The 257,143-nt window shown below is 52.8% G+C and overlaps 4 protein-coding genes and 1 long non-coding RNA gene across 5 annotated transcripts in view; 3 read left to right on the plus strand and 2 right to left on the minus strand.

Annotated features, from left to right (window-relative positions):
• LOC101932749 (SNF-related serine/threonine-protein kinase-like) overlaps nt 1–13,440 on the minus strand; it is a 17,644-nt gene extending 4,204 nt beyond the window's left edge. The window contains exons 1-4 of the mRNA XM_005310093.4: nt 13,109–13,440; nt 9,472–10,101; nt 1,044–1,185; nt 393–605 (exon numbers count right to left, since the gene is read on the minus strand). Of these exons, the coding sequence (XP_005310150.2) occupies nt 393–605; nt 1,044–1,185; nt 9,472–10,060 (944 nt within the window). The 5' untranslated portion in view covers nt 10,061–10,101; nt 13,109–13,440. The remainder of the gene's footprint in view (nt 1–392; nt 606–1,043; nt 1,186–9,471; nt 10,102–13,108) is intronic.
• Nucleotides 13,441–58,949: 45,509 nt separating this feature from the next.
• On the plus strand, nt 58,950–67,228 carry AGRP (agouti related neuropeptide). The gene is made up of 4 exons (XM_005310092.4): nt 58,950–59,086; nt 64,100–64,352; nt 65,419–65,513; nt 66,927–67,228. Exons 2-4 carry the CDS (start codon nt 64,178–64,180, stop codon nt 67,116–67,118), a joined length of 462 nt encoding a protein of 153 aa, XP_005310149.2. The 5' UTR covers nt 58,950–59,086; nt 64,100–64,177; the 3' UTR covers nt 67,119–67,228.
• Nucleotides 67,229–72,455: 5,227 nt separating this feature from the next.
• ATP6V0D1 (ATPase H+ transporting V0 subunit d1) lies at nt 72,456–156,411 on the plus strand. The gene is made up of 8 exons (XM_065566771.1): nt 72,456–72,683; nt 107,276–107,447; nt 141,629–141,807; nt 144,085–144,164; nt 150,155–150,232; nt 152,299–152,475; nt 153,742–153,819; nt 154,350–156,411. The coding sequence occupies exons 1-8, from the start codon at nt 72,554–72,556 to the stop codon at nt 154,509–154,511; spliced, it is 1,056 nt and encodes a 351-aa protein (XP_065422843.1). The 5' UTR covers nt 72,456–72,553; the 3' UTR covers nt 154,512–156,411.
• Nucleotides 156,412–161,628: 5,217 nt separating this feature from the next.
• HSD11B2 (hydroxysteroid 11-beta dehydrogenase 2) lies at nt 161,629–211,360 on the minus strand. Its single transcript, XM_005290787.5, has 5 exons — nt 211,048–211,360; nt 167,693–167,905; nt 167,023–167,208; nt 164,616–164,753; nt 161,629–162,644 (listed from the first exon to the last, which is right to left on the minus strand). Exons 1-5 carry the CDS (start codon nt 211,298–211,300, stop codon nt 162,283–162,285), a joined length of 1,152 nt encoding a protein of 383 aa, XP_005290844.2. The 5' UTR covers nt 211,301–211,360; the 3' UTR covers nt 161,629–162,282.
• Nucleotides 211,361–212,184: 824 nt separating this feature from the next.
• LOC112060654 (uncharacterized) lies at nt 212,185–216,679 on the plus strand. The gene is made up of 3 exons (XR_002889914.3): nt 212,185–213,120; nt 214,608–214,787; nt 216,103–216,679. It is a non-coding gene; the product is annotated as an uncharacterized LOC112060654 (long non-coding RNA).
• Nucleotides 216,680–257,143: the final 40,464 nt, after the last annotated feature.

Consider the following 257,143-nt stretch of genomic DNA (forward strand, 5'->3'; position numbering starts at 1 on the left):
CCCTGCTGCCCTAGTCTGCAGAAAACGGCCTGCCTGCCTTCTGCCCCCCCTGCTCTCCTGGCCTGTCCCCCAGCCTGCAGGAAACCCCCTGGCCTGCCCCCTGCCCTGAAGGAAATGCCCTTTCACATCCAAAAGAGCAGCTGCCCTGCTTTCTGGGGGGGCACAGGGGATTGCTGGTGCCAGAGGACCTGCCCCTCTCTGTCTCCATCGCTACGTGCAAGGGCTGGGCTGGAGATCAGTCACTCAGCCAAGCCCTGTGCAGAGCTCCCTGCCCACTGTCCATGAGGGATGGGGAGGAGATGCCAGGCCCAGGGCACCACACAGACGGGAGATTGGTGCAGCGACCCTGCTGCACGCCTCCCCCCGCCCCCACCCGCCCGGCCGGCACTCACTCCTGGATGGCGTCCCGGTCCGCTATGTTCCCACACGTCATGGCCTGGATGATGATGTCATGTTCCTCCTCGGACACCCGCTTGTGCGACGTCAGGGGCAGCAGGCAGCGGCTGGCTGGGGAGGGGTCCACGCCCTGCAGCCAGGGGTGCGTCTCAATCTGCTCTAGGGAGGCCCGCTGCTTGGGGTCCCGCTGCAGCATCCGGCTGACCAGACTGCCAGAGAGCAGAGGGGAGCAGGGTCACAAGCCCGCCGGGAGACGCCGCCCCAGGCCCGCAGCAGCACCCGCGGCGGAGATGCACAGAGCCACAGGCTCCAAGGCCAGATGGGACCATGAAGTCTGAGCTGGAGAACCCACCCAGCGCTCCCTGGGGCAGCCCGGAGCTCCAGGCCTCTTGTGGAGACTGGGGGTCTTTCTCCAAGAGATGGAGAACGCACCACGCCTCTGGGATGATTGTTCCATTGGTTCCCCTTCCTGGTAAAAATCTGCACCCTCCTTCCCTGCTGACCCTGAGCCCTCAGATCTCCCTGGCACGGAGCTGGGCTGTGCAGGGGTGTGAACACCCTGCCCCAGGCCCCCCGCCTGCCCCTGCAGACGGTGGCACCCGGGCAAGCCCGGAGGAGAGGGGGCGGAGGAGGCTGGGGGTGCATACTCAGAACACTGCGAGGACACGTGGGGCGGGATGGTGTAGCGGCAGTCCATGATCATGGTCAGCGTCTCGCTGTCGTTGGCCTCCTGGAAGGGCGGCTGGCCGCACACCAGCATGTACAGGATGACCCCCAGGCTCCAGACGTCTGCAGAGAGAAGGACACAGAGAGCTCAGCCCACTGCGGCATCGGGCCAGGGGCGTCCAGCTGGGATGGGGCACAGGATCCAGCGGGGGGGACGGAGCCAGCCACAGGCACACATGTGTCCAGGTCTCCTCCCCTGCAGCCGCGGCCCCATCTCCGCAGTACCAACAGGTGTGAACCAGGCAACCCCTGGGAGGAGGGAAGCTTCCCGGAGGCCTGGAGAGGTCTCAGGCCTGACCTGCACAGCTGAGTTGCGTGAGGAGCATGTGATGGGGCCGGTGAGGGGCTCCCTGCCCCGGCCTGTGGCCTGGTTTGAGCCTCCCCATTCTCAGCTCTGCCTCCCTCCAACCAGCACGCTGCTTGCGCCCCACACAGCGCCTGCTGTATTGTAAGATGGAGTTTGGGAGCCCTGGGCCACGACTGCGTGACCACGTGTCTCCGTCTCTGGCCTGGCCCTGCTGGCTTCCCAGTCCATCGGGCTCTGCACGGACATTTCAGATAGGGTGACCAGATGTCCCGATTTTATAGGGACAGTCCCAATTTTGGGGTCTTTTTCTTATATAGGCTCCTATTACCCTCCACCCCCTGTCCCGATTTTTCACACTTGCTGTCTGGTCTCCCTAATTTCAGAGCATTTTGCAAAGTCACAGCCGGTCCTTTCAGGAAGCTGCATCTTGAGCCAAGACTCGAGACCTGTATCCCCAATTTGCAGGCCCCCAGCTGGCCGAGCCATTTCCAAACTGATCCGAGTCCTCCTAGGAATAGGAAAGCATTTGGAAAATTAGCCCTTCAGCAGAGTTGCTGCTGCAGCCTCCATCCTCACCAGCTCATGCCAGGCGAGGTGGGTGCCCAGGAAATACCAGCAGCAGCCTGGTGCACTGCTCCAGAAACCCCAAAGGGAAGAGCCAGGAAGTCCAGAATGAGTGGGCTTTGCAGCGGCATGGTGGTGTTGCTCACAGGGTAGAGCCGGTGCTGTCACTTTGATGGGGTAAAAGAGGGAGCTACCCCAAGTGCAACCGACACTGCCTGAGTCTGCAGAGAGCCTGAGCCCATCACTCTGGGGGGGGACAACGCCCTGAGTGTAACCAACGCAGTGACGCTGCCTGGGTCTGCAGAGAGCCTGAACCCATTGCTCTGAGAGGGGGGAGCCGCCCTGAGTGTAACCGATGCAGAGACGCTGCCTGGGTCTGCAGAGAGCCTGAACCCATTGCTCTGAGAGGGGGGAGCCGCCCTGAGTGTAACCGACGCAGTGGCGCTGCCTGGGTCTGCAGAGAGCCTGAGCCCATCACTCTGACGGGGGGAGCCGCCCTGAGTGTAACCGACGCAGTGACGCTGCCTGGGTCTGCAGAGAGCCTGAACCCATTGCTCTGAGAGGGGGGAGCCGCCCTGAGTGTAACCGATGCAGTGGCGCTGCCTGGGTCTGCAGAGAGCCTGAACCCATCACTCTGAGAGGGGGGAGCCGCCCTGAGTGTAACCGATGCAGTGACGCTGCCTGGGTCTGCAGAGAGCCTGAACCCATCGCTCTGAGAGGGGGGAGCCGCCCTGAGTGTAACCGATGCAGTGACGCTGCCTGGGTCTGCAGAGAGCCTGAACCCATTGCTCTGAGAGAGGGGAGCCGCCCTGAGTGTAACCGATGCAGTGACGCTGCCTGGGTCTGCAGAGAGCCTGAACCCATTGCTCTGAGAGGGGGGAGCTGCCCCGCGTGTAACTGACGCAGTGACGCCTGTATTTTCATTCCCCCTCCCGCTCAGATCACACATAAACACTGAACCAGTGCCAGCGTGACACCAGGGAGCACTTCCTGCCGCCTTTCACCAGGAGGAAACGATATCTTCCTGCCCTTTGTTTGCTGCTCCTTGACCAGGTCCTGCTCTGTAACCCAGCTTCGTGGGAAACCCAGGACTGGGATAAAGCAAGATGGAAGGACTGGGGAGGGGGGGAACCAGGGCAGGGATAGCAGGGGGCTGCGGGTGGGGATTGAGGGGCACCAACAGAGTAGTGAGAGGAAAGCCTGCATTGCACCTAACTGCATTGTGCCTGTCTCCAGCCAGAGTGTTTCAGTCCCATGTCCCCCCCCTGCTCCATGGACACTGACTATTACTGAACCCAACCTCCAGCTGAAGCGATTACCGGTTATTTATAGCACGGGGCTGTCTCTCCTCGGGGGCGGGGGCAGCTTAGCTGTCCAGGCCCTGGGATTTGTGCGTCTGCTCACGCTCAGCGTGTGGAAGGCTTTGCTGAGCAGGGGCGCGTGCAGCGGGAACTGCTGGGGGGGAAGCATCCAGGGAGCTGTGGGGCAGAGCAGCATGTGTGTGCCCCACAGCTGGGAAAAGGGATAAAGGAGCAGGGATTACATCAGCACCTCTCAGGGCCTTAAGCTGCTCAGGCTCTCTGGGAAAGCGGATTGCGGCCCGGAGAGCCAGGGGGTGGGGGAGTGAGGCCTGGTGGGGTGGGGGAAGGGCAGCAGTGTCACACACAGACAGGGCCAGGCCCCCAGGGGAGCACGGGCTGGATCCTGGCACCCACTATTGGAGCACTGCTCGGGGGCATCTGTGCCCCCCAGGCGCTGTTTGGTTCTGTGCCAGTCGGGGCTGCGAGGGTGGGGGCTGTGAGGGGGACATTGGGGCGGGAGGCTCTGTGCCAGTCGGGGATGCGGGGGGGCTGTGAGGGGGACATTGGGGCTGGAGGCTCCGTGCCAGTGAGGGCTGCGGGGGGAGGGGGGGCTGTGATGGGGACATTGGGGCGGGAGGCTCCGTGCCAGTCGGGGCTGCAGGGGGGGGGCTGTGAGGGGGACATTGGGGGGGGGGAGGCTCCGTGCCAGTCGGGGCTATGGGGGGTGGCTGTGAGGGGGACATTGGGGCTGGAGGCTCCCTGCCAGTCGGGGCTGCGAGGGGGGGGGCTCCATGCCAGTAGGGGCTACGGGGGGGCTGTGAGGGGGACATTGGGGCTGGAGGCTCCGTGCCAGTCGGGGCTGCGGGGCGGGGGGGGGCTGTGAGGGGGACATTGGGGGGGAGGCTCTGTGCCAGTAGGGGCTACTGGGGGGGGCTGTGAGGGGGACATTGGGGCAGGAGGCTCCCTGCCACTCGGGGCGGGGGGGGGACCTGTGAGGGGGACATTGGGGCGGGAGGCTCCGTGCCACTCGGGGCTGCAGGGGTGGGGGGCTGTGAGGGGGACATTGGGGCTGGAGGCTCCGTGCCAGTCAGGGGTGTGGGGTGCAGCGCTGGACCCCAGAGGCTGTGGGGGTGGCTGTGCAGGAGCACGAGGGGGCCAAATCCAGCCGTTGGGGAGCTTGCGGGGCTGTTGGGGACTGGAGCTTCCATTACCATTCAGGGTGCTCAGGAGGGACAGGGGGTTGTTCCTGTGCGATGCAAAGATGAGAGGGGGGCAGGGCCTGGCTATCCTGGGGGCAATGGCCTGGGGCTGGCTTGGGTGAAAAGTGGCTCTGTTTGTTCCCCCTCTGGACACCAGCCTGGCCCCATATTTCCGCAGGTCAATAGAGATGGGGACCCCCAGAAGCTGGAGCCGGCTGTGCAGTTCTGTGCCAGGGCTCGTCCCCCATCCATCCCCCCGGCAGCAGTGCCCTTGCTGGCCCAGCAGCGCTGACTCCTGCCCGCCCCCCCCACCCCTCCCACACACACAGGCCGGGGCAGGGGGCTCCCTGTACATCAGCAGAGCTGGGGAAGGGCAGGGCCCGGCCAGGCTCCTTGGAACAGGAAAGGCCCTTCCTGCCATAACCCTCCGGGCTCAGCTCAGCACAGACTGTTCCCGAGCGCTTCCTGTGGCCCAGTGACCCCACCCCGAGCGGCCCCATGGACAGCCCCAGCAGCCGTGCCTGGCTCTGCCCAGGCCCAGCCCACACCTCCGTGCCACACAGAGATGGGGGCAGGGGTACAGGGATGGTGCAGAGGCAGGGCTAGAGGGAAACGCTGCCTGCCCCGAAGGGAGGGGGAGTCAAGACCAGGTCTTTTGGCAACACTGGGGATGTCCCCACGACTGCCAGGGCTTCAGCTCAAGGAGGCCGGAAGGCTGGGCCAGGCTCTGCGTTACTGCCAGCAAAGGGGGGCCCTGGCACACCATGCCACAAGGCCCCCCCCTCAGGGGTGGTGACAGGGCTGCCTTCCCCCCAGAGCCAGGGGCAGCAGCAGGGTCCCTCTAGACAGGCACCCTAGCAGCTGGGGTGTATTGACATGGGGGGTGGGGCCTGTTGTGTGACTCCTCCTGCTGGGGGTGGGGCTGGCGGGGCCCCCCAGCTGTGAGACTGGGCGTTACTAGCTGGAGAGGGGCCAGGGCAGCTGCTACCTGTTGCGTGCAGCCTCCAGCCATGCGGGGCAGGAACCCGACCTCGGCAGGTAGCAAGCTCTCGCCCCAGCCTGGCCAGCCCCTGCGTCAGGGAAGCAACAACCCGAGGGGCCAATGCCACCCTGGGCACTGCAGCCTGGAGCAGGAGTGACACTGGGACCATCTCCCCCTGCTCCTTCTGGGTACCACACGCCTCCCTGGGCCACAAGCGAGGGGGCTTAACCCTCCCAGTGCCAGCACAGCTTCCTCCGCCCCAAGCCAGCCCCGCACTGGGCTCCACGTACTTGCTGCTTGGTTGGCTTGGGCTACAAACTGCCCCGCCCTGCCTCACCATGCCCCACCCCCCACTCCCTGTGCATTCCCCACACACCCCGTCCCATCCTGTTCCCTCCCTGCATGGCCATGCTCTGCTTCCTCCCCCCAGCCCCCGCCACAGGGCGGGGCAAGTGCATGGTGAGCTCCAGCCCTGACCCTCTCCCTTGCAGCCCAGCCCAGCTCCACCTAACCTGTCAGGGGGCCCTGTCACCTCAGCCCAGCTCTACCGGCCCCTCCGCACCCCAGCCCAGGCTCTAGGCACACCAGCTAGCCCAGAACTCTGCCGCGGCTCTTCGGCACGACAGGCCCCACTGGGTGTGGGGGGGGGGGGGGGGGGGGGGGGCACCCATCCGGTGTCACACTGCACCGTCCACTTTTGGGCTGCTTTGTCCCCGGCCGGTAAGGGGCCAAAACCGGACACAGTGGCAAACAGGGGGGAAGAGGGTGCAAACACCATTTCCAAGACTGCCCTGCTCCGTCCCCACCAGCGTGATCCACGTGCAAGGTCCGGCCGGCAGGGGCGGGCGGCACCCTCTTGGAAACGGCATCCCCCCTGTATATGAGGTCACACTGGGAGTGGGGTCACAGTGGGAGGTGGGAGCCACGCAGGCCCCAGAAACGCCCGCCTGTCTAGTGTTCCGGGCACAAGACTGCCGCCAACCTGGCCACTCGCCACCTCTCCAGCCTATCCGCCACTCCGCATCGAAGAGTGCGAGGGTTCGCTCCTGGTCTTCACGTGCTCCATGGCTGGGCCCAGCGGATCTAAAGGAGCAGGAGGTCTGGGGTGGACAGTTCCTGCACCTCAGGCCCAGGGACTCTCCACCACCAGGAGGAAACAGGTTCCTCAGGGGCCAGCCCCAAGCCTCAGTTCCCCCAGGGCCATCCCAGACCTCCCGCTCCCAGTGCTGCTCCGCTATCAGCCCAGACACTTACAAACAAACCCCACAGAGCACGCACAGCTCTACCCTGGCACACATAGAGAGAACAAGCCCCAAGTGATGATCGGGGTCAGCCATGTCACTTAATGCAGGACTGGAGAGCGTTCAGATACCATGGGATAAGAGCCTTTGGAGAACTGAACCAAGTGGGCCTCAAAGCCACATGCCCCTCTGCCCTCCCCCAGACCTCCCCCATAGTCAACAGCACCTGGCCAGGCTGCACCCCACGGCACTTGGGTTCCCTGCATGGCTTTGTGCCAGGGCAGCAAGGGCAAAACACATGGGCACTTCCCCTCCACGCACATATCTGCGGTCATCTCCATACTCTGCCAGCAGCGACTTTATGTTTTCTTCCAGACGGCTGATAAAAGGTATAGAGCAGCACCGGCCCAAGATCAGATCCCTGGGAGACCCAGTCACAGTTCTGTTTTCAGATCTATCAGTTAGCCAGCTTTTAGTCTATTTACCATGGGCTACACTTGTTTTGAAGAGTGCTCATTTTTTAATCATGTGGAACTAAGTCAAATGCTTTACAGAAGCCCAATTCAGTTGTATGCAGTTACTGCATCAACCAAACTGGTGATCTCATCAAGAAACAAAAATGTCAACTTGGTTTGGCAAGACCTAGCCTCCATAAAACCATGTTGACTGGCATTAGTTATGCTGCCATTCTTTACAAACTGCATCCCAGATCAGCCTCCTCGTGATTTAGCCTGGGATCAGTGTCAGGCTAACTGAACTGTACTTTACCAGATCACCATATTTACCCTTTTTAAACATCAGCACAACAATAGCTTTTCTCCAGTCCTCTGGAACTTCCCCAGCATTCCACGTTTGGGTGAAAGTGAACATCACTGTCCCAGACAGCTTCTCAGTTAATGCTTTTTATATTTTTTAGGTGTAAGTTATCTGGTCTTGCAGGTTTAAAAGGTTTTACTTTAGCAGCTGCTGTGAAACAGTCTCCTTAGTTACTACTATAATAAAAAAAAGAATTTCATTACCCCGGTGAGCCATGAATACATCACCCAGCTTCTTCCCAAATACAGAACACAAATATTTTCTGAACACTCCTGCTTTTTCTGCATCATTGACAACTGTACCATCCCCACCTACTATCGGACCGAGACCACTACCAGGAATTCGGTTGTTCCTGATATAGTAAACATTTCCTTTTTAATGTCCTTAACCTACTGGCCATAGATTTTTTCATTGATACTTTTAGCTTCCCTTATCAATTGTCTGCATTTCATAACTGCTAATTTATAGTACTTGCATCAACTTTCCCCATTTTATATATAATTATATATAAATTATTGCTGCTTTCACCTTCCCTTTTAATCTGTTTTTTGTTTTGTTTTTAATCTGAAGAAGCCTTCTTTCATGATTTTGGGATTGTGGTTTTTTTAGGCATCTAGTAAATTATTTAACAGCTCTCAATTACTGTTCATGTTCTGTTCCAATTTTTCTTCTCACTCAGTTTTGCTCATGATTATTTTCAGTTTATGGAAACTGGCCATTTCAAGCACTAAGTACATACATTCCTGGAGAGGACTATTTTCTGCTTGAACATAATAGATTAAATTAGATCGTGATCATTTGCACCTAGGCAGCTGCTAATTTTTAATTTAGTGATCGATTCTTTACCTGTCAGAATGAAGTCAGATACAGAACCATCCCAAGTTGGTTGCAATACCTTTTGAGTCTGAAAATTATCAGCTATAATTTTTAGAAACTCCCAGGATTCCCAATTATCATTCCCATTTGCATATTCAAATATCTCCTCCTACTCTGTTTTGCTCATGATTGTTTTCAGTTTTGGGAAGTTGGCCCTTTTAAAGAACCAAGTATATATATATATATATTTTTCTGCATGGGACTACATTCGGTGGGAGGAAGGAGGCCAATAACATTAAGTCATGATCGCTTACACCTAGGCAACCATCCAATTTAATTCTATGCTTAATTCATCTGTATGAGGAACGACCCCCAAGTTGGTTGTAAGAATTCTTGAGTTACAAAGTCATCTATAATTTTTAGAACCTCCAAGCATATCTTACTAGTGGCAGCATGAAAGCTCCAGCATGTCTCCCCCTCCACAGACAATGAAATCCCCCCCCCCGATAACACTGTCTTTCTTTCTACACATTAGGGATGGATGTTTAAGCAGCTGCTCATCCTGCTCCCTTGTCCGACTGGTCTCTGTAACAGACGCCGCCCAGTATCCTGCCTTGTGACACGTCGTTAATACACTGACCCAGTTAATACTCCTGCCCTTCTGAATTGAGCTGTCAGTCACTAGTGCAGGGGCAGGATCTGTGATGTCCAGGCCACGCCCCTTCGGCTCACTCTGTCCTTCCTGACCAGGGTGTATCCAGTGACATCAACATCCCTGCTGTGTGACTCCTCCCACAATGCTGAGTGACACCAATCATAGCCAATCTCTAATTCCTCCCTTGTTGCCCATGCTATATTAGCCTCTGCATGCCTCAGGCGCCCCCATTCCCCCTGCCCCCGCCTCGCAGGGACATTGGGAGGGGGATGTCCATAAACATGCATGAGATGCTCAGGTCTCAGGCTGACCGGAGCCTTATACACACATTGGTAATGAGAATGCGGGACCTATCCCCAGCCTCCCATCACCAATCCTCACAGACGTGCCCGCTCAGCGCTCCGGGCTGTGCCAGCCTCACCCAAACAACCCGGCGGGAGCCAGATGCGGGCAGCCCTGGTCACTTACCAACGGCTGGGGCATCGTACTCATCCCCCAGCAGGATCTCGGGTGCTGAGTAGGCCAGCGAGCCGCAGCTGGTGGTGAGCATCTTGCCGGGCTGGAAGCGGTTGCTGAAGCCGAAGTCGGTGAGCTTGACCACGCCCTGCTCCCGGAAGAAGACCACGTTCTCGGGCTTGAGGTCGCGGTGCACCACGTGCAGCTTGTGGCAGTAGGAGATGGCGTGGACAATCTGGGCAAAGTAGTGCTTGGCGCGCCCCTCGGCCAGCCCGCCGTCATGCCGCATGATGTGGTCGAACATGTCGCCGCCGTCCCCCAGCTCCAGGATGAGGTAGAGCTTGGAGTGGGTGTCGATGACCTCGTAGAGCCGCACAACGTTGGGATGCTGCACCAGCTTCATGCAGCGCACCTCCTGCAGCAGCTGCCCCGCAGCGCTCACGTCCAGCTTGCTCTTGTCGATCACCTTCACCGCCACCTTCTCCCCCGTGAAGACGTGCCGCGCCAGCTTGACCACGGCGAAGTGGCCCTTGCCCAGCGTGCGCTCCAGGTCGTACAGGCCGGCGATCTTCCCTTCGTAGCAGCCCTTGGCCCCCGCCATGGCTGCACCGGAGCGTCACAGGGGGCCGGGCATCAGGGAGGCTGGGCACAATAGAGAAGCCACTGAGCACAGGGGACACCAGGCACACTCCCTGCCCTGCACAGGGGGAACCCTGACCTTTCCAGCCCCACACCCATCCATGTGTGCAGCCCCACACCCCAGAGTGCCCTGAGCAAAGGGATGCCACCCCCTTGGCCTACACTTGCCCAGACGGAGCCCAGCTCTCCTTCACACATGCCACGTGTCGCTGACTCTCACAGTGCAAGGAGCTGTCCGGGGCCACAAGAACGGTCGTACTGGGTCAGACCAAGGGTCCATCCAGCCTAGTGTCCTGTCTACCGACAGTGGCCAATGCCAGGTGCCCAGAGGGAATGAACAGAACAGGGAATCATCAAGTGATCCATCCCCTATCACCCAGTCCCAGCATCTGGAAGTCAGAGGTTGAGGAACTCCCAGAGCACAGGGTTGTGTCCCAGACCATCTTGGCTAATAGCCATTGCTGGACCTGTCCTCCATGACCTGATCTAGTTCTTTTTTGAACCCAGTTATACTTCTGGCTTTCACAACATCCCCTGGCAAGGAGTTCTACAGGTTGACTGTGCGTTGTGTGCTCATGCCCATGGCCTGTGCAGGATGGCATGTGGCCAGGTGCCCCCATGCTGCGGGCATTGGGCTGCTGCCCAGCTCGGACCAGGCCTGAGTTCTTGCTCTGGGTTCCTATGGGGTCACACCTTGACCCCCAGAGCCGGGGCCTCCTCTCCCCTCTGGGCTGAGCCTATAACTGACCCAAGCTCCCCAGCCAGTAGTCTGTACACATAGCCACGCTGGGGTGGGGTCTCCAGCAGCCACACAGCATGTCAGCCCAGAGACTTCCCCACCAAGCCGGGGGGGCAGCCCCAGCCCCCCCATGGGGGTGTTACTGATTTATGGGAGCCACAGTGCTGGCCCACTGCCACTGGGGGAGGGATGTGTGTGCGCAGAAGAAGCTCCCCCCCCTTTGCAGGTTACAATGGAGTGGGGTGTTTAAAGGAGCTTCCCTATCCAGGCACCCAGGCATGTTCTTGCTCCAGCAGGCTGTCCCGGGGGGCAGGGGACCCAGTTCGCGTGGTTCCAATTCCTGGTCACACCGGTGAGGGTTGGGGGCTTTCAATATTGTCCCAAAACAAACCGCTGGCGCGAGCGACCTTTGGCAGCAGAGGGGCAGGGGGTGGCTGCCCTGCACACTCACTGCCGACCTGCAGCTCCCCTACTACCCTGGCAGTGGGCCCCCCGCCCCCAGCTCTGCCCACAATCCTAGCACTTTGGATCCCCCTAATTCCACCCCAACTCTTCTTAATCCTAGCCCCCCACTCCCCCGTCAATGCCCCTCTATCCCAACCTGCAGCCCCCCCATTACTCCAGCCATGCCCTCCTCATGTACGCTCACAGCTCTGCTGACACCCCTCAGCCCTGCCAGGCCCCTCGGTGTGCAGGGCAGCTAGGGGTTTTCAGACTGAGGGCTAAAGGCAGTGAGCACCTCGGTGCCAGACAGGTCACGCCAGGCTGCCAACAGCAAGGGCTGGTATCATAGAATATCAGGGTTGGAAGGGACCTCAGGAGGTCATCTAGTCCCACCTCCTGCTCAAAGCAGGACCAATCCCCAACTAAATCATCCCAGCCAGGGCTTTTATACTAAGCAGGGGGTGTTCACAGGGCCAGGGCCTACGCTTGGAAGCCAGTGGTTAGCAGGTGGGGGATGTGGCCAGTTGATTGGTACCCTGAGCCATAGCTGTTGTCAATGACCATCACCTGGGCACAGCCTGGGTCACTTGGGGTTCTGGGGTCACTGGGAGATGAAGGGGAGTGAGCCCAGCACAGGGTAACCCCGCAGACAGAGGGGAGGGGGCTGTGGAAATCCCTCACTGCCTTGGGGCTCTGACCCACCCCTGGCATCACAGCTGCATGTCAGGGAACTGGGGTTCCCCAGGATGGGAGGGGCGTCGCCTGGGGGCCGTGCCCTGGGAACAAGGCGTGGGGTTGGGCCTGCCGCCCTGAGACACTAGTGCAGAACAAGCACAGCTCCTCGGGCTGGCAGCGTGCCCATGTTTGGCTGGCGGGCTCCCTGTGCGCATTGTGTTGGTACACACGGCACACGCTGCTGGGAGGGGGACTTCCTGGCATCCGCCAGCCGATTTCCGTCTCCAGCACTGGCTGCAGTGCGGCTCTCCCATGGCAGGAATCAGGCCGGGTTCTCCTGCTGGGGAGGGCAAGGGCACAGCACCCTCTGGGACGGGCTGACCGACAGGCTGGGCCCTGGCCCCCCCCCAGCCATGGGTCAGCAGCCCAATGCATCACACAAGCATAGCCAGGCTGGGTCAGGACCTGGGCGAGGGCCTTGCTAGGAAAACCTGGGTCCTGGGGGTGGGGGGCAGCGATTCCGGGGGGCTGCGCCTCTCTCTGAGCAAGTGCCCAGCCAGCCCCGCAGCAGGACAGGGCTCCCGGACACTGCTACACACCCCGAGCACGGCTCCAAGAGCCGGGCTCCCAGCCTCGCCTTCCCCGCCTAGCTTCCCTATGGAGCCGGCTCCCTTCCTGCGCTTCCTGCTCTGCGGGCCGGTCAGCCTGGCAGGGAGCCCCGGCGGCGGCATGCCCCCCCCACTCCCGGCTGCAAGGAGCCCCGGCCGCGGCATGCCCCCCACTCCCGGCTGCAGGGAGCCCCGGCCGCGGCATGCCCCCCCCGCACCCCGGCTGCAGGGAGCCCCGGCATGCGCCCCCCCCCAGGGAGCCCCAGCCGCGGCATGCGCCCCCCCGCCGCGGCTGCAGGGAGCCCCGGCCCCCCGGCCGCGCACGGTCCGCAGGGATCGGGGCTATAAATAGCGGCCGCGCAGAGCCCGAGGGCCGCGCAGCAGCGGGCAGGTCCCGGCGCACCGGGCAGAGCAGCCGCGCAGGCCCCGGCCGGAGCTGCCCCCGGGCCCGGCCGCGCAGAGGTGCCCCCGGGCAGCGCCAGCCGGGGGTCGGGCAGCAGCCCTTGCCGGGCCCGGGGCCCAGGCCGCGCAGCCCCCGACTTACCCGGCTCCCAGGCGGGTCGGGCTGCGCCCCGCGCCGCAGGCTGGGCAGGGTCCCCGCGCTGACGTCGGGCCCGGGCGGGCGGCGGCTCTTAAAGGGGCCGGGGGGCCCTGCGCGCACAGGGCCGGGCTGGAGCCGGGCGCTCTGCGGGAGCCGCCTCCGAGCTGCCCGCGGCGGCGGAGTCCCGGGCTGGGCAGGGCTGAGCCCGCCCCTGCCGCGGAGCTGCGCAGAGCAGGAGGCGGGGGGTCTGTCGCGCTGCGCCTGGCGCGGCACAGATCCGCGCAGCGCCTGACCCGGGCTGGCCGCGGCTCCGATCGCTCCCCGGGGACGGGCCGCTGCTGAGTGACGTTGTCCTTCACATTCAAGAGCGGCAGTTTCACCGAGCAGCGGCCCTGCGTCTGGATGCCCCTGGATGCCAGGCAGGCAGCCCAGAGAGCAAGGGGCCAGGAGTCTGGAAGCCTGGGGTCTGGCTGCCCCAGAGACTCAGTTGCTGGGAGCCCATCCCAGGACTTTCAGCCTCCATGACAGGAAGCCCCGAGAGTCCCCAAGGTTTCTAGACTCCCTGCGGCAGAGCCAGGAGCTGAACCCCAGCTAGAGTTGGGGATCCCTGGGCTTCCAGTCTCCCTGCTGCAGAGCTGGGCGCCTGGAAGTCTTGAAAGTCCAAGCTCCAGCTAGGGCTCGCAGGGCTGCTAGGCTCCCAACTCCACAGCCAGGAGCCGGAAAAGAGGGGGGCTGCCCTAGAACCTTGCGGTCCCTGGCTCCCCTGCAGCCAGCCAGGTTCTGTTGGGATCCTGCCTGGGAGTCAGGAAAAAGTTCATTGAACCCAACTTGTTTTCATGAGAAATGTTGGGTTGGACGAGCCAGCGTTCTCCAACCAGCATCTGTTCAATCAGAAAATCTCCAAGCAGCTCAAACTGACGGGGCCAGACAAGGGCAAGCACCACAAACTAGAGCAGGGGTCGGCAACCTTTCAGAAGTGATGTGCCAAGTCTTCATTTAGTCACTCTAATGTAAGGTTTCGTGTGCCAGTCATACATTTTAACGTTTTTAGAAGGTCTATTTCTCCAAGTCTATAATATAGAACTAAACAATTGTTGTATGTAAAGTAAAATAAGGTTTTTAAAATGTTTGGGAAGCTTCATTTAAAATTAAATGAAAATGCAGAGCCCCGCGGACCGGTGGCCAGGACCCAGGCAGCGTGAGTGCCACTGAAAATCAGCCATAAGTTGCCTACCCCTGAACTAGACTGAAATCGCTGAAATGCCACAAGCACCTCTGTGCTCAGCAGAATCGAGTGGAAAATTGGGGCTTTTGCAGGTGGCGGATGATGGACTGACACACGACGCGATGGACCGTTCCAGCCACAGGCCTCTCCCAAGGAGACAAAGAGCACAGTCCATCTGGGGATGGTTTTCAAGGGTGTGGATACCTTCCTGGAGAACATCACTTGGAAATCAACCCTGGGGTGAAACTGCTACAAAAGCCACCTGGCAGAGTTGTGATTCCTTTGAAGAAGAAACTTAAAACATATTGACAAGCTCGTGGAGATGGGAGTTCTGAAAAAGGTCACACGACCAACAGACAGGCACAGCAATATGGTAGCTATTAAAAAACAGGTCTCTTCTGTGTACGTATTGACCCCTTCCCCCTCTGCAAAGCTCTCCAGTGTTCCATTACCCCTTACCAATAGATGAAGAGATCCTGCCCAGACTCACAAAGTTAAGGTGTGTTCTGGTTTAGGTGCCAAAGGTGGTTTCAGGCAGGTAAAACTTGCTGAAGAAAGCTCGGGTGACTTTCTGGGCTTGTTCTGGCAGGCAGAGATGACTGCAGATGGCTGCATTTGGCAGATGACTGCATTTGGCATTTCTCTTTCCCAGAAGTGTGCCCAAGATGTTGCCACGCAGCGCTAATGGGACTAGAGGGGTTGGTGTATTTGCACTTGAGCATTTGGTTGTGCAGACGCTCCTGATCATGATCCTAACCTGATACAACAGAGTGCCCTACGTGAATCCCACACCGAATAAGAAACACGTGAGACTGCCTGTCAGCTGTGCTGTGCATCGGACTCCTGCCAGGAGAGGGAAGGGTTGAGCAGTTCTGGACGTGCCCTGTGCACACAATGTGCAAGACACACACAGCTCTGGGGGATTTGCTAATGATCTGTCCGAGTACCTGACACACCTCCCTGCTCAGGGAATCCACAAGGAGACTGATCAATGAAAATGCTAGATGGTGTTGGGAATTTCGAACAGCTCCAGAAGGTAGTGATTAGCCAACTGGTCCTGCAAGAGTATGATGCAAAGGAACCTGTAACTATCACGTGGGATGCAGTGAACCTGGATTGGGAGAGGCGTTATTACAAGATGGCCAGTCTGTAGCCTTTGCGACTAGGACTCTGTTTGTACCAGAGCCAAACTCTGCTCACACAGACAAGGAAAGCCTAGCCATTGGTTTTGTATGCACGAAGTCTGACCAGTCCCTCCTGGGCTGTGATCTAAGCCATGTGGGCACAGGCCACAGACCTATAGAGCCCATCTTCCAAAAGCTGTTATCAGCTCCAGAACATCTGCCAAAGCACGTCATAGAATCACAGAATATCAGGATTGGAAGGGACCTCAGGAGGTCATCTCGTCCCACCCCCTGCTCAATACAAATAATCTCATGCATGCACCATACAAACGGGGTGTGTGATGGTCGGTGCAGACTGTCCATCTGGAGCAGCAGGAACACAACAGACAATGGTGCTGACTCCCTTGAATATGAAATCCTCCCAGTACGCCAAGAGGAGGAGTTTCATCAGGAATCTGAACCCCTCGGCCAAGTAGAATTTCCTTCACACGACAGCCCAGGGGCTTCTGCAGACACAGAGACCTATCAGCAGACAGTACACTTCCAGCAAGCCACTGTGTCAGGATGGCACTACAAGAAAGAAGAGAAGCCACGTAGTACCGTGTTCGTGAATATTGGTCAGCCAGAGAAGAACTCGGAGTAGCAAATGGCGCTCCCTAGAAAGGCAGTAGGGTCAAAATGCCTAAAGACACAGACATCGACTTTTGTTTTTGCAGGTGGGTGTTTTCCACCTTTCAGTTTCACTGTGTGCCATGTACATGCTCCTGCCACCTACTGGTGGCTCGTGGGTGCTGAACAGCTCTGGTTTATTTATTTTTGTGGTGGGTGTTTGAGCCCCGGAGCACCCACAGAGTTGGCCCCTATGCCTAAAGACCTGCATCCCGAAATGCTCACCCCAGACTTAGTTGTACTGAAGCAAGGCTAGGGAGAGCCCTGTATTGGCCCAACGTGAGCAGTGAGGAGAAAGACTTCATAAGCCAGTGCAGTCTCTGCAATGAATTCCTTGCAAATCAGCAAAAGGAGTTACTCGTGATGCACGAAATACCTGCTCCGGCTAGGCGTGGAGTGCTGTACAGTGGGAGATCACGTCTCCCTGCTGACGGCTGATCGCTGTTTGGGTTATTGGGAGACAGATCCCTTCCGCTACACACAGCCGCATCCTGCTCTGCGTGCAGCACAGCTGCGCTTGCCTAGTGTGGACCCCCCGAGGCGGTTTGCCTGTTGGGAACGTGCACAGTTTGTAGCCTCAGCAGAACGGAACAGATCACGCGCTCCCTGCGTCACAGCCAGACTAATGGCAAAGCAGGAGTGGCTCTCATAAAAAGGCATGATAGAGAGCCCTGGCCAGCGTTACTGGACTGCAGAAATACCCGCAGAGCAGGCCTGGGCCCGCTCTGTGCAGCGCCTCGCGTCACGTGGCACACGCACTGCACAGCAGCTGCAGGAACGACGACCAAACAAATCAAACCACGGTGACAGCAAACCACATCCTGCTGTGAGAGAGGCTCCAGAGAACCCCTGCGACAGCTGATGGCAGTCACTCAGCTCCAGCCAGCACCTAGTGACATAGACAAGAGAGGGGGCAGGGACACGGGCACACCAAGGTCAGAGACGGTAGAAACACAAACACACCAATACAAACACACACTAATACTTCTGTTAGTCTTAAAGGTGCCACAGGACCCTCTGTTGCTTTTTACAGATTCAGACTAACACGGCTACCCCTCTGATACAAACACACCAGTGCCCCTGCAACCATTCGCTCCCAAGAACAGCTAAGGAAGAGTTGCCCGCATGGATGCAGGAGTCCCCACACGGATGCAGGATGGTGTGTGCCTGATTTCTGTGCTTTCTGGCATCCAGAGTTTAAGTTTAGCCAACTCCACATTCTGGGGTGAGGCCAGGAAGGGGGGAATCTGCCCCCCAGGGCACAGACAGGGGGTGGGGGGTGGGTGGCCTCTTGGGAACGTTCAGCCTCCTGGAGGTACAAGTCTCCTGGTTTGTGGCCAGGGCCGTTTCTTCGCTGGAGCTCAGCCACCGGGGAGGGTTCTGGCGGTGGAAAGCGAGGTGTCTGTCACGCAGTAGGGCTACAGTACAGGTGTCTGTCAGGCAGTGGGGCTACAGTACTGTACAGTACAGGTACAGTACAGTACAGGTGTCTGTCAGGCAGTGGGGCTACAGTACAGTACTGTACAGTACAGGTACAGAACAGGTATCTGTCAGGCAGTGGGGCTACAGTACAGTACTGTACAGTACAGGTACAGAACAGGTATCTGTCAGGCAGTGGGGCTACAGTACAGGTACAGTACAGTACAGGTATCTGTCAGGCAGTGGGGGCTAGTACTTGGGCAGCGAACATGAAGGGGAGTCCGGTCACTGGGGAGCCTGCGTAGGGAGCAGTGAATTGGGGTGATGTGTTCCTAGGAACCTGTTAGTGAACAGACGAGCCGCAGCGCCCTGGACCAGCTGTAGCTTCCGCCGGGATCTGGCTCTGGTCGAGCCTAGAAGCTGGATCAGCACAGCCAGATCTGGGTGTGATGGACAGGCTACGCCGTGTGGCCAGCCACAGATGGCTTTGGGTACTCCGTGTGACGGGTGCTGATTGGCTGTCCAGATTCGGGTAGTCTGGGGCAAAAATATGATTAATGGTCATTTTTTGCTGTTATTCTTCATAACTGAATGTTTCGTCGTCAGCAGGGACTGGTGAGCGGTGTTCTCGTTCAGAGAAACCCACCGGTTTTCCACCATCTCCCATTGTTTTCAGGGAGTTTGAGGCCCAGTGTTGCTGACTCTCACAATGCAAGTCTCACAATATTTATTTTTGTTTTTTTTCCCAAGCCCCAGGTCCAGGAGTCAAGTGATTGCAGGTGAGAATCTCTACTTGCATTTTGCTTAAAGTGAGTTCTGCCACCTGAAGGCTAGAAAATTAGCTTGGAAACATCACCCCAGTGTAACCCTCTAGGAACTGAACTCAGAAGGCCAATGAAAAGAGCCCAATTTTTGTTATTTTTAAAATTCTCTTGATTTTTAAGCCAGACTTACAGTTTTTGGGGTCTAACTTGTGCTTTTGGAGTTTGCAATACTGCTCCCTTAGCAAAGACAGCCGCTGCCTCTATTCTCTTGCTCCACCTAGTGCTTCCTGACGGCATATGAATACCAGCATTGTTATTTATTTGTAGTACCATAGCATCTAGGTGCCCTAGTCACGGACCAGGGCTCCATTGTGCTAGGCGCAGTACAAACACAGAACAAAAGGCGGTCCCTGCCCCTGGGATCACTTTCTTCCCTGAGGGCAGCTTGGTTTCACTGCTATTGGGAAGATTAGGGGACAGTGGCCATCTTTTGGAAAGGCAATGTGTGGCCTTAGTCCTCTCCCTTTGCAACACCGTGAAGGAAAAGAAATGAAGCAAACTGTGTGTAACACTCAGTTTGTTCTAATCTAGGCCCACAGGCAGTGATATCCTGTCATTCTACGACTAGTGCATGGTGGGGCAGAGTTAAGGGTACTGGAGTGCATTTACATCCTTCACATGGTTTCTTGAAGATTACCCAGAACTGAATTCCCTGGGGTTGTAATGCTTGTTTGGGATCATTACAAACCCTCCCCCCCCCCAGTGTACCTAAGTCACAGGCATGGGCTCTCGACCTTACCTCCCAGCTAAGATAGTTTGTCTGGGAACATAGCTGTTGAGTGAGTGGGCCGGATGAAGGCTGGCCTGCCCAAGCAGGGATGTTTGCTGATCAGCGGAGTCAAACGCTGCAGAATGGCCCAGCAGCATGAGGGGGACGTGGACGACCTCCCATTGTCATGGCCACCCACCTACATGCCAAGTGCCATGCCCTGGCCCAAGGCATGGCTGGGCTGGGAGTCTGGCAGCAGAGAAGTGGCCTTTGGTAGCTTCTTGGGGTCTTTGCTGAGGAAAGGAGGGCAGGACCCTAGGCAGGAGGGCACAGCAAGGAGCAGCTTAACACAGAGCTAACTGTGCACCTGCTTCGCACGGACGGGAACTGCGGGACCAGCCTGGAGGTGGGGCTGGGACCGGAGCTGAGGGCCGTCGGGGTGAGCAGCTACTGGGGATCAGGGAGCAGGAACACCTGCCACCTTCAAAGGTCTTCAGACCCTTCTGTGGCAGGATCCCTCCGGGGATCTCTAGGGAAATCCCTTCTGATTGGCTGCGCTTCCCCATTTCCCCACTTCCTGAGGAAAAGCAGCCAACCAGAGATGCTCCATGTGCCAAGGGACCGCCCGTCCGGCCAAACTCCTGCTTTCCCAGTGGATGGGCAAGAGACGCCACTCAGAGCTGCAGCCGGCCCGGAGGAGGCTCCTTGGGGTGTGGGAGAAGAGCCTGCCTGTGCTGCCCCCACCATGAGGGGGAGAGATGGGACTTCTAGGAAGCCCACAGAAAAGCCCTTGCCGTCCAAGTGCAGATAGTCCCCAGTGCAAGCCCCAGCTATTGGGCCTGCTATGTCCCTGGGGCGCAGTGTGGGCGTTCCCCAAGGCGGGAATTGCTGGGTGGACTCTGGCCTGTGGGATCTGGCCTTAACACCAGTGGGTCGATGTGCAAGAGCCAGGGGTCATCCCCAGGAATGCAGAACGCCTGCCACTTCCACAGTTTGCCTGCAGCCCAGGGCACGGCTAATTCCTGCTCCGCCCTGCGTGGCCCCTGCGTCCCAGGCTCATTAGGGATGTTTTCGGCCCGTGCTGCGGATGTTCTGCGGGGAGGAGTGGGTTCGGGGAAGACATTAATGCAGTAACGAGGGAGGCGGCCCCAGGCCTGCACTGAAAGCTTTTTAATCTGCGGGAGAAACGTCCACTCGATGCACTTCCCCGGCATCGGTAACGAGCTAAATGAGCCTCCACCTGCTCTCCAGTCGCTTCCAGGAAAAGCAGCCCCAGAGAGCGGGGACAGCGCCGGCTTTGTCAACACAGCCTGTTTTTCTGAAAGCCAGTGGGAAGGGGAGGGGAGGCCCGTGGTGACCCCACGCAGCAATGCTTCCCCATGGTCTCTGCTCCCAGCTGTGTCCCCAGGGCTCCTCACAGGGCCCTGCTGTGCCAGCACTGCCCTCTGCCCTGCTGCCCCCTGCCTGCAGCAGCTCCAGGGAGCAGAGTGCTGGGCGGGAGCTACGCCCGCTCCAGGCACAGCTGGGAGGTCCCCTGACTCATGCCAGCACTGCAACATGGAGCTGAGTGCCAGGGCTGGTTGGCACCATCACATACGCCCCCTGCCCCCGGTAGCCTCACGGCCCCGTCACCACCGGCCTCCCCTTGGGAGTTCTTCTCTCGGACGCCGGCTCCAGGCTGCGCTGACTCTCTCATGCCCTCGCTCCTGGGGCTTAGAGTTGCCACCTGTCTGGATTTTACCTGGGCAGTCTGGTTTTGGCTTCTGTGTCTGGTGCCATTGAGGGTTGCCAGGTGCCCGGGTTTTGACCAGACTTTCCGGTCGAAACCCAGGCATCGGGTAGCCCTAAATAGCTCCTAAACCAAAGATCTGGTTACCGCAGGGCGGGGGAAGGCGCTGGGTCATTAGCCCATGTCAGCCCCTACTCAGTTGGCGCTGCCTCCTACCTACAGGCAGGCTCCTTGAGACGATCCAGGGAGTGATGATCCAGGGAATGATGGGGAGAGTAGCTAACGATGGGGCGGGGCCTTGGGGGCAAGAGGTGAGGCAGGAGGTGGGGCCTCAGGGGTCCAGTTACCAGCAATGAGAAAGGTGGCAACCCTACTGTTGCTGTGGACCTTAACCTTCCTCACCATCACCTTCTTAGCCTGCTCTCCCCTTGTTCATTGCCTCTCGCTTCTCGGCATCCCCTGGCCCGTCTCCTGCAATGCCCCTCCCCCAACTCTGCTCCCTCTCCCAGCAGCATCCTTGCTTCTCTGCCCTGCCCTGTCCTCCACCCTTCTCTCCCCACTGGAGAGCGAGACCTTTAGCGCATGAAGCCGACACAACACTGCACAAATGTGGTCATGTGCCTGCCCAGCCTTGACCCTGTGTGATGGGGCATCCGTCCCACATTGGCATGCAAGGGGTTAATAGGCCCTAGAGAGGCTGTGCAGGAAGCAGCCAATAGGAGAAGGGCTGCAAGAACAGCCAATCAGGGCTCAACTGGCCCATACATGAAGAGCCGCAGGGCAGAGCAGAGGCAGTTACTCCCTGGAGCTCAAGGAGGGAGACCTGGGTGCCTGGCAGGCAGAAAGAAGCTAGCACCCTGGACAGAACAGTGCTGCTAGCAGGGACCGGGGGAGCTAGAGAAGAGCTCCTAGCTGGCTGCTGGGATTTGCAGGCTGAGGCCCTGAGGCAAGGGTGAAGAGGGTGCTGGGGCAACGGGGAAGTGGTGGGACAGTTGGACTGCAACACTCACCTCTGGAAGGGGGGAGCACAGATCCCAACACGACCACGGTGTTGTGTTGTGAAGAGAACACCACACTCCTTGGAGTGACGTGGGTCCAGAAGCAGAAGTGACAGTGGAAGAGGCACCATTGGGAGTGGGCGTACCGACCTGCAGAGCTAATCCCCAAGACCAGCAGGAGGCACCAGCATGATGAGTGGAGCTAGACATGGTGGAGAGCACGGGTACATGGTCACCCCTGCTATAAGGGGAGGACTGTGCGGACGATTGCCCGTTACAGGAATTTGAGAGACTGAGGGACACTGAAGGTTGAGACAATGGAGCCTGGGTATGCAGAGGCCGTCTTTGCTGAGGGTTCTTGTGCATTCCCAGGCTGGACTCCAGAGCTGGTGGCCCTGCAGAAAGGGGCTGACAAGCAGCAAAGGCGGCTTCAGGCCTTGCTACTTCAGGTACTCGAAACCCAACAGAGACAGTGGGAGGCACAGGAGTACTTGCGGGCCTATATGGCACAGCTATCTGAGCAGCGGCTGTATCTACTCAAACTCTTGCAGGAAGGGGTCCCTAGAAGCCACAGAGAGCGAGAGGAGAAGCAAAGCCCCAGGCTAGGGCCATGTTGTGCCTAGGGGCAACACAGACCGGGATGGGGGATAGAAGCCCCACCCAGAGAGCGGGAAGGAGCAAGAGCCCAAGAGAGTCCCACCTGTGAGGAGAACAGGGAGGGGACGGGCATGTGGGCAACCGGGGCACTTGCAGAGACAGTGCCCTTACATGAGTTGTAGGGCCAAGGCTAGCCCAGGGGAAAGGGCTGAGCAAGGGAAGGACAATGGGAGTCCCATGGCCAAAGAGAGGCAAAAAGTTGGCTTTCGGTGCCTCAGTTTCCCCGGTGTGTTGCATGGTGGTGGGAAAAGGTCGTTTACTCTTTTCAGAGACCTAGACATACAGGTATGACCGACACCTAGCGTCTGAGGCCTGGGCCCCATGTCCATGGACAGTCTGAGAAGACAATGCAACTAACCACCATGGATGGCCTACCCTTCTGCAGGAAGCCAGCCATGTTTGCCCAGGAACAAGAACAAAGGACTGAGGAGGAGCTAGGTAGGAGGGTGTTAAATGTGGGCTGATGGAAGCTGGAGACTCTCCTGAATTGGGACAAAAGAGGGCTCTTGGCTGAACAAGATGGCCCATGCTGTAACTTTGTTCTCTTTGCTAACCAAGGACTTTCTACCCTTTGTTCCAGACATCTAATAAACCCTACTGCTTTTACAATGCCGTCTGAGAGTCACAGCAGATGCAGAAGGTGGGGGTGTACACGTCTCTTTCAGGTCTCCAACTCAGGTGGACTTGCTGAAGGGAGCTCATGGTGTGAAGTAGGGATGCTGAAGGTGCCAAGGTTTGGTGCAAGGCGCTGGTGAAGCCAAGTGGCTAGCCCTAGCGAAAGAGTGAGCCCCTAAGGGTGGTCTGGCACACCTCCAAGGGCTGTTCCAGAGCACTGGGCCTGTGGGTCCCTGACAGAAGTAAACAACCTTTCCCCACCACCTCGTTAGCCACACAGTTTTAATACAAAATATTACAGAAAATTCCCATTTTGTTCGAAAAAAATCTCTTCTCTTTCCTACCAGATCGCCAAGTTTGGTCTCTAATCGGTGTCTTCATTTTGTTGGCTTCAGGTGATCGTTTGCTAATGTTACTGCACAGGACACACATTAAAGCCGAATTTCTCCGTTAACTGCAATGGAAGTGAAATTAAAATCATAGAATTTCCGGGTTGGAAGGGACCTCAGGAGGTTCTAGTCCCACCCCCTGCTCAGAGAAGGACCAATCCCCAACTCAATCAAAGCACATGCATAGCAGAGGATGGTTCCAAATCCAAATATGCTTCATCGTATTTTCTTGGTTTTGCAGAATTTTTTCTCTGTATTGACTCGAGTCGTTTCAGGCTCTGCCGTTCGGTTCAGAACACGACCATCTTTTGGCAACAAGGACCGATCCATTTTATCACCCCATGATTTGAAGACGTAGCAAACCGCCAGCGGAACAACACTGCGCTGTTTGTGGAAGGACAGGACGGGAGATACTGAACCGGAAGGCGGGGAAGGAAGCTGTTGCTCTGGAAATGGTTGTGGGTTCCACCACAATTTTGTCAGCTGCGATTTTGTGAGCTCCCACTATCAGCCCCGGTGGCTGCGGGTTCCCCCCTGAATGTTCCTCCACGCAGGGCCGGCCTTAGGGGAAATGGCACCCTGGGTGAACTGGTACTTTGGCGCCCCCCCGAATCACTCCTGGCCCTTCCAGTCTTTAATTTGTATTGAAAGAGATGCCAGAGGCTAGAGCTGAGCCCTGTCATAAATTAAGCCCTGGCCGGGCGGCTTGATACTGGCGGGGGCTGGCCGGGCACCCAGCTCTGAAGGCAGCACCACCGCCAGCAGCAGTGCAGAAGTCAGGGGGGCCTGGCACATGGTGTATTGCCACCTTTCTGCGCTGCTGCTGCGGTTTGTGATGCCCGATGCTCGGCCTGTGGCTCAGGGCTTCGCGCTGTCCCGTGGAGGCTGCATCTCGCCAGAGCCCACGGCCTCCTGGCTCTCCCCGGGCGCCACTTCAGAGTTTGGGGTGGGAGTGCAGGGGAGAGAGGAAAATTTAACCATGATTCCAGGGACTACTTAGGCACATGAAAACTCAGGTTTTTGCGTATAACAACTTAGGAATTAGCTGACAGGAGCACTGTATCTAATTGTTATTTTTTCTTTCTTTATATATATACAAGCTCCAATTAAAGCCACATTTAAAGTTGATATGTAAATTTAGAACAATCAGGAAATACAGCAAGACAGTACCCATCCCAAGCCTTGAGGGATCAGTTCTAGATCTCAGAGCACAGATCTCAGAAACACACGTTTGATCCATTGTACACTATCTTTATTAGAGATACAGTAAAATATCAGATCTGCTTAAAACCTGTGTTACTGCCATTATCTACTTTAGTCAATTGTTTTTCACTAAAAACATAATTTTAACATATGGGACTAAGGTTTTTTTTTTCCCCTCTTTTAAGAAAGGGAATTTATTTTTCTAATTATTTTGGCATTTATGTTTGCCAGTCACAATCATGTATGTGACTCACTAACATTTGACTCCAATGTTGCTATCAGCATTTATTTTCATGCAAATCTTAAGATATTTTCACAGCTATAATTAAAAATACAATTTGAAAATAAGTGACTTTCATCTGCCCAGTGTCTAAAGTTGTGTTTGGCTAACGGTTTTTAAACTGGCACTGCTAAGGGTAGTACACGCTAACGTTACATTCTAGAAGGACACTATTATTTGATTGTACCACTTTAAATAATGAATGACAAAGTGCAATAGGTAATAATGATAATTACTCCCGCCAGGACAGGTTAGGCATTTCAGAACTCACTACTCAAAGAATTAAATGTAAGCATGAGAGAGAAATAACATTAGGAAATGCACAGACACAGCCTTGTCGCTAAAAGCTGTGTGGTGTAGACAAGCCCTCAGAAGAGTCAAGAGAACGTTCTGCAAAGAGCAGGCAGCCAGCAGGACCGTGCGTTATCTTCTTGGAACAAAGCTACAAGACACGTTCTAAGACCAGATGGGCCTCTGAAGTCAGTGGGCAAGGATCCCTTGGTGATGGTTCGTATGGGCACTAACGACCCCGTGTCACAGAACATCACCCAGATAATAGAGGACGTCAGGGAAGCGGGAAGGGTGTGGCAGGAGAAGAATGTCGAACCTATCAGCTCTGAGATGCAGCCTGTCCTGCGAGCAAAGACAGACGATTCTAGAAGGAATCGCTGGCTAGGTACATGGTGTAGGGTAGAAGGTGCTGGTTTTGTGTAATGTTGGTCCAAGTTCTGTGGGGAGCAGGGCTTGTATAGTTTGGATGGCCTCCATCTGAGGAGAAGAGGGGCCAGTCTCCCTGGGGACCGGCTGGCTAGACTAGTCATGAGGGTGTTAAAGGAATAACTAAAGGGGAGGATGTGATCGGGTGTACTCCCCACGCTGGCCCTGCAAGAGCCTGGGAGGAAAGCCCTAATTAGGGGATGCTCACCTGTGTGAGAACAGGTGGGCTTGGAGAAAGACAGGAAATTGGAAGCAGAGGGGACTTGGGGGGGGCTATAGAGATAAGTAGCCCATGGTTATTCCCTGGGAGGGGGGAGTTGAAAGGCTGGCAGACCCCGAGGAGGGGGGAGGGCCAAGAGGTAAGGAAGATGCAGCAAGTGCAGAGGGTCCCTGAGCCAGAACCCAGAGGAGACGACAGGCCCAGGTTTCCCTGCCAGCCACTGCGTGAGTGGCACCACGGGGCACTGAAAGGGAGCCCGCTGGGAAGCAGGGACTTTGATACACGCTCCTGGAAGGGAAACCACACAGTGACCTGCCCGGAGGGTCCTGGACGAGAGGGGGGCCGCAGGCTGAGGGAATGGCGGAGTGTAACCGCTGGAAGGGGCGACGGTCTGGGAGAGCTAATCCCCGGAACGGCCAGGAGGAGGCGTCATCCTGCGGCGAGCAACACCCCGCCACACAGGGTAAAAAGGGGAAAGATACGAACATGCATTTAACAAAATCAGGATGTTGTTGAGAATAAAATTAATTATGGAACCAAAGGCCACGGAGAGGAAATTCTTTAATCGCCTACACACCAGTGCTAGGTAGGAGCCTGGGTAACAAACCAGAGGAATTGGAATTGCTCATTTATTAGCATAACTTTGATCTAGTTGGTACTGCTGTAACCTGGGGGGGAGGGGCGGAGGGTGATTCACTTGATTGGAATGTGACAATCAGTGGAAGGATCAAGGGGGCAAAGGGGAAGGGCAGTGGCACTCTGTCAAAAATGGCATTACCTGTTTCTAAGTCACGGACAACTCAGAAGAAAATGATCTTGAATCTGTATCGATCAAAGTCCTAAGAGATAAAGCACAAGATGGGGTGTTAGTTGGTGTCTGCTTATAACATGGTGGGACTCACCTTTGCAGCGCCTCCTGCTGGCCATCCTGGGAATTAGCTCTTGTTTCGCTGGAGCGCCCTCATTTAGTGGTGTCTCGCCCATGGTCACTCTCACCTCCACCTCTAGGACCCACATCGCTCCCCAGACTGCGGCATCCTCTTCTGGACACCATCCTCTCCCTATGCCCCACTCAGTTCTCTCCCCCCTTCCGGGGGACCCGACAGTCCTCAGTCCAGCCACTCAGTCCATCCGGCAAACTGCAGTCTCTGGGTTAGCCACTGGCCTGGGTGGCAAACTGCAGTCCATGCATTGGCCACTCCTCTTGGTGGCAAGTGGGGAGGGGGTGAAGTAAAGGGTGGGGAGGCCTGGGCCCACCCGCTACTCCAGACCCTGGCCCAGGGACACTATAGCCGGTAGCCACGTACTGCCCCTCCTCCTACTCCACCGTCTGTTTCCCTGAGCCACTTCTCCACAGCCCCAGCACCTTCTCTGCCCTTGTATCAGGGCGTCAGTCTGGCAGCCATCAGTCTGGAGCTTCCTCTTGCTTCCGTGACCCTGATCTTGCCCAGTACGTACGTACGTACGTACGTCTGTCTGTCTGTCTGTCTGTCTGTCCGTCTCTTCTCCCCCTCCCCACAGGGCAGCCAGTCCTCCTCCCTTGCCCTCCAGGGAGAGACTGCCTCTGTTCTGCTCAGCAGCCCATCTTATATAGGCCTACCCTAACCCTGATTGGCTACTCCACTAAGCCTTCTCCCTATTGGCTGGCTCAATAAGCCCTCTTCTAATTGGCTGGGTTCTGCGCAGCCTCCCCAAGGCTGCTTTAACCCTTCTTCTGCCTGTGTGGGGTATCTGCCCCACCACACTGCTACAGACCCCCAAATCACCCTAGAGAATAGGGTGACTGGCTCCTTGCACAGCTTCCTCTAATGTGCAGGAACAAAAACTGTGTGATCATGGGAGACTTCAATTGGAGTAACACACGCTGGAAGTCTCATGCTGCCAGTATTAAAACATCCTTGCAGTTTCTCAATGACAATTTCCTAACTCAGAAAGAGTTGCATCCTGTCAGGGGGTTTGTGTCCGAGCCCGTGGCCACATTGCCCAGCAGCGAGAGTCTGTGGGGCCGACGGTAGGGGAACCTGGGCCGTCCCTGATCCTCCAGCTTCCCACCCAGAGCCCCGTGCCTGGCAGGTTGGGTATGCAGCCTGGTGCAGCCTGCTCCCAGAGTCACTTCCTACTGTGGCCTCTGCCCCTCCAAAGGACTCACCAAATGAGGCGTTCTCCCTGACCGTGATCCGGAGGCTCTTCTCCATCAGTCGCAGGCTGCTGCTCCCTGTCTCCACAGGGCCCTTCGGTGGCTCAGCACCAGGTTCTGGTCCCGGTGGTGTTGTTGCCGGCACAGAGTGCCCGAGGAAAGCAACAGCGGGGTTCGTTGCCTGGTGTGCGTCGCGCCAATGAGCACACCAGAATGGAGAAGCAATCAAAGTTTATTTGAGATCTCAAAGCGGTGCAAGGAGACTGGCACGTCTCAGATCAAGCACACCAACATAAGCAAGTTTTCTCTTTTTATACTTTACTGTAACTAAGCTCTTCCCTTCCCCCCCTTCCCCATTTCCCCCTCCCTCCCTCCTATAGCAGTTACATTAAGCAGTAGCAATTACATTTAAGCAGTTAAGTCATCTTGGCGGCTATAAGTCTAGCTCGTTAGTAACTCTTCTTTGAACCGTTATCTTGTCCTTTTCCCTTGGATCTGTTATCTTGCCTCTCAGCCAGAAGCATGCAGGCCTTATTACTACCGCTTTATACTGGTTTGAGCGGTGCTGCAACTGATAACTGCCTGTTACACATTCCATTCTCTGTTGCTGGCTTGTTAGGTCGATTAAAGTTCAAACATGGAGGAGCTTTGGTTTATTTAGGCCTAGTGCAGGGAAGGCTTCATCGACACTCGTGGTCTTCCACCCTCCCGAGTTACCTAGGGTTATGCCTAGTGACACCAACAACTCCCTCCTTTGAGAATACTCAACAAGCCTTTGGCTGAGTTTTCTCATATTCTGTGGACGAGATACGATTGAGTGCCATGGAGCTGGGGTTATCAATGAGAGGGTATGTTGGGATTTTGGGGGAATGGGGGGCACAAAGCTTACGGAGGAGCAACAAGCAATCAGGAGGAGGGTGACCAGGCACAGTACCACACCTGTGAGGAGGAGATGCACAAGGCCACCCCCCAGTCCTCCCAGGTTGGGCAACCAATTCCAAAGGGAATCGAAAACCGTGGGTTCCCTTTCCTGGGCCTTCCATTGCTCAAAAGCCTGTTCGGACGACAGGATGTGCTTGTTAATGTCCTGTGAGTTTTCCGGAACATAAGTACAACATTCACTCCCAATAAGGGCACACACCCCGCCCTGGGAGGCTAAAACATAATCTAAGGCCTGTCTGTTTTGCAGGGACAGCAACCGGAGCTGGTAAAGCTCTGAGTTAAGGCTTTTCTCTATGGCCAAGGTCTCGTTGGCAAACTTGATGAGAAACGCAGAGAGCCTACGATAAAATTGAGTCAGCCGTCCCACCCCATAGGATGGGAGGAGGATCATACCAAACCTGTCTCCTTCTTTAATGGGCTCTGGGGTGGCATACAAGGACCGATGGTATCTGGGGCGACCTGAGGGGGCTTGGGCTAGGACGCGGAGGGGAGGAGCAAGATAGCCTAAATAACAGCTTCCATGCCAGCCATGAGGAAGCCGTTTGTAGGCACTATTACCACAGACCCAGAATGATTCGCCATAACTAACCTTTCCATTGTCACCTCTTCGGTCCTGTAGGGTAGCATGTGTGGAAAGAGTAAAAGACGGTGGCATTTAGTACAGGGACAGTGAGATTTATACCAGGACCAATGTAAAATCTACATGTACTATTGCCTGCAAACCAGGTATGGTTACTTGTACTGGTTTGCTGGACGCATATGAGGCCAGCGGGTGGAGAGTGTGAACGAATAGGCCGGGGCTTAAGAGTGCTACTATAGTGGGGATTCCAAGAGCCATTGTGCAGGCCATAAGGGGCCTCCGGGGTGCAATTAGATCGTAAACTTTTATTGTCAGAGGTGCTGTTTTTGGTTACCATTCACCTTTGACAGAAGTCTGACCAATTTTGGGGAACAACTCTCCAGGGCAACCCAGCGGCGTGATGTGGGATCTGGGCACAAACCCAGCAGTTAGAGAGGTTAAACTCTTGGGCAAAGCAAACCTTCAGGGCCTCATACGTATTTGTTTCTAAGTTGATAGGGATTCCTCTCCATCCCGCATGTGCCTGGGGGGAAACGGGGGTCAATGAGAGGAGTGCCCCATGGCAAAGAGTAACACAGTGGCAGACCCTGGACCTGATTCCATTTTGGGCAGGTCACCCTGGGGTCTAACAATTACAATTCCCCAAATACCCACAAAATAACAATTACCAATAGCAAGCAGATTAAAAAACAAAAGGGACCAGGCCACCAGGTTAGGCTGGCCCTGTGAGAGTAAACACAACCAACGCTCAGAGTTCCCGCGGGGAGTGCGCTGCGACTGTCCAAAGAGGTCACAGGGCATTCCCAGCAGACCTTATTGTCTTTTGAATAACAGTTTAAGTCCCAGGTCGTCGCTGGCAGTCTTTTCCGTAGGCTGGACGGTCCACCGTTCAGGAGCGGGCACTGCTTTTAGACGAGAGTGATGGATCCAGTTTTTGTGTCCCTCAACCTTTGCTGCTGTGTGTGAAACCAGCAGGACGGTGTGGGGTCCCTTCCACTTCTCTTGGAGAGGCTCGTCCTTCCAGGTACGAACGAGAACGGAGTCACCTGGCTGCAGGGAGTGGACAGGGGCATCCAGCGGGAGAGGCTGCAACTCTTTGGTATACCTGTGAAGAGAACAGAGAACAGCAGACAGAGAGCACATGTACTGAGATAAGAAGCCACAGCCTACCTCCCACTCCCCTAACAGAACCGGTGTATCGTTCATAGGCCATGCCCTTCCAAACATAATCTCGAAGGGACTGAGCCCTAATCTGCCCTTTGGGAGAGCGCGAACTCGGAGCAAAACAAGGGGTAAGGCATCAGGCCACCGTAGGGAGGCCTCTTGGCAGACCTTTGAGAGATGTCGCTTAAGGGTCTGATTTGTGCGTTCCACTACTCCACTGGCCTGTGGTCACCATGGAGTGTGGAGCTTCCAGGGGATTTGCAGGGCATCCGATATCTTTTGAACGACTTGATATGTGAAGTGTGTTCCGTTGTCAGATTCCATCCACTGGGGGAGTCCGAAGCGAGGAATGATCTCCTTGACAAATTTAAGAGCCACTGTTTTGGCAGTGTTGTTATGACATGGGAAGGCTTCAGGCCATCCGCTGAATTGATCCAGCAAGACGAGGAGGTATCTGAATCCTTGGGTCCGGGGGAACTCAGTAAAGTCTATTTGCCAAACCAGTCCCGGGCCTGGGGTAGGTTCCAGAGTGGCTGGCGGCACTGACACTCCTGGTTGAGGGTTATTCTTTTGGCAGATCAGACATTCAGCCTGCACCTGGGAGGCCAGGGGTCTAAGTCCAGAGGTTAGAAAATATTTATTCATAAGCTGGGTAAGAGCCTCTCTGCCGGCGTGGGTGGTCTGATGTAGTTTCTGTAGCACTGGCCGTATTAGATTCTTTGGTAGGAGGATTTTTCCTTCCGTGGAGTGGAGCCATCCCTCCTTTTCCTGGAGCCCAAGTGTGTCGGCCAGGTTCCTCTCTTCGTGAGAGTACTGAGGGGCCGGGAGCTCCCCCGCTGATGGGATGAGGGCATGCATATGGGCATCTTCAGCTTCCTGGGGTTCCAGGGTAGCAGCTCGCTTGGCCTCCCTGTCCACCCTGGCATTACCCCAGCCACATCTCGATCTCCCTTTGATGAGCCTTGCAGTGCACCGCTGCTACCGCTGAGGGGAGCTGTGCCGCTTCCAAAAGCCGGAGAATCTGGGGTCCATGCTTGACCGGAGAGCCTGGGGCTGTCAACATTCCTCTCTGCTTCCACAGACCGGCATGGGCGTGTAGCACTCCAAAAGCATATCTGGAATCAGTAAAAACGTTAACTCTTTTCCCTTTTGACAGTTCAAGTGCACGGGTTAAGGCTACCAATTCAGCCAGCTGGGCTGATGTCCCAGCAGGTAAACCCTCTGCTTCCACGGTTTCGTGGAGAGTTACAACAGCATAGCCCACCCTCCTTTGTCCGTTTGTAACAGTACTACTGCCGTCGGTGTACCCCTCACAGTCTGCATTAGGGAGCGGTTGATCTTTTAAGTCCAGGCGGCTGGAGTATTGGGCATCTATGACCTCCAAACAGTCGTGTTCCTGCTCCTCTGTCTCCGGTAACAGGGTAGCTGGGTTAAGGGAGGGGCAGGTCTGTAGGGTAACTTCAGGATTTTCTAAAAGTTTAGCCTGATACCGAGCAACTCGAGCCTGTATAAGCCAGAGACCACCCTTAGTATCCAGCAGGGCTTGGACCATGTGAGGGGTATACACCTGCACAATTCCCCCAGTGTCAGTTTCTCGGCTTCCCCAAGCACTAGGGCAGTTGCTGCGACCGCCCGTAAACATGCCGGCCACCCCTTGGCAACTTGATCCAGTTGTTTAGAGAAATATGCCACGGGACGTTTCCAGGTGCCTAATAACTGAGTAAGCACTCCCAGGGCCACCCCTTTCCTTTCATGCACATACAGTTGGAACGGCTTAGTGAGGTCCGGCAGACCCAGGACTGGGGCGTTCATCAGTTTCCTTTTTAAAACCTTAAATGCCTTGTTGGCTTCTGAGGACCAGTGAAAGGGGTCGTGATCTGCTCCCTTAACGCATTCATACAAGGGTTTAGCCCACAGTCCAAACTCTGGGATCCATATTCTGCAGAAGCCTGCCATGCCCAGAAACGCCCTGAGCTGTTTATAATTGCTTGGGATAGGAATTTGGCAATAATATTAAATAATTAATGGAGATATCCCATCTCCTAGAACTGGAAGGGACCTTGAAAGGTCATTGAGTCCAGTCCCCTGCCTTCACTAGCAGGACCAAGTACTGATTTTGGCCCAGATCCCCAAGTGGCCCCCCTCAAGGATTGAGCTCACAACCCTGGGTTTAGCAGGCCAATGCTCAAACCACTGAGCTATCCCTTCCCCCCAAAGCAGATAGCTTCCTTCCTTCCTTCCTTTCATTTGAAAGCTGATGCTCCCCCTACCTTATGTGAAACCCTAAGTACTGTACTTCCGGGAGGGCAATCTGAGCCTTACTCCGTGCTACCCGATATCCTCGGAGTCCAACAAAGTTCAGGAGGCTCACAGTGGCTTTAAGGCAAGGAGTGAGACCCACAGCGGCAATTAACAAGTCATCTACATATTGCCGGAGGAGGACCCTGTCCCCATTGTCCCACTCCTCCAAGTCTCTGGCCAGGGCCTGGCCGAAAAGGGTGGGGGGATTTTTAAATCCCTGGGCCAACACTGTCCAGCAAAGCTGCTTTCTAACCCTTCTTTTGTCCTCCCACTCAAAGGAGAAAATCTCCTGAGATTGGGTGTCGACCAGAATCGTGAAGAAAGCATCTTTTAAATCTAGGACCGAAAAATGGGTGTACTGCCCCCCTATAGAGGCCAACAGCGTATACGGGTTTGGAACAAGGGGGTGCAGAGTCTTAACCCGCTCATTAACCGCCCTCAGGTCCTGGACCAGCCGGTATGTGCCATTGGGCTTTCGTACAGGCAAGATAGGAGTGTTCCAAGCTGACTGGCATTCTCAAAGTACCCCGCACTTTAGGAACTGGTCTATAGTCTCCTGCAGTCCCTCTCTGTGCCGGCAACAAAACCACTGGGACCAGAATCTGCTGCTGAGCTACTGAAGGCCTAATGCAGGAAGGCTTCATCGACACTCGTGGTCTTCCACCCTCCCGAGTTACCTAGGGTTATGCCTAGTGACACCAACAGTGTGGCGCTCCTGCAGCCTCTCTACAGGAGCTAACACTGTAGGACTGCTCTCTTGCTCTGTCCACCCTGGGTGGCTCCCTTTTGAGCTCTGCCTCCATTGCGAGCACGCCCAGGAGGTGCAGCCGGGCAGGGTGTTCAGAGCCCAAAGCTGCTTGCCCTTGGTTCCCCAGTGTGGGGCTTACACACCCCAGCACACATCCAATATGGAGGAATTCTATGTTAGGCCTCATCTTGACCGAGGAACTGACCATGGAACTGAAGATTAGTAGTAGCAGAGGGCACGTCTACACTTGCAAAGTTACAGCGCCGGCAGTTACAGCACCACTCAGAGAGCGCCGAAGGAAAACCGCTGTTGTGTGTTCACACTGACAGCTGCCTGCGCAATAGCGTGTTCACACTTGCGGCACTTGCAGCGGTATTCGGAGCGGTGCACTTTGGGCAGCTATCCCACAAAGCACCTCTTTCTCTTTTGCCGCTAAGACTTGTGGGAAGGCGCAAGGGGTCGCAGGGCATCCTGGGTCCTGTCCCAATGCCCCGTGATGCATTGCTTCACATCCCAGCAATCCCTATGCTTCTGTCTGCATTTGGCACCATCTTTCAATGGTTTGTGTACTTCACGCCCTGCCCTGCCTCTTTTGGGCTGCAGGAATGGATCCCAAGCTGTTCACCAGTATGCTGCTCGCACTGATCAACATGTCACGAGTGGCAGTGGAGTTATTCCTTAAACTGATGTAAGCAGAGTCAGGATGAGCTCTACCCTGACATCTGGTGGTGAATTATGGCGAGGGTGGAAAAGAACTCCAGGGGCTGATCTTGTTTGCATAGGCACACCCACTCGCCTGGCATGAAACAACAGCAACTGAAAGTGGTTACTTTGGCTGGTGTGGCATCCCTAGTTTCTCTGTTATTGGGGCAGGAAGAATAAAGTTTTGTTACCCTGATTCTGTGAATCAAGGCCAGTGGAACTGTTGTATGACAGAAGGACTGAGTGAGTCCTTCACCATTACCTAAGTAGCACTTGCTTGACAAGGGGCATGGGTTACAACTCCCAGTGAGTGGAGAGAAGATGGGGACAGGTATTTGTACCTGATGGGATGAGCCCTCTCTGAGGGTTTGAAACACCAATTGCACTATCTCCTCTCTCCACTGTTGAATGTCAGAGCTAACTTTGTTTCCATTATGAGTCTAGTTACAAGCTGCTGTGCTGAATTCACTTTGGGCCAATGGTGCACCAGCACTGGGGCTCCCCTACTCTGAGCTGAAATCACGAAAGAGTTAAAGTTATTAAGTGCTGTGTTAACTAGTGGGGGAGCCTGAAGCTATATTGCTAAGCAGCTGGTGGAGCAATTTGTGGGGATGACTGGCGGAACAGTGAGCAGCGCAGAGTTGGAGCAGCCCAAGAAGCGGCAAGTGGAGCTGTTTGCGGGGACGGCTGGAGCAGCTCACAGGTTGGTGAGCGGAGCAGCTTGTAGAGAGGAGCAGTTTGTGGGATAGCAGGAAGTGGACTGGCTTGTGGTGAAGGCTGTGGCGGAACCCCATGGAGAGACGGCCGGCCTTGCATCACGTAAGGTGCCCCTTAACACCCTGCGTGCCCCCTTTTTACTCTGGGGCTGCACTGACCAGGGACAGAGACTTTGGGGGTTGTTGGACTTTTGGGACTTTGGGTGGTTGCTGGACCCAAGAGACTTTGGGGGGTGTTGGACTTTGGGGACTCTGGGTGATTTTTGGGTTGCTGGATTCAAGAACCAAAGGGAAAGGACACAGCCCAATTTGCTGGGGTGGGTTTTTTTGCTCATGGTTTGTGTTATGAATCCTGTTTGTGGTGTTTTTCCAATTTAATGCTGATGTCGTTTACCTCATGTTATTAAACATTTTCTGCTACACTCAGACTCTGTGCTTGCGAGAGGGGAAGTATTGCCTCTTAGAGGCACCCAGGGGGTGGTATGTAATTGTCCCAGGTCACTGGGTGGGGGCTCGAGCCGGTTTTGCATTGCGTATTGAAATGGAACCCCTAGATACAGAACCCGGCCCTTGTTGCTGCCAACTTAGATGGGCAGAAGGGTTACACTACAAAGGCAAGAGGAGTGCAACATTGATCTCGCCATGTGTAGTAGCTATGACATGAGATTGCTTGTGGCACTCACGGAGGTGCTGACCACAGTGGAATGCCGCTTTTAGGCTCGGGAAACAAGCACTGAATGGTGGGATCACATTTGAGTGGTGGGATCACATTGTCATGCATGTCTGGGATGACGAGCAGTGGCTGCAGAACTTTCGGATGAGGAAAGCCACATTCATGGGACTGTGTGATGAGCTCGCCCCAGCCCTGCGGCGTGAGGACATGAGAATGAGATCTGCCCTGTTGCTGGAGAAGCATGTGACGATTGCACTGTGAAAGCTGGCTACTCCAGACTGCTACCGATCGGTCACTAACCAGTTCAGAGTGGGAAAGTCGACCGTTGGACTCGTGTTGACGGAAGTGTGCAGGGCCATTAATCGCATCCTGCTCCGAAAGACCGTGACTCTGGGCAATGTGCGTGATGTTGTGGATGACTTTGCACAAATGGGCTTCCCTAACTGCGGAGGGGCGATAGATGACACGCACATTCCAATTCTGGCACCAGACCACCTAGCCTCCGAGTACATTAATCGCAAGAGTATTTCTCAGTGGTTTTTCAGGCGCTTGTGGATCACCGTGGGTGTTTCACAGACATTAACGCAGGCTGGTCCGGCAAGGTGCATGACGCACGCATCTTTCGGAACACTGGCCTGTTCAGGAAGCTGCAAGCCGGGGCTTTCTTCCCTGACCAGAAGATCACCATAGGGGAAGTCGAAATGCCCATGGTGATCCTGGGAGACCCCGCCTACCCCTTAATGCCGTGGCTCATGAAGCCATACACAGGGCACCTTGACAGCAGCAAGGAGCGGTTCAACACCAGGCTGAGCAAGTACAGAATGACTGTGGAGTGTGCATTCGGCCGTTTAAAGGCCCGCTGGCACTGCCTCTGTGGGAAGCTGGACATGGCCGATGACAATATTCCTATGCTTATAACCATGTGCTGTATGCTTCATAATATTTCTGAAGGGAAGACTGAAAGCTTCACTCAGGGCTGGATCGTAGAGGCTCAGCACCTGGAAGCTGAGTTTGAACAGCCAGAGACCAGGGCTAATAGAGGGGCGCAGCGCGGGACCATAAGGATCAGGGATGCTTTGAGGCAGCAATTTGAAGCTGAAAGTCACTAATATTTGTTGCTATGCTCGGGATTGCAGTGCTTGTAATGCTAGGAGGTGATTGGTGCACATGATGCAAGAAGGGGCCTTAACATAATTGTATGTTGCTTTGCAGGGCTCTTTCTGCTTTCACTTAATAGAATAAAGATTACTTTCACACAAACACAATTTTTTTATTGAAAGACAACAACCAGAGGAGAGAGTCAAATGAAGAAAATCATCAGCAGGGAGGGGGATGGCGGATGGGAAGGTCTCAAGAGGAGGAGGGGTCCTGGGACGGCTACAGATTTGTGTATGTCCAGGGATCATACCCAACCTTCTCCTTTGGAGTACCATGCAGCGGGTGCTTTAATTCAGCAGGGCCAAACTGCAGAGGGATGGGTGTTGAGTGCAGTGAGTAGTGGGAATCCGCAGTGCTGGACTGTGACTGGGCAGGAGTGGAATGCAGCGGGTACAGACTGGAGCCAGGAGGTTGATAAGAGTGGGTTGGCGGTGTCTGGGGGGTGCATGGGAAAGAGTTTTGTAACAGTGGCTGCAGGGGAGGGCGGGCGCAGAGCTGCTCGGTTTGGAGAGCTAGTATCACCTGGAGCGTGTCCGCTTGGCGCTCCATAACTGTTAAGTGCCGCTCCGTGGCTTCTTTCTGGTGTGCCGCGTTCTCCTTTCGGTCCCTCTTCTCGCTGTCCCGCCACTCTTTCAATTCCTGTTTCTTGGTGGCGGAGTGCATCATAACCTCACTTGTGTTGTGAGCAAGACACGAGAAGTCATTCTTCCGCTCTACTCTGCTCTGGTTAGGCCTCAGCTGGAGTATTGTGTCCAGTTCTGGGCACCGCATTTTAAAAAAGATGTGGAGAAATTGGAAAGGGTCCAGAGAAGAGCAACAAGAATGATTAAAGGTCTTGAGAACATGACCTATGAAGGAAGGCTGAAAGAATTGGGTTTGTTTAGTTTGGAAAAGAGAAGACTGAGAGGGGACATGGTAGGGGACATGATAGCAGTTTTCAGGTATTTAAAAGGGTGTCATAAGGAGGAGGGAGAAAACTTGTTCACCTTAGCCTCTAAGGATAGAACCAGAAGCAATGGGTTTAAACTGCAGCAAGGGAGGTCTAGGTTGGACATTAGGAAAAAGTTCCTAACTGTCAGGGTGGTTAAACACTGGAATAAATTGCCTAGGGAGGTTGTGGAATCTCCATCTCTGGAGATATTTAAGAGTAGGTTAGATAAATGTCTATCAGGGATGGTCTAGACAGTATTTGGTCCTGCCATGCGGGCAGGGGACTGGACTCGATGACCTCTCGAGGTCCCTTCCAGTCCTAGAATCTATGAATCTATGAATCTATGAATCTCACACAGAAAGTCCTCCTTAGTTCTTCTTGGATGCTTCCTAATTCTTCACAACCATTCAGCTGCCGATAACGAAGAGGGAGGCTGGGCTCCCAAGGTCATCTCTGTGACATTTCAATGCAACATTTTACAGAAACAATATTGTTTGCAACACAGACAACACTGTTTCAGTGCTTTAAAACACAGCCAGCACTCACACACCTGTCACTAACTGGCTGACCCCAGGCAAGCACACATGAGCCACAAGACCCCCAAAATGGTGAGTAGCCGCAGGGGCAGGGGAAATACTGTTCCCGGACCCTGCTGTACACTGGGCACGTGGCTCTTGGGCACTTGGGGAGAGCCAGCACTGTAGGGTGGGCAGGATAATCATTCCTGTCCCCACACTTTCCACAGGCTGTGTTCATTATGGAAGATATCTCGCTGCTGAGGGTGAGCAGGGAATCAAGGGAGGGTCTTCTCCAAGCCTGCGGCTTCTGCCCTGGCCCTTATGCGGCTCGCCTGTGTGCAGCAATGGTGTCTCCCCTCCCCCCCACCCTTCACGGCAAAGTGGTGTGGGAAAGTTACCATTAATGGAGGAACCTGCGGGAGCGGATTGCCCAGTTTCTCCAGGAGAGTTTCCTGGCAATCTCTGAGGGAGAAGGAACTTACAGACTGTGATCAAATCACCCCTTAACATTCCCCTTGTTAAGATAAATAGACTGAGCAATTTGAGTCTATCACTATGAGGCAGGTTTCTAATCCTTTAATCATTCTCGTGGCTCTTCTCTGAACCCCCTTCAATTTATCAACATCCTTCTTGAATTGTAGGCCCCAGAACTGGACACAGGACTCCAGCAGCGGTCGCACCAGAGCCAAATACAGAAGTAAAATAACCTCTCTGCTCCTACTCAGGATTCCTCTGTTGATGCATCCCTGTAATATCCTGAGTCTTGACCCCAGCCCTGGGCATCTCCCGATAGCTGCCACATCCTGGCTTGCACCCAATCTCTGCTGAAACCTGGTGGGCTGAGAAGCTACAAGGACAATAGTCCCAGCCAAGGCATTTCCCACGGGAGCTCTGATTGGCGGATCGCCTGGCTCCACCGATGGGTCTAACCGCGCTATGCAAGCCAGGAGGCCGAGGAAGTTCGTTTGAGCAACAAAGTGGTTTCCTGTTGTGGCCGCATTGGCCCCGGCTTGTGCCTGCCCCCAGCCCTGTTCCTGATTCCTGCCTTCGCTCCTGTTCCCCGTGTGTTCCTGCTCCATGCTCGATCCTTGCCTCTCCTCCGGCCCTTACACCTCGCCTGCAATCTCAGTTACCAGTCCTGTCTCCTACCCTGGCCTCCAGCTTCTGACTCTGGCTCTGGTAACTGGCAGCTGACTCTGGTGCGGACCCTTGGCTTTGTTCCTCAACCTGGCTGCCTGACGCCCGCTCTGACTCCTAGGCCAGACTGCCTACATCCCAGTCCATAACAATCCCAGGGTCGCGTTAGTTCTTTTGGCTGCAGTGTCACACTGGGCGGTCATGTTCAGCTGATCATCCACCACGACCCCCAAATCCTTGTCAGAGTCACTGCTTCCCAAGGTAAAGTCTCCCATCCTGTAAGTATGGATGACATTCATTGTTCCCAGATGTACACGTTTACATTTAACTGTACTAAAAAGCATTTATACTATCTGCTCGCACCCACTTTAACAAGTGATCTAGATCGGGCTGAATCAGTGACCTGTCCTCTGCATTATTTACCATTTCCCCAATTGTTGTGTCGTCTGCAAACTTTATCAGTGATGTCGTTTTCTGCCAGGTCATTGTAAAAATGTTACATAGTGTAGGGCCATGGACAGATTGCTGCAGGAGCCCCCTAGAAAGAGACCTGCTCAATCACAATTCCCCAGTTTTTAATCTGGCTACTCTGTGCCATGTAAATTTTATATTATTCTAGTTTTTTAATTAAAATGGCATGCACTACCATGTCAAATGCCTTACCGAAGTCTAAGTATATTACATCAACACTGTGATCTTTACACCCTAACTTCTAATCCCATCAAAAAGATATCAAGCTAGTCTGACAGGACCTATTTTCCATAAATCCATGTCAACTTGCTCTAACTACATTACCCTCCTTTAGTTCTTTATTAATCAAGTCCCATATCAGCCACTCCATTATCTTCCTTGGGATTGATATAGGCCAGTCAGCCTGACAATTACCGTGGTTATCCTGTTTACCCTTTTTAAAAATAGGCACAATATTAACTTTCTTCCAGTCTTCTGGAGCTTCCCCAGTGCTCCAAGAATTACTGACAATCAACATTAATGTTCACCAAGCTCATAAGCCAGCTCTTTTAAAACTCTTGGTTACAAATTATCTGGATCTGCTGACTTAAAAATGTCTAACGTTAGTAGCTTCTGTTTAACATCTTCCAGAGATACTAGTGAAATGGACAAATGTTATCATCCTGTTTGGTGAACCACATCAGCTGTTTCCCCCCCCAAATATAGAACAGAAATATTTATTTTATTTGGGGGAGGGAGAGCTCAGTGGTTTGAGTATTGGCCTGCTAAACCCGGGTTGTGAGTTCAATCCTTGAGGGGGACCACTTAGGGATCTGGGCCAAAATCAGTACTTGGCTCTGCTGGTGAAGGCAGGGGGCTGGACTCAATGACCTTTCAAGGTCCCTTCCAGTTCTAGGAGATAGGATATCTCCATTAATTTATTTATATTGAACACTTCTGTCTTTTTCTGCATTATTATTGATAATTCTACCACTTCCATATAGTAATGGACCAATACCATTGTCAGGATTCTTTTTGTTCCTAATCTACTTAAAAAACCCCTCCCTATTGTCCTTAACTCTGCTGGCCATAGATTTCTCCTTGTGTCCCTTTGCACCCCTTATCAATTTTCTACAATTCCTAACTTCTGATTTATATTCATTGCTGTCAACTTTCCCTTTCTTCCATTTCTTATGTTTTATTTTTTAGAGCTGCCTTCAGTTCCCCTCTCAACCAGATTGTTTTTTCAACCAGCCCAGCCTTCTTCCTCATTTGTGGGATTGTGGCTTTTTGGGGCATCTAGTCAAATGTTCTTAAACCACTCCCAGTTATCATTCACAGTTTTCTGGTTAAATTCTTCATCACACTGATGTGCAAACTGAATTAAAGTTCCAACCAGCAGTAAAAAGACACTGGGCGCTTTTACAAGGCCCAATTTCCCAAAGCTGAAAACAATTATGAGCCAAATCAGCTGGGAGGAAGAATCTAACCAGAAAACTCTGAATGATAATGGCGACTGGTTTGACTAGATGCCCAGAAAGCCACAACCCCTCCATCAAGAAAGAAGGCCACACTGGTTTGCAAATTCGAGTGCCTCCTTGTAGCTGGGCATACCATAGCGGCTCTCTCCACCTGGTGCACCCGAGGGTCACTCTGGTCTTCCAGCGGTTTGCCTCTTCCTGTGACTTGGCCCTCTGGCTAGGTCACAATTCAAGTCCACTGCTTCCACGGTAACAAAGTCCAATAATCACAAATATATAGTCCAATGCCCTTATAATAAGCTTTCAGCTCCCCCGCTCCAGGACCTGCTGTCTTCACAACCTTCTCTCAGGGCTCTCTGTCGTCCTTGCCCCCTTCTCTGGACTCATGCCACCTCGCCAGTGGCGGGTAGGAGAACCCAGGCCCTCCCACTACACTGGGTTCCAGCCCAGTGACCATAGAACCAGCCTCCAAGGCCTGCTCCTTGCTGCCGCTTCCCTGGGCGTCTTCCTGCTGTGGCCTTCTCACGCCTGTCCATAGCATCTCCAATCGTACCCTTTGTGTGGGGCTCTCCCATGGAAACTGCCCACTCTCCTGAACTCCGTTTTCCCTTAGATTTTCTTCCCATGGGACCTTACCTACCAGGACTCCGAGTTTGTTAAAGAATGGGGGACTGTATCCTGGAAAGCAGTGACTCTGAAAAAGTTTTAGGGGTCCTAGTGGTCAAGAAACTCAGCACGAGCTCCTTGTATGAGTCTGTGGCAAAAAGGTCTCATGTAGACGTAAGACCAGCCATACTGGGTCAGACCAAAGGTCCATCTAGCCCAGTATCCTGTCTTCTGACAGTGGCCAATGGCAGGTGTCCCGGAGGGAATGAACAGAACAGGTAATCATCAAGTGATCCATCCCGTCGCCCATTCCCAGCTTCTGGCAAACAGAGGCTAGGGACACCATCCCTGCCCATCGTGGCTAATAGCCATTGATGGACCTATGATGGTTGGATCCACCTATTGATGGATCCTTGGATGTATAGAGAGGGAGCAGTCAGTGGGACTAGAGGGAGGTAATTTGACCTCTGTGTACGGCATTGGTAAGACCCATGCTGGCATACTGGGTACCGTTTGGGGGGTTATGTTTTACAAAGGATGTTGAAAATGGGAGACGGTGCCGAAAACAAACACAAAAATCATTCGCGGGCTGGAGAAAATGCCTCAGAGTAAGAGGCTTAAAATGTACAGCAAAGAATTGATTTTTTTTCCAGGGGCTAAACTGAAAAATCGGGGAGGGGGGAATGGTTTTGATTGAACCAAAACTGGAATTTTTCTGGATTCTCACCAAAACCAGACCCTCTCCCCCCAAGTTAATTTTGGAAACATCACCACATGGTGTTTAGAAAATGAAATTTGCTCAACAGCACCAGCATGTGCCTTGGATTCTCTGGAAGTTCAAACCAAGGTATTTCAGGCGAAATGTTTCAGGCTTGATACATCGGCATTTTCCAACTCAACTTTCCAACCATCTCTATTAAAAGTGCTCAGTCTGATTAGTTTATTACATAGATGATTGAGAGGTGACTGGTTAAAGTGTATAAACACCTTCCCAGGGAGAAAACAGTGGGTACTGAAGGGTTCTTTAATCTAGCAGAGAAAGGCATAAGAAGAACCTATGGCCGGAAAGAAGGCCAGACAAAGTCAAGTTAAAAATAAGACAAAGATTTTTAACAGTGAGGGGTGATTAACCCTTGAAAGAAACCAAACCACCAAGGGAAGTGGTGGATTCTCCATCTTTTGATGTCTTCAGATCAAGAAGGGATGCCCTCCGGAAGACACTTTAATTGAACACAAGTTATTAGGCTCAATACCTGGGTAGCTGGGTGAAATTCTCTGGCCTCTGCTGACAGCAGGTCAGAGTAGATGATCTAACGGTCCGTGCTGGTCTTCAATTCTCTGAATCGAGGAAGGGTGTGATGTGCGGTGCTGGGGTGCCGGGTCGGCGTACAGCGACGATGCACTGCTGATTCCTGTAGTACTTCTGCAGCGTTGGAGGAGGGGCACTGCAGGAGATGGGCCAGGGCAATGCGGAGAAGGGAGAGGCGATGAACGGGGGAGAGCGGCTAAGAGGGCGATGCTGAACAATGTTAAGGTCCCCAGCTCCAGGAGCGAGGGCATGAGAGAGTCAGCGCAGCCTGGAGCCAGCGTCCAAGAGAAGAACTCCCAAGGGGAGGCCGGTGGTGACGGGGCTGTGAGGCTACTGGGGGCAGGGGGCGTATGTGATGGTGCCAACCAGCCCTGGCACTCAGCTCCATGTTGCAGTGCTGGCATGAGTCAGGGGACCTCCCAGCTGTGCCTGGAGCGGGCGTAGCTCCCGCCCAGCGCTCTGCTCCCTGGAGCTGCTGCAGGCAGGGGGCAGCAGGGCAGAGGGCAGTGCTGGCACAGCAGGGCCCTGTGAGGAGCCCTGGGGACACAGCTGGGAGCAGAGACCATGGGGAAGCGTTGCTGCATGGGGTCACCACGGGCCTCCCCTCCCCTTCCCCCTGGCTTTCAGAAAAACAGGCTGTGTTGACAAAGCCGGCGCTGTCCCCGCTCTCTGGGTCTGCTTTTCCTGGAAGCGACTGGAGAGCAGGTGGAGGCTCATTTAGCTCGTTACCGATGCCGGGGAAGTGCATCGAGTGGACGTTTCTCCCGCAGATTAAAAAGCTTTCAGTGCAGGTCTGGGGCCGCCTCCCTCGTTACTGCATTAATGTCTTCCCCGAACCCACTCCTCCCCGCAGAACATCCGCAGCACGGGCCGAAAACATCCCTAATGAGCCTGGGACGCAGGGGCCACGCAGGGCGGAGCAGGAATTAGCCGGGCCCTGGGCTGCAGGCAAACTGTGGAAGTGGCAGGCGTTCTGCATTCCTGGGGATGACCCCTGGCTCATGCGCATCGACCCACTGGTGTTAAGGCCAGATCCCACAGGCCAGAGTCCACCCAGCAATTCCCGCCTTGGGGAACGCCCACCCTGCGCCCCAGGGACAGAGCAGGCCCAATAGCTGGGGCTTGCACTGGGGACTATCTGCACTTGGACGGCAAGGGCTTTTCTGTGGGGCATGTGGGGTTCCTGGCAGCCCCTCGTCCCTCCTGGGGGCAGGGCCCTTAGTCCTCCTACCTACTTCCTCAATCCTATTTCCTCACAGAAACAACTGCCCTGGCACATCACCAGGTTGTTACGTCAGAGCAGAGTGGCCCGGGGAATCTCTGTCCTCAATCACAAGGCGTTTAGTAAGGAAACCAGCCATGGCCACAAACAGGCTTTTGCCCCGCTTGGGAATTAGGAGGGTTAGGGTTGCCACTTTTCTAATTGCTGGTAAGTGGACCCCCGAGGCCCCGCCCCCTGCCCCGCCTCTTCCCCCAAGGCCTCACCCCTGTTGCTCGCTTCTCTCTCCTCCTCCCCCCCCCCACCACCGGTCACTCGCTGGATCCTGCCAAGGAGCCTGCCTGGATGTAGGAGGCGGCCCCTGGCTGGGCAGGAGCTGGTGCATGTTAATGACCCGGCACCTCCCCCGTCTCCGCGGTAACCGGGCTTTCGGGTCAGGTGCCATTTAGGGTTGCTTAGCGCCCCAAACCAGACACCGCCCGCTTAGGAACTCAATGCAGCAAACCAAGCCGTGCAAGCCGCGATTTCCCACCCTACGGAAGGAATTCAGCTGCCTAATTTTTATCAATAGAGTCATCGATTTTTAAGGCCCAAATAGCCCCTTTAGACCATTTAGAGTAGACTGACCTCCTGCATAACGCAGGCCAGACCATTTCATCCAGGGACTCCTGCTGTGAGCCCATAGCTTTTCATATATTAAGAGCAGCTCGTTTAGAAAGGAATATTTCATCTCAGTCTGAAAAGACTTCACATGATGCCGAATCCTCTGCATCCCAGATCATGGGTCTACAGGTTAATTGCTCTTATTCTTAAACATTTGCACCTTCTTTCCAGTTTGAATTTGTGCAGCATAAGCTTCCAGCCACTGGCTCTCCTTCTGCCTTAGCTAGATTTGAGAGCCATCCGCTCTCAGAAATCTTCTCCCCATGTAGGTACTAACAGACGGTGGTCAAGTCATTTCTTAAACTTCTATTACGTAAGCTGAACGGATAAAGCTTCTTGCATCCCTCCCCATAAGGCAGGTTTCCCAGACCTCAGATCATTCTTGTAGAACTTCTCTGAGCCCTTTCTCATTTTTAACATCTTTTTTGAAGTGTGGACACCCGAAGTGTATACACTTCAGTAACTGTCTCACCAACGCTGTGTACAGAGGTAACACTACCTCCCTCCTCCTACTTGATATTCCCCTGTGAATACGTGCAAAGATTGCATTTGCCCTCTTAGCTACAGTGTGGCCTTGGGAGCTTATGTTTAGGTGCTTCCGTACCACGTCCTTGTCAGAGTCACTGCATTGCAGGATATAGCGCCCCCTCCTGTATATGTGACTGAACTACATTCTTTGCTCTCAGTTGTATGACTTTGCATTTGGCTGTATTAAAATCCATAGATTGTGAATAAGCCCAGTTTATCAAGTGATCCACATCGCTCTATAGAACAGACCTATTCGTTATCATTATTTGCCACTCTATCGGTTTTGATGTCATCTGAAAACATTACTAGCAGTGATTTTATATTTACTTCCAAATCTTTGATAAAGGTGTTGAATAGCTTTGTAGGGACCCTACTCAAACCCTCCCCTCCCTGGATGGTCATTCCTATTAAACAGTTACTTTCTAGCTATCAATTACCAATCTCTAATCCATTTCACATGGGCTACATTGATTTTGTATAGGGCTAATTTTAAAAACAGTATTTTAATGGCATTTCTGCATTTTAATCCCCTAAGTAGCTTTGAAAAGACCCACCTTACTGGCTCAGTAAAATATCAAGATCAAAGACATCACATCTTCCTCCTTTGGGATTTGAACTCACTACAGATGCTAGGGAGACGGATGGACCTTAATGAGACAGACAAGGTAGGTGAGGAATATCTTTTATTGGACTAACTTCTGCTGTGTAGCTTTCAAGCTACATGGACCAATTGTTAAGCAGAAGGGGTAACACGTGGAGGCAGTCACTTGAAATGAAGTGGGCAGCGGGGGTTAGAGTGTTATACTTAAAGGGCTTGAAATGGGCAATTAAGGGTAGCAGGCTATGGGGCGTGTTACAAATTGTTGTCATGAGCCATAAAACAAGCATCTTTGTTAAGTCTATGGCTTTTGATGTCTAGCAGAGTTATGAACTGATGTTCCCAGGCTCATCTTTTGAAGGTGTTGTGCAGATTTCCCTTGAAGACAAGTACTGAAAGATCAGATATGGAGTGATCATTCTGTGAAAAGTGTCTGTGGATGGGTGGTAGGGTGTTTTTGTCTTTTATCATTTTCCCGTGTGAGTTCATTCAATAGCGTAGTGACTGTCTGGTTTCACCCACGTAGTTATTGTTGGGGCAACTGATGTACTCGACGAGGTACCCCACATGTTGTGATAAGCATCTGTAGGACCCTGGATCTTGACAGGTGTGTTGTGGGGGATCATTGTAGCAGTGGAGGTATGTCTGCAGGTTTTGCAACTATTGGACTTAAGAGGGACACTGATTTTTATGGCTCATGACAACTTGTAACACGCCCCACAACCTGCTACCCTTAATTGCCTACTTCAAACCCTTTATGCATAACAATCTAACCCTCAATTGCCCACTTCATTTCAAGTGACCATCTGCCACTGTTACCCCTTCTGCTAAACAATTGGTCCCAACTTGTATTTAGCTCAGACACTCTGCTTCCTTCCCCAGCAGTGGTGATTAACCACTGGGCCAATGGGGCCCATGCCCAGGGTCCCTGGCCAATTGGGGGCGCCCCTGGAAAAATGTGCACCCCCATACTCCGACCTGCTCTGCCCGCCCAGCACTCCTGCCAGGGAGCAGGGGAAGCCCCCATGCCACGACCCCACTCCCCAGCAGGAGCACTGGGCAAGCGGGACAGGCCAAGCCCCCGCGCCCTGACCCCGCTCCCTGGCAGGAGCATGGGGGGACTGCAGGCTGAAGGGGTGGGGAGGGGCCCCCACTTGCTCTGGCCCAGGGCCCCACAAACACCTAATCTGCCTCTGTTCCCCAGACCTAAAGAAGAGCTCTGTGTAACTCAAAAACTTGTATGTCTCATCAACTGAAGTTGGTCCAATATAAGCTATTACCTCACCCACCTTGTCTCTCTCCTATCCTGGGAGCAACATGGCTACAACACCACTGCAAACCACGTGCCTTAGTAACAGCTGTGGGAGCACCCTACCCTTTTCAAGGTTTATTATCCTATGTGACCCAGTTGCTTCTGTGCCATTCAAGTTTTCCTTTCAATCCTTCCATGTGCAATTTCTACAGTAGGGTCCAGGGCCGGCTCCAGGGTTTTGGCCGCCCCAAGAAGCCAAAAAAAACAACAACTCGCGATCGCGATCTGCGGCGGCAATTCGGCGGGAGGTCCTTCGCTCCGAGTGGGTGTGAGGGACCGTCCACCGAATTGCCGCCGAATACCTGGACGTGCCGCCCCTCTCCGGAGCGGCCGCCCCAAGCACCTGCTTGAGAAGCTGGTGCCTGGAGCCGGCTCTGGTAGGGTCAGAGGCTGCACAGCCACAAATGCTCTCTGGCTGCTGGGATCCGGCCCCGCTGGGTGCAGGCACCGGGCTAGCAGACTGCTGCTGGGTGTAGCACTGGGAGAGCAGACTGCCGCTGGGTGCAGGCACTGGGCTAGCAGACTGCCTCTGGGTGTAGCACTGGGAGAGCAGACTGCCGCTGGGTGCAGGCACCGGGCTAGCAGACTGCCTCTGGGTGTAGCACTGGGAGAGCAGACTGCCGCTGGGTGCAGGCACCGGGCTAGCAGACTGCTGCTGGGTGTAGCACTGGGAGAGCAGACTGCCGCTGGGTGCAGGCACCGGGCTAGCAGACTGCTGCTGGGTGTAGCACTGGGAGAGCAGACTGCCGCTGGGTGTAGCACTGGGAGAGCAGACTGCTGCTGGGTGTAGCACTGGGAGAGCAGACTGCCGCTGGGTGTAGCACTGGGAGAGCAGACTGCCGCTGGGTGCAGGCACCGGGCTAGCAGACTGCCGCTGGGTGTAGCACTGGGAGAGCAGACTGCTGCTGGGTGTAGCACTGGGAGAGCAGACTGCTGCTGGGTGTAGGCACTGGGAGAGCAGACTGCCGCTGGGTGTAGGCACTGGGAGAGCAGACTGCCGCTGGGTGTAGCACTGGGAGAGCAGACTGCCGCTGGGTGTAGCACTGGGAGAGCAGACTGCCGCTGGGTGTAGCACTGGGAGAGCAGACTGCCACTGGTTGTAGCATTGGGAGAGCAGACTGCCACTGGGTGCAGGCACCGGGCTAGCAGACTGCTGCTGGGTGTAGCACTGGGAGAGCAGACTGCCACTGGGTGTAGCACTGGGAGAGCAGACTGCCGCTGGGTGTAGGCACTGGGAGAGCAGACTGCCGCTGGGTGTAGCACTGGGAGAGCAGACTGCCGCTGGGTGTAGCACTGGGAGAGCAGACTGCTGCTGGGTGTAGCACTGGGAGAGCAGACTGCTGCTGGGTGTAGGCACTGGGAGAGCAGACTGCTGCTGGGTGTAGGCACTGGGAGAGCAGACTGCCGCTGGGTGTAGCACTGGGAGAGCAGACTGCCGCTGGGTGTAGCACTGGGAGAGCAGACTGCCACTGGTTGTAGCATTGGGAGAGCAGACTGCCACTGGGTGCAGGCACTGGGAGAGCAGACTGCCGCTGGGTGTAGCACTGGGAGAGCAGACTGCCGCTGGGTGTAGCACTGGGAGAGCAGACTGCCGCTGGTTGTAGCATTGGGAGAGCAGACTGCCACTGGGTGCAGGCACCGGGCTAGCAGACTGCTGCTGGGTGTAGCACTGGGAGAGCAGACTGCCGCTGGGTGTAGCACTGGGCTAGCAGACTGCCGCTGGGTGTAGCACTGGGAGAGCAGACTGCCGCTGGGTGTAGCACTGGGAGAGCAGACTGCCGCTGGGTGTAGGCACTGGGAGAGCAGACTGCCGCTGGGTGTAGCACTGGGAGAGCAGACTGCCGCTGGGTGTAGCACTGGGAGAGCAGACTGCCGCTGGGTGTAGCACTGGGAGAGCAGACTGCCGCTGAGTGTAGCACTGGGAGAGCAGACTGCCACTGGGTGTAGGCACTGGGAGAGCAGACTGCCACTGGGTGTAGGCACTGGGAGAGCAGACTGCCGCTGGGTGTAGCACTGGGAGAGCAGACTGCCGCTGGGTGTAGGCACTGGGCTAGCAGACTGCCGCTGGGTGTAGGCACTGGGCTAGCAGACTAACACCAGAGCCAGGCCAGTTTTTGTTCGTTGCTCAGTGGATCTTTTCAGTATCCCCATGCAAAAGAAGCCTTGCGTATCTCCAATCCCTCTTTACAGTGCGCTGGTCACTCTGTGTCCAGCAGAATCGCAATGAAATGCTCTTCTCTCTCGCTGCAGCTGAACTCGCCCGTCCTTTCTCTCCATCCAGTTCAGCTTCTACTGCCTCTTCCGGATGCCAACACGCCTCCAGTGCAGGGACTGGAGCCCTCACCCGTCTGCCCATCACCACTGAGATGGGGCTGCGTTAGCCAGCACGGTCAGAAGAGCTCTGCTGGTTAATAAAGCTATGACACGGTCTTCCTGACGCAGGATTCCCTTTCTTGCCCGCCTGGCTCTTTCAGCGTCTCCCCGTGCTTGAGGGCAGTGCGGGAGCTGTGGTGTGACTGTATCTTACCAGGAAAGCCTCACAATCCTGCATGAGATGCGGGGCAGCATCTGTGAGCAGCTCCACCCAGACCCCCCAAAGAACGAACATAGACTTCACCTTCCCGGTGACGTGCTGGCAAACGCGCGGTCCCCAAGTAGGTCGAGTAACAGTCAGTGGCCATGGGCGATGGGTGACTAAGTCACACAGAGCAGCGCCTGTCCTCTTCCGGAGCCGGGCGGGTAAGGGCGTTTGTGATGGGGCGCACAAGCCCTGCACCAGCCAGGGGAGAGTTAAGGAAGAGCTGTAGGCTCAGACAGCCCTGCCCTGCCATACCCACAAGGCGGATCAGGCCTGGAGGGAAACACTACAAGAGGCAAAGCCCAGCTCAGTTAGCAGCAGCCCTGGGAGGAGAACAGAGGAGAAGGAGGAGAACCTCCGTTCCTCAGCGCCCAGAGGAGAGCACGGCTGAGAGCAGGGACAGCCCGTCAGAGCCCCCCAAGGGGCGGGTGGGTCTGAGTCTGAGGGCTGCTTTGGAACCCTTGCCAGCCCCACCAGCGGGTGCTGGGCGGGACCCAGCCTGACAGAGGGCCCTTGAAGGAAGGGAGGGAGTCCCCCAGTGGACTCGCATCAGTTTGTTTGTTTTCAGGTGGCTCCTACTGGACTCAGCTGAAGGGCTGAGTCTCCCCAGCCCGGACCTGCTTTCTGTCTGCCCAGACACTGAGGACCGAAGGCAGGGTGAGTACAGGACACTGTCGTATCACAAGGGGGCGCTGTGGGAGACCATGCCCCAACAGTGCCGCTATCCCAGGGTGCTCCAGTGAGCCGGCAGGACACGGACGGTCACTACTCTCCGAGTGGCTCTGCTTATTCCTGGCCAGCATCCAGTCAGCCTAGCTCATTCATTGCACTGGCTAATTCCCTGTATTCTACTCAAATGCTGTCCCTTGGTGCTGAAGGCTTTATTGTCCTTTCCCCCGCAGTGACAAACCCCCGAACTCGGTTAACCAGTCTCTTGGTCGGGCTCCAAGTTGCAGTGAGGAGACGAGTAGCAGGATGGGGCTGAGCCGGCAGGATGCCAGGGAGGCAGGGTCCGGCACCAGGTTACAGACAGCGAGCAAGTTGTAGAGTCGGGGACAAACCAGAGTCAGAAGCCGGGGTCTAGGGTCCATGGCAAGACACAGTCTGGAGCAGAAGCAAGCAGCCATGTGCCTCATTGTTCAGACAGCTCCCCAGGCTGGCTTCCTGGTTTGTATAGCAGTATGAGCCAATTGATGGGTTGCAGGGGGCTATCACTCAAGCACTGCTGGGTGGTACTTCCTGCAGTGCCTCGCTTCACAGGACCCTCCAGCAGAAACCCAGCCTAAGCTTCCAGTGGTGATGTGGAAGTGTCTATGGTGCACAAGTCCCATGGTCCCAGGTTTCAGTCCTGCAGGTTCTTACATTGTTCTGCCCGTCAGGGTGGTGCTGGTCCGGGTGAGTCTGGTGGAATTTCCCCAGCACGGCAGGGGCATGGGAAGCAGGTTTCCAAGTGTGCTTCTTGGGGCTGTAGCCTTCCCAATCCACCAGACAGTACAGGCGTCCATTGGGAATTGAGGACAGCATGCACTTTGTACTCCTTGTTACCCTGGATTTGAGGGGAGGGTGTGGTTCAGTCAGGGAAGGGGTTCTCAGCTCAGGACTTCAGAAGAGAAGCCTGAAAAAACTGGCTGTGTTTGGAGACGGGGGAAGCTGTGGTTTAAAGGTAACTGGGTTGATCTGCTGGCATATTGGACTGATAGTCCAATTTCCGGGAGGGCTGACTGCTCTGGAGATGCTTGTCAGCAAACCACGCCTACTGTGAACACAGAAGCTTCTTGTCCCTGATGGTCTGCATGCTTCTTAGAAGCCTCCTTCGCCTCTTCTAGGACCCAGTTGTGGCAGCTGGGTTTGGGGAGGCTGCTGGTAACGCCAGGTGAAAACAGGGCTGGAACCCATAATTGGTGAATGGGTCCGACCTGTAGAGGTCAGAAAACTCTGCATATGGCAGGAGCATGGACAAGTTATCTTGGTGCTAATTTACAAAACACTTCAAGCTCTGCTTCCGTATTAGGTTCACCCTTTCAGTTTCCCCATCTGTTTGTGGGTGAGGCATGTGGTGGTGATGGATATGTGGATGTCCAGTCATCTGAATGCTTCACGCCAAAAACAAGAGGTGGACTGCAGGCGTGGGTCTGAAACTCTATGGTCTGCGAGTCTGTGGAGCTGGACCAGGTTTTGCACCAGGGGTTGGGCAGTAGTCTCAGCAGAGGGCAGGTGGTTGCAGGGATGAAACGGGCCATTTTAGTCAGATGATCCATGACTGTTATGACTGTGGTGTGGCCAAGTCTAGGCTGATGGCAGACCCAGGCCTAACTGGGCTCTCCAGAGGCACTAAGGTGCCGAGCGGTCTGGTCTGGGGTGACTTGGTACATGCACAGCACTTGCAGGAGTCCACATAAGCTTGGACCTCAGCCTACATGCAGGACCACCAGAAAACACGGGCGACCATGTGGGAGGTCTTCTGGCAGCCAAAGTGACCCAGGCATCATGACACAGCCATAGGTCCTCCAGTCTGGGGCGTCAAGGTGGGACATATATGTGCTGCAAGTATGTTATACCATCCCACACAGAAAAGTGCATCTCAGCCCCTAAGGGCACAGACTGTGTTCCTTGGGCACGTGGGTCTTCTTTCAAGACAGACAGGGTGAGGGATAGCAGATCTTGCTGGATTGCGGCATTGACACAATTACTAGGCTTGAGGAGGTAGGGGAGCTCGGAAGAAGGTTCCTCATTTTCCCTGTAATCATCCCCCTTTAGCAATAGCACGTTGGCTTTCCCATTTTGGTTTCCTGTAATCGTAAACTTGAATTGAGAAAAAACAGGGCCCACCTTATCTGCCTCTGGCTCAGAGCTTGGGCCTTGTGGAGGTACTCAAGGTTTTATGTCAGTGAAAACCGGCACTGGAGGCCAAGCTCCCTCAGGGTGGTGATGCTATTCTTCAAATTCAGTTTTGATGGTGAGCATCTCCTTGTCCAGTATTCCATAGGGCATCACTGCAGTGGTGAGATTCCCAAAGTAGAATGCATGAGGGTGCAGAATGGACTGAGGTCACTGCGAGAGTACTGACCTGCAGCCCAGGCTGGATGCATCTGCTTCCATTACAAATGGGTGAGTCGGGTCAGGGTGTGCCAGAATCAGGGCTGTGGTGAAGGTGGCCTTGAGCTGGTCAAAAGCGAGCTGGGCTTCAGGCAACCAAATGAATCAAATGGCTTTATGCAGAAGGGAAGTCAGCAAGCTGCTTGTTCAGAGAAGTGGTGATGAATCGCCTATAAAAATTTACAAAGTCCAGGAAGCTCTGAAGTTCTCAGAAGGTCCAGGGTGCTGTTCAGTTGCAGATGGTGCCCATCTTCTGCAGGTCCATCTGAATGCCCTTTGGGGAGATCATGTAACCTAAAAATTCAATGGTGGCCTGGTGGATGGTGTACTTCTCTAGTTTGGTGAACAAACCGTGCTTCCGTAGTCTGCCTAGGCCTGATGACAGTGCTGGTCAGAGTTCTCAGAAAACACCAGTATATCAAGGTAGTACTTGTGTACTGCTCCAGGATGTCCTTGAACACATCATTTACAAAATGTTGACTGTTGTGGGGGGATTGGTTACGCCAAATGGCATAACTATGTATTCAAAGTGCCAATATCAGGTATGAAAAGTGGTCTTTCATTCGCTCCTTGGCCTTACGTGCACTAGATTGTATGCCCCCAAAAGAGCTAGTCTAGTGAAGATCCTGGCAGTCCTCAGGCGTCAAACAATTCCAGGATGAGGGGTAGGGGGTACAGGTTATGAATAGTCACTTGGTTCAATGCACGATAGTCTACGCCGAGACATAGTGGCCCGACCTTTTTTTCATGGTGCCCCTGCTGGGGAGGTGGATCTTCAAATGAAGCCCTTTGACAGATTTTCCTGGGTATACACACATAGTGCCACCAGCTCTCGTTCAGACATGGTGTATATCTGACCACTGGGTGCCTTTGCCAGGACTGTAGGTCATAGTCCCTGTGTGGAGGTAGTGAATCTATGTATTTCTTTTCTAATTCAAGTAGTCTCAGTACCTGTTGGGAAGCCGAGGTTCTGGTCTGGAGCTGCTGCCTTCTGGTTAGTCCCCGCCGTCTGGGGTCTCATTTCCGAGCATCTTATCCAGTCCTGGGGCCTGTGGTGCAGATCACCAGGTTGGTTTGTTGGTTTGTTTGAGGCAAGCTTTCTGGCAATATTTGGAGGGGAAGCTAATGCTCCTCCACCACCAAGAGAAAATGGGTCATGCTGCTCCAACCAAGCAGTGCCAAGAATTATTGGGAAGAACGGAGTATGAATCACATCAAAGCATATTATTTCCTAGTGCCTTCCACTACGGCCTCTAAGGGGATGGTTTCTTGGGTCACTAGTCCTGATGATAGGGCTGATCCATCAATCATCTCCACCAGGCCTGGGATGGTTTTTGGCAAGATTGGGATCAGGAGGGATTGGATTGCCTCAGACTCTGGGGCTACTGCCAACTTTATAGATGCTATCATCACCACTTACAGGGGGATCTGCTGCACCTGCCCCAAGACCCACAACCATAGCAGCAATTGGAAATTTGGAAAGACCCCCTGGTTCCTGGGTGGGATTCAACTTGGGGGGGGTGGTTCCAAAGCATGGAGCTCTGGTGATGCCCAGGCTGTACTCCCCCACTGGGACAGGGCTGGTCCATTTCCCAAGCTCTTTTGAGGTGGGCAGGAGGCGAGGTCATGTCCTCATGCTCCCGGAGAACAGGCTCTGCAGACCATAGGTGATATGGGTCATCAAAGATGATTGAGAAGGCTTGTGGGAAGGCGTCCCAGCCAGGGGGAAGCCCAATCGAGTGATTTGTTGGTGAGAAGGCTGACAACTGGCCCCACCTTTGTTTAGACTGTGGGGTACTGTAGTGGGGCAGAGTGGGAAGAGCAATCCGCATTAGTTCAGAATTTCCCCCGAGGACTGGAGAAGGGCAAACAGAGCACCTGTCTTTAAAAAGGGGATCAAAGGGGACTGGGGAATTATAGGCCAGTTAGCCTTACTTCAGTTACTGGACAGATACTGGCATAAATTATTAAACAATCAGTTGGGGAGCACCTAAAGGATGATGGGGTTATAAGGAATAGTCAGCATGGATTTGTCAGGAACAAATCATGCCAAACCAACCTAATTTCCTTCTTTGACATGGTTTCTAGCCTAGCAGATAGGGGGAAGCAGTAGACATGTAGACCCCCATTTTGGAAGGGGTGCTCCTGAAATACCACCTGGATCATCTTGGGGAATCATCCCTGGACTACAGCAGCAATGGTAGCAGAGGTTCAGGACTCCATTTCCCAGATTGCCTAGGGTCCAGGACGGAGGCAGAACTGAACCAATCATGAGCCAGAACTCCGAGACAAATGGGTTTGATTTTCCTTTCGATTCTGGCTGTGTTTGGAGCATAGCAAGGAAAGAAGCATCACAGCCAGAGAGGATCCTTCTCCCCTCCACATTCCTATCCCAGGGAAGACTCTGGGTCCTTTTAGGATTTCTGGGACATTGAACAGTGTCATCTTAGCAGAGACCAGAACCCCAGGAGGCTGAGGAGAGTAATAATCAGGCTACCATGAGCCAGGCTAACTACACATTGGACTCCAGACCAGAGAGCCCCAAGGATGACCTTACAATCCTTGGTGGGAATACTTTGTAAGAACACCCTTGTTTATTTTGATATTTTGTCCTAAGTCCGCCACCAACTCCAGTGCTGCACCACCCACCAAAACCCGAGCCTAAGTTCACTATTTGCCTGGGCAGGTACTACGAGGGATCCCAGCATGGTTGGTACTGGCTGTAATTGTTGGGAGGGGTAGAGTTTATGTATTGTTGTTTTTATCTTTTCTTATCCTGATTCTTTTTTCCCCATTGTCCTGTATCCTGAATTCCCCATACCTAATAAAGCTCTGGATACGGTTTTATTACTCTGGAAATTGTGATAGCTGTTTTATTCACGTGTGCTCCGACTGACACTCCTCTGTATGAGATTGTATGTTAAATATTTTCTCCAGGGACAAGCCCTTTGTGTTCTATGCACAAGGAGGGGTTTCCTTGGGTGGAGGCACCAGGTGCCTTTATAGAGGAACTCAGGACCCGTACCCCTGAGGAGAAAAGGGGTAAGGCTGCAGCCATGATTCAGAGATGGGTTACATGTGATATATCTTGATTTTAGTGAGGCTTGTGACACAGTCCCACATGACATTCACATAAACAAACTAGGGAAAAGTGGTCTAGATGCAATTACTATAAGGTGGATGCAAACTTGGTTGGAAGACTGAACACAAAGAGTAGTTATCAATGGTTCTGTGTCAGACTGGGGGGGTGTATCTAGTGGGGTCCCGCAGGGGTCTATCCTGGGTCTGGTAACTATTCAATATTTTCATTAATGTCTTGGATGATGGAGTGGAGAGTGTGCTTAAAAAAATTGTGGATGACACCAAGTTGGGAGGAATTTAAAGTACTTTGGAAGACAGGATTAGAATTCAAAATGACCCTGACAAATGGAAGAAGTGGTCTGACACCAACAAGATAAAATTCAATAAAGACAAACTGGAACAAGTGCAGAGAAGGGCTACTAGGATGATCAGAGGAATGGAGAACCTACCTTATGAGAGGAGACTTAAGGATCTTGGTTTATTTAACCCAACAAAATGGGAGGGGGAGATATGATTGCGCTCTATAAATACATCACAGGGATAAACACCAGGCAGGGAGATAAGCTATTTAAGTGTTGACGCAAGAGCTAATGGCTATAAACTGGCCATCAACATGTTTAGACTTGAAATTAGATGAAGGTTTCTAACCATCGGAGGAGTGAAGTTCTGGAACAGCCTTCCAAGGGGAGTAGTGAGGGCAAAAACCCTATCTTGTTTCAAGACTGGGCTTGATAAGTTTATGGAGGGGATGGTATGATGAGGTTGCCTACAATGGCATATGGCCCATAGTGTGACTGCTTTTAGCAAATATCTCCAATGGCCAGAAATGAGACATTAGATGGGGAAGGCTCTGAGTTACTGCAGAGAATTTTTTCCCAGGTGTCTGGATCTTGCCCACATGCTCAGGGTCTAATTGATCACCATATTTGGGATTGGGAAAGAATTTCCCTCCTGTTCAGATTGGCAGAGACCCTGGCCATTTTTTGCCTTCCTCTGCAGTGTGGGGCAAGGGTCAGTTGCTGTTTTGAAACTAAAGTAAATGGATTCCCTGTAACTTGAAGTCTTTAAATCGAGATTTGACAACATCAGTATCTCAGCCGGAGGTGAGGGGTCTATTATAGGAATGAGCAGGTGAGGTTCTGTGGCTTGCAATGTAGATCAGTGATTCTCAAACTTCTTTTTCTGCGGACTACTTGAAAATTGCTGAGGGTCTCGGCGGACCACTTAATGCTCTTTCCAAATGTTGTTTGTACTATTAGCTAACTGTCAAGTGCTTTGGGTAAAAGCTCTCTATAAAAAAACGTAATAATAATTAACATTTTTTTGGTCTACAGATAAAAACACACAACTCATCTTATAATATCAATAGTCTTATCTTTCTAATACGATGGATGTGCCCTCTCTCCTCTGCTGTGGCAGCCCCCGAGCTGGGGATAGGAAGGAGTGGGATCTCTCCCTCGCCACAGCAGCCATAGAGCTGAGGCTGGGAGGGAGGGCCATCTCTCCCTGGCAGCCGCAGCCCTGGAGTTGGAGAAAGTCGCCTCTTTCTCTGACCACCACAGCCCTGCACATCCCAAATTCCCCCCTCTTCTCACCCCACTGCCCCTTCCTACCTGCCCCCTATTCCCCCTAAGGCCACCACCTCACCTTACATGTGCGTCTTCTCCAGGGTCCAGGCACCTAATTAGCGCAGGCGCGGCTCCACTAATTAAGTGGGTGGCCCTTCATTCTTTCGTGTGCGGCCGCCCAGGCCCACACCTTAGAGGGAACTATCCGCAGACCACCTGAATGGAGCTCACGGACCGCTGGTGGTCCATGGACCACAGTTTGAGAACCTCTGCACTAGATGATCATGATGGTCCCTTCTGACCTTAAAGTCTAGGAGTCTAGGAGTCTAAATGCCAGATCCCTAGTTGGTGTAAATGGAGGTCTCTCCTTTGGAGTCAATGGGACCAGTCACCATTGGAGTTAGTGGAGCACCACTGATCATACCAATTGAGGTCTGGCCCTTAGCTCTTTAGATGTTCCTTCACACTGTCAATTTCTGTTGCTCTTCTTAACTCCCTGTGGATGACCCTCTATTTCTGGTTAGGTGGTGCCCAGAAACAAATGCAGGATTCCCAGCAGGGTCATGGCAGGGATAATGCCTGCCTTTGGCATTGTGTGGACCGTGCTTCTGGGATTGCAGTATATCCATACATGTAGCAGCTGGTGCCGAGACAGGGCTTGTTTGCATCAATGAGAGTCTGTGATTGAATTTGGTGCGTATGGCAGTGAGGGAGCCAGTCACCCTCCTTGGAACCAGAGCCTGGCAGGGTGTAGAGAAGTATACAATTCTCTGCCTCCCCATCCCCCCACCCCCACCTCCCACCCCCCGGCCCTTCCCCCAGCTGTAGAAGGATATGGACATAGATCTATTTGCAGAGAAGCCCACCTACCTGGTAGGTTAGCACAGTCATGTGGCTGGAGTACTTAATTACAGAAAGCCAATATAAACCCCACTCAACTAGCGGAGGGGAAATCTAGACACAAAGGCACAGCATCTTTCCCAGAGCGATCAGCAGAGCGGAGCACGGTAAGCCCCGTGACCATGTTAAAAAGCCTGTGTTGTGCTATGTCTCGGATTTGTGGCATGTGCGGATTATGTGTGAAGGTGTATGCAAACGCACGGTGACCGTGCTGCGGGCGCGGTGGTGTTACACACCTGGGGAGATGGCATGCGGGTGTGCATGTGTATTTCATAGAGGTTTGCGTGCCGGTCTCTGACGTCTCTCGGGTGGAGGTTTCCTGGAAGCAGGGCAGGGCGCTGGGAGTTCTACAGTGAATGGGATGGGGGAAATTCTGCTGGGAATGGAAACGTTACAAGAGAACAAGTGAATTTGCTCTCAGACAGCTGGACTGGAGAGAGCCGGGGGCTCTCCAGTGCTGATTCCCACTCCAGTGCTGATTACACAGCTTTTAAAACCACCCCGATCTGCCACAGCAACGGAGAACTAGTTCCATGATACTTGGATGCAGGGGTCAAAGAAGTGAAGGAGAGGTCGGGTCAGTCCTGTCTGGTGCCCTTTCATCCACCCAGGGGCCAGCCCAGCATCCTGCCACCGGAGGGATTTTGTAGTGTTCTCTTTGCCATGCAGTACTATCCAAAGGGATTGGTCCAGGGGCTGGAGCCCATTGTGCTGGGAGCTGCACAGACACCCAGGGAAAAGCCAGTTCCTGCCCCAAAGAGCTTCTGGTCCAGATCATGACAAGAGGCAAGAGGGGACTGAGATGCGCCCACAGGCGGGGGAGGGGAATGGGAGCCAGAGGGCTTTGCCTAGGCTTGGTTTAGATGTGCCAAGCGACTAGACTTCCACCACTTCCCTGAGGAGACGATTCACCGGCTCAGTACGGTGCCCTGGCGGGAAGGTTCCCCCGCATTCCGTGTCTGTTTTGTTCACCTTAATTCCCTCCCATTTCTTCGCCTCACTTCCTGCCATTCTCCTGGGTTCTTCCCTCACTTCCAGTCTTAGAAATTCCTCCTGCATGTCTGGGCTGATTTACCTGCTCAGAAACGCGCCCGTCCCTAGTGCTCTGCTACCGACGCTGCTGAGCTTTACTCAGTTTCCTCTTTAAATAAATCCGTTCCGGCCCCTCGTCACTGCTTGGCGCCCCTCGGAGCTTTCCCCACGCTGTTTCTGACACTCAGGCGCAGAGGCAAGCCCAGCCTCGTCTGCACCTGCACAGAGCCTTTTACCTGGCCTTGCCTCAGAGCACGTGAGACGTGAGAGACGGGCTGCGGGGAACCAGGGACACCGTGAGGGGCGGGTCATGGGGAATCATGGACGACACGAAGGGCAGGCCACAGGATATCAGGACGATGTGGAGGGAAGGCCGTGTGGAATCAGGGACAATCTGAGTGGTGGGCTGTGTGGAATCAAGGATGACGTGATGGGTGGGACAGGCTGCGGGGAATCACCCCATAGTCTGCCCCATGCCCCCCCTCTGCCCTGCTCCACAGCCTGCCCCATATCCCTCCCTGCCCAGTCCCACAGCCTATCCTATACCCCTCCTTGTCTGGTCCCACAGCCTGTCCCATGCCCCCTCTCTGCCCTGCCCCACAGCCTGTCCCCTTCCCCTCGCTGCCCAGTCCCACAGCCTGCCCCCACCCGTGCAGTCCCACAGCCTATCCTATACCTCTCCTTGTCTGGTCTCACAGCCTGCCCCATACCTGCTCTCTGCCATACCCCACAGTCTGCCCCCTCCCTTGCCCTGTCCTCCCCCACAGCCTGCCCCTCCCCCTCCCTGCCCAGTCCCACAGCCTATCCTATACCCCACCTTGTCTGGTCCCACAGCCTTTCCCGTACACCCTTCTCTGCCCTGCCCCACAGCCTGCCCATGGAAGATGATGTGTTTAATTTATGGGAGTCTGAGGGGTCAGCACTGAGCTCGGGGGCTGGGCAATTGCACCATGGGGTCTCCGCTCTCAGGAGGGGGTGCAAGACAGGTAGTGAGAGGGACAAAGGCCGTGAAGCAGCACGAGCACTCTCCATGGCTCTACTCCTCTTGGGGATGGGATGAATGCCCCAATACTGAACCAGCTGGGCCCTCTGGAGCAAAGCCGGGCATGTGTCTGGGAAGGGCGAGAACCCACTTGTGAAACAGCCGAAGTGGGCAAGAACTCTAGGGACTGCCCCAGATGAACAACCCTCCCCCCCCCCATTTATCGGCACTAGAACAGACCCGATGGGAGGACACCACTCGGCCAAGTCCCCTGGGGAGAGGCAACTTTTCCCTGCGACGTGGTGCAAACAGGCAGAGAGGAGGCCTGTCACTGGCTGGCCACCCACTCACTGTGGCTTCTGGGGGAAGCGGTGCTTGTAGCCTGCCCCGCAGTTGTACCTTGGCAGGAAACAACCCCCTTGCGTTCCTCACTGAGCAACTGGAGGGCAAGATCAGTGCCCTCACGGAAGGCTGGTGCTGGGGGTCTCCCACCAAATGCAGCTGTGAGGTCCTGGGTACTGGACTTGCAGTCAGTATCCCAGGTATGGAGCCAAGTGTTCCTCTTCACAGCATCAGGGGAGAGCAGCTTGAGACACAGGGAACATCACATGAGATGTCCTAAAAAAGAGGCACCACGAACCAGAGCTGTCGCTATTGTGAGTGAGTCGAGGTGTCTGCATTTGTCCTATGAACTCGAGTCAATGCCTGGTGACCCCAGTTGGTCAGGAAAATAGGGAGGAAAGGGTGCCTACTCCAAGGTGACTCCAGGGACAGTGACCTTAGAAGTGGCCACATCAATGGAGTGGCTCTGAGAGCTGGATTGGAGGCCTCATAATCCCTCTTCAACAGCAGGTCTGTTTGCTTGTCCCTTAGAGCTTTCTGGCCTACCAGGACAATAGGTTCCCTAATGAGGCAGGCAGTGGACACCAGCAAACATCTCAGATGTGTCCTGTGAGAACATGGTGTGACCGAATGTCACTCCTGACACACTATTGTACTAACCTTTGCACAAAGGATGCATTGTAAGGTATCATTTGAAAACTCATAATTTGCTGCTCAGTATCGTCCCGGGAAAATATGTGTGGCAAGATTATATGTGAAGTTGTAAGATTCCACTGTACGGTGTTATTAACACATGAGGTTGGCAAACAGGTCTGTTGCAAACAAAGGAACGTGTGCTCTGCTTAGTATGCATTTAAGCAGTAAACTGAGTCATCAGGCAGGAAGGGGAGACAAAAGAAGCTCAAGGAGGTGAGAACAAAGCTGCAGGGAACATCCTTCCACACAGACTTTTTGTCTCCTGGTTCTCAGATGAAAATGTTTTTCAAAAGGGGGACTGAAACTATACAAATGAGGGACAAACACCCCAAGAGACACCCCTCTCTCCCCCTGCCCATTGATTCACTGCCCCTGAAGGGATATAAAGGAAGCAGCCGTTGTACTCAGGGAGGGGTCCTGCCCTAAGAAGTTTGGTCAGTAACGCTGCTAAAAGCATTTGGTGAGAAAATTGTGCTTTGAATTTAACATACACCTCTACCCCGATATAACGCGGTCCTCCGGAGCCAAAAAATCTTACCGCGCTATAGGTGAGACCGTGTTATATCGAACTTCTTGTCCCCTGACTGTCCCCTCCAGAGACCCCCATCCCTAATCACCCCCAGGACCCCACCCCCTACCCAACCCTTCTGCTCCCTCTCCCCTGACTGCCCCGACCCCTATCCACACCCCCCATCCCCTGACAGGCGCTCACCGGCAGCAGCGGGAAGCGGAGCAGCCCGGCCCCAACCTGCTCCACTCCACCAGCTCCCAGACGCGGTGCTTCGCTTCCCGCCACCGGTGAGTGCAGGGAGGTTGGGGAAAGGATGTCCCCCGTACTCACCTGCGGCAGGAAGCGGAGCGTTGTGGCCCCAGCCCACTCTGCTTTCCTTGCCCGGCCCCAGCCGTGTCGCTGAGGGAGGGGGTGCGGTTGGGGAAAGGTCCCGCACTCACCGGCAGCGGTGGAAGCTGAGCAGCCCGGCTGTAGCCCACTCCACTCTGCCAGCTCCCAGCTGCGGTTCTCCGCTTCCCGCCTCAGGTGAGTATGGGGGGCGTCCTTTCCCCAACCCCCCCGCACTCACCGGCGGTGGGAAGTGGAGCACCGCGGCTGGGAGCTGATGTGCCGATGCACCCGAGCGCTGCTTTACCGTGTTGTATGGGAACCCGTGTTATATCGGGTCGAGTTATCAGGGTAGAGGTTTAGTTTTTCAGTTAAGCACCGGTAGAGTTTTATCTTTATTTTCTTTAGAACCATTTCTGACTTTTATGCCTCATTACTTGTACTCACGTAAAATCTCTCTCTCTAGTTAATACACTTGTTTTATTGTTGTATCTAATCCAGTGTGTTTAAATTGAAAGGTCTGGGACACTCCATTTGGAATGGCAAGTTGTGTGCATAGTATTCCTTTTAAAGAAATAACAGACCTAACATAGCTTGTATTGTCCAGGAGAGGGCTGGGCAGTACAGGACATACATTTCTGGAGGAAGATCTAAGACTGGGGGTGTATTGGGGTGACCCGACAGTAGAACCAAGGCTGGTGAGAGCCAGAGTGTAGCCCAAGTGTGGCTGGCAGGCTGCAGTCACATACAGACACTCAGGGTGTGGCTTGCACGCTAGAAGACTGTTTGTGAGCGGCCCGGGTGAGACCTATTACAGCAAGGCATTGTGAGGCACCCAAGGGTGCAGGGCAGGGGTGCCACAGCTGCTCATTAGTCTGGATTGGACCCTGGTACGTTACACATGCTGGGTGAGCTGCACAACTTCACAGACGCAGCTCAGGCTGCATTGTTCTCTGAGAGGGCTCCCCTAAATCTAAGAAATAGAGGCCATCAGGAGTCCCCTAGACCAATGCTTGTTTTCTCTAGAGAGTCAGGGCTGGGGTGCCCAGGCCCTCTATTTCTATTTCTCTTCGTTCAAGTGAATAAACGTGTTGAGCGACTCTAGGACTTGCCTGTTTGCAGCCAGCCAGCCACCTTTCCCCTCGGTACGGCGTCCACCTGAGACGATCGGTTCAGTGATTAATTTACCAGGGAATGGAGCTTGTGTTTAATCCATGTCCTATCATTCAGCCTGCAGAGCAGACGTTTTGAACTTCGGCCTTTGTGCCCAGCCCCGATCCTCCCCCGTTGTGCAGGTTCTGGGGGATCATGCTGAATATGCTGTTGCTGAGTTGGGGGGTGCTGCAGGGAATCCAGGCCATCCTCTCCTCTGACCTCGGCAGCAGTCACCTGTCAGAGATGCGCCCCAGTCTGGATGGGGCAGACAGTTCCAGCTACCCCAGCCTTCTGCGGAAACTCAAGGAGGCCCCCGTGGGGCCCACAGGTGAGTGTTTCCCTCCCGCAGGCTGCCCTGTCTCCCCGATGAGAGCAACGACCCGTGAGCAGCGGCCACAAGCAGCGCTGCCACTTTGTTCCAGTTTGCAAGCAGGAGGTCAGACTAGATGATCGTGATGGTCCCGTCTGGCTGTACAGTCTATGAGCCTAGGAAAAGAGAAACCCTTTAAAGAAATGCAGCCCCTCATCCTGGGCGAGCCCAGCTTCCCTCGAGGGGCGTGATGTTCAGAACCGCACCCAGGGTCTGCTGTGTCAGGAGAAAAGGCTCACCCCTCCGCTCCAGCCCCAGCTAGGGGAATGTCTCACTCACACAGGGCAGGAACACACTCGGTCCCTGGTTGGCACAGCATCCCTCACAAGCGTAGTCATTCCCATGGCAACATTGCATCCCCTAATTACCATAGCCACGCCCAGACTTGTAATTTAATACCTGGCTGACTCTGACAACTTACTGCATGTTATCCTATGGGGTAAATACGGACCCTCCTGCCCTGCAGGGTCTCCCCTATCCCCCGTGCCCGGGGATCTGCAGGGAGTACTGGGCGGTGATGGAGATCCCCTCCTGCCATGCAGGATCTCCTCATTGCGGCTGTGACTGACAATAACTAAGAGTGTAACAATATTGGACTCTTTCTCCCTTGTTCGGATCTGTCTCTCCCAAGCCTGTTGGGCAGGAGAAGTGCCACCAGCTCCCAGCTAACACAGGAAGGGCATGATAGAGATCTGGAGGGCTTCTTTCCCATTAGACTCAGCTGGGGGCATTGAGATCTGCAGGCCGCACCCAGTGAAGGTGGTGGGCAGATGGGAGCCGTTGTGTGTGTGTTTAGGCACATCTCAGATTGGTGAGTCCTTTGCACCTCTGAGGCACATCATTGTTTAGTGACTTTTGTGACCATTTAATCTCTCCCTGTCCCCCTTCACTCTGGATTGTAGAGAAGTGTGTGTGTGTGTGTGTGTGTGTGTGTGTGTGCAGGGTGGGGTCGGAGTGGAGCTCTGGCTCAACCAGTCCCCAGGAGCCAATCAGCAGCATCCTTCACCCTGTCTGTATTCCACAGGGACTTTACCAAGGCCTGGGTTTGACAGGATGGCTATGGAGCTCCGCGTAGCTGATGAGGACCTCATGCAGGAAGCCAGTGTACTGGAGCCAGAGGTAACTTCCTATGACCCCTGTGATCATCTAGTCTGACTTCCTGCAGAGCACAGGCAGTGTTCGACCGCTGAGCAATTCACTTCTTGCCACACTTTTATGCTCCAGAAGCTGAGATTTCATTGCTACTTTTCATGGTTGTGAAGAAAATCTTATACATGATTCTAGTGTAACAGGGGCAGTATTGTCTGCCTGAGTCTGTAGAGAGCCTGAGACCAGTGCTGTGTGAGGTGCGAATTACACCATTCATCTCTATGACGTATTCATTCCCAAACCTAAAGATGACAGGTTAAATGTCAGTATTGTTCACTGCTTCACTGCTGATCATTTTAGCAGAAACATCCAGCAAATGACTTCCCACATTCTCCTGGTGCCCCAAGCCCTAACTGTCCCTATCATCCCCTGATGCTAAAACCTCCAGCTTCCCCATGCCTGGCAATTGCTGAGGTGTGATATGGATTATCAATACAAAAATCCACGGCACACTGAAAACTAAAATGTGAGGCAAGTATAAAACAAATTGAAATCAATAGCAAGATAACCAGTCCGGAGGCTGCTGCATGGATTGGGTCACTATCTGTTTACATGGTTAATTCATTACAAACCTCACTATTATCTGAATTTATTAGAGCATAAGCTTTCGTGGACTACAGCCCACTTCTTCGGATGCATATAGAATGGAACATATATTGAGGAGATATATATACACACATACAGAGAGCATAAACAGGTGGGAGTTGTCTTACCACCTCTGAGAGGCCAATTAATTAAGAGAAAAAAAACTTTTGAAGTGATAATCAAGCTAGCCCAGTACAGACAGACAGTTAGATAACAAGTGTGAGAATACTTACAAGGGGAGATAGATTCAATGTTTGTAATGGCTCAGCCATTCCCAGTCCTTATTCAAACCGGAGTTGATTGTGTCTAGTTTGCATATCAATTCTAGACACGGCTGCTACTCTGAAACTATTATCTGAAGCTACCACCGAATGTCACCAAAGTCCAGGGCCTTGCTGCAGAGAACACGGGGTCTGGACTTTCAGGCCAGACTCACCAGGTTTGTGTACCCTCCCCTGGAGACAGGGGGACGTACCCTGACAGAGTGCACCCTGGTGCAGCTGTAGTTCAGACCCTCTGGAAATGGATATCATCTTCAGGACACTCTCTTCCCCCTGCGGAGCCAGTTCTGGCATACGCCTGTGCACCTGCTCCATGTCCCTTTCTGGAGATCTGATGAAACCCACGTGCAGCACAGCACCCCTAAATCAATCCAACTTCAGTGCAAGCACAGCAAATGTTTAACCCTCTGCCCTCACAGAGCATGCCGATGGGGGTCCCAAGAACACACTGAGCAGTTCTCCATTCATGTGCATGGTTGTCCTGTATGAAACCCCTTTTCTTTTGCTCCTCCTGCAGGTGTTGTCTGCTGCACTGGGGGCTCAGGGACGAGAGGAGCGCTCTCCACGCAGATGCGTCCGCCTGCTGGAATCCTGCCTTGGGCACCAGCTCCCCTGCTGTGATCCTTGTGCCACCTGCTACTGCCGCTTCTTCAATGCCTTTTGCTATTGCAGGAAAATCAATGCCACATTCCCATGTGGCAAGAACTAGCTTTGGCTTGTTCCCCGCCAACCCCTTTTTTCGCTCGTTGGATTAGTAACTGTTTTTCCTTACGCCCATGTGCCCTATGCAGTTCCAATAAACCATCTACTAGTAAATAGTGTCACCAAGTTCAGTCGGTCCGCCCCTGGCTTTTTCTTTGCCTCTCTCAGGGATATTCTCCTTTAGCGGGAAACAGCAAATATCTTCAGGCCCATTAGCAAGATGTGTCTGATTTAGGGAGTGCTGTCTCAGAGAGGTGACCGCTGGGGAAGGCAGGGGCTATCAGTCTTGTGGGAGTGCCGACAGCCATGTCATCGGTGTCCTGTTCCACCAGATTGCCTGTGGCATGGGATTCTATGGACCTTCACAAAGGGCTCTCTCCACATTGGAGGTGGAGCGGCTGGAAAGCAGAAGTGGTTCCCGTCTGGGGGTGCAGCAATCCTCCATGGCACACAGATGGTCTCATACAACAATGTTTGAAATCAGGTGACCTCAAGAAAATCCTCACAAGTCCACCACTGTGATGTAGAGCAGACCAGTTGGGCTCATAGACCATGGCGTTTAAGGCCAAAAGGGACCATCATGATAAAATAGTCTGACCTCCTGCACATTGCAGGCCACAGAACCACTCCTGAAATAGACCCCTAACTGCTGGCTGAGTTACTGACGTCCTCACATCATGGTTTAAAGATTTCAAGTTACAGAGAATCCACCATTTACACTAGTTTAAACATGCAAATGCCCTGTGCCCCACATTGCAGAGGAAGGAGAAAACCCCCCAGGGTCCCAGCCAATCTGACTTGGGGGAAAATTTCTTCCCAACCCCAAATATGGCGACCAGTTAGACCCTGAGCATGTGGGCAAGACCCAACAGCCAGACACCTGGGAAAGCATGCTCTGTAGTAACTCAGAGCCCTCCCCATCTAGTGTCCTATCATCAGCCATCAGAGATATTTGCTGCTAGCAGTTGCTGATCGGCTACATGCCCTTGCAGGCAATCTCGTCATACCATCCCCTCCGTAAACTTATCAAGCTCAGTCTTGAAACAAGTTAGTTTTTTTGTCCCCACTGCTCCCCTTGGGAGGTTGTTTTAGAACTTCACTCCTCTGATGGTTAGAAACCTTAGTCTAATTTAAAGCCTAAACTTGTTGATGGTCAGTTTATCTCCATTTGTTCTTGTGTCAACATTAGTGCTTAAGTCAAATAACTCCTCTCTCTCCCTGGTATTTATCCCTCTGATGTTTTTATATAGAGCAATCATATCTGCCCTCAGCCTTCGTTTGGTTCGGCTAAACAAGCCAAGCTCTTTGAGTCTCCTCTCATAACTTACGTTTTCCATTCCTCAGATCATCCTAGTGGCCCTTCTCTGCACCCAGGAGCGCTGCCAGCTTTTCCACCGCCCTAGGTGGCGGAAGGTCCCACCCCCAAATGCCGCCCCCCCACAGAGGTGGCGGAAGGTCCCGCCACCGAAATACCGCCACGGTTGCCGCCCCCCAAATTGCAGCGCCCTAGGCGACCGCCTAGGTCGCCTAATGGGTTGCGCCGGCCCTGTCTGCACCTGTTCCAGTTTGAATTTACCTTTGTTAAACACGAGAGACCAGAATTACAAGCAGTATTCCAGATGAGGTTTCACCAGTCCTTGTATAATGGTACTAACACTTCCCTGTCTCTAGTGGAAATACCTCCCCTGATGCATCCTAGGAATGCATTAGCCTTTTCCATGGCCACAGGTGGCTCATAGTTATCACATTGGTGGCTCATAGTCATCCTGTGATCAGCCAATACACCCAGATCTTTCTTCTCCTCTGTCACTTCCAACTGATAAGTCCCAAGCTTATAGCAAATTTTTTTGCTTCATCAAATGCCTTGCTGAAATCCAGGCAGATTAGATCTATTACATCTCCTTTGTCTAAAAAAATCAGCTATCTTCTCAGAGAAGGAGATCAGGTTGGTCTGGCATGATCTACCTTTGGTAAACCCATGTTAAATTTTATCCCAATTACCGTTCACCTGGATGTCCTTACCTACTTTCTCTTAATTTGTTCCAAGTCCTTACACACAATTGGAGTCAACCTAACAGGCCTGTATTTTCCCAGATCGCGTTTCCCCTTTCTTAAAAACAGGAACAATATTAGCTCCTTGAGACTTAACCCAGGAGCCGTATTAGGAATCTACCAACAGGGCTCATTATACAAAGTGAGGATACTGATGTAAGCACTTTTAGATTGGTGTGACGGTGTCCACAGTAGGGGCAGGGCCGGCTTTAGGCCTGAATCGGCTGAATCGGGCCCCATGCCTAAGAGGGCCCTGCAGCTGTCCACCCTGCCAACACCCCCAGCTCACTTCCCCATCCTCCCCTCCCCTGAACACTCCACCCCCTGCTCCTCCCCCTCCTCTGCTTCCCGCGAATCAGATGTTCACGGGAAGTCTGAAAAGAAGCAGGGGCAGGTGGGAAGCAGCAGGTAAGTTGGGGCGGGAGGGGGGGCGGGAGGAGGGCTCTGGGGAAGCGCGGCACGGCCCAGTCCGGCCCTGGCCGAGCACCCCCAGCCCTGGCCCCAGCGGCTCTGGCTCCAGCCCGGCTCGGGCCCCGGGGCACCGGCCCTGGCACCAGCCCCAGTTCCGGCCGAGCGCGCCGGCCCGGCCCGGTGGCTCCAGCCCGGCCCCGGCTGAGCACCCTCAGCTCCAGCCCGAGTGGCTCTGGCTCCGGCCTGACTCGGGCCCCGGGGCGCCGGCCCCGGTTCCGGCCGAGCACGCTGGCCGAGCACCCCCGGCTCCGGCCCCGGCTCAAGCAGCTGCGGCTGCAGCGGCCCCGGGGTGCCGGTCCCGGTTCCGGCTGAGCGTGCCAGCCCGGCCCCTGGCTCCAGCGCCGGCCAAGCACCCCCGGCCCGGCTCGGGCCCTGGCCGAGCAGCTCTGGCTCCGGCCCGGCCCAGGCCCGGGGCACTGGCCCCGGTTCCGCCCGAGCACCCCCGGCCCGGCCCCATGGCTCTGGCCCCGGCTGAGCACCCCCAGCCTGAGCGGCTCCGGCTCCGGCCCCGGCCCCGGCGGCTCTGGCTTGGGCCCCGGCTGAGAGGTGCCGGCTGAACATCCCCGGCCCCGGCCCCAGCGGCCCCGGCCCCGACCCAAACCCTGCGACCCTGGCCGGAGCGCAGCCCGATTCCTGGGGGCAGGGCTTGCCGGCAAGCCCCACCCCCAGGAATCGGGCCCCGCTCTTGCTAAGGCCGGCCCTGAGTAGGGGATGGTACCAATTTAACTACATCGGTTTCTAAACTGTTCAAGTGGTACAAACGCCGTGAGAGATCCCCTCTCCCTCAACTGCTGTTGCACCCAAGGCTAATTAGGCCAGGAAGAAAGAACTGGTTAGCATGTGTATCATACAAGCCAATGCTGCCAAGGACAAATACTAATGTGCCTAATGTATTCATGCAAGGACTAATCTAAAATGACAAGTGAAAATGAACTTAGTGTTTTTCTCACCCTACTTCCTATTTGTGTACGTCACAAAAAAGTCACAGTTGACTGAAGAGAGGCCCAGACCGGGCACAGAAGGTGCAGAGGATACTCGTAGGGGCACAGACAGGGCTACAGCATGGGAGGGAAGTCTGTTTATTATTATAGCTGGTTGGAGACACTTGGGGAGAACCATTTTCCATTGGAGAATGCAGCTCTGTTGAAACTGATGCGCTTTGTGAAACTGTGTCAATCTCATCAAAATTTTGGAGAAAAAACGGGGTGTGGGGGGGAATTCTAACAATGCTGAAACATCCTCTTTGGACTTTTTTGGAACCAAATATTTTCATTTTTTGTTTGAAACAATGAAGCCACGTTTTGAAATCTTGAAATGGTTTGTTAAATGGAATTTCCACCTTCTGCACAGCTCTTGTGAATTCTCAGTGTCCCAGTAGGACTTCGAGGCTCCCTCCAGGGTGGGAGGGCTATTGTAGTAGCTGCTATACATGCTAATACATGGTCCCTGCCTCAAAGCGCCTACGGGCGTGATGGACGACGGACCAACCAATGCAACACACGCAAAGTGATCAGGGCAATGGGGGGTATGTCATGTTAGTTCCACAGGGCAGGCTGGCTTTCCTTGTGCTTGTTTAATACCCACAGAGGGACATTCACATACTGTACAGGCGTGAGCCAGCACAGCACAGCACAGCACACACCTCTATTTATACCAGTGGGAGCGACACCCCCGCCATCAACACCCCCCCACACTGCCTCCTCCCCTGCCTCTACCCCCACCCCCTGCCAACAGCCCCGCCCCCTAGCCTGCCACTACCCCACCCCCTGCCAACAGCCCCTCCCCCAGCCTGCCAACAACCCCCACCCCCTGCCAACAGCCCCGCCCCCTAGCCAGCCACTACCTCACCCCCTGCCAACAGCCCCTCCCCCAGCCTGCCAACAACCCCCACCCCCTGCCAACAGCCCCTCTCAAAGCCTGCCACTACCTCACCCCCTGCCAACAGCCCCGTCCTGCACCCTGCGACTACCCCCAGCCTACCAACAACCCCCACCCCCTGCCAACAGCCCCACCCCCTAGCCTGCCACTACCCCACCCCCTGTCAACAGCCCCTCCCCCAGCCTGCCAACAACCCCCACCCCCGGCAACAGCCCCGCCCCGCACCCTGCGACTACCCCCAGCCTGCCAACAGCCCCCTTCCTGCCAACAGCCCCGCCCCCTAGCCTGCCACTACCCCACCCCCAGCCAACAGCCCCTCCCCCAGCCTGCCAACAACCCCCACCCCCTGGCAACAGCCCCACCCTGCACCCTGCGACTACCCAACAGCCCCCTTCCTGCCAACAGCCCCGCCCCCTAGCCTGCCACTACCCCACCCCCTGCCAACAGCCCCGCCCCCTAGCCTGCCACTACCTCACCCCCTGCCAACAGCTCTGCCCCCCATCCTGCCAACAGCCCCCTTCCTGCCAACAGTCCCGCCCCCTAGCCTGCCACTACCCCACCCCCTGCCAACAGCCCCGCCCCCTAGCCTGCCACTACCCCACCCCCTGCCAACAGCCCCTCCCCCAGCCTGCCACTACCCCCAGCCTGCCAACAGCCCCCACCCCCTGGCAACAGCCCCACCCTGCACCCTGCGACTACCCCCACCCTGCCAACAGCCCCGCCCCCTAGCCAGCCACTACCCCACCCCCTGCCAACAGCCTGCCACTATCCCCAGCCTGCCAACAGCCCCGCCACTAGCCCCGCCCCCTGCCACCGATGGCTCCACCCCCCGGCCGAGCCCTCGCGGCCTCCTCGGCCAATGACTGTCCCCATTTCAGGGCCGGGCTCGCTGGGGGCGGCCCCGCGCGGTGCATGCCGGGATCTCTCCCCCCCGCCCCTCCCGTCCCTGTCACGTGAGCGCAGTGCGTGTCACGTGATTCGCAGCCACCGGGTTTCCCCCCCCCCAGTCGCCGGGAGCGAGCCGGGTCCGCGGCCGCCGCCATGTCGTGCTTCCCCGAGCTCTACTTCAACGTGGACAGCGGCTACCTGGAGGGGCTGGTGCGGGGCTTCAAGGCCGGCGTGCTGAGCCAGGGCGACTACGTGAACCTGGTGCAGTGCGAGAGCCTGGAGGGTGAGTCCCGGCCCGTTCCCGGCCTCGCCTCGGCCCCCGGGTCGCTGGGGCTGGGCGGCGGGGCCCCGGGGAAGGCCCCGGCGGGTGTGTGCGGGGGCGGCCGGGCAGCGGCCCGTGTGACAGAGCTGACAGCCCCGGGCTGTTACATAAGCCACCCCCCCGCCCCCCCCCCGGCTCTGCGGGCTCGCCTCCCCCCCCCCCCAGCTCCAGCGGAGACTCGGGCTCCGAGATGGGATCGGGGATCCGGCCTGGAAGGCCCGGGGCTCCTGGCCTTCACCCGCCAGCCGTGACTGGGGCAGGGAAGGTGGCGAAGGCCTTGCTCGTCACCCTTCTCCTCACCCAAGAGCAGGGGGGCATTCCCAGAAACGGAAAGGAGCAAATTTAGAACTCACCCAAGGAAATACTTGTGTGTGCAATGAACTGGAACGGGAATTCACTGCTATTAGCTATCGGAGACCAAAAGCTTAACAGCCCAGGGTATCTAGATGGCTAATACAACTCTGAGGTTTGGGGATTGATGTGAATCTGCATAGTTCAGGGCATGAGCCAACCTCTGGGGGCTTGTCTGCACGGGGAGGTTATTCTGGAATCGGGTCGTGTGAATTCAAAGCACTATAGCTATTCCAGAACTAGTGCACGGTAGTTTATTGCAGTCAGTTTCTTAAGTAGACAAGCCCTAACTGATAACCCACAGAAAGGTGGTTCTTCATTTCTATCCCACCGCTGCCTTTGGCTGGATGTTTGCACCCTCCTCTGAAGCAGTTAGTTTGGTCGCTCTTGGAGGCAGACTAATGGAGTAGATGGACCACTGGTTGGATCCAGTCTGGCAATTCCAGTGTTCGTGTGAAGTCCTAAAAGCTGGAAAGGCATTCTCTGAGTTGCTAGTGTGTACGGTTCCTTCTCATATTGACTTTCTTACTGTCTTGGGTGCTCTTTAGGCCTGGTCTCTCAAATATCTGTCTTCCACCATTTCACATGCCTCCATCCTGTTTCTCACTCCTAATCAGTGGGTGTTCTTCTCTATTTGCCTGATTTGAATAAGGTTAATATTAGAACTATTTAATGTAACCTTAGTTGTGATTTGCTTAGGTTTTAATGTGTTTTTAATTATGCATAATGATATATCTTCTTCTGAATTGCATTTAGTAACCTGAACGACCAGTAATGAGGGCTTTTGTATGTGAATTTACTAGCTTTTAAAAAGGAATCCTGAAAGTTAAAATCAGGCAAGTGTATGTTAAAAATGCTCTGAGTATGTGGAGTTTTATACAATACTAAGCATCTCATTTAACACACAAGCAGAGTGGTGGAGACACCAAAGCGAGAGTAGACCCCGAGTAGGCGAGCAAGACACCACCGGAGGAGGGCGCCTTGCGGAAGGACTTGAGCTAATTCCAGAACAGCTAGCAGGCAGTGTCGTGGTAGGGAGTCTGGCTCCGCTACACCCCTTTCTACACAGTCCTTTTCCTTTGTGAAGCTGGAAAGCATCTGGTCAGCTTCACTCTGCTTAGGGTGAAGCTGGGGAGGCTGACTCAGAAATGAAGAACGTGTGGGGAGAAGAGTGGGAGAGAGACACCTTTTGCAGCAGCCAGGAATGTTTGGAGTGAGTGGGAGAAGGTGGAGAGAGAATGCATCTCCCTGTATCAACCAGGGTGTTTGGGCAGTGAGTGGGGGGAAGTGTGCTGCAAAATTCAGACTCCAAGCGGCTGGAAGCTGATCAAAGAATCTGTATATTGGAACAGGGTCTAGGAGCAGCGCTCTGAAAGGAATCCCAGCAGCTTGGGAGGGTTGGCATCTTGCCTGGTTGATACCCTCTCTGGGGTCTGTGTGTGGGGGTGGGAGGTTGGTATCTCTTGTATTGCTCTTGGCTAGCAGACCTAGTTGAACTCTTACATCATGGGGGGCTTTAAAACGAGATTAGGTATCTTTCTAAAAGACCTGCCTTATTCCAGCTTCTGGGGGAAATTCTACAGCCTGTGTATCCAGGAAGTCAGATTAGATGATCCTAGTGGTTTCTTCTGGCCTTGGTGTCTGAAGTTGGGAAGGAAAAGCAGAAGAGAAAAGCTAGGATGGTGCAATAAGTGGGACTTTTTGAGTAGTATTTGTCAAATACATTATCTGGTTTCCCAGTGTCTGTTCGGTAATTCACATGATAAATGCTGCATTCAGCAGCTAGCTCTGGGAGATCATTTTCTGATGGATTTATTATGCAACAAATGTGGGAGAAACTTGTCAAATGTATGCAATAAATGTTTGTTTGTCCAGCCCATTAGTGAGATACTAAACCGTATCCAGATACATTATTGCACATTGCAGAGGACATGTCCTTGGGCAGGGTGTGCCAGCACAGGTATTTTTACTCTGGCTAGTAGACTAAGTCCTCAGGCTAATAAGGGTCAGGTCAGTTTTTTTTTTTTTTTTTTTTTTTTTCTCAAGACCTGTTCATAACATCATGATGCATCTCTTTGGCATGTTTTCTTTCTTCCTCTTGGTCAGTGGTTCCCAAACTGGGGTTCGTGAACCCCTGGGGGTTCGCAAAATGTTACAGGGGGTTCTCGGGAAAACATTCCCTAATGGTGGACAGAGCTGTCCCTAGGGACCCCGGACAGCACGGGACCAGCAGCCTGGAGCCCCTGGGCTTCCAAGAGCTAAGCAGATCAAAGCAACATATCTAGCATACTGAGGAGATTTAAACTTCAAGACTCCTTATAAGAAATGGAAAGGGAGGTGGATATTTTTTGCTGTTTTTAAAATTAAATAGGCAGGTAGTATTTTTAAAATTATTATGAAGAACAAGTTTAAGCTTTGTTGTAACATGTGTGGTTTGCCTGGACTGCTCAAGACCTGAATGCATATGTAGGAGGAACTCTTTGAGTTGGCTTCTTAAATACCTTCATGCTGTTTCAAATCTGATATGCCTTGATGAAACATAGGAGCCTTGTCTTATAACAGACTTATTCAAAGTGATACAAGCTGCGGAAGTGAGATCTTGGAAGAGTGTTGCCATTTTCATAATGTAATAAAATAATTAATTAATAATAGTGTGTAATAAGCATGTCATAAAAACAAATTTTATATTTCCAAGATCACTGCTTTTATAATTTATACTCAGGTAATGGAGAAATTCCCTGGAAATATTCATTTTTAGGAGGGGGTTCGCGAGACTTGACATTTTAGTGAAAGGGGTTCACAGGTTGTTAAAGTTTGGGAACCACTGCTCTAGGGGGTTCTCTGTGGCACCCATCACTGTACTGCCTCCAATGGGAGTATTTCTAGAGGGGTCCCACGGGGATCTGTATCTGGCCCAATTCAATTCTATATCCAATGATCTGCAAACTTTACTACTAATGATCTTGTTTTCTTCCCAGGCGACATAAAATTGGTGGAGTGGTAAATAATGAGAAGCCAGTTTAGTTTCATAGAGTTGAAGGCAGAAGAGACTATCAGATTATCCATTTTGACCTGCACACCCCACACAATCAACCTCACCCAGTGCCCCTGTGTTGAGCCCAATAACTTGGGTAGATGAAGGGATCTGAGTTGTCATGTGGCTAAGTTCTTGTCATAAGCAAAGGGCAGGAGAGACTGAGAGATCACCAAAGCCTGAGACCTCTACAGTGGCAGGGAACTGATGAGGTGAGAGATGCCCACGCAGTTCATGCTCCATGCTGCAGAAGAAGATGGGTGTGGGGGATGCACGGGCCTCACCAATCTGATTTAGAAGAAAATTTCTTCCCACCTCCAACTCCGGTGTTCAGGTTGACTCTGAGCAAGACTCACCAGACAGACATCTTTTCTTTCCACCTTAGAGCACCAGCCCACCCTGTCCAGCATCCCATCTCCAGCTGTGGCCAGCCCTGATGCTTCAGAGGAAGGCAGGAAAAAACCCAGAACACATCTGACTAATTGTGCTTTAGGGGAGGGAAGTTCCTTCTTAACCCCTGCAGGGAACTAGCTGAAGCCCTGAAACCTGATCCTGGATTACAGTCAGTGTCATAAGACCGAGCAGCAAGTGTTCAGGGCATTGCAGAATTTCTGTTCTCTCTGTGGCCTATGAAGGGAGAGGACGAATAGGGGGATTAATACAGATTCAGACTCCAAGGTCATAAGAGACCACCGTGGTCATCCAGTTCAAGGCCCCGCACACGCAGGTGGTAGGATTTCTTCCAGAAACTGGATTAAAGCTGGTCTTTTAGAAAGCTATCTAATCTCAGACTCCAGCTGATGGAGAGTCCACCACCTCCCTGGTAAACTGTTCCATGTTTAATTACCCTCCCCCCTAGGAAATTGCATCTTATTTCAAAGCTGAAACATTCCCCACTCTCCGGGGATCCCCCACTCTTTTTCCATGTGTCTGAGCCTGTACACAGTGATCAAATCTCCTCTCAGCCTTCCCTTTGATAAACTGAATAGATAGGGCCCTTCGTTTTCAGTTTTGATTTTATTTAATTTTTCTTGGGATTTTATCAGTGATTTTACCACAACAACAAAAACAGGTGAAAATCAGTGGGAAAAAAACTATTAATTTTTCTGGGCAAATATCAGGGTTTTTGTGTGTGTGTGTGTGTGTGTGGATGGAAAGATGGGGTGAAAAGTATTCAGTAGATTAATGCTTTGAATTCCGTTCATCAGTGTGGTTTGCTGCAGAACTAAAACAGAATTCAGAACACAATGCTGCCACTTCTGAGTTTAAGAAAACAGTCTCTCTAAATAAAACTTTTAATCTGAATAAAGAGTTTACTGGTGTAGACTTAGAACTATTATTCAATGTGAATATTTCTAGGCTAATTGGGTCACACCATTTGCAGCGCATACACTCAACTTCATCCTTTTCTCCTGTTTTTGTTTTTTTAGAACTTTCGAATACTTCCTTGTGTTCTGAAACGTATTCTGATACAGATTTTGTTTCCTTCCCATTTTAGTGTGTCAAATCTTTAAACCGTTATCTGCTAACAGCTTGAAATGTGTACATGGTGGGCGTGAGATTCATCAGTACGTTCAGATGCGCACGCACTTCAGAGCTTGCCTGTTTGTTTATTGTGTGTCTCTTCTAGACTAATACAGAGCCTGACTTCACCAGGCAGCTTTGCATAGACCCACAGACTAATGTATTATCGTAATACACCTATCTTATGCCATGTACTGTATTTTCCTAATAAAATAAGTTATTTTTTATATATTTGAATGATATAAAAGTAGGGTGACAATGGGGGGTGGGGGGAGGTGGGAGGAGAAGAGGGAAGAATACATTTATTGGTAAAAATCGGTTTAAACTGAAAACGAAGGGGCTTATGAACAGACAGCTTAAGGCTTGTTTTCCAGCCCCTGGGTCATTTGTGTGGCCTGTCTGAACTCGCTGCACACGCTTTTTGAAGTGCAGACACTAGAACTGGACACAGTACCCTATTGTCTTATCAGTGCGGTGTGTAGAGGCAAGTTCAGTTCCCTAATTCTGCTTTTATACATCGAATAATTGCATTAGCCATTTTTGCTACAGCATTGCACTGACCGCTCATGTTGAGGTGATGATCAGTGATGGTCCCCAAGTCCTTGAATCACCGCCTTCCAAGTCAGTCCCTATTCTGTAGGTATAACCTCTGCTCTTGGTTCCCAGAGGTCTTACCTTGCATTTGGTGGCATTAGAACACATTTTGATGCATTTAACTAGGCAATTCAGATCACTAACAGTAGAGTTACCATATTTTAAAAAATAAAAAAAGAGGACACTCCACGGCCCCCCCCAACTCCGCCCCTTCCCCAAAGTCCCTGCCCTAACTCCCCCTCCTCCCTCCCAGCCACGCGAAAAGGGCTGCCCGACTGCTACTGGCTTCACGGTTTGCCGGGCAGCCCCCAGACCCTGCGGCCCCGGCCGGCGCTTCCCCAGCGCAGCTGGAGCCCGGGAGGGGAAGTGCCCAGCCAGGGGCGCAGGGTCTGGAGGCTGCCCGGCAAACCATGAAGCCGGTAGCACTTGGGTTTCGGGCAGCCCCTATGCCTCCGGACCCTGCGCCCCCGGCTGGGCACGTCTCCTCCCGGGCTCCAGCTGCTCTGCTCCTCCCCTGACTCTTCGGCTCTGTTTAAGAGCCAAGCTGCCCGAGCCAGCGCTACCGGCTTCGGGCAGCCCCCGTGCCTCCGGACCCTGCGCCGCCGGAGCAGAGCAGCTGGAGCCCGGGAAGGGAAGTGCCCGGCCGGCAGCTCGGGGTCCGGAGGCATGGGGGCTGCCCGAAGCCGGTAGCACTGGCTCGGGCAGCTTGGCTCTTAAACAGAGCCGAAGTCTGAATCAGGGGAGGAGCAGAGCAGCTGCGGGAGAGGAAGTGCCCAGCCGATATTTTTCCCGGACATGTTCGGCTTTTTGGCAATTCCCCCCGGATGGGGGTTTGATTGCCGAAAAGCCGGACATGCCTGGGAAAAACCGGACGTATGGTAACCCTAACTAACAGTAGCCTGTCCTCATTATTTACTACCCCACCGATCCTTGTCATGTGCAAACCTTATTAGTAAAGATTTTATATTGTATAAATGATTATTTAAAATTTAACATTTTTATCAGCATTGAACAAAGAATCAATCCCTGGCAGACCTCGCTAGAAACAGTCAGTGAGCCAGTCTTTAGTCCTCCTAATGTGCCCTGTTAATTTGATGAAAGTATTATTTTTTTTTTTAATAAAAATGTTCTGTGGTACTAAGTCTAATTACTTACTTTTTCTCTGGCTACTGTAGTTGCCTTTATCAACTGGACTTGTAATCCTGCATCTCCCTCCCATCAAAAGCAGCCTATCGTCTGTGAAACTGGGCTGACTAGCCTAGGCGCTGACACCATGGGTGCTCCGGGGCTGGAGCACCCATGGGGAAAAATTAGTGGGTGCTCTGCACCCACCGGCAGCCAAGCATGAGATCAGACTAGATTCCAAGGCCAGAAGGGACCACTGTGATCATTTAGTCTGACGACCTGTACAACACAGACCAGAGAACTCCCCAAAATAATTCCCAGAGCAGATCTCTTAGAAAAACCTCCAACTTGATTTTAAAATGGTCAGGGATGAGAATCCACCGCAACCCTTGGTAAATTGTTCTGATGCTTAATTACTCCTTGTTAAAATATATTCCTTAATTCCTGAATGTGTCTACCTTCAACTTCTAGCTAATGGATTGTTAGGCCTTTCTCTGCTAGATTGAAGATCTCATTATTAAATACTTGTTCCACATGTAGATACTTATAAACTGCAATCAAGCCACCCTTAATGTTCTTTGTTAAGCCAAATAGATTCCAGGAACTCAATCACTACAAAGCAGGTTTTCTAATCCTGTAATCATTCTCATGGCTCTTCTTTGAACCCTCTACATTTATCAACCTCTTTCTTGAATTGTGGGCACCAGAACTGGACACCGCATTCCAGCAGTGCCTGATGTAGAGGTAAAATTTATCTCTCCACTCCTACTCGGCTTCCCCCCCTTTACGCATCCCGGGGTGGCATTTGCTCTTTTGGTCACAGCGTCACACTGGGAGCTCACGTTCAGCTGTTTATCTACCACCACCCCCACATCTTTTTCAGAGTCTCTGCTTCCCAGGATAGCTGCCCTCCTGTAAGTTTAGCCCACGTTCTTTGTTCCTAGATGGAAACGTTCACATTTAGCCATATTTAAACACAAGATGAGGTGATCATAATGGTGCCTTCTGGCTTTTACACCTGTGCATTATTGTGTTCCCATCATGTCCATTCCCTCCCCCATAAACAGTCCCAGCCTTTTCATTTCCTCTTCATGGGGGAGGTTTTCCAGGCTTGTAAAGGGGTTCACTCACCGCAGGAGTGCCGACTAATCTCCAAGTGGGGCATCTTTCACATTGGTGCCCCCGCCGACAGTTGCTCCTTGCTGCGCTGGTCTCTTGTAACCCGGCCCTCCAGACAGGTCACAATCTTAATGTCCACCCCTTTTGGGGTAATGAAATTCAGCAAATAATTCCAAGACCCATAGGTGCCGACTTCTGCACATGCCAGTAGGTGCTCTACCCTCATCTGCCCCGGCCCCATCCCGCTCCCATTCCAACCCCTTCCCCAAAGTCCCTGCCCCTCTTCCCCACCTCCTCCCCTGAGCGTGCCACGTTCCTGCTCTCTTCTCCCCCCCCACCCCCACCCCCGAGCTTGCTATGCCGCCAAACACCTGCTCGGCGGCAGCAAGCATTGGGAAGTAGGAAGAGCAGTAGGGATGTGGTGCGCTCAGGGGAGGAGGTGAGGTGAGGTGGGGCAGGGAGGGGACCTTGGCTGCCAGTGGGTGCAGAGCACCCACAAATATTTCCCCATGGGTGCTCCAGCCCCGGAGCACCCACGGAGTCGGTGCCTATGCCAAGACCTTGCGTCAGATCTCGAGCCCCTGACTCTGGGCTCATGCCACTTTGCCAGTGGCTGGTAGGGGAACCCAGGCCCCCCTCCTATGCAGGGTTCCAGCTCAGAGACCCTATAACCAGCAGCGAAGGTTGCACAGCTGAACCAAGTGTTAATGAGCACAGCGTGTGATTGAGCACACACTGACCCATCACTTTGAAGTTAACATTCGATTTCCTGTTTCAGAGTCGCAGCCGTGTTAGTCTGTATCTGCAAAAAGAACAGGAGTACTTGTGGCACCTTAGAGACTAACACATTGATTGGCACATAAGCTTTCGTGGGCTACAGCCCACTTCATCAGATGCATAGAATGGAACATACAGTAAGGATGTATATACACACACACATACAGAACATGAAAAGGCGGAAGTAGCCATACCAACTCTAAGAGGCTAATTAATTAAGATGAGCAATTATCAGCCGGAGGAAAAAAAACTTTTGTAGTGATAATCAAGATGGTCCATTTCAGACAGTTGACAAGAGGTGTGAGGATACTTAACATGGGGAAATAGATTCAATGTGTGTAATTACTCAGCCATTCCCAGTCTCTATTCAAGCCTAAGTTAATGGTATCTAGTTTGCATATTAATTCAAGTTCAGCAATTTCTCGTTGGAGTCTGGTTTTGAAGCTTTTCTGTTGCAAAATTGCCATCTTTAAGTCTGTTACTGAGTGACCAGGGAGATTGAAGTGTTCTCCTACTGGTTTTTGAATGTTATGATTCCTGATGTCAGATTTGTGTCCATTTATTCTTTTGCGTAGAGACTGTCCGGTTTGGCCGATGTACATGGCAGAGGGGCATTGCTGGCACATGATGGCATATATCACATTGGTAGATGTGCAGGTGAATGAGCCCCTGATGGCATGGCTGATGTGATTAGGTCCTATGATGGTGTCACTTGAATAGATATGTGGACAGAGTTGGCATCGGGCTTTGTTGCAAGGATAGGTTCCTGGGTTAGTGTTTTTGTTGTGTGGTTGCTGGTGAGTATTTGCTTCAGGTTCGGGGGTTGTCTGTAAGCGAGGACTGGTCTGTCTTTCAGGATAGGTTGTAGATCTTTGATGATGCGCTGGAGAGGTTTTAGTTGAGGGCTGAAGGTGACGGCTATTTCCTGTGCACACATTACATAAGGCAACTGCCGGTCATTCATTACAACAGGGAGAGAGAAGCTGAAGACAATATAGGTAATGTTATTAGTTTCATGCAGTGTCTCACATCTTTGATCTTAATGTTGTCTGAACACAGTTGCATACATAATATAAAGGCAATTAAGGCATGAAAGGGACTTGTCACCTACAAGCTAATTCGGTTACTTCTAACAGGACATAGGTAAACACCCACAATGGTTCGAGAGGGCTAGCCTAATTACCATTTCTTTGATATCCACACACAAGTGAATTGTCCTGATTATAATTGCAATGCCCCTTAAGTTGTTATGGGTCATACATAAGGCTATGATTTAGTCACGGGGGTCATGGCAGTCATGGATTCCGTGACTTTACCAACCTCCATGACTTCTAGGGCTTCAGGAGGAGGAGGCAGGACTGTGTTCCCCTGCCCTGCAACTGGGGCTGGCGGGAACCAGGACCCTGCAGCCTCAGCCCTGCGGCTTCTGCCAGGGGCTGTAGCTGGGGCCTATACCTCAGCACCGCAGCTTCCACTAGGACCATGTGCCCTAGCCCCGCAGTGTCCGGGGCTTGGCAGGGGCTGCAGCCGGGAGCGTGTGCCCTAGCCCCACGGTGTCCGGGGCTTGGCAGGGGCTGCAGCCGGGAGCGTGTGCCCTAGCCCCACGGTGTCTGGGGCTTGGCAGGGGCTGCAGCCGGGACCGTGTGCCCGAGCCCCGCAGTGTCTGGGGCTTGGCAGGGGCTGCAGCCAGGAGCATGTGCCCTAGCCCCGCAGTGTCTGGGGCTTGGCAGGGGCTGCAGCCGGGACTGTGTGCCTCCCCTTGCGGCTTCCCAGGGCTGTGTGCCCCCGCCCCGCTGCGGCTGGGGCTTGGCAGGGGCTGCAGTTGGGGCCGCATACTCCTGTCCTACAGCTGCAACCAGCTCTGGAGTGGGGGCTGTGTGGCCCCTGTGGCTGCGCCCCGCACTGCAGCCATGGAGGTGGGCTCGGCCTGTTAGTCCTCCCCATGGGACTCCATTCCTCCCCCCCTACCTAGCCCTGCCCCCCTCCGCTCCCCAGTTATTTCTAGTAAAGTAACAGACAGGTCAAGGGCTCTGAATTTTTGTTTATTGCCTGTGACCTGTTTGTGACTTTTACTAAAAATAACCGTGATAAAATCCGCCTTAGTCATACACAGGTTAGCTGGTTTGCCACCCCCTACCCTCTTTGCTTGGCCTCTGTACCTCTCTGCCCCAGGGCAGACATGCTGTAGCTAACTGCCTGCTGCTCAGATCATGTGGCCACCTCCAACATGTTCTGCTTTCCCCACTGGTTCTGCATCTTCACTTCCTAGGCTCTGTGCAGTGCTGGCTTTGCTTAGTGCACACGGCTCTCACTCCTGCCTGCACTGTGGTTCTGCCACCTCCCAATCGCCTTCTCCACGTGCAGTTTGTCACACTGACCCTTATGTCTGAAACCGCTTCCTGGGCACACCCTGTGCTCACTTATCCTTTTATTTCAACTCACGTGACCGGCTAACGCCTCTGATGCTTTTCCTTCTATTCTCCCTTAGTCTCTAAAACAGGTTCCTTACACTCATCTTAATTTAGCGACTCTCCTGGCTCTGCTCCCCTTTGTAATCCTGTAGCCTAGGCTGGGAACCTGCAGCAATTGCTTCCAGAGGAAAGCAGCCTCAGGAAAGTACTGGTGAATTTGTAGCTGTCTCTAGTGCAGTAAGTGTGGTGTCTCTTGAGGACAGTTTATCACACTCTGTTTCCTCTTCGCTCCAGCTCTCTGCTCATCCGAGACTGGAGGAGGGTCAGCACTGGTTGCCGTTCTGGGGAGGGGTCTGACTACAGGTTGGAACCGCTGCTCATAAACGAGGACATTTTAATTCCCCCTCCTCCTCTGCGCGATCGCAGGAAAAGATCTATTTGATTGTGCAGCTCCTCTCATGGCCAGTGCAGCATTGCATCCCTTTCATGAAAAAAGATAACTGGACACAAAGGGGAAGAGTGAGGGCACATAAGTAGGTCACTGTATGTACCTCTTCCATATGTGAATGGATATTATTGTACCCTTTCCTGAGGCATGAGTTAGTTTTTTCTCCAAGGGTGCTACAGTAGGTAGCTCTTTCTATGCTGAGTGGTTTAGTGTCTCTTTTCTCAATGTTGTGAGAGAGGCTGCAGCCGGTTTCTGGATGTTGATTGTGAGGCATCTCCTATCCCCAAAGTGCATGCACACCTGGTGAGCTTCCTGTATGCTCTCCTAGTTCCTGTGCAGCCTTCTACGGGTGTGCCGAATCAGAGAGCTGGAAATCCCTTGTATGCACCTCCAACGCTAGGGCTGTTACAAGACCTGCCTGTAATAAGCATGTCGGATCCATCATAGTCTGTTTATAACGTTGAGAATATTTTAGTAGAGCTAATAGTGCCTTTCGCATTTGGCCAGCTGTGGGGCTAGATTCTACGGTATCTGCTTCAATATTTTGGCAGTGGGTCAGGTTTTAAGTCCCAAATAAATAGTGCTTTTGGCCTTGTTTGGGGAATGCCTCCAGAACCTGATTCACCTTGCTGTTAGGTAATACTTCCCCATACTTGGCCTGCATTGTTCCTTCCTTATCCTAATCCCTGTGAATCACACACAATTCTTCTCTTCTTGGTGTTTACATCCAGCCTGTATTGTAGCCTTTTAGCCATCTGTCCCCACTTAGCTATTGCTCAGCCAAGCTCTTTAAATTGGAGTGGTGCCTCCCTCCATACTGACTAATCCTAGAATCATACAAGGGTAGGGCTGGCAGGACCTTGAAGTCCAGTTCAGACCCCTGCGCCGAGGCATGACAAGTAAACCTGGACCATCTTTAACTGGTGTGTGTTCAAACTGGTCTTAAAAACCTCCAATAATGGGGATTCCACAGCCTCCCTTAGCGATAGATATTAGGAAAAACTTTCTAATCTAAATCTCCCTTGCTGCAGATTAAGCACATTTTTGCTTCCTTCAGTGGAAATGGAGGAGAAATTGATCGTCGTCCTTTATAACAGCCCTTAACATCATTGACAATTATCAGGTTCCCCCTCAGTCCTCTTTTCTCAAGATGAAACATGCCCAGTTTTTTAATCTTTCCTCAGAGGTTAGGTTTTCTAACCCTTTTCTCGTTTTTGTTGCTCACCTCTGGACTCTCTCCAGTTTGTCCTGATCTTTCCTAAAGTGTGGTGCCCAGAATTGGACACACCACTCCAGCTGAGGCCTCATGAGTGTCAAGTAGAGTAGACACAAAAGGGAATTTTCCTAACACGCAATGCTCCTGTTAATCCACCCCAGAGGATTAGCCTTTTTCACAACTGCATCACATTGCTGACTCCTAGTCAATTTGTGACCCACTGTAACCCCCAATCCTTTTCGGCAGTACTACTGCCTATCTAGTTATTCCCCATTTTGTAGTTGTGCAAAATGTGTAGTTTGCTTTTTTCCCTTCCTAAGTGGTTTATTTTGTACTTTGTTCTTTCTTGAATTTATCTTGTTGATTTCAGACCGATTCTCACATTTGTCAAGATCATTTTGAATTCTAATCCTGCCCTCCAATTTCTTGCAGTCCTTCCTAGCTTGGTTTAGCCTGCAAATTTTATAAGCACACTCTCCACTCCCTTATCCAAGTTCTTAATGAAAATGCTGAATATACCAGACCCAGGTCTGACCCCTGCAGGATCCCACGGGGTACACCCTCCCAGAATAACAGCAAGGCATTGATAACGACTCCTTTAGTACAATCTTTCAACCTGTTGTACACCTGCCCCGTAGTAATTTCTTCTAGCCCACATTTCCTTAGTTTGCTTATGAGAATGTGATGTGGGACTGTCAAAAGCATGAATAAAATCAAAATATGTCTCATCTGCTGCTGTCCCCCCACATCCACTAGGCTAGTGACCCTGTCAAATTCCAGCTCTCTGGTTATCCAAGCACTACCTGGATATGATCTTCTTTCTACTGATCCCTCCATCCCTGGCTGCCTCTCTCCTCCTCCTCCTCTATGACTTTAATCCATTATTAGCCTTTGACTTCTACAAGGTATCCTACAAAAAGGGGAAACAGGGATGAATTGCTAAGGAGGAGTACAAAAGAATAATGTAAGCATGTAGGGACAAAATCAGAGTAAGGGAAAAATGTTATACCGAGCAAGGGACATAAGAGGTAATAAGAAGAGGCTCTATAAATACATTAGGAACAGGGTGGATTTGATTTAAATCACTAGTCAGGAAGACTCAATTGAATCATGGATTTCTACATAAAAGTGCATTCTTGTTGGTTGGTATAACCTTAATACATATTCTTCACAACTCAGATGTCGGTTTCATTTTTAGAAGGTACACCCTATACATTTTAAAAGTGATTTATTTGGAAAGCTTTTCAGATTAGTTTTACAGCTATATCAGAAATGAATGATAGTTTGGTTATTTCATTGACCAAAGGTAATTGAAGCAGGTATTTATGACGTCATTGGGAGGTGAACTATCTCCAATTCAACAGGTTAATCATTAATATTTGGAGGATTTTCTTGCCACGCTGTATTAGGTGGGGAACATCACCAGACAGACATTTAAATTGTTTTAGTTAACTAAAACAGGGGGGAGGGATAGCTCAGTGGTTTGAGCATTGGCCTGCTAAACCCAGGGTTGTGAGTTCAATCCTTGAGGGGGCCACTTGGGAATCTGGGGCAAAATCAGTACTTGGTCCTGCTAGTGAAGGCAGGGGGCTGGACTCGATGACCTTTCAAGGTCCCTTCCAGTTCTAGGAGATGGGATATCTCCATTATTTCTATTTTCTATTTCTATTTCTAAAACAACAATGTTCTGTATTCCAAATTTTCTTCAACAGCAAACATAATATTTTAACAAAACAAGCATATGCATTTTTGAATTTAGTTAAACATTCAAGTTTTTTTAAATCAGGTTTGTTTTTGTTAAACAATTTTAACTAAAATAGTTGATTTTAATTTTTTTTTTTTAATTTCATTTATGTCAGCCAGGTTAACATGAGAAACTTAAAATATTGGCTTCTGCAGCTAACTCAGTCATCTTCACCTTCCTTTTCCTGTTGGTTCATAATCTGGAAAAGAAAAACAAGCTTTCCTGCTTTTTCAGGTTCCAAACAATTTCTCAATTTGGAATGAATTAGCCCAAAGGAAGAAAATATTCTTTCTACGTTGGCAGAAGAAGCCACTGCTGTTAAAAGTGAGATTATCACGTCAACAGTCTCTGAATCCAAGTGCTTAAGTGACTTCCACCTGTTCACTGGTGTGACTTTCTTTTAAAACATCATCCGCAAACATTTCTTGAATGGTTCTTATTCATGAACTGGTAGGGTTACCATATTTAACAAATAAAAAAAGAGGACCCTCCACGGGGCCCTGGCCCCGCCCATTTCCCACCCCTGCCCTAACTCCGCTCCCTCCCACTCCCAGCCATGCAAAAAGGACTGCCCGAGCGCTATCGGCTTCACGGTTTGCCGGGCAGCCCCCAGACCCTGCGCCCCCAGCCGGCGCTTCCCCAGCCGGGGGCGCAGGGTCTGGAGGCTGCCCGCAAACCGTGAAGCCGGTAGCGCTTGGACTTCGGGCAGCACCTGTGCCTCCGGACCCTGCGCCCCCGGCCGGGCACTTCCCCTCCCGCACTCCGGCGGCACAGGGTCCGGAGGCATGGGGGCTGCCCAAAGCCCGTAGCGCTCGGCTCTTAAACAGAGTCGAAGAGTCAGGGGAGGAACAGAGCCGCCGCGGGAGGGGAAGTTCCCGGCCGGCATTTTCCCAGACATGTTCGACTTTTTGGCAGTTCCCCCCGGACGGGGGTTTGATTGCCGAAAAGCCAGACATGTCCGGGAAAAACCGGACATATGGTAACCCTACGAACTGGGTCTCTTTTATGGCCTGTTGCCATTATAGGTTTTCCCTTTTAGTGTTAGAATAGTATGGTAGATCTCAAATCAATGAAGACTACACTCAGAAAGACCTCGAGACTTCTGGAATATGCTGCTCAAACAGTTTGACTTTTGTTTCTACTGCCTGTCCCTCCCTTCTCACATTTATCTCCAGACTTCTTCTCCTTGTCCTGATCTATTCCGTCCCCAACAATCTTCTGTTCATTGAACTTTTTGAAACTTTGCACTTTTAGAGAGAGGTAAGGGATTGACTGTGTACACAAATTTGCAGAAGGACAATATGGTTGAAGTCTGTTATTTCTCACCTCTATATATTCTTTCTTTATTTAAAAACATGTTTGCAGTTAACAAGCATGTTATCTCTGGAGACACAAATCCACAGTTTGAGAACTGCAAAACTAAGCACCTCTGGTATCTTCTAGACCGAGCACTGAGTCCCATTGGGTAGATAGAAAGATTAACCTAAATAATCTATACAGAAGCCCCCGGATTCGCATAAAAATGGATCCCTAATCCATGAACTATTGGAACTCATTTACAAAACTTTTCTTAAACATGACATGAATATATTGTCTCGTACTATAGAATTAGAATTTATAATCCCTATTCCATGACGAGATACATTATAGCTCAAAGATACCTTAATTAAAACTATCTTTAGATAGGTTTTTTCCTCAAAAAGCATTTTATCAAAAAAATCCATTTTAAATAAAAAAATCCAATTTTTTTTTTTTTTTTTTTTTTTTTAACTCATGGATATTTTTATCCACTCTGATTAGAAACGAGAAAAGCAATGGACCTACACTTTCCTTTTGTTTATCAGGGAAAGAGAGCTAATAACAGATTACATCAAGATGGTTAGTGCCTGTTTTGCTTCAGTCTTTAATAAAGCTTAATGGTGACCAGATACTTAACACAATTAATATTAACCACAAGGGGGAAGGAACACAAGCTAAACCAGGGAAAGAATAGGTTAAAGAATATTTAGATAAGTTAGGCATATTAAAGTCATCAGGGCCTGATGAAATTCACCCTAGAGTAGAGTACTTAAGGAACTAGCAGAATCAATCTTGGAACCATTAGCGATGATCTTGAAGAACTCCTGGAGGATGGACAGGTAAGGTACTGGAGAAGGGTGAACATAGTACTAGCTTTAAAAAGGGGAACAGAGAGGACCTGGGGAATTGTAGACTATCAGCTAAACTTTAATACTCAAAGATACTAGAACAAATAATGAAACAATCTGTTTGTAAGCAGAGAGAGGATAATGGGGTAATAAATAATAGCCAGCATTGATTTGTCAGAAACAAAGTATAGTTATCAATGGTTTGCTGCCAAACTGGGCGGACATATCTGATGGGATTCTGCAATGGTCTGTCTTGGGTCTGGTGCTAGTCAAAAGTTTTTTATTAATGACTTGGAGTGGAACATATACTTATAACACTTGCAGATATCACCAAGTTGGGAGATGTTCCAAACACTTTGGAGGGTAAAAATAGAATTCAAAAGGACCTTGACAAACTGGAGAATTGGTCTGAAATCAGCAAGGTGAAATTCATAGAGACAAGTGCAAAGTTCTGCACTTTGGAAAGAAAAATGAATTGCAGAGATACAAACTGAGGAATAACTAGCTAGGCAGTGCCACATTTGTTGTACCTGGAGCCCTCTGACGTTCGACTCAATCACTTCATCAAAATTTCAGAACAGAACGTGCCGTCACAATGGCAAACAGGCTGCCCGAGCTGCGGGCTCCTTGGTGATGGCATTGTTCACTGCTCTTAGTAAGATGGAGAAAGGGGACTTACAGTTCCTGCTGCTCTGCCGCTGGGATTGCATGCTGTCCGTCTCAAATGCTGTGCCCTCTAGCATGTTCAGACGGGATGTGTGGTCTAATGATCCCATAGTGTTTCCCCAGCCTTCTAAAGGAGGCAACTGATTATTGTCTTCTCCTCCTGAGTATTCCCTGCCCAGGAAGCCTTCCCCACCTTTGATGCAAAAGCAAATGAAGGTTATTTTTACATCTTTAGATCTTATTTTTTCATCAAACTCCTGGGGCACACACTAGGAAAGCTTGTTACCATCCCCTGTTTTATTGTGTGGACAGGGGCTTGGCCATCGCTCTGAGAAGGGTTTTATTGGAACCCTCCAAGCTTAGAAAAGCATTCAAGTTTAAATACAGACCAGCGAGAGCCTGCTAGTAACTGCTCTTCCTATGTAGACTTGTGTGCCACGTGCAGGTGCACAGGGTTAATATCACTGCTCTCTGCCCTTCTCACCAGCAAAGTGTAAGTTCTTGTGTTCAACACAAGGTGGCGCCCATGTACTTCTTATCTGACTCTGCCCAGTTCTCCTCTGTGCTTGAACCAAGCATATTGGAGAGATGTTGTGTCCCTTTGGGGACCTTGTCCTAGATAAGGGCTCCTGACTCTGCTGTCAGCCTCTGTTTCGTCAGAGGATTCCCTTCAGGGGCTGCTAAAAGCGGCTGCTTACAGATTTTGCCTGGAGCAACAATGTACGGTGCTCCTTCGGCATGCCCGGTTTCTGCTGCTCTAGAACTGAAAACATTTGGCATGATTGCCTAGCACTGTCACTGAACTACTGGACTGCCTTCTGCTATGCTGCACTGAGCTTGCAGAGAAGGAATTTCTTCAGGGAGAACCCCAGAAATTCTCCAGGCCCCCTAGAAATCAGTTGTCAACAGAAAAATTGTGTTGCTTAGAGCTGCTCCTTTGGAGAGGTAAGGCACGCAGCGTAATCTGTGTTGCAACTTCAGTGATCTCGGATCCTAAAGCAGAGTGAAGAACATTTTATAAAACCAAGGCTATTGGGGAAATCTTATTTTAAGCCCCATTTCTCTGCTTATTCCATATGCAAAGACTTCCTCCCACAATTGCTTCTCACTCCTGCCTCTTCATTCCCTCATGTGTGAACAAGGGGTAAAGTTGCACGCAAAAATGTTGTTAGGGTTGCGGGGGCTCAACACTGCCTCATGCTCCTTGTGCCTATCCAGAGCTCAAATACTGCAAAGCCAGGGCCTTCCGAGCTAAGGTGACCCCTCCCTCACAGCCTTAATGCTGCCCCTGTGCTCCCTGTCCTGGGGAGTCCCTCAGGGACATAACAGTACCTTTACCCTCCCCCCCCTTGCCTCTGCCAGCCAGTAGCAGGTGTTGCCCAGAGCATGGCACGTGTCTGTGGGCTGTGTGATTAGGAGGGCTGACTGGGCGTTATGATGGGCACAGACAGTGGCAGGCTGCGTTGGGGAGAAGTGAATTGTGATATTCCCAGTTCCTATAGCCATCCCCGGGCGGGCAGAGTTAAGGCTGGGTTGTGTGGGAAATGTCACCCCAACTCAGTGTTTCCTGGCTTTGGGAGGAGTGTTGAATCAAATGCTCGTGCTCTGCGAGGGCACGGGGAGCATGGGCGGTGCTGGGTGCCAGCACCACAAACTCTAGTCAAAAGGGGGGAAATAGCCTGTCATTGTAATCCCCTCAGAGGTGCATCGGTCCTCACTAAGCAGTGCCCCAGGGCACTACTGGGTACAGGTGCTTCTGGTGCCTTCCAGTGGAATCTGTCACAGGGGCGTGAGTCCTTGCAGGGGCGGCCGCTTTTTAGGAGGAGCTGTTTCCATGAACAGGGCGGGAGTAATAGAAGTGTGGCCTGACCCACCTCCACTAACACAGGTGTGTTCCCTGCACAGAAGCCTGGTGTGCAGTGCTCTGCCTTGACCCAAGTAGGCTCCACCTTTTAAAGGCACAGTGTCACTGTGATTTGCTCTGATGCACATTAGTGGCACTTCCTAGTGATTTTTCCAATGTAGCCATTGTGGGAGGATCTGTGGGACAGAAGGGCTAACGTGCGCTCTCCTGTTTCTGTAGGGTGAGGGGATGTGTTCGTCTGTAAGGGTCTCTCATGGTCCTCTCCTGTAGTGCTGTTGTCGTAATGGCATCCCCTGATGGCTTCCAACAAGGGGAGGATCCTGGAGCTATTGGACTTGCTGTGGGATTAATGCAGTGGGTGCCGCCTTGCATCAAGCCCTGCTTTTCAGCCAATCATTTCCATTTCTGGCAAATATTCCTATCTCGACACTGGAATTGCTTAAAGCTTGGATTTTTGGACCTACAATCCTGGGTTGTAGTCCTTGAAGTTAAAATGTCGCTGTATCTTCCTCAGGGATGTTCCATGGGATTCTTGTTATGTGGTATCCACTTCCTGTCCTCAGATGTGACCTCTGTGACAACATTAACTCTGCTCCCTGGAGCTGGCAGTAGTCACTGGGAAAGGTTTAGTGAGGGTGGGTGCAGTAAGCAGCTGTGAAGAATGACTACGAATGTGCCATTGTTTGGTTTGGTTTTTGCTCCACCTGTTTGAATTGCAGCAGGTGTAGCTGTATTGAGTCGTGGAGGGGTTCGCTGGAGCAGGTTGGCCCAGCTTCTTGCTGTGAGATGATGAGGAACGGAGTAGGCATTGTTTCCATGCTGAGCTCTCTAGGCTGTCAGAGGTTTTTCTTGCCTTGGATTGCAAGCAGTCTGGCAGCGGGCTCAGGACGTAGTGAAGGCAGTGTCTCAGAAGGAATACAGAAATCCTCAGGAAAAGGGGTGGTAACACTGCAAGTCTGAGAAGGTTTGTGTGGCATAGGCTCAGCGTTTGAATGGAGGCCAGGTGCAGTAGCTCCTGCATGCCACACTTGACCTAAGCCTGAGTTTTGCCTTAACAACGAGGTGTCGCTCTGTGTGTTCGGTGGCAGCGGTGAGGGCCGAGCGCTGGCATGTGAGCTGTTGCTATGTTGGGCCATCGCTCAGAGGGCAGAGTTACTGTGTTGTGGGGATGGCGTTGCCTTAACTCTTCATTTGCTGGTTTTCAGAGATTTGCGCGTAGCGGAAGTCAGCGTTCTGGAAGGATGCAAGGCATCACCAGGCAACCTCACCCCTGCATTAATGAAGCTTTTTGAGCAGTTAATTGCCTTGGTTTTTAAAAATAAATCTCAGCACGTCCATATTCAATAGTCCATCTCCCCCTTTCCACTGCCTGTAGCTCCTTGGCAATGAGAGAACCAGCCACAGCACAAACTGGCTGCATGTCAGCCCATCAGTGCCCCTGCATCGCCCATGTCTCTCTGCCAATCCAGGACACCCCAGTCCTTCCTCCTGCCCACACGGGAGGGGACAGGCATTGGTGAGAGACTTGCAGACCAAGGCGCTTGGCGTCAGCAGGGGCATGTTTTAAGGGGAGACAGAAATGGGGGTATGGATATGGGGAAGTGGAGAGGGTAGAACTAAGGACCTCCCTACGTTTTCCCCCCCCCGCCGCTGCCGCCGCCACTGCACAGCTGACCCCACGCTCACCTGCACTGCTCTGACCTCCTTCTTCCCCTGGAAGCAGCAGCACGGGGGGGGGTAGGGTGAGCATGGTGTCCCTTCCCCACTACTGGAGGCAGATGGGGAAGGAGAGGTCTAGGTTCCTTCCCTTGCCTTGGGCAGTGGCAGTATTCATAGGGGAGATGGCACCATCTGTATCCTTAGCCACTACTATCCACTTCCCTTTCCCACAGGAAAATGCTCAGCTGGTTTTTGCTCTGTCAGCAGTCTGAGCTCCCAGAGAACAAAGGTCCCTTTGATTCCTTATTGGTTGAGGGATCATAAAAAAAAAAATTACAATTGGAAACCCAGTTCTTCATCAGCGACCAGCCATCAGACTGGGTTTTCAAAAACAGGGGCTGGATGGTATGTAGGCAGTGCTCTGGCATAACCACTCAGGGGCCAGTACAGCCCTGGGGGCTTTTGGGAAGACGCCACTCTGCCAGTGGAAGAGGCGGTAGCTCTGTCGATGGGAGACTCTCTCCTGCCGGCGGAGCGCTGTCGGCACGGCGGGTGAGTTTGGTGTAACTCTCTCGTTGAGCAGTGTAGTTAATGCCAATATAGGTCTGTAGCGTAGACCTGGCCTAGATGACGACCCGTATTAGTGAAAGGTATCACTCGGTCACCGCACTGCTCCAGCCCTCCTTTCCCGTGCTCTGCCCCCAAAGATAAGAATTGGAAAAGTTTACCTTGTGTAACCTTTTCAGTCTTGGTTCCCCAAAGGGACTGTGGGTACAGTGCTCTAGCTGAGATCACCCTGAGTGGGGGAGATCAGTTTGAGGAGGATCAGAGCAGTTTGAGCCCCAAGTGAGGGCAAAACCCTTATAAAAACCAGGTGACTTTGTAAGTGCCTGGTTTTCTTTTTTTGAGGGGGGAGGGGGCTGTATTTTGGAGCCCCCATGCTCACCTGGTTCCAAATTTGGACCACTAACTTTACCCCATGCTCCCATGAGGCACAGCAAATTTCAAGACTGTCTGAGTCTGCATGTGGCTTTTAAAGCTTTTAAAACAGTTGTCTTTTAAACAGTAAACTTCTTAACCTTAACTATACCTGATCTGCTACTGGGCTATAATTTACTGCATTTTATCCAAAATGGTTCCAAGATGGACAAGAACCTTATCTGTAGAATGAATCAGTCAATGCATTTACAACCTGAGCCCAGTTAATGTGTGTGATAAATGAAGGGGGAGGGGGGGTAGCTCCCTTTGATGGACACCCAGCCAGCCAGTAGCTATAAAATCCCTCTTAGTAGCTGTTCTCTAATTACTCTACCTGTAAAGGATTAAAAAGTCTCACTGCTGCATAGGCAAAAGGAAGTGAGTGGGCACCTGGCCAAAAGAGCTAATGGGAAGGCTAGAACTTCTTAAAATTGAAACAAGACTTCCCTTTTGTCTGTCTGTCTGTCTGGTGGTTCTCCCGGAGAGCAGGGACAGGGCTGGACTACGCTGTAAGAGCTTGCGCCAGGTATGAAAAATCATTAAATCATACCTAGAAACTCCTCATCTAAAACCCCAGCTATGTAACTAGATCAGGAAATGTCTAGGAAGATGCGATTAGGTTTATCTCTTTTATTTCTTAATGGCTTGTGGACTCTCTGTGCTAACCCCAGGTGCTTTTGTTTTGCTTGTAACCTTTAAACTGGACCTCAAGAGAGCTATTCTTGATGCTTAATCCTTGGATTTGTTTTGTTTAAAATCTAGCAGAAGCCTAAATTCCCAGATGAATTTTCTTTCTTTTTTTTAATTCTTAAAAAAGGTAAATTTTATTAACAGGATTGGATTTTTGTGTCTTAAGAAGTTTGTGCACGTTGTTTAATTAGCTGGTGGTAACTACTGATTTTTTTTTTTTCCCCCTCTTCCCCTCAGCTCTTCCCTGGAGTGGGGGTGAAAGGGCTTGAGGGTACCCACAGGAAGAAATTCCCAAGTGCGCCTTCCTGGGTTCTCAAAGGGGTTCTGCACTTGGGTGGTGGCAGCATCTACCCATCCAAGATCAGAGAGAAGCTGTAACCTTGGGAGTTTAATACAAGCCTGGAGTGGCCAGTATTAATTTTTAGAGTCCTTGTGGGCTCCTACCTTCTGCACTCGAAGTGCCAGAGCGGGGAATCGACCCTGACAACGTGTGTGCGCAGCAAACAGTATATGATAAGAGTTGGGCAATTTAAAAAACTAAATGATCAAGCTGCATTTAAGTTGCATTTTGTAGAGGGTTGGCTCATTCTAAATTCCCTTGGAGTGTAGTTCCAGTGTTGCTCTCGTGCAGTGGTGGGCAAACTTTTTGGCCTGAGGGCCACATCTAGGTGGGGAAATTGTGTGCAGGGCCATGAATGTAGGGCTGGGTAGGGGGGTTAGGGTGCGGGAGGGAGTGCGGAGTGTGGGAGGGGGTGCAGTGTGCAGGAAGGGGCTCAGGGCAAGGGGTTGGGATGTGGGATGCAGCAGGGGGCTCAGGGCAGGGGGTTGGGGTGCAGAAGGGGGTGCAGAGTGGTGGAGGGTGCTCAGGACGGGGTTGGGGCGCAGGAGGGGTGCGGCAGGGGGCTCAAGGTAGGAGGTTAGGGGGCTCAGGGCAGGGGGCTGGGGTGCGGGGTGCAGGCTCCAGCCTGGCACCGCTTACCTTGAGCAGCTCTGGGGTGGCAGCGGTGCGCAGCAGGGCTAAGGCAGGCTCCCTGCCTGCCCTGGCTTCACGCCGCTCCCGGCAGTGGCCAGCATGTCGGGCAGTGGCTCCTCGGGGTGGGGTGGGGCAGGCGACTCAGCTGTGCGCTGCCTTCGCCTGCGGGTACCACTCCCGAAGCTCCCATTGGCCGCAGTTCCCCATTCCCAACCAATGGGAGCCATGGGGGGCGGTGCCTGCAGGCGAGGGCAGTGCACGGAGCCCTCTGCCTCCCCTCCCCCAGGGGCTGCAGCGACGTGGTGCCGGCCGCTTCTGGGAGAGGCAGGGAGCCTGCCATAGCCCTGCTGTGCCACATGGCTGGCAGTCCCACGTGCTGGATTGAAAGCCCTGACAGGCTGGATCCGGCCCGTGGGCAGTAGTTTGCCTTCCCCTGCTCTAGCGGCTCGTGTGGGCTTTCCAAAGTTTGGTAGCCATGGCTGTTAATGGAACAGGCCACTTTAACGTTTTTTAATTGACTAGATTTAAACTAGCTTTTGGGTATTACATAGGGTGTCCATATTTCCCAAAGGAAAAACGGGACACCACCTGGGGCTAGCCCACCGTGTGGGGCTGGCCTAAGCAGCTCATCTGAGCCCTCCTCACTGCACATGAGGCTGGGTTGCTGCTCACTCAAGCCCTGCCTCTCCCCCCCCCCCCCCGGGCCCTGCCTGCCCCCCCCCCCCAGGCCCTGCCTGCCCCCTCTACACGGGGCTGGCTTTGCCGCTCACCCTCTGCACCTGACTTTTTTGACGAAAGTGGGCATTTGGCTGTTTGCTCTTGCCACTGATCAGTTGGCAAGAGTAAATAGGACAAATGCCCACCTTTGCCAAAAAAGTCGGACAGTCAGAACAGGGCTTAAAAAAAGGCCCTGTTCCGGCTATAATGGGTCGCCTGGTCACCCTAGTATTACAGCTTCCCCTCTTGCTGTGTGAAAGACCCATGGAAACAGGGCAGATGTTGAAATGGACTCTGTTACACACAGCATTGTCAAATGTAAACTGAAAAAAATAGGTGACTACACTGCTCTGGTGTCTCTCAGTTCCAGTGACCTTAGGGGTTACTTGGAACAGTAGGTGGTGAACGTTAGCCAGAAGTGTGCCTTTTTATAAAAGCGGAGCGTGTCCAGACGTTTAGGGTATTTGTAAACTGCAATAAAATCCTGCGGTCCTGAGTCTCGGACCCTGGTCAGTTGACTTGGGCTTGTGGGTCTTGGGTTCTGGGGCTAAACATTGCAGTGTTGCCATTTTGGAGTTGGGCTGGAGCCTGGGCTCTGAGACCCCGCCAGGGGTTTCTTATTGCAGTGTAGACCTACTCAGTCCATCACCCTGTAAGGGTATCTTCACCCTCAGACCCTGGTAGTTGGCCTACCCCGTCACTTACCCACAAGTGCAGAGAACCCATAACTGGCTAGTGAACAGCATGCTGCTGGCTGTGGGTTGGTTCTGAAGGGCAATCAGTAGTTACGTGCCCCCGTCTGACGGGGGCTAATGAACTAGCAAATGACCTGAAGAAGAGCTCTGCATAAGCTCGAAAGCATGTCTTTCACCAACAGAAGTTGTTCCAATAATAGATATTACCTCACCCACCTTGTCTCTCTAGCAAGTGATGATACAAATACAAAGGCCTGACTGTGCAGTGAATGAACATGATGCAGTCACGTTCTAACAAAAGAATGAAGTCAGTCACTTCCCAGAAGTAGGTGCCCTGGAGGGCATCTGTCTGGAGAATGTCCTACTGCTTTGTGGTCCTCTCAGTGCTGCCTTTTTTACTGGCGTGCTGAATCCTGTTATTGTCTAGAGAGCCCGGGGTGACTAATTTTCCTGTCACTGGGGTCTAGAGCATCCTGTGACATTGCACACTGAGGGCTCTCTACGTCTGAGGGGGAGTGGAAGAGTTAAGCTTCCCCTTTATTCATCTACTTATGTGCTGCTTCTCTGTTCCTGCGGTTATGGAGCTCATGAACCTCGACTGAGGGTTGTTCTGTTCTTGTAACCCGCTCAGTGTGGCGCTCCCCAAAGCCCTTCACCTTCTATCTGTAGCTAGCATGTTGGGTTGATCAGAGGTGTAACGCGGGGGCAAGCTAATATCTGAGTTGTTCCAGCTGCCCCTTTCATAACTCATATCGTCTTCTGCATCTTCCGGATTGGTATCCGGCCAAAGGGCACCAAAAATAGGGGAACTCTGGCTCCTTTCCCACGCCACGTGTCACTGCCAATAAAAGAGTCTTGAAGGCGAGTGGCTGGTGGGAGCTTAGGTTGTTGGGGGGTCAGAGAAGCCACTTCCCTGGTGCACATGCGAGTGTGACAGTGCTTTACCGCAGGAGGGAAAGATTCCAGAGGGGCGAGAGCAGTGATACTTAGACCTCGGGTTCAGGAGCCAAATTAGCATTCCCCAAACGAGCTACAGGCGTGTGAATTCATTGTGTCATTTATTATTTATATATGATCACAGCAAAATGACTGACCAAGTATTATTATTTTATTAGCTACAGTTGGCTAATGACCTCGTAAAAGCATCCTGATTGGTTAATAATTAAACCACAGTGTTTTAATAGCATGTGCTGCAAAGAGCCGCAGGAGACACATTAAAGAGCCGCTTGCAGATGGATAGATTACCTGTGCATGAGAAGACAATTTTGTCCTTACCTGAAAGTTTCTTAAACAGGGACAGTTGGAAGCCCTCAAACCCTGACAACTGTTGAGTGAAAATCCAAACAGTGGCCATTATATGTGGGGTGGATAGTCCAAGCTGAGAGCATATGTCTGGATAGATGCTGGGTGCCAAGCTTTGACCCAATGAGCTGACTCCATGAGTACCTGTGACTGTGGTGGCCCAGTAGTCTCCTTCAGACTGGTGGGTGACTATGACAAAACAATCCTACAGGTAAGGACAAAATACTGGCTGTAGATTGCAAGCTCCACCTGGCAAGGACTGGGTCCTCCGTTTCCTTACAGCACTGAGCCTGCTGTTGTCACAATTTGTTATAAATTACATATAAATAACTACAAGGTTGTACGGTCAAACGTGTAAAGGTTAAGAAATGCTTGGTTGAACACAACCATCATTCAGCCCTCTTGTGTGCGTGTTATGGCAGTCTTTATATTCTCTGCGTGGGATCAGCAAACAAAAGGGCAGGTCTCTGACAAGTTGTTGAACTCTTACAAATGACAATTTTCTGGCACTTACGGCGCTGCCATAGCCGGCCATGCTCTTCCCCTGAGCATGGCCATCTATGGCAGCGCCGTAAGTGCCAGAAAATTGTCATTTGTAAGAGTTCAAAGGCACTTCTCTGACTCAAGTGGATGCCCCGGCCAAAATTCAGGTTCCTCCTCCCCAAACCCTTTAAGGGTTAGAGCCATTCACAGAATGTCAGAGCAGTCTGACCTGGTGAAAGTACCTCCTTCCCTTAATGTTGTTTTCAGAAATGGCTGAACCGTGTGTTTCCCCCCCAAAACTTAATTTCTTGAGGCAGAGGCCAAGCGTGGGAAACTCCCACCTGAATGGTTGCTGTTTGGCAAAGTCACAAGCAGCTGAAAAGGAGGGATTATAACGGAAGTGTGAGGAACCCAAAGAAAAAGGGGGCATTGCCAGTCGTCTCCCGAGGTATCCCCCATGTCTCAGCTGCCACAATAAGGCAGCAAACGTCAGTTAAGATGCTCTTGCTGCTGCTCCTCTACATGTATTCTGCCGAAAATTCATTCCCACGGAGTGTCCCCGAGCCAGCGTTTGGCACGCTTGAGACTTGTTCGGCAGTTGGCTCTTGGGGCAGGTTTCTTCATGGTTGGGTGGTGCAAGCCATTAGACTGAAGTGATTGGCGATCAGTATTCTAAAATGACTGGTCTCCTTGGCTGAGAGCAGGTGACTGGCCCCCGTGGATGAAGGAACGCAGGTCGATGTGGGGACCACGTAGGCCTGTCTGAGGCATCTGGGCCGCAGAGTTGGGCGTTAGAAAGCAGAGCTTGTTCCAGCCGTCGGGAGAGTGCGCAATGTGCTTGGATACTAATTCATAGGCAGCGGAGGTGCCCAGTTGAAACTGATTCCTAGTTTCCAGAGGACTGGCTCCCCCCTCACAGAAATCCATTCCAGTGTCACATAATGTGCTCGCAGCTCCAGCTGGCTTTCGCGCCACTGAAACGAGTTCCTCTCGGAGTAGCTCCGCACGCAGTGCAGAGGGGCCCAAACAAATGGCTAATGGAAGCTTCCTCGGAGCCTTCCGGTTGAGAGGTTGCTAGGCAGAGCTTGCTGCTTGGACTGCTCCTTCGTCTGTTCTCTCGAACAGGATTCGAGCGATGCTGATACAAATAAAACGCACCTGTTGGGAGTTAATAGTGCAGCGATCCCTGCGTGTCTGTAGGAGGCCCGGAAATCACAGCTAATGCCTTGGGGGCGGGGGGGGGGCAGCTCCAGTCAGGTCAGTGGGGTCGTGCGTGGGGGGTGGCTGCAAATTCCACACCTGACTGGGGCTTGCAGTTCGGCAATGTCCCCTCCCCCCTCCCATGAGCAGGGCCTAGTTGTGTGATCTGTCACTCCGCTGAGGGATGTGTGGGGATAGGGGACAGGTTTCTGACAGGTCCCTGAGGAAAGAACTAAGTATCTGTTTAGGGAGCATTTGAGCTGAAAGAGGCATCAGTGTATCAGTCAGCAGCATAGCTACGCAGTGATAAGGGTCTGGTCCCAATAGCATCAAGGATGGAGCTGGAGGATGGTCCGGTGCTCTGGGCAGGCCCTGATATTCCCAGTAGTGGGTAGGGCATGATTTTCTTGTCTGTTTATTTCTGCCACTGAGACTGCTGTGTGAAGCAGCTGGGAGGCTGAACAGAGGCAACAAGTCCTTCCTGTGGGAAGTGGAAAAGCAGGGGTGTTGTCCAAGCCTCATTAGCTTGTGACTGAGACGAGGGTTCGCTGACTTGTGAGAAGGAGCTCACTGTGTGAGTTTGCAGCAAGCTTCTTGCGTTCTTCATGTGGGAAGGTTACCAAGTACTTGAAACTAATTCAGCTTAAAAAACATGACCTCCTGGAATCCCTCTCTTCCTTCCCTCTCGTGGTATGTTTGCTCTGTGCTCTGCCAAGTGAAACATAGATGAGACCAAGTTAGGTTTCCCGGTTTGCCCTAGGATGTCAGGGGCCAAGACAACACCCACTTGGGCTTCAAACCAAGCAAGTGTTGTTCCTGGTGGACCAGCGCCAGCCTGGCACTGGGACTGGGAGCCAGTGCAGGAAATGAGGGTGGGGACTGGAGGCAGTTTACTGGGATGGAGGGAATACTGAGATTGGATGAGAAGCTGGGGGAAGGGAAGGAGATTGGGACTAGGAACCAGGGTGGGGTAGGAGGGAAGGAGACAGATCTACCCCCCTGCATCCCAGCTCCTTGTCAGAACTGGGTCTGCCTGGGCAAAGAAACGGGGACAAAAAGTGAGGGAGGTTGGGTGAAGAGCTTGGACAAGGGAACTGGGATACTGCTCCTGAGTGGAGACTGGGAGTAGGTAGGCAAAGAGAATGAGTGTATGGTACGGGTCGGGGTGGGGAAAGAGAGGACAGGAACAAGGTGGAGGGGTTGCCGCAGAAGAGGTCAAGCTTGGAAGTGGGCAGAAGTCTGTGCCCACTGGAGCACACTCCCTTCTAGCGCTTGGGATGGAACTCAGCATCCCTGAGTCTCACCATTCCTCTGCCACAAGGGTTTCCCAGGTACCTGCTGATGGCAAAGTATCTGTCGCATCCCATTCTAGGGCTGGCCCAGCTAGAGGGTAACGATCTGCTGTTGCTATCCGTCCATTAGCTCAGGTGACAGAGGGCTGTTTGGTGGGTCTAAAGATTAACCCCGCTGTTGAACCATGGGGGGTCGATGAGATGGAATTTGTGGTGGTGTTTTTTTCAGTTTGCTTTCTTAAAAACCTAGGAACCTGCACAAAGCCCCCTGCATTACAAGAACATTAAAGTTGCAAACACAGGCACTCCGAAGTTAGGAAATACCAGATTGCAAGTTGCCTGTGCTACCGTAACTCAGTCCCCTTGTGTGTGTTCCTTATGACACAATCTAGCTACATTATCACATACTGTTACACAGGACCCCGGCCTCATTCAGTGCACAGGATGGAGCTGATGTGGGGATGAATCAGGGCTGTGTAGTAAAAGGTGGGGTTATCGGTAAGACCCCTGCCTCATTTGGGGCAGAAACTGGGAGGTGTGCAGTCAATGAGGCAGGGGATGCAGGAAGAAAGGAGAGTCTCATTGACTGATGCCCTGGAGAATTAGATTCTATCCCTGGCTCTGACGCAGATTGCTTTGGGGTGCTAAGCAAGTCACTACACCCTGGCTGCTTGCAAAGTGCTTAGCGCTCACAGCTGCAGCTAAAGTCAACTAGAGTGGTGCTTTGACCATAAGAAGTGGTATAAAACAGTCAGTACACCAAAAAATCATTTATTTTAAGCATCTCAAATTGGGCACTAAAATCAGTGGAAACTTTTTACCTTAATCTGCCTCCGTTCCCCATATGTAAAGTGGGGATAATTCTGCCCCCTCATCTCATAGGGGTGTGGTGAAGATAGATTAATGTTTGCGAAACACTCAGACACTATAGTGACAAGTGCCATAGAAAACCCAGGAGGAAATTAATGATTCTCTTCCAAACCGGGTCTGACGAGTGTGCAGTAAATAAGACCTGGGGCTGCATAGGAACAGTGAGGCTACTGTACCACATGCTACACTTAGAGCATGTTCCTTACAGAGCAGCTCTCAGCCCCAGAGCCTGCAGGAATGGTACCTGCGGGCACTGGTTTCTGAGCTGATCTCCACGTGAAACCTAGAATCCACAGGTATCGAAGATAAGAAAGACCAAGTAGGCCTGCTTCTCTTCTCTCCCCACCCCTGAAGGCCACAGAAGGGTCCCTACTGAATATTCTAAACTGTGCATGTGCAGTTACTATAATTACAGTACAAACTGGGTAAATGCACATAGAATCACAGAAAATTAGGGTTGGAAGAGACCTCAGGAGGTCATTTAGTCCAACTCCCTGCTCAAAGCAGGACCAACCCCAACTAAATCATCCCAGCCAGGGCTTTGTCAAGGCAGGCCTTAAAAACCTCTAAGGATGGAGATTCCACCACCTCCCCAGGTAACCCATTCCAGTGCTTCACCACCCTCCTGGTGAAATAGTGTTTCCTAATATCCAACCTAGACCTCCCCCACTGCAACTTGAGACCATTGCCTGCTATCAAATCCCCCCCTCACTCTTCTCTTCTGCAGACTAAATAAGCCCAGTTCCCTCAGCCTCTCCTCGTAAGTCCTGTGCTCCAGGCCCCTGATCATTTTCATTGCCCTCTGCCAGTCTCTCCAATTTGTCCCCATCCTTTCTGTAGTGGGGGGGGGCCCCAAAACTGGATGCAATACTCCAGATGTGGCCTCACCAGTGCCGAATACAGGGGAATAATCACTTCCCTCGATCTACTGGCAACACTCCTACTAATGCAGCCAAATATGCCATTAGCCTTCTTGGCAGCAAGGACACACTGACGCATATCCAGCTTCTCATCCACTGTAATCCCCAGGTCCTTTTCTGCAGAACTGCTGCCTAGCCATTTGGTCCCTAGTCTGTAGCAGTGCATGGGATTCATCCATCCAAAGTGCAGGACTCTGCCTTTGTCCTTGTTGAACCTCATCAGATTTCTTTAAGCCCAATCCTCCAATTTGTCTAGGTCACTCTGGACCCTATCCCTACCCTCCAGCATATCTACCTCTCCCCGCATCTTAGTGTCACCTGCGAACTTGCTGAGGGTGCAATCCATCCCATCATCCAGATCATTAATGAAGATGTTGAATAAAACCGGCCCCAGGACAGACTCCTGGGCCACTCTGCTTGATACTAGCTGCCAACTAGACATCGAGCTGTTGATCACTACCTGTTGAGCCCGACAATCTAGCCAGCTTTCTATCCACCTTATAGTCCATTCATACAATCCATACTTTAACTTGCTGACAAGAATATTGTGGGAGACCGTATCAAAAGCTTTGCTAAAGTCAAGATATATCGCATCCACTGCTTTCCCCATATCCACAGAGCCAGTTATCTCGTCATAGAAGGCAATCAGGTTGGTCAGGCATGACTTGCCCTTGGTGAATCCATGTTGACTGTTCCTGATCACCTTCCTCTCCTCCAAGTGCTTCAAAATGGATTCTTTGAGGACCTGCTTCATGATTTTTCCGCGGACTGAGGTGAGGCTGTAGTTCCCCAGGTTCTCCTTCTTCCCCTTTTTAAAGATGGGCACTAGATTTGCCTTTTTCCAATTGTCCAGGACCTCCCTTGATTGCCATGAGTTTTCAAAGGCACATGCTAATGGACAGTTACATTAATAGAAGGGATGATTATCTAGTCTGACCTATACAGTGCAGAAGCTGGGACTGGACAACGGGATGGATCATGTTGTTCAATGCCCTGTTCTGTTCACTCCCTCTGAAGCATCTGGTGTTGGCCACTGCCAGAAGGCAAGATACTGACTAGCTAGATCATTGGGGTGACTCAATTTGGCTATTCTTATGGGTTTGATGCAGAAATCGTGTCTTTAATTTAATACTAGATATCTTTCTAAAAGATTCGATCATGGAGAATCCACCACATCCCTAGTTAAATTGTACCTTATTTTAGCTGAAATTTTGTCCATCTTCAGCTTCCAATCATCAGCTTTTGTTCTGTCTGCTAGCTGAGAACCCTTCACTGTCAAATCTTCTCCCTATGTAAGTACTTGCAGACCATGGTCAAGCACCTCTTATTCTTTTCTTGGATAAACTAAATAGACTCAAGGAACTCAATCACTGTAAGGCAGATTTTCCAGACCTCAAATTATTCTTGTGGCTCTTCTCTGAACCCTTTTCTGATTTAATATTCTTTGTTTGGACACCAGAACTGGACACAGTATCCAGTAAGGGGGGAGGGATAGCTCAGTGCTTTGAGCATTGGCCTGCTAAACCCAGGGTTGTGAGTTCAATCCTTGAGGGGGCCACTTGGGGATCTGGGGCAAAATCAGTACTTGGTCCTGCTAGTGAAGGCAGGGGCTGGACTCGATGACCTTTCAAGGTCCCTTCCAGTTCTAGGAGATAGGATATCTCCATTAATTTAATTTAATTTAATTAATGGCATTATCAATGCTGTATGTAAAGGTAATATCACCTCCTCCTTACCTTACTCGAGATTCCCCTGCTAATATGTCCAAAGACTGTTAAGCTTTTTAGCACTCCATGATGCTATGGCTCAAGTTTGGTTGGTTTCCACCATAACACCCAAGTCCCTTTGAGTCTTTGCGTTCCGGGATATAGTCCCCCTTCCTGTATGCAAGAGCTACATTCTCTATTTTTAAATTTTGCATTCTGCTGGGTTAAAATATTAAAATGAACCCATTTTACCAAGCCATCCAGATTGGTCTGTAGAAATGACCTGTCCATATTTAGTGCTCCACTAGTGTGCAATCTGTAAAATTTACTAGCAGTGACTTCATATTTTCTTCAGTATCTTTATCAATGATGTGGAATAGCACTGGGACAAGCACAGATCCCTGCCAGACCCCCACTGGAAATGCCCTCAGTGGATTAGTATTCTCCTTTTAAAATTACTTTGAGCTCCATCGGCTTTTCTTGTTTTTAATCTACTTGGTGTATGCTCCATTGAATGCTGGCTAGTGAAAACTTTACTCTGAATGTTGTGTAGTTGAGTAACTGCATGTGTAGCTGGCTGTAACTATGCATACAGGTTAAGGGCACAGTTTAGAAAAATCAGGCCCTTAGACGTACCTAGCTCATTTCTGAGTCTGTCCAGTGGTGATGGATATGCACCCAACCTTGGTAGCTACTCTTATTCTTGGAGTAAAGCTGAGTTGCTACATAATTCAGCGCTAGGGCAAGAGTGTCTCAAATACTTTGGATTCCAAGAAAGCAGGAAGAAGTTTTTGGATAGCATGTTCACATCTGGTTCAACTAAACTTCCCTGCCTATCCCTTTCCACCTCCAGCCCCTTGAATCCCTTGGAGAACGGGCTTGCCCCACTAATGCTCTGACAAGATGAAGCTAAAGGCAGAAGAACACTCTGTACTTAGAGCAGCTAGTAACCTGTTGAGAAATGAATGATTCTAAATGACTTAAAATTTTTGAGTTCAGTTACAGCCCCTGCATCAAAAATCTTACTTGAGCCAGAAGTGTTTATCTTGACAAAGGAGAGATTGTCCCATTGGGGTTATCCGATTGCTGGCAATGCAGCTTGCAGTGGGGTCAGCTGGCATTGCAGGGGGAACTGAGGAACAGAACTGGTGTCTGGAGTTGGGGAGTCGACTTGTGCACTTGCTTTATCATTCAGATTTTCTTGACTCTCTTGTACTAGGCATTCCCTCCCCAAGGAAACGCATTCTATTCCTCTTCACCAGCCCCATCTCGGACCCTTGACATAAGACTTGACTTTACCATAGTGCAGTGTTACTCGGATCGAGTTGATGACCAGAACCTGCTTGCAAAACTAAACTGACTTTGCTGCCACTTCAGCAGGTTCTGAAATTCCCAAGGTGGTGGTCTGGGTTCCCCTGGGTTCCGAAATTGGTGCCTTGATCTGTACAAGGCACCATGCACAGAGCAAACGCACCTCTTTACAGGTGTATCCTTTTCATCATAACTGTATCTGAGCCACATGAGATCCTGACTTCTTCTCCCTATTAAAAACTCACTGAGAAGGGTGCCTGCAATGAAGCCTGAGGCCAAAGCACTGCTGGGCACAATAAAGCGCTTGGTTTTCAAATGTGCTTGTAGATACATCTCTAAGAATGATAGTAGCCCTCAAACGTAGGCAGATTATCAGCACACAGGACTATAAACATGGGGGGTGCAAATTTAAATGGTTAAGGAGAGAGAAGACAGATGTGTTTGAGACATCTCAATTTTTTTTCTAGGGTAGCAGGGGAGGGCATTGCTTGAGGAAAACAAAGTTGGGACTAAGATAAATGGCTGGGCTCTTCCTGGGCTTGGATTTGCACTTGGTAGGAATGACAATGAGTGAATTACGCCCTAGAAAAGCAGAGGTACCTCTCTGAGCAGCAGGTGTCACTGTGTGCCCGCGTAAGGGAGGAAGGCTCAGATCAAAGCACAGTGTTTGCTGGAGCTTTCTCTTTCCATAATAGTTTAAAACAAAAATATCCTGAACAGTGGTTTCTGCTTTTCAGATTTGAAGCTGCACCTCCAGAGCACGGATTATGGGAACTTCCTGGCCAACGAAGCCTCCCCCCTTACTGTGTCCGTCATAGATGACAAGCTGAAGGAGAAGATGGTGGTGGAGTTTCGTCACATGAGGAACCACGCGTATGAGCCATTGGCAAGTTTCCTGGACTTCATCACGTGAGTATGACCTGCTCCACAGCAGCACCTGGAAGCAGACTTTGCTGAGCTTCCTAACTTGAAAGGGCCTTTCTCACCTGCTGGGCAGAACAGCTGTAGGCTCGCAAGTTGGTGAGTGAAATTGCCTTGGGATCCTGCTGACGGCGTCCTCTTTGGCTGCACAATGCCTTGGGCAGATGTGTATTCAAAAGGCTTCCACTCCAAAGATTCTCCAGGTGTCTCCCCTGCTAACACAACTGCCAAGATCTGCTTCAGTACAGACTGACTTAATCTTCCTTTTCGAAGCTTTCCACGGGCATTGAGATCTTCCAGTTTAAAATAAACCCCAGGAGCTGCCATGCTAGTGTGGTCACACCAAAGCAGCCTTGTGTGCGTGGGTGGCTCTGACCCTTAACAGACGATAAGGCCGCGTACGAGTCTGACTATTCACTTGCACTAAGGTTAATCAGAGGCCAGCTGCAAAGCCTTAAATAGTTCAAGACTCCTCCCAGACCTCTGGGAGTGGTGACCCATCCCCCCTTTGTATTCTCTATCCGCTCCCAGTTGTACTGGTCCCCTCCTCACATGTAGATGAAGTGAACGGTACAGCGATTCCACAGTAAATCTGTAGGAAATCTTTGCTGGAAAGTGAGTGGGCTGAAGTGGTGTTTTTTTTTTTTTTTACAAGTGATTAGTATGTTTTAAGACCAGAAGAGGCCATTATGATCTATTCTAAAATCTTTGTGATATCTCCTCGTGGATTTCTAGCTGTTACCTCAAGCTCCACCTGGCAAAGCGAGAGCTCCTAATCTTCCCCCTCCCCTCTCTACTGCCTTTCTCCATCTCTGGGGACAACACCTTTGTACCCAGGTCTGTAACCTGAGTGCCATCTTTGCCTGGATGCTAAGGGAGAGCTCCAAGTCAGTGTCTCTAAATCTTGCCAATTCTTTCTGCATAATATCTCTAAGATCTGGCCTTTCCTATCCGTCCACACAGCTAAAACTCTTGTCCAGGTTCTCACCTTGCCTCTTGATTACTGCCAGCATCCTTCTTCTCTGGCTTTGACAAATGCACTCTTGCTCGCTCATATGCATTCAAAATGGTGCTGCAAATGTCATTTTCCTAACCCGTCGCTTTGACCACAATGCCCCTGTATTTGAATCTGCCCCTGGCTCTTCTCTGAACCCTTTCCAACTTTGGACACCAGCACTGGACATAGTGTCCAGTAACCGTCTCAGCAATGCTATATGCACAGGTAATACCTTCTCCCTGCTCCTTCTCAGAGATCCCCTGTCTATGCATCATGGGTCACAGCAGCTGCTTAGCACAGCATCATGCTAGAAGCTGATGTTCAGTTGGCTTCTACCGTGATCCAAGTCCTTTTCAGAGTCACTGCTTTCCAGCATGCAGCCCCCCTCAACCAGTAAGTGTGTCCTAGATTCTTTGTTCCTAGATTTACAAGTCTGCATTTAGCTGCAATAAAATGTTTCTGTGCTCCTTTTACCATGCAGTCCAGATTGTGCTGTGTATGTGATCAGTCCTTATTATTTATCACCCAACCAGTCTGTCTACAAGCTATATCAATAATTCCCCCCCCCCCCAAATATTTGATAGATCTTTTGAATTGAGATTGGCCAAGGCAGATCCCTGCAAGATTCCCCTTGAAACACCCCCCCCCATTGACAATTACTTTTTGAGACATGTCAGCCAGTTTATAATCCCTTGAATATGTGCTACACCAGGGTTCTCAAACTGGAGATTGGGACCCCTATGGGGGTCTCGAGCTGTCAACCTCCACCCCAAACTTTGTATAAATGCTTTGTCGCCAGCATTTATAATGGTGTTAAATATATCAAGTGTGTTTAATTTATTGGGGGGGTCGCACTCAGAGGCTTGCTATGTGAAAGGGGTCACCAGTAAAAAGTTTGAGACGCACTGTGCTACACTGATTTTATGTAGTGCTAGTTTTTAATCAGTCTTTCTGTGCTAAATCAAAGTATATTTCATTACCTTAATAAACCAAACTTGTAATCTCTTCAGATACCAAGTTCATTTGACCAGCTCTATTTTCCGTACAATCCTATTGATTGGTACAGATTATATTTCCATTCTTTGATAGTCCTGTGTCACCCCCTTCATTGTTTTTACTTGGGTTGGATGTCTGATCAATAACTGCTTGGCTTATCCCATTTGTCCCTTTAAAATATTGGGACAATAGTGGATTTTTCCCTGTCCCCAAGAGCTAACCCTAGTACTTGAAGATTTATTAAAAACGATCAAGATCCATAGAGCTCCTCGGTAAACGGTTAAAACTCGTGTGTGCAAGTTTTCTGTGCTTGCTGATTTTCAATAATCTAAATTGAATAGATGCTGTTTATAATCCTCTTTACTATTGAAATAGAAAGTACCGTCTCATTATGATACATCATCCAGCTTTTCCAAATACCAGTAATAGATATTCAGCCTTCTCTGCTTTATTACTGACAACTTACTGTCTGTAACCAGGAATGGACCCATACCAGTGTTAAGATTCTTTTTATTCTTTTGTTTTGTTTTTTGTTTTTTGGCCTACAGGCCAAATATTTTCCACAGAAACCTTTGTAGCTTCCTTTATTAACTGTCTGCGCTTCTTAACTTATAATTTATATTCATTGCCATCAACTGATCCTGGTTTGTTTTCTGTGGTGCTTTGTAAGTGTGAAAGGTGTGTGTGTGTGTGTGTGTGTGTGTGTGTGTGTGTGTGTGTGAATTTTATATATTTGCCAAGATGCCAGTTAAATTTTAAAGCTGAAATCTAACAAACTAGGTTTGCCAGTTTTGTTAGATTCATTTGAATATTGGCTATAGCATTAATAGGATAACCCCTTCTTATTGAGTCCAGGAAGCATTAGCTTACTAACTTTAACACTAGGTTCTTTTCAGGTCAACTTTTAACTTGAACAGTATTTCTGAAATCAAAACACTTGGTTATTCTTAACCAATCAATTTATTAATGCCCCCAGAACCACATCAACATACCATCAACACTTCACCAATAAAGTGTAGACACAACCAATGTTCTAGGTGTGTGCTGATCACACCAGTACTGTCTTGCAATCAATTGTCCCAGACACTGACTGCGTCTCAGCAGTTATACCAAGGAACGCTGCCAATCACCAAGATTTCTTATTGTAGTTATAATACTGAATCCTCAGTTCTTTAGTACCTAACACACTTATCACACTTCCAGTATTTCTCCAAGGAGTAAGGATGTACTTGTCTTTAAGGCACTTGTGGGAATATGTGGGCCCTGCTATTTGAATGCATTGGTCCAAAAGGGACAAATTTAGAATATCAAAAGCAATTGCTTAAAGTTATGGCTCAAATCTTTCTAGGCCAATTTGCTTGGACTTATAAAGGAGGGAATGCATATAGCACTAGTTAAAATCTAAAATATGGTTATGTGAGGTCTCACTAAAGAATGCGGACTCAGCAAGATAGCCCTCAGTTATATATGTTAAAGAACAAAAGAGGAAATAGTCTTTGAAATTATAGAATCGTAGGACTGGAAGGGACTTTGGGAGGTCATCTAATCCAGTGCCCTGCACTCAAGGCAGGAGTAACTATTATTTAGATCGGGGTCGGCAACCTATGGCACGCAAGCAGATTTTTGATGCCAGGCCGATTTTTGATGGTATGACGCCGCTCTGGGGTTCCCGCTGCTGGCCCCTTGCCAGCCGGAGTCCCGCAGCCAGTCCCACTCAGCACCCGCTGCTGGCCTGGGGGAAGGAACCCCAGGCTGGCAGCGGGCTGAGACCCCAGTTGGCAGGAGCCGGTGGCTGAAACCCCAGAGCAGCGGCGGGCTGAGCTGCTCAGCCCGCCGCCGCTCTGGGGTTCACGCTGCTGGCCCCTTGCATAACCCCAGGCTGGCAGCGGGCTGAGACCCCGGCTGGCAGGAGCCGGTGGCTGAAACCCCAGAGGGGGGGCTGACGGAGACACTCAGCCCACCCCTGAAATCCCAGAGCTGGGCGGGCTGTGACCCGCTCAGCCCGCTGCCGCTCTGGGGTTCCGGCTGCTGGCCCCTTGCCAGCCGGGGTTCCCACTGCAGCCCCACTCACCTTGCTTCTGGTTGGAGTTCTAGCGCAGGCCCCCTGCCAGACAGGGTCCAGGCCTCCAGCCCTGCTCAGCCCTACCAGCCGCCAGCTCCCCTCCCCTCAGCTGCCGATCTGGGGTTCCAGCCGCTGACCTCCTGCCAGCCGGTTATCAACTTATAACTCAGAAGCCTGTGTGCAGCTTAAAGTATCTAAATACGTGCCACCAGACATTGGAAAACTCAGCAAGGAAAAGCAAGGGCAAGGATCACGCTAAACTAATAAGATCAGCATTTTACTTTAATTTTAAATAAAGCTTCTGAAACATTTTGAAAACCTTGTTTACTTTACATATAACAGTAGTTCGGTTATATATTATAGACTTAGAGAGACCTTCTAAAAACGTTAAAATGTATTTTAAGGATTGTATTTTGGTATTGGCTCATGTTATTAATTGGAATCAAGCAATTTCTTTTAATAAATCAACCTTATACCCTGGTTTGGTGATTCTTTAACTTTCCTTTTTGTGCTATACAATGCCTGTGTCTCCTGGACTGCAACAATCATTTTAAGAACATAAGAACGGCCGTACCGGGTCAGACCCCAAAGGTCCATCTAGCCCAGTATCCTGTCTGCCGACAGTGGCCGATGCCAGGTGCCCCAGAGGGAGTGGACCTAACAGGCAATGATCAAGTGATCTCTCTCCTGCCATCCATCTCCACCCTCTGACAGACAGAGGCTAGGGACACTATTCCTTACCCATCCTGGCTAATAGCCATTAATGGACTTAACCACCATGAATTTATCTAGTTCTCTTTTAACGCTGTTATAGTCCTAGCCTTCACAACCTCCTCAGGCAAGGAGTTCCACAAGTTGACTGTGCACTGCGTGAAGAAGAACAGGAGTACTTGTGGCACCTTAGAGACTAACAAATTTATTAGAGCATAAGCTTTCGTGGACTACAGCCCACTAGTCCACGAAAGCTTATGCTCTAATAAATTTGTTAGTCTCTAAGGTGCCACAAGTACTCCTGTTCTTTTTGCGGATACAGACTAACACGGCTGCTACTCTGAAACCTGCGTGAAGAAGAACTTCCTTGTATTTGTTTTAAACCTGCTTCCTAGTAATTTCATTTGGTGACCCCTAGTTCTTGTATTATGGGAACAAGTAAATAACTTTTCCTTATCCACTTTCTCCACATCACTCATGATTTTATATACCTCTATCATATCCCCCCTTAGTCTCCTCTTTTCCAAGCTGAAGAGTCCTACCTCTTTAATCTCTCCTCATATGGGACCCGTTCCAAACCCCTAATCGTTTTAGATGCCCTTCTCTAAACCTTTTCTAGTGCCAGTATATCTTTTTTGAGATGAGGAGACCACATCTGTACGCAGTATTCGAGATGTGGGTGTACCATCGATTTATATAAGGGCAATAATATATTCTCAGTCTTATTTTCTATCCCCTTTTTAATGATTCCTAACATCCTGTTTGCTTTTTTGACCGCCTCTGCACACTGCATGGACATCTTCAGAGAACTATCCACGATGACTCCAAGATCTTTTTCCTGACTTGTTGTAGCTAAATTAGCCCCCATCATATTGTATGTATAGTTGGGGTTATTTTTTCCAATGTGCATTACTTTACATTTATCCACATTAAATTTCATTTGCCATTTTGTTGCCCAGTCACTTAGTTTTGTGAGATCTTTTTGAAGTTCGTCACAGTCTGCTTGGTCTTAACTATCTTTAGCAGTTTAATATAGTCTTCAAACTTTGCCACCTCACTGTTTACCCCTTTCTCCAGATCATTTATGAATAAGTTAAATAGGATTGGTCCGATGACTGACCCTTGGGGAACACCACTAGTTACCCCTCTCCATTCTGAGAATTTACCATTAATTCCTACCCTTTGTTCCCTGTCTTTTAACCAGTTCTCAATCCATGAAAGGACCTTCCCTTTTATCCCATGACAGCTTAATTTATGTAAGAGCCTTTGGTGAGGGACCTTGTCAAAGGCTTTCTGGAAATCTAAGTACACTATGTCCACTGGATCCCCCTTGTCCACATGTTTGTTGACCCCTTCAAAGAACTCTAATAGATTAGTAAGACACGATTTCCCTTTACAGAAACCGTGTTGACTATTGCTCAACAGTTTGTTTTTCTATGTGTCTGACAATTTTATTCTTAACTATTGTTTTGACTAATTTGCCCGGTACCGATGTTAGACTTACCGGTCTGTAATTGCTGGGATCACCTCTAGAGCCCTTTTTAAATATTGGTGTTACATTAGCTAACTTCCAGTCATTGGGTACGGACGCCGATTTAAAGGACAGGTTACAAACCTTAGTTAATAGTTCCGCAACTTCACATTTGAGTTCTTTCAGAACTCTTGGGTGAATGCCATCTGGTCCCAGTGACTTGTTAATGTTAAGTTTATCAATTAATTCCAAAACCTCCTCTAATGACACTTCAGTTTGTGACAGTTCCTCAGATTTGTCACCTACAAAGGCCGGCTCAGGTTTGGGAATCTCCCTAACATCCTCAGCCGTGAAGACTGAAGCAAAGAATCCATTTAGTTTCTCCGCAATGACTTTATCGTCTTTAAGCGCTCCTTTTGTATCTTGATTGTCCAGGGGCCCCACTGGTTGTTTAGCAGGCTTCCTGCTTCTGATGTACTTAAAAAAACATTTTGTTATTACCTTTGGAGTTTTTGGCTAGCCATTCTTCAAACTCCTCTTTGGCTTTTCTTATTACATTCTTGCAGTTAATTTGGCAGTGTTTATGCTCCTTTCTGTTTGCCTCACTAGGATTTGACTTGCACTTTTTAAAGGAAGTCTTTTTATCTCTCACTGCTTCTTTTACATGGTTGTTAAGCCACGGTGGCTCTTTTTTATTTCTTTTACTGTGTTTCTTAATTTGGGGGTTACATTGAAGTTGGGCCTCTATTATGGTGTCTTTAAAAAGCGCCCATGCAGCTTGCAGGGATTTCACTTTAGTCACTGTATTTTTTAAACTTCTGTTTAACTAACCCCCTCATTTTTGCGTAATTCCCCCTTTTGAAATTAAATGCCACAGTGTTGGGCTGTTGGGATTGTTCTTCCCACCACAGGGATGTTGAATGCTATTTTTATTATGGTCACTATTTCCAAGCGGTCCTGTTATAGTTACCTCTTGGACCAGCTCCTGCACTTCACTCAGGACTAAATCTAGAGTAGCCTCTCCCCTTGTGGGTTCCCATACCAGCTGCTCCATGAAGCAGTCATTTAAAGTATCGAGAAATTTTATCTCTGCATTTTGTCCTGAAGTGAAATGTTCCCAGTCAATATGGGGATAATTGAAATCCCCCACTATTATTGAGTTCTTAATTTTGATAGCCTCTCTAATTTCCCTTAGCATTTCATCATCACTATCACCGTCCTGGTCAGGTGGTCTATAATAGATCCCTAATGTTATGTTCTTATTAGAGCATGAAATTTCTATCCATAGAGATTCTATGGAACATGTGGATTCACTTAAGATATATTTACTTCATTTGATTCTACATTTTCTTTCACATATAGTGCCACTCCCCCCCCACCCCCCGCACGACCTGTTCTGTCCTTCCAATATATTTTGTACCCCGGAATGATTGTGTCCCATTGATTGCTCTCAGTCTACCAGGTTTCTGTGATGCCTATTATATCAATATCCTCCTTTATCACAAGGCACTCTAGTTCACCCATCTTATTATTTAGACTTCTAGCATTTGTGTACAAGCACTTTAAAAACTTGTCACTGTTTATTTGTCTGCCCTTTTCTGATGTGTCAGATTCTTTTTTATGTGAATGTTTCTCATCTGATCTGGCCCATCCTTTATCCTCCTCCATCCTCTGCTCCTGACTAGAACCTGGAGATTCTCTATCATTACTCTCCCCTAAGAGAAGTCTCTGTCCGATCCACATGTTCCTCTGCAGCAGTCGGCTTTCCCCCATCTCCTAGTTTAAAAACTGCTCTACAACCTTTTTAATGTTGAGTGCCAGCAGTCTGGTTCCACTTTGGTTTAGGTGGAGCCCATCTCTCCTGTATAGGCTCCCCCCATCCCAAAAGTTTCCCCAGTTCCTAATGAATGTAAACCCCTCCTCTCTACACCATCGTCTCATCCACGCATTGAGACTCTGAAGCTCTGCCTGCCTATCTGGCCCTACGCGTGGAACTGGGAGCATTTCTGAGACTGAAATCCAGGACCTCTATGGTGGCAGTCTCTTCCCTAGCAGCCTAAATTTGGCCTCCAGGACATCTCTCCTACCCTTCCCTATGTCATTGGTACCTACATGTACCACGACCACCGGCTCCTCCCCAGCACTACACATAAGTCTGTCTAGATGCCTTGAGAGATCCGCAACCTTCGCACCAGGCAGGCAAGTCACCATGTGATTCTCCCGGTCATCGCAAACCCAGCTCTCTGTTTTCTAATGATCGAATCTCCCATTACTAACAGCTGCCTTTTCCTAGCAACTGGAGTTCCCTCGCCCGGAGAGGTAACCTCAGTGCGAGAGGCAACCCCAGCCCCGTCTGGAAGGAGGGTCCCAACTATGGGAAGGTTTCCCTCTGCTCCCATTGACTGCTCTGCTTCCCTGGGCCTTTCATCCTCCTCAACAGCACAGGGGCTGTCTGACCGGAGGTGGGACAATTCTACAGTGTCCCGGAAAGCCTCATCAACATACCTCTCTGCCTCCCTTAGCTCCTCCAGTTCCGCTACCCTGGCCTCCAAAGTCCGTACGTGGTCTCTGAGGGCCAGGAGCTCCTTGCACCGAATGCACACATACGCCACCCGCCCACAGGGCCTGTAATCATAAATGCTGCACTCAGTGCAATAAACTGGATAGCCCCCACTCTGCAGCTGGGCTTCTGCCTGCATTGTTTCCTAGTTAATGAAAGGGTTGTTTAAGCAAGAAGTTTTGAATGTAGTTTGGTTTATAGGTTTTAAGGGGAATAAAGGGGAACAGATAGAACTTGCAAGGGACCCCCGCTCCCTTCCCACTCCCCTTCCAAACTCCCTTGCGAAACTCCCTGTTAGCAGCCCCTGTTTGCAAAAGCTTCCTGGTATTTGTATTTCATACATTCTTTGACTGTATAGGAGCTTCTCACATTATTTAGGGCTTACAATAGAACAATAAACATTATTTTGTCTGAGTCACAGGCAGACAAATGTGCAGCTTCTGATTTGAGGTGAAGGACATGACTGGCGAAAACACGGTGTATGATTTATAAGGCAAACAAATGTATAGTTTTGTCACTTGGGGTGAAAACATATGATTTGCATTTCTTGGGTTAACAAGCAGTGCCTATATGACCTCCAATCTCACAAGTTATTTCTAGTTGGCTTAACTCGCAGCTTCCCCACCCATCTCTTGATCTACTGATAGTGGGCCACTTTGCATTGCAAAGCATAGGGTTTGGTAACTTGTTTGGAGTTTTTTATTAGGTTGAGAGGGTGAAAGAGATTTTATCCATATACGAATTGAGAGACTCTTGCCAAAGCAGTTAATACTCAGCCATTTTTCTGTTTTTGGGAAGTGGAAATCCTAATCTTAGCTGATCTGTGGTTCCTTAGACAAAGTGTCTCATGATGTGAATTATTTTCCTATTGTCTTTACTTACTAGGTAGATCCTATTTTGGGATAAACCGAGGTGGAGAGCTTTTCTAATTTTGAAGGGCCAGAGGGAATTAATAGTTATTAATCATTCAAGTTCTCTGTACTCCTTACAGCTTGTGCTTTTTTTGGGGGGGGGGGGGGGGGGACATTTTTTGTGAATGAGGAATTGTGGATTTTTAGGCATCTCACAAAGTGTTCTTATACAACTCCTGATTTTTTTTTTTTAATTCACACTTCTGATTAAACTTTTCTTTCCATTTTTGGTTTGGGAAATTGGCTGTTTTAAAAAATCAGAAAGTACGGCGGCACTTAGTGGCAACTGCATAAGTAGGGTTCAAGCCAAGCTTAAAACAGTGCATTGATTCTAGCTTTTCTTTTGGCATGTGCCTTTCGGTCTGAAAAACCCACTGTTGGTTCACGCTCTTTCAGTTGTCTGTACAGGTTTTCCTTTTCACATCCTTCTAAAAAGAAGCCATTTAAAGTGGGCTTGGCTGAAATTTGTTCTTGACAGTCCAATCTTTCATTGTTGACTGTCTTTAAAAAAAAAACCCATGGTCTACGCACAACACGGCAGAGGTGGCTCTTGAGAAGATCTGGTGCAAGGGGTAGCTGTCTCAAAAACGGGATTTGGGATAATATTTTAGCTGCTGTTGGTCATGACCAGAAGCTTGTGAGCTGTGCCCCTAAAGTGGACTGAGGGCCAGCCCTGTGAAACCACCTCCATCAGCCACTATATCGGTCAGATTTTTTCCTATAGCAGAGGACGGTCTGTGCGCAGTTGCTGAAGGACTGTCCTCCACCAGGATGGGGAGAAGAGATTCAGCTAACTTAAGCAATAAAAAAATCCCCAGGAAACTAAAGCACAGACTTGGTTGTGATGTAGTTCGGGCTGTACAATGTACCTGTTACAAATCCACAGAAGCAGGGACATGTAGATAACCCACCTAACAAACAGTACGTCCTTCAGTGTCCATTCAGACCCTCCTTACCACTAACACAACTACTGTACACCATAGACCAAATGCCATAACCTTATCCCCGCCCCACTAGAGGTGTCAACTTTCCATCACTGCTGTAACTGCTAGCGAACTACCCTCTCCGAACACAACCAACTACAGCACCAAACATCCACCACTACTGGTGCTGGGGGAAAGTCACGCAATGAAGGGTCGTTGATGTGGGCAGAGTTAATAGATTCATAGTTTAAGGCCAGAGGGGATCATCTGACCTCCTGTCTATCACAGGCTAGAGAATTTCGCCCACTTATCCCTGTATTGAGCCCAGTAACTTTGCATTTGACTAAAGTATCTTCCAGAAAGGCATCCCATCTGGATTTGAAGATCTCCTGAGATGCAGAATTCACCGCTTCCCTTGGTAGTTTGTTCCAGTGATTGACGCCCCCACTGTTAAAAATGTCTGCCTTATTCTAATTTGAATGTATCTGGCTTAAGGTTGCAGTGCACAGCTAGGGCTGTGACCGTGGAAAGAGGTGGAGGAGTAGAGGGATGTCCTGTGAGATGGATTAAATGTACACTTACCTGCTTCTGTGAGTGTCTCAGGTATATTGGGTAGCAACCGGAACTGCTTCACAGTGGAGGCGTGTGTGTGTGTATATATGTTACTGGCTGGGATTCTGTTGACACACAACAAATATAACCGTGTCTTAGTCACTCATACCTAAGGCTACAATGTAGTCAGAGGTCACGGATTCCGTGACTTTACCAGACCTCGGAGACTTCTAGGGCTTCAGGAGGAGGAGGCAGGACTGTGGATTCCCTGCCCTGCAGCTAGGGCTGGCTGGAACCAGGACCCTGCAGCCCCAGCCCCATGGCTTTCTCTGGGGGCTGTAGCTGGGGCCACGTGCCGGGCGCCCCCCTTGCAGCTTCCCAGGACCATGTGTCTCCTCTCTTCTCCCCCCCCCCCACCCTCCCACTGTGGCCAGGGCTTGGTGGGGCTGCAGTTGGGGCCGCACACCCCTGTCCCGCGGCTGCGGCCAGCTCTGGAGCCAGGGCTGTGTGCCCCCCCGTGGCTGTGCCCCCTGCTGCGGCCACTGGAGCTGGCCCTGCCATGGTGCCCCCCGCCCCCTGGGACTCCATTCCTCCCACCTACTTAGCCCTGCCCCCCCAGTTATTTTTAGTAAAGTAATGGACAGGTCAAAGGCTCCATGACTTTTTTGTTTGTTGCCCGTGATCTGTTCATGACTTTTAGTAAAAATAACCGTGATAAAATTTTAGCCTTAATCATACCTAGGTGACCATTGATTGCTCTACTAAAAATCAATGGTCATCTGTATATGAGAATGAGGTCTAACGCTGAATCACCCTGTTATTCTCTTTCTCTGCTTCCACAACCTTCAGTTAGAAAACTCACCTGGAATTTGCAGACACTGGAAGGAGATTGTACTACTGGCAGCATGAGGTCTCCAGTGTGTGACCCTGGCTGAAGGTCCCTGTGATTCGCTTTTCACCTTTAAACACAAGAGATGGTGAGCTCCTATTTCCCCCACCCCCTGCCCCTCCCGAAGGTGGCAGTGAAGTCATTTGCACTGGTATTTTTCCATCCCTAAGTCCCACTTAGGTCAACAGCGAAATCTCAACATCAGACATGCTTGTCAAATCTGGCAGTGAGAGTGACCTGGAAAACATTCTTTCCTTGGGCCTATTGTGACCTGCAGCTGTGCATGCATCCCAATGCCAGGGGGGGAGGACTGCAGTGTCCCCTCTCGGGGGCGCGGGGGACTCAGGCAGCACTGGGACAGGCCTGTGTCATGTAGCTCCCAGGTGGTGGTACGCTGACCCCATGTGTTTGCACCTCTGGCAGCAACAGCCGGCTTCTGTACTGTGACTAGAGCTGAGCATGGGGATGGCTTTCTCCATGGCCTGGGGCAACCAGAGAACCACAGAGATGTGGGGCTGGAAGGTCCCTTTAGGAGGTCGTCTAGTCCAGCCCCCTCCACTGAGCCAGGACTGCTTACACCTAGACCATCCCTGGACTCTCTCCAGTTTGTTCACATCTTTCCTAAAGTGCGGTGCCTAGAGTTTGACCCAGTACTCCAGCTAACGCCTCACCCCGTGCCAGGTGGAGTGGGATAATTATTACCTCCTGTGTCCTACTTAGGACACTCCTGTTAATACACACAAAATATTCGTGGTTTTTCAGAGCTGCATCACATTGTTGACTTATATTCAATTTGCTATTTACTCTAACCCCCAGATCCTTTTCAGCAGTACTAACGCTTGGTCACTTACTCCTCATTTTGTAGTTTCCTTCCCAAGTATAGTAAGTTGCACTTGTCAATATTGAATTTCCTCTTGTTGATTTCAGACCAATTCTCCAGTTTTCTCAAGGCTGTTTGAATTCTAATCCTGTCCTCCAAAGCGCTTGCAGCCCCTCTCCCCTTGATGTCACCCGCAAATTTTATAGGCGTACTCTCTCCACTCAGTTATCCAAGTCCTTAATGAAAATATTGAATAGGATCGGAACCAGGACTTCCTTCTGTGGGATGCCACTAGATACACCCTCCCAGTTTCCCAGTGAACCATTAACTACTCTTGGAGTACGGTCTTTCAACCAGTTGTGCACCCATCTTATAGTGATTTCATCTAGACCACGTTTCCCTAGCTTGCTTATGAGAACATCATGTTGAGACTGTGTTGAAAGCCGTACTAAAATCAAGCTATATCATATCTACTGCTTCCCCCATCCACTAAGCCAGTAACCCCGTCACAGAAGGAAATTAGGTTGTTTAGCATAATTTGTTCTTGACAGATCCACGTTGGCAATTCTTTATAACCCAATTATCTTCCAGATGCTTACAAATTGTTTAATAATTTGGTACAGTATCTTTCTAGGTAATAAAGTTAGGCTGATTGATCTGTAATTCTCTGGGTCTTTTTTGTTCCTTTTTTTTAAAGACAGGTTTGCCCTTGTCCAGTCCTCTGGGACCTCACCTATCTTACGAGTTCTCAAAGATCATAGATAACTGTTCTGAGACCTGTTCTTTCCCTCTTTCGGCTTTCATTCCTCCCTCCCTGCCCCCGTTAATATTGTTTTAAGTATGTGGTCACCATCAATGTTTATAGTGAAGACAAGCAAAATAGGCATTAAACACCTCCGCCTTTGTGATACCATGAGTTATTAGCTCTCCTTCCCTGCTAAGTAGTTTACCTATACTTCCGTCATCGTTCTCATGTTCCTGAAGTGTTTATATAACCTTTTCTTATTGCCTTTTATGTCCCTTGCGAAGTGTAACTCATTTTGTGCCTTGCCCTTTCTGAACTTAGCCTGGTGCAGTCCTGATCTTGCCTGATCATTCCAGATTTTATTTGCCAAAGACAGTACAGCGTGTTCCTTTGCCCTGTCATTGGTTTTTTAATAGTTGCTTTGCCAGGGAATGGCTACACTAAAACAAACATCTCTACAGTGAAAACATTTTACAGTTGATTGCAAATTGAACTGAAGAGCGTAAAACCATCTTTCTTGGCCTGTCTGTCTCTCTTTCGTGTTAGTTTACTTTTGGTGCCCTCACGCTGGCCTTTGGTGTTGGTAGAAAGTGCTGCCTTGGTAATATTCCCAGCCCCTGCCAGCTGGGGAGCTTGGGAATGAATTGGGCCGTGAATGCTGCTCCCCTGAGCTGGCCTCCTGTTTTATCCTCCCCTTGTCAGGGTATTGGGTGGTCTTCCAGTTGTGCACTAAGTGAGGTGACTCTCACCTGTCACACATGTGGCTCATTTTCTCCCTTCCCTAGAGGGAGAATTGTGTGCGCACTAGAAGGTTTTGTTTTGGTAGGATTTTGCTTGGGGGACTTTTTTAAATGTCCATACTGCTCTGTGTCTGTCAGAGAAAAGCAGTTGGAGATGTGAGCCTGGCACTTACAGTAGAAGGTGGGGAGGTTTGGGGTGGTCCTTTACTTCCCGAGGTGATTTGTTCCCCAGACTGCCCCCCCCCCCCCAAGAAAGCGGTCTCTTGCCTAGACATGTTTTGCCCTGATGGTCAATAGGTCCCTTGGTGCCTTAGGAGCAGAGATGTCAACCAAGTTCCTCATTTCAGAGCTTTGATTTCTAAAGGAGACAGCCAGCGAAGTTGGGTTGCGTATTAACATATCAGCCTAGCCTGCGGAGCTGTGTGTAGTCTGTGCTGCAAAGCCAGCCAGGGAAGTTGCCACAGGTCTCCTGTGTGGACTCTGCGCTGTGCAGAAGCACTGGGAGGGGGGAGAAACTTCTCATCAGCAGAACGCTGCAACGGGATCTTGCAGAGGATTTTTCTTATCAGATTATATTAATCTACTTCATCAGCGCTAGTGACCTGCTAGCCCAGCGTAAGGGAGAGGGTGCTGCACGCTTCACACCAGCCATTTTTCAGCAAACGTGGCCCCATCACTCAGCATGTGGCACTTGAGAGTTGATACCGGGTGGGCCCGGCCGAAAGAGACGGCCATCTGAATAGACCAACATGGCAAGCAAAGGTAACAGGCACTGGGGTGTTTGGGAGGGAATGGACGTAAGTTATGTTGTGCCGGAAGTAAGTCCTGGGAGCGCTGAGCTGAAGTAGAGGGGATGTGGCTGGGGAGAGGTGCAGACAGCGTGGGATTGTGGTGAGTGGTGGAAGTGAAGTGGGGTTTGAAGAGAGCGCTTGAAGCATTGGAAGAGGGGCAGGAGCAGCATGAGGCATAAAGATGACGGGAAGAGATGGCAAAGAGGGAGATGTTGTGCCTTTCAAAGTGCAGCTTGTCAGTAGATGGTGCCCAACTCTCATGTGTCTTTGAAAATCTACCCCCAAAGGGGAGAGAAGGCATGAAGAACGGACAGAGTACAGGGCTGAGGTGGGGAGTCTGCAGAGCCTCTACTGAGAACAGAGGGTTCAGGTCCGTAATGCCCAAAGAGGTGGGGAGAATGGTTGACCCCTTCTGTTGTTAAAAGCACAGAATCAAGGTTAAACCGGAAATGTCCTTGTTCAACAGTGATTCTAGGCAAAAGGTCTAAACGTTGGGAGTCCTTGGTGTCACTTCCAGATCCTTGCTTCTGCCCATCCAGCAGTAGTTCTCTTCTCCTCCCACTTAGGGGAGTAGCAGTGATTTGTTTGTGTCTCAGGAAATGTCCCTCTCAGTTAGAGACTTCGGTGGGAGGGCCATTGTTCGTTGTGATAGTCTTTCAACACAGGGCATGTTGGAAATTTGACTGTTTTTTTTCCCCCTTTTTTCTGATGTGTCCACTGTAAACTCATTTTATTTTATTTTTTATTTCCTTAGTGAGTGTAGTTTTCCATCCTTGTCTGTTACTAGGGAGACTATTTCTGATCCAGAGATTAACTTTTATAATGTTCTTAGAAGGCACTTACTGCAATCTCTGATCAAACTCCTGATAGCCTCTCGTCAGGGCAAATCACTTTGTTATAGAACTCTTCTGTGGTTGATAATCAATCTCTTATTACAGGGAGTGTCTCTTCCTGAGTCTTTTATGCCTTTTGTAACAACTTTCAGACTCAGAGGCACAAGCTGGCTGTCAGAATCCTAGCTCCCACCAAATAGGTGACTGTTTGGCTCAGAGTATTTATAGAGTCATGTTGTAGGGCAGCTACCACAGGTATTAAGTGTACTTGAAGCAGCAAAACCACTTCCTGAATTCAACAAATATATATATATAATAGACTTGCGGGATCCTCAATGTTCTGCCACACTGACTTCATGTAAAGACTTTGTTCTGTCAGGCTAATACAAAGAACAAACTGTCCTGTTTTTTTTTTTTTTTAATGTTCCTTTATACATAAGAACAGCCAGACTGGGTCAGACCAAAGGTCCATCAAGCCCAGTATCCTGTCCTCTGACAGTGGCCAATGCCAGGTACTCCAAAGGGAATGAACAGACAGTTTATCATCAAGTGATCCATCCCCTGTCACCCAATCCCAGCTTCTGGCAAACCGAGGCTAGGAACACCATCCCTGCCCATCCCGGCTAATAGGTCCATCAATGGCTATCTTCCATGAATCTATCTAGTATACGTTTTGGATAGATTCTTTATTTGTTTGTTTGGGATAGCTCCCGAATAGTCGGTTTTAACCTGACCAGGTTGTCTGTTGGGCTAAAAACTTTTCTGAAGTGGATTAGTGTGTCACTGTAACATAGGGCTGTCATTGGTAGATTCCCTCAGATACCACTGATGCTACAGACCTAAGGTTAACTCTCCCAAACTGCCTTCTGCATTTGCATAGCTTAATGTCTTCATCAAAGCAGAGTCACCTGGTGGGGTCAAACTCCCTGTAATAGACAGGTTCCTTACTTTGGGTCCTCCGTCAATGGAACTGCCGTCTTTGCTCAGAACTCCCATTGTGTCTCTTCTGTCAGTGCCTTCCTGATGTCCAGAGATATGTATATCTCTGCCTCCTTGGTAGATCCCAGAGTTGGCGGTGGTGTGGAATCCCCTTGCTCTGGCTGGTCCTACAGCTCCCTTTTTGTGGGACGGGACATTATCGTTCACCTAGGAGCCACGCTTAATATATTAAAGATCTGAAAAGGGGTGGGCAGTAAGGTGGTTAACTTGTCAAACCGTGCAGTCATTTAGGCTAGTTGATTCTGGAGAAGACCGAGGCTCGGTTAAAAGGGCTCTCCTCCCTGGGTTCTAAGAAACACCCAGGGCAGGGACCTGGCATTGCCGCCCAGTGCGTTGCAGCATTCATGACGAGCCAGCAGTCTCGCTGTGTGTGAGGAATGGGGTGGAGAATGCAGAGAGCGTTGCTGTGCCATTCTATAACCTCACCTGGAAGGCTGTTCGGCTCCAGTCACCGTACCTCAGAAAGGGAGAGAGTAGCAGTAGGGAAATGAGATGCCTGGAAGGCTTCTGTGTGAGGGAGGGGACAGGATGGTGTCCAAGCTAGCGAGGGAGGCTGGGAACTTCTGATTCCTCTTTCCCATAATATACGAACAAAGATATTAACTGAAAAGCAGAACCTGTTAGAAGAGGGATTTGAATCTTTGTTTGGGGATGAAAATAAACATTCCAAGAGCTCTGCAGATCTTGGAATAAAAGCTTTACAAGCCACTTTGGCAGAAATGAAGAGGCTGGTTGAAGAGGGGTTGTTCAGGAGAACTGTGGAAGATGATCCAAGGACTTTGAAGGAAGAAGTAACAACACTGTCTCAGAACCATTTGCATAGAGCCAATGGTTTTGAAAAGGCTTGTCAGAGAACTGCTGCTACAATGCCATCCTGAATGGCAGAGACCCCACTCCTTCCATATCTGTCCAAAGGAAACGACGTTTTCATGGACATTAGGAATGAGCTTCCACATTATGTGCCGGAAATTCTATAACCTAGCTGCCTCTAGACCTGAACGATGACTAAAGGAGCTATTTTCCCCGATGGGTAAGAGAGCAGGCATTCCAGTTTGCTATTACAGTGGCTGTTAGTTCTTTAGAAAAGGGCCATGGAATTTGTTGAGGGTTCATGCCCCTTCCAAGGGGGAGAACCGTATGACAAGTGCAGGATGAGAGGAGAGTTTACACTTTTTCACTACTAAACTTTCAGCGCGCACATGGAGAATTGGCCTGATCCTTCAGTCAATACACCTGCACTGTTTATTTCTTAGAAACTCACAGGGTTGGTGATGTTTGTTTGTTTTTCACCAAGGTACAGTGGGCAATAAAATTACATAATTCAGTTCAAAATAAGCTTAGAGAGCATTACCTGTGGTAGTTGGTAAATACAGAGCAAAGTATAGTTCAAGTTATTTCTTTAGCAAACAACACTGTGCCTTGGTAACGAGCTATTACAGTACCGAGAGCAGGGCTTGGCGTGTTAACTGCAAGCCCTCTGAGAGACCAAAGGTGCGCTGCTCTCCCCGGACTGCCTGCTCACCTCTGCATCTGGCTCTTGATATGGGGCAATGCTGTGTCCAACTTTTCTCTGCAAGATTGCTTTCTTATGCCAGAAGATCAGGCTCTTCGACACCTTCCTTTCGTCTTTTCTGCTCCTTTAAAGCTACATTCCCACTAGCTGCTTTTTGGATTTACAGCACCAATTCAAGCATCTTTTACACTTGTAAAACGCTGTCCATGCAGGCTTGTAAAATGTCACAAACATCCCAAGGGCCTGCCTGAGGGTGCCAGCTTGGAGCAGGTCAAATACCTTGCTCTGCCTGGACCGCTTTAGAATATCCCAGTTCAGTGCTAGTATAGACTAGAAAGTCTTACCAGCAGAAGTTCTGCCAACAGCGTTTTGGGCAGACTGTTCCCATTTGGCTGCCTTTGCCAGTGCAGCATGTCCTCACCATGCCAGGTAGCACCAGCAAAAGACACGTGGCACTGTGGGTTTGCCTCCCAGTGTTTCAGTCACCACCATCGGGTGCATTATGCTGTGGAGAATTGTAGCATATTGTGGGATAACACCCTGCTCAGAATTGTGAGTGTTTGGGTTAAAGTTCCCCCACTTCCCTCTGGTCCATCCCCAAATCCACTCTTCCATGGCAAAATTCTATTAGCATCTTGCTGTCAAACACAGATGTGAAACAAATCAATTGAGCGCTTGTCTGTTTTAGAGACAGGGCGACTGACTTTGGATTTTTGTGTTTGTGGAACCGCAGCTCCCAGCAGTGTTGCAGGGATACTGAGAACACCGAGTGGATGATGTGGACAGTGAATGAAACTAGCCAGATGCCGCAGGCATTCACTGACCAGCTGCCCGGACAGCCGCAGCTCTGAATCAGTGAAACAAGCACTCAGTAGTGGGATCAGATCATGATGCAACCCTGGGATGACTGAGTGGCTGCAGGACTTTCAGGTGCAGAAGGCCACGTTTTTGGAGTTGTGCAGAGCTGCCCCAGCGCGGAGACTGAAGTGAGAGCTACTTCGACAGTGGAGAAATGGGTGGCAATCACACTCTGGAGGCTTGCTAACATGGGGGCAGTTGTCATGCAGGTGCGCAAGGCCATTAAGTGTGTCCTGCTGCGCAGGACTGTAATTCTAGGCAACACAGAGGAAATAATAGATGGATTCAATGAAATGGACTTCCCTAGCTTGGGGGATTGGGGAGGGAATAGAGGGGACACACACCCCGATTCTGCTGCCCTCTTAGTAGTAAACGCAAAGGGGTGCTTTCCCCAGGGTTATGCAAGCGTTGGCCATTCACCAGTTGGGGAAGGTGCATGACACTTGCATCTTTAGGAAGATAGGATTGTCTGGCAGGCTGCAAGCAGGGACTTGCCAGACTGGCGCATTCATATGAGTGGGATTGCAAAGCTAGCCATGATTCTCAGGGACCCAGTCTGCCCTCTGCTTCCCTGGCTCCGGAAACCCTGAACAGCCGTAAATCAATATTGCCTCCAGGATTGCAGAGTATTCCTTGGGCAGATTAAAGGGAAGCGCAGATGTCTTATGATGACTAGGCTGTATCTCAGTGAGCCAGACATTTCTATTGTTGCTGCGTGTTGTGTTTTGCTGTGAGGTCAAGGGTAAGTAAAATGTGACCCGCCAAGGAGAGGTGGACAGGCTGTCACTTCACTGTGAGCAGCCAGACACAAGGCCACTTACTAGCCCCAGCTGAGGGGCTGTGAGAATTTAAAAGTGCACATTTAGTTTGCTATAGCAAGACCGTGTGCTGCTGTGTGTCTTTTGTGAGTATACGCTGCTTTGCCAGGCTAGGAATTATGATGAACTGTTATGAATCTGGTATGGGGGTAAGCTGTTGAGTTTGTATTCTGCAGAGCCTTTTGAAATCCCAGTGCTATGTCTTATCAGATGCACAGTTCTCTCTCAGAATGCTACTCCCTGGGAATAGCGTCTCCTAGCTGGGATGGCAGGTATTTGTAGCAGTGGTGGGAACTTTGGGGTAGGTACCTTAGAGAGAGAAGGTGGGTGAGGTAATATCTTCTCTTGGTGAGAGAGACAAGCTTTCAAGCCACACAGATATAGGCCGCGTGTAATAGAGGCTGGGAGAGGCTAAGCCTCCCCAAACCTCTGCTAACACTCCCTGTCACGGCCCCAGGGCTCCTCGTAGGGCTGTCCCTAGACATTGTGCGGCGGGGGGGGCAGGCCGGCCCCAGGCCTCCATGGGGGAGGGGGAGTGGGCCACACTCAAGGTCTGTGGGGGGCAGGAGCAGGCTTGGGGGTCAGGGAGGAAACCACTCCCTAGCACAAGCCTGCGGAGTGGGTTGTGGCTGGGTTGCTCCACTTCCTGCCACCCGGTGATTGCAGGGTGGGCCCGACCCCACACTCACGGGATGGCAGGAAGTGGAGTGACCCAGCCCCAACTCGCTCCGCTCTGCTCTCCTGGCTCCCAGCCTTGGGACTTAGGGGGCAGGGGGAACCGCCCCCCCAGCACTCACCAGCAGCATGGAGCAGGCTGGGGCTAGGTCACTCCACTTCCCGGTGAGTGCAGGGTATGCCTGATCCCTGCTGCAGTCCCCCAGGACATAGCTCAGGGGAAGGGGTGGGAAGAGGCAGGGCGGGGGCTGGAGCAGGGGCTTTGGGGAAGATGCGGGGGTGGAGCAGGGGCGGGGGCAGCTTTCCTGGCCGGCTCAGCCTGCCGGGGGATCAGACTGGCTGCTGGAGCAGCATGCAGCCGTGCGGGGCACCAGGAAATTTGGGGCAATTTGGTGTCCCAAATTTCCTGGTACACTACGCAGCTGCGTAGTTTGTGTATGGGTAAGGACAGCCCTGGCTCCTCGGGACTCCTCTGGCCCCAGCAGGTGGAAGTGGGGGCATGGCCCCAGGCAGAAGGGGTGGTGCAGGGGCAGGGTGGGCGGGCGGGGCTAGCCTCCCCAAACGGGGCTGGGGTGGGGGAGTCACATGCCGCCCATGCGCACAGAGCTCTTCTTCAGATCTGGGAAAGTTACTCCCGGCTCACAGCAAAATGTAAGGTGGATCAGATTGTTTAGGACCATTCAAGGCAGAGCGGCCCGTTCACACCTCTGAAGTCATAGACACACAGAGCGGGTTAGTGAGTTACAGATTGTTGTAATAAGCCATAAATCCAGTCTCGGTAGGTACCGTCACAGACGCAAAATATACAGATACGCTAGCAAATGGATTTCTGAACACACCCTATGGCGGCATGGCTAGCTATCAAATAAAGGTGACAGTCTGATATATTGCCAGAGCAAGTTCCAGTGTTTGGCCTTGTAAAAGCCTAGCCCGGGCGGCTGCCACTTTACAGAGCCCAGGGGTGTATGGATGAGCCCTTACAGAATCCCTTGCACGCCAGCCTGGCTTACTAGTGTACAAGGATTCAATGTGTCCAGCTATTGACACCACCTTCGGATGGTGGCACTACCCTGCAGTTGGAGGCCTGGACCACTTCTGGAGCAGATGCAGAATGTGTGTATAAAAGGTCTGCTTTTTAAAGTGCATATGTTTAGGCAGGGGTAGAATGAGGGGCACAGGTCGTGGTACTCACCAATACACCACAAAGTAAGCAGTACCCTCCTGAGAGGTCTCTTGAAGTAGGCTGCAGATGTTCATATGCATATTCTCTGGGTTTTTGGCCTCGGCTCCAATTGGGATCCTCCTTAACTAGGGGAAAAATAAATTAATAGATTTTTAAGGCCAGAAGAGACCATTCTGACCATCTCGTCTGACCTGCCTGACGCTGGCTGGAGAACCTCATCCAGCAATGCCTGCGTTGAGCCCCATCACCTGCGGTTGAACATAAGTGTATGTCAGTGGTGATGTCTCCCACTGCCATTCAGCCATCACCCAAATGAGCAGCAGACTGTGCACATCTTCACCTGTGTATTAGCGTCATGCCTGGCAGGCCCTGTCATGGACCTGGACCCCGTTTGTGCTAGGTGCTGTACAAGCACAACAAAAACTGTCCCTGCCCCAAGGAGCTGACGAGTGTAAGATGAGACAACAGATGGAGTACACGGAGTCGGATGCGCTATGGTCTCTCTCACCAGTAGCCTAACCATTGTCATGTTTTTGTAGATGCTACAGCAAAGGAAACTTGAGGAGGGATGGGAAGGAAGGATGTTTACGGGAGCGCCTCCCAGGTGTAGGGGCAGCATGGGAGAAAGCACGATGGTGCTTGTTTACAGACGAAACAAGTGGGTGATGGAGATGCGTGATATGGGCCATCAGAGATGAGCATTGATAGTTTGACAGTGGATGAGAGAGGATCGGGTGGGGACAGACTGAAGGGCCTTGAGAACAAAGACCAGCAGCTTATGTTTGATGCAGTAGAGAAGAGGGAGCCAGTGGAGGGGGATGCAAAGAGAGGGGTGACATGGTCAAAGTGATGAGCTAAGAAAGTGATCTCTGCAGCAGCATTTTGAATGGATCTGAGCAGGGCATGATGGCATTTGTCAAGGCTAGAGATGCTGCAGTAATTGAGACACGAGATGTTGAGAGCTTGGATGAGAGGGTGGATGGATAAGAGAGGCTGGATCTTACAGATGTTCTTATGCAGGAAGAATTGGCAAGATTTAGATGCAGCTTGGATGTGGGGACCTAGAAGGAGGTCCGAGTTGAAGATGTCCAGGTTGAGAGCCAGAGTCGCAGCAGGATGGGAGCGGTGTCCGCAGGGATCGAGAGAAAGGTAGTGGTGGGAGGGCTCTTCCTCTCTTTTCTGTCATGCTATGATCAGCAATTCAATGGTTAATGTTGTTTAAATTCTCACGCAGCATCTGAATGTGCACTCGCTGCGGTGAACAGGGGTGTCTGCACCTCTCTGAGCTAGCATCTCTGGCTCTTCGCCTTTAACCACTGTGGGAACCAAGTCTCTCTCTTGTCATGAAAGCCTAGATTTTGGAGTGCTAGGCAGGAGCTTGAAAGAAGTGGCAGTGCGCCCCCCCCTTCTACCGCCACAGACACCTGTGCCCCAATTCACACCCTGAGTGTAGGATGGTCGTGTTACTCGTGAGTGCGCGGATCATCCCAAACGGGAGCTGAGTGAACTCTCCCCGTACCGTGCCATCTTGTACAAGCCATAGGAAAGCTATTGTACAAATGTAATTGTACTGACTCTTCCCTGTATCCCTCGATCTGTCGAGCCAAGACCCTTAGTTCCCATGAGTCGGCTGTGCCGGTTATACAGGGGCTGCATAAAAGCATGAAAATAGCCTTTCTAGACACTAAAACGTCATGCCATGAGCCTTCTTTAGGCATTTCCAAGGCTACAGCATCTGGGGTATGGTGTCCACCCTGGAAGGCGGGGACTCTCGGATCATTTGCAGACCTGCAGGCGTGAGCTTGGGCTCTGAGGTCATGGTTTTATGCCCAGAAGCGTGTATGTGTGTAGTCGTACAAGAAGGTTCAGGTTGCAGGGTAAAACACTGGCATTTCCTGGTCTGAAAGTTGAGTTGCTTGGTCAGTCTCACTCTGACCCATGCGCATATGCTTTATGATCCGGTGTGAACATGTAATGATCATAGATAAGTGTTCCCATCCTTCAGCATGCAGGCTGTAGAGTGTGCAGTAGTAAGGGAGCCGATCCCCCAAGGCTGCGGGTGTACGGTCGCCTGTCTTTGGAGGTTTGGGGTTTCTGTTGCTTGCTAGGGTAGTCATGGACTCACATTTGGGAGTCTCCCAGACAACAAACTCACTCCCGTGAGGCAGGTTTGTCTCTTTCCAAGTGCTGAGGTGATTAGTGACTTGTTCATGGTGTCCTTCAACAAGGAGAAGTTGGTAGTTAAGAGACTCTAGACTCTGCTCCTGACTGCATCTTGTGCCTTAACAGCAGCCCTAACCTTCCTATGCCCCAGCGGAGCACAGCCTCCAGCTTTTGTTGGGTCTGCGTTAGTTGTTTGTCCTTGTCACGCCTTCCTGGAGGACAGTGCTTGGGACCGTGGCATGTGGCAGCTGTTCCAGTACAGTGTGGCCGAGGTCACAGAAGATTCATGAGACACGCAGGTCATCCAATGTTCCGTCCTTAATCCTGCTCTGTAGCCACTTGCAATGTTTATAGGTTCCCTGGTATCCTGGGACAGAGAGCAGTTTTAAAAAAATCAACCTGTTGTCCTGACTGTTTGAGACTGAGCCCTAAGTGGGCTTGGAAGGGTTAGATTTTGGGTTGATTTCACCGTGCACATGAAAGAGATTTCCATCAACAATAGAATTTTGAAGACGGGCCAAATAAGAAGAATGTTGCTTGCAAACTTAGTGAAAATCCGGTGATTTAGACTTAGACAAATGGGCTAGTAAATGAATAGTAAAAATAGGTGATTTGCTGACTTAAGGCTATTCCCTTTGCATACTTTGACGTGATGTTGACAGTGTTTTAAGGTTTACAAAACTTGAACTTTTTGACTCTTTGAATCTTTTTGAATGTCTGCTGTCATTAAATTGTCTGACCCACCCATCATTTCCTGCTACTGTGAAAACTGGAATAGATAAAAATCTAAAACCATAATAATAAACATCAATATTTGTCAAAGTAAAATACCTCCAAGTCTGCCGAGCCTAGCAAGAAGTGCTGGGATCTCTTTGCTCACATGTCATCTCCTCCTTGGGGCCAATGCAATATTGCGTTCTCCAGTGCCTTTTCCAGTTTGTTTGTCAATGTCCTAAGCCATGAGGCTCTGTCTGGTTCCCTTGGGAGACTGCACAGTCAAACACGCTCCTTTTTCTGATTGTCGCCATATTTTCCTCCTGCTTGGTTTCATCTCTTTTCACCACTCTGCTCATCTCAAATAATCCTTCTCTTTTGGACACTTGCATCTTTCAATATTTGTACACAGTTATTGCTTCCTTTCCTCAGCCTAACTGCTGTTCGGCCGAGGTCAGTTGTGGGGTTCTCTTTACTCTCTAAGCTAGTTTCTTCAGCCCAATACCCACATAGCTTTGCTCCTTGCTTAGCGATCTAACTTACTGACATCTTTGTTTATTAGGTTTCAGAGTAGCAACCATGTTAGTCTGTATCCGCAAAAAGAACATGAGTCCTTATGGCACCTTAGAGACTAACACATTTATTTGAGCATAAGCTTTCATGGGCTACATCCGAAGAAAGCTTATGCTCAAATAAATCTGATACAGAGTCCAGGAAATGTGTTGCTTCTGCTGTGAACCACACTAGGTCTTTTCCTTCGGCTACTGTCTGTCATTACAAGCCTGTCTAATCTGCTGCCCTTCCCTACAGCATCGCTGCTTTCCAGGTTTCTAAATAGCTTGGTGCCCCAATGGTCTCTCCAGGTCCTGTTACCTTGCATGCTCCCACCATTGGTTTTCCTGTCCACACTTACACAGCTTGGCCCCTTTGGATCTCTGTCCTCTCTGGCCACAACATAATTTACCTTGCTGATTTTATTGTGCTCTTTGTATCTTCCAAAGTTACAAGGTTACTGAAGTTGGGACAGTACCAATCCAAAAGGCACTACCTCAAATGTCTCCTGGGGATAAGTCTGGGCATTTGCATTGGTGCCTGTGGATTGACTGAAGCATGTCAGAGTTGTACTCCTGGCGGATTAGCTAGTATGAGACGCAGTTTAGTGAAAATAGCAGCGCACTGTCACAAACCAGTGCCTGCCATGGAGCAGAGGCCAGCGTTTGTCAGCGAGCGGGTGAGCTATGGATTGATGTGATGAGAAAAGGAGCCATGACTGGGTCTCAGCTGGGAGTTGCCTATTGTGGAACGCCCTGGTTCTGATGGCTGGTGAAAAAGTACGAGCTTACTTGCTGGCTTCTCTGTGCTGTATTCCATCCATGTGTTGCGATGGGGGGGATGGGGCAGCCTCAGAGCCCGGACAGTGGAGAGTTGGAGCATTACCCAGGGGAGGTGCTGTGTCAGTAACAGGGAGGTCACCGCTTGTGTGACTTCTAGGTAGTGAACAGAGCTCTGTAGCAGGCCTGGTTCCTGCTGTCCGCTGAAGGCTGCTGCTGTTGTGACATGAGCCATGATACAGGGAGGGAAAAGAACATTCCTTCTGGGCCAGAGGAGGGCAAGACTGTACCCTGCTGGTGCAGGGAGGGATGGAGAATGGGGGTGAAAAGGGAGGGGGTAGTAATGGGGCATTGAAGTTCACCCTGGTAGCAGTTTCCTCTTCTTCCTCTCTGTATGTTGAGATGATAGTAGTGTACAGAGAACAGGTTGAACCTGCAAAACCGAACTCCTGGGTTCATTAAGGGATTGCTCTGAAACCAGAAGTGAAACTGCTTTCCAAGGCCGTTTGGTCTTCATGCTCCCTCTGCAATGATATTGTATACTTGAATGGATAGAGCGTGGGGGGCACACACTGCGGTGCTGAAGGGGGCACAGACGTCTGAGATAGTACACACAGAATTTCAGTGTTTGGCTGGGCCAGTTCCAGCGGGCAGAACGGCAGTCTGCTAGACTGCTTGCTAGCCAGCTAAGTAAGCTATCTGCCATATCTCCTGGACTGGGGAGAGATGAAGGAGTTGCAGTCAGTATTGCATGTGGTTTGACCACCTTCCTTCTGTGCAGTACTTGCTTTTAGCTAGTCTTTTCTCCGGTGCGCCTAGCCTTGGTGGAGGAGCTGAGGTTTCTGAAACTCCACATACCAGGTCTCTTGGCTGTGGCTCTCCAAGGTGATTAGTTGCTCGCTTGGCTGGAATCCTGATACATTTTTGTTTTGTTTCTGTAGATTCTTGGCTGCCTGCCCAGAAGGTCAAAGTGAAGTGAAGATGAGGCTTACCAGTTAATGTTCTGCTGTTAACAGTCATTGCAATAGGAGAGCTTTGCCAGCCAAGAACATTTAAAAATATGTCCCCTTATGATCAGAGCTGTTTGTGAGGTCTGCGAGGGTGACAAACTAGCTGTAGCCTTGTGATCTGTGGCTTTTGTGAGCACCACTGCAAAACCTACTACTTTTCGCGTAGACTAGGAGACCCTGTGACTTGTCCTTACTGCATCCAGCTGGCTTCCCCAAACCATCTGTCCCTTACGCTGTGGTCTCCCCTACCAGACAACTAAATATTGACACATTTTATAAGTGCTTGTCTATAAATGCTACAAGCCTAAATACTAAGATGGGTGAACTTGAGTGCCTGGCATTAAATGAGGATATTTATATAATAGCATCACAGAAACATGGAAATGATGACAATCATTGGGCCATGGTAATCCAGGGTACAAATATATCGGAATGACAGAGTAGGTGACCCTCGTAGGGGAGTGGCACAACATGTGAAAGAAAGCAGAGTCAAATATAGGGGAAAAAACGTAAATGACTCAAACTGTACCATAGAATCTCTCTGGATAGAAATTCCATGTTCGAATAATAAGACGATAGCAGTAGGAATACACTATTGATCAACTGACCAGGATGGTGATAGTGACTGTGAAATGCTCAGGGAGATTAGAGCGGCTATAAAAATAGAAAACTCAATAATTAGGGATGTCGGCTATCTCCATATTGACTGGGAAGAGTTACAAAGGGATCTCCCAAAACTAGGTGACTGGGCAAGGAAATGGCAGATGAACTTCTGTGTTGATAAATGCAAAGTGATGCACGTTGGAAAACATCATTCCAACTACACATACAAAACGATGGGATCTAAATTAGCTGTTACCACTCAAAAAAGATCTTGGAGTCATTGTGGATAGTTCTCTGAAAACATCCACTCAATGTGCAGCGGCAGCCAAAAAAAGCTATCCATGTTAGGAACCATTAGGAAAAGGATAGATAATAAAGACAGAAAATGTCATAATGCCTCTCTATAAATCCATGGTACACCCACACCTTGAATACTGCGTGTAGTTCTGGCCATCCTGTGTCAAAAAAGGTATACTAGAATTGGAAAAAGTACAGAGAAGGATGACAAAAATGATGTGGGGTATGGAACAGCTTCCATATGAGGCGAGATTAAAAAAGACTGGAATTTGTCAGCTTGGAAAAGAGGCGATCAAGGGGGGATATGATAGAAGTCAATAAATCATGAATGCTGTGAAGAAAGGGAATAAGGAAGTGTTGTTTACACCTTCTTGTAATAAAAGAACCAGGGGTCACCCAATGAAATTAATAGGCAGCAGGTTTAAAACCTAGATAAGGAAGAAGTACTTCACACAATGCACAGTCAACCTGGGGAACTCATTGCCAGGGGATGTTGGGAAGGCCAAAAGTATAATGGTGTTCAAAAAAGAATTAGATCAGCCTGGCTAATAGCCTGAACTTGTCAAGGATGCAACCCCATGCTCTGGGTGTACTGAAGCCTTTGACTGCCAGATGCTGGGACTAGATGACGGGATGGATCACTCGATAAATTGCCCTGTTCTGTTCATTCTCCTTGAAGCACCTGGCATTGGCCACTGTCAGAAGGCAGGATACTGGGCTAGCTGGACCATTGGTCTGACCCAGTCTGGCTGTTCTTATTTGTTGATTCTTGCCCTCAGGCATAGGTCTGCTCCTTGCAGACTTCTTAGTTTGCTAAATCTGCTATAGACCTAGGATGGGGGTAAGTTAGGTCCCAGTCCTACATAGTCGTCCCCATCAAATTCATCATCCCTGCTAAGTCTGCAACAGGTCCTCTGGACTTTATTCTTGTTCTCCTTCCCAACTTTGCCTCTTTTCTAAAGTTATGGAGCAAAGAAGGCTGGAGAATGAGCAGCTGGCTTTCAAAGTCTGGCTGGGGGCATCAAAGACCATGTGAAGCTCCTAAATTCCTTAGGGTTTCCTGCTCCGTTTCCTCCCAGTGCATGCCAGACCATTTAGAAAAGGTTAAAAAGCCTCATCTAGTTCAAATGTTTCCCAGGATGGGAAGGGTGAAAGTCCATCTGAATGCATTACTGAAATGTACCCACTATGTGATGGTGCGGCACTCCAATGACCGAGGCAACAAAGGATAAAAGGCCCTACTACTACAGCAGTGGGAAATCTGGAGTGCAAGAGGCAGAGAGGTCTGTGGTTTTTGTGGCTGTAGGAGCAAGGTTCTACTCTTCTTGCAGCGTTTGGGCAAAGGCTGCTGTATAAGTGTTTACCATTCTGAGAGAACTCTGACATGCAGCCACATGCATGCTTCGGTTCATGCCAGGACTCCGGGTTTATTGTATGTAACCATCAGCATGCATAGGGTGCTGCACCTTTTAAACCGCATGTCGTTGCACCAGCATTGAAACCTGTAAGTACAAGTGTCAATTAAAACCGATGGCTTCCACCTAGCACCTGTTAACACCAGCCCTGGTGATAAAGGTCCTGCTGACTTGCAAGAGAAACAGTGCCATGGCCCCATGAGCCTGAATTGTTTGAATTATTCGGTGTGTAACATCTCATCATTGACCTTTCATTTGTGGGCTGAATTTAATTGGTATTTTTGTATAATTCAAGCTCGGGTACTTGTCCTACATTACTGTACAAAAATGTTAGCAGGCTCTGGGGTGGTTTGCTATCGGATATGCTGTCGTCTTGCATCATACCTTCCTCTCCTCCACACACACACAACTCTGGAGGGCGGGGTGGGGGGGTTTGCTGGGCTGAACAAGAGACTGTCTCTTTCAAGAACAAAGGTCTCCCTCATGCCAAGTGCAGGGTCTGGAAAGAGCCCTTCCAGTTGTTGCTGTGAGTCTCCATGGTTTCTGCAGTTTTGGCCCTTTCCTTGTTCTGCTAACATTGGTGTCTGAGAATTTCCATCTCAGACATCTGACCGGTTCTCAAGGAACTCCAAGAAAATATTTCCGAGTTAAGAGACCAATTACAGGTCTGTGGATGCAGGTGATCTACGGCTGGCATCTTATGTGCTACAAGGTACAGGGGTGTATTCCTCTGGCTGTGCCAGTGACTCTCTAGTCTATTGTCAATTGCTTTCACAGCCGCAGGCAGGCAGACTCCTGTTCTGTGCCATTGGAAACCTCGTTATGCCCTCGGCGAAGGTTAAATCCTGACTTCAGAAAGGGAAGCGATTTAAGTGAGGAGTGTTTGTCGGGTCCTGATTCCTGTTCTTCAGTCCCCACCACAACCCTCTCCCATTGCCAGATACGCTACAGGATGACATCAGAGTTTAGCTATTGTCTAATGTAATCTCTCCCATTTCTTGCTGCTTGCCTGCTCCCCGTTCTTATTTAGGTCTCCCTAAACCTCTTTTGCTAGCCCTCGATTCAGCTTTCTTGGTGCTTACACTAGCCTTTACACTCCCTAATTATCTTCTGGTGCCTGTTACCATTTCACTGGGGACGAGTTTCTGTCTTATCAGCTGTCACCACCTCCCCCTCTTCCGCAGTAGCTTTCCTGGTTCACCTCACAGTTCTTGGGGAATCCCTCAACCCAGTGGCCCACTTCCCAGCACAAGTGGGAAGATGGGCATCTTCCCTCTAAGCCCCTGTATTCTCCTTGCTGGCTGAGAATCTTGATGTTCCTGACCTGTTCCTCTTACGAGGTGCAGCATAACCTGACTTGTTAAAGGGAATGCTGGAGGGAGCAGTCCCATATGACTCTAACATGCTGCTCCCATTGTTCTTCACATAATAAAACAGGGGAAGTGATTATCCTCTGGTGGCATCTTTTTCGAGGTGTGAGCACTGATTAGCTCTGTGAAGCTGCTGCAGAATTCTGTAACCTCTGACAGTCTGGTTGTGTCTGGCTCTCACCAGACTAGTGGCATTGCCAGCTGGAAATCCTCTTGTTCCCAAGAGATAGAGCATGACCTGAAAATGACACGTACACAGGTGCTGAAGCACTCCAGGCCCGAGGAAGTTGTGGGGCGGGAGCTCAGGCAGATAAACGTGTACACCCTGTTAGTGGGCATTTGGGGATCACCGGGAAACCTTCACTGCTACCCTGTTCCTTTGTAATAAATCAAGCCAAGCAAACCCCATAGGGCTGGTAGAAGAGACCGTAGCAGAGGCGAAGGAGGTACTGCTGCTTCACTCCCTGTGCTGTAACTGGTATACAAGAAGGCAGCTGCATTCTTACCAGACCCCTGCACAGGAAAGCAGGTGCATCCAGGCATGGCTGGAGAGAGGCTTTTCTGACCGCATCCCAAACACTGGGTCAGTGTGTTCTGGATTAATTCTCTTGTTTAGTCAGAGCTTTGATTGTCACCTGGAAAGGGAAACACTAAGCGCTGAGTCTCCTGTTCGTTTTATCTGGAATGAGCGCGAGAGAGCTGGACTAAACACAACCTGGGCTTGCTGGAAAGTGGCACTGCAGCGCATGTTTAGCCAGCACTATCGCTAAGGCATGTACTCAGAGCTGGCCGGTTGGCCTCTTCCGGACCGTTACGTTAGGTCCCATACAGACGTGTCTTGTCTTATCTGGGTTTGTGCTCCTCCGGGAGAGCTGCAGACAAACAAAAGACGAGTTCCTTTTCCTGTTGCACCGCTGTCACCCCGATGGGTCGATACCTGTGCTACTATTATAGCGGTGAACCGGAGCTGTCAGATACTGAGAGCATTGCCTTGTTTGTGGGGAGTGGACCACATCCACCCTGACTAACTTGGCCTTGTCAACATTGGTTCTCCATTTGTTAGGTAACTCCCTTTTCCATGTGCCAATATATATTTATGCCTGTATCTGTAATTTTCACTCCATGCATCTGAAGAAGTGGGTTTTTAACCACGAAAGCTTATGCCCAAATAAATCTGTTAGTCTTTAAGGTGCCACCAGACTCCTTGTTGTTTTTATGCACACCCATGCTTCTGTGCACATATCCAGGGACCTGTGGATACACACTGTGCACATATGAAGCTGGTCCCCAGGCTGATTTCACCTGGGACCAGTAGTAACAGGTAGACTTGTGAATCTGAGAGGCTCGATTTGGTGTCCAACGTCGTGTGATGAATTTCTGTCCTCATCAGAGACTGGTGCAGGAAACTCGAGTGGGTGAGGGACACTTTCAAAATGGAGAGTGGGAAAGTAGTGTAGGTGTGTGCTCGCACACTTGTGCTCCTCCCCGAGCAGTGGCTCTGATGGTCTCTTTCCGGTCAAATCCTTGTACGCCGCCTCCTGGATCTACCAGCTTCCTTGGAGACTGTCCACCATGCCCACCCCAGTCTTGTTATCCTATGGCTCCATCCTCTCCCTGTTCTCCTCCTACCTTGCAGATTGCTCCTTCAGGACCTAGTCATCCTCCCTGCTCGCTGAGGCCCATCAGGGCACCGTGCTGGCACCCTCCTCGTCTCCCTTACGCTCCCTGGGCGTCTCCGGGCAATGTTTGCTGATAGACTCCTGCCATCTCTGTCGGCCTCTGCTTTGCACTCGTCTCCCTCAAACTGAAATTTCAGCCTGTCTTCCTGACCTCCTTGTGTATTTCCAGCTCTCAGCTGAAATGGAACATGGCCACAGCTGAGCTGCCGATCTTCCCCAAAGCCCTTCCCCCTGTCTGCCTCTGTCACGCTGGGCAGCACCAACCCACATTCCTGCCTTTGCCTGCCCTCTAGCCCAGCATCCAGGCAGTGTCTAAATCTCACACGTCTCCTTCTGTCTAGGCCAGGGGTTCTCAAACTGAGGGTCAGGACCCCTCAGGGGGTTGCCAGGTTATTACGTGGGGGATCGCGAGCTGTCAGCCTCCACCCCAAACCCCACTTTGCCTCCAACATTTATAATGGTGTTAAATATATTAAAAAGTGTTTTTAATGTATAAGGGGGGGTCGCACTCAGAGCCTTGCTATGTGAAAGGAGTTGCCAGTACAAAAGTTTGAGAGCCACTGCTCTAGGATGTCCGCTTCTGTCGAACCCCTGACCTTGCTTCTTGATTGCTGCAACTTCCGCCCCTCCGGCCTGTCTTGTCTTTCAAGCTCGAATCTTTGTGGGAGGGGCTTGTGTGTCCAGTGCCTAGCACAAGGCAGCTCCTGTCGGGGTGCGGACGATAGCCTCTGCTGCAATAGAAATGATTCATGGGTTAAGGACAGAAGAGCCCCTTTGGATCCTGCAGTCTGAACTCCTGTAATAACACAGCCATCGACCCGCACCCACTGATTTCTCCATCAAACCCATCAGTTCAGGTCTTCTGGAAACCTCCAGTCTGGAGTTAAAGGCTGCAAGGTGATGGGGATTAATAACATGCAGTTTTCCTCTTACTGGGTTTTTAATAAGGCTGCCCAGTGTATGTGCTCCCAAGTGAGTAGCCACAAGATACAGGGGCCAGACTTGGCACAGGGCTGCAGGAGCGCTGCCTTCTCCCGCTGCATCTGTACAAGGGCACCCGTGCTGCTGCTGCACCGTGCTTCCCCAGAGGCAGCAGCTGAACACAGCCAGAGGGAGGAAGACCGGTCAGCATCATCCCCATCGGTTTCCCTGGCTCCTGCTGGCCTTGCTGAGGCAATGCTTTGTACAGCCACAAAAGGAGGAGTCTGCAGTGGGGCGAGTGACATGAGGGGGTCCCAGTGGCTTGGAAGAGGGAGGGGAGTGGCAGGCAGAGATGTGTGGATGGTTGGGATCTAGCGGGAATTATCTCAAGTTGGGAGTAAGCTTGGTTCCTCTCCCTCCAGGCTGGTAGACCTGCGAGTGTTGGAAACGAGGCTCCTCTGGTTCCTGGGTGCACCTGGCAACTTCCGACAGAGCCTTCAGGTTCAACATTGACTGGTTCCAGAGGGCGTGGTATCTTCTGTGAGCCAACACGTGCACCCATCTTTCTGCCCTGATGTCCATATCAGTAACACGCTTCCCCCTCTCCTGTTCCTCCTAGCTACAGCTACATGATCGATAACGTCATCCTGCTAATCACCGGGACGTTGCACCAGCGCTCCATCGCGGAGCTGGTGCCCAAGTGCCATCCGCTAGGAAGCTTTGAGCAAATGGAAGCTGTGAATATTGCTCAGACCCCTGCGGAGCTCTACAACGCAATCCTGGTGGACACGCCCCTGGGTGAGCAGTGTTTATTCAAAGTGCCTTTCAGCTGGGCTTGGAACCAGTCTGCCCATTCATGCGCTAGGATGGGCACAAACCCGTGTTTCTGAATCCGGGACTGCAAAACAGTCTAACCACCGAGACAGGCATGGTGGGTTTTACTGCCTTGTATGTCTGTCTTGAACTATCTTGTGCATCTACAACTCAATGATCCATATAGCGACCTCCTTAGTTCCCCATCAGCTGCTCTACAAACACTCTCTTATGCAGAAACCTGAAGGTAGAAAGTTGAAGCGTGTTAAGAAATGTAGTCTTCTTTTAACACTAGTTGTCGTGACTGACACACAGATAACGCAGGGCAGTTTAGGAAATAATCTGAAGTCCCTCTGAGGGAGTGAGGTAATTTTACTTAATTTAGCAAGTTTGTAGCACAGATTTACTATTCCCATTGGAACACTGAGCAGTTTGGTTGGTATGCTGGGCAATTTTCTATGGGCATCTTTCCTGATAGCTACCACTTCCATTCCTCTCTGCCTGGACTGGTACTGACGCAGGCAGTAAATACAAGCCGGCGCTCCATAAACCAGGAGCTCAGGTTGGAAAACTGACGTACCTTCTACCGAGCTGTAGAATGTGGAAACTAGCAGAAGCGTTACTGTTATGCATCACAGGTTGGCTGGAAGAATGGTCAGTAGAGCCTTCTCTCACCAGCTGTGAGACATAACAGTAGAGGGGAAAAGTAACTCTCCCAGTGGGAGATGCCACTAATTTTGTTAAATGTTGGTAATTGCTGTGGTGTGCAGAGCCAGACTTGTCTAGTCCCACTGTGAAACAAGTACTTTAAACTCATTATCCCAGTGGTCTCTTATCCCAGCAAGAGATAGACAAGACCTATAGCCAGCATTGGAGCAGTCTGGGAGGAGATGAGCGAATGCTTCCATTGTGCACAGTGGATGTCTGGACACACAGGCCTCCAGGGCTAATGTTGGCAAACAGAGTTAATGGAACATAATCGATGGGATGATCCACGAGCAGTTCTTCTAGCTGCTCCAGAAAGGATGCAATTCCCCAACAGACTGAGTCCTGGTGGTACAGTTGGTAGCAGCCTAGATTTTCATAGCTGGGAAAGAAAGTGCTTCCCACAAACGCAACCTGGGACGATGAGGCAGAGAAAATAGTTGATGGGAAAATGACTCCTTAGACAAGGAGCCAAGAAATTGGACAAAAACCAAACCAATAGCGAGAGCTCTTGCTCCCATGTCTTGTGTTCAGCTAAGGAAGGATCACCTGCAGCAAAGCCAAAACGTTGACATATGTTCCCTGAACGTGAGCGTGGGGAAACAGAAAGTGAACCCTAGCATAAAAGGGGCAGCAAGATGGGAGCAGAATGAAAACCAGGACCCTTAACGCAAATAGCAAGCACAAGTGTAACGGAAGGTACTGCAAACTGTAGTACGTGGGAAGTGTGTTCTCCAGTTACTGGTGTCTCACAGGATGTCAAATTCCCAAAGCTGAAATGCATTGTTTAAAAAAGTCTGACCGGCTGTGCAGTGTGTCCGTCTCTAGGCTCTAAGTGTCCGGGGTTTATATTGAATGAAAATGACGATCTCTTGCTGAGAAACAAGGCGATGTAGAACATTCCTGTAGGTCAGAGTCTTTAATCCAGCTCTTTACCTTCCTAGAAGCTTAACATCCTCTGCCCCCATGAATCTCCCATCACCATTACAGGCATATGGACTTTCCTCTTCCCCATTTGATTGCATATGCCTTCTTTTGTTGCCTGCGTTTGTTCACCACCATGGCTGATGCTGGCCCGGTCCTGGGGAATAGCGAAGTGCTGCCTAACAAACAAGCACGCTGACGTGCGCTCGAGTCTAGGACCTAATAGCCTTGCAGCTCAAGGCACCCTAAGAAATTCGATTTCTAAATGGCACTAGTGTCACCACCATAAAACTACTGGTAAGACACTGCCCCTTCCTGCAGAGCTCTGTGGTTCCCCGGCTTTGCGGCCCCATAACTCCCCGGGACTAGAAAAGGCACAGCCAGTCTTTTTCAGAAGAGTTCGGCTCCCATCTAGGCACCAGAATACAGGCCTGATTATTCCGAGCTCAGCTCCCAATCCGAGCACTTCGGACCATCCAGCCGTAAGGGTCCTGCTGGGTGCGGTGCCTTTGGAGACCTGGCCTCCTGCATGCAGAGGTCTTGCACTCTACTCCCTCTCCGGGGAGCGCAGTGTGCAACTCGGAGCAGCAGGAGCACGCTGCAATTTTGCTCATGGCTTTGTGTCTGTTTCAGCTGCCTTCTTCCAGGACTGCATATCCGAGCAGGACCTCGACGAAATGAACATCGAAATCATCCGAAACACGCTGTATAAGGTAAATGTGGCCCTCGCGGGGAGGGAAGGAGCTAATGAAACAGCTTCCTGGAGTAACAAACATCAGTGACTCGTGCTGTGAGAGGGTGGGGCATTGCTGTCTGCCTGGTCGCTCTGTGTGGAGGGAGCTGAGCAGGGGAGCGCTCATGGAGCGCTGTCCTAGCTGGCGAATTCCAAAGACAGCTTTTCCAGGCTGGGTAAGGAGAGAGTTGTTAGTGTGTTTGCGTATATCGTAAAGCCGGCTAGAAGCATCTCCCCCGGGGAGCAATAATGCAGTTAAACATGACCGAGAACAGGGTCTGTGTCCAGGATGGAATGAAGCAGTGTGCCAGGCTCTGGGGGGTCTGGAGGTTGGTTCACGCAGTGTTGTTATATCCAGCTTGCTAGTGCCAGCTGCTTCCAATCTCTGCTGCGGTGTCAGCCGGCTGGCAGCAAGGGGCTCCTTAAAGTACCCTTTGACCTCACCTCTCTGAATAACCTTGCATGAGTTGTGCAGGCTCTGGCGGAGGGCTGCTCCTTGGCTGACAGAGGTGGCCACAGAATCCATGTGAAGTGGAGGCTTGACCTAGCCAACGTGAAGAGACTGCTCCCTCGGGCCTGGCTCTGAGATCATGGGCCAGTAACGTGCTTTCTTAAAAAGGGAAGGTTTGCTTGGGAAAGGCTTCAGCGCCTCAGCCGAGCTGTTGGAACAATGGATACCCCAGCAATGCAGCAGCATAGAGGAATAAGGAGATGGCATGTGACTTGGAACCCAGAATCCCCCTCCTTGGAGGGCAAAGAGGTCTTTACTCTGAATAAGTTTCCCTCATGGAGGGCTGGAATAGGCATGGGGGCTGAGGGTCTGCATTGAGGGGCACTGGCAGAGCTGTGTGTGGGGAGCACAGAGGGAATGGCTGTGTGTGTGGCAGATTAGGATTGAGGGGCACTGGCAGAGCTGTGGGGGGGGAGCACAGAGAGGGAATGGCTGTGAGTCTGCATTGAGGGGCACTGGCAGAGCTGTGTGTGGGGAGCACAGAGGGAATGGCTGTGTGTGTGGCAGATTAGGATTGAGGGGCACTGGCAGAGCTGTGGGGGGGGAGCACAGAGAGGGAATGGCTGTGGGTCTGCATTGAGGGGCACCAGCAGAGCTGTGTGTGGGGAGCACAGAGGGAATAGCAGTGTGTGTGGCAGATCAGGATTGAGGGGCACCGGCAGAGCTGTGTGTGGGGAGCACAGAGGGAATAGCAGTGTGCGTGGCAGATCAGGATTGAGGGGCACTGGCAGAGCTGTGTGTGGGGAGCACGGAGAGGGAATGGCTGTGGGTCTGCATTGAGGGGCACTGGCAGAGCTGTGTGTGGGGAGCACAGAGGGAATAGCAGTGTGAGTGGCAGATCAGGATTGAGGGGCACCGGCAGAGCTGTGTGTGGGGAGCACAGAGGGAATAGCAGTGTGTGTGGCAGATCAGGATTGAGGGGCACCGGCAGAGCTGTGTGTGGGGAGCACAGAGGGAATAGCAGTGTGCGTGGCAGATCAGGATTGAGGGGCACCAGCAGAGCTGTGTGTGGGGAGCACAGACAGGGAATGGCTGTGAGTCTGCATTGAGGGGCACTGGCAGAGCTGTGTGTGGGGAGCACAGAGGGAATGGCTGTGTGTGTGGCAGATTAGGATTGAGGGGCACTGGCAGAGCTGTGGGGGGGGAGCACAGAGAGGGAATGGCTGTGGGTCTGCATTGAGGGGCACCAGCAGAGCTGTGTGTGGGGAGCACAGACAGGGAATGGCTGTGGGTCTGCATTGAGGGGCACCAGCAGAGCTGTGTGTGGGGAGCACAGAGGGAATAGCAGTGTGCGTGGCAGATCAGGATTGAGGGGCACTGGCAGAGCTGTGTGTGGGGAGCACAGAGAGGGAATAGCAGTGTGCGTGGCAGATCAGGATTGAGGGGCACCGGCAGAGCTGTGTGTGGGGAGCACAGAGAGGGAATAGCAGTGTGCGTGGCAGATCAGGATTGAGGGGCACCGGCAGAGCTGTGTGTGGGGAGCACAGAGAGGGAATAGCAGTGTGCGTGGCAGATCAGGATTGAGGGGCACTGGCAGAGCTGTGTGTGGGGAGCACAGAGGGAATAGCAGTGTGCGTGGCAGATCAGGATTGAGGGGCACCGGCAGAGCTGTGTGTGGGGAGCACAGAGAGGGAATAGCAGTGTGTGTGGCAGATCAGGATTGAGGGGCACTGGCAGAGCTGTGGGGGGGGAGCACAGAGAGGGAATAGCAGTGTGCGTGGCAGATCAGGATTGAGGGGCACTGGCAGAGCTGTGTGTGGGGAGCACAGAGGGAATAGCAGTGTGCGTGGCAGATCAGGATTGAGGGGCACTGGCAGAGCTGTGTGTGGGGAGCACAGAGGGAATAGCAGTGTGTGTGGCAGATCAGGATTGAGGGGCACCGGCAGAGCCGTGTGTGGGGAGCACAGAGAGGGAATAGCAGTGTGCGTGGCAGATCAGGATTGAGGGGCACCAGCAGAGCTTTGTGTGGGGAGCACAGAGAGGGAATGGCTGTGGGTCTGCATTGAGGGGCACCGGCAGAGCTGTGTGTGGGGAGCACAGAGAGGGAATAGCAGTGTGCGTGGCAGATCAGGATTGAGGGGCACCGGCAGAGCTGTGTGTGGGGAGCACAGAGGGAATAGCAGTGTGCGTGGCAGATCAGGATTGAGGGGCACCGGCAGAGCTGTGTGTGGGGAGCACAGAGAGGGAATAGCAGTGTGTGTGGCAGATCAGGATTGAGGGGCACTGGCAGAGCTGTGTGTGGGGAGCACAGAGGGAATAGCAGTGTGTGTGGCAGATCAGGATTGAGGGGCACCGGCAGAGCCGTGTGTGGGGAGCACAGAGGGAATAGCAGTGTGTGTGGCAGATCAGGATTGAGGGGCACCGGCAGAGCTGTGTGTGGGGAGCACAGAGGGGGAATAGCAGTGTGTGTGTGGCAGATCAGGATTATGGGGCACTGGCAGAGCTGTGTGTGGGGAGCACAGAGGGAATAGCAGTGTGCGTGGCAGATCAGGATTGAGGGGCACCGGCAGAGCTGTGTGGAGAGCTAACTGCACCTCCTACCAGTACGGTCTGGTTCTAGCCAGCACTATCAGGAACTTCTCATTAATATGAAAACCAGCTCCTGTGCTTGTCACAGCCAGTGCTGCCATGCGGCTATCACTCCATCTTGAGTGTCTGGGTGAGGGGCGGGATCCAGATTATATCTGTCTTCCTTGTTTTCATGATTGGAACTAGCCAACAGCTGGGGTGTGACCTCTGCTTCTGATGGGTGGTAGTGAAGGTCAGTTTCAGTGAGCAGGCTAGTTAAGGGAAAACCTGCTAAGCTGAGCATGGTCTCTTGCATGCAGCACATGTGCACACGTGTGTGTATGCCTGACATGTGCAAACAGCTTGGGGCAGTGTATTTGTGTAAAAAAACCACACATCCCTGCATGTACTCTGGTCCTTCTCAGTGCTCTTTTCTAAACCCCTCTGATTCTGCAGAAAAGGACTTGGGGATTACAGTGGACGAGAAGCTGGATATGAGTCAACAGTGTGCCCTTGTTGCCCAGAAGGCCAATGGCATATTGGGCTGTAGAAGTAGAGGCATTGCCAGCAGATCGAGGGAAGTGATTATTCCCCTCTATTCAGCACTGGTGAGGCCACACCTGAAGTACTGTGTCCAGTTTTGGTCCCCGCACTACAGAAGGGATGTGGACAAATTGGAGAGAGTCCAGCAGAGGGCAACAAAAATAATTAGGGGGCTGGGGCATGTGACTTACGAGGAGAGGCTGAGGGAACTGGGGTTATTTAGTCTGCAGAAGAGAAGAATGAGGGGGGATTTGATAGCAGCCTTCAATTACCTGAAGGGGGGTTCCAAAGAGGATGGATCTAGACTGTTCTCAGTGGTGGCAGATGACAGAACAAGGAGCAATGGTCTCAAGTTGCAGTGGGGGAGGTCTAGGTTGGATATTAGGAAACACTATTTCACTAGGAGGGTGGTGAAGCACTGGAATGGGTCACCTAGGGAGGTGGTGGAATCTCCTTCCTTAAAGGTTTTTAAGGTCAGGCTTGACAAAGCCCTGGCTGGGATGATTTAGTTGAGGTTGGTCCTGCTTTGAGCAGGGGGTGGGACTAGATGACCTCCTGATGTCTCTTCCAACCCTGATATTCTATGATTGTGTGTGTGTGTGTGTGTGTGTGTGTGTGTGTGTGTGTGTGTGTGTGTGGTGCGGTGACCGATACTGTGCACAGTATCCAGACAAGGCTGCTCCAGTGATTGATACAAAGTTTAGAATGTTCTGTGTTGTTCTCCATCCCAGGCCTTATGCATCTGAACATCTTTTGCTTTTCTGACCACAGCTGCACATGGAGCAGCGGTCTCTGTTGAGCTGCCCATAGCAACATTGTTATGTGTTGCCCATTCTCCCGGGTTGGTCAGTTGTCTCTGAAGTTCCTTGCTGCACACTCCCTTTCCAGATGTTTAATAAATACATTAAACAGCACAGGACCTTGGACAGTGTCTTGAGGCCCTGCTGTTGGCCGTTCAACCCTACTCATTGCTTTCTGTCTCCTAGGCAGTTTTTGATGTGTGACAATACTTTGCCTCTCGCCCCATGATGATATCAATTCTGTTTGTCGGGTACAAAAGGCACACAGGTGTATAATTCCGCAGGTCACCCCATGAACTGCTTAAATATGGGCACATTTTTCTCCCTTCAGTTCCCTGAAACAGTGGCTGATGCCTGTGATGTCAAGGATCTCAGTCAACTGCCAAACATTCTACAGATCCTAGTTTTGTTTTTAAACTCCTTGCATTTGTATAGAAACTCTTCTAGACGCCTTCCTAGTCTGGGCACAATCCTTTCCCCTGGTACAGCCCTTGTTCCAGCTCAGGTGGTAGCTAGGGGATTCCTCATGATGGCTCTCCCTTTGTTCTGTTTTACCCATTTATAAATCTTTTGCATAAGGCGAGAATCCTTTGTCCTTCTGGGTGTCTCTCTTTTCCCCCAGTGGAAAAGCACCAGGTTAAAGATGGATTTCAGTTCAGGTGACATGATCACATGTCACTGCAAGACTTCATTACCCACTTGCCAGCACACACACATACAGGAAGATTCACAGGTAAAACAGAGCCATCTGCTGTCCATTGTCCTGGTTAATGGGAGTTATCAAGATTCCAAACCACCATTAATGGCCCTCACTTTGCATAATTACAATAGACTCTCAGAGTTCTATTTCAGATTTCTAGTTTCAGATACAAGAGTGGTACATTTATACAAATAGGATGATCACACTCAGTAGATTTGATACCTTACAAGAGACCTTTTTGCATGAAGCATATTCCAGTTACATTAGCATATTTTCGTAAAATCACATAGAGTGCAACGTCAGAGTAGCTTTGCATCTCTTGTATCTTATCAGACAGCCTGCCCCATGGGAGGCAAGTTGGTAGGCACAGGGCCTTCAGCAGGAAGTGCCTTCTGACCTGGAAGTGCTACGCTATGAACTGTGAAGCATGTTAGCACAAATTCAGGCAGCCTGTTACTGGCTAGACCAGAGTGAGTCACCCCCCACGAGGAACTCCAGCATACCCTGCCTCATTGCCTGTTTGTTTGGTTCATAGTCTGGAAGACAAGAAGGGACCAATGAGAGGAGCCGTAGATGTATTCACAGCTGTCAGGGCACCCCTTGGGTTTGAACTCAGAACCTCTGGCAATGCAATGAGGCCCATGCTGCCTAGCTACTTCGGAAATCAAACTGCAGCCTTTCTCCTCTTTAGCCTCCCTCCACTTCCACGGAAGCATGGTGATTGGAGTGGGTGGAGCTTAATGGGGATGTACCAGATGAGCAGTAGTGACATGAGACGTGTGCCTTGATGCAGAGGTCCTACTGGGCTCATGTCTTGAGGCCTTTTGACACGTTCGGAAATGCTTGGGGATCATGTGGGCTGTAGGTAAGTGTCACTCATCCTCTCATCTGCTTGGCTTTCTCCTCAGGCGTACCTGGAATCCTTCTACAAGTTCTGCAGCATCCTGGGAGGCACGACTGCAGACGCCATGTGTCCAATCCTGGAGGTAGGCTGCAGACGGGACATTCTGCATGGTATAATGTAACAGTAATCGCACCGTGCGCTGCTCAGCGCACTCCAGCCAGAGCAGAGCTGCCGATTGACCGCAGAGACGTTGGTTTCTAAAATTCCTTTGCACCTCCGTGCATGTGGCTAGCGGGCTTGGTTGGGGAGGCAGGAGAAGTGTTGCTAGCACTGGGAAGCAGGTGATGTCGCAGCAGGCCCCACAAACACCTTCCCACTTTGCCCTCCGGCAGAAATGCGAAAGGCCTGGGAGGTGGTGCATTTTGGCTCGGAGAGGAGCCCGGGGACAGAGCAAGTTATGAAGCAGCTGGAAGGGCAAAGGGTGGGATGTAGCTCTCCCCAATCCTGGCAGCCAAGCCCATGAGTATTCCTCCCACGAGTCTCTGCTCAAGTGGCCCAGCACATAACTGTCCTTGGGCGCACTCTGCCCCTCAGCCAAAGGGACTGGTGGACACCTCTTGTCAGGACTAATTCCCCACTCTGGCACTTCGAGCGCAGAAGGTGGGGGCCTGCAAGGATTCAAAACATTAATACTGGCCACTCCAGGCTTGTATTAAACTCCCAAGGTTACAGCTTTCCTCTGTCCTTGGCTGCGTAGATGCTGCCACTACCTAAGTGCAAACTCCTTGGAACCCAGGAAGGTGCACTTGGGAACTTCTCCCTGTGGGTATCCTGGAGCCCTTTCTCTCACACACACCCACACCCACACCCCCCCCCACCCCCGGGGAAGAGCCGAGGAAGAAGAAAAAGGAAATTAGCTGTTGCCCCCAGCTAATTAAACAATATGCACAAACCTTTTAGAACACCAAAAATTCAATCCTGTTCTTAAAAATAAATAAATAAGAAGGTAAATTTTATTAAAAACAAAGAAAATACATCTGGAACTTAGGCTTTTGCTAGATTTTAAAAGAGCAATGCCAAACATTAAGCACCCAAAATAGCTTCCTTCGGGGTTCAACTTAAAGGTTACAAGCAAACAGAAGCACCTGGGGTTAGCACAGCGGAGTCCACCAGCCAATAGAAATAAACAGAAATAAACCTAATTGCGTCTTTCTAAACATTTCTGATCTACTTACACATCTGGGGGTTCCAAATAAGTCATTCTAGGTATGAGCTGATGCTCTATGGTCATACCTGGCTTAACGCTTCTCATAGCATAACTGCTCCCTGTTCCCCTCTTTCCCGGAGAACAGCAACAGACACAAAGGGGACGTTTTCCCCCCATTTTAAGAAGTTCTAGCCTTCCCGTTGGTGCTTTTGGTCAGGTGCCCACTCCCTTTCCTTTACCTGGGGGACTTTTTAACCCTTTACAGGTAAAGCAAGCGGAGAGCAGCCACCAAGAGGGACTTTATAGCTAACTGGGTGCCTATAAAAGGGAGCTACCCCCCTCCCTTCCTGTGGCCAGAGCTTTCCCACACCTTGTCTCCGTTGCGAACTCCTAGCAATAGAGTGCAACGCTGGGCCTCTTGCAAGGCTGTCTCCACCAGTTCAGCCTCGTTCCCTATGACTATTGCACACGAGTGCCAAGGAGCCGGAATCTGAACCGGGATTCTGCACAAATCTGTGCCGGGCTTTAGAAAATCGACCCTGGGGCAGTGACTGCGTGCGGCACCCGAGTGCAGCAGGTGGGACAAGCAGTTCATTTGCTAGCACAGAGACCAAACCGATTAGTCGAGACGTGGTCCCCAGGTTTTCAGACCATCGCTCCCAGTTCCCGAGCGCTCCTCAGCCCGGCTCCTCAGTAGGAACGGTGACTCTCCTCTGGCACCCGGCATTCTGCCCCGCAAACGGCAGCTGGCTGGGGGGCTCTGGCCACGTGTGCCAGACTTGTGCCACAGGCTGTGTAGCCTGGCCCTGCCAAGGGTGGCAGAACTGTGACTGGGTTGTGCCCTAACGAAGCTGGATTTGCTCTTTATATCACTGGCCTGGCCTTGCTCCATTCATCAGCCTGCGGCTTGACCGCTGTATTTGCCAACTCCCAGCTGAAGGTTTGCGCTTTACAAGGGGGACGGGCACAGCACTGCCTAATGCCATGTGTTGGTCTCTTAGTTTGAAGCTGACAGGAGAGCCTTCATCATCACCATTAACTCGTTTGGCACGGAGCTCTCCAAAGAGGACCGAGCCAAGCTGTTCCCTCACTGCGGGAAGCTCTACCCTGAGGGGCTGGCCCAGCTAGCCAGAGCAGATGACTACGAGCAAGTCAAAACAGTAGCAGACTACTACCCGGTAAGTACCAGCGGCGGGTCCCGGGAGCTGACCGCTCTCCGCGGATTGATCGGCGAGTTTGTGGCACCACGTGCACGGAGAAGGGGGATGGGGGCGGGATACCCTGGTGCGTTTCAGGATTCGTCTGGCAGGGACTCTTGTCACAGCAACGCTTCCTTTGGCTGAGAGAGGGCTGGACCGGGCTCCCTCGGTGCCGTGCCGGTTGCAGGGTGGGATACAAGGTGCTATTTATATTTTTTTTCCTCTGTTGAAGAACCTGAGTCATCTGCTGCACAGGGGCATTCGGACCCAGTTCTGAGCCCCCATGTCTCTATCCAGGCTGTTCTCCCAGACTTGGCTGGGGTCACGGAGCAATAGGGGGGCACTCGTGGAGGTGGTGGCTGAAGGGACACCCCCCGCCTTATGACTGGACCCTAGCGTTAGAATGCTGTATGGCGAGTGCCTGGAAACCTGATGGGAGCCTGAGGATGGAGACCCGTCTCCTCTAGAATGATGCACCCCACGGCAGGCATCTGTAGCCAAGGGCTTGTCTCAACACGCACTGCACTGGTTTACCGAAAGGTGCAACTGGTGGTGTGCCCTGATGTGCATGGGTTAGCTTGCACCTGTAAACGCTCCAAGAGCCGGGTTTAAACCAGCGAATGCCCACACAGGGCAGCCCTGGTTTATTCATAGACTCCACAGCCAGAAGGGACCACTGGCTTCATCTAATGTGACCTCCTGCATAACATAGACCAGAGAACTGTCCTGAATTAATTCCTGTCGGAACCAGAGCAATGAAATCCGTTCCATATTTGCACTTGTCTACACGCAAACCAGGCCCCAAATCTGCTGTCATTGACACCTGTAGTTTCAGTGCAAGCCTGTGTGGACGCTCTCACTCCAGATTAAGTGCCCTATTTCCAAATAATGTAAGTGGGTGGTAAATCATCAGTGCTTGCTGCAGAGAATCCTGGCCTTCCTCCGGGAGCCAGCCCAATGCTGCTGCTGTCAGCCTGGTGGAGGGACAAGTCTGTTTCACTTCTGACCGTTGTTTCTTGCCGTCTGTGGTGCAGGCTGCTGTGAGAAATTGCCCGGGATGAAAGGGTTTCTGTCTGGAGCTGGCACTTAGCTTAGCTCCTCTCTGCAGGGTGGGAAAGAGGACACCTCCCCCCCCCCCCCCGGCCAACCCATGGGGGTTGGCTGATGTATGAGCGTTCTGCAGGGAGGGACGATGCTGAGCCGGGTTCTTGCTTTGTGTTCCTTGACCCCTTCCTCTTGCCATAGGAATACAAACTGCTGTTCGAAGGAGCCGGCAGCAACCCTGGAGACAAAACCCTGGAGGACCGTTTTTTCGAGCATGAGGTGAGGGAAGGACGCTCGGTGCTGAGCCGTGGGAGCTTCTGCAGCGCTTAGCGGAAGTCTCCAGACCATCTGCAAGCAGAGTGGCGGTCACACGGTGGGGGCGGGGCTACTGGCTCAGATGTTCTGGGCCGTGCCACCTTCCCCGTCCCTAGCTCCCTGCCAGGTGATTCGCCGTAGAACCTAGGGAGCAACAATGAAGCTTGCAAAGGGCTCTTGGGGCTTCCCCGGAAAGACACAGCGGTAACCCAAACCTGGTGGGTATGTCCCTGTTCTCCTCCCCCCACGCCACCCTCCTGCCCCGCTTGAGCTGGGAGCTGGTGCTCGAGGTCAGGCTTCTCCTACGGACTCCGCACAGGCACTGAGCTTGCACTGCTGGTTGCAACAGGAGCTCCACTCTGGCTGGGGCCATTCACCCCAGGAGCCCCGTTCTCCGGAGCTGTGGGGCTGGGAATGGGGGTCTCTGAGGGGGGTGGCCTGCTGCTGGGAGGGGCAGTGCTGCAGGCCGTGACCCGTGCTCTTTGCTCTCGAAGGTGAAGCTGAACAAGCTGGCTTTCCTCAACCAGTTCCACTTCGGGGTTTTCTACGCCTTCGTCAAGCTGAAGGAGCAGGAGTGTCGCAACATCGTGTGGATTGCCGAGTGCATCGCGCAGCGGCACCGCGCCAAGATCGACAACTACATCCCCATCTTCTAACCGCCCTCGGCCCTCCTGCTGCCGGGTGGAGCCCAGTGGAACTGTCCTTCCCCCCCCAGTACATTCGAATGATCACTAGTCCTCGCTCCGGGGACGGCACCTCTCTGGAACTGGCTCGGATGGAAACTGGACACTGTTGTTCCGGAGCTGCCGTTGTTTGCGTGAGTTCTGTGTGCTGTGAGGGGCCAGCGGGGCCTGGGACAGGCGCTAGGCCTGTGCAGCCATGTAGCAGGAGGGCTCCAGTCCATGTATTATAATTGTACCTGTGTCACTGTACTGATCAGCTGTGTGCGCTTCACTGAGCGAGCCAGTGCTGATCTCTGAGGGAACTGGCATCTCTCAGCCATTAACTCCTTGCTCTCGAGTGACTCATTAGACATGTGTTGCCTGAGTTTAAATGTCCCCTTTACCAAGGCTGAGACTCGAGCAGTCTAGCTCCAGTAAGTATTGTCCCGCAGAAGCTTCATGTGAGTGTTTCTCTTGCCTCCCTTAGCGTAGCGGATGCTGCTGTGTAATTCCTGCATCATCTTGTCTGACTCCTTGGAGGGCAGAAAGCCGAGCCGCCCTTGTCCAAAGAGCTGAGGCAGGAGCGGAGGTTCCTGCTGGCTATTGCAGGGCTCTGAGCAGCACACAGTGACTGTCCATCCCCCTGTCGCCAGGCAGCACTTGCTTCCCGGGGACCTGCTGGTGCTGAGGCAGGCCAGCCACCGAAGGGGGGACCTGGCCAGCAAATGTCTTTGCCCCAGAAAGATTCTTGCTAACCTGCCCGCAACCTGGGAACAGGTATCGAGCGAAGTTGGCCCTGCAGTGGCTGTGGGGGCGGTACGTGCCTACTGCTGTGTGTGGGTGCTAGCCAGCCTGCGCCCCCAACCCCGTGGCTCCCCCAGGGTCCCCACCAGCTGCCACTCCTCTTCTGGGAGCCCCTGGCCTCTGTCCATTCCTGGGGGCTCTGAGCCGGCTGTTCTGCCAGGCCGGCTGCCTATATCCCGGGAGCAGCCCCCTGCTTCCTATACAAACTGCAGTGACACGTCCGTGTGTGCAGTGAGCAGGCACCACGCCCCACTGCTCCATGGTTAGGAGCACGGGTCCCCATAACAACTGCAGGCCCATTCCCAGGCTCTGGGGGCAGGGGCTGGGCTGGCAGCTCTCTGCCCAGGTGGTAAGATGGTCATTCAAAGGGATCCAGAAGGCTCTTGAAGTGACCTGTTCCTCTTTCTGGGCCAGGGCTTTCTGGGAAGCTGCCAAACCCCATCCCACCCCTGCTGGGCGTCTGTCACGAACACGGGGGTGTTAGCGGTCAGTGCAGGTAACTGCCTCGGCCTGTAATCGCCCTGCGCAGGCGGGCTGGCTTGGAGAGCGCACCTGCCTTCAGAGACATGGTTTTTGCAGCCGGTTAATGGAATTGAGATTGGGGGAGTGGGAGACCTGAGGCGCATGGGCTTTGAGCTTCTCCTGCCTTCCCTGCTGGCTTTGGGTCCCTGCTGCTCTGCGCAAGGGGGGGGGGTGACTTCTGGTGCCCTTAGCTACCACCCACCCACACTTGCTCTCTGCTCAGAGCCCCCTTGGCCCGTGCTGAGCTCCACCCTCCTGTCCCCAGAGCACCCTTCTTCTCAGGCTCTGCAGCCCAGGCCCTGCTCTGCTGCTCCCTGGAGTCAGGCCCCCGCAGATGAAGGTTGTTGGAGTTGCACTGTCCCCAAAGCAGGGCGCTCAGCGGACTGGGGGGGGGTGGTTCCTGGTTTTGCTGGCTTGCTCCAAGCTGGCACTAGACGGCTGCATCTTCCCAGCTTCGTGCTGCTCCCACATGCATGTGTAGGAGGCTGGTCAGAGCAGCCTGGACGCCCTGGCCTTGCTGCTGTCCTGGATCCCCTCCCCCGTGACAATAAATATCTGCCTGAAGCACCATGCTGCCTCGACTGGTTTCTCGCCTGCAGCTCCAGGAGCCCTTCCCATGTGCAGCGGTGAGACAGGCGGCCCTGTGCTGGGATGGCCGGGGCAAGGCTAGCGCTCAGCGTCTCACTGAGCCCCTGCTTGCCCCCGGGGGGCTTGAAGTGGCCTTGGAGCCACGTGTCAGCTCACTGTGGGACCATCACAGCCCCTGGCAATCCTTGGGTAGGGTCAGTGCTGCTACCAGCGTACCCGTGTTGCCTGGGCCAGCTCTCCCCCTGCGGTGCAGGCCTGCGGGTATGGGACAGCAGCCCGTTCACGTGCTCATGCTGGCTGGCTGGGCGAGTGCCTCCCCAGGACCCAGTCCAGGCAGCTGTTTTCTCTGACGAAAGGGCTGTGGCTGCAGGTAGGGGGTAGTTCAGTCCTGGCTGTGGGCCCAGGGATCGTGGGGAATGGGACCAGGCTGGGGTGAGCTTGGTCGAAGCCTTCAGCTTCCCCGGGGTCTGAATTTGTGTTTGGAGCCATCCAAGGGGAGGTAGCCACGCTGCAGAACCGCTGCTGCTGCTACCCCATGGCCCTGCGGGGGCTGGTGCTGCCTGGACAGATCTGACACCTGGGGCAGGATTATCCCTATTTCAGAGCTGAGTGACTTGCCTGAGGCCTAACTCTCAAACCCCTTCCTCCTAGGCCCCAGCCTGCCCATCCCCCGTCACCAAGCGGTCCCCCCGCAGGACTCCGGCAGCAGCCGTAGGTCCCGGTGCTGTTTCCCACATCAGTAATGGCCTAGTCCCTTGTCACGGGCTGGGCTGCCCCACTGGGGCCACGCAGGAGCCTGACACTTGGGGGTGGAGCTCCTGCAGCCTGGGCCAGCACATCAGTCACAAGCCCAGCACCCCCTCACTGGCTCTACTCTGGGATGGCACCAGGTCCTGCTGAGTCTGGGGGGTGCCCTCCCTGCGCCTTCCTCCACCCTGCATGGGCTGCCTGCTGCTATTGCTGTCCCCTGGCGAGGAGAGGCGAGAGGCAGATCCTGGGGGAGTGCCCTCCCCCTTCCTGGGGAGACTGGAGCCAAGTGGGCCCCCAGCCTTCCTCCCCTACGGATAGTGCCTGCCCCCTGCCCTTCCCGGCCCTCAGCCCTGCCCTCTGAAACATTTCTCTGGGGGTCCTCAAAGGGTTGAGCGTAGCCAGTGATTCCCAACTGGGCTCCTGGCCTTACTGGGGCTCTTGCTCTCTAGACGACATAAGCACTACAAAGGAACCACACAGAACTAGACCCGAACAGGCCAGGCCGAGCTACGGCCACACGCTGCTGCTCTGGCTGGGGTCTGGTGCCATCGACAACACGGCTGGAGCTGGCCTGGAGACTGAGGTAAGTGGTACTGTAGACCTGGCCTAAGAGAAAATCTGAGCGGTGGGGGATGAGTCTCTGCTGCACATCCCCTGTTCCCCATTGGAGGGGTGCGTGGGATGGAGTGCGAGCAGTGCCGTCTTGTTTAATGGGGGTTGGACGCAGAACGGGGTGGTAATCCTTGTTCTTTACGTTATAAGGCTGTGACAGGGTTCGCTCACCAGTGGTGCCTCCTGCTGGCCGTCTCAGGAATTAGCTCTCTTAGTGGCATCCCCTCTCCTGGTGGTGCCTCTCCTGTTGTCATCTCCCCCTGCACACCCGCATGAGTCCAGGGCCCCCAGCGTCCTCTTCATGACTTAGCCCTCAGGCTCTGTCACTCTGTTTTTTCCCCTGCCGGGGAAGGATTTCACCTCAGTGGCGGGACTGGTGAGACCGCGTGGGCTACTGCAGCCACGTCTGGGCTATGTTTTAAAAAGGGTTCTGGTGAAGGTGCGTAAAAGAGCCACCCCAATGAGTTGCAGGCGGAATAAAATGCCTCAAACGTAGGGCCTTGAGGCCCTCAGTAGGTGCAGCTCGGCACAAGGAAGATTGATGGACGTACAGTGCACAAGTACCTTCATGTGGTGAAAAGGCTGGGGCCAGCCAGGTGCTTTAACACTAGCGGAGGACGGCAGCTGGAGAACTAGTGGCTGGATCCAGACCCACTGAAATGGGAAACGGGGCCCCAATGTGGAAGTGGGGTGATCAGCCACTGGACGGGGCGGATTCGCCGGCTCTTGAAAGCTTCCCATCACAGCCGGCCGCCTTTCTGGAAGATGTTTTAGCCAAACAAGTTACACTTTAGTCAAATGCAAGTTCCTGGGCAGGCTCCATCCAGGGTGAAATAACAGGGCCTGCCTGTGTGCTACAGGTCAGACCGGATGAGCGAGTGATGGCTGGTGGCCGTGACTGCCCTCAAGCTGTGCCAGTGCTGAGTGCGCCGTGCACACCGGGTGACATAGCCCTGCCTTCCAGAGCTCCTGATGGGGTGTGGAGGGCCAGGGAGTGTTTGCTGCACTGCAGCAGGGCGCTGCTAGCTAGGTGGCAGATGCAGAATGGCACAGCCTGGCACTAGGCAGCCACCTCACGTTGGGCTTGTGCCTGGGCAGGAACCCTGGGCACTCTGCCACCCTCTCACGGGCGGGGTACTGGAGTGCTGGGTGAAGGCCATGGAGCAAAGGACCTCTAGGACCTGATTAGTGGACTCGGTACTGGATGGCCAAACTGGGTTAGTGGAATGGGCAGTGGGCTGGTCTGGCTTGGGTTTAACAGCAGCACTGTGGGCAGCGAGTAGGAAGGTAACTGGAGTCTGGTGAAACACCTGCTGGTGAGCCACTCAGGAGGGTAAGAGACCAGGCCTGACGCATTAGCTGGGAAGATGCTCCGTCTGCCCAGCTGTTGTGCCGGGGGGGGAATGAGCAGAGCCAAGGCACCGGGGGCTGCTCATGAAGACCAGAGTGACACAGAGGTGCTCACGTGGGTGGGGGGGGCTGAAGACACCAGGCCATTCTTAAGTTTACCAACACAGCTGGCACTCGGCTAGGCGAGCCCACAGCCTGCTTAGCCTGGGCGAACCCTTTTCTCCCACACTTTGTCTCATTTCCCACAGGGCTTTGGGGCGAGGCGCTGTATGCACCTAGGTCACCGCTCCCCCAGGGGTGAGCTGCCCACGCCCACCCTGCTGCGTAAGGGCGGCTGGCTCACAGGATGCCATAGGCTAGTGGCCTGGCCTGAGAGTGGGAGAATCGGGGGCTGTGGCCCAGGGAGGAGCAGGGCCTGTCGGGGAGGACGTACCATCAGAGACCAGTGTGGGGCCATGGGCCCCAGGTGCACTGAACTGCACCAGCATGCATGGGGCAGCAGCTCGCTGGTGCTTGCCTTGTGGTCATGGCTGGGCCGCTGTCATGAGAGCAGCACATCCCCTCACTGAGGTACTCCCAGCACCTGTGCCGCTCTGCCCACAGCCCCAAAGAGCAGGCTGTGCTGGGAGCGCACGTGTGTCAGGACAGGGACACGTTTGCTTCAGGCTTGGAAGCATTTGCCCTGGGGCCTGGCACGGGGTAACAAGAGGCAGACCCTGAGTGCTCTCCGCCAAGCTGCAGGAACAAGGGCAGGGGGACCCCTGCGTAGCAGGGAGAGGAGAAAGGCGGCCAAGCCGAGACAGCCACGGGGGTGGCACTACTGCTGCCAGCGCTGTGGCTGTTCTGGGCAAAGCAGGTACTTCTGCCCCCCGGGCTGTCACTCCAGTAATAACAGGCACTGGAAGTCCTAGAACAGTCCCTGCTCTGAAGTTCAATCGACCAGGCTCCCAGTTCAGTGTGAGAGATGAACCCTTCCTTGTGGTTGCAGGCCCAGAGCCAGGCACTGGAGTGGTCCCGTGTCCAGCCAGCCCCCTCGCTCTATATTCACACATGCTGCAGGCAGGTTTGGAGCACAGGCAGCTACCCCTGTTGCAGGCCTTGTATGGCGGCTGTAAGCCCTGTCCCAAAGAGCCTGCAGGCAGCTAGAGCCCAGCTGCAGTGAGTGACTCGCACTGGGTGGGGGTGAGGGGGAGAGAGCGGGTGAGGGTATCAACCTGGCACGGTGGCTCTAGTACTCTGGCGCTCAGTTTCTGGAGTTAGCATCACGGCTTAGCCAAACCAGGCCAGTCTGCAGAGAGTGTGGGGCATATAACAGAGGCCAGGCCTGGGGAGAGGGACAAACAAGGCTCTGCTGCCCGTGGCTACAAGCACACAGGAGGGCAGAGCTGGGCATGGGAACCAGTTCCGCTCTCCAGAGCGATCAGCCTGGCCCAGAGCAATTCTGCAACCCCAGGCAGCTGTGGGGCTGCGCCCTGCCCCTGTTAGAGACTGGAAGGCGGCTGGGGCCCTGGAGTTGTCCCAGAGCTCCTAGCCCAGCCAGCGCCAGTCCCTGGTGGCTGCATGAGCCGTGCCACTGGGCGGGCTGGTAACTGCCGCCATGTGGGGGAGCAGCCTGGGGGCAGCAAAGGTCCCAGGACCAGGGGGGTGCTGAGTTCGCTCGGCCTCACCCCCCAGGAGGAGCTGTGGAGCGGGGGCCTGGGACGGGACCAGGTGCTGAAGCAGCAGCATCTCCTCCGTGCCATTGCAGTGCATACCTGCAGCGGGCTGAACGGGCTGACGCCATCACCCCGTGCCTCAGGGAGAGGGGCTGGGCTGCCCCAGCTGTGCTCAGACTGGGGCATGCCCCCTACCTCACAAGCTCCCTATCCTGTCAGTGGGGTGCCCCTCCCTAGGGCCTGTGCATCCCACTAAGCCCATCTCACAGTCGGGCTGTCCCCGCAGCAGCACCTGCTCACATGTGCCACCACATGCCAATGCTGTGGGCAAGTGTCCTGGAGATGGTTTGGCAGAGCTAATGATCCCGGCTCCCTGGCTAAATGGGCACTGGCTGGCCTGCCCACACTGCAACGCGTCCCATAGCAGCCACAAACCTGGACACACACACTCACCCCTGTATACTGCCCACCCCCCCCACCGCGGAGACCCACAACCACTGCCCTGGCCGGCAGACCGACAAACGGGTGGATGTGCCAAACGCTGGAGCATCAACACAACAATCACAGGGCCACCCACACACACCCACACACCAATTTGCAAAGAACCCGACACACACAACAGAAAACAGCATCGTCAGCAGGCGAGCTGCACCCCTGCAGGGCTGCCATCACCCAAAGACTTTCCTCCCCCTTCCAAGGCTGGTAGGGCCCAATCCTGCACTGGGCGGGAGATGGACTTAATGACCATTTCCAACACCTCTGGGCGTGGACTTCCCTGAGGAGGCCCCACCGCCTCCCGCCCGGAGAGAGCGAGACCTCAAGGGTTTAGCTGAAATACAAATAACCGGTTTATTTAAAAAGTGACAATCACATAATTCATCCTGTGAGAAGAGCTGTAGAGCGTCTGCTCAAGACTTGGCCACCGCAGTCCCGGCTGACGTCGAGGAGCACCAGGTCCTGGGCTGGAGTGTGAAGAGCTGCACAGAGAGGCAGACACAGGTTTGATCCATTGACAGGTAAAAGCCACCACCCTTGAGCCAGTCAAGAGCCAGTGGAGAGGTTAACACTCACATCCCAGCAGCAGCAAAGAAAAATTCACTCAGCTGAGAAAAATCACTGAGGTACAGGACAGGGGGAGGGGCCGATGACCCAGCCGTTAGTCCGCGTATCGCCAGCGGCCTCGTCATGAGAGACACACACCGTTAGAAAAATAATACAAACCGAGATCTCTAGAGCACTTTGATTCTTACACAGTAGGAAATCGATCTGCAGCCGTTTGATTCAGAGAAAGCAATTTGATTGGTGAGTGCGATTATCCCTGCCCGGCCCCCAAGAACAATGCGGCGGCTGCGTCGTGCGCACGCGCTCTTGGTTTTACCGAGGTTTGTGCCTAGGACTATAAAGCGAGAAGACTCCCTCCACCCTGTCCCTGCTTTATAATAGCTCCGGGCGCCTTCCTGCTCCCCCCAGCCTGCGGGCCAGGGTCATTCGTGCTTGAGGCCGTTCTGTTGCTTTGGCTGCAGGGCCCTGGGCAGTTTTTGGTTGATGAAGAAAGTTTTCAGGAAGAGGTCTCTGATGATGGAGGGCAGATAGTGGTGGATGAAGTAAATGAGCCACATGCCCACCCCCGGGTAATAGCGTGCCGCCGGACTGGCGGCGATGAGGGCGTCGGTGATGCTGTTCACCACTGAACTCAAATCCTCATTTGCAGTCTTCATAAATTTCACAAACTGCTTGTTGATCTCATGGATGTACTCCTCCCCGTAGGCCTGCAGCAGGTCGGCGGGCAGGCTGGCCAGGAGCTGTTCCTTCTTCTCATGCCAGTAGGCAGGGTCGCAACTCGTACCTAGAACGAACCAAACATCCTTAAGCCCTAGTCCCTGCTGCCCCGGGGAATGCAGAGAGCGCAGCACCTCCCTCCTCCAGCCAGGGCGGCCGTGGCTAGCAAACCTAGGGAGCCGTCCCTCCTCCCAGCCGTGGGGTCACGGTCCAGTTTGGTCAACTTCATGGTCATAGGAATTTAAAATTAGTCAATGTCACGGTTTCAGTGTCTACACCCGAAATTTCACAGTGTTGTAACCATGGGGGGCCTGACCCAAAAGCGGGTCACAAAGCTGTTGTGGAGCAGGGGGGTGCCACCCTCACTTCTGAGCTGCCTTCAGCCCTCATCCTCAGTCCTGGATTCTCCACTATCTCCGTGTCCCCCGCATGCTGCCTCGGCATGCACCTTATGGCCACGTAAGGGTTCGTCTACACAGGAACCTTATTCCGGACTAAGATGGGGTGTGAATTTACAGTAGAACAGCCACTCCAGAACAGCTCCATGTGCGGCCAAGCCCACACTCCTCCTTTGGGCAATGCAGTGCACGGATTTTTAAAAGTAACTAGTGGCACCCAGCGTGCAGCCCTACCTCCGGCTGACATTTCCCCAGGAACGTATCTCGCTGCCCTTGCTCTCTTTGATCTAGCTGTGAGTTGTGGATTGTGGGGTTTCCGTTTTTTCCGGGACAGTCCCTGCCCACCGTTGCTCTTATACAATAACTGTTAAGTAACAGCAGCATAATGACAGGGCGAGGCAAATAGCACACGGACGACACGTGCAGATGATGACACTAAAGTGACAGGAGTTGCTAACATCAGTGAAATCCAACAGCAGGCCCCAGAGAGACGAGACACGCGGCTGGCAGGTAAAGTGAGAGTCAACCAGCAAAAAGATTGCTAAAGAGCTGGGGAAAATAACCCCAAGCCTAGATCCGCCCTGGAAGCAGAACTGCTGAGACTTGGGGAGAGTAAATTAGACAGGGTATTGCAGAGCGAAAGCACCACTTCATCCAGGAGCCAGAAGGCTGCTTAGTGCCCCATCGAAACAGAGCGAGGACAAGATCTCTGGCCCAGAGAGACACCCCACGGCCAGGGAAGGAGCAGCCAGCTAAGTTAGTTCCACGATATTAACGTCCCGTCTCCCCTGCTGACCTGCCCCCCACGTTTGGACTGGCTGGGGTTCGAATAGCAAAATCTGTCCCTGGTGCTCTCCCCGGGAGTGGAGCAGAAAAAGCTCGGTGCAGTTGTGGTCGGAACTCGTGTCAATGCAGCCCCGCTCTGTACAGCTCCGGGGAGCGACCAGCTGGCAGGTCTCCCCCCACACCAGAGAAATGCTCCTCTCTAACCCGGGGTGCGAACACACCTGGAATGTGGGGCTCCGTTCTGGGCACTTCTGTGGCCAACGTGCAGATAGTTCAGAGCAGAGGAACTGCCGTGACCGGGGCTGGAGGGATGGTTAGCACAGGACCAGAAAAGAGCGAGGTGCGGCCAAGGGACAGCTAAGGCCAGACGTTCTAGAGAGGCTCAGCATCGCACCCAGCAGCTCCCGGTGTTCTTACTGTGGCCACGAGGGGGACATTCTGGCAGCCTCCCCCTTAGGGTCTGGGCAATCAGACAGCACCGCGCAGTACACAGAGCTCCCAAAAGGGAAGCAAATGACAGCTGGGGCTGTGCCATTAGAGAGTTCAGGGTTCTAGGCCCGGCCGTGCCTGGAGTGATCTGGAGCAATCTCTCCGTGATCTGACCTTTAGCGAGAGGCGGACGCGGCTGGTCCTTTTCTCCTCTCCTGTACAGACAGAGGCTTTAGTTAACAACGGCTGTGAAATGCTCAGTAAACATTCGGGGGGCCAGCTGGGACTGGGCGTCTTCTCACGCAGCAGGTTTTCGGGAGCCGGGCGTGCGCGGCGTTCCCTGAGACACGCACCCTTGTGACAACCTGCCCAACGCACCACGTGTCCCCCCAGCACGGCCCGGCTGGCAGGCGAGGGGCTCTTACCAGTTTTGAAGTAGCCGGGTAGGATCACGCTCACTTTGACCCCCCAGGGCTCCAGCTCGCTGCGGAATGTGTCCATGAGGAGGGTGAGGGCAGCTTTCGAGGCGCCGTACGCTGCTAAACAAGGGTACGGCATGTCGCCTTGGGGAGAAGAAAACACACGGGCCATTACTGCGGGGGCACAACCGTATCCGAACGCCTGGGGCCCGGGCCTGTGTGGTCCAGCACTTCCACACAGCACAGCTGGGCACACAGATCGGCACGGCCTCTCCAAGAGCCACGGGATGAAACTCGGGACTGTCACAGCCGAGACCCGAGTTTGAGTCCTCACTCCCCCTCCAGCTGAGAGTGCCTCAGCCCCGGCACTGCAGCCCCCACTGGCTTCCGGCTAGAACAATGGGCGAGTGTCAGGAGGTCACTTCTCCTCCCTAAAGACCTCCGGGGCTTTGGAGCAAGTTATCTAAAGCCACGCCACCTGCCCAGGGCGCCAGCTCTCAGAACAGCTCCATTCCCCAGAGAGGATGGACCCGCCTGCCTCCAGGGGGAGACGTGTGGGAACTTTTTGGCAAGCAGCACAAGGCTACAGACCTGCCTCCAGGGGGAGAGACCGACCCCAACGCTTGGAGCTCTGCCTTCAGAACAAGATGCAAACCTCATAATGGCAGCTGGGGACAAGGGAGCAACAAAAATAAAACCATTCAGCAGCTTTCTGGGCATGAAGGAGGCAGCTAGCCCCCTTGCTGGACTCTTCGTTGTGTTTGCTACTCGGCATGCTCAGATGCTGCGGCCACAGGAGGGTGACCAGGTGGCCAGTTTTCGACTGGAACACCCGGACGAAAAGGGACCCTGGCGGCTCCGGTCAGCACCGCCGACCAGGCCGTTAACAGTCCAGTCGGTGGTGCTGCAGGGTTAGGCAGGCTAGTCCCACCCTGTCCTGGCTCCTAGGCTGGGGGTGGGGGCTGGAACGGGGCCAATGGGAGCTGCAGGGGCGGTGCCTGTGGATGAGAGCAGCGTGCAGAGCCGCCTGCCGTGCCTCCGCCTAGGAGCCAGAACTGCTGGCTGCTTCCAGGGCGCAGCGCGGAGTCAGGACAGGCAGGAAGCCTGCCTTAGGCCCCCCACCAGGAGCCGTCTGAGTTAAGCCCTGCCCCAGCCCCCGCAAACCCAGAGCCCCCTCCTACACCCCAAACCCCTCCTCCCCGTCCCCACCCCAGAGCCAGCACCCTCAGCCGGAGCCCCCTCCCGCAGCCTGAACCCCTCCTCCCCGTCCCCACTCCAGAGCCTGTACTCCCAGTTAGAGCCCTCACCCCCTCTGCACCCCAACCTCCTGCCCCAGCCCAGTGAAAGTGAGTGAGGGTGGAGGAGAGCGAGCCACTGAGGGAGGGGGAATGTAGTGAATAGGGGGCGTGGCCTCAGGGAAGGGGAGGGGCTAGGGTGTTCGGTTTTGTGCAATTAGAAAGTTGGTAACCCTAGGCCACAGGTGTCAGATAAAACATACATTATTGGGGATCGGGGCAAACTGGGCTTGATATCTACTAGCTGAGGCCAGTGTGAAAAATACTGGGACCCTACGGAGAAACTCACCATCAAATCTGCCTCCCAGGCAGCTAGGAGAACGGTGCCTGTTTGGTTTCTGTTCAGGGCTATTCTATGGGATAACTCCTGCTTTTGGCCCGTAGGCTGATAGCCAAGTCCCCGGGGGTGGATTGGGGGAAATACATGGCACATTTCAACTTTTGGGAGAAAAAAAAATCCAAATCCAAAATATTTGGGCTGAAAACCAAAATATTTCAATTCCAACGTGGTGCCTCATGGGAGTTGTAGTGCGGGCAACTCGTGCGCCTGTTCTTTATCAGCCAGGCTCCCTGGGTCGGACTACATCTCCCATACTCTCTTGTGGGTGGGATGGTGCATCGTTAGTCACATGGCTGTTGTGCTTCATGGCAGATGAAGTCTGGCTGGGGTGTCTGGCCCATAGAGAACAGGGACATGGGCAGAAGTTACATTCAGCCGAAGCTGTCCAGAGCAGAGCTCCGGTAAATATTTCCAAGCCCGATGGAGTTTTCATAGCATGTTGGCTCTGTGTGTGTGGGCGGGGGGGGGGGGGGGGGGGGGAGCGGCTTTGGGAAAGGCTCTATGAGAATTTAAGCCCTGGACATCAGGCAACCAACTACAGCTCCTATGAAACCTCTGTCTGCCAGACGCTGGGTGTGGACGACGGGATGGATCGTTCACCAACTGCCTGTTCTGTTCATTCGCTCGGAAGCACCTGGCTTTGGTCACTGTCGGAAGACCGGATACAGGGCTAGCTGCACCATTGGGCTGACCCAGTATGGCCGCTCTTATGAGGCCCTGTGGCTCCGTTCCCACCCAGCCCCACTTTTTCCCCACCAGGTGGGGACCGGGTTTTTACCTGCCGGGCTGCTGACGGTCACAATCCTGCCCCGGGCGGAGCGGAGCAGGGGCAGCAGCGCTTTGGTGAGCTCAAGCGTGCCGAAGAAGTTCACGTCCATGCAGGTGCGGAATTTGCAGAGCGGGGAGAGCTCGGCGTCAGCGATGGTGTCGTCGAAGCCCGCGTTGTTCACCAAACCCCAGAGTCCTGCGGGGAGGGGCCCGGAGAAAGCGAGCGTCAGCGGGATGTAGGCACGGGACCGGCACGGCCTGACGCGACCCCCCGTTCGAATGCCCGCGCCGATCGGAGCTGCTTAGGGAGCTCAGTTCTACCCTGAGGCAGGGAGGGGACCCACCATGATCCGTGAGCGATCCCCTCCCCCCAGAGAGTGCTCCCCAGGTCAGGAGGGGACAGCGGTTCAGAGCCAGGCATAGATCATTTCCAGGCACCTGCCAAGCTGCAGCTGGAGCCCAAGGGTGAGGGGAGAGCTGAGTTGGGGGCATAGCCACGGCCAGGAAGGAGGGGGAGAAACAAACACCAGCCTCCCGCGCGGATCGTGGTGGGAGGCCGTGGGTGCAGCCTGAGCAGCGTAACCAGAAGGGGCCGGTCTGGGGCCCTGCTCCACAGGCTGAGGGCACCGAGTGGGGCGTCTCGCGACGGGCTGCCGCCGGCGTTCTGCCAGGGCTCCTACCTGTCCTTGCCGTCTGGGGCTGGACGAGCTGCTGGGCTTTCCGGATATCTTCCGGTTTGGTCAGGTCCATCTGCAGCAGCGTGAGGCTCGGCGAGCAGCGCTGCCGGAGCTCCTTGGCGCCAGCGCTCTGCAGGTCCAGCACGCTCGCAAACACCTTAAAGCCCATGGAATCCAAGTGGCACGCGGCCTGCTTTCCAAACCCGGAATCGCACCCTGCAAGAGCCCAGAGAAGACTTAGAGAGAGCCAGGGTGCCAGGCACTACCCGCTGCCTACAACCCGGCCCGGCTGCAGCCGCCACGTCCTGAGCTCCAGGAAACAGGGACGGGCGTACCCCCCGGGAAGATGCCTTGAAAGGGCAGCCAGGATTATCTGTGTCGGGGAGTTTGGGGGTGGGGTGAAGCCATGACAGCTAGATCGACAACACGTCCTCCCCCTACACCTAGAGGAAAGGTAGCTAAGCCATCTTGCCCTCTCACTCCCCACCGGGCACAGCCGAGGATCTGGCCCAGAGGGGGACGTGTGCACAGAGATCCTCTGCTGGAGCGGCACCTGTGCGCCTTGTGGGTAGGGGGGCAGGATCTACTTCATGGGGATTTCGTAGCAACAATAAAATCTTTCATGAGAACCATTCAAAGGGCCTTCGAAAGGTGGGTAAGTGTCATTCTGCCTAGGCCCAGTGACTTGCCAGGTTGTCATAGGGAGCTGGTGATTGAGGGGCAGAGGGGGTCCCTAGCTGTTAAGCAGAACTCCCCATTAATTACAGCAAAGAATGGCACCACACGGTCCAGAGCCAGGTGCCTGGCTCCCCGTCTGTTCATCCAGCCATTGGGCAGCACTGCCTGGAGCCCAGCAGCAGCTCCCGGCGGAGTGCCAGCAGTGCCTGGGAGCCAGCTGTGAGATTTGGCAGCCAGCGTGGGGCAGGGATGTTATTAAACCAACGTACGACGCACCCCAGAGACCCCACTGCTTTCATGGGCCTCAGACGGGGTGTCTAGATAGAGTTTCTGGTCCTGGGTTAACTTGAGAGAAGTAGCACAACTGGAAATGCTACTCGAGACGTTCCAGGTGTTTGTGTGTCCCCCGTGGCTAGGAGCGCTCCCGCGGCGTGCGAGTGCTGGTACGTGGTGCTGGCAAAGCACTCCTGCTGCGAATGCAACTACAGTGGCAAAGCTATACCCATAAAAGGGCAATTTCCCAGTCTAGCTCCATTTATACTCTGGGCTTTTGCTGATCAGGACTCAGATCTCTTCGCACCCCAACCAACACAGCTCTTCTGGCAGAAGCCTGCAGTGTAGACTTGGCCTTAATTAAGGACTTAGGGCTAGTCTACACTGGCAACGCTAAAGCTAAAGGAAGTGTTGCTGACTTTCATTGCTAGTCTTGTGAGATTTGGCACATGTCACAAAGCCCCAGCTTCTGGAGTCAGGTGATTATGTGAGCGACTGTTTTTTTTTTTTTTTAATGAAAGTTTCTAGCCCTCGTGGTTGTGTGAAAATGTGACTTGAAAAGCCAGATGATGAATTAAAAGAATCCCAAATGTCCACATTTTTAAACCCGCCTGACTTTGTAGCCAACCTCTGAGTGTTGAATGCCTGGCACTGGCAGTGCTGAGTGGGGAATGTGGTGCCAGCAGGAGCCAGCCCGGGACAGGGTGCTAGATCTGACCGGCGGTATCATCCGGCTGGCCCCTGAGCCTTCCCACTCTCGGCTGGCAGTCTGAATGATCTAGGGTGTGTTTATCTGGGGCTATTTTTAGAGCTGTGCTCGGTGATGGGTTTGGAGATAAATGAGTGTTTTGTTCCTCCTCCGTGAGGTAAAAACAGCAGCTGAGTGACCTAATAAATCTCTGTGCCAAGGTCACGTCCTCATGGGACGGGGGCCTCCTCCCTTGCTGCTTGTCTGCTGATGAGATCGGAGGGGAAGATTAGGGGGGAAGGTAGAGTCGGAGCAGGGCTTGGCTCCAGGGCATGGTGGGACGGTGTAGACGGGCAGCAGGAGGTTGGGACTGATACTGCAGGCCCTGGGAAAGCTGTGTGCATTTGGAGCGGATGACGTTCAGGTGGTGGCAGGTGCCCTACTGATAGCCCTGGAGGCTGACGTCCTCGGCTTAGTCCCAGACCAGGTACGGCCCGGACAGCAGCGTCTGCCGCGTGCTGCCTCACCAGTGTGCCCCAGCCTGCACTGCAGGAGGAGAGGGGCCAGGCTTGTTTGTTCCTGAACCTCGTTGTTGAGCCTAAAGCAGGCCCAACCGCTTGTGGGGAGGTGAGGGAGCCGGGACGGACAGACCGGCGCCTGTGCGTGCTGGATTTGGGTGGCCATGACCGCTCCCACTGGAAAGAAGGCCTCTGCACTGCTGGGTTTGTGCCATGTGCTGTGGGCTGAGGCTTGGTGCACAGGTATTATCCAGTAGCAGGTACGATAAGTACATTTTAGACAGTTCCACATATCCAGTCCATGGTAGGCATTCTCCATAAGAAACTGTTATGCGGGCGGTTGGGTGGCTCCCAGGAAATGTGTCTTTGATCTGTGAGCAGCAGCAAAGTAGTTTGAAACTGGTGGACTAAATGGGAGAGCAGTTAAATGTCCCTTTGTTTAGTGATAGCTGAAACAGTAGAAGCCACTGCCCAAATCACAAGTCAGTGTGGCGAAACTGGAGTAGGAGTCGAGCCATGCAATCTGAGGGGTTTTCCCAGGGGTCTTACTGCAAACACAAGGGGCTGTGTATGGTTTGGTGGAGCTGTATGTGTGTGCTAAACAGAAACAGCAGAAAAGAGGAGAGGGCCCAGAGAAACCCAAGGAAGCTTCAAGAGCTTCCTTGTTCACAAATCCAAGCCTCTTTCCAGAAAGCACACTGCCCAAAAAGCTCTCTGTCTCAGCTTTCTCACAGGGTCGTGCTCTTAGCACTGAGCACAGCAGAAGTCAAACAGGACTTTCCATGTTCTTTGTCAGTAAACAGGATTGCATCACAGAAACACCTGACTTCATCATCAATGTCTCCTCTTAACAAAAACAACCAGCAAGGACCTGAATATTGGCTAACATCTTGGGCTAAAAAGGGGAAGACTAAAGCTTGTCAACACGGCCACTTTACAGCGCTGCAACTTTCTCGCTCAGGGGGGTGAAAAAAAAAAAAACCCTGAGCGCAGCAAGTTTCAGTGCTGTGAAGTGCTAGTGTAGACAGTGCCCCGGCGCTGGGAGCTGCACCCCTCGTGGAGGTGGGTTTTTAGAGCGCTGGGATCGCTGCCAGTGTAAACCAGGCCACAGGCTCCAATCCAACACCACCCACTGAAACACATGCTTCCCTATAGGTGTACGGGCCAGAATTCACACACAACTAACAAGCTGCAAGAACGGAATTAACGACTGTATCAGAACAACGCAAACACACAGGAGTCACCTGCCCCGGTTCAGCCACCGCCCCGCCCGGCCCTGCCTCCTCGCTGGGCGGTAGCAGCAAAGGCGCCTTGTGAGGACAAACTCAAGCCACACCTTTCTCAGGGTTCTCCGTGTTCTTCAGACAGGGCGGCGTGCAAGCGCAGCCCAGCAATTCTCTGGCCACGTGGCATCTGTGAGGTTTAAACTCTCCCATCTAGCAATGCAAAACCAAACAGGGCATCCCTTCCAGCTGGCCCCCTCCCTGGGAAGCGGCCAGTGCACTCCAGACAGTCGCATTCACGCAGCAGCGGCCAGAGCCTGAGGGACTGTTACTAAGAGCGTAGACGCTGTTCGCAGCACATTAACACTCACCAACTGCAATTTTCAAGCCCTCCTACCCCATCAAACCAGCCCCGGGGAGGGCTCTTCTCCTGCCATACTCCAGCGTCCCAGCCCCGGTCCTTCTGGGGCTGAGGCTGGTCAAGAATCGCTCCCTTCCATTCGATTGGCCCAGCAAGGTGTCTTGGATCCCTCTCGGAAATCAGACTTCCCGGAAAAACTCCCCGTTGGGCAGAGCCCAGGCCTGGCCAATGTCTACCTGACCGGTGACCGCTGAGACCGGTGCGCATGGAAACACTCAATTAACTCTAGCCACGCTAGTGCTCCAGGTAGAGTAAGCGGTTAGCACCCTTTCAGCACGTTGTGTCTCCGAAGTGTGATGCAAAGATGAGCGAGAACTGCTGGAATCTCCGTCATCTTCACTTTGATTTGAAACCCACCAGGCCGCTGCAGAGACCGTCACTAAAGTCAACAGCCACTGTTTATGTAGGGCCTTCAGTGCTGTGCCAGCCAGGCAGCAGTGGAGGGAGAAGAGGTGGCCTCAGATGCTTGCACCAGGATTCACTCTTCTGGGGCCAAGCTGCAGCCCCTCCCGCTGGCAGCACGCAGCAGGGCAGACAGGTGGCTGCGGCCCCCGGGGCTGCACAGGGACAGAGGGTGGCACAGGATGAGGGGCTTGTCCTTTGAACAAGCCCCCCCCCTTGCTAAGCATGATTCAGGAACCTTTATTTTCTGGCTTGTCATATCAAGGATGACGGAAGACTAATGTGGGGCTCCACTCAGCCCCCTCCATCCCCACTGTCCCTTAGCAAAGGCTCTGACTGCGCTCTCCCGGACAGGGCACCCTGCCTGTAGGACAATGCAAACCGCAGCACTGCTGGGAGCTGACGGACGTTATACCAGCAAGTGAGTCAAGTACAACCACGCCCCCCACCCCCTTTCCCAACAATTCCTTAGCCAGTAGGACGGACACCTGCTCTCCAAGGAGCCAGGGTGCCGCAGAGCAGGGACAGGGTGTCTTGGGTGCTGGGGGAGGGCAGGGACTGCTCAGCAATAAGGATCTCCTTTCCGTCCACGCGCTCTGAGCCCCCGGGGCAGGAAACGCTCAGTCTGCAATGGTGAACACCGGGCTGGCCTGGGCAGTTCTGGGCCCCCAACGCACTCCCCTGCTGAGGGCTAGGGGGACCAGAGAGCAAGTGTGAAAAATCGGAACGGGGGGGGGGAGGGGCAATATAGGAGACTATATAAGAAAAAGACCCAAAAATCAGGACTGTCCCTCTAAAAATCGGGACATCTGGTCACCCTACCGGGGGCAGAGCAGGCCCCAGGGGATTTAAAACAGGAGCAGAGCCCAAGGGCAGGCCAGAACGCGGGATTGCACCAATGGGGCAGCACCAGCGCAGAGCCCTTGCAGTGTAGACGCACCACCCCGGGGTGAGGAGTGACTCGCCCTGGTCTCCCTGTGCCTCCAGGCTGTGCTGGGGGAAGGAGGGGACGCCAGGCGAGAGGCCCAAGAAGAGCAGGAAAGCCTAACACCACATCCCAGCCCTGCCTGCTCCAGCCACACGCCCCCCCTCACAGCCCCGAGAAAGCAAAGGCTCCCCCGACCCGGGCAGGACCCCAGCACCAGAGCCCCCCCCCCCCCCCCCCAGCACCGTCTAAGGCTGCCCAGTGCCAGGCAGGACAATGGCTCGGTGTGCTCCGGGGCCCCGTGCAGAGGGAGCTGCGGGGCAGCAGCGGGGGTCAGTTAGGGGTACGACGCTGGAGCCAGGCCCAGGCCCCGCTGGCCAGCCCCACGGCTGATTCTGCTGGGCCAGGGATTGTCTTGTGTCCGGCTCTGGCTCTCACACAAGAGCCAGCGTCTGAGGGAGCTGCCGGGGATCAGGGGGTGCAGGGTATTGCGTGTGTGTGTGTGGGGGGGGGGTGTGTTCTAACTCTCTTCCCCATGTGGGTATGACCAGGCGTTACCGACCAGCACAGCCTCCTGGGGTAGCTTTGAGCTGCAGCGCGGCTCTGCCCGCTGGAGGCCCGGCCTGCCCCGGGGAGTGGGCTAGCACAGGGGGCAGGCCCAGAGAACTGCCCGCACTCCCGCAGCTCAAAGCAGCCTGGCCCGGCAGAGGGGCGACCCCGTGGGGCGCTGGGAGGGGACTGGCTGGAACAGGGCTGAGCCGAGGCCCAGGCGGGGGCCGGTGCGTGGCAGGCGGCAGCAAGGGGCTAGCGGAGCCTAGCACTGGGGAAGATTATAGCAGTGCAGAGCAGCGATCCCGTGGGGCCGCTTAGCGCTCTGTGCACCTGCAGGTATCATGTCCCGGGGAGGAGAGAAAGGAATGAAAACAAACAATCCCACCGCGGTACAGTGTGTTCTCAGTGCTGATGGCAGGGCTGATAGCTCCTGGCGGGAGGCTGTGCACCGCTGGCTGGCAACATTAACCATTAACAGGAGCGGGACCTGGCCAAGGATCACAGCTCTTGTAATGCAGTCTGCACGCTCCCACGCACACACACCCCGCCCCCGCCTCATCCCAGCCCTGCACGCCAAAGGTGTACACGGCGCACACACCCACTCACGTACTTGTGCAAATATCAGCTCCTCCCCAAGACAGCCCCCAGGCCCTACTGTCACACTGGCCATGGGGTGCGCACCATCCTCCGCTCCCTATCCACACATGGAGGAGTATGCACCAACCCACTGCTGTCACCCCCTGCTGGGTATGTAACCCCACCCGGCCCATCCACTCACTCAGGCTGTGGGGAACACGCCCCCCCCGCCCCCCAGTACTCAACCCACCCTTCCCTCCCCACCCCACTCCCATGCATTCCGGAGGACACAGAACGCATGCCCAGGGAGCCCCCACTTAACTCCCTGCCCGTTAACCAGCCCCCTCGCTCCCTGCCCAGGACGGCCAGGGCAGGAGGCAGGATTGAGAAGGGAGCTTGTTGTCCTCAGTCGCTACAGCAGCTGAAAGCATGCAGTGAACGGGGCAGCAAATACCTTAAGAAAACATCCCTTCGGGCTCGGGCCCCACGCGTGCTGGGTTCTGGCCCTGATTCTGCCAGCGGCTCCCTGGCTGATGTGACCACTAGGGTGCCAACCAGAGACGTCTAGGGCCTGATTCTCAGGAGTGCCGAGTGCTGCATGTGAGCCCCCAGCTGTATAGGCACCCAAAACCGGTGGCCCACTTGAAGCATGTGCCTGTCTCTGTAAAGCAGAGCGGGATTATTCCATTTTACAGACGGGGAACGGAGGCTGAGTGTTGGGAAGATATTCAGCTACTACAGTAACGAGTGCATTTGAGAACACCCCCCCCCCCCCCCCCGGCAATGATACTCCATCTTTAGCGCAGGGTTTGGGGGGCGGAGGGGCATGAAATAATGCACAGGGCCATGCACCGAATGACCCCGGGAAGGTGGAATACCGAACAGTGGCTCATTCAGTTAGCACCAGCAACCTTGTTTCCCGACTGTAAAAACGCCACCCCGTGAGCAGGGCATTACAGGTCGTGTCCGAATGCGTGTGCCCAGGGGAGCTGAAGGAAGGTTGCACGGATGGGGGCAGTGTCTGGTAATTGCGTCGTGTCCCTTTAAACAGCGAGAGCCCTCTCCGGGCACTCCCTGTGTTTTATATTCATTGCCCCCCCAGAGCAGCGGGGTAGATGGAATTGGGCTGTGCATGGTGTAGGTCATTCAGACCCCCATGCGCCTGGGTGGCTCCTTCTTCCTACATTTGTCTTTTGCTCTTCACACAACACATCAGGCAATCTTTAGCATAACTACATTGGGCAGGGGTGTGACCCCCCCCCCCACTTATGCCACCAAACCCCCCCAGGGAGAAGGCAACAGAACAGTGCTTCTGTCAGCACAGCTTCCTCCATTCAGGGAGGTGTGTTACTCTGCCTGGCGCCCGGGGTGCGTCGTGCCGGTTTTATAATGCAGCGGGGTTGTAGCCATGTTGGCCCAGGATACTAGAAAGACGAGCTGGGTGAGGTAGGATCTTGCCCAGACCTAAAGAAGAGCTCTGCGTAAGCTCGAAAGTTGGTCCAATAAAAAGAGATTATCTCACCCTCCGTGCCTCTGACACGTTTTTGGTCAGGCCTGCAATTTTTCACTTGCATGCAAAATGACATTGGCCCTGTGATGTGATGTGGCAGGTACGGTGCATGGGTGGTTATGTTGTACAGAGGACACCATTTTGTAGAACAAAACGTCCTCCATGCGTGTCCGGGGGCTGCAGGCACAGCCAGTCCTGCACTGATGGCACGCCACTGCTGTCAGCGTTCTCTGCCTCCTCACTAGGGGGCCATGCTGGTCTAGCTACGCCCGTAGAGCTCTGCCCACATTGGCTCTGGCGTCTGGATGTGGCCTTGCTGTCCTTTACTCAGAGCTGTTTGTACATAGTATTTGCTTTCTCCAGTCTCCTTGCATCTTCCCAGGATTTTCATAAGTCATGGCCAGGGGCCCAAGCCCTGTTCCCTGACCCCTCCTGGGTGGGCTGCATCTATTCAACTTTCCAAAGACCCTCTCTCTCTCTCCTGCTTTTTATCCGTTCGTTACAGGGTTACATTAACATCGTATAGTTGGGCTAACTCTTGAGATTTCCCTCTCAGTCACCAGTGGGGCTTTGAGACAAGGCCTCAGCTAAGTTTTAAGGGTTCAGAAACTAACCTGAGACGCGTGGGCATGACCCTCTTGAGAACCAGGGGTTTCACACCGTGGTGAATATGAACTCCTGCATACTGCCAGAGTTTCATAATGGCGGTGAGCTGGCCCTGACTCTTCCATAGCGACCCAGAAACTCCATAAAGGTGGGGATGGAACGGCTAATGTTTGCAAACTGGCGGTTTCTCAGAAAGCCGGCTTGTGACTCCTGGCAACACATTGTACCAGCACTGCCGGCCACCCTTGCAGTGTTTGCCAAGAGGTTACGGGGGTTTCGAATGGCACCCTGCTCTTAACCACTTCAGTTTTGCCAAGCACTTCACATCTCTGCTCTGGGGAAGGACTTTTCCTAGCTACCAGTATGGCCCCAACCCAGGCCCTGCTGGCCCCATTCTCCCTGACCATCTGCCCTTTCCAAGCCTCTCCCTTATGGAGATATGGATGAGCCAAAACTGAGGAGATTAAGCCGCACCAGACGGGGAAGCCACACGCTGATCTTCCTAAATTTTCTTAAACCCACCTTTGGGTTTTAAAAATTCCCCAAATACGCTCAGGCCTGAGACTAGCCTGGGGAATTTGCACCTGAACGAGGTTCTAGAAGAGCAAGGGGAGAGGTCAGACTCCACATGCATTATCCGCTGCCACGACCTTGACTATGGCATTTCTCAGGGAGCTCCACATTCCGTGTGAATCGTGCATTTATTGCAGAGGTTAGATATGCTCTGGATTGTGTCACAGGTCAGGGTACCTGCCCCTCTGTTTCCCCCTTCAGTGGTCCAGCCTGGGCACCCACTCTCCGGTTTCTGGCTCCCCTGGCCCTCCCCTCTGGCCTGGCTGAACAGCTCCTTACCTTCACTGGGTTACTCCCAGCAGAGTCTGCTTAACCAGTCCTGCTTGCTCTCTCTCCCGCCACTGAGAGCAGTGCCAGCGCCCATGGTTATAAGTCACTACAGTTTTTCCTGCGCAAGCTTAAGGTAAAAGTACTACTGAGAAAACACTAAAAGCACCTACATGCCTGAAAGCTTACCCGAGACCCCTGACCTGGATTCTCGCTGGAGCAGTCCAAGACTCCACCCAAGTCCATCACAGCTTCAGCTCAGAACACGTACTCTCATGAACAGGTGAATCCACCTTTTATACAGGTTGGGGTCATTGGCTGGAGTTTGCAGGAGCAGCTGAGGAGTCAACAACAGGACTCTCTCCCAGAGTAGAGCTGCAAAAGGAGGCTTGGAAGTGGGTCATTTGCAATCCCCCCTCCCACCCATCCCCCAGTGTTTCCTAGGAAATCCACCTTACACTCCTTGACCCCAAAAGTCCTTGGACGTTCCTAACATTTCCCCCCCAAGGTTGACGCTGGCTAGTCTCCTAGAAACGTTACACACAGGCCCACACTAACACGTCAACAATTGTATTTGTAATACACTGGACCCCACAGGTGTTAATCCTAACTCAAGAACGTTTCCCTTTATTCAATTAAGTTTAGGTTAATTGCATAAGGTTTGTCCAGGCCATTGTCGGTCTGTCACAGTAACCACCCATAGAACCTTGTTTCAATGAAATGTCATTGCAAAGTTAATTTCTCCTTGGTTTCCTAGAGGCCTCCTTTGCCAGTCCTGCAGTCCCGTTACCCACGCCTTGGGCTCCCCCCCCCCAGCTCTGCCAGTGTCCCTCAATCCCAGCCCCCTGCTGTGCCAGCCCTGACATGTCAGTACCCCCCAATCCCAACCAGCAGCCCCCACTGCTCCTCTCCTCCTCAGGAGCTCTTGATCCAACTGGAACCACCTCGTGGTTTTACGACAGGCACAAATGGGAACTAGAACCGGAGACACCCCGGCCTGGTTCTAGGGCGGCATGTGATGGAGAAGGGCTGGTGCATTCATTCGGGGGTCGTGGAACCCCTTTTCTATTCGAACACGAGGCTGCGCACAGGAACACCGTGCTGCTGCCGGAAGGGGAGCGACTGACGGGAGAGGCAGAACTGTAGCATTTTTGTCAATGAGCTGGGAGGAAACAAAGTCAGTAATGAAGACAATAGGTCATGGATACAGAGCGATGGGGGATTCTGTCCTGGGAAGCAGTGACTTGGATAGAGATTGGGGGTCATGGTGAAGAATCAGTTGAACATAAACACCCAGTGCAATGTTGTGGCCAAAAGAGCGGAGGTGACCCTGGGATGCACAAACAGGGGAAGGGAGAGTAGCGGTAGAGAGGTTCTATTCCCTCTGTTTGGCTGGAGCGACCGCTGCTGGAATCCTGTGTCCAGTTCAGGTGCCCACAATTCAAGAAGGATCTTGATCAATTGGAGAGGGTTCAAAGAAGAGCCAAGAAAATGATTAAAGGATCAGAAACCTGCCTTAGAGTGACAAGCCACATTGATTGAGCTCCTCGAGTCTAACAAAGAGAAGTTTACGGGGTGCTTGATTACCATCTATTAGTATCTACACGGGGAACAAACATTTAATAATGGGCTCTTCGGTCCAACAGAGAAAGGTCTAACACGAGCCAATGGCTGGCAGTTGAAGCCAGACACATTCAGCGTGGAAATGAGGTGTAAGTTTTTAACAGCGAGGGTAATTAACCACAGGTACAATTTGCTAAGGGCCGTGGTGGATTCTCCATCACTGACCGTTTTTAAAGCAGGATTGGACGTAGCTGTAGCCCAGTGCTGCTCCCGAGATCTGGTGGTGCCAGGGAAGCCCGTGAGGTCCATCTCCATGCTTCTGGCCGTAAAGCTACTCAGCCCTGACGTTCCCTTGTACTGTGGGGATCCAGGGCAGAGGCCAGGTCTGCGTTACACCAACTGATCCTCGTTCCTAGCAGGTGTAAGTGCTGAATCCCGACTACGTGGCAGCGCAGGCCCAGATCCTGGCTGGATCGGCTCAGCCCACGCTCCCTGCCAGGGAGAGATCCCAGAACCCTATGCCAGAGCCCACCTGCCCAGGGCCACGTCCCCTGGAGATGGAGTTTGCCTGGCGCCCTGGCTTCTCCAGTCACCGCTGGGGCCACCCTGCCAACGTTTCCAGACAGAACGTTGGTCGGGGAAAGAACGCCGAGCGGGCGACACCCAAATAGCGTGTGAATTCTCGGCAGTTTCACCCAATGGTCAAAGTTTCGATTTGAAAGGAATCCATTTAAAAAAAATTAAAATGGAAGGAAAGTTTGAAACCGGTGTTAAAAACGCTCAGCGTTGACAGAATCGCTTCGTTCCAGGCCAAACACCATGTTTTGTTTGACCCCAAACAAATGTTTTTCCGACTCTTTGTTCCCACGGCTAAGGGACTGAGAGCAGCCCATTCTCTGGGCACCAAGACACCCCTGGGGCCCACAGGCAGGCTCCTCAGCTTAACACGGAGAACGTGGCTCCCAAGTCAGAGAAAAGGTTAGCAGCACAGAGACCAAGCCCTCTCCAGCCCCAGTTTGGGGCATGGCTCTCCCCAGGCCTGGCTCAGCCAGAGCCTGGTCACCACCCCACTCAGCAGCTCACCCCACCCCTCAGCTTGTTGAGTGCTTCCCGGAGGGTGAAAATCTCTAACTGGGCTGGAAAATGGTGACCGAGGGTCAGCACCTACTGGGGCTTTGCTCACAGGACTCCAAGTCCCACCTCCCCCCGAAGCACGAGATGCATCAGCACTGGAGGGCTCCCTAGGAATCCCATACGGGGCGAGGGAGAGCCAAAAGGTTAAGGGAACCAGGCTCTGGGCAGAATTGTGTAGACGTTGGGTGGGACCAGTCTGAGGGACATACGGAGAACCAGCCGCCATCAGCCTGATGGGTCTTCCTGGCCTAGTATTGGAGCAGATAACAAGGGAGCGTTAGCCTCAATCAGGCAGCAGCAAACGCAAATAAATGACGCCAAGCCAAGCCAATGGAGCCCTTCCTTCTCGGTCGATCTCCGAGATAAGCGCCATCTGTGGCTAGAGTAAACTGGATTTCAGTCCTGTGCTCCATTGACTTTAGTGCCACCTCATAAACTTAGAAAGAAATTGGATGAACACCTGCCAGATAGAGGGCCATGAATATGGATGGGAAGTTACATATTGAGCAGGAACCAGCTACTGATGGTAACCCCGCACCCCCACCACCAGTGCCAGCTGCATCTCCTGGGCCCTCACGGGCATGGTTATGGGGCCCTCCCTAGAGCTGCTTCTCCATCTGCAGGGGGGTGGATCTGGGATCAACCCCACTGCACACACCAGCACCAAGAGGGGAGTTGCCCCCTGGCACTTGGCAGCATCCCAGGGAGACACCGACAGGGGCTGCAGGCAGAGATCCAGGGCTAACAAGTACCAAGTCTTCCACCCGGGGTGAGGACACCCACAGCACGGAGGAGGCAACTACCTGGGAAGCAAAGCCAGGGAAGGCGGGAGGCTACTGTGAAGCAGCCAGTGTTGATCCCAGGGGCACTCTGCGGAGACAGGAGCAGGGATGCAATGGGTCTGCGGTGACCCAGGCCCCCTAGACAGGGAAGCAGGGACAAGGATGAGAGAAGGAGACACACCTGAGGGAGCGAGAGGCGCCGTCTAGACAGACGGGAACTCATCAAGGGAACAGAGCAGTCCCAGAAACCTGGTGACACAAGAGGTCGGGTCTCCCCCAAAATGCCAGAATTTAGCCGCTCCCAGGCTGGGAAGATGGGACGACAAGAGGGCCTGACCTCGGGAACCTAGAGCAGTGTTTCTCAACCTTTGGGATACCTGGGATTGTCTCGCTGCCTTTCTACACTGCGTCAGGGAGATCTCAGGGACCAGCGCTGGTCCACAGACGAACACTGAGCTCCAGCACCCGGGAAGGGAGCAGCTGAGTGCAGGGCCCTGGCCACCTGCCCTCCAGGGGCTCTCTAGTCTCTCCATCCCCTTTGCGTGAGCTGCAGTTACCAGGGAGCCTGCGTGAGCGCGAACAGGCCCGGCTGCCAGGAGCCGGCAGAGATAAGGTGCATTATATGGTTCCCAACAGGCAGGAGCAAACGGCAATAAAGATAAGATTTAAAAATGAAAGCGCACGCGGCCGTGTCCTCAGGGCCCCTGCCTGGCCTTTATTGGCCATTAGCCTTCTCGGTGCCAGCGTTCCTAATGCGGTTAGACGCCAGCACCCAGGCCCCCGGCCCATCTGGACCTGCCAGCCGAGCTGCTTGCGGGAGAGTAACTTAATTTCACAAGCCAAGAAAGTCATTTGTCTCCCCAGGCCAGCGCACAGGACGATGGGCTCCAGCCTGTGAATCCATCTGCAGCCTGCACAGGACAGCCCTGCTGCTGGGTCACTACTCACAGGAGAGGAGCATTTGCTGACCAAGAGTCAGCCCCTCGCTCCCAGGCGGGCCATTAACTTGTAGCGGCAAGAGCTACGCACTCACGCTGGGGGGCAGCCTAGAGCGACACCCAGTCCACACATCCCCCCGGCAAATCACATCTAGGTGGCCAGCGCTCCATGTAAAGTCTGCAAGAAACACCAGAGAGTCTGAAACCCCCTCGGAGGGGGGCCTCCACACCCCTGGTTTCCTTTGTAACAGTCATCCCCATGAAGGCAGAGCCTTCTCTTCTCTGGGTCCTGGGGTCTGCTGCGCCTGTCTCCAACAGCAGTAGCTAGCCGCAGTCCCCGAATCTCACCCATGCTTAGGAGTTCCATAAGGAGCTCAGGTGACACCAGCGTCACACAGGAAAATCCAGATAGGGTAAGAAGGACAGAAGATGTCCATGGCCCATGAACGTGGGTGGACACATAGTCAGCAGTTATCTGAGGGCAGTGATGTTTTTACCAGAAAGACACCCAGGGAAGAGACAGGAACTGCTCCCTTGTGCCCAGGTAGAAGAGCAGGGTTACAAAGACAGTCAGAAAGTCCTGGTCAAGTCCTCCAAGAGATTCATAGATTCCCAGGTCAGAAGGGGCCTGACCTCCTGTCTAGCACAAGCCAGAGAACACAGAGGAGCTGCTGCAAGGCATCCCCATGAAAACATAAAGCCGCCCTCACCTAAACAGCCTCCCAAGGACTAAATTCTCCAAGCAACCCTTTCCTCAAGCTCCATGGCTTGTTTCGTAGACACCCGACACACATCCAGCCTTCCTGGGGAGAGACAGAAGCAGCCCTAGAGGCCTTTCCTAGGGCACTCGGGACAGCCAGCCTGCCCCGCATCAGGCACAGGGGTCCCCCTACATCCAGGATCTCCCCTCTAGGCACAAAGTGCTCCTTTCCCGGGATTTACCAGCACTCATCCCAGGCAGACGCTTCTCCAAGCACTTCCATTAAACACAATCAAAGGCTGTCAATCAATGCCAGACCTGAGCTCCAGCACGACTCCACAGCCGCCGTCAGCAGCAGCCCTTGGGAGGCCGAAGCCCATTAGGGCTCTCCCAGCCCTACCTTCCCACGCAATGCTCCAGCTCGGTCCCGCGCAGGACGTGTTCACAGCCAGCCTGCACAGTCACCCTCCCCAACACGCCCGGGCAATAGGCCATTAACGCCAACCGGGCAGCAGTGCCTAGGGTGCTCCCTTCGTGCCCGTCTTTGGGCCGGCGCTGATCAGCACCACCCTTTGCAGCAGCATCAGGCACACAAGGCGGGGAAGGGGGCATTTTGGCTCCCTTGCAGTTTTTGATTTCACCAGTAAGTGGCATCAGCCATTTGTCTCTGCTGCAGAGGAAAGAATTGTAGTAGCAAGTGGCTTGAACACAGGAGCTTTGGGCTTGTCATATATTCCGTGCGTGAAACTGGCAACGCCAGTCCTAGCAGGGAACCCACCGTTAGCCTTTGCCACAAGGAAAGCGGACTCCTTGCCTACGCTTAGTTGCTTACTCCATTTCTTACCCACGACAATATTTTGGCTCCCACCCCTTGATTACTTTCCTTACCAGTATCTTGACTTTGCCAAAAAACAGTCCAAATAAACATTCATCAAATCTCCTTCGTCCACTCTTCCGTTGACAGGCTCAACCCATTCTAGGAGATTAGCGAGGCGCGATTTTCCTTTGCCGAACTTGTGCTGATGCTTCCCCATTGGGAATCCCTCATGTTCATCTAGGTGTTCTAGAACTTGAGTTTGAATTATTTCATCCAGTTTGCCAGGCCCGGACGCAAGGTGCCGGGTCTGTAATGCTCTGGATCACTAGTGCCTTGCTCCACAGAATAGCTACGATGGTTGCTGCCCTGGAGTTCTTGGGTACAGGAGCAGATTTGAAATGTCAGACCTATCCCACGATGCCATTGTCTTAGGTGTTATTTGCCCAGGCCCAGAGACTGTAGAAGGCAAAGGCCTTAGTTACAGGCCTCGGTTGTTTAACGGAGAGTTTGATCTGAACTCTCGGCCGTCCCCCAGACAAAGAGATTGGGCTTTCTGAGTTCACATATTTAATCACTATTAAGCACTTCCGGACACAGCCTTCACCTCCTCCTGCTCATGCCACAGGGGTCAAAGGTTACGAGAGCAAGGTGACCTGCTGCCAGTCTAAGTCACGAGTAAGAATCTACTCCTGCCCTCTGGCTGGGGCACCTGCAGAACAAACCACCCAAGCAGAGCTACCTGGGTTTCGCACAGAGACAAAGGAAAACAGCCGGGGAGGGCCCATAGCAGGGGAGTTAGACCAGACGCTCAGTCCCACTGGTGGAGAGGACCCGCCTGCCTCGCTGGTGCCTCGCACGTCTGGGCTGGCAGCTCCCACGAGCAGCTGCGCAGGAGTTTATGGCAGCAGCAGGGATGCTGTGGGAACACCTCTCCTTAGGCTGTGCAGAGGCAGCCGGTCAGGGAGGAGTCGTCCCGGGGCAGGCTGGGACGTGGTCCAAGCGGCGGAGAAAGTTTGGCTGAAGCAGGTCTCCTCACCCTCCAGCTCAGGGCCTTGAAAACCATCAGGAGCCCACGGTCCCAGAGCCTGCAGAGCACAACGCACCCCCCCGTGCGTCCCGCAGGGTCGCCCCGGCTGCCTCCCCTCCCTGTCCGCGCCCTCAGCGACACCGCCAGAGGCCGAGCCAGGCATTTCACACGCAGCGTTACAGCAAGACCATCCAAGGGCGCGACAGCGACGGACGGACGGATGGACAAACGAAGGAGTTCGGGGGCGGCGGAGCAGCAGCCAGGCCTGGTCAATAGGCTGCTGACAGCATCACGGCCACTTCACCTTCCGTGGCGCACCGGCTGCTGGGCCCCGCTTAAGAGGCGTTTCCGCCGCCATTCAAGCCGCCAGGACACCACGTGCTTTTTCTTCCGGTTCGAGATTGCCAGCCCACCTGCAAGCCCTCAAACCTCTGCCTCGCCCAGCCGCCAACCGCCCCGCCGGGCACGGGGCTGAGAAAGGGAGTGAGCAGCTCGGTAGCCAACGCCCTGGGGGGCCGCCTGGCTCAGGGCTCGCTATGGATGGGGTGATGAGCGCTCCAGGGGGAGTCCAAATGTCTCCCAGGCAGCTGGTGACGGCATTCGGCCCCCCTGCAGTCCAGGGCCAAACCTTACCGCTGCCTGAAGGGTGGCTGAACAGACTGTCTCCTCTCAATTAGTGCTTACGGGTCCTGGCTGGGGTGCCTGCCCAAGGCCGGAGAGAGCCCCGTGATCTGGGGACAGGGGCCTCCCCAGCCCCAGGCTGGAGGAACACCGGATCCGAGCTCTCTCCGGCTGCCTGTTGCAGTGGTTCCCTCCAATCAGTCTGCAAAGATCCCACAAGGTGAGACGCCTCTGCTCCCCCGCCACCCCATCCCAGCCACAAGGGGACACAGACTTGTGCACACACAAGGGCACGCACAGCCTGGGTCCCCGTCACACATCATTTGCGCAGGGAAAGGTTGCACAGATGCTCACGCTTGGTTCTTGACTCTTCGCCACGGACTGCCGGGGCTAGTTAGAAGAGCAAATCAAGTCCCAGCCGAGCCCAGCAGCGGCATCCGAGAGCATGGGGGCAGCGCTCTCGGATGTGTCCCCCGGAAGGACATAGAACAGGATAGATTCCTAACGCCCCTTCAGAGCTAGCAGGCTAAGCACTAGAATTGCCTTTCGGCTTCATTTACCAAAATCTTTCCCTTTGGAAATGCGAGTCTTTAATTACCCAATCTCAGGCTACTTGCCTCATTCAGCGCAGGCCACCTTCCTTCGAGGGGTCACGGCACACCCCACTGATCACAGACGGAGGGATTTCATTGTGCGTATCAGAGTTCCCAAGCCTCGTCCAATATGCACAAGAGATTCAGCCATGCCCCCAGCAGGCTTGGCTGGCCAGACCTGCCCGACACGGACACTACGCAGAACACAGAGCTCTTCCTGGCCTGCCCTCGCCCCTTCGGGGCTACCCTTCAAGAGGGGCAGGAGGACACGCCGCTCCGAGCTGAGCTTTGGAGTGCGGAAGAGGCTCAGAGACCTTTGCTCAAGTACTTAAGAGCCGTCGTGTTGTTTCAAGAGTGTGTGGTTGTGACTGCCGGATTCTCCCTGGAGAGCGGATGCAGTACAAGAAGGGCTCTCCAAGAGGCAGATTTGCATTTAACACCTTCATTCAAAGACCAGGATGAAGGTTCCTTCAGGAGAACAGAGCGAGGGTTCTTTGACCGTGACCAGTAGGGTGTTCGTGACAGTTGGTAACTCCAAGAAAAACAGAGACAGCCACACGGAAGATTAAGAGACTTCCAGAAGAGCTGTCCTACAGAGTGAGAGTCATATGAACCCACAATGATCATGCATCCCCTGGGATACGCCATCCACATGGAGAAACCAGACAAAGCCCAAAGCCGCAAGTGCTCTGCAGGTCTGGCTGTGCGCACCCAGGCACGGGGTGGAATCTACGGGATGGGGCTGCTTGGTCAGGCCAGGCAACTGGCACTGCCCCAAATCCCCAAGGACTGTGCAGTGGCAGCTCCCCTACCTGTGTGGCCTCCACAGAAACAGTGGGGGTACGGATTGCAGCTGCTCCTTGTAGCCCTGGCTTGGCTCGGGCCCTGTTGCTTCACTGGTGCATGCAGGGTGGCGAGTCTAGGGGAGGTGCCTCATTTGGTGCTTAATAAATAATTTATGGAGATTATACCTATCTCCTAGAACTGGAAGGGACCTTGAGGTCATTGAGTCCAGCCCCCTGCCTTCACTAGCAGGACCAAGTACTGATTTTGCCCCAGATCCCTAAGTAGCCCCCTCAAGGATTGAGCTCACAAGCCTGGGTTTAGTAGGCCAATGCTCAAACCACTGAGCTAGCCCTCCCCCCCAATTATTTTTCTCCCCCAGAGATCAGAGACAACCAGAGCTGGGCCCAATTCCCAAGGAGGAAAGCAGCACAGCTTCGGGAGCTGCTACCCTGCACCCAAGCTCGACACCTGGTCAAACAGGAGAATACAGGCCTGCCCGCAGTGTCATGGGAAGAGGGGCCGGGAGAGAACGAGCCAGGGCAGAGAGAGACAGCACTGGATTTAAAATAAAATCCGAGTGGATCAAAGGAAAGCAGCCGATGTCCTCCGGTGTCTGACAGTGCCTCAAGAAAGCCTACTGGCACCAGTAACTCCTGCTAGCGTGCCTGGAAATGCGGACATGTGGACCTAAGAGTGGTGAAGGGCTGCAGACACAGGGCACCGGAGGAAGGTGTGTAATAGGCTCTGATCTTATTTAAGATCTTCAGCAATGGCCGGAAAGGAGAAGTAAACAGAACAAAGCCCCAGATGACAGGCAATTGGCAGAGTCGCAAACACCAGTGAGAGCAGAGACATAGTGAGTCAAGTGCTGGGAACAGAACAAAAGCAAGCTTCGTCTTGGGGAAATGCAGGTAAAATGTCTGGGGACTGGCGAGTCCGTGGAATATGAGCAGGGGGAGCAGCGACGTCTCCAGAGATGACAACAGAGAGCAAGTGACCGGAGTGTGCGGAGCACCCATGCAGGGGCAGCCGCTGGATTCATGCACGCGCGGGGCAGCGTTCCCCTCGCCGGCACCTGCTCTTCTGTTCTCACAGGCTTGTTACCGGCTTCAGGCAAACTGAAGGGAGCTTAGAGAAGAGAAACGGATTAGTGGGCCTGGAGGGAGTCATTTACCGGGAGGATTTCAAGCACTGCCTAGGGCCAGCTGTGCTCGGCAGTAACTGACCGGGGAATTCCTGATTACCAGGGCACAGGCATATGACCAGGAGTGGAGCCAGCTGTTTGAGAGGGTCTGTGAAGAGGCAGAGCCCCTCCCCCACCCTCAGACCTGCAGCTCAAACAGTTTGAGTTTGCTGGAGTTATGCAATTGCAGACAGGGGGTTATAATGGTTTAGGCCTCACTGCTACTTCTCCCGTACTCTGGGGTGGTGCATTCTGGGAAGACCCCCTGGCCGGATTCACTCCTCTCTTGGCTTCGTCTCTGCCCAGGTTTCGGATCGCTGGCAGAGCTCATCTTTGCCCTCCGAGGGGCTGCAGCCACACTGCTGTTCTGCAATTGTGGTGCCGTGTCTGGGCTACATGGCACTTGCCGTATGGCGCTGACGGCACAAAGGCAGCCTGCAGGATGGAGGTTTTAATTGGTGGAGTTGGCGGGAGCGGGGGGAGAAGAGAGGGGAGTTTAGTGGTTGCCAGCAGGCCCAGGCTTGTTTGAAAGATATTTTGTTTACTGCCTGTCTATGCCCATACCTGCTGGCACATACGGGTTGTGGCATTTCTCATGCCAGATGGATCTGGGGAGGATTATTACCCAGCCCTGACTTCTGGCAGGGCTGGTGACATGCCAGGCACTCCCCAGATGGAAGGGAAGGGACCTGCCAGCATCCCAATGGATTTGGCCACTAGGAGTGAGTGACTATGTGAGACGGGATGACGGTGATTGTCTATGGAACAGGGCAGTGCCAGTTTGGCTTAGAGCAGTATCATGTGGATGGGGTGAGCGAGGAGGGGAAGGAAGCAGCAGGCATTCTCCAACCCGAAGACCCCACTGTTACACCCTGACACCCCAACAGCCCACTGACAGTTTGGACCCCGCCTCTGGGATGCCACCTGATGTGTTGGGGTCTCACTGAGCCCACCTGTTCCACCAGCTGGGGCTTCCTCATGCTGTTTATGCTGTGCCAGGCCCTCAAGCCTTCGCTCTGTCTCTCTCTCTCTCACACACAAACACACACACACAGGTAAGGCCACACCCAGCTGCAGACACAGAATGAAGTCAGCTGTGAGTGAGAGGGTTCACCCAGCACTCACGTGCACACCCCCTTTGGGAAGTAAACCCAAAGTAATAGCGTCTTGTACTGTTTAAAAAGATCTGCACAGTGCAAGCTCATAAAAATTCACCCTCTCCCTGCATGTGGAGAGAGATATGCAGAGCTTCTTCCCCCCCAGATATGTTATTAACAAGAAATAATTTACCTTTTGTAGTTAATAAACTTAAGGGATTATAAGGGATAGCAAACAGATCAAAGCAGATTACCTTAGTAAATAAAAAAAACGCAAATTGATCTTAACACACTAGATAGCAAGATATGAATTAGCAAATTCTCACGCTGAGTGATAAACAGCCTGGCAGATTCTTAAGGCCTAAGTTGCCTTGGCTTTCCCAGGTTTTCATACACAGTTCCCATCACTTCCCACAGTTCAGTCTTTGTTCCTCAGGTGTTTCCAGGTGTGTTGTAGGAAGAGTGAGGACTACCCACAATGCCATTTCCCCCTTTTATAGCTTCTCCCTACTTGCTTGAAAGCTCTTTAACCCAAGTCACAGCAAAACAGTTCCCACTGTGTAGTGCTATCTCAGAGGTTTCTCTTGTACACAGTTCCTGAGATAATCCTCGTGTGCATTTCCTCAATAAGCCATTAACATTGTTCGGCCTTTTTACGGTCGTCCCTGAAAGGCTGCTTGTGGGTGTTTTCAACCTCAGGATGTGTTTCAGTAACACATACATAGCCAAACTTCATAACTTCACGTATGACGGTAGCACGTACAATCCAATGAGATATAAATGTCTAGCAGATCAAGACTTTTAGAATGACACCTCACAAGGCATACTTTGTATAAGACATATCCTAATTACATGACAGTGGTGAATATCGGGGTATCAGGGTATAACACCCCTATCGCTTCCCACATCTGATCGTGATGCATGCCGAAGTGCATGGTCCTGGCACAGCCAAAGGAGAGCAGCTGGTCTGGCTTTTCACAGGACAATCTGCTTGTAAATTCCTAGCCAGTTCCTGCGATGTAGCAGAAAGGTGGTTCTGGACACTCTCAGACAAGAGTTCCACTATATAGAGAAATGCAGCCAGACTGCAAGCCGAGAGGAGGTTGTCCCTGCTAGGACTACCATAGGCGCCGACTCTGTGGGTGCTCCAGGGCAGTACCCGTGGGGGGGGGAAATATAGTGGGTACTCAGCACCCACCAGCCACAGGTGATTGATGGCGCTGCCAAACAGCCATTTGGCGGCTCGGGAGGGAGGGCATTTGGCCATATCAGATGCATGTCTAATTGTGCCCGGCATCCCAAGCACTCCAGACGGCTCTGTAGAACTGCCCTGTCCTTATCTACCATCCCACGAATCTGTCCTCTCCCTACTCAGTCAGCAATTCTCCTCTTCCAGATCATTGATACAGATATTGACTAGCTTTGGGCCAAGAACAGACCGCAGCAGGACAGCACTGGAGGATAATCCTAATTAACAGTTACGCTTTGAGATCGGTCAGTTACCAAGCTACTAACGCATGTACCATGGCCCCCAGTGACTCTATAGAGTGCTACCCCCCCCAGCAAAGCTAATCACTCCAGGAACCAGGGCCTTGCTCCTGAGAGGGTCTCTGCCCCTGGCTACTCCTGGTGTTGGAACTTGGGGCTGGCGTCACACGTCTCCACAGCCCCGGTGGTCCCACAGATGGACGCTTGTGTGTCTGGCTGAACAGTCTGCAGTGGGGGCAGAGGGACTCTGAAAAGGACCAAGATCCTGGGCCTAACTCACTGTTCCCTGGTCATGGGCTGTCATTTGCACCAACACAAAATGTGTGTAAAGCGCTGCCGTGCGGATCGGGGATTGTTTTACCCCCACGTAGATAACAACACAAACACAGGGCTGTGGGGAGTAGGCCCCAGTTCCCAGGCAAATGTCTGACGCTTAGAACCCCTGCAAGGAGCTCCAGGGCCTTCCCAGCGCCAGACTGTTTGTAGTTCCCCGCTGCCATTGCTAGTGTAGACAAGACCCGCAGCAGCTCGCAGGACTTTAACACCGTGTCTCCGAGAGCCAGTCCAAGTGACATGCTGCTTAAACTGCCGAGGTGACACAAGGGTGCTTACTGCAAAACCACTGCCTCGGTTTCCCCTGTTCTGCGCACTTGTGTTTGGCGTGAAGAACATGGGAATGAAGTGGGCCACATGGACACTGAAACAAAGAAGCGGGGAGAAGCTGGCCCTACTTCTCTTCCAGCATTAAGCAGTTAATGTTGCTAGGCTTGTCTGGGAGCCGTGGCTTTGGTGTTATGTGGCTGTTCTAATGCTGGGGAGCATCGGGCGCTGTCCGCGCTTTCCCCGCTGCACCAAAGGAGGCACGAAATGGGAACGTGTCCATGGTGCTCAGTTAACCGCACCAGCTGTGCTGCGGAGGGTTTCTCTGAGTAAGGAGAAAGTGGCACGGGGAATAGCAGGGGGAGTGGGGCTAGGCAAGTGGGGCAGGGCTCACAGGAGGGGACTCAAGGAATTCACTTGCACCACTGAGACATTTGCATGAAATGCTGTCAGATGCATGCCGGTGGCCTCTCGTTCACCAGCTCTGTCGTTTCCTTCTGTGACTTTTGAAAGGCACTCTCAGGGCTGAGCCAGGTGAGTCAATACCTGTATTCCTTACCCAGCAAAACGAATTCCAGCCAACAATTAGACATGCATCGGATATGGCCAAATGCAAAGTCATACGGCTAGGAACAAAGGATGTCGGTCAGACCGATAGGGTGGTGGGCTACGCCCTGGAAAGCAGTGACTCAGAAAAAGGAGGTTGGGCGCCTGGTGGACACCAGCTGAACAGGAATTGCCCATACGACGACGTGGCCAGGAAGAACAAGCGAAGGAAAGCTGAGCCGGAGTAGGAAGGAGAAGTCACTTCTCTATATGCACTGGCGAGATCAGTCCTGCACTGGGGCGCCCATGACTGGACACAGGGTCGAGTTCTTGGGCCCCTGCTGCAAAGAGGACCTTCAAACCCTGGAAGAGGTTCAGAGACGAACCACGTGAATGACTCCAGGTCTGGAAAACCCGCCAGACAGTGAGAGGCTCAAGAAGGCCAATCTCAAATTTAGCCAAGAGAAGGCTCTGAGCCTTCTCTAAGTACCCCCAGGGGAGATGGGATCAGAGAACAGATACTTCACGCTAACGGGCAGAGGCAGAAGAACCAAGAGCTACGAAATGTCAACATCACAGACTATCAGGGTTGGAAGGGACCTCAGGAGGTATCTCGTCCAACCCCCTGCTCAAAGCAGGGCCAATCCCCAGACAGTTTTTTACCCCAGTTCCCTAAATGGCCCCCTCAAGGATTGAACTCACAACCCTGGGTTTAGCAGGCCAATGCTCAAACCACTGAGCTATCCCTCCCCCCCCAAGCTGGAGCTGGAAAGAAGGTGTCCTGGTTTCATCTGGCAGCCTGGCCTGCGGCTTGACAGGGGTCCTCAGTGGAGGCCTACAGTGGTTTGCAGGAGGCCGCTGCTAGCTCTCAGGCAAGGGCAGCAAGTCCACACAGCTTCCACAGGCCTCTCCCTGTGCTGAGTCCCATGGCGCTCCTCAGAGCACAGCCCAGGGCTGACTCAGCTGGGGGCTGGTCTCCCCAGGGAGTCCTGGCAGCCAGGATCCCCAATGCTGGGGCTGGTCAGTGGGAGAAGGGTGCTGAAGGAGCAGGGGCTATCTGACGTGGGATCCCAGGACTGGTTGGGAACCCCTGGCCTGTAGCCCCCCGGGGTCTGTGCAGGGCATGTCCCGCACGGCTTTACCCTGGCCCCAAGCAGGGATCCTTCCCACCGAGAGCCATCTGCAGAGGCCACCTGTGTGCTGCAGCTTTGCCTTGGGTTTCAAGCCGCTCTTGGCTCGTGCTCTGAGCTTGGTGGCTAGTGCTCGAAGAGAAGCAGTATCGGAATTCCGCGAGGGAGTTGAAGCAAGAGCGCCGCGACCTTGCAAGGTCCTTTCCTAGCCCCGGGGAGGCCGAGAAGCTGGTGTTTGTGTTCTTGGTTCTTTGTCACCTTCAGACCGGATAGTCAGGTTTGGATTCTTCCCCGTTGCCCCGCGGGCCTCCTTGACCTTTATGGAGATTCTCCGACTGGCTGGCTGTGACCAGAGTGCTGGAGGGAAGCCAGGGGCTCCAGCCGGTTTCCAAGCCCAGCTCTGCCAACGACTGGCTGCACCTTCCTGTGCCCAAGAGACCTGCAGCCAGGCGGCAGCGGTACCCAGCGGGCGAGCGCCTAGACAGCCACAGGCGTGACTTCTGTCCTGTTCCACAGCCCAGCAATGGCTTTCGGCTGCTTGGCAAGACCCGAGGTGGAGGTGGAGGGGAGGGAAGGGGGAACTGGAGCTCTCTGGGGTCCTCGGCCTCCTGCGACAGCTCTTTGCAGCAGAGCCAGGGGTCCCAGTAGATGGCTCCTGCCAATGCAGCTCGCTCTAACGGGACAGGACGCTTGGGTGAATTCTGCCCTGCTGCAGGAACGGGCCCTGCTCTCCCTGATGGGGCGGTGCAGCCAGGTACACTGCTGCCGAGCCATCCAAGATCCCGGGGGTGTCACAGGGGAGTCGTCAGCACCCCAGGAAACAGAGTCGTGACTGGGGGCAGGGTCTAAACCCACAGCCCCCATGCAGCTCAGCGGTTCTGCCTTCACTGGTGGCCCTCCACAGACCACTCACCGGGGATCTCTGGTCATGCAGCCATTTCCCCCCTGTGAGGTGCCAGGGTCCTCCCACACACACACACACACACATCTAGGGGTTCTTTCCATACAAGGGCTGTGCTCCCCTTGACCCAGCAGCTACACAGGGACTGGGGAAATTTCCCCCACCCAGGAGCACTCTAGGCCCAGCGTAATCAGCCCTACACTACTCCAACAGACGGGGTGTGCCAGGGCAGGAGATGCCTCCGTGGCACTCAGTGGGACTGGGATTCCAGGTGGGGCCATCCCAGCCAGCCCTCTGCAGGCGGCTGAGAGAGAGCAGCCCCTGGGGCATCAGCGCATTTACCCTCCGCACCCCTAGGAGGCAGGGCAGCGCCCGCCTCCCCACTGTGCAGAGGGGAACCGAGGCACAGAGAGACTAAGTGACTGCCCCAAGGTCATACAGGAAGCCTGTGGCGGAGTAGTGACTTGAAGTCCGGTCAATCAAGTTCCCACATAGTGCCTACTAGGCCATCCTCCCTGCTCTGTCCTACCCAAGGCCACACTGCCCAGCCAGCCCAGTGAGCACTAAAACGCCAGGGACTGTCTGCACCACGCCCCACTGTTGGCCTGGTCGAGCCACCCTGGCGTAGGCTTTGTCCTCCAGGCGCTACCAATGTCCCTGGCAGATCCAGTGCTCTGCTGAGTCACACCTGGGCTCCTCCCAGACTGGGCTCCTGCCCGGACACTCTAAGCGCGCCCAGTGCGGAGTGGGGGCTGGGGGGGCAGGACCACCCCTGCACATTTAGGGGGTGAACTACACACATGGGGCAGACAGGGTTTGGCATAGGACCATGAGGCCCCCTAAGGAACCACTGAGAGGTGCAGCTGGGAGGGAGGAAAAGAGGGGCAGGTGGGTAATGCTCTGCCCTTGTGTTTCCAGCCCCAAATTCAAACCCCGCATCAGATCCTAAATGAAATGAAGTGAATCCTCGGGTCCCAGGAGCTCCTTTTGCTGCCGAGAGTCACCGCAAGGCTTGCCTGGTTTGAGGCAGGGAGAAGCTCAGAACCGGAATGGCAGGGGGCTGTGGGGCAGGCCTGCCCTACACCAGCAGTGTTCACCCCCACACTGTGAGGCATTAGATTCCCCCTCTAGACACATCCGAGTGAGGGCTCTGCACAGAGGACGCTGTCCCTGGACGGTGCGGAGGGACCAGGAATCCAGTCATACCTGGCTTACAATAAACACCAAGGGCCTCTTGGTGCTGTCCTCAGAGGCTGGGCAATCGGTTTTGTAAAAGGAAATAAACAAAAACCCTGCCAGCTGCATTCTTTCCTGGAAACCCAACATGTTCTCTGGGGGTTTGCGTCTCAGGCTTTGCCGTGGCTCATCTGTTTGCGGATGGCTCAGCGAACAAAGACAGCTGGTATTCACCTGTGCTGGAGCTTGCCCGGAGCGGGTGCCGAACGAGGCCTTGCCAGAAGGGTCAGACTCCGCTGGAATTTGATGCTTGCATCACGTGAGTAAAAAGCTCTGCTGAACTGGGGCCTAAAATCGCCACCCCTGCTGCGGGTAGCTCACTGGCACACGCGAGGACAGGGGAGCTTGGACCCGGCGGCCACCGGCTAATGGCACTCATTACGCAGCGAGGGAATCGCAGAACACAGGCGCATGGAGGCCTGAACAGAGTTGGATTTCCACAACCAGGCAGAGCAGGTTTCAAGGGCTCAGCACCCCCAGCTGGGGGCCAGCAGCTCCCACTGGGACGTCCCTGCACAGATGTGCAGAAGCTGTCCTGTTGGCTTTGAAAACAACGCTGCTCCTCCCCAGGAAGGTGCAGTGGAGCCAGGCCAACACTCAGACTCAGAGACTTTAAGGTTAGAAGGAACCATTATGATCATCTAGTCTGACCTCCTGCACAACGCAGGCCACAGAATCTCACCCACCCACTCCTGTAACAAACCCCTAACCTATGTCTGAGCTACTGAAGTCCTCAACTTGTGGTTTAAAGACCTCAAGGTGCAGAGAATCCTCCAGCAAGTGACCCGTGCCCCACGCTGCAGAAGAAGGCGAAAAACCTCTGGGGCCTCTGCCCTGGAGGAAAATTCCTTCCCGACCCCAAATATGGGGATGAGCTAAACCCTGAGCATGTGGGCAAGACTCACCAGCCAGCACCCAGGAAAGAATTCTCTGTAGTGACTCAGATCCCATCTAACATCCCATCACAGGCCACTGGGCATATTTACCGCTAATAGTCAAAGACGAATTAATTGCCAAAATTAAGCTGCCCCATCATACCATCCCCTCCATAAACTTATCAAGCTTAGTCTTGACGCCAGATATGTCTTTTGCCCCCACTGCTCCCCTTGGAAGGCTGTTCCAGATCGTCACTCCTCTGATGGTTAGAAACCTTCGTCTAATTTCAAGTCTAAACTTCCTGATGGCCAGTTTATATCCATTTGTTCTTGTGTCCACATTGGTAATAAGCTTAAATACGTCCTCTCCCTCCCTGGTATTTATCCCTCTGATGTATTTAGAGAGAGCAATCATATCCCCCCTCAGCCTTCTTTTGGTTAGGCTAAACAAGCCAAGCTCTTTGAGTCTCCTTTCATAAGACAGGTTTTCCATTCCTCAGATCATCCTAGTAGCCCTTCTCTGTACCTGTTCCAGTTTGAATTCATCCTTCTTAAACATGGGAGACCAGAACTGCGCACAATATTCCAGATGAGGTCTCACCAGTGCCTTGTATAACGGTACTAACATCTCCTTATCTCTACTGGAAATACCTCGCCTGATGCATCCCAAGACTGCATTAGCTTTTTTAACGGCCATATCGCAATGGCAGCTCATAGTCGTCCTGTGATCAACCAATACTCCGAGGTCCTTCTCCTCCTCTGTTACTTCCAACTGATGCGTCCCCAATTTATAACAAAAACTCTTGTTATTAATCCCCAAATGCATGACCTTGCACTGTTCACTATTACATTTCATCCTATTACTATTACTCCAGTTTACAAGGTCATCCAGATCTTCCTGTACAATAAGGGGGGAGGGATAGCTCAGTGGTTTGAGCATTGGCTTGCTAAACCCACGGTTGTGAGTTCAATCCTTGAGGGGGCCACTTAGGGATCTGGGGCAAAATCAGTACTTGGTCCTGCTAGTGAAGGCAGGGGGCTGGACTTGATGACCTTTCGGGGTCCCTTCCAGTTCTAGGAGATGGGATATCTCCATTAATTTATTTATTTATTTATATCCCGGTCCTTCTCTGTATTGGCAATACCTCCCAGCTTTGTGTCATCCGCAAACTTTATTAGCACACTCCCACTTTTTGTGCCAAGGTCAGTAATAAAACGATTAAATAAGATTGCTCCCCAAACCCACTGATTTTGGGTGCCCAGCTTGAGGAACCCGGGGGTCTAAAGCCAACAGCGAGGAGACAGACAACCCAAGTCAGCGGGCACTTCGGAAGACATTGGCCTTCGGACTCCAATTCGGCACAGCAGGTGTTCAAGGTTTGCTAAGGGTCAGAGGAGTCTCAGAACCGGGCTAGAATGCCAAGGTTGCACTCGTATCATTCCACACTACGGTGTACTTGCTGGAGGTGCTGGTCGTGGGCCAGAGTGAACGTTCTGTGCACAAATGCAAGTCACTGGGTGAAACCGAAACCAAACCACCAAAACCCAGGCAAGGAACGTCTCCGCGGAGGGAGGAAAGCCTGGTCATATTATTTAGAAGCGTGCAAGTCGGTGGATGCCCCTTGGTGCGGATGGACTGGGCAGCTGTGCATTTGACCAGCAAGGGGCTGGGAAGGGAGCCAGGCTGGGTGAACAAAGCAGGGCTCCTCTGTACTGCTGTCAGCTGGAGTGTCCGTCCAGCCTCCCAAACCTTAACCCTGAGGGAATAACCAGGCGCTCACAGGGGAGAGAGGAACCGTCCCGGGGACAGAGGGAATCGCTGTGTCGCAGGGGGCCTGGGAGGTTCTGGGAGCATCACCAACGCAGAACAGAGCCCCCCCTCCCCAAGAGGGGAGCTCGGTGGCTACTACCTGCAGAATGGAGCCTGGCCTCAGAGGGGAGCTCAGGGAACTAGAGCTCCCTGCTCAACACGAACTCTGCTCTTACTCCAAAAGCCCCCATGCCCGACCTCCCCCCAGCACAGAACCGGAACCTGGTTCACCAGCACCACAACCTGGTGTCAAAACTGCACAGCACCAATAAGTGCAAGCAGCAGAGGAGGGGTAAGCTAGTGAGACAAGTGAAGGAGTGCAGGTGGCGTCACTAGGGATCAGCCCGAACCGGACCCCCCAGTCCGAACACCCCTGGTATGGAACTGGATCAGAACCGGACAAGCAATCTGCAGCTTGGGCCGAATGCTAGGTTAGCCCCCTTTGAACCACAGTTCCCAGCAGGTGCCCGTGCTTGGCCTCGGACATCAGCCCCGGAGACGGGACTCCCGTCGTGCAGGCCGCTCGTTCGGTGGCGGCCACTCCCAGCAATGGTTTACTCAGCAGCTCGTGAACCATACAGTAGCGTAGCTAGCAGGGTGCAAGGGAAGCAGCCGCTTCCCCTCAGCACATTCCCCAAAAGCGGCGCCTGCCAGGCCGGCGCTGGGGGCAGCATGGCTGGAGGAGCCACGGGGGGGGGGGCAGCCGGAGGAGCAAGGGGGCCGGCTCCTCGGCCATCGCGCCCCACGCGGCCCCAACATCGCCGCGGGCACAGCCACCTCCTGTGGCGGCTCAGGGCTCGGCGGCCAAGCGCTCCCCGAGCTGGAGCCGGGATCCGCCCGCAGCGCGGGGCCGGGATCAGCCGGGGACAGGCGGCGGCGCAGGACAGAAGGTGAACGGCGGGGGTCCGGTGCCTTGCACTGGGGGGTCCCCGCCGGGCGAGGGGCTCCCCGGGGCCGGGCCCGCAGGGCAGGGGCGCAGGCTGCACTGTCTGGACGGGGGGCCCTGGCACGGCGCAGGAGCCCGGGGCGGGGGAGATGGGACCCCACGGGTGGGGCCGGGTGGCGCAGCGCGGCGGGGGACACCTGCAGAGCGGGCTGGGCAGGAGAGACTCTCCCGGGACCGTGGGGGGACGGGGGTATCCACACCCCCAGGAAGCCCACAGGAGTCCTGAGCTGGGCCCTGGGGTTAATCTGGGGGGGAAATGGGAGAAGCCAAGGGGGGGCGTGGCCAGAGGAGCCAAGGGGGGGGGCGCCTTTTTTATGTTTGCTCCCCCCACACTTAGACCCTGGCTACGCTCAGCGCCCGGCTTGCCCCAGGCCTGCAGGGAGCGGTACGGGGGAAGGGCCTGTGACCAGCCTGCCGCCTACTGCCGGATTTGCTTTTGGCTTGGGGGCAGCCTGCCCCGTAGCACACACTGCCCTATACAGCACCCAGCTGCATCCTCTGGAGAGGACACCCCAGACGAAGCAGGTCCTCTCTACCAGCCCTGCGTGCTGCCCCGCTCATTTACCCTTGGGGGGCTCCCCTCACTGCCCAGCTCATCCCAGAACAGGTCACTCAGACCTACTGCAAATGGACAGCTGCTGCTGCTAGAGAAACACGTCAGGTCCCCAGCCTGGGAGAACGTCCCAGTGATGGCAGCCATGGGGGAATGCACAGGGGTGACCGACGGCAGGAGGAAGCCCTTTAGGCTAAGAATTGGCCACGCAAGTCACACGGACACAGGCAAAATCCAGGCTCAGGCCTTTCCGGCTAGAAGGACCCACCAAAGAAAAACGTGGGCACTTGTGGAGAGAGCGCCGATGGAGCCACGCACGCTGCTGCTGCGCCCAGGGCCGAGGAGGTAACAGCCCAGGGGCCTTCAGACATGAGTCATGCAGCATCAGCTGTGCCTGCCTCCATGTGTCGTGTTCTGCATTTGCTCTTTAACCCACTGGGCAGCTCCCACGCCTGTTCCATTCCACCGGCGCCTCTGTTGGCTGGAATAAACCCCTCCCTTGGCACACACCTGTACGCCCTCGCCTGCGATTGCCCAGGACGGCAGACACGCCCAGTGGGGTGTTTATTCCTCGGGATTACAGTTTGCCGTGGTAAGCGAAACGGAGTCCTGCTCTAGCCACCTGGGAAAGAGACAATATCGCGATTGATACAGTGACGAGTGTCCAGAGACAATGCTGGTGCTAATGAGACACCTGGCCTGAGTAAGCAGGTACGAGCCGTGTGGATCAAGACTCTGTGCATATGCCTAACCCTTCAACTATTGTCCTGGCAGACACACACCCAGACTGTACTCCTGCACTTCACTCATGAAGCACCTGCTCTCGGTGTCCGCCTGCCCTGCCTCTCACGTGCCAGCCGTTTGGCTCACCCCTCTTCCTAGATGTCAAGTTATTGCAAGGCAGCTACTGTGCTCTTTAGCACAGACCTCCTTACTCCTGGTCCCCCATGCTTCCTCTGACGTGCACCCCTCCACACACCCTCCTGCTGCCCGTGACTGAACCTTGCTGCATCGCAGGATGGTGAAGGGAAAAGCCGGCAGCTTCCATCTCACTGACCCTCTGCAATCCAGGCTGGGGGGGGAGGAATATACTCCAACCAAAAAGTTTAGCGCTTTCGAGACCCTCTGCCAATGCAGAGAAGATTCGGATGCACATTAGCCCTTGGCAAAGTGGCCGGTAACTGAACAGATCCTAAAACTGATGGGTGGAGATAACCCCTCCCAGACTGTCCTGCCTCCCCCCAGACGGAGCCATCCAGGAAAGGCCCCTCCAGGCTCCAGCAGCGAGCCTGTTGCAGGTTACTCCTTTGACTAATCCAGGGCCTCCCATCCAGGGGCGGCTCTAGTTTTTTTGCCACCCCAAGCATGGCAGGCAGGCTGCCTTCGGCGGCATGCCTGCGGGAGGTCCCCAGTCCCGTGGATTCGGCGGCATGCCTGTGGGAGGTCTGCCAGTCCCGCAGCTTCGGCGTACCCGCCGCCAAATTGCCACCGAATCCGCAGGACAGGCGGCCCTCCCGCAGGCATGCCGCTGAAGGCTGCCTGACTGCCGCCCTCGCAGGGACCAGCACGCCGCCCCCTGCGGCTTGCCGCCCCAGGCACACGCTTGGAGTGCTGGTGCCTGGAGCAGCCGCTGCTCCCCTCTCTACACAGCCAGTGCTCCGTCACAATCCCTTAGGACGCTCAGCATCACCTCCCGTCCCCAATGCAGCCGGGAGGCAAAGCCGCAGGCAAACTGGGCTGAGGCGGAGGCTGACAGACCAACAGCAGGGCCTGGACGTGCACTCTCGGGCCCCGGCGATCTCGGGCTCCCCTCGCTGGCAGCCTGGGAATGGCTCAGGGGCAGCGAGTCTGGGGGACTGCCAGGCATGGGGCAGAGGGGCCGTGCAGATGCCAGGCACTGAACACACGGAGGAAGAGGAGCTCCAGTGTCAGGTTTGATTCTGGGAAGGGGAAACAGGTGAACAAAAGAGCGTGTGTCTGTGGGGGAGCCGGAGAGCCAGCGCCTCCTGGCCGCAGCTCAAGTCTGGAGCACTGAGTGATAAATGGGCGAGGTGAACTCGAGCAGGAGAGAACAAATTCTTGGCATGGCCCACGTGGAGGGAGAAGGCGCAGAGCGGTGCCTCTGACCCGAGCAGCTGAAACAGAACAGCCACAGGATCGGACCAGGAGGCATAGCCAGCGTTAGCTCCCTCTCCATGGGCTGAGGTGGGGAGCGTGCTGCAAAGGGCTGGTTCTAGGGGTGGGGGTGGGGGGTCACCTGGATGCTTGGGGGCAGGGTGCCTAGAGTCCATCTCTAGTGCTGCCCTGTGGCCTCCCCTCCTGGGAGGGACTGGGGAGGCCCGGGGCAGCCCCTCCAAAATTAGAGCGGTGTCCAAAAAGGGGGTTAAAATGGGGACCGAGAAGGGGAAATGATCCAGGGCTGCTATGGGTAATTCTGAAGGGCCATACAAGGAAAATAGCAGTGTTAGAGAAACTGAGGCAGCACTGAAAGCTACCATCCCTCAGAACAGCTGTTGGGGATCAGACAGAGAGTCCATCCAGCCTCCTGTCTCCTACAGCGGCTGGGACCGAATGTTTCAGATGGTGCAAGAGCCCCTGGTGTGGGGAAATGATGGAACGAGCACTCCTGCATATGTATTTATGCAAATTTCCACCACGCGCGTCTGAGGAGGCGGGTGTCCCCCCCAAAAGCTCACGCTCCGATACGCCTGTCAGTCTGTACGGTGCCACAGGACTCTGTCGCTTTTCACAGACCCAGACTAACACGGCCACCCCTCTGATGTTCCAGAGATACTGCAGGCTGCTGGCCTGTCTCCCATGCCAGGAAGCATTAACCACCACTTCCAGAGCCCGCTCAGGCCTTTCTTCAGGGCACCAGCTATTGAGGGCACCAACAATCTGTAGCAACCCCCCAAACAGTTCAGCATAAACCCCACAGCTTCTTTGCCAGGCCCCTCTCCCCCCCGTCTGCCGGATGGAGAAGGTAGAATCGTCAGAACGATGCAGAAAAGATGGAAGGGTCAGAATGATCCACAAATGGACGTAGGTGCCCAAGCAGGGCCAGGTCTAGGGACGAGCAGTTTCCCTGGGCACCGTCTTCAAGGGGCTGCTGCAGTGTTTGTTTTTTAATGTTTTCTGCCCTGGTCTGTGTCGCAATTTTAGATGATCCCTGAAACCCCTGCTCAGCCGCTACCTAGCCCTGAAGGCAACTACGGCTCTGCTGGAAGGGTTCCCTAGGCACCTACCTCAAGACCCCCGCGCTGCTGCCTCACTGTAGGCGTTGGGACGCCTATCCCCCACCCGAGCCACGTGAATATGAGCATCCCTCTGCCTGTCTTCTCCAAGGGCCGGCCTCGTGCGGGGAGAACGCCTAACTGCACAGAACAGCTGGGGGGAGCCAGCTGCCTCCAGCAGAACCTTCAGCCCAGGGCTTAGAGCACTCCCCCAGGGTGGGGGAGACCCCACAATCGGCCCTCCTCCGTCTGAAGGGGTCTCCCCCATCTCAGGAGTCTAACCACTGAGCGATGGGATGCCCAGACGTCAGTCTCTCTTGCTGAAGCTGTTCCACTTGAATTCAGTATTACCTGGGCCAGAGAGAGCGGGAGAGACGCTCTCGCCCAGTGGTGAGGGGGGCTCATTTGTGAGGTGGAAGACCCCTGGTCAAGTCCCTTCTCCTCACCAGACAGAGGGAGGAAACTGAACTGGGGACTCCCGCATCCTGGGGGACTGGCCTAATCACTAGGCTAAAGGTTATAAGGGAGGCCCCTCCCTGACCCGCCCACCCTCCTCAGGCGTTTTGAGCACAGTTAGGTAGGTGCCTAAGTTATTTCGTGCAAGAACAACTTGGGTACCAAAGCAGCCTGACTCCTGGTAGGGGATTGCTAGCAGAGCAGGGCACCTCTGAGAAGGACGCCCCTCTCCCTGCGCTAGCTTCAGCAGGGCTTTGGGGGATCCCAATAAGGTGCCGTGCTCTCCCCGTTCATCGTACGGCGAGCCTGGGCTCAGAGCTCAGGTTCTGTGCAGCACTGGGATTTTCAAGGCAGCTGACACTGCCTGAGCCCCTTTGGGGATCTGGGCCTGAGCGATAAGCCACGTTTCGGTTCTCTGCTGGACACGCTTTTCCAACAGTTACTAAAGAGGATGTTAAACAGCATCTACTAATGCGAAACGCTCTTCAGTTTGCAGGACCAGATAACTTGCACCATGAGTTTTAAAAAAATTGGGGAGGGGCTGCCTGGACTGTTGGTTTTGAATAATTGTAGGCAAACTGGGGAAGTTCCAGAAAATTAGTTGATTTTGTGCCTCTCTTTAAAATTACAGGCCAGATAGCGGTTCCACTATTTTGTTTCCTGGGATGGATGTCAGGCTGATGTGGGACTGTAGCAATAGAGAACTAGAGACAGAAATATAATTAATAGAAGTCAACATTGTGTCACGGGAGATAGGTCTCATCAAGTGACCTTTAGATCTTTTTTTTTTTTTTAATGAGATTACAAGTTTGGTTGATAACAGTGACTGCAATTACACTATACTTTGATTTCTGGGAGGCATTTGATTTAGCATGATGTAACATTTTGATTAAAGTATTAGCCAGTTTCTAATCCAGTTAATGTCACTTTAAAATAATAATAATAATGCTATCGGACAGATCTGAAAATGCGTTATGGGACATTTGTAGCAGAACCCTGTTCTTAGGCCAATGAGATTTCATTCCTTTATCAGTGATCAGGAAGATGATATGATGAGCTTTACAACTGACACAAAGATTGATAGGGTGGTAAACTACACAAGGACAGGTCGTTGACACAAAACAATTGGGATTGTTTGGTAAATCGAGTACATTCAGACATGCATTTTGATATGGCCAAATGCAAGGTCACATATCTAGGAACAAAGAATACATGCCACACTTAGAGGATCAGGACTGTATCCTGGAAAGCAGTGTATGTGGGGGGACTTGGAGGTCATGGTAGATAAGTGCAATGCTGGCTAAGAGGGCTAATGACATCCTTGAATGCTCAGTACACGGTTCAGCGGAGCACTTAAACATACAACTTAAGGAGCCCAATCTATGCAGTGTATCAAAGAGAAGGTAAAGCAGTAATTTGATCACACTCTATAATTACCTACAGAGGGAGAACAGATCTGACGCTAGAGGGTTGCAATCCAGGAGGCAGGTTCCAGTGGGTGGAAGTTGAAGTCAGCAGAGTTCAGACTGGAAAGAAGCCCTTTTTCAAATAGTGAGGGGCATTCACCATGGGCCAGCTGGGCAAGGCAGGGTCGTCGGCAAGACCGGATGCCTGTCCAAGAGATGTGCTCTAGCTCAGCCACCGGTTATTGGGATGGATGCAACCGAGTCGGTGTGAAATCCTCTGGCCAGGTCAGGCCAAATGAGCACGTTGAAAAGGAGACTGTCGGGGCCCAAAGCGACATGAAGCTAGAGCTGCTCAGGAATTTTCTGACAGCATTTTTTGGATGGAAAATGTAGTTTAAACAATGTTGAAATTCTGTGGGGGAGGTTGGGATTTCCCAACATTTTTTTATTTCTCTCCCTGGCGGGTTCCTAAACCATCGGGCTACAGAACCAGTCTCATACAGTCACTCTCGGATTGTTCCGGAAATACTGAACTAGTCATTCGGCCAGAAAGAAGGACTCTGGAACCTGGTGTTTAGGGCCCTCAGGGAGGCAGGAGACGTAAGGTCTGGTCCCCCTGCTCCAATCACCCTTTCATTACTAATCCAGAGCGGAACAGCTTCCACAGGAGAGAATGAGGCAGCCCCACGTCAGACTATCCCAGAGCCAGGCCTGTGTTTCGCCAGCCATGAGGGTATAAGTGAGAGTCGACACCAGAGACAGAAGCTGCATTTTCTCTTGGCTTCTGCATGTGTTTGTCGTGCAGGAAATGCGATCGGACTTTAACAGCAGCAACAAAACCAACAGCTCCAGCCCGCCTCTACTAATTTCTGATCTTTGCCCCAACAGGACAGTTATTCCTATCTTTACACCAGCGAAAGGACTGTCAGACAAAGGTTTTTTCCTTCTAAAGGCTCTCTCCCAGCTACAAGGGAAAGGGAACAAGGGCGGAAGCCTGACTTAACACCTGACATTTCAAAGACTTGAACTGGGTTGCCTTCTTCTGTATCTTTACTAAAAGGTTAAATGACGTTTAATGCTGGGTTTGCCATGGGACTAAGCAGGCAGAGATCTCCATGTACCAGCCCCTGAGCTTTGTTTAACGTTGTCATGTTGGACAGTGGCAGGGTCTTGTTAGCACCTGTTAGTCTTTGGGCCTGTATATTCCATCTAAATACAATAGATCATTAGATCCTCTAACCTCCTGTCTATCACAGGCCATTACGTTTCACGCAGGTACCCCTGAACTGAACCCAGTAATTTGTGATTGGCTAAGCTTGGTCTAGAAACATCCAGTGTTGAAGACTCCAAGAGATGGAAGGCCTACCATTCCTGTGGTCACTTATTTCACTGGTTACGCTCACCCATTGTTGATATAGTGGAGGTCAGTTAAAGTTCCATGTAACCGGATGAATTTGCTCACAGATTCATTTGTTTATTTTCAATCAATCTTGGAACACAAGGGAAGTGTCAGAAGACAGGAAGAAAGCTATGTTATGCCAATATTTAAAACGGGAAGACAGGGTGACCTGGGTAGGTATACGTTGTGAGGCTGTATAAAAAGGAAGGGGACCGTCTTCACGAATATTGTCACAGCTCTTATACAATTGTGATAAATCTTGTACAAAGTATGCCTTGTAAGGTATCATTGGAAAAGTTAGCACTGTTCCACAGATCACATCTCAGGGAAATGTGTGAACCGTCATTGGGTATGAAGATATGAAATTTTATGGTTTCTAAACATACTTGTTACTAAAGATGTTGTGTTCCTGCGTAACACCCACAAGACAGATTGACATCAAGACTAGCCAGTCAGGTGTCAATGGGGCATTAAGGAGAATCAACTCTTCCAGTGGACCCAGGGGCATGCACAAGAATAAAAACTTGGCTGCATATGGACAGGCACTTTCTGTGCCCCCTGCAGCCAGAGGAGCTCGCTCTCCCCACCCCAGCCCCAGAGGAGTTCTGTGCCCCCACTGATTGGGGGAGCAGGCCCCTGCTTTCCCCACCCCCTTATGCATGCCCCTGAGTGGACCCCTCCTGAAGACGCCTCAGAGCACAGAGACAATGGAAACCCCATGTTTCAGCAAGTGATGCATCGCTCCGTGTCTGAGCCATGGACTGGGGGGGGGGGGGGGAAAGGTGACATCATCTCCCAGCCTCATTCCTGCCCCACATGTCTGGACTGTGATTTCTAACCAGGAAAGCTTTGAACAATGGACTGAGGACCATTCTTTTGGGTAAACCAGAAAGACATATTGCAAGCTAGCCGATTTAACATCACTGCTATTGTACTGATCTACAGACGCTGAAATCAACTGTAATATATACGATTCACTTTAAAACAAAAGGTTTTAGTCATAAAAAGAGTTATTAATAGGTTAGTTTACTAGAGGATTGGCATCAGCGCGTTTTTTTTGGTGAGATCCTGAAGTCCATATTGCCCTGGGGTGAGTGGGTGCCTCTCTGGGGCTGGAAGAACTTAAGATGCGACGAACTTTGGTTTTAATAGCCTTTCATCATAAAGTCTGGTTTGTCTGGGTGGTGCATGAGGGGCGAGGCCTGAGGGAGACTGTCTGTGGCTTCATAATAACTAGTATAGTATTTTGGAAGGACATTTGTTCCTGGCTTGGTGAAATCTTACGATAGAGATTACCACCAGTTTGGGGAACATGCTGCTGGCATACTGTCCAGTTCTGGTGCCCACAATTCAGGAAGGATGTTGATGAATTGAAGAGGGTTCAGAGAAAAGCCACAAGATTGATTAAAAGCTTAGAAAACCTGCTGTATAAGTGAGAGTTTGAGCTCCTGGAGTCTGTTTAGCTTAAAGAGAAGGCTAAGGGGTGACTTGATCACAGTCTGTAAGTACCTGCACGGGGAACAGATATTGAATAACAGACTTCAATTGACAGAGAAAGGTCTAGCCTGATTTGGGGGCGCCCTGCGGCAGCTCCCCACCCCGCCGGCCTTGAGGCACACACCCCCCCCCCCGTGGCAGCTCCCCACCGCCCCGGCCTGGGGAGCCATGCGGCAGCTCCCAGCGCCAGCTCACCTCTGCTATGTCCCCTCCCCGAGCACGCCATCGCTGCTCCACTTTTCCCTCCTCCCAGGCTTGCGGCGCCAATCAGCTGTTTGGTGCCGCAAGCCTGGGAGGGGAGGAGAATTAGAGCGGGGGCGGCGTGCTCGGGGAGGAGGCGGAGCAGAGGTGAGCTGGGGTGGGGAGCTGCTGCACGGCTCCCGGGGGGGAGCTGCCGTGGGGGGGGGGAGCGCCTCAGGGCGGAGGTGGGTGCAGGGAGCTGCTGCCGGGCTGGGGGGGTTGGGGGGCGCAAGGTGGAAGTTTCGCCTAGGGCGCGAAACTTCCTTGCACCGGCCCTATAGACACATTAAAACCAGAAATAAGGAGTATTTATGTTTAAACACAGAGCAGTTAGCCACTGGAAATGACCAAGGGTACGGATGTTCTGTATTGACCATGGGGAATGTTGGAGGTGTCCAGGAGGATGCGAATGGACGTCTGCCCACCTTCCAGCCGCTGACAGCAGCAGCTCATCCATCCGTGCTCCTGCTGTTGGATTCGGGGCCTGGCCGGAATCCAGACTGGGCCAGCTGTAGTGAACCGCCTGTGGCTAGAGGAGACTGAAGGGGACCTTTGGCCAGCACCTCTGGCGGTTCAGTTCAAACCCTGCCAGGTGTTTGAGCAATTCCTGTTTGCCCTCCAACGTGCACGGCTTTGCAATCGATCAACATTGAATTTCACCGGCCATCGTTTTGGGTGGGTCCTGACGCAGCCGCCACGACCATCAAGCAGCATCTCAGGCCCAGCGGCCATCTGGGGCTGAGCTCAGGTGTCGAGTCCGAGCCTCTGCCGGAGCTGCCACGTCCACACTGCTCTTTTTGGCAGGCTAGTTTGAGCCCACTTAGGGCCAGCCCCTAAGGGCAGCAGCTCAGCCGTTCCCAGAGCCCTTCCCTGGGCTCCCAGGAGTCTCGCAGGAGTGGTTGTTCCCAGGGCTTCCATTCCCCTGTCCAGAGTGGGAGGACGATCTCCTCTCTCCCTGCCCCCTCTGTATCTTTGCAGTCAGGGCAAAGAGCTCTGCTCTTTCCCAGGGCAAGAGAGTGAACGCTTCCTTTGCCACCATGCCGGTCCCATCCGATCACACCCTTCTCGTTCGGAGCAGAGACGGCAGTAGCCGGGCTCCCCGCGCATCCAGGGCTGAGGTCTGTGCTCCCCACTTACAAGTTACTGACTAAGAACTGCTAAACACAAGGAGGTGCGACAGCCCCAGAAGGGTGCCGCTAGCTTCGCTCGCTTCCCAAAACACACTGCAGCCGCCCATGGACGCCTGGAACCCGACTAGGGCCAGGAGCAACTGCCTGCCTGCACATCTGCCAGCTCTGCCCTCCCACCTGCGTGGATCCTGCCTTTCCGCCCACGAGCAGGTGCCCCCACGACCCAAACAAACATGCAGGAGGGATGGCCACAGGAGCCCCTGGAGTCTGCTACCACAATTGCCCAATCCTGGTTTAAACAATCGGTTTTAAAGAGATCTGTCTGTGAGTGACAGCCCTCCCCCCGCCTCCAACCCCATCCCCCAGAGATCACAGCACGGCCTAGAGTCTGGCAGATTCCCAGCTCAGAGCCGTACCACTTGAGCTGCAGGAGGAACGGCTTTCCGCTTTGTGGACCAGCCAGTAGAAGAGGCTTTCACCCCCCGTTCCCATTGGGTTACACAGCTATTGTGTTCTAAAAATGCTCTATAAACAAGGAGTCCCGCCGTCTATCCGCTCCGGTCTGAATCAGCGCATGACGCGGCAACACCGAGCAGCAAAACGCAGATTCTCGGAGCGTTCGCACAGCCAGCAACAGGGGTCCAAAAAGTGGGGTACTCCCGGAAATAAACTGAATGCCACTTGAACCACCGGCCGGCGCTGCTGCGCCCACAGTAGCGACAATCCTGCTTTTACACACTGCATAGGTAACTTGTGGAACTCACTGCCCAATGGGAACCTCCTGAGCGAGTGAGGGCCGAAGACAAGGGCTGCTAGCCAGAGGCTGGCTGTGCATGCCACACACTCCTGCGGCCGGCATTGTGTAAGAAGAGAGGAGCCCCACTCCTCTGCCTCAGGCTGCCCCGCCCCCAGGGCATGGGGCGGGGGAGAGACATGGCTCTCCATGGCTCGGGTCAGACACACAAAGGCCCCCACCTCTTCCTGGGGACTGGGTGCCTCTGGCTGAGGGAGTGACACATGCAGAGCCGGAACCTGTTTGCCAGGAGTGGGCCCTGAATTAACTCACCAGGGAATGGGGCTACTTATTATGCAAATGCTAAATTGATTTGATGCCCGTCCTGCCTGAATGAAGCACTTGGCATCCGCCCCTGCAAAGAGGTCCGGGCCAGGGCACAGCCACAAACTGACCCGGGTCACCAGCTGCAACTGGAACCTCAAGGAAATGGCAGCAAACGCCGCAGGCCTGCAGAGTGTCCCTTCCAGGCCCTGGGGCGAGAACACCTCGTTCCACTCACTGACTCACCAGTTATATAAGCAGTGCCACACACAGGCCTTGCTCGACACGCTCTGCTGCATCCCAGGTCAGCACGCTGCAATCGGAGAACTGGAGTCACTGGCGCTTTGGCAATGCCAAGGGACCCACCAGAGACATGCACATGTTCGGATGCAGGCGAGCATCCATGTGCCCACGCAGATCACGCACGGCGGCTTTCAGCGAAGAACACGCTTGCTCTGCCCTCCCTAGCATGGCCTGTATCAGCAGCCGCCTCGACCTTCACTCAGCTGAATCATTCACACCTGCTGCATTTGTCAGCTCTCACCTTAAGCTCTGTAGCTCCCTCTTGAGTACAGGTGTTCCCGAGAGTCATGCTCTGATCCTCCAAGTCCCTCTGGCCTCATCTCCTCCCAAAGGCCCCCCCCTCTCTCCTCCACTCCCACCTTCCTCTCTTGGCAAGGCCGTCACCACTCCAGACACTGCGGGACCTCTACCCCATCAGACTGCCGTTGTTGGAAACGGCCAAAGAGCAAACTCCACTCTTCCTGCAAGGAGAGGGGCCTTGCTCCCTTGGGAAGTACCCGCCCAAACATTCAGCATCCCACCAGCTCCCGGACCATGGCTCTCGCCCTGTCGGAGCGTATCGTGATTTGCATCAGTCAGTGGGCTCCTTCCAGGAGGGATCAGGATCCAAGAAGCCAGGAAGTGCTCATGGAGGGCTACCTCGGCCCGCCCTGCCAGCCCCTGGAGAGGGAAGCCCTGGCCATTACAATAGATGGCTTGGCACTCTCCAAGGGGCATGGGTGGGTGTGCACATGAATGGCCCCATTTTACAAAAGGGGAAACAGAGGCCCTGGGAGATTCACTAACAAAGCTAGCTAAGGGCAGCGCTGGAGCTAGGACCGAGGTGCCCAGGGTCCCATGACCTTGCCCTCTTCACTGGTGCACAACTTCTCCCATAAAGGGGCATCTCACGGTGTTCACCGTCAGACAAGTAAGCACAGCCATGTAGTACCAGTAGCCCCCCAGGCTGCAGAGAGCAAGAGGGAAGTGCCAGAGACTCATCCCCGGCAGCGGCACAGCCCCAGGCTAGCCAGCCATCCAGCCGTGGGGCAGCGTGCCAGCAACACGCTGGAGACGCCACCTTCGAGGAACAATTCTCGTGAGGCTCAGGCTGTGAGGCTGTTTCATTGCTGCAGAGACTCCCGGGCTCGGGCTGCGCCCAGGCTCTAGGCTCTCCACGGTGGGAGGGTCTCTGAGCGCAGGCCCAAGCCCAGACGCCTGCACAGCAAAGAACCAGCCCCACAGCCCGAGCCCAAGTCGGCTGGCCCGGGACAGCCGTGGGTTTTGATTTGTGTCGTAGACACACGGTCCTTCAGCCAGGGAAGCACTTCTACATGCAGGTCCAGCTCTGCTGGCCCAGCTCAGAGAGCAGGAGCCCGGGACAAGGGGCGACTGTCTGTTCTGCTGGGCCAGGCAGAGATCGCCGAGTGCAGGAGGAGGTGGAAGGAAGGTGTTTTATGGGGCAGCCAGTGGTAGGCCTTGCCCACGGAGTGGGGCCAGCTACTGTCCCCACCTCCTGCCCTCAGGACCAGCCAGGGGCCATGCGATACAAGTGTAACTTACTCTGGGTGCTGGGAGGAACACCCGGTGTCGAGCTATACCACCACCAGCAGGGGAGCCCTCTGACGGCAGAAAAGCCCCCAAGCGGACCCCGAACGCACCCCCATATCCTGCTCCAAGGGGCAGCCTGCCTCCCTCCGTCCCAGGCCCGGCAGCAGCCCATCCAGTGGGCTGGATCACCACGGCCCTCACGACCAAGCCACGTGCAGATCCGGGACGCCACACCACAGGCATCCGCACGGCCCATCTCACGTTGAGCCTTCAGAACCACGGCTCTGCTGCACAGGCCGGGTGGGCCCTTTCCACAGGACATCAGAGCCCTTGTGCAGGAACCTGGTGTGAACACATGCCGTTGACATCACACCGACATGGGCACACACACACACACACACACACGGAATCACCCGCCCGGCACTGCAGCCGGGTGCACGCGCTGACCGGAGACGGGTTCACCCAGCTCCTGGCACAAGCAGGCGTCCCAGCTACAACAGGCCGATTAAACATTAACCGCCGGGGAGGAGGGAGGCTGAGCCCTGGGCACAGATGCCAGGCGCACTCACCTGTGATGAAGACGGCTTTCCCCACCACGGGGAGCCTTCGCCCCTGGGCCCCGCGCCCCAGGGCCAAGCAGCCGGCGGCGGTGAGGGCGGCGCCGAGCGGCAGAGGCAGGCACGCCTGGCACAGGTACTGCAGCAGCCCCAGCAGCCCCAGGTGCAGCAGGGCCCGAGTCAGGAGCAGCTGGGAGCGGGAGAGTCGCAGGAGGAGGCTGCCCGCGAAGACGAGCCAGAGCGAGCCGTAAACCCAGCGCTCCATGGCTCGGGGCCAGCGGTGCCCGGCGTGCGGCACAGGCAGCGGCCAGCCACGGCACCTACTTATAGCGGGGCCGGCCGGGAGAAGGCGGAGCCGGCCCTGCCCTGCCAATGGGAGCCGGCCCGCGGGCTGGGCTGGCTCTCCGCGCCCCGACACACTCTTGCCCCAAGTTGGCTGCGGCCGGGGCGCGGAGGCGCCCCCGGGGCTAGAGCCCGGCCGGCCGCGGAGCCTCTCCCCCCGCCGGCTGCGGGAGCCCTGGCCCGGCCGCGGAGCCTCTCCCCCCGCCGGCTGCGGGAGCCCTGGCCCGGCCGCGGAGCCTCTCCCCCCGCCGGCTGCGGGAGCCCTGGCCCGGCCGCGGCTTTCGAAGAATCGAAAGGAAAGTGCGCGGCGCGGGGCGCCCTCTCCGCCGCCTGCGCCCCCGGGGGCCGGCCGGGCAGTGCCAGCCCCGGGGTGCCCGGCTTGGCAGGACCCACTCCCCGGCTCTCTGCGCTGGTGGCCCGGCTACCCCGGGGCGCGGGGCCACGGGCTGGAGGGCGCAGCGGGGACAGCGTCCCCCCCCCTCCGTGCGCCCCTGCAGCTCCCCGGCCAAGCGGCGCTTCGCTCTTTATTTCCTCTTTGGGGAGTGAAAAGTGCCCCATTGCACAGCCCTGCCGGGGCGCCCTAAGCCAGGGCAAGCGCCCCCCCCCCGCTTTCAGTCCTTGGACTCTGCTGCAAGGTGGGGGGAGCCCAGCTCTAGCTATCCAGTGGGGCCAGCTCTCCTGAGTTTACTGAGAGTCTCCCATTACTGGGTGTGCTTCCTAAAGCCCCAGCTGCTGGAGTCAGGTGATCCAAAGAGACTCTCTGCTTTCATTCACTACCAAGTCAAGTTGGTAGACCCCCTGGCCTGAGCTAAGCACTTGGGACAGTGTCCATTCCCCTACGAGCTTATGTACCAGAAGCCGAGGAGGGAGCGCCCACCCTTGTTGTTTTTGTAAACGGTCGTGGGCTGATCGATGGTTCTGTGAAAGGGGGGGTTGGGAATTTGGTCTTTTAGGTTCTAACAGGACCCTCATCACTGGAGTAGCCAAGAGCCTCACAAACGTGGATGCGTTTATTGTCACAACACCCCGGGGCAGGGCCTTACCCCCGAGTCTCAGCTGGGGAACTCAGGCAGGGAGAGGCTAAGACTTGTAAAGCTATTTAGGTGCCTAAAGATGGGCTAATAGTCTAGCCTAAAGCAACTTGTCCAAGGCCCTGGGCCAGATGTTCTGAGTCCTAGGTGAACACCCTAACCCCTGGGCATCCTCCCTCTGGCCCATGGTCTGTCTCACACAGGCTACTGAGCGGTCATTGGACAGTGGCCATGGTTCTCCACCCACCCAGTTTGGATTCAGCTTGGTGAGTAACCCCCTATGCCCCCGAGAGAAGCCTGTAGAATCCCTGCCCAGAGCCACCCTGGAAACAAGAAGAGAGATTTTTAAAAAAGAGAGCGTGTGCAGCGCGAGCTCCCAGCCAGGTCCCGCTGCCAGTGGCTGGGGCTGACCCTTGGGTTGATCAGTAATGCATTCGTACAGGACACATGCATCCAGCCTGCACGGAAGGGACAGATTCCCTTGTCCAAAGTCTCATTACGCACGTTCCTGCTGACGCTGTTGCTGCCCCTTGAAATAGGCTCCCCTCCTGTTCCTGCGGCGAGACCCTGTGTCCCTCTTTGCAGCCGAGCCGAGCTTCACCTGTACGCCTTCCGTCCATTAATGGAGCTCCGTGCCCGGTGTTCTGCAGCAGGAAGGCAGTGAAAGTCCCACCTCTTGTGCGCTCCACCTGTATACATGTCCCCGCTCCAGGTGAGGAGGAGTCCTTTGTCCTCGGGCAGTGCTGTCTCTCCTTTCCTGCACGCTTTCCCTCCTGGGGCCCCGAAATCAGTATGGGGGCATCTTGGGTGATCCCGGGAGCATCTCTGTCCGTGACACTCCCGAGGTGGAAGCCCACACAGCGAGGCTGGAGTCACACCAGCCACTCTGCTGGTGGCCCAGAACTGCACAGCTATGCCCTGGAAACGACCCAGGTGGGCACTGCCACTCTGGGCACCGGTCTGCACGGAGCTCTGCCTACCGCTGGAAGTGCCAGAGGTCAAAGGGAAAGGGCCTTTCAGCTCCATTTATAAAGGCCCAAGCCCAGTGCTGGAGCAGCTTGAGGGGCACAGTCCTGGGCTGGGGTAAAGGTTCCATCCTCTGCACCTTTCAAAGTCTGATTTCGCCGCCCGTTGCCACCCACCTCCCCACACCCAGGACTCCCTCCTCTCCACCAGGCAGGTGCAGCGGGGTGTCCCGGGGGGCTCCTCATGGCAACCAAGCCCAGAGGCGGGGCCCATGTCCATTACTAGGCCAGGCTGGGTTATTTCCCTGCTCCTGGGCTGTGGTTAGGTGTGAGGGTGGCAGCAGACCTGGATTCTGTTCCTGGCGGCTGCTGACTGACATGCCAGGCAACCTTGCGCAAGCCACTTCCCCTGGCTGTGCGATGGGGGTAATGACCCTGACCTGCTCCCAGGGATGTCACAACCGTCGACAGCTGTTTGTTCAGGGCTTGGTGCAGGCAATACGCTGCATTGGTGCCAAGTGTTATTTAAGAGTTTTAGCTCCCACTGGTGAGCCAGGACGGGGCCCTGTTGTGGCAAGCTCTGTGCAGACACGCAGGAGACATCACCCGGTCCTCGCCCTAGCAGCTCCCAGTACAGAGCAAGCAGGAAAGGAACTGCCCAGGAGGCCATGCAGCGGGGGCGGGGGCTGGCGTGCAGCATTCGTTGTGTGCGTGTGAAGATAATGACGCTCAGCACGCGACTGAGCGAGCAGGGCTGTTCGTTAGTTTGGCTGGGGGCGGGGGAGATGTAACAAGGGGGGCTGGAAGCAGGCGGGGAGGTGAGTGTGGTGGGGAAGGGGGCGTGAGGAAGAAGGCAGAGAGAGAAAAGGGCAGCAAAAAGCCAGCGCTGTGAACTTGAGCAGAGCTCATCAACTGCGGGTAGGTGTCTGCTCTCAGGAGGCAGCTGTGAAGCAGATTCCAGGGGCCAGAGGCCACCTCAGAAGCTCCCCCTGATAGTCCCAGCAGGTGGATGGGAGTTGGTTGTGTGGAGAAGAGAGCCAGGTGTCCGGGGTCTCTGAGGTCAGGCAGACGGGAGTGGCTGGTGGGGGTTCAGGTGAGGCTGGGCAGGCTGTGGAGGGGGCTGGAAGGGCACCGGGTGCTCTGAATGATGAAGATGAAGCGTGACAACACTGACCCATTTTGGGTAGCCACAGACAAATGGCCAAGTTAACCTAAGTGCCCCACTTTGCCTCAGACTTTCTTCTTTGCATCCGAACGCCCTGGCCCGTGTGCCGGTGGAACCCGGCCAGCTCAGAGTGACGGCGCTCTGCCGTCAGGGTGGGCAACGGGATGGGCAGAGCGCTGGGACGGGGCCGAGTCTGTGTGATGAACTGCGCGACGAGTCAGGAGCTCCCCACCCAGGCCCTGTGAGACGGTGGGTCAAAGTCCCTTTTTGTCTCCTTATTTATTACACAAGGTAATTGCTTCTGCCTTGTTCACTTAATAAAGCGCCTTTTTTAATATTTCACTGAGTCAGTTCTCAGTGATCCTTTGCGCTTCTCTGCCCTGGATCACCAACCGTCTCCTGCAACAAGCCTGACCTTGGCGCCCTCTGTGGGTGTTTGGGCGGCAGAGACACCCCCGTGTGCCAACCTCCAACTCACACACGGTTCAAGGAGCTCTGCCAAGGCTCTGCCAATGGTTCATTGTCACTGCTGGCTTACCACAGAGTTGCCAGTTCCCTCGCTGGTGGGCACAGGCAGGGGGAGGGAGCAGCAGCAAGCCAGGGCCATGCATGCTGGCACAGCCTGAGAACCAGGCCTGTCGAAGAGAAGAATGACGTTTGCATCCTTCTCGGGAAAGCTGCTGGGCATGTTACAAAAACAAACCCCATTGCAGCGGGGGAAAAACACATTTCACAACCCCCAGCAGCAGCTCGGCAGGAGCCGCAATGTCAAACTGGCCTGGGTGGTTTTTCCTGGGCGTGGTGCTGGAACCCAAGGTTCCAGTTCACAGCCTTTCCATTTCAACAAAGCCAATACAGGAAATGCCAGCGTGTGTGTGTGTGAGTGTGTGTGTGTGTGGGGGGATGTTCTCAAACAGCAGGTGACAGGCATTCCCCAAGAGGAATTCAGGCATTTTCTGTAGGTGGACTTGCGCATGGATGAGATGCAAAGCTTTCCTGCCCCCACCCCTGACATGGCACGTAGCACTCAGATAGACCCATTAAAATCAAAGACACTTCCCCAAGCCACCAGCTACTGGTCACTCAGAAGGTGACTAGCAAGGCATCCGCCAAGAGGCACTGTGACGGGCTGGATGGGCTTCAGAAGTTGGCCCAGACCGGGGGGTTGGACAAGTGGAACATGTTGGGTTCCAGGGGACATTCTGAGCTGACCCAGGCCCGGGGCACTGGGCTGGCTAGAGATAGGATATGCTGCAGCAAGGTGGGTTGAGTGTTTTGGGCTAGACTGGCAGGTGAATCAGGACTAGTGTTGCCATCTGTCCCAAGTTTGCAGGCTAGTCTCTAAGTTCAGGAGACTGTCCCATCACCATGAGCTCCAGCACATCCAAAACCCTTCTCGTCCAGCTCTCTGAAGGAAAAAGTGTAGGGAGGAAGAAAGAGAGACCCATTTCTCCTTGTGCAGAGACAGGTCCCTATAGCCTCAGGGTATGGTGTATGGAAAATTGTGTTAGAATTCTGCTCTATCACTTTAAATTCTCTGGGGTTTTCCTGGTCCTGCTTGCAGGTGGAGGGCTCTGTAAGGAAGCATGTGACCTGGGCCAGACACCCCAGCGTAAGGAGGGGTGAGTTATGCCTCTGCCTGCCTTAGGGAGCAGCCTGCTTCATCTCTCTCTGTTTTTGAATTCTTGTGTGTTATCATTTTGGATTCTATGAAATATAGTTATGTTATGGTGCAACCTTCCTGCAAGAGTATTTATGACACAGGGAAGGTGCACTGAGCTAAGAGCCTAGAGACCATGAGTTTAAGTCATCCCTTCAGCTGTTAGTATCTCTGGGTAGGTCACACCCTTTAATATTATGGAAAGCTTATGAGCTCCCTATTCGGCAGACATGTATCATCCTCTCTCCCCCTTCCCCCCACTTTACACATATTTGTAAGATGAAGTCAAAAGACTCATAGACTTTAAGGTCAGAAGGGACCATTCTGATCATCTAGTCTGACCTCCTGCACAACGCAGGCCACAGAATCTCACCCACCCACTCCTGTAACAATCCCCTGACCTATGTCTGAGGTATTGATTTCCTCAAATCGTGGTTTAAAGACCTCAAGGTGCAGAGAATCCCCCAGCAAGTGACCAGTGCCCCACGCTGCAGAGGAAGGCGAAAACCCCCAGGGCCTCTGCCAATCTGCCCTGGAGGAAAATTCCTTCCCAACCCCAAACCTGGTGATCAGCTAAACCCTGAGCATGTGGGCAAGACTCACCAGCCAGACACCCAGGAAAGAATTCTCTGTAGTAATTCAGATCCCACCCTGTCTAGTGTCCCATCACAGGCCACTGGGCATATTTACCACTAGTAGTCAAAGATGAATTAATTGCCAAAATTAGGCTGCCCCATCATACCATCCCCTCCATAAACTTATCAAGCGTAGTCTTGAAGCCAGATATGTCTTTTGCCCCCACTACTCCCCTTGGAAGGCTGTTCCAGAACTTCACTCCTCTGATGGTTAGAAACCTTCATCTAATTTCAAGTCGAAACTTCCTGCTGGGCAGTTTATATCCAAGTCGGTTGGGAAGAGAACCCAGGTGTCTAATATCGCAAGGGTAAGTATCATCCGCCCCGCAGAGCCACCTGTACTTGGCCAACCTATTATTAATTGCTGCTCTAACTCCTGACAACACTCCCCTCCCAGAGCAGGGAACAGAACAATGGATTTTGGATACCCACGGTTCTACTGTTGCTGGCTAGCAAATAGTGGTGTGATTCACTTGTCAGGTGTGTGTGTTACAGCCCTCTTGTGAAATTGGTCCACATAGAGGATAACAGCCTACTTCTGTTAGGAGCTGCTCTTTTAGCTCATGTAGTAGGGGACTGTGCTGTGGATCTGAGAGGCTTAAGTTCAAAGCTTCATGCTGATCCATGTGGGAAAATGTAGTCTGCGCTCCCGCAGTTGAAGCCTGTCTTACTGGATATGTGCATGGAAGCAGAACTAAGGTGGCTTTTCTTTGCACCCTTAGCGTTCTTTTCATGTCTTTTGGTGCATATACTAGCTAGCTATGAGTCTTCTCCTGTGCTAGCACTTTCTGGGGCTCCAGCTGCCTGAGTGCATTGCTATTGGGGTACAGACCCCATTCCCTGGCGCTCACCCCTTGGACTCCAGCCATGCTCAGTAGAAACTAAACTTGCTCCCAGTTAGTGGATATTTTAATGTCCTCTTCGCCCTGCACTGGGGGAGTAAAAGCCCCTAGATCCCAAAATAGCCAGGGGATCCGGTTACCCTCGGAGATAAAACTCCGGCCCCCGGGGAACTGCCCAAACAGACCGTTTGCCAATGGGAGAAGCAAAGCTAAAAAGTGAATGAAAGCTCAGTGTCACCCTCACAGCCACTAAAATAACTGTCTGGCGGGGGGGGGGGGGGGGGCATTTCCTCTGCTACAGCATCCCACTGCAGCAGGCAAAGCACACGCTGCCCATTGCCACTAGGGGCCAGAGCGACAAAGGGACTTAGACAACTGCCGTAGGCGCCTACCTCCAAAATGTGGATCTTCAACGCCCTGTTCAGCTGCCCCCGAACCCCGCCGGTTCCTAAACCCCTGCTGGCGAAGTCCCCTAGGAAGCTACTTTTCTGCCAGTGCCCATTGACAAAACTGCCTCACTCCTACCCCGGCTCAGCCCCCTGGCTGACACCTAAGCCCTGGCAGGATTCTCAAACGAGGCGTTCCTCTGGCTCCCTCACCCAGAGGGCCTGATCCTGTAGGTGGGTGCTCGGAGCACACCTAGCCCACCCCCCATTTATACCCAGGGCTGGATTTCTAATTAGGCACAGGAGGTACGTGCCTAGGGGCGCTGGCGTTCTAGGGGCACCGAAAAGAGGGATACAAGTTTCATTTTTTACGGAAAACATGGTGGTCAGCAGTAGGCAGGGGGCACTGAAGATGCTGTGCCTCGGGGCGCGTAAGGGGTAAATCTGGCCCCGTTTATACCCAGTAGGAAGAGCGCTCACTCAGGATCTAGGAAACCCAGGTTCTAATCCCCACTCATCTTGCTGTGGAGCAGGGCTCTGAACCCAGTTCTCTCACCTCCCAGCTGCGCACCCTGACCACCAGGCGAGGGTACGTTGCCTTCTCAAGCCCTGGTGCTGAGCTGTGCCACTTTGTTTGAAGAATCACTGGGCCAGAGAGCGGGGGAATGACTGCACAGTACAGCTCTACCTCCCATGCAGGTAGGAATTTAAAGACGCAGCGCCCAGAAAACAAAAGGCGAGATTACATAGAGTGTCAGCTCTTGGGGGCAGAAACTGTTTCCTATGTGTGTTCGCACAACGGCTCGCACAAGAGGGGCGTGATCCTGGTGGAGGCCTCTAAGTGCGACCATAATACAGATGAACAATAATCCTACTCACACGCAGCACAGGGCTCTAGGATTTTATACGAGGTCTTATGACAATGTCTATTGCGGCACTTGGCATGTATTTTTCTCCATCGCGTTCCGTGACAGGCACTCATGACTTAGTGGAACATAATGGTGTTTTCTCTCCGATTTTTAATTCCTTCGGTTACTAAAGTTCTCTGCGCACATAACCATCCCGTGTATTTAGTTTCCCATCAAGTCTGTAGCTAACCTTGTATTAGCTCAAAAGAGGGAGGCAAAGCACACAACAGCTATTCAGCCATTTTCTCTGCATTTCAGACAGACCCTTCTCTAGCGAATGTGGTTTTACAAATCTCATTCCAACCTAGTGAAAACGCCCGCTTCACCCTGGCCGCGAGGCCTCCGTTTTCACAGAAGCCCAGTCAGTCGAAGTGCTTCCCTGTGTCCGTGCCCATGGCCTGGTTTTCACAAGGGCTGAGCATGCACAACTCTGCAGCTGACAGCCACAGTCCATCGAGCGTCAAATCGCCCTCCACAATGCAGGGAGTGCTGGAGAGTTGTCTCGTCAACACCTTATCAACGATCTTCCTCAGTCGAAGGGCCATTCCAAGCCGAACCCGAGTGACAACTGGACAAAGCCTCAGCTTCAAAGAGACGATTCCCTGGGCAAGGCCTAACAATCGCTTCTTTAAGAGACGCTGGCGTGATGCCCTCCCTCAGCCAAGTGCTGACAGCCCCCTCCAGGAATGGCCCCAGCATGTCCCAGCCCAGGGGTACAGGTCACAGCCTCCACATCTCAGCCCCCACTCAGCATCTGATCACATACCCCAGCTCAGCGGTATGAGTCCGATTCAAGACGCACTGGGTAAGGGTAAGTGGCCCCCGTGTGAGGCTCTCTGCCCTAACACGGGTTGTGTCGGCTAATGGCAACATATTCCGAACACGTGTGACCTGCATCACCCACCTAGCAATGGCAGGACTACGTCTTGAGCAGAGACAGCCGTCAGATGAGGCAAGTTCCCACTGCACCTGGAGGTGTTGGGCCTGCATTTCAGACATCGTCTGTGCCGTTATCGAACAAAGAACACCATGGGCAAACCGGCACGACACAGACATATTGATACTGGAGCAAAATGAGAGCCCAGCATCGGAACAGCAGCCAGGGAAACTGATACATTAATAAGTCACATTCTATAATCTGAACCTGGTAGCAAATTGACTCGTTGGACTGTCTCCTGCCCGTCCCCCACGGAGGCCTGGGGCCCCAGCCTGGACCGCTCCCCTGGCTCCCAGGCTTGGGGGGAGGGGGGAACCGCCCCCCCCCCCCCCCGCACTCGCCAGCGTGGCTGGGAGCCAAGGAAGCGGAGCAGGCTGGGGCCGGGTCACTCCACTTCCCGCAGGAAGTGGCCAGCCCCCCTCCCCTCCATCCCCCATGGAGGCCTGGGACCAGCCCCGCCCCGTCCTGTGGAGGCCTGGGGCGGGGCCCCACACAGCCCCCCCCCCAGCGGAGGCCTGGGGACAGTGTCCCCCCCCCGTGGAGGCCTAGGGCTAGTGTCCCCCCCCCCCCCCCCGTGGAGGCCTGGGGCCCCACACAGCCCCCCCCCCCGTGGGGGGGGCTGCGTAGGGCACCAAAATAGCTAGGGGTGGCTCTGGCTCCCCGGGCCGGAGGGGGGGGGGGGGCGCAAGGTGGAAGTTTCGCCTAGGGCGCGAAATATCCTTGCACCGGCCCTGCCCTTACTCCATCCTTGGGTAAGTCCTCTCACACCTGCTTCCATCCTCTTGCACAACTCACCAGAAACGGTGCCACTTTCTGTGCCTCCTACATCCCACTACTGGTGCAGAGGCTGCCGTGTCATCCACCGCTACCCCTGCGCTTAGTCAGCGGGTCTCTAAGCAACACCTTGTATGGTACTTCATCGCAAGGCGAATGGTGCAGCAGCCTCGCTGGCGCTAGCCCAGTGACTCTCAGACCTCAGTGGTTCTGGAGCCAAATTAGCCATCAGCATTACCCAAACGAGCCACGGCCGTGTGAATTCATTGTTCCATTCACTATAGATCCATAGTTAAACAGTATGATGGGGACGTATTTGAGATTATATATATATTATGCTCACAGCAAAATGACTGAGCAGGTATTATTTTATCAACTACAATTATCAAATACAAAGCCTCCTGATTGGTTAATCACTTGGCTTGGTTAATAATGAAATCACACGCTGCAAAGAGCCGCAGGAGACACGTGAAAGAGCCACATGCGGCTCGTGAGTATCCCCGAGCTGGCCGGTGCCTGTAAGTCCCCAGCCTTCCTTGGATTCGGGGGTGGGAGGCCCAGACCATTCACGAGATTCTCCCCCAGGCGGGAGGGGGAGGGATAGCTCAGTGGTTTGAGCATTGGCCTGCTAAACCCAGGGTTGTGAGTTCAATCCTTGAGGGGGCCACTTGGGGATCTGGGGCAAAATCAGTACTTGGTCCTGCTAGTGAAGGCAGGGGGCTGGACTCGATGACCTTCAAGGTCCCTTCCAGTTCTAGGAGATGGGATATCTCCATTAATTAGATTAGATTAGATGCCACATGTCTCTGCCCTGGAGCACAAGGGCAGGGCTCCTGGCTGCCCCACTGGGGGGTCTGGACTGCCGTAGCAGGAGGCCAGTGACATCCCGCTCCATCCTTTGCACTCTGCACATTTCCTGCTCTCAGGGACCATTTTCCACGTGGTGCAGAGCTGACATCTTGCTAGGATAGACTCAGTGGCTATTCCCCAAACTGGAGAGTTCAGCCACATAAGCCAGTTCATCTTCTAATTGCACAAGCTTTCCAGGTCCCTCCAGAGCTGCCCGGAATTCGTTACAAACCGCTGGGGTTTATTACCATCACCCAGCTGTTCCGTCCTGGCCTTGGCCTGCTTATCATGACTGGTTTTCTGCTTTGCCTGAGCTCGGCCTAGTTTGATCACAGCCTCCTCTGTCCACACCTCAGATGTTCTGGATCCTTTAGCACCTCAAGTAGCTTGGATTCCCCAGGCTGTAGGATGGGCTCTGCCCAGTCGCATGGAACTAGAACAATGCCCCCTTGCTCTCCTCTCCTCATATCTAGGGGACACCCAGTGGGTTCCTGCACAGCCCCCTCAGAAGTGACCGGCAGGTGCTGGGGTCCTTACCGCGCTCCCAACTCAGACCTGCCAAGGTTCATTACGTTGTTTTCAAAAGGCCACAAAACGTTTCCAGAGGCCCTTGGCCTGAGGGCGACATGGGGATACTTGTTCACTCCACATGGCTCCCACGAGTAGCTAACCACTTCTGAGGTAAAACATCCTTCACAGGAAATGCCACCCAGCTCACCAGGGTAATGGCCATTAACGCTATCCCTGGGCACAGCCCCCTTGTATCATCCCTTTTCCCTGAACCTGCAGACACTTTTAGTCATTCTGAGGGTTACGTGCATCTTCTCTAGAATAAGCGTAGGACCACAGGCCAGCGCTCCCCCTGCTCTGCGGTCCCTCACGTGCCCCGCACGTCTGCAGAGCTACGTCACAGCCAAGCGCTGGTTCCCATTCCCCTCCAGGAGCCCAGGGAGAGACATGGCTTGGGCAGGTTTGGAAAATGGTTCCCAGTATGGCTGGAGTGGCGCCAACTGCCATTGTGCTTCTTGGTCGGTCACCTTCTAATCTGTCTGGCCCTCCGGCTCGGTGTGGTGGCCCACTCCTCTGAAGCAACTGTGTGTGTCCCATTTCACCCTGGGTACCCTGGAACCTTCCACTAATTACCTTAAATGAATTACCACTCTTCAGAGCCAAATTAATTTCCTCCTTGGTGCTGAAGACACAGTGTACCATCGCTAGGGCTTCATTCATGTGGTGGACTTCTGAGGAAAGGTCATCTCCAAACCTACCTTACTGAAGCTGTAGGGCACTAACTCCCAGGAGCTCTCCTGAACACCACCCCGTTCAGTCAGAGCCTGGATCTCTGTAAGAGCCACCATCTCCCAATCCCCCCATGGAGACATCACCCAGCATGCCTAGCTCGGGGACCTCACGGCCCCATCCTAGATCAGGACTGTTCATGGAATCTATGATTCCAAGGCCAGAAGGAACCACTGGGATCATCTTGTCTGACCTCCTGTATAACACAGACCAGAGAACTGCCCTGATTTAATTCAGAAAAACACCCAATCTTGTTATAAAAATTGCCAGTGATGGAGACTCCGCCGTGCCCCTTGGTAAATTGTTCCAACGGTTAATTACTCTCACTGTTAAAAATTTACACCTTATCTCCCGTCTGGGTTTGTCTAGCTTCAACTTCCACCCGTTGTTATACCTTGGTTTACTAGACTGAAGAGCCCATTATTAAATATGTGCTCCCCGTGCAGGGACTTACAGACTGTGATCACGTCACCCCTTAGCCTTCTCTTTGTTTAGCTAAATAGATGGAGCTCCTTGAGTCTATTACTATAATGCAGGTTTTCTAATCCTTTAAATGTTCTTGCGGCTCTTGTCTGAATGAACCCTCTCCAGTTTATCAACATACTTCTTGAATTGGGGACATCAGAACTGGATACAATATTCCAGAAGCTGTCACACCAGCGCTGAGCACAGCGGGAAAATAACCTCTCTATTCCTTCTCAAGCTTCCCCAGTTTATACACCCCAGGATGGCATTAACTCTTTGGGCCACAGCATCACACTGGGAGCTCATGTTCAGCTGATCACCCACCACCACGACTCCCAAATCCTTGTCAGAGTCACTGCTGCCCCAGATAGACTCCTTCATCCTGTAAGTATGATCTACGGTCTTTGTTTCTAGAAGTATACATTTAGCCATATTCAAACATATTGTTTGCACCCAGTTTACCAAGCAATCCAGCATGCTCTGTATCAGTGATCTGTCCTCTTCATTATCACCTGGGAGCTTTTTCGGTGAAGATTTTATGATTTCTTCCAGCTTATTGATAAAAACGTTAATCACTGTGGGACAAGGACAAGTGCGGAGTCCTGCACTTAGGACGGAAGAATCCCATGCATCGCTACAGGCTGGGAACCAACTAGCTACGTGGCAGTTCTGTAGAAAAGGACCTGGGGGTCACAGTGGACGAGAAGCAGGATATGAGTCAGCAGTGTGTGCCCTTGTTGCCAAGAAGGCCAACAGCATATTGGGCTGCATTAGTAGGAACATTGCTAGCAGATCGAGGGAAGTGATTATTCCCCTCTATTCGGAACTAGTGAGGCCACATTTGGAGTATTGTGTCCAGTTTTGGGCCCCCCACTACAGAAAGGATGTGGACAAATTGGAGAGAGTCCAGCGGAAGGCAACGAAAATGATTAGGGGGCTGGGGCACATGAATTATGAGGAGAGGCTGAGGGAATTGGGCTTATTTAGTCTGCAGAAGAGAAGAGTGAGGAGGGATTCGATAGCAGCCTTCAACAACCTGAAGGGGGGTTCCAAAGAGGATGGAGCTTGGCTGTTCTCAGTGGTGGCAGATGACAGAACAAGGAGCAATGGTCTCAAGTTGCCGTGGGGGAGGTCTAGGCTGGATATTAGGAAACACTATTTCACTAGGAGGTGGTGAAGCACTGGAATGGGTTACCTAGGGAGGTGATGGAATCTCCTTCCTTAGGGGTTTTTAAGGCCCAGCTTGACAAAGCCCTGGCTGGGATGATTTAGTTGGGGACTGGTCCTGCTTTGAGCAGGGGGTGGGACTAGATGACCTCCTGAGGTCCCTTCCAACCCTGATATTCTATGATTCTGTGACCTACAGGACCCCATTAAAAACACTGGAAACACACCTACTCCATGATGATTCCCTATTCGCAATTATATTTGGAGAGCTATCAGCTAGCCAGTTTTGAATCCATTTAATGTGTGCCATGCAAATTTTGTATCGTTCTAGTTTCTTCATCAAAATGTTGTGCAATGCCATGTCAAATGCCTCGCAGCAGGTTATTACATCAAACATTATTAGCTGTGTCAACCGCACTTGTAATCTCCTCATAAAAAGATGTCAAGATTCTTTGATCCAGGTCATCCCTGGAGCTGGCACTGGGGAGGATAAAGGGCAGCGTGCTAACCCAATGGAGGGGGCTGGTGAGGAAATGCAGCGAGGGGATGCGTGCCCTCTCCCCCCTGTCTATTCCCCCTACCTGCCTCCCACTCATTGGTCTGGGCTTGGTCTGCAACCTCCCTCCCAGGAGCCAGGCTGCCTCGGGCCCTGCCAGCTCCTGCCCAGTGGCTCTGGCAGGCAAGCGTGTGCTGGCGCCGGCTGTCTCGCCCTGAAGACTCCTGTCCTCACTCCTCTCCAGGAAGCACAACTGCGGGCTCCAGCACATCCCAGTCCTCTCCCACAGGGCCTGTAAGGCCTTGTCTGCCCTGCACCTTGCATTGCTGAGCTGGTGTCGGCTGCTTCCACGCTAGTTATGAGCCCCAGTCTGCCCCCATTCCACCCCTTCCCCCAAGCCCCCGCCCTGTCTCTTTCCGGCTTCCGCCCCCTCCCCCAAGCGATGCCAGGAGCCAGCAGGGTGGAGTGGAGCGGGCTGGGGTCGGGTCGCTCGCTGCTGCTGGTGCCAGGCCCCCCGCTAGCCCCCCAGGCCTCCCTGGACCCTGCATCCCACTGAAGTGCAGGGCCCCCTAAAGCACGGTCAGCCCAGACATTGATGGAGCTGGGTCCATGTTCCTAAATATTGGTGGAGCAAATGCTCTCTGTCACGGACTCACAGATCGTGCCCACTCGTGGCCCCGTGCGGGGTGCCCCTTTCAGTGCGACAGCCCTTCGCGGGGGTCCACTCTCTTTCGGGGTCAGGCCCCTCCACCTCCTGGAGCCGCACCTCTCTGAGCCTTAGCACGTCTGTCTCTGCCGTGGGCCCCCTCAGGGAGTCCACTCGCTCTGGACCCCCAGGGCCTCCACCCCCGAAGGGGTTGATACAACCCTGTTCTCTAGACTGGAGCGACTCTCAGCCAGCATAAAACAGGAGGGTTTATTGAGAGTTGAACACAGCACAGGAAACTCTCAGGGCCTCAGGCCTGGCCTCCCTCAGCCCAGCACATCCCAGTCTCTCTGCATCCAGGTGGGCTCTGCCTGCTCCCCCTCTCCAGCCCAGAGCCCCCTTGCTTCCCAGCTGGGCATCTGAGATCAGCGGCCCCAGGCCCCACCTCTGTCCATTGTCTTCTCTCCAGGTAAACAGGGTTGTAAACTGGGGCCTCCTCTCCTCACTTCTGTCCTCTGGCTGGAACCGACTGGTTAGGTCACTGGGTCCTCACTCTGCAGCCCATTGTCCGCCCACTGGCCAGAACCGGCTGTGTCTCCTCTGCTGGGCCTCTGGGTCGCCAGGTCACCAGTCGCTGGGGTATCCATCCTCCCGGCCATTGGCTGGGGTCCCAAGTTCCCTCTCCGGTCCTCTGTAACAATAAACTCCCTCTCCCCTCACCTCGTTAAACCAGTAACACCCAGGGAAACTGAGTCCCACCCCCAAACCATTGAAATGCCACAGAAAACAAGAAAAACCCCCACTTCGTCACACTCTCTGACAGTCACCACTGCAGGGACATTTTCACTAGGTTCTGTTGTTACAAAACGCACCCTTAAAGTCATTTGTTCCATATGGCTGATGTCAGGTGTGCAGTCCAGAATAACAGAGTCATATCTTGCTGACTTCAGAACTGCCACAATCTTCTGTTTGACTTTTGTTGCTAGTAACTGTATGAGCTCATTTTGAATGGTTTTTCCAAGGTAGTGGTGTGTGTACATTTCTTGGGTGGTGATTCTTCTTAGATGCTCCTGGAGTACAGCATCAAACTCAGCCATCAGCTCCACAATTTTCATAGAATCATAGTATATCAGGGTTGGAAGGGACCTCAGGAGGTCATGTAGTCCAACCCCCTGCTCAAAGCAGGACCAATCCCCAGACAGATTTTTGCCTCAGATCCCAAAGTAGCCTCCTCAAGGATTGAACTCACAACCCTGGGTTTAGCAGGCCAATGCTCAATCCACTGAGCTATCCCTCCCCCCAAAGTTTCCATTGTTTGGCACATACAGCTGATCTGAAGTGCCACACAGTGCTAGGTTTTGGGTAGCAAGCATTCTCACAATGGCAACGAGCCTTTTCAGAACATTTTGCCAGTGAAGAGACTCTGATGGAATCTTCTCTTGATGCTGATCATCTATGGCGGCCTTTAACCTTAGTCTCATCTCAAGCTCTTTCCACCTATGGAATGCTCTCTGGTGATTTGCTGCCTTCTCATGGCATGCCAGATTTCTAGCCAGATTTTTCCAGTCCTTTGTTCCTGTAGAACCCAATGTGTCTGGAACATTAGACTGGAAGAGTTTGCAACAAAAACAGGATGCAGCATCCTGGGTTTTTGAGTAGATAAGCCATGGCCTCTCCACTTTGTCACCATTGGGGATTTCACACCAGTAATGTGTTGGATGGAAGCTACTATTTTCATTGTCTTTGGAGAACATGAAGTTTTTCACTTGCTGTGGCCCATGCAGTACAAGGAAGTCCCTCAGGCTACTGCTCAAATGGATCCACAGTCCTGGATCATCTAGACTTAAGGAACTAAACTCAGCAGCAGCTGTTTCTTGCACCTCCACCACACTCTTCTCTGAGCTACACTTTTCTTCAGGAATGTGCCTGGTTACACCCATTTGAGATGGAGATATGGATGCTGCAGTAGCTGCCAGGTCACCTGCACTCTGACTAACTGGAAGATCAGGCATCTCCTCACCACTCACATCCTCACTGGGGCCGGAAGGCTCAGCGTGAACATTTGTGTCTCTGTATCTCAGGAGAGCTCCTTCCTGCTTAGATAGAAAAGCTTCTTTTGCTTTCTTTCTTTTTCTGAATGCTGCCCCAGAGGGGTGTTTTCTTCTTTCACCCATGACGGCTGTTCTGTGCCAGCTACAGTGGCTCTCAACACTCCGTTGAAGGGGACAAATAAGCAGGCTGGTAGCAGGGCCTGAGTGAGGGAAGATATCAGTGTCTTAAGGGCCTAACTGGCTCCTACTACTTCAGTTGACTGCCTGTTCTCCTCAAGTGGGTTCAGGGAAGCAGCAGGAGACAGGAAGCTCCCTGAGAAGCTGGTGTGAATCAGTCCAGGCTCCTGGGGATGCTAGAGAGGTACGTAAGAGGCTCCTCCTCCTCTCTCTCCCTGCAGCTCCTGCTGCTTTCTGTTATTCCCTCTCACCTTTTCGCCTGCCTCCCTGTTATGTCTCTTGTGCCCTCCTTCCCCCAGCACAGCATCCACCATCTCTGTGCATCTCGAGCAGAGAGAATACATAGGCACCCGCAGCAGACACAATTTTCTACACTCTGGGTGGTAGTGGTGCCCCCCCACAGTCTGGCACCTGAGGCGGCCGCCTCAGTTCGCCTCATGGTAAGGCCAGCCCTGCCTCTCTGACCTGCATCCCCGCCCTGACCACCAGCCCCACGGGAGGGCAGCAACCCCACAGGCTGGGGCCCTCTCTGACCCCCAGCCCCTCCCTGGTCCCCGGCCCCATGGGGATGGCAGCGACCCTACAGGGCACTCACTGAGTCGGTGAGTGGGTGGAGGATGCATACAAGCCAGGAGCACACCAGTCACCCACGGCTGCCCACCCTGTCATGGAGGACGGCTACAGTGCAGCTGCCCCCGGCTGCCCCAAGTCGGGGGTGCGTCTCCATTACATCCATGGGCCCCGTCCTGGCCCAGGCCTTTCAGAAACATTCCCACAGGGCCTGTAGTGTCTTGTCTGCCCTGCACCATTAACCCTTGCATTTCTGAGCTGGTGCCGGCTGCTTCCTAGGGCCAGGCCCAACCGCCCAGGTGGAGAGGAATGCAGCCCCCTTCCTGGGAGCTGCACGGAGCCGGGCAGGGAGCCTGCCAGCCCCGCGCCAACCGGACTTTTAACGGCCCGGTCGGAAACCGGACACCTGGCCACCCTACCCCTGGCTCCTCGTTCCGCCCCACTTCTCAGCCCCTCAGCTCTGCGCTCCTCTTGCCTCCCCTGTCTTATCACTGCCCCATCCCCCAGAGTGGATCAGGCTTCACCCTCCATTTCCTGGGGAGCGATATGGCTGAAGACACTTCCTGTACTGCTCTCCCCCCTTGCACAGCAGGGCCCAGGACCAGCTCAGCACAGCTTGAGGAGGGGGCCCCCCTCATCACTGTCCGGCCTACCTGGACCACGGGCCCCTCCTTTGGGTCCCACAGCTTTCCGTTTCCCCATCTGTCTCCCAGGCCCTGTGCCCAGACAGGAAGGTCATTGGTCTAGATGAACGGAGGATAGGCGCCGTAGGAGCGGAGATGTGCCCTTAGTCCTTGGAGGCAGGGCCGGCTCTACTGTTTTTGCCGCCCCACGCAGTGCGCCGAATTGCCGCCGTCGCGGAAACGCGCGTGTCGCCCTAACGGCGCACGGACTGCCCCCGCCGTCCGCAGCGGCAATTCAGCGCGCTGCTTGGGGCGGCAAAAACACACAGACTGCCGCCCCTTGCAGATTGCCGCCCCAAGCACCTGCTTGGAATGCTGGTGCCTGGAGCCGGCCCTGCTTGGAGGGGTCCCTCAACTGAACTGCGCTCAGACAGGAGCGGACATGGCTACACCCTTAGCTGGGAAGGGACTGGGCTGTGGGCGACTGAGCCACGGGGGAAGGTTCTGAAGATATCAACAGTTCCACTTCTGTGGTGGGGTCCTGCCTTCCTTGTGCCCTGGGACCAGGCTAATGACCATGGGAGCAGTGGTGGCTCCAGGCACCAGCGCACCAAGCATGTGCCTGGGGCGGCAAGCCGCGGGGGGCAGCGCGCCGGTCGCTGTGAGGGCGGCAGTAGGCAGCCTTCGGCGGCGTGCCTGCAGGAGGTCCTCCGGTCCCGCAGCTTCGGCGGTACTTTGGCAGCGGCTATGCTGAAGGTGTTCTGAGGACAGGACGTGCTTCATCGATTCCTAGGGTGACCGGACAGTAAGTGTGAAAAATCGGGATGGAGATGGGTGGGGGTAATAGGAACCTATTTATGAAAAAGCCCCAAATATCGGGACTGTCCCTATCAAATCGAGACATCTGGTCACCCTATAGATTCCAAGGTCAGAAGGGACCATTGTGATCATCTGGTCTGACCTCCTGCATGACACAGGCCCTTGCACTGACCCAAAGTAATTCGTACAGCGGATCTTTTAGGAAAACAGCCACTCACGAATTAAAAGATGGAGACTCCACCACGGCCCTTTGTAAAGTGTCCCAGTGCCTAATTACTCTCCGTGCAGAATAAATCAAGCAATTGCAACTGCAGGAACAATTTTAAGGAGGCAGAATATAATTACCAAGCTGGAATTTGGTCAGGACCGGGTGGTTCACACCCTGGCTCTTGCAGACAGGGCTATGACATCTCCAGCCCATAAACAGGTCTGGGGGTTATGTCACATCTCGGCAGAACAGCACATCCTGTACACCCACAGAGCGCTTAGAACAACTGGGCTGACATAACTCCTAGCCCCCTCCTTACCATGATTTATTTCCTTTCTGCCACTGACTAGAGGCAACATGCAGCACTCTGCTCTGGCTAGCCTGACATCAGTCCCGGGCAAGATAATGGAAAAACTGCTGGGAGATTCAATCAATACAGAATTAAAGGAGGGGAATATATTTTATGCCAATCAACATGGGTTTATGGAAAATAGGCCATGTCAAACAAACCAGAGTGTATTTTTTTTATGAGATCTCCGGTTTGGTTGATAAAGATAACTGCCTAGGTGTCCTAGATTTAGACTTTGGTAAGGCGGTTAACACAGTACCACATGAGATGAAGATTAAAAAACGAGCACTATGCAATCCCAGTAAAGCACACGTTAAATGGGTTCAGAACTGGTTACCCGAAAGATCTCTGCAAGTCAGTGGAGCATCAGCATCAGAGATTTCTAGTGGCGATGCCCAGGGATCGGTACTAGGCCGGATGCGATTCAGTATTTTCACCAGTGACCTGGAAGTAAATATAAAATCGCTGCTGCTAACATTTGCAGACGAGCCCAAGATTGGCGGAGAGTAAGTAATGATGAAAACAGGGCAGCCATACAGAGAGCTGGATCGCTTGGGGAGCTGGGCTCATTCAAACAAAATACATTTAAATCCAGACGGATGGAAGGGCCCCAGGTAGGAACAAGGCACGCAGGCCAGACCTACGGAATAGGGGACTGTATCCTAGAAAGCAGGGACTCTGAAAAGGACGTAGCAGTCACAGTGGACAAGCAATTCAACGTGAGCTCCCAGTGGGATGCTGGGGCAAAAAGGGCTCAGGTGATGGACAAACAGGGGAACAGTGAGCAGGACTAGGGAAGTGATTTTGCTCTGTGTACTGAAAAACTGCATCGAGCTCTGGATGTTGCAAATCTGGGGAGAGTGCCGAAGAGAGCACAAAAGTGAGCAGGAAAGAAGCTTTATAGTGAACGGCTTCATTTGCTCTCTGGGTTTAAGCTTATCAAAGCGAAGATTGAGAGGTCACTCAATTACGGCGCATAAGTATCTCCATGGGGTGAAAATACAGGAGTCAACAGTGTGCCCTTGTTGCCAAGAAGGCTAAGGGCATATTGGGCTGTATAAGTAGGGGCGTTGCCAGCAGATCGAGGGAAGTGATTATTCCCCTCTATTCCACACTAGTGAGGCCTCACCTGGAGTATCGAGTCCAGTTTTGGGCCCCCCACTACAGAAGGGATGTGGACGAATTGGAGAGAGTCCAGCGGAGGGCAACGGAAATGATTAGGGGGCTGGGGCACAGGACTTATGAGGAGAGGCTGAGAGAACTGCGTTTATTTAGTCTGCAGAAGAGAAGAGCGAGGGGGGATTTGATAGCAGCCTTCAACAACCTGAAGGGGGTTCCAAAGAGGATGGAGCTCGGCTGTTCTCAGTGGTGACAGATGACAGAACAAGGAGCAATGGTCTCAAGTTGCAGTGGGGGAGGTCCAGGTTGGATATTAGGAAACACTATTTCACTAGGAGGGTGGTGAAGCACTGGAATGGGTTACCTGGAGAGGTGGTGGAGTCTCCATCCTTAGAGGTTTTTAAGGCCCGGCTTGACAAAGCCCTGGCTGGGATGATTTAGTTGGGGTTGGTCCTGCTTTGAGCAGGGGTTGGACTAGATACCGCCTGAGGTCTCTTCCAACGCTAATCTTCTATAATACTAACAGGATCTTGAATCTGTCAGAGAAAAGCGGAACAAGAACCCGCGGCTGGAAGTTAAAGCCAGACCAATTCAATTAGCAATAAGTCACTTTTTTTTAAATCAGTGAAGGTGGTTAACCATTGGAACAGAAAAGTGACAGACTCTCCATCTCTTGATATCACCACATCCACCCAGATGCCTTCATGGTAGACCCGCTTTAGCCAAAGTTATTGGGCTCAATATGGGGTAACTGGGTGAAATTTAATGGTCCGTGCGTCACATCAGATGAGCGATGGACTCCTCTGGGACAGCCAGGTCCAGCTGGGAACAAAGGTAAAGACTTCACTTCTCAGCCCCAGGAAAGGTAACACCAACTCTTTTGCCCGTGTACTGAATGTTTTCTGCTGCTCCAGTGGCACCCCTCCTGCCTCCTTCCTTCTCTGATTACTCTTCCAAATCTCTGTCCAAGCAGAGCTGACGCAGCCAGCCCCTGGAGCGTGTGCGGCCAGCAAACCCAGAGGAAGAAGATGGCCTGGTTTAACCCAGAGATTGTCATGTTGGAGCTCTGCTCTGAACCGTGACGTGGTGGGGCCCACATTCAGTGTCACTCAGTCACCGCAGATCAGATTCAAGTTCTCACAGTCAGTCCTGCAGACTCAGCCTGAGGGCAGAGAATTGCATCATCTTCAGAAACGGAAGGCTGAGGACAAATGATGCTCTCGGTGACACATGAGCCAGCCCATGGCCTTCTAGAGGTTTGCTCAGGTGCAACCAGCTGCAACAGAGTAAACAGCTGTGTTGATGCCCAAGAAGGAGCAGACTCTGGGTCCCTCTCCCAGGGCTGGGCTGGCTCTGCAGAGCCCATGGGAGTAAAGGGCAGGAAGTCAGCAGCCCTGACTCTGAGACGCCTGGGGAAGCAGAGCTGTCACCCATTGCTCAAGCTGGGGGATGGTCCCAGCGATACCCCCAAGCCGTGCATAACTGAGAACCGCAGCAAAGGACACGGTCACAAGAGCCTCTTCCCCTTGCAAACCAAACCCGTTGTGTATCACCCATCCTCTCCCATCACCGTGTGCAATAAACCCGTCCCCGTTCCTCATGCTGGGAGGGATGTGACAGCCCCACTAAGCCACGCCCACCTCGGCAGCCACTGCTTTTGGGGAGTCATTTACTGGAGCACTTCTTTGTACAGGTAATTTGTGGGTTCCTTATGTCCCCAGTTGAATTGTGATTCTGTCTCTGCCACGTCCCTTGAACTACGGGCGCATCTAATCCTCTCTGCGACATGACACGCTCTGACCTCGGGGCCTGGCCATGCTCATGCCCTCCCCTACAGTGGGAGTACAGCACAGGGATCATGGCCAGGCGGGAGTGCTGGGGCAGTTACAGTGGGCCTGCCCCTGGCGCTTGGCAGAGGAGATGGCTGCCCAGTTTGGGGCACTCAGAAGCAAAGTATTGTGGGATTTTTCTTCTTCTTTTTTTTTAATTGTGATTGTTTTATTAATTTTCATACAGAAACAAGCAATCAAAAATATAACAAAGTAAACGACTTACAGCTTGTCTCTGTTACCAAATACCGCACATTTCACGGGCTACAGCTGGTCGTAATAAGCCCTAAATCCAGTGGCTCTATTCAGACCATTGTTTTTAGTATCTAGCAAACCAGGACACTCCAACTCAGGACTGGGGCAGAGGTTTGGGGTGTAGGGGGTGAGGGCTCCAGCTGGGGGTAGGGATGAGGGGTCTGGGGTGTGGTAGGGGCTCAGGGCTGGGGCAGAGGTTTGGGGTTCAGGGGGTTCAGGGTCTAGCTGGGGGTGAGGGCTCTGGGGTGGGGCCGGGGATGATGGGTATGGGGTGCAGGCTGCCCCAGGGCTGTGGTGGCCCTCTCTCGCCGCAGCAGCCCAGGGCCGGGAGAGGCACCTCTCCCCTGCTGCGGCAGCTCCGGCCAGGCTGGGGCCAGGGGGAGAGACACCTCTCCCCACCTGCATGGCCCTTGATATCCTGCCCAACTCCCCAGTCCCCCCCTCCCGTGATGGGAGCAGTGTTACTGTGCCACTTCACCTTGAATGGGCCCCTGAAATATGTTAACTACCGATGCTAAACGATCTGTTCCCCCTTCCACTTGTGTTTAGCTGGGACACTCAGATACATTTCCCAGACCTGAAGAAGAGCTCTGGGTAAGCGCCAAAGCTTGTTCTCTCACTAGCAGAAGTTGGGCCAATAAAAGCTATTACCTCACCCACCTTGTCTCTCTCATATCCTGGGATCAACACGGCTACACCACCACTGCATTGAAGCGAAGAGGTTAGGAAGTGACTTGATTACAGTCTATCAGCAACTACACAGGAGAAGATTTGTGACAGAAGAGGGCTCTTTAATTTAGCAAACGCAGAATGAGCGCCAATGGCTGGAATATGAAGTCAAATTCAGACTGGAAATAAGGTGCAATGTTTACAGTGAGGTAACTAACCATTGGAGCAACTTACCAACAGATGTGGTGGATTCTCCATCACGTGGGAGTCTTTAAATCAAAATTGGATGTTTCTTTCTAAAGGAACTACTCAAACTCATCCAGAAGATGTTGGTTGGATGGAGGAGTCACGGGACGGGTTCTTTGGCATGTGATATGGAGGTGAGCCTGGATTATCATGATGGTTCCTTCTGGCCTAGGAATCTATGAATCCATAAAATAGCTTCCCAAATTCTGTTGCAGAAATGGATTGCAAATGCTATTATGTAAAGCAACTGCATGCCCTTACCTGAAGTACTGCGTTCACTTCTGCACCCCGTCCGAACAAGGATGTAAGGACCGCAAGGCCTGGAAAGAAGAGAGACAGCAACCAGTAAGGCTGTTTAGTTGGGGAGGAGACGAAAAAGAGGCCACATGGTAGAAATAAAGAGATGAAGGTAAAGAGACGGTCAATTAGGTCCTCCTGCTTCCCATTCCTCGTAATATACGAACAAGTGGACAGTCCATGAAAATGAAGGCAGTAAAATTAAAGCTGAGAAACAAAAATACTTTTTTATATAACTCACAAAAAGCACGTGGAACTCCTTGCCACAAGATAACACTGAGGCCAAAAGCTTCAGACGATTGAAGAGAATTAGACATTTTGACGGATGATGGGAACATGCAGAGATCGATTAGCAAAGAACCATTTTAGAGGGTATAAACCCTGGTGCTCTGGGGCATGAACCAACCACTAATAGAGGGGCTAAAGAAGAAACGTCCTCTATGGGCAGCTTATCCCATAAATGACAATTATCGGTATTCTTGGATCTTCCTCTAAGTATGCGGTGCTGGCCAGTGTTGATGGGAATGACCAGTAGAAACGTTACCCAGCCCTGGGCTCCCCTGAACCAGAGCTTTGCTAGTGCCCCTAGTTTTGATAAGTGGCCACACCCGCTGTCTAGTCCTTGGCCTCCTTTGAGCAAAGGCTGTTAGTTGTGCCAATGGGGTAGTTGCTGCATGATGGACAACTGACTTCCAGGGACGGACTAGGTGATGCTGACCAGATTCATTTAATCCGTGACCCATTTCTCCTGTTGGACCCGGGGCTATGGGAGGTGGCTGCCCAGCACTTGCAAAAGTGCAAACAGGCACTGGAGCCCCATCCCATGTGCACAGGAGCTCTGCCAGCCAGATATGTGGACATTCACAGTACGTTAGAGGGCAGAGGCCTCTCTGGTCCCACCTAGCCCGGTCTCCTGGCCAGAGCAGGACTGTCCCCAACACAGTGGTGTGTTTTTAAGTTCTTAGGCCAGCCCATTCTTAAATAAGCCAAGAGATTGCCTTGATCCCTGGGGAGATTATTGCAATCACAGAATACCAGGGTTGAAAGGGACCTCAGGAAGTCATCTAGTCCAACCCCCTGCTCAAAGCAGGACCAATCCCCAGACAGATTTTTCCCCAGATCCCTAAATGGCCCCCTTAAGGATTGAACTCACAACCCTGGGTTTAGTAGGCCCATGCTCAAACCACTGAGCTATCCCTCCCCCCCAAGAGCTCAGTGTCAGGAAACGCTTCTTGAGACCCAGCCTCTGCCCTTGCTTTGTTCAGCGTATCACTCTGGCAGTAAGCCCCTTGCATTACCCTGCCCCGCCCGGCTGTCCACCCGCTGCAGATATGGGGAGGTGTCTCTCAGGCCCCCCCCCGGCAAGGTACAGCGCACGGCTACGAAGAACTTTCTACTCATATCCCCACCCCTGCCAGCCCCAAATCACTTGGCTGCCTCTCTGCGTTTCTTCCCTTCAGTCACCCACGTGTGAGAGTAGCACAGAAGGAAGAGCTGGCGCTGCAGGGGTCTCCCCTGGGAGGCTGGTAGTAGGGCGGCTGTATCCAGGGTGGCCACTGCTTCCTCTCCCTAGTACAATGGGTGTGCTGCCTCCTAGTGGTAGGCGTAGGCAATAGCAAGGGTAACTGTGAGAAGTTTTCCGGGTGGAATTTGGGTGCTTCGGCGCTCCAGGAAAGCGAGGCCAGTGCCCTGCCGGCCATTGCAGGCGCCTGTTCCCAAGCCAGCGTTGTTGGTTTTGCTCAGACCTCGGCGTTGTGTCTAAGTTACGGAGGCCCCAGGTCAGCAACCCGTCTAACTGAGGGTGTGTCTGGACTGGTGCGGCTACAAACCATAAGAACGGCCAGACTGGGTCAGCCCAATGGCCCATCGAGCCCCGTGTCCTGTCTGCCCACAGTGGCCAATGCCAGGTGCCCCAGAGGGAGTGAACAGACCAGGCCCGGGAGCCTGCCCCTGCTCCAGGAGAGGCCTTGTGCACCCACCCAGCCCCATCGCTCATTCTAGCAGTGCTCCCCGCACCAAGACCGTCGCACGACTGATGCTTTATTAGCCAGGCTTTATTTTCATCAGCGCGAATTCAAGCCCCTCAGGCACCATTCAAGGCCAGCGTCGGCTTGGAGCCTGGGGGACGGGGTTGGGGGAGGGAGGCAAAGCAGCACCAAGGCTCCAAAGCCGAGATCTGCAAGAAAAACAAGCCCTTGTTCACGCAGGCCCTCGCTCAGCACGTGATGGCAGGGGTGGGCGGCTCGCCTAGCATGTCCTGCTGCCTACCGCGTGCCAGGCTGCCCTTTATAACCTGCGTCAGAGTGGTGGAGCAACCTGGGGAAAGGCCGGGCGGGGGAAAGGTGCCAGCCCGGCAGAGCGGCATCCCCAATGCACAGGCCTGGTGTAGCATGGGCAGCGGCAGGGCAAACGCCCCAGTGTGCCACTTGCGGGCGAAAGGAGAGCATCAGCCCTTGGCCGCTGGGCTGAGTCTGCCAGCAGGGCAGGTCGGGTGAGGTGATTAAACTCCCTGCCACCCTCCTGGCTCTTGGTGCTTCTGGCTGGATGTGCGTCCCCTCCAGCCACGACAGTGCCAGGGTTAGACAGAGTGCCCCCGTGAGCCAAAGGGGCACAATGGCTTTATTTTGGGTTCAAGCCAGCCCAAAGCTTCTGGAGCCAGCCTGCCTCCCCATGCACCAGAACACTGAGCTGTGACCTGCCCAGCGGCTAACGTCTTACCCTCCTGCTCTTCTACGCCCTCCAGTGGGTGGCTGTGTCATAGAATCATAGCAAATCAGGTTGGAAGAGACCTCAGGAGGTCATCTAGTCTCATCCCCTGCTCAAAGCAGGACCAACCCCAACTAAATCATCCCAGCCAAGGCTTTGTCAAGCCTGACCTTAAAAACCTCTAAGGAGGGAGATTCCACCACCTCCCTAGGGAACCCATTCCAGTGCTTCACCACCCTCCTAGTGAAATAGTGTTTCCTAATATCCAACCTAGACCTCCCCCACGGCAACTTGAGACCATTGCTTCTTGTTCTGTCATCTGCCACCACTGAGAACAGCCGAGTTCCATCCTCTTTGGAACCCCCCTTCAGGTAGTTGAAGGCTGCTATCAAATCCCCCCTCACTCTTCTCTTCTGCAGACTGAACAAGCCCAGTTTCCTCAGCCTCTCCTCCTAAGTCATGTGCCCCAGCCCCCTAATCATTTTCGTTGCCCTCCGCTGGACTCTCTCCAATTTGTTCGCATCCTTTCTGTAGTGGGGGGACCAAAACTGGACACAATACTCCAGATGTGGCCTGACCAGTGCCGAATAGAGGGGACTAATCACTTCCCTTGATCTGCTGGCAATGCCCCTACTAATGCAGCCGAATATGCTGTTGGCCTTCTTGGCAACAAGGGCACACTGTTGACTCATATCCAGCTTCTCGTCCACCGTAATCAGAGTGTGCTGCTAACCTCCACACGACTTGACCACGCTCTTCACGGGCCTAGTCCCTAGACTGCATGTGCTGAGCAACCTCGGTGATGCTTCTAGAGTGGAGCAGTAGCCTGGCATTGCAGACCATCCTTTGGCATCCATGCAGTGATCCCAGGAGGCTGCTGACACAGTGCATCAGAGATGTGATTGGGAGGTAAAGGGGGGGAGGGGCTGTGTGGTGAGACTTAAAAATGGATGTTAACAGCGTAACTCCCTTTGTGGAAAGAAGAGGAGTACTTGTGGCACCTTAGAGACTAACAAATTTATTAGAGCATAAGCTTTCGTGGACTACAGCCCACTTCTTCGGATGCATCCGAAGAAGTGGGCTATAGTCCATGAAAGCTTATGCTCTAATAAATTTGTTAGTCTCTAAGGTGCCACAAGTACTCCTCTTCTTTTTGCGGATACAGACTAACACGGCTGCTACTCTGAAACCTCCCTTGGTGGAGTTTGCTACAGGAACATAGGAAATGTAATCCTGGATGAGGCCAGCGGCTTTCAGTCCAATACCCTGTCTCTACCTGTGGCTAGAACCACTGTTCAGAAGAAAGTGTGATCCCCCAGAATGGACAATTGTGCAATAACTCCCATGGGGAACATTTCTTCCTAACCCCAGGCTGTTAGTGCTCGGCTTAGACACTCTGATGTCATGGTGATGGGCCTGGTAGAAATACGGAGAGAGATCGAGAGCATTGTCCTTAACTACGGCGGCAGTGGGGCTTAGGAGACCTGGGTTCTCCTCCTGGCTCTGCCACTGGTCTGCAGGGTGACACTGCCCAAGTCACTTGCCTTTGTTGCAATAACCGAGCCTTCAAACTAACCTTCCTTGTGAACAGTGAAAATCCATAAAATGTCACAATAACCAACAGCAAAAGATGGTGATGGGAAAAGGGGGACAGAGCCTGAATTAGTCCAAACAGCAGCCAACGGATAGAACTCAAGGACTGTGTTAAGATCATGACTGGTAAACTGACAGCCCTCAGTCAGGGCACGCCAAGCACACTTGTGCTGCCCCCACTCACACAACCTTTCATCACCCCTGCAGCCGACACCACAGTGACTTGCAATCCAACACCAGCCCAAATTAATCAGTTGGGCCAAACCGCTCCATCATACTGCGCACCTAGGCAGAGCAGACCCGTCTAGTCAAACAAGGTTGGTTCCTGAAGTCTTTTCCCCCAGCTCATCACTAGATGTCAGGGGAGAGCCAGTTCAGACCCTGCTTACATCAGCAGAGACAGTTTGTCAGGACTCACACCTGCCTGGGCACACCCCCTCCCCCCAACGGCAAGGACTGCCCATGGCCTTGTCCCGCCACACCCCTACATTGCCAAAGCAAGGCCCGAGGGTGAAGCAGCAGGCTCCTCCCCCCAATGGCGGAAAGGCGAGGGGTTCAAGGGGTCACCGTTGGAGGCTTTTCCACAGGCCAAAGGGCGTTTTTAGCAGAGCCGCTGCTCGAACACAGAGACGCATTCCCTCCCTCTCATAAGCTCTATGAGGAGTGGCTGCAGGGCAAAAGGACACAAAGCCCAGTGGGCTTCTAGTCGAGTGCCTTAAGCTCTCAGCCATCCCACAACGACAGGCCTGCTCCACTGGCGGGTACTGAAACTGAGCTTGTACCTACCCGGGTGCTTCCCCACCTGGGAAAGTGCAAAAAAAACCGTTGGGTTGCTGGATTTAAGACCCTGAGGGGAAAAGGACACTGCCCAACTTACTTGGGGGTGGAGCTTTTGCCCATGGTTTGTGTTTATGAACCTAATTGCGGTGTTTCCCCAAATTAATGCTGAGTTACTTCCCTCCTTTTATTAAAAGCTTTTGCAACACTCAGACTCTGTGCTTGCGAGAGGGGAAGTATGGCCTCTGAGAGGCGCCCAGAGGGTGGTGTGTAATTGTCCCCGGTCACTGGGTGGGGGTCTCGAGCTGGTGTTGTGTTGTATTGGTGAAAAGGAATCTCTACATACTGAACCTGGCCCTTGTTGCTGCCGGCAGAAGGGTGACATTTGCTTTTCTCAGGGCTGCAGTCCCTCGAGCAAAGGCTCTCAGGGAGATGCCTGGGTCTTTTTCCTGCATTACTATTAATGCAGAACCCAGCAATGTGTCTGAGAAGTCCAAATGGTTCCTCCCGGTCTACATTATCTTGCAATAAAGAAGGTGCAGTCGGAGCCACTCCAGCGACGCTTAGATCCCACCGATTTCCTTGATTTCTTTGTCTGGTTTCAGGCCTGAGGCTGGAATGGAAATTATGAGCCAGATTCACCATTTCACTCCGTCCGCTTTGTCTCACTCCAGTGATGCAGAGCAGCCGAGTCAGGTTTGCAGCAGCTTCACGTCGCTGACGTGGTGCCCAGCGGACAGAGTGCACTGTGGATCTGGCCCTCTACGGATATCGATGGGGGTTTGTTATGGAGGGTGGGAAGGTCTCCATGCTGATTTGATGAGATCTGCCAGCAGAGTTTGAGAACGATGACCCTCCTCTGTCGAAGGGGTTTTCCTGCCTTTGGCCACGGTCGTTCATTCCTTGGCGGGTCCCATTGGCACCATCATCTCCAGAAGCAGCAATAGCCTGCAGTGTCCCCGTTATGTACAGCTGGCCGGGAGGCTGCAAACTTTCCTCTCTGACGTGGTCCTTGCAAATTCCTTTGTCACCTCCAGGGCACGTGAATGCAACACACCTGCTTGGAGCCGCCCTTGCGCCACTCATTGTAGAGGAGGAAAACGAGTGAGTCAGGTGAACTTGTTCTTTGTTCCTTGAAAGTCTCAACAGCCGGGGCCACTCCAGGGCAGGATGTAGGGGAGTGGCTGCGGTGACTCCTGACTGACTGACTGCCTCAGCCCTGTGTGATGGAGCCCATGGAGAGAGAGGGAATGAACGACACACCCATTTCATGGAGTTCACTATTAGGAGTGAACACTGCAGGCCCTGGGTCCCTCCTGCACATACAGCTTTTGCGACACGGGGCAGCAGGGAAAGGACTCCCAGGAGGATTAACAAGCAGTTGTTCCCCTCCTGGGCTGCCCACCCAGGGAACCCGGCATGCACAGAGATGATCTGTCAGGAAAGGTGGTTGATTTGGGCAGAGCAGGCCTGGAGATGGCTCCTGAAAATACTCCAAGGCACTGAGGAGGAGGTGGCTTATGGGACACATCCTTTCTCTCTGCACAATCCCTTGCCTCATTCACCACACACTTGCCCAACTTCTGCAACAAATGAGGCTGGAGTCTTACTACGCAGCTCCGCGTCATCCCCAGAGCAGGTCCGTCCTGTGCACTGAATGAGTCAGGGGTCTATGGGAAAAATCGTATGTGATCATGTCATTAAAGTGTGTATCATAATACAGATGCACAAGCGGTTGAATTAAGAGGGTGCAGAGAAACCTTTACACCAGCAAGGAGTGCTTGACTTTGCAACCTGAATATTCCTTTCATGATTTTTAATGTAATTTCTTATTTAAAAAAACAACTTAAATATTGAAAAAAACAAAAACGTCACATTCTGGAACCATATTGACCCCCACGTGGGATCTCTGGATCCACAGCACAGACCTCTGCTATGGGAGCTAACAGAGTAGCTGGTAGCAGTAGAAGGTTGTTATCTTCTACCTGCCACATGATGGGGATAAGACACACACTTTGCCAGTAGGTTCTGCAGCCATTACAGACCCTTTTGGTCTTGTCCCTTCCAGCCTCTTCCTGCCACCTACAGTTCCTGCCCCCATCTTGTTCCTATCCCTCCCCCATCTTCTGCCCCCCACTATTCCTGCTCCTGTCCACTTGTCTCACCTGAGCTCCTGCCCATCAGTGCCCTGCTTTCTCTGTTCCTCACTCTCTGCATTGGAGTCTGGGTCCTTTCTCCTCCCCCTCCAGGCTCTCTGTACCCAGCCGCAGAAGCACTGAGCGCACTGGAGAGGCAGGCTCCCCGCTCTCAGTTCAGGTGCCCAGCAGCCCCCAGCCCCTGGCATTAGGCGGGAACCACTGCTGGGAACGTCCCACTCAGCCACTGCAGCTCTGGGCTGGAGCAATCTCCGTCGGGTCACACACAGGGGCTGTGAGGGGCCAGAACACGCTCAGTCCAGACAAACTCTTCAGAGAATTTTGCTGCCGACCTCAAACAAGCCTCTACCCAACTGGGATTGTCACAGGTTTGTAACCTGGCCAGATGGGTACAGATTTCTGTGGGAACAGCGAAAGGCACGTCCTGACACCAGGGTGCCCTCCCCCCGCCAAACCCCAAATCCCTGCTTCAAAGCATGGCGGCACCGGAGCATCTCCACACACAGTTCTACGGATCGTTGGAACATGGCAAAACAACGCGATTCCCCTGCTCTTGTTCTGGAAGATTTCAGGAAGGATGTGGACAAATTGGAGAAAGTCCAGAGAAGAGCAACAAAAATGATGAAAGGTCTAGAAAACATGACCTGTGAGGGGAGATCGAAAACACTGGGTTTGTTTAGTCTGGAGAAGACTGCAAGGGGACATGATAACGTTTCAAGTACATAAAAGATTGTTACAAAAAGGAGGGAGAAGATTTGTTCTTCTTAACCTCAGAGGATAGGACAAGAAGCACTGGGCTTAAATTGCAGTAAGGAAGGTTTAGGTTGGACATTAGGAAAAACTTCCTAACTGTCAGGGTGGTTAAGCATTGTAATAAATTGCCTAGGGAGGTTGTGGAATCTCCATCATTGGAGATTTTTAAGAGCAGGTTAGACAAACCCCTGTCAGGGATGGTCTAGCTAATACTTAGCCCTGCCATGGGGCAGGGGACTGGACTAGATGACCTCTCAAGGTCCCTTCCAACCCTATAATTCTATGAATGCAAAAGTTAATATTCAGAACTCCTTTTCCCGGCTCCGGAAAGTTTTAAACCAGACATACTTATTGACACTTCTGCTTCGGAGCGCTTGTCCGTGGTGCCACTCACAGCACCAGCCATGGTGACTGCGGCCCTCCAGGGGTGAGGGAAATGAGGAGGGAATTGCTTGGTCACATGAAACTATGAGTACAGGGCAATGACACTGAATACTGGCACCATTTTCCACAGGGGGTGGTGATTTTAGCTGATACCTCACATCTGAGGGTAACAAACACACAGAGAGCACAGCTGCTGCTGACGTCCCTGTGACGCTGGTAGACCAGGTGCCAGCTCATGCCAGGGCCCCTAGGTCTCAACTGAACCCTGAGAAATACACAGCGGGAACCCGTCTGGCTCACCTGTGTGATCATTGTTCAAACGGGCATTAGAATTGTAAGAATGTGTTTAGACTGTGAAATGCCTGTGAGTGGCTGCCTCCATGAATCGCACGTACTGTATCTGTATGCCATGTGAGCAGGCAATATTTACGTGTAACTGTGAATCACCAGCCTGGAGGGAAGCGCTAACGAGTGGGAAATACTAGTTTCCAGCAGGAGATGATGTCTCCTGCCCAACAAAAGCGGCCCCTCAACACCGGACAAACTATTGTGAACCATAGAAGACAAGAGACTTTGTTGATTGCCCCCAACCCTGTGAAGAGGAGACATGCAAGTGAATGGCTCCCCACAGTCGAATTTGCAACTCAAGCAGAAGCAGGATGGGGGAGGAATAAAAGGCCCTAACGAAGAGGAACTGGATCTTTCCGGCGGCTTGGATTCGGAGAGGCCAGAGTTACTGAGCATAAGCGAAAGATCCCCAGTGCTTGGCCGGGTTTAGCCCTGCTGTGATGGTGAGGTCTCAGAATAGAACTCACAGCCAATGTGGGGTCTATGCCCTGGTTCGTAACAGTCTGCCCTGAGGTTGGTACCCCCAGTCCGGAGTTGGGGAGGGGGAAGGTGATGGAGGGGAACATTCAGGGCTGAGGGGAGGCGATGGAGGGCAGTGATGGGGGAAGGGCTTGGAGGAGACCTTTGTGTGTCCAGTTGCCTTATGGTATGTCTGAATGGTGTTCTGTATGGGCTTTGCGTGTTATCTCCGGGGGGCTGGCTGGGTGTCATTCAGTCATGGTGTCAAGGGGTGTGTGTGAGGCCCCCAAGTCTCCCTCTGAGCACAGGGATACTGGAGGGCTGGGCTGGGCATCCGGGAGAGTAGGTGGCCTTTGTGTTGCATTATTTATGAGTGCGGTGGCTTGGGTTGTGTGCTAAATGAAGGGGGAGGGGGTAGCTCCCTTTTATGGACACCCAGCCAGCCAGTAGCTATAAAATCCCTCATGGTAGCTGTTCTCTACTTGCTCTACCTGTAAAGGGTTAAAAAGTCTCACTGTGATGCATAGGTAAAAGGAAGTGAATGGCATCTGGCTAAAAGAGCTAATGGGAAGGCTAGAACTTTTTAAAATTGAAACAAGACTCCCCTTTTGTCTGTCTGGTGGTTCTCCCGGAGAGCAGGGACAGGGCTGGACTATGCTGTAAGAGCTTGCGCCAGGTATGAAAAATCATTAAATCATACCTAGAAATTCCTCATCTAAAACCCCAGCTATGTTAGTGGATCAGGAAATGTTTAGGAAGACGCGATTAGGTTTCTCTCTTTTATTTCTTATTGGCTTGTGGATTCCTCTGTGCTAAGCCCAGGCACTTTTGTTTTGCTTGTAAGCCTAAGTTCCAGATGTATTTTCTTTCTTTTTGTTTTTAATAAAATTTACCTTTTTTAAGAGCAGGATTGGGTTTTTGTGTCCTAAGAGGTTTGTGCATATGTTGTTTGATTAGCTGGTGGCAACAGCTGATTTCCTTTTTCTTTCTCAGCTCTTCCCCGGGGCGGGTGGGATGAAAGAGCTTGAGGAAGGAATTCCCACATGCATCTTCTTGGGGTCCCACAGGGTTTTTTATGCACTTGGGTGGTGGCATCATCTACCCATCCAAGGTCAGCGACAGCGCCGGCGCTTCCATTTAGGCGACCTAGGTGGTCGCCTAGGGCACCAGGATTTGCGGGGGTGGCAATTCGGCGGCGGGGGGGGGTGTCCTTCTGCGCTCCGGGTCTTCGGCGGCAATTCTGCAGCGGGTCCTTCACTTGCTCCGGGACCCGCCGCCGAAGTTTCCCGAAGACCGGGAGCGCAGAAGGACCCCCCCCCGCCGCAGAATTGATGATTACGACCTGGAGCGCGGAAGGACCCCCGCCTAGGGCGCCAAAAACCCTGTTGCCGCTCCTGGTCAGGGAGAAGCTGTAACCTTGGGAGTTTAATACAAGCCTGGAGTGGCCAGTATTAATTTTTAGAATCCTTGCGGGCCCCCACCTTCTGCACTCGAAGTGCCAGAGCGGGGAATCAGCCTTGACAGGCTGCAGCGGATTTTCTGGAGCGTGATGGAAGGCAGGAGACCCATATTTCGTCTCGGACCCTGCTCGGGAAGCCGGGCGTCTGGGCATGGATTGGTCAGTCTGATTGCAGACGTAGGTAAGATTCCCATCACCCCAGTACGTGGGAAACAGCTTTCCAGGGGCTGGCTAGCTCCTCTCCTCTCCCAGGAGTGTTTAGTAAACGTTCTCTGTGGAGCTGTGCTTCTAGCTAATTGGTTAGCAAAGGCACCTGACCGCTGTGCAGAGCCCAGTGGGTTTTTATTGCATTTCGAGTGAGGAACAGGGCTAGTTCTCAGAGCGTTGCTTTATAGCCCAGCCCAGCCAGAGAGTCATTTGCGCTGCAGGGTTCTCGCTCCATCTCGAGTTGCTGTGGCAGCTCCTTCTCGGACCTGGGAACATCGGTCCTGTCATTTAACACAGCGCTGATTGCTCGGCTCCCCACTTCCCACTAACACGTGATCCTGGTAAGAATCTAGCAACAAACCCTTGGTTTATCCCCGACAGAGCAGTCCAGGGAAACAACCCTGCAGCCTCACTCCAGTGTGCAGCTCCTGATAGAAATAAGGCCTGGTCTACACTACAAAGTGAGGTCGATGTAAGCTGCCTAGGGTCAACCTAGCTGTGCCTGTGTCTACACTTAAATTTGTCTCCCACCAACATCAGCGCCCTGTTACGCTGACACAGAAACACCAACTCACTGAGCGGCATTGAGCCATGATTGACGTACTGAGGTCAACACAATGCAAGTGCAGACACTGTCGTACCTATATTGACCCTAACAGTCCTCCAGCAGCTGTCCCACAATGCCTGACACTGACCCACTTTTACAAGGAGACGCATGCCATGCTTGGCAGAGACCCCACAAGCACCCTGCAGACCACCGTGGAATCCGAGACACGGACATCTGGCCTGAACAGTGAGGATGAGGAAGTGGAGAAGGAGGAAGAGGAGGATGGGGGACATGTGACCAGGGATCCAGCTATGTTGCGAGCAGGACCTGTTTGAGACTCCGCTGCAGTCCAGTCAGTCCCAGCCATCAAGCACGGGCCAGCCATTAATGATCTGGAGGATGGCGTGGATTGCACCCTCAGCAGGTTTGCAGATGACACTAAACTGGGAGGAATGGTAGATATGCTGGAGGGTAGGGATAGGATACAGAGGGACCTAGACAAATTAGAGGATTGGGCCAAAAGAAATCTGATGAGGTTCAACAGGGACAAGTGCAGAGTCCTGCACTTAGGACGGAAGAATCCCATGCATCGCTACAGACTAGGGACCAAGTGGCTAGGCAGCAGTTCTGCAGAGAAGGACCTAGGGGTTACGGTGGACGAGAAGCTGGATATGAGTCAACTGTGTGCCCTTGTTGCCAAGAAGGCTAACGGCATTTTGGGCTGTATAAGTAGGAGCATTGCCAGCAGATCGAGGGACGTGATCATTCCCCTCTATTCGGCATTGGTGAGGCCTCATCTGGAGTACTGTGTCCAGTTTTAGGCCCCACAATACAAGAAGGAGGTGGAAAAATCGGAAAGAGTCCAGAAGAGCGCAACAAAAATGATTAGGGGGCTGGGGCACATGACTTATGAGGAGAGGCTGAGGGAACTGGGCTTGTTTAGTCTGCAGAAGAGAAGAATGAGGGAGTATTTGATAGCTGCTTTCAACTACCTGAAAGGGAGGTTCCAAAGAGGATGGAGCTCGGCTGTTCTCAGTGGTGGCAGATGACAGAACAAGGAGCAATGGTCTCAAGTTGCTGTGGGGGAGGTTTAGGTTGGATATTAGGAAAAACTTTTTCACTTGGAGGGTGGTGAAGCACTGGAATGGGTTACCTAGGGAGGTGGTGGAATCTCCTTCCTTAAAGGTTTTTAAGGTCAGGCTTGACAAAGCCCTGGCTGGGATGATTTAGTTGGGGATTGGTCCTGCTTTGAGCAGGGGGTGGGACTAGATACCTCCTGAGGTCCCTTCCAACCCTGATATTCTATGATTCTATGAAGGAACCTTGGGTAAGCATGTAATTGTATTGCCCATTGCAGTGACGTCCTGCTGGTGCCCCCTACGTAGCAGAACACAGCTATCGACTTCCCATTAATTTACTGGTCCCAGAAGAGGCAGTGGTGCAACCAAGAGAGGTAGAGTTGTTATCTGCTTTGCATTCCCCTGTAAAGTTAGGCAGGTGGTGCCCTGCGAAGCAGTTTGTTCATGTAACAGGGATGTCCCTGGAATCACCCTGAGAGATGTTGATGAAACTTTCATGGAGATTCTCTGCAATCCTCCACCGAAGGTTTGCTGGGATGGCAGCCTTATATCTCCCTCCGCGGTAGGACGCTTTCCCCCGCCAGTTGGCAATACCTTCAGCAGGCCCCATTGCAGTCCAGGCTTACGAGTGTGGGCAGCTTCAGGACCGTTCAGCTGTCCTGCAGTGGCTTAAGAGCGCGGGTACCAACCTCAGAGCAGAACCAGGGCACAGACCCCACCCCGGCTGTGAGTTCTATACTGAGATTGCGCCACCCAAGTATCAAGTGTGAACTCCTCAGGCACTGTAACAGCCTTAATGTGGAGTCACAGACAGTCCCCAGGGACGCTCTATCTTCTTGCCACCCAGGTGAGCCTGCCTTTGTGATAGATGGTCCCTTATACCAAAGATCACAGCAATATTCAGGTTATTTCCAATCTTAAAGGACCAGTCACTTACCCCAGGACAATTGCACCTTAGATCTCACACCAAAGACAACGCTTGTAGCCACTCCTATAACAGACTATCTACAGATTTATTAAATAGGAAAAGGAAACACGTTATTTACAAAGTAAAAGTAGGTAACAGATACACAAATGAGTTCCAATCTTAAGTTTCAAAAGGTGATAGAAGCTTCTGTGATAAGCAAGCTCTATATGTCCTTTAGGGCTAACCCAGGCTAAGCAGATGGGGATCTTTTGCTTATGCCTAGAAAACCTCGCCCCAGAGTCCAAGCAGCATCGAACTACAGCTTCTTGTTAGGGGGTTTTATCCCCTTCTTCACTTGTGCTCTGAGCTGCAAACTCAGTTGACGGGAGGAATTCACTTGCACGACTCATTTTCACAGGGAGATTGGGGAGAGCAAAACAACAAATGTCCTTTGTCCTCTTTAATGTTCCACAATCGTCTGGCTGGCATTGCTGAACCTTCCCTGCGACTCCTTCTGTGGCAGATCAGCCCGTCACTCTAGTTAATGTCTCTCTCCTGTCTGGTGATTTACACAGGCACAGAGGCTCACAATGCAACTCCTCAGATGTTACCTTACGGCGCGGGATACAGCTGTTAGAAGTCAGATTAATGCAGGAAGCAGTTCACAAGCATTCCATAATGGCTAAACACATTTTTATAACCCTCAGACCTATTTTAACAATACTAATGCACAGGTGAACCAGGCTAATCCCAGCCATGTATTTGTCAGGCCTGGTCTACACTGCAAAGTTAGGTTGACATACGCCACCTTGCATCGATCTAGTTGGGCATGCGTCTATGCTTAACTTTCTCTCACCAATGTAAGCGCCCCATTATGCCAATGGTGTAACACCACCTCCCTGAGCGGCACAGAACGAAGGTTGATGTACTGAGGCCGATGCACCGTGAGTGTAAAGGCTGCATTACTGATCTACAACCCATCCTGGACAATGATCCCTCACTTTCACAGACCTTGGGAGGCAGGCCAGTCCTCGCCCACAGACAACCCGCCAACCTTAAGCATATACTCACCAGCAACCACGCACTGCACCATAACAACTCTAACACAGGAACCAGCCCATGCAACAAATCTCGATGCCAACTCTGCCCACATATCTACACCAGCAACACCATCACAGGACCTAACCAGATCAGCTACAACATCACCGGCTCATTCACCTGCACGTCCACCAATGTTATATATGCCATCATGTGCCAGCAATGCCCCTCTGCTATGTACATTGGCCAAACTGGACAGTCACTACGCAAGAGGATAAATGGACACAATTCAGATATCAAGAACGGCAATATACAAAAACCTGTAGGAGAACACTTCAACCTCCCTGGCCACACAATAGCAGATGTAAAGGTAGCCATCTTACAGCAAAAAAACTTCAGGACCAGACTCCAAAGAGAAACTGCTGAGCTCCAGTTCATTTGCAAATTTGACACTGTCAGATCAGGATTAAACAAAGACTCTGAATGGCTAGCCAACTACAGAAGCAGTTTCTCCTCCCTTGGTGTTCACACCTCAACTGCTAGCAGAGCACCTCACCCTCCCTGATTGAACTAACCTCGTTATCTCCATACTGATTTATACCTGCCTCTGGGGATTTCCATTACTTGCATCTGAAGAAGTGAGGTTCTTACCCACGAAAGCTTATGCTCCCAATACTTCTGTTAGTCTCAAAGGTGCCACAGGACCCTCTGTTGCTTTTTACAGATTCAGACTAACACGGCTACCCCTCTGATACTTGCATTACTGATGTTGCCCCAACAGTCCTCCAGCACCTGTCCCACAATGCCAGACACTGACCACTCTGGTCACAACTGTGAACTCCATGGCCCAGGGGTCATGAAGACCAGAAGGCCCCCTGCCCCTTTACAGCTCCATGAATTTTTGAAACACCTTTTCCTGATTGCCCGGCTTAGCGAGCACACCTAGCAGCTCCCCATTGTTGTATGCAACTGCCCAGCTGACCAAGCCGGCTCCATGTTCCAGACACACTCTGGTCTGGAGTATGGAGGAGATATTGGATCTCCTGGGCCTGTGGGGAGAAGAGGCTGTGCAGACAGAGCTCCGAACCACCTGTAGAAACGTGGACATCTACAGGCTACAACAGGGACCAGCAGCAGGACCGCATGAAAACCAAGAGACTGTGGCAGGCATACTAGGAGGCCAGGAAGGCCAACAGTCGATCCAATGCCAAGCTGCAAACCTGCTGCTTTTACAAAGAGATGCCATGCTTAGCAGAGACATTTCCCCCCCCCCCCTGCCCCCGGCTCCATAGCACCATGGATACTTCCAAGGAACCCAGGAGTCAGACCCCTGGTGTGAACAGTGAGGAGGAGGAGGATCACTGAACCTAGGACTTTTGTGCTGTACTTTTGACTACAAACCAGGCCAGTGCTTTGAATAAAACAGAGTGTTCGTTAACCCCAGTGAGGTGGTACGTGGCCGTTGTGCTGTTCCTTTAAAGGGAACAGCAAACTTCATAACTCCTCTGAGTGGGCCAGAAGAGGGCTGGACACTGCAAGGCAGATGGTTTTAGAGAAATTCAGGACGGGGGGTGTGCTGGGGTCACCCTGTAAGTAGTAACCAAGGCTGGTGGAGACCAGGGTGGGGCTGCGCATACACAGACACTCAGGGTGTGACCTGCATGCTTGTCTGCGGGTGTCCTGGCTGGGAGCATTTACGGCACCCAGGATTACAGGGCAGACAGTGATACAAGCTCTCGCTGCTCGGGGTTGCACCCCAGAACATCCTACCGGGTCAGCCAGGAGACCTGTGGCTGAGGACAGCCAGTGAAAGGGAGGGCTGCTGGGTGCATGTGGTAGTGGGCCAGGAGACCCCCTGGGGGCTGAGAGGTTTGGCTTTGCTGAGCTGATGATGCTCAGGGGGTTATAGACTCATAGACTTTAAGGTCAGAAGGGACCATTATGATCATCTAGTCTGACCTCCTGAACAACGCAGGCCACAGAATCTCACCCACCCACTCCTGTAACAAATCCCTAATCTATGTCTGAGTTATTGAAGTCCTCAACTTGTGGTTTAAAGACCTCAAGGTGCAGAGAATCCTCCAGCAAGTGACCCGTACCCCATGCTGCAGAGGAACACAAAAAACCTCCAGGGCCTCTGCCAATTTGCCCTGGGGGAAAATTCCTTCCCGATCCCAAATATGGGGATGAGCTAAACCCTGAGCATGTGGGCAAGACTCACCAGCCAGCAGCCAGGAAAGAATTCTCTGTAGTAACTCAGATCCCACCCCATCTAACATCCCATCACAGGCCATTGGGCATATTTACCTGCTAATAGTCAAAGATCAATTAATTGCCAAAATGAGGCTATCCCATCATACCATCCCCTCCATAAACTTATCAAGCGTAGTCTTGAAGCCAGATATGTCTTTTGCCCCCACTACTCCCCTTGGGAGGCTGTTCCAGAACTTCACTCCTCTGATGGTTAGAAACCTTCATCTAATTTCAAATCTAAACTTCCTAATGTCCAGTTTATATCCATTTGTTCTTGTGTCCACATTGGTACTAAGCTTAAATAATTCCTCTCCCTCCCTGGTATTTATCCCTCTGATGTATTTAGAGAGAGCAATCATATCCCCCCTCAGCCTTCTTTTGGTTAGGCTAAACAAGCCAAGCTCTTTGAGTCTCCTTTCATACGACAGGTTTTCCATTCCTCGGATCATCCTAGTAGCCCTTCTCTGCACCTGTTCCAGTTTGAATTCATCCTTCTTAAACATGGGAGACCAGAACTGCACACAATATTCCAGATGAGGTCTCACCAGTGCCTTGTATAACGGTACTAACACCTCCTCATCGCTACTGGAAATACCTCGCCTGATGCATCCCAAGACCGCATTAGCTCTTTTAACGGCCATATCACATTAGCGGCTCTCAGTCATCCTGTGATCAACCAATACTCCGAGGTCCTTCTCCTCCTCTGTTACTTCCAACTGATGCGTCCCCAATTTATAACCAAAATTCTTGTTAATTAATCCCTAAATCCATGACCTTGCACTGTTCACTATTAAATTTCATCCTATTACTATTACTCCAGTTTACAAGGTCATCCAGATCTTCCTGTATGATATCCCAGTCCTTCTCTGTATTGGCAATACCTCCCAGCTTTGTGTCATCCGCAAACTTTATTAGCACATTCCCACTTTTTGTGCCAAGGTCATTAATAAAAAGATTAAATAAGATTGGTCCCAAAACCGATCCCTGAGGAACTCCACTAGTAACCTCCCTCCAGCCTGACAATTCATCTTTCAGTATGACCCTTTGTAGTCTCCCCTTTAACCAGTTTCTTATCCACCTTTCAATTTTCATATTGACCCCCATCTTTTTCAATTTAGCTAATAATTCCCCATGTGGAACCGTATCAAATGCCTTACTGAAATCGAGGTAAATTAGGTCCACTGCATTTTCTTTGTCTAAAAAAATCTGTTACCTTCTCAAAGAAGGAGATCAGGTTGGTTTGGCATGATCTACCTTTTGTAAAACCATGTTGTATTTTGTCCCAATTACCATTGACCTCAATGTCCTTAACTACTTTCTCCTTCAAAAATTTTTCCAAGACCTTGCATACTACAGATGTCAAACTAACAGGCCTATAGTTACTCGGATCACCTTTTTTCCCTTTCTTAAAAGTAGGAACTATGTTAGCAATTCTCCAGTCGTACGGTACAACCCCCGAGTTTATTGATTCGTTAAAAATTCTTGCTAATGGGCTTGCAATTTCATGTGCCAGTTCCTTTCATATTCTTGGATGAAGATTATCTAGGCCCCCCGATTTAGTCCCATTAAGCTGGGTTAATGAAGCTCCCCTAGGCCTGGGAGCTCCGAGCTAGGCTAACCAAGCAGGAGCTCCTCCCGGCAAGGGCTGGCACCTGCCTCTGTCCCACTGGCTCCAAGACACACAACTCATGGGCATATTGCAGGCCAAGCAGCTGGTTTCTCCTCTGGCATGAGTGGCAGGAGCATATTAAACCAACACAGGAACCAACGGGGAGCCAAGAGCAATAAAGGTGCCTGAGCGATGCCAGCCCCTCTCGGACAGTGAGGAAACAGAACAGGTAGGGAAACACATGTACCTTTACGGTTCCCAGAGTGAGAAATCCTGGCCAGGAACCCAGCACAATCCAAGGCTTGTTCCCACCACGAGGTGCTGCCAGTGCCACGCCAGGTGGGCACCACAGCTGGTGGGCAGAGATCCGCCTTCGCCAGGCAGTGACGAACAGGGGCAGGGGGCAGGATGGGGTCAGCACCTCTACGTGGGTGTGCTGGAGCCAAACATGAACTCTGGCTGCCATCCCGAGACAACTCTCCCCTCTCCAATTCTCCACGGCAGTGCAGTCTCCAGCCCAGAGCTAGGAGAGGGGCTTGCGCTGGGCTGGGCACCGGCACACTCTGGAGTCAGGACCACAGCCACAGGAAGGACTCAGGGGAAAACCTCCTGGGCTAGCTCACCGTCTCGACCATGAAACTGACCTAAGGACTCTATTCATAGCTGTACGTATAATGATCTGTTAACCAATATTCTATTTCTTTTTTAAATAAATGTTAGTTTAGTTAATAAGAATTGGATGTACATGTGTATTTGGGGAAGATCTGAAACATTCATTAACCTGGTGGGTCATGTGTCCGATCCTTTGGGATTGGTAGAACTTTTCATATGATTAACAAGATTTTTGCTGATCCGACCTCATCATATCTGACCAGGCTGCCTGGGTGGAAGCCCAAGGCTGGGTTGCTTTAAGGGAACTGCTTCTGGGTCAGGAGTAAGGGATTGTAGAAGCTGTTTTGTAGCCGGTGAATCTAAGTATTAGAAATAACCACCAGTTTTGGGGATTGTCTACCCCATTCTTTGCCGTTTGCCCTGATCAAGCAATCTCAGTGTGGCCCCTTTGGGACCCCGGTCATGTGGTGATGGTCAGTGGCTCCTTTACTCAGGCCTTCATGGGTGCATTGAGTCACAGGTGACCTGCTCAAGTAAAGCTGGAGTTCAGGCAAGAGCCCCCTGTCCTGTTCCATTCACCAACAGCTCCCCAGATGGAGGCCAGGCCAGGCCAGGAACGACTGGTAGCTGTTACTGTCTGAAGGCTGTCTGGCCCCCTGCTCAATGAGGTGGTCAACTTTGTCTGGTCCCTAGCTGGAGCCATCACCTTGGCACTATGGGGCCCCTTGTTGGCCACTCAGCAGAGAACTGTCCGTGGAAACAGACTCGTCCTCTCTCCTTTAGAGGTGGGGATATCTTCAGGCCCCAGTAGCCCTGCAGCTGCTTTGCAGAAGTTGTTCTGTGGCCCGAGGGCTTCAGCGTCCAAGTCTTTCACACCAGCACATTCTACCCACATGGGATTCACTCAGAAAACGCAGGGAGGCTTGAGCATCTTGAAATCTGCTTGAGTACTTCCACTCTCGTGCTTTGGTAGTTCTCAGCGTGGGGTACAGTCAGGGCCAGGCAGGTCAAGATGTCCAGGGCTCTCTCCAGCTCTACATGGGCATACAATCCTTTCTGTTTCACACTCACTTAAGCTGTATCTAATTTGATCCCTCTCACCGTAGCCATATACCTTACTGACTCAGGATGAACTCTGCTGTAGGATGAGACAGGCACCAGTTCTGCAGGACTTCTAGAGCATGGTGCAAAGGTTTGCACCGTGTTCTTCCTTTGAACATACTGATAGCAGGAGGCCATCAGCGGTGTCTGTAGCTCCACTGGGTCCCTCATGCGGCTCAGGAGTTTTGCTCTGGAGTTCATCTTGCACTGACACGAGGCAAAAACAGGCAAAGAAAATCTCTGTCCACATACAGAGCTTAAATCAGGGGGAGTCAATTATTTTTTGTCAAGGTCCAAATTTCTTGGTCAAGGTATAGTCAAGGTCCAGACTCCAGAGAAAATAATACAATAAATAATAATAATAATAATGATAATAAGTAAATAAAAAGATTTCACAGTCTGTTCAAAAGCATCTGGAGGTCCAGATTTGGCCCACAGTCCACCTATTGACTACCCCTCCCTTAGATGCTATGGTGATAGGTAGAGGTGGTTGGAAAATGGAACTTCTGTTCCACAGAAATCCCGATACTTCTAAAAAAAAAAAATTGCAAATTGGAACAAAAACCCAACATTTCAAAATTTTCTGGAGAACTGAAATGTCAAAAAATATTGACTCAGGACCATTGAAACATTTCATTTCAATAATGTCAAACCTTATATGAAATATTTGGTACAATGTTGTGACGCTGGCAGGGCAGGTGCCAGCTCACACCAAGATCCCCAGGTCTCAACTGGACACGAACAGGTACAAAGCTGCAATCCGGCTCACATGTGGATTAATACTAATATGATCGATATTAGAATTATAAGAAAGTTTTGAGGCTGGGCTCTATTAAATGCTTGTAAGTTGCTGCCTGCACTGATCTTACGTGTAATGTCTGTATTCCACATGGTGATGTAGTACCTGAGCAGTTGTACCGTGAGCCTCGGTGACTGCATAAGAATCGCCATACAGGAGAAGGACATTAGAATCATAGGACTGGAAGGGACCTTGAGAGGTCACCTAGTCCAGTCCCCTGCCCTCCTGGCAGGACGTTAGTTAGTGGGAAGAGCTGTTCTACAGAAATTGTTACGCCCCTTTCTCCATGTGAAAACGAGTTATACACGTTGACTCCTCCTATCAGCCAAGCTTGCAGCTCAGAGCACATGGCCGGAGGAGAACCCCAAACCAAAGGAACTAGGTATCTCTGTGCTGCTTGTACTCTGGGGGGCTCGGCAAGGTGTTCCTAGGCATAAGCAAGAGATCCCCAGCTGCTTAGCCTGGGGTAGCCCTAAGGGACAAATAGAGCTTGCTGCTGATAGAAACCTATATTACCTTCTGAAACCTAAGAAACTCATTTGTATATTTATGCTGGCTTGCTTTAACCTTGTAAATAACTCTCTAATTTCCTTTTCCTATTTAATAAATCTTCCTATAGTTTACTAAATGATGGCTAAACAACAGACTAAAAAGTGGTCAGAGGCAAAAAGGCATCCTTTGAAAATTGGAAGTCAAATCCTACTGAGGAAAATAGAAAGAAGTGAACCCTGGCAAGTCAAGTAGAAGTAGGTAGGCCAAAAAAGAATTTGAAGAGCAACTAGCAAAAGACACAAAAACTAACAGCAAAATAATAATAATCATAATAAATAAAAAATAAATACAATTGTTGAGTACATCAGAAGCAGGAAATCTGCCAGACAATCAGTGGACAAAGGAGGTGCTAAAGGAGCACTCAGAAGACATGGCGGCCGTTGCACAGAAGCTAAATGAACTCTTTGCATTGGGCTTGAGTGCAGAGGATGTGAGGGAGAATCCCACACAATTTATTCTTTTTAGGTGACAAATCTAAGGAACTGTCCCAGATTGAGGTGTCAATAGAGATTTTGGAACAAACTGATAAATTTAAGAGCAATAAGTCACCGGGACCAGATGGGATTCACCCAAGGGTTCTGAAGGAACTCAAATGTGAAATTGCAGAACTACTAACGGTGGTACGTAACCTACCACTTCAATCAGTTTCTGTGATAGATGTCTGGAGAATAGCTAATGTGATGCCAATTTTTTAAAAAGGTGTGACGAAGTGGGACTGTTCTTAATGTTTCCTCTGAATACTGTGTGGGTGCCTCAGTTTCTGGTCGACCCTCTGTCGCCTAGCAACTAATGGCCAGGCCCTTCCCCCCTGCTGTTGTACTTAAAGTACTGCACAGGATCTTTTTAGGGGGAATAAGGCAAAACGCCACATTTATTAGTAATACATGTATTCATTAACACTGTATTATATGCATATAATATATTACACTTACACACACACACATACAAACACACTCCGTCTTGCTGTTACCAATTAGTTGCTCCCCTTAA

Source organism: Chrysemys picta, chromosome 14, assembly GCF_011386835.1.
Source record: "Chrysemys picta bellii isolate R12L10 chromosome 14, ASM1138683v2, whole genome shotgun sequence".
Lineage (NCBI taxonomy): Eukaryota > Metazoa > Chordata > Testudines > Emydidae > Chrysemys > Chrysemys picta.

Excerpts from the sequence above, each read along its gene's own strand:
- AGRP (XM_005310092.4), top strand. The coding sequence starts at position 64,178 with ATGCTGAATATGCTGTTGCTGAGTTGGGGGGTGCTGCAGGGAATCCAG. Across the intron at positions 64,353-65,418 it reads GGCCCCCGTGGGGCCCACAG|GGACTTTACCAAGGCCTGGG; the intron begins GTGAGTGTTTCC and ends TGTATTCCACAG. Across the intron at positions 65,514-66,926 it reads CCAGTGTACTGGAGCCAGAG|GTGTTGTCTGCTGCACTGGG; the intron begins GTAACTTCCTAT and ends CTCCTCCTGCAG.
- ATP6V0D1 (XM_065566771.1), top strand. The coding sequence starts at position 72,554 with ATGTCGTGCTTCCCCGAGCTCTACTTCAACGTGGACAGCGGCTACCTG. Across the intron at positions 107,448-141,628 it reads AGTTTCCTGGACTTCATCAC|CTACAGCTACATGATCGATA; the intron begins GTGAGTATGACC and ends TGTTCCTCCTAG. Across the intron at positions 144,165-150,154 it reads TCCGAAACACGCTGTATAAG|GCGTACCTGGAATCCTTCTA; the intron begins GTAAATGTGGCC and ends CTTTCTCCTCAG.
- HSD11B2 (XM_005290787.5), bottom strand. The coding sequence starts at position 211,300 with ATGGAGCGCTGGGTTTACGGCTCGCTCTGGCTCGTCTTCGCGGGCAGC. Across the intron at positions 164,754-167,022 it reads GACCGTCAGCAGCCCGGCAG|GCGACATGCCGTACCCTTGT; the intron begins GTAAAAACCCGG and ends CTTCTCCCCAAG. Across the intron at positions 162,645-164,615 it reads ACCCGGCTACTTCAAAACTG|GTACGAGTTGCGACCCTGCC; the intron begins GTAAGAGCCCCT and ends GGTTCGTTCTAG.